This window comes from Neofelis nebulosa, chromosome 6 (genome assembly GCF_028018385.1).
Source record: "Neofelis nebulosa isolate mNeoNeb1 chromosome 6, mNeoNeb1.pri, whole genome shotgun sequence".
Classification (NCBI taxonomy): Eukaryota; Metazoa; Chordata; class Mammalia; order Carnivora; family Felidae; genus Neofelis; species Neofelis nebulosa.
Window position 1 is genome coordinate 134,939,286 of NC_080787.1, and position 236,439 is coordinate 135,175,724.

Consider the following 236,439-nt stretch of genomic DNA (forward strand, 5'->3'; position numbering starts at 1 on the left):
TACTATTTAATCATGTTGCATCTGGAATTTAGAAGGTAGTCTTAGCTCAATCTTGACAGTAAGTCACAAGCCAGAAGGAACATCAGATAACGCGGGAAGAGAGGGGACCTGACATATACCTGAGGACGGCGGGTTGGGGAACCAGATTGAAGCACTCCTGGCACTCACACGGTGGCTTATTGCCACCACTGGGGGGTAGGGAGAGGGAAGGAAGGAATGGAGAAGAGTACCATGCCAAAAGAGACAGCAAGATGACAGTAAAAATTAAATGTACAGTTTTGCCAGGACAGTTTATATTTCTTATGGTTTACTTACCACAGAAAAATTGGTCCTGAGAATCACAAAGTGGCTTTAACTGACAACCTGTACCTTTTTTTTTTTTTGAGAGAGAGAGAGAAACCTGTACCTTTTTTCAGAGAGAGAGAGAGAGAGAGAGAGAGAGAGGCTGCTCAGAATTTCCAACAATAATTATTCAACAATTACAATTAAAACCACATGCTATATACTTGGTAAGTAAAATGCCCGTTGGTATTTAATCTAGAATACCAATTTCATCATCTATAGAAACATAAAAAAAACATACTCTGAACGGCTCAAACACTTGCCCTAACTTTGATATCACTAATGCCTGGAACCTGGCCCTATACTATGATGTGTGTATCTCATAAACTCAGGCTGCTCCATTAGCCTTTCTCTTGTCTGAAACAGGATGGCATACAGAAATTCATTTTGAAGTTCAACCACAGAGAAAGGCAGGGGTGTGACTATGCTGACTGCAAACCCCAAAAAGGAATATATGTGCCTCAGAGGAAGACCAACGTTGCTGTAATTCAAGAAAACTTACACTCAGAATGTTTTCAGGCAGGGAAAGACACATTGCTTATAATGCTGCTCTCCAGAGACAAGGGAGCGGTGGGGGCGGGTAGTTCTTGGCATCAAATTTTTATATTATGTTTTAACATTTAGGTCCATTACAACTAAAAAGATTAAAAATTAAAAGAAAAAACTCCATGGTCAAGAAAAAACATGGTCAAATGAGTAAGTTGTATACCTGAAACTAATGTAGCATTGTGTGGCAATTATACTTAAATTAAAAAAAAAAAAAAAGGAAGAAGAAACAAAAAAAAATCTTTCAAAGTCAGAAGAAATGACTCAAAAAATGATACATCAAAGAATGGCACATTTAACATGCATGGTTAGGGAGAAATTCTGGGGAAAAAAAACCAAAACAAAACAAAACAAAAACGCAGGAAACTCACTGCACTTCGGATGTATTGATAAAGAAGCCCTGTATAATCCTACCTGTTCATCCTACAGCTTTTTATCCTATTCCAGGATACTTCTCGAACCACATGACTAGCTGTGGAAATTTACTTCTGCCAACTGATCATCCCTTTACCAACAGGCTAGATTCTTATTTAATTTCACTTCCAACAAAAAGAAAAAGAAGAAAATGAAAACCAAATCCAGAAGTAATTCCAGAAAATTTTGACTCTGGCTGAAAAGAAACCAACTGTTTACGGTTCTTGCCTCCCTATTCAGTTATTTCAGTGCCCTGCATGAACAGCTGTATGCAGCACACACGTATCATTTAATCTGACATATCTTAACTGCATAATTTATTTAATTTCTTAGACATCGTCATTTTTTTCCCCGCTTGTATTTTGTACATATAGACAAAATAACCTCAACACCCTGGTGTAGATAAAAAATGTATGCTCTTAAAAGCATGTATTTACATTTTATATTAATTTTTAATACTTAAATATTTATATATTGCATTAAAATTTCATGTGGAAAACATTTCTAAATTACTAACCAGAATCTATTTGAGCTCTGCCAAGACATAAGTATTTGCTTTGTAATTTTTTGCTCAATATTTTAAATAATATTTTTCTATTTTAAAAACCATGAATATAGTTTGGATTGCCTTTAATATAGATTGAAAAATAAATCAGCTGTAAGGCAACAAGGCATAGCGGTGAAGAGCAGGGTTTATAGTATCAGACAGCCTGATTTCATCTGCCTCTAACACTTACAAGCTGTGTGACCTTACAAACGGTAGTAACCTCTCTGTACTTCAGTTTCCTCATCAGTAAATAAGAGTAATCATAGCACCTACATCACCGAATTGTCAGAAAACCCGATTCATTTTAAACCGTCACTGCTACAATCATGTCTAATACCAAAAGGATATTTTGATATTGCTTTTATCCTCATCCCAAAGAATCAATTATATACATGTAACGCATGATATTTTGCTAGACCCTTATTTACATGAATCCATTGATTGACTCCTCTTAAAATTTGCAAACTCACATGTGCACAAACAGCCTGTAACAAAGTGGCCAATATATAGCTCTATGATATCCAATTAAGAACATCACCTATGGATGTGCTGTGCTGATTATAAAAAAAAAAAATGTGGTGATTGCTGAGAAATTCATTGATGTCGCTGGGGATCCCGTATTCTACAACACAAAATGCAGGTCCCCTCTGGTTAATCTAGAAAGATTTCATGGAAGAGCAATGATAGTGACAGTTTCATGACAACAGAGACACAACTGGGTGGGTTTAAAAGAAGCCACTGCTCTAGGCTCATGAGGCTGTTTTCTTCAAGGTTTGGCATTTGGACTGGAATGACTGTATCATGGGAATTTGGTACAGGTTTGTCTAACATGAGTCAAGACCCACGAACCAAAGAATAGAAACTAAGGAAATGAAGTTCAAGGCTTGTTCCTGGCATGCTGTGATGTACAGTCTGTAGATCTTAGAATTCTGGACAACATAATTAATGACAACACACTACAAGTCTTTGAGGGAAGACTGGAAGGGGTGTTTCTGGAAGAACGTTAGGAGGCTAAGAGATGGGAGAAGACAACAACGCCAACTGCAAGGAGGACAATGATACATGCACAACAGGTGCAGGCAGGGAGTCCAGAAGAGATTGAAACTGATCAAGATACAACATTTAAAAGTACCTGGGCCAGGTAAAAATAATAATAATAATAATAATAACAATTAAAAAATAAAAGGAAAAAGTACCTGGGACAGGTGTTAGCCATCGGGAGTGAAAAACAGGTGAAACAGATATAAGGGGGGAAAGCATGAGATGAAATGAAATTTAATTTAGCAATAACGTGCGTGAACAGAATGAGGAAGGCAGAGGAAGTGAACGTGACACCAGTTTGTGCTTGGAAAGGGCTGACACAGCTGCTCTGATTGACAGCGAGGCAGAACAGAGGAGGGAGAGACACAACACTGTCCTTTAATCTTCAACTGACATGTGATCTCCATCCCAACTTGTCCAGTGGTCAGGGTAATATAAATCAAGGGAAAGAACAGGTTAAAGGAAAACTACATACGCATTTCAAAGCTCTTGCTTTCTTATGAGGTCAGCACTTACCATCATAACTCTCTGCTGCTTCTCTCGTATCCTTGACGTCTGTCACTCCCAGTGGCTGGACACTTGGCCTGTTGGACACTTGGCAGACCGCACCCAGGATTCGGAAAGAGTTTTACGTACACACATAGTAAGGCATGCACGCGCGCGCACACACACACACACACACACACACACACACACCTTCCAAAGCTAGAACAAGTATTAGGATTAAACTGCTTCATTAATGCGCTTTTCATGTAGTCTTCTTTCGTAAAATGACTTTACTTTCTGCACTTACTTCTGTGAAAACTCTCTTTGCTAACCCCTTGCATTTGTTTTATGCGTATGCCCTCATAAGCAGTTCAAGATGTTGCTAAATTAGAGAGGAAATGTTCATTTTACCCCCTTAGCTGGTCATCTCTTTTTCTCCAGAGGTACAAGAGAATATAAGAGCATAATCAACACATTTTTAAACAACAGACAGTACAAAAGAAGTACTTCTTTGAGGACTCATTTAAGGTTTGATGTATTTTCAGAGAGTCGTACACAGCTGAAGAAATAGATACGAGTGGGGCGCCTGGGTGGCTCAGTCGGTTAAGCGTCCGACTTCAGCTCAGGTCACGATCTCGCGTCCGTGAGTTCGAGCCCCGCGTTGGGCTCTGGGCTGATGGCTCAGAGCCTGGAACCTGCTTCCGATTCTGTGTCTCCCTCTCTCTCTGACCCTCCCCCGTTCATGCTCTGTCTCTCTCTGTCTCAAAAATAAGTAAACATTAAAAAAAAAATTTAGAAATAGATACGAGTGTGCCACAGAGCAAACAGCAAAATAAAGAGTTACTCTTAGAATAAGCATCTAAGAGCCAGCTCACCTCATAAGTTAAGCACATCCACTTTGAGATAGACAACAAGCATCCAATTAACACAAATATCTAATTGCTTTAACCAAACAGGCAGCAAATTATGTCAAAGGGAAGGAATTAAACAGCAGGGGAAACAGGGAGAAAACAACTCAGGGGATTATTTATTTGAGAATATGATCACATTCACAAGTATCCTTCTCTTTAATGTACTTGGCTGAGACATCATCACAGCAAACAGCTCTTGTTTCACAAAACAGTAAAAGCAGTCAAGTTCTTCCATTGGGAGGGCAGGGATGGTATTTACCCAAAAGACTTGGTAACCAGTAAAATCCTGCCATGTCTAAATATACTTGCCTCAAGTAGTGCTCTGACTCAATTAAATCTTTTTTAATTTTTTTTAACATTTTATTTATTTTTTGATAGAGAGAGACAGAGCACAAGCAGGGGAGGGGCAGAGAGAGAGGGAGACACAGAATCCTAAGAAGGCTCCAGGCTCTGAGCTGTCAGCACAGAGCCTGATGCGGGGCTCGAACCCATGAACCATGAGATCATGACCTGAGCCAAAGTCAGTCGCTTAACCGACTGAGCCACCCAGGCGCCCCATCTGAGTCAATTAATTTTATCTGACTCCATACTTGGCTCAAAGTTAAAATAATACATGGATAGGCAGGCAGGATTTGACCAATCCATATATCAAACCCAACACAGCCCAAGAACTGTCAGCCAATAAGCTAGAACTGGGTCCAAGAATGATCAAATATAAAACTGTTTTACTGACACTGGACCGAATGTTTGTCAGACATGTTTTAAAGTGAAATATTCATGAAGAATTCTGAATAAAAATCTTACACAGAGGTACATGGAAATGACGACTGACACCTAATCAAGCCAGCTACGTGAACTCTACATGATTTCAGGGGCTGACTCCTGTAGCAAAGATTCTCTCTTGCAGACTCTGACCCTTTGTCCTTTAAAGTTCTTCTTTAGAAGAAGCTACCCTCAGCTCACTCCATTTGGCCCCACACAAGTTATTCCAGTATTCCCTACACACATAATGTGAAACCCTCTGCAGAGCTACAGAATGTTCTCACTTATTTAGGCTGTACATTTTCTTTACCCTATTTACTCCAACATCACTTGGAAGTGGCAAGAGCCAATGAGTACTGTTTGCTCTTTGAGCATCGTAGAACATTTGTACTTTGCTCCCATGTCCTTTGGTTGCCTTGGTAAATGTTAATTTATAATGTCTAATGTTCAGGGGAAAAAAGGAAATTGAAAGTTGACATAAATCAATAATTTGAAGCATAGATTGTTAACTATGAAAAGGACCTCAGAAGTCATATGATCAAATCTTCCATCCAGTAATCAATCCTCTTTAAAATATTTTTGGAGGGAAAGGTTTCAACTTCTGGTTTAAACTAACATAGTGATGGGAAGCTCTTTACCTCACAAAGCAATCTATTTCTCATCTTCCAATTCTGCTTAGAAAGTCCTTTGTTAAAGGAAGCGAAAAGCTACCTCCCTATAACTCCTGACCGTGGAGCTTCTGCTCTCTGGGGCAGCAAGCACAAGGTAATTGCCTTATTTATATACCAATCCTTCAAACATTTAAAGAATGTTATTTCTTTCCATGGTCTTCTTTTCTCCAAGTGAGCCTTCCTAAGCTCCTTTCCTTCTATTTTGATACTTACGTCCACTGGACAAAGTCACTGTGTCAGCTAAGTGAGTGAAGTCCCACACAACACCTAGAAGATAGGAAACATTTGCATGATTGTTCAAAAGGTGAAAGTACTAATGCAAAAAGATCTCCGGGGCTTCTTTTCTTCATCTGTACTTCTGAAGACATCAGAAGTCCCTTTCGGAAAACTGTCTACTCTGTAAATGTCAATATCCTACTTCAAATATGCTGACAGTACTGAACATAATCCTTTAATTGATTAGTGACCAGAGCAAAATTTTTGTGTTTTGTGTGGTCAGGACCTTGATTGTACATTTTTGTGTATAATAAATCAGCCCATCATTTTGTTAGCCTTTTTAGCAGCAAAAACAAATGGCTGGCTCATTTAAATAACCTCGATTGTGTTTACTTGAACTACTACTAACCCAGGCTTCTCCCTTTTGTCTTTTTGCAAAGTATCTTATTGATAATATTTCTACCATGAGTTGTGGGAAGATGGACTCCTGACTAAAATGTGGATTTCATTTATGTATCCTTTATTTCTGTCATTAAAAATGACAATCAAAAACGAAATAGGTCACAAAGTCCTTCTTTTTGATCTGAAAGAAAAGAGACCACTAAGAGGTAAGATACACTCTGTACTAACTACAAATATCTTTGTGAAAGGTAATGCTTGGAGAAAGAAAATTGGCAAATTCTTCAAACTAAACTAGGACATTTGCTTAGGACATTTTAAAATCACCTTGCAAAACAAACATGTTTCATATCACTTGTTATTCCTTATGCACATCCAGAACAATTTTCTAAATAATAAAATAAATTTTCTTTGCACGCAACTCCAATCTTTGCTTGCCAGTGACTATATACAGGGTTTCTTTCTCAGTCTGGTTTGTATATGTAATGATTCAGTATCATCCAAAGAGTGTCACCTCCATTTTCTAATCATCAGCTTAATATATTAAAAATATACAAAACTTTTCTGTGTACATAAATCTTTTTTAAGTAACGAGTTAACAAATTTTGATTACCTTTGGAGCAAATAATATTCTATGAATAGGAAAAAAATTACAACTTGGTGCTAACTTTAAAAGTGACTACTGACAATGCAATAACACTGACTATAAAGTCTGCAGTTTTCTCTGGAAGAGAGAATTCCACTACTCAGACATCTGAAATGTAGCGGGTCACCAGGTCTGCCTAATCTTTTAGTCATGAGTTTTATTTATGACTTTCTGAGGCCTGCAGCTGTTTCTATGCTCAACAGAATATATGGAGGAAGAACAGGTGGTCACAACAGATTATTTACTCCACTGATTATAAGAGTAATTATAGATACTAGGCAAATTGTTGGGTTAGAAAACGAAAAGGAAAATGGAAACTTATAACAATGACATAAATTCTAGTTCATTCTAGCTTAATCGTGACAATGCATCTATCAATCAAATTAATACATAAGCATGGAGACCTTCTGTAGGTTTTAGACAATCCTCTGATGTTTGTGTCCATAAGGTGAAGGGTAAAGGACTATACTATTTTGAGAGTACCTTCATTTCCAAAAGTTAGAATTTTACCCTGAAACATGTATGACATTTCACCTTTTTTTGACATATATACCAATAGTATTCACGATGTCAGCCTGTATGTGGTGCAACCGCTTCAACATGGCACTATTTTTCTATAAAATATGATTTTATATGTATATTGCAAAATACACACATATCCACACCCACAGATGGAAACAAAGGGTTAGACAGAATATGACAAAATGTTAATAGTGTTTCTCTCTTTGTTATTTCCTTTTGTTTCTTTTATTTTTTTAATTTTTTTAATGTTTATTTATTTTTGACAGAGAGAGAGAGACAGAGCATAAGCAGGGGAGGGGCAGAGAGAGAGGGGGAGACACAGAATCTGAGGCAGGCTCCAGGCTCTGAGCTGTCAGCACAGAGCCCGATGAGGGGTTCAAACTCACAGACTGAGAGATCATGACCTGAGCCGAAGTCGGACGCTCAACCGACTGAGCCACCCCTCTGTTTCTTTGATTTTTTTAAATATTTATTATTGAAATATAGTTGACATACCATGTTATATTAGTTTCACGTACACAACCTAGTGATTTGACAATTCCAAACATCACAGAGTACTCACCACAGAAGTGTAATTACTGTCACCATACAACATTATCACATTATTGACTATCTTAACTATGCTGTACTTTCCATTTTCATGACTTATTTTATGACTGTAAATTTGTAATCTTAATCTCCTTTACCTATTCTACCCTTCCCTTGTCCTCCTCCATTCTTTTTTTTAATGATTTGTATTTAAGTTCCAGTTAATTAACATACAGTATAATATTAGTTTCAGAGATTCCCCCTCCTTATTGGCAACCATCAGCTTGTTCTCTGTATTTATGAGTCTGTTTCTGTTTCTTTGTTCGTTTTGTTTTGTAGATTCCACTTATAAGTGAAATCACATAGTATTTGTCTTTCTCTGACTTATTTCACTTAACATAATACCCCCTAGGCCCATCCCTGCTGTCATAAATAGCAAGATCTCATTCTTTTTTGTTGTTCAATAATATTCCATTCTGTACATATATTACATCTTCTTTATCCATACATGTATCAACGGACACTTAGGTCACTTTTATATCTTGGCTATTGTAAACAATGCTACAATAAACACAGGGATGCATATATTTTTTTGAATTAGTGTTTTGGGGTTTTTTGGGTAAATACACAGTAGTAACATTACACGATCATATGGTACTTCTATTTTTAGTTTTTGAGGAACCACCATACTGTTTTCCAGAGTGGCTGCACCAATTTACACTCCCACCAACAGGGCACAAAGATTTCCTTTTCTCTACATCCCTGCTAATGCTTGTTGTTTCTTGTCACTTTGATTCTAGCCATTCTGATCAGTGTGAGGTAATATCTCATTGTGGTTTTGATTTGCATTTCCCTGATGATTAGTGATGTTGAGTATCTTCTCACGTGACTATTGGCCACCTGTATTTCTTCTTTGGAAGAATGTCTCTTTCGGTCATCTGCCCATTTTTAAAATTGGATTATTTTGGAAGAATCAATATTGTTAAAATGTCAATACTACCCAAAGCTATCTACACATTCAATGAAATCCCAATCAAAATTACACCAGCATTCTTCTCGAAGCTAGAACAAGCAATCCTAAAATTTGTGTGGAACCACAAAAGACCCCGAATAGCCAAAGTAATATTGAAGAAGAAAACAAAAGCGGGAGGCATCACAATCCCAGACTTTAGCCTCGACTACAAAGCTGTAATCATCAAGACAGCATGGTATTGGCACAAAAAACAGACATATAGACCAATGGAATAGAATAGAGACTCCATAATTGGACCCACAAAAGTATGGCCAACTAATCTTTGACAAAGCAGGAAAGAATATCCAATGGAAAGAAGACAGTCTCTTTAACAAATGGTGCTGGGAGAACTGGACAGCAACATGCAGAAGAATGAAACTAGACCACTTTCTCACACCAGTCACAAAAATAAACTCAAAATGGATGAAGGACCTGAATGTGAGACAGGAAACCATCAAAACCCTAGAAGAGAAAGCAGGAAGAAACCTCTCTGACTTCAGCTGCAGCAATTTCCTACTTGACACATCTCCAAATGTAAGGGAATTAAAAGCAAAAATGAACTATTGGGACCTCATGAAGATAAAAAGCTTCTGCACTGCAAAGGAAACAATCAACAAAACTAAAAGGCAACCAACAGAATTGAAAAAGATATTTGCAAATGACATATCAGACAAAATAAAGAGCTCACCAAACTCCACACCCGAAGAACAAATAATCCGGTGAAGAAATGGGCAGAAGACATGAATAGACACTTCTCTAAAGAAGACATCCAGATGGCCAACAGGCACATGAAAAGATGCTCAATGTCACTCCTCATCAGGGAAACACAAATCAAAACCACACTCAGATACCACCTCACACCAGTCAGAGTGGCTAAAATAAACAAATCAGGAGACTATAGATGCTGGCGAGGATGTGGAGAAACAGGAAACCTCTTGCACTGTTGGTGGGAATGCAAAGTGGTGCAGCCGCTCTGGAAAACAGCATCGAGGTTCCTCAAAAAATTAAAAATAGATCTACCCTATGACCCAGAAATAGCACTGCTAGGAACTTACCCAAGGGATACAGGAGTGCTGATGCATAGGGGCACTTGTACCCCAATGTTTATAGCAGCACCTTCAACAATAGCCAAATTATGGAAAGAGCTTAAATGTCCATCAACTGGTGAATGGATAAAGAAGTTGTGGTTTACATACACAATGGAATACTAGGTAGCAATGAGAAAAAATGAAATATAGCCTTTTGTAGCAACGTAGATGGAACTGGAGAGTGTTATGCTAAGTGAAATAAGTCATTAAGAGAAAGATAGATACCATACGTTTTCACTATTATGTGGGTCCTGAGAAACTTAACAGAAGACCATGGGGGAGGGGAAGGGGAAAAAAAAGTTAGAGAGGGAGGGAGCCAAACCATAAGAGACTCTTAAAAACTGAGAACAATCTGAGGGTTGATGGGGGGTGGGAGGGAGGGGAGGGTTGGTGATGGGTATTGAGGAGGGCACCTGTTGGGATGAGCACTGGGTGTTGTATGGAAACCAGTGTGACAATAAATTTCATATTAAAAAAATAAATAAATTGGATTATTTGGGGTTTTGGTATTGAGTTGGGTAAGTTGTATAGGTTGTATTTGGGGTATTAACCCCTTCTCAGATACATCATTTGCAAATATCTTCTCCCATTCAATAGGTTGTCTTTTCATTTTGTTGGCGGTTTCCTTTGCTGTGAAAAGCTTTTCATTTTGTTGTAGTTCCAACAGTTTATTTTTGCTTTTGTTTCTCTTGCCTGAGGAGACATCTAGAAAGATGTTGCCACAGCCAATGTCAAAGAAATTACTGCCTGTGCTTTCTTTTAGGAGTTTTATGGTTCAGGTCTCACATTTAGGTCTTCAACCCATTTTAAGTTTATTATAGTGTTAGAAAGTGGTTTGGTTTCTTCCTTTAACATAGATACTCAGTTTTCCCAGCACTACTTATTTGGAAAGACTGTTTTCCACCCTTCTATATTCTTGCCTCCTTTGTCATAGATTAGTTGACCATAAAAACATGGATTCATTTCTGGGGTCTCTATACTGTTCCATTAATCTATATGCCTATTTTTGTGCCAGTACCATACCGTTTTGATTACTACAGCTTTGCATATAATTTAATATCTGGGATTGTGATGCCTCCAGTTTTGTTGTTCCTTCTCAAGATTACTTTGGCTATTTAGAGTCTTTTGTGGTTCCATGCAAACTTTAGGATTATTTGTTCTAGCTCTGTGAAAAATACTATTGGTATTTTTTAAGTGGGATCTAAGTCCACTTAGATGTTCTACTTAGAGCATCACGGGGCTCTAACTCACAACACTGAGATCAAGACCTGAGCTGAGATCAAGAGTCAGACACTTAACCAACTGAGGCACTCAGGTGCCCCACTATTGGTATTTTGATAGAGATTACATTGAATGTATCAATTGCAGGGCAACTATTTTACGTGTGTATTTATAGGTACCTCTCTTCCTTCAAAAGGAATTATTTAAATATGACATTTATAATGGATAAGGCAATGTGGTAAAAACGGGTGGAAATACAAAGCAGGCCAAGGAGTAAAGTTAATTCAAAAAAATATCCTACATAATCCTAATTGTTACTGAGAAGAGGAAAACATAATTATTAGTAAGCTTCACAGTTGCATAAAGTATTATTTTTTTATTGCTCAGGGAAATAACAACTGTGCTTAACTCCCTGGCCAGAAGAAAATTTCTTCCATGAGATCACTTACTGGGAGAATACTGTGCCATGTAATACAATCAAAAATATTCTTAGTGCACATAGCAGTGTACTTCATAAGGCTATTCTTTTGGGAAGGTCATCAGTGTTAGCCCATGATGACAAACCATAAAGGAATTGAATACATGCAATTCTCAGCAAGAGACTGGGTTGAAAATGCAAAATAAGATTTTATAGGATCATGGCTTTCTGATGTTGGTATATGATACTTGTTATGATCTAATATTGTTAAATACTAGTAGCATATATAGAAATAGTTGTTAAAATGCTTAAAACAAAAAAAGAACAAAAGCAAACCTTTGATAGTATTTTCATTAAGTAAGTTACCCCAATCATTAACTTACATTTTAAAAAAGCTTTCATGAAATATCTTCCTCACATGTCTCTTAGATAAAATATAAATTAGATCTGGGCACAGGATTCAAAGAAGTATTTGGCTAACATAACATGGGAGTGCGCAAGAGCCTATGTTGTTAAGTGCTATTTTTAAGTCCTAGAGATGTTATAGTGCAGGGTGCTAAGTGCTTCAAGAGTAACAAACATGGGGTCTCATGAAAATGTCTGACAGGAGTAACCTTGAAGACTCATGAGAGTCTTGAAGATATCTCAAAGAGGGTCACTTTGGAGACCCAAAGGATGAGTTGATGTTGGCCACACATAGATGGGAGGAAAGAGGACGCCAGGCAGAGGAAAGAGCATGTGCAAAAACCAGAAGGCACAGAGGTCTTAGAACATTTAAGTAACTCACTGTCACTGAAGAGTACTCTTGGGGGACTTAGGAATAACAAGAAAAACTAGAGGCAAAGGCATGGTCTAGATCATAAAGTGCCTTATATGTCACAATTGGAACCCTTTACTTTTTCCCAAGAACAATGGGGAGGCATTGGGAAACGTTGAACGAGAAAGAGACAGTATCAGAGTTGAGTTTGAGAATGGTTTCTCTGGTAGCAATGTAAAGAATGGACCAGAAAGGAGGAAGAATGGCAGAAGAAAGATAAGTCAGGATCCTTTATTAAATTATGTCAGAGCTGATAGTTGGGAGTGGACATTGCTAAGAGATACGTGGGAGGTATAATTGAAAGAACTTGTTGAGTGGTTATAAGAGGCCTAAATGGAAAGGAGATGACAAAAATGACATTCAGTTTTCTGACTTGAGCAACTGGAGAGAAGGTGTTGCCACAGTCTGCCCAACAACAACAACAACAACAACAACAACAACAACAACAAAATGGGAGACTTGGCAAAAGAAAGAAAACTTTGGTTTGTGGCATATTTACTGGGAGATGTCCAAGTAAAAATGTTTAGGAAATATTTTTGATATAGAGCCCTAGACCCCAAGAAAGGGCTTTAGAGCCGAGATTGAGATTTGGGTGTCACTGGTACCGATAATGATCGAGAAAACTCTGATTTAAAGTGGCAAACATACTCTACCTCCTGACATCTGAATGGAAATTACAATGTAAAATTTGAAGGCAGAATTCCACCTGCCACAATGAAGAGAAAGGTAGGAAGGATTACCCAGCAGATAAGCTACTTCAGCATGAAACAACGCTTTTGGAAATGTGCCAGTGGATGAAGCAAAGGAAAGAAAGCTGTGGCGATGAGGAGATGGAGAACCTCAGGGGAGGTGGATAATAATATGTTCATCTTCCTGTAACTTGAGGGTCACTGGGCTTCATGTTCTCGATTTTAATGGAAGTTGAGAGAACATAAGAAAGCAAAAATGGGATGGTGTGGTAACTTTAAGTCTAGCATGTGCCCTCACAAATATTTTCTTTGCCATATCTAACAGATTTTTTAAGCTAAGATAGAAAAGAGAAAGTATATCAAATACATCTTATAATTATAATAATTTCAACATGAAGGAAGGCAAAGACCAGTGGATATAAGTCAATGTCAAAGTTCTTTCCTTGCAAGGGAGAAGAAATCATTAAAGTCAAAAATAAAAACAAGACAGGAGAAAATAAAACAAAAAAAAAAAGCAAAAACAATTTTTAAATAAAAGCTAAGCAAATAGAAATAAGCTCAAATACATCAGTAATCACTTTATACAGAAATGGCTTACGCCCCTGAACTTGTGAGGTACTGGGCAGATATAAGCTTTGTTTGAACACCATTCTGTAAGAAATAGAGGATGGTTACCTTGTTTGTCCACAATACAAAATCTTCACTGAAACTGTCTGGAACATAAATCCACTTTGGGATTTGTCATTTAACTTGAGAGCAAGAAGAGGATCTCTACTGAATGAAAATATATTTTATTTTACTAAAACAACCATATAAAGCCAATTATATTGCATTCCATGAATTCTGAGTTTTCTCTAAGAATTAATGGAAGCTTTGATAGGTGTGACAATGACAGTTATGTATTCTGTGCTGTTCTAGGTCCAGTTCTCTATTCTATCACTGTCTAGTTTCTTCCGAATTTCTCCTTTATAATCCATACCATTCTGATGCTATGCCAGATCATTTAAGACTAATTGGTTACAGTTCAGGTTTTAAATGACAGCCATCCCATTCACTGAATGCTAAGTATTATTTCCTTTAGTAATACTGGTATAGTGCCTGATACAATTATGGGACAGGAATTCATCCTTTTATTTGAATGACCCCACATTTTCTGACTTTTGGCTGTCTGGAATTTATTCGTGAGTTTCTGTCCTTTGGTCTAATGATAACTTTCAGATTGCATTAAGCTTAAAGGTTTTTCCCCATGGACAGATTCTTGGAAATTCTATCATACCCTCTAGTTACAGGAGCCCAACGCTTAACTTTTTAACTATTCCACTCCTACTAGACTGTATGTTAACCACATATTTTATGTCCACACTAAATTAATGCTAAGAAATCAAAGATAAACAAAAATGATTATGAGAACATCTTTAAAAAGTGATCAAAGAGCTTCTTGGTACAAGACCAATGATATGAAACATACAAATACATTTTACCATACTCTCGATGACCTTACCTGAGGGAAAAAACAGCTCATTATTCAACCAAAGAATGTTTTGAATGTGAGTTGTACTAGATTTTTGAATATGTTTTATTAGATAAGAACTTGTTCTAAGTTTATAATGTAAGTGTATACCTGGAAACACTAAACACTGTCATGTGAATCGTCTAAAGTTTCTCTCATTTAAATTTCTACTTGAGAGTTCTACTTCTAAATGAGAAAACCCAATTCATATGTTCAGGGGCTAATGATTCCATTTGTAAAAAATCTCTTGTTTTTACTGCTTCTTCCTCTGCTTGCTTCTCCTCCTTCTCTTCCTCCTCCCCCTCGCTTTCTTCTTCTTCTTTCTTAACCTTTATACTCAGTATAATTTATGTCTACAGGTAGGAAGAAGAAGTCATAAACCTCAAGCCAGCTCCATCCATTTCACTTTTTTCTAGCTACTTGGGTAGATATTACGATTACCTGTTTCATATAAGGCTTGGAGACTATCTGAAGGTGTAATTCTATGGAGCATATTTGTCTACTGTCCAAAAAATGGAGAACGTTCAATATCTTCCATTTGGAGTTGGCTTCCAGCTAGCTACATAAGAACCATTGCTTAAAGGACAAGAACTACAAATCCCAAATATATACATGTCCTGAAGTCTAATAAATCCACCTCAAATGGCTTTTCTCATCACAAAATTTCAAATTGCAGGTCATAATTCAAGAGTTTCCATCTTCCTTTTAAGAACTATCCTCTGAAACCCACTTTTGGGCACTGCCCCCAGGAGAAGCAAAATGTAAAACATAAGCTGTTCAAATTATATCAGGATCAAAATGTGTTCTCATGCTACAAGTTATGACAAAAATAACTACTACTTTAAAACTAGAATGCATGTATTGGTAGTGTACCAATTGCAATGCCTTCTGCTATAAACAACAGAAAACACAACTCTAACTCAAACACAAAGGAGAACACCATCATACACAACAAGAAGCCAAGGAGGTGGGTAGATTTCAAGGGTAACTTAGCAGGTACCTCCAGCTTCATCAGTCTCTCTCCTCTGTCCTTTTATGATGGCTCATTCCCGGGCTGGTAGGAACATGATTCTATTAGCTGGGATCACATATCCACACACCAAAGGAAGAAAGAGCGTCTCTTCCTGTAGTTCTTTCTTTCTCCAGGACGAGAGAACTTTATCCAGAAGCCCTCAGAAATTCTTCCAGTATCTCGGGGGCCCGTGGTAAAGCACGTTTTTTTCCGGTACTAATCTCTGTCACCTGGGAAAGGCTTATTATTATTTTTATTTTTTTTTTTTTGCTCAAGTCTGGATCCCTGAACCAAAAATGAGAAGGTTTTCTGTCAGTGTTTAGCTGTCTTAGCAATACTATAACTGTGGCCTGACATCAGGTTAATACCTATAAAAAGGAAAACTTGGCCGTTCGGGTCCCTCCTTCCAAATTGCCACTCTCCTCGAAACTACTTGGGGTTTTTTCACTTTCCAGAGACTTCAGGTAGCTGTTTACTGTAGTTTTATGGTTTGACTTATGTCCCTCCCCCAAAAAATGCATATGCTGAAGTCCTAACCTCCAATAGCTCAGAATGTGACATTATTTGGATATAACTAGTTAAGACAAGGTCATACTGGAGTTGGGGATGGGGGGGGGGGGCCAATATTCCAAAATGACTTGTACCCTTTTAAAAAGGGGAAATTTGAACACAGGCATACGCCCAGGAACAAGACCATGCTAAGATGAAGGCAGAGGCCAGGATGATGCTTTTACCAACCAAGGAACTGACAGCAAGCTCAGAGACAGTCTGGGAACAGATCCTCCCTTACATCCCGCAGAAGGAACAAGCCCTGCTGATACCTTGTTCTCAGACCTGTAGCCTCCAAGATGGTGAAACAGTAAATGTCTGCTGTTTAAGCCACCCAATTTGTGGTACTTCTTAAAGGCCGCCCTAGCAAAGCAACACACATACTATGCCCAGTGTTTATACAGGGAGGTCATCAGATTACTCCCCCAGACCAGGGATGAAACTGTCTTACTTAGAACAAGTTAATGTTTTCTCTACGCTTCTAGTTTTCTCATCTGCAAAACAGGGGCTATGACAATATGTACCTCATAGCAGTGGTGGTAAACTGAAATAAGCTGATATGCATAAAGCATAGAGAACAGTACATGAAACACGGATGCTCTCAACAGTTACTAGGTATTTTTGGCCTGCATCCGTTGGACTATAATCCAGGCTCTGACAGAGGCACTCCAGGTGAGTCACCAAACAAAACAATCTAAACTGTGGCCCTTCTGAGGCTGACATTGTAACGAAAGGATGCAGACAATAAAACAAATAAGCAAGTTATGTAATGTACGGGCCAGTACTAAGTTCCATATGCAGAAAGGAAGCAGAGAATGGGGAGAGGGAGGGCTGGGGTTGGACATGGCAGCTGTTGATAGGCTGGCCCAGAGAGGCATCCCTGGAGGAGGTAAGAGCCTGAGCCAGCACACCAGGCAGACAGAGAAGCAAGTGCAATTGCCCTGTGGTAGGAGCCAGCCTGGAGTACTCAAAGAGCAAGAAGGCCTGTGCGGCTACAGCAGGATGAGCTGGGAGGCCGTGAGAGAGGAGGTCACAGATGTAACAGAGGACCGGTGTACGTGTCCCACGAGGGCTTTTGCTTGCACCCTGAATAACATGGCAAGTCATTAGAGGTTTTGAGCACAGGAATGACATGATGTGACATACATTTTATAGGATCACCCTGGCCACTAGGTAAGAGTAGATTTGAGGAAGAAGAGAACAGAGAGACTAGTAAGGATGCTGTTTCCAGAGTCCAGTCTAGAGGTCACACTGGCTCTGACCAGAGTTGGTCAGTGGAGGAGGTAAAACGTAGTTAGTCTCTAGATGCTTTGACAAGAGAAGTGCCAAGTTATCCTGATGGATTGAATGTGATATTTGAATGAAAGAGAGGAGTGAAGAATGGCTCTGAGGTTCAGTCCTGAGCAACATTAACCGAATAAGGAACAGACTTTGGAGCAATGGGTTGGGGAAGGAGAGAGTGAAGTTGTTATTACCATTGTCTCACCTCTTACCTTTAGCAATTTTGCCATTATTATTGTTAGAACGACCAAAGTAGTTGCTACTATTGTCCTTCCTCTTCCTGTTACTATTATTGCTGTTGTTATTGTTAGAATTTGTTACTTTTTTGCTGTTATCCTTCCTCTTCCTGTTACTCTTATTGCCATTTTTATTGTTAGAATGAATGAAGTTGTTACTGTGGTCCTTCCTCGTCCCCTTACTATTATTTCAGTTATTGTTATTAAAGTGAGAGGTGGCTTAACCCACGCTGTCCTGTTTAGTCTCAGTCCCATCTCCAATGGCACCTTCTTTTTTCCTTGTAGGTAACAAGCCACTTTGGGGTCAGCACATCACATCCAGCTGCCCCTTTTTCCTGCTGAAATCTGGTCCCAAAGGGAAGTCAGTGGACACAGAGTGTGCCCCCCTCTCCTGGGAACATGACCTCATCTCACCCCTGTTCCTCCCATCACACCTTCCCTCTCAATCTCCCAGGACAGTCTTTGTGAAAGGAAATCCCTGCCTTTTCTTCCTTTGGAAATTCCATTGCCCTTTGCTTTTTCTCATTTTAGCCATTTTTCTTCCGCTTGCTCCATTTTCCATTAATCCTTCCCCACACATGGTCCTGGCTGTTCTCGCTCATGAATTCTGCTGTAACCCCTCAGTAAATCTGAATAAATTCTGCGATTTGTCTTCCCAGCTTTTCCCTTCCCTCTGGCTGTCAATTCAAGCTCTTGCCCCAGGAATTGTTGCTTGGTGTCTCTGAGTGATAGTTTGCTCCTGTGTCAAATAAAGGAATTAACTAGGTCATCTGTAAAGAGCCTCTCAGTTGTAACTTCTGAACACCCCGACTCGGTGTTTTTCCTGTGTGGCAAGTTCTCCTTTCTAACTCATCTTCACAGCCTGCCTTTCATACTCTGTTTCCAAGGTCCTAACCACATTTTTTTTCCATCGTTATTTCACCCACACCTTAAGTTGGTCAAAAAAGGTTTATTTTTCTAGATATTTCCTAATATTGCACACAAAATATTTGAGGGACAATGATTCAAGCTTAAAGACGCAAACTTATTTGGACATTTCTTAACCATGAGTGAGATTTTGCTTTTCTTTAAGAAATCTGTGACTGGAAAGTTTGGTTAATGCCAGTGACAAGCAGTTAATGGCACAGTTTCTGCTTTGATTTTCTGTGACACACTTTTGAGGTTTTCATCCTCACTTCTTTGTGGTGCCCTCACCTTTGTCTTCCTTTTGTCCTGTAACTGCCGATTTTCATCAACAACCGAAAAAATAAGAGTGACAAGGAAAAAATAATTTAGCTCAGCTGACTGTTTCTTCTACAAATAGGGAAACACAGTGTGTTCTCCTGGATTTCAGATTAAATTAATAAAAAAATTTAATCCTATAAACAGAGGTCAAAGCTTATTATTTTGAGAGAGAGAGACAGAAAGACAGAGAGAGGGAGAGAGAGAATCCCAAGCAGGCTCTGCACTCTCAGCACGGAACCTGATGTGAGGGTCAAACTCATGAACCATGAGATCATGACCTGATCTGAACTCACGAACTGTGATATCATGACCTGAGCTGAAATCAAGAATCTGACGCTTAACCGACTGAGCCACCCCCGTGCCCCAATCAGAGGTCATTTTTAATGCTTTTATTTAGCAAAATCCCAGGTGATTTTGAAATACATCAGACATCCATTTATTGAGGACAAGAGAGGTTATTCTAAAACATTCTTTAATAGCACTAAACTGATTTTGCCTATCAGGAGAAAAAGGAGAAAATCCATCCATAGGGGTCTTTCTATAGTGGTGGTTACATAGCTGAACTTCTCAGGCATTAAAGAAATTCTCACACACATGTACACACACACATAATTAGAAATATTCCATTTTTAAGACTGAATTTTACACAACACATTATGATCATAAATGGGTTACTTGGATACAATAGTTATCTCTAGTTATTTTTATCAAGGGAGCTAGATTTCATAATACTCAATCCTGCCTTATAAATTTAACTTTGTAAACTTGCAGGAGAAATGTGAGCTGTCTGGCCTTCTCTGACAAATCAAAAGTCGTCCCACGAGTCCCACCGTGAGGACACCCCTCCCTCCTCTGAACTCCAGGAAACTCACCCATGTGTCCCCCATACGTCCGTCTCTCATATCTATCAATAAATAATTATGGAAGAAAAAAAGGAGCAGAAAAATAAACAGGCATTGTAACTTAATAGAAAAAGCACAGGCACTGAATCAGACAAACCAAGCTTTGTATTTCATTTCCTCTATTTATTCACCGTGTGATGCTGGGCAGTTGATTTAACTATCTGAGCCTTCACTTCCTCATCTATGTATCAGAAGTAACGAACCGCCCTCATAGGGTACTGTGAAGGTTAAATTAAAATTGTAAAGCACCTGGCACGCACGAGGCACCCAATAAAAGTTACTTCTCCTTTCCCTATTCTGGCCTATCATTCGTGGTTCGACCCTGCAGTGTGGTTGACTGAACACACGGCTGTTTCTGTGCTGCGACCTTTTCGAAGGCAAAGTCTTGTTAATCTTTGTATTTCCTACAGAACCTAGGGTAGTGAGCTAGATATCCTGGAGGCACAGTTAACTACGTATTGTTTTAAACTGAGGGCTGAAACAGGATGGCTCCTAAACTGTGCAACAATTATTCATGGATTGGGGCTCTTTTGGTAGGACAGCTCCCCTCTTGAGCGATGGCTCCGGCCACTTGGGTGTTGAGACAGCCCATCATATTTCAAATTAGGTTGCCCAAAACATAGCCACTTTCCTAAATTCTCTGGCAACTAACCAGAATGATGTTCCATTTCTCACTGTAGACACTGCTGCAGAAAAACTGACCCTACTCTGAGAGAAACAGAATCCACTATACTGTGCCGAAAAGACAAGTTGTGTTGAAAGCACTGAGTCACCTCAACGTGGGTTTTAAACACCAGCTGGCCCCCGACTAGCCCTCAGACCTCGGGCAAGCTGTCAACTAAACGCTCCTTGAACCTCAACTAAAACAAGGAGACAGACAATAACTCTCCTTTGGTTGTCACACAGGGTTGTGGGTAGAGAAGAAAGGTGATTCCCTAGAACCAACTTGAACAACTGTGAAGCAGGATGCCAACACGAAGTCTAGAAAGCCATCACTTTTCAGTCAGTGTGAGCTCTTCCTTCGTCACAGCCCAGGCCTCTCCCCCTATTCCCTTCTCTGGCAACTGACCAGCTCTCATTTTATCATTTCAATTCAGCTGAGCAGGAAAGCAATGCACCTGTGTGTGTGTGTGTGTGTGTGTGTGTGTGTGTGTATCAACACACAAGTGGTCAAATCTACACTCCTGCCTGTCACATTACAATGCAGCAAGAAGATGTGGTCATTAATTCGCGCAACAAATCCAGCAACTGTAAAGCAAAGGGCTGGTGTGCAGGCAGGCAGCAGGAACTTGATGCATTACTTTTCCGTCTGATGCTAGAACACTGCACAGCGCAATTGCTTGTGGCTTTTTCTCATGTGTCAGTCACAATTTCCACTGTAAAACATTTCAAAGAAAATACAGTCCAACCAAAGCATAATAGAAAGTCAGCCCCAGACTAGAGGGGGTGGGTTGTGGGAAAAGCCAAGTGACCAGTCTTGTTAGTTCTGATGGAATCTTCGTTTCTAGGTCTTTCCACTGACGTCACCTAAGGAAACTGGGTTCCTAAGGACATCGGGAGGGTGGGGAGGCAGATGGGCCATCTACACACTACACACGGAAGAACGAACCTTCCCAAATTTCTGGAAAAAATCTTCTTCTGCCCGGGCCAATGCGTCTTCATCAATGTACACAGCCGGCCTTTTGGCCATGAGGAAGTACTGCACCTTCCTCAGATTCCAGCCCAGCACGTACTGGAGCCAGCCGCACACGGCCGCGGTGGACCGGCCGACCCCGGCGTTGCAGTGAACGTACACGGTGTGTCCATTCTCGAGCAGTGCGTGGAGGAGACAGACAGCCTGAGGCAGCATCTGTACTCGGCCTGGGATTGAGAAAGCACAGCACATACACATGAATAATGAACCCCAATATCGCCACTAATAATAAGTCCTGCAGCGCCTGGTGAAATCAGTGCCATGCAGAGAGAGGCGGGGACGTTAGAGCTGGCTCCATTCCTTTGTTTTGACGGAGAAGGTGAGACGATATCAAAGCCCGCTAACGATAAAGCAGAAAGAGCCCTCCAGAGGCAATGGATCAGCTCTGAACCTTCACTTGCTTTTGCTTTGAGTGACTTCTGCATCGGCGCAACTTTCCTTTCAAAGAACAGTTAACCACTGTCTATAGTCAGAAGAATGGATTTTTACATCTATCAGATTGGCTTGTACAGATTGGGCAGAGATTTAGAGGATTTCACCTGGACTTTCTTTAATCCAAATGGATCTTCGGGATAAATGCAAAACACAGAATTAATCCATGTTCGTCAAAGGAGTCAATCTTCTTCACTCAATATATGCTAATTTTCATTTGGCCAATGAGATGCTAACATTAATTGATACACATGTGATAAACGATCATTCATTTGTTCCCTCATGAACCAGTGAGTATTGAAATGATTCCATTTCTCCTTTGCTGTGCAACTGTGATTATAGTTATTATCACCTCGTGACTATTATTTTGATTATCAGGTGATCAAATGTCTTCTCTTTTACACACTGAAAGGATAGGCAATGGTCTGCTCAGGCCTGCTGGACTCTCTTATCTCATGAGAGGCCGAGCGCCCTAAAGTCATCAAACTCCTAGATGCCTGGAGTTTCTTTTGCACACAGGTTCTCAGAGCAAAGACAGTAAATTTGTGGCGGGGGGGTGGGGGGGGTGGGGGGGGGTGGATGACGGTCACTATAAATTATTTCAAAGGGGAATGAAAGAAGGAAACTATACGGATTGCCTAACCTGGATTATGTGCCTGTGACTTGGCACCCTCTAGCTACTCTGTGTTCTCGAATTCACAGGGGCACAATGGCGCTTCACGTTGCTACCCCCCTGGATAACTGGAAAGGTGGGGAAACTCCCCCCTCAAATGATTTCAATGCAGATCCTCATGGAGGCCTGGAATTCCATGGTGGAGTGGAGCCGCGAGGTCATGAGAACCACTGAAGTAAGTTTAGACTTCCCTCTTTAGATGTCCTCTTTTAAAATGCAAGTGCCCCTTAAGAGGCCAACACAACACATGGGAACCAGGGGTCAGCAACTCAGAAGAACAGACAGATGTTACAAGACCCCATCATGGTTTGAAGACCCTCTCACTTGCCCCTCCGTCTGGGGTGGGTCCACCTTAGCCTCAGGCTCACCTTGCTCTGAGACAGGAGCAGAAACATCTACATGGAAGCCAGTACAATATTCTGCGTTTGCTGCTGGCATTCTATTCATCGCTTTCCAAGGCATCTAAAGCTACAGGTCCCACACAGCAGTTCAGGGCCATTTCTGACTGGAATGTCTTTAGTCAGGGCACCCTTTGCAGTTCCTCAGGCTCCATCTCCTCCTACTGCCTGTTGCCATACGTTCGTGCTCCCTGCCTGATCGCCGAGGGCGTCTGAGGTGGGGACACACCAGCTCCTCTGTGCCACTTGAGTTTGCAGGTCCAAACCCAGCCATCAACTGTAACCGATTTGCACTTCCTCACTAGGCTGTGGGGTGCTCTGAGGTTAGAGCTGGGGGGGCATCCCATACAGACAGCTGCTCATGGCACTTCCCCAGAGGCAGTCACATATCACTGGAGATGGAAAGATGCAAAATGTCATATGCACCAGAGAGCTGTCTCATTGCGTGCCTCAGGGAGAGTACTGTGTACTTGACTTACCATGTGAGCTGGGAGATCAGAAGAGGCAAAACTTCCAAAATATGCTTGAGCAGCCCTGCCAACAAGGGTGAGGCCTGCCCACGTGCAAGGCTTTTGTTCTGCGGAAGGGGTGTTAGAGGTGTAGCCCAAGTAATACTGGCTGGGAAGGGAATGACCATACAGCAAACTGTGAAGCTGGGCTCTTCCTGCTCCTGCCACAGCTGGCATCACGTGCCAAGCTCCCTGTTACAGCCGCCTCTCCAGCTACCGTGTACTTTGCCAGGAGATGAGCTGAAAACAAATTTATTTTCTTGAAATACAGCTGCCATACGATGTTAGTTTCAGGGGTACAACCCAGTAATTGGACAATTCTATACTACATGCTATGCTCAGCACAATAGGTGTAGTTACCATCTGTCACCACACAATATTATAAGATTACTGACTAGGGGAGCCTGGGATGGCTCAGTCGGTTAAGCATCTGACTTTGGCTCAGGTTCTGAACTCACAGTTCGTGAGTTCGAGCCCTGCATCGGGCTCTGTGCTGACAGCTCAGAGCCTGGAGCCTGCTTCAGATTCTGTGTCTCCCTCTCTCTCTGCCCCTCCCCTGCTCACACTATCTCTCTCTCTTTCTCTCTTTCTTTCTCTTTCTCTCTTTCTTTCTCTTTCTCTCTTTCTTTCTCTCTCTCTTTCCCTCTCAAAAATAGATAGATTTAAAAAAAATTAATAAAAAAATATAGCCTTGAGAATCATTATTAACATGGATTTTCATTAAGTGTTCAGTGTCCAAATAGTGACCATGTGCTGTAGGAGCTTCTGGAGTCAGAGCCCCAGCCCCTGTGTTCAGCTTACACAGCATCGGTGCCACCAACCTGCCCAAGCCCAGGTTCACATGGACCCATCAGGATCCCTTCCCCCAGTGCACTCTCTGGCCAGAGATTCCCGGAGGAAGGGTCTGCATCAAATGGCCCAAATGAGGCAATATCTCTCCCTTTCCTTTTTATCTGTAAAAGGTTCTTCAAGAGGCATGCATACAGCTTAGAAGTTGAAAAGGGAAATGTGTGAGTTTGGAATTTTGTGACCTCGGACATGTAGTCCTGGAAAGTAAGTGGCAGCTGCCATGGGAAGCTCCAGAAGGCCCCCCGTTTAATTGCCGGTTTCACCCTGCAGTGGTCTTCTCCTAGAATCACTTAGCCACCTCACTTAAGAACTGCCACACAAATATTTCAATAACATAACAAAAAACTAAATAAGAAGAAAGGACAGCAGACAAGGACCTGGTCCAGGATGCCGACCTGTCTCGGCCTGGCCTCCACTGGAGCGCTCACTTATTTTGATGTCTAGGGACTACAAATCAGTCTACTTTGATTAATGACAGCTAACATCTACCTGCCCCTTCTACCTGCCAAGTGCTGTTCTAAGCACTGTGCATGCAATAGTTCATTTACAATCACCTTTTAACAACTATGAGGTTGGTGCTATTATTATCCTCCGTTTATACCTGAGGGAACTGAGACGAGGAGATTTGCCCAAGGTGACCATTCAAACCCAGTCAGCACAACTCCAGAGTCTCTGGTCTTAACCACTATACTACTGCCCTTCCTTAACCTGCCTGGTCTGTGGTACTTGCTGGCCCCCATGCTGTCAGTCTGAATTCTCAGCCTCTGACCCCGACCTACCTGGTTACATTGTTGCTCCTAACCCAGGTGAGAGCAACATCCTCACTGGGGGTTAGGCCTTCTGCCCTACAGGAGCTTTCTGTGCCCAATGGGCCATATCCCTCTAGTACAAAACCCATTCTAGGGAGCCTGAGCTAATGTAAAACCCACCAAGGAATAAAAAGAGGGTGTCCATAATCAGAGCTTGCACAACAAACCCGTGTCAACAAGACCCTCTAATTTTTCATGTTTCATATACTTCGGTTCCATATAGAAGTTAATTAGATAAGAAGTTTCCATGCATACAAATGATAATACCTAAAGGCAAGAGAGAAATCCAGATTTTTTATAGCAAGTATTCCAAATTTTAACTGTTGGCAACTAAGTTGAAAATTTTAAACCCTGTGCAGGTCTAACAAAACATTTAACTGTGGTTCTTACTTTCGAATTTAAAACAGGCCTTGGCTCTCCGTGGATGCTCAAGAAGCATTCATTAAGTGCATGAATAAAAAATAAATGAAACAAAATCCAATAATACTAATTAGATCTGAGACACTACCAGACCCCTCTAATCTAACTTGTGGTCCACACCTCCTCTAGGCTAATCCGACTCTGTAATGATTAAAAGCTTCTTGAAAGCATGCAGTGAGCAAACAAAGATTGGGAGAAAGGGGACAAGGGCTTGAAATCAGGGAGAGGAGTGGAAAAGGCCCTGAAGATGCCCTTTACCTAAGGTTGACCTTGAAAGAAATTACTTCTGGAACATCTCTCAGCCTTTCCAACACATACACACACACACACACACACACACACACACACACACACACACACTCCCTCCCTCCTTCCCTCCCTTTTTTACTCCAGGCAGATTTATGGCAGGATATATGATTGTTTTATTTGAGCATATCTCCTTTTTCACCTTTGCAGTGTAATATAGATAAGGTCCATACTGTCTAGTACATCCTCTGGTAGAAAACTAAGAACTTGGGACTAAAAAATATAGTCCCAACTTTGTGATTTTCAAAGCACTTTCATATCAATCATCTTATTCTATTGTTATAAACCTATGAGGCAGAAATAATTACCCCATTTTCCAAATGCAGGAGCTAGCCTGCTTGATATCACAAAGCTCCGTGGTGGCAACAAGGCCCAAGCCCAAGGTGTTGTGGCCCCAAGGTCAGTGACCGCCTCATGGCAGGGCTGCACACACAGGGTAGCGTTGGACAGAACTGTCCAAACAAAGGGGCAGCTGGGGACTCTGGGAAGCACATTAAGTCGTTTGGGAGGCAAGGGCAGACCATTTGTTATCACCAGCACTGCACTGATAGAGGTCAAAACACAATTGGAGTACTTCCTATGTGAAAGAAAACTGAATTTTAATGAACAGACTTGGGTTTTTTTTTTCAGGTGACTGCTAGATTTGGGAGCTTTTCATGTCTCAGGTGAAAGACACAAACCAATTTTTTTTTAAGAAAAGAAAAGAAAAATCCTAACTAACTCCTCTACATATGACAAAATGTACAAGAGTAAGGATCGATAGTACAACTGATTGTAACAGGCCTGTGACAACCAGTGGTGACAGTCAGGCCTAACACACTGTCTTCTTTCTCAGACTTTATCTGACAGCATTATGCTACAGCTCAAAACACTTCCAGATGGATTTTTCTCTAGAGTTCTAAAAATATTCAGCTAAATTAACCTATATGTTCATTGTGCTAATATTATGAGCCACACAGATTAATCTACTGGTCCAAACCTCCCCTGCGACTCTGGAATGGTCATTAACCCTTTGATTACTCCCCCAGTTATGCTGAGCCAAAGAAAGCCTTCATTTAACCTTCAGAGTTTGCCACGTGGGAGCTTTCATTCGCTGTCATTGGTGTTGCCAAACTGCCTCAGTGTAGAAGGTGTTCCCCTGTTGTGGTGGGGATGGGGACCTGGTGACCCTGTGACCCCCCAAAAGAATTTAACACAACTACAGTGGGCCTTTGGGGGTGGAGTTTTCCCTCAGGCTTCTGCATACCCCAAACTATCGAGCAAACACCTATTAGTCACCAGGGCCCTCAGGTAATCAATGCCTGGAATGGAACGGGACACGGCTACAGTTAGCAGCTCAGCTACTCCAAGCTTGTCTTACGTTACACTCCCAACGGGTAATGATGCTATGAAATCAGAATCAAAGCAGCAAGAATCAGAACGCTCTCTGGAAGCTACAGGCACGTGGTCCTTACAATCTTCTCTGTTTTGAAACCAGAAACACAAAGCACTTTCGTATCAATCATCTGATTCTATTGTTATCATCTTGTAAGGCAGAAACTATTACCCTATTTTCCAAATGCAGGAACTAGTTTGCTCGATATCACACAGCTACTCAGGGGCTTTCATTCTGCTGTCACCGGTGTTTGTCAAACTGCCCCGGGGTGGAAGGCGCTCCACTGTTGTGGCGGGGATGGGGGCCTGGTGACTGCATGACCCCCACAAAAGATTTTAACACAACTATAGTGGGCCTAGATTCAACCGATGGTCTTATGTGCAAGTGAAGTTATTTTGTTTCCTTGAAAAACAGCACAGCTCTAATGGCTCAATCAAGTTTCTTTGGACCAGCATTACCACCAAGAGTAACCAAACAATCTCCTCTTCAGGAAGAAAAATTACACCTCATCCCGAGTGATGGTTCAGTCCAGCCCGGCCATGAGAACCACCTGAGATTCATAAAGAGCCAAGGCAGGCGACAGCCAGGTTCTCAAGGATCCTCAAGGTCTTCTGTCCCCACCTGCATCCTGGACTGTTGACTCTGGGGAGACAAGCCATCTCCCTGGCAAATGGTCTTTGTCTAACTCCAGGTCATCATGAGCACAGGGGACTGAAAGTCCACATGAGCACGCAGGGAGTAGCGTCGTAGCGCTGTGTCTGCAGCCATGATCCAAGTCTGACTGCCTGTGTTGAAATCCAGGCTGTGTGTCTTTCCCTATGACCTTGGCCACATTACTTAACACTTTCGTACCTGTCTCTTCCTCTGCAAAATGGAGATAACTACATGTGCCTGGAGTTTGTCGGAATTATATGAGTTGGGCACGAAACTGCTTAGGAGAGTGTCTGATACGTTATGTACTTTGGGGGGAAGAGGACTGAGGGTGGAGACATTTCCTGGCTAGGCATCCCTGCCTTCCTTCTTTCCCCCAGAATAGCAGTTCACCAAAGTCCCTTGCCAATGCCATTCCCACAGCCCTCTGCTGCCCCCTGCTGACAGCCGGTTGAACTAGTAGTGTAACTTGGTTCTCTCAGCTTCACTTCCCCTCATTCCTTTCCCAGAGAGAACCTTACTCTACCGCCATGCTGAAATACAGAGCATTCCTGTAAAATGCCATGCCTTAGGCCTTGACTTACACTGTTTCATCCACCTGGCATGCCCTTCCTCCCTCTCCATCAACCTGTCAAAGCCACGCCCACCTCAAATGCCATGACATTGATATAGCCTCCCTGTGCTTTTCTCCCCACCTCATAACCCATGAGGAACACGTGACTCGTTACTCACATCACATTCTTCTCTGCATTGTAATTAGTTTTGAGCTTGTCTTATCACCTCTTGCCATTAGATCAAAACTATGCCTTCTGTCTCTCTTTTTCCCAGCAGCACACATGTCCTGACCCCTCTTCACAAAGACATGCTCAGCCAGTACTTGTGCAGTAACTACAGCCTCACCATTGCCACACTGCCCCCAACTGTGTCATCCCTCATTATCTCTCACTTCAACTATCGCAGTAACCTCCTAACTGGTGTCCCCAGATCCACTGAGACCCCACCTCCATCTTTTGTCCACGGGGCAAACCGCACTTCTGAAGGGGAAAAAAAAAAAAAAAAAAGGTGATCTTGGCACTAGCCCAGTCTCCCACCCTTTCAACTGCTTCTTACTGCTTTTAGGAGACAGTCTAAAATCCTTATTGTGGCCCAAATCTGCAAGATCCTCTTCCTTCATTCCCTGACCTGCAGCCATACTGGGCTTCTTTTAGAACACTCTATGTTCTCCTGCAGCAGAGACTTCCTAAGCTGCCCCCTCTTGCTGGAAGCCTCTTTCCCACCTCACCCCCAGCAACCCCATCCTTTGATCTAGCTCAAACATACCTAGGAAAACCTTCCTTGACCCTCTTCCTACATCTGATTTGCCTGTGCATATGCTCTCACAGCAGTATCTTTCTAACACAAGTTTCATCGTATTTGTAAATTTCTGTTCGTAGTTATTTGATTAATGTGTGTCTTCCCTTTAGGACTATAAGGTCTATGGGGACAGGAGCTATGCCTGCTTTTCCTCACCACTGTGTTCCCAGCTGCTGGCATAATGCCACACATACATCAGGCACACAATAGACATATAGTTAATGAATAAACAAATCAAAGGAGCCATGTTAAACAGACTCTTGGCCAAATTATCAAAATATGTCAAATCTATTAAACCTAAAACCTCATAGTTATTCCATTTCTATCACTCATATTTAAGTCACTCAATTATAGACATAAAGGTAGGTGGGTAGGTAGATAGGTAGATAGATGATTGATAGATAGATAGATAGATAGATAAGACAGACAGACAGACAGCGATGGCTTCTCTGAAACACTTCAACAAGAAGCCAGAAAGATTTTTTCTGATGCTTACCTTCAGTGCTCATATCTGGGGTCGGCATCCAGATGTAGACCAAGCCTTCTTCCTTATATAGCTTAATCATGGTGTCTGGAGTCATGGGTTCTGGGTAGCGGTTACAGCCTGAGGAATTCTGTACAATATCCCATTCAGTCTGGAAATTCATTACAGCTGTAATCCCCAATTCGTGCTTCAGTTTGATGGTTACATGCTCCACTTGACGAGGGCAGCTACCCAGCCAGATATTTGGGAGAATTCTAATGAGAATACATAGAGGCAACTATTATTATTGTTACTGTTATGGTTTGAGGTCTGAGGAGCTACAGAAAATATGTGGTAATAAAATGCAATTAACCTTTAAATCTGACACAGGAAAAGGTGCATTAACAATATTAGATGTTGTAACAATATTATTGATATAATAATATTATTATTGAAAGAAAAAATACCGTAATGTTGTTTTTAAGGAAACAAACAATTCAATTAACTAAAATGCTAGGAAATAGGCAATAGCAAGCCAAATCCAGCAACATATTAAAATAAGTCCACCAAGTTGTATTTATTCCTTGATTGTATATGTGGTTCAACATTTGGAAACTCATCCACATATTTCAAACACTAATAAGCTAAAGGCAAAACTCCCATGATTATGGGAGTAAATCCTGTAAAACATTTACAAAAATCAGTCATCATTCCTGTTTAAAACTCTGCGTAAAAATTTCAAATAGTAAGAGAACTTTTAAACACCAGAAACAAACAAACAATAGTCTTCTTTTAAACAAAATCAAAGTCAAGATTATATCTATTAGTACCCAACGTTGTCTTACATGTTTCACCTAATGCTACAAGTTAAGAAGAAATATAACTATCTGTAAAAAATCAAAAAAGAAAAAGAAAATGCTGTCATTATTTTTCAACTATGTTTCCATATCTAAATATCCCAAAGTCTAGATTCTACCCTCAAAGTTTCTGAGTCAGTAGATCTGGGTTGAGAGTCCAAGAATTTGGACTTCTCTAACAAGTTCCCAAGCAATCCTGATGCTTCTAGTTCAGGGCAAAACTTTGAGAATCACTCCTTAAAAGACTCAATTACAAAGCTATACAAAATATTACAGGTATTAAGATATATGGATTAAGGAAAATGTACCAAAATCAAACAGCTTTTCTGTGTGCCAGCAGTAGCCAGGTAGAAATGGGGAGGTGGAGGGGCGCCTGGATGGCTGTGGCTCAGTCGTCTGACTTCAGCTCAGGTCATGATCACTCAGTTTGAGAGTCTGAGCCCCATTTTGGACTGGCTGCTATCAGCACAAAGCCCACTTGGGATCCTCTATCCCACACTCTCTCTGTGCCTCAAAAATAAATAGACATTAAAAAAAAAAAACAGAGGGGTGCCCGGGTGGCTCAGTCGGTTAAGTGGCCGACTTCAGCTCAGGACATGACCTCACGTTTTGTGGGTTTCAGTCCCATACTGGGCTCTGTGCTGACAGCTCAAAGCCTGGAGCCTGCTTCGGATTCTGTGTCTTCCTGTCTCTCTGCCCTTCCCCCCACTCGCACTCTCTCTCTCTCTCTCAAAAAACAATTTTACGTTCATTTGTTAATAAACAATAAAAAAAAGAAATGGGGAGGTAGAGGTGAATCTCATTCAAAAATAAAAGCAAAATTATAAAACAACTAGGAAGACATTTAACCAGAAAGATTTATGAAACTTTATTGGACATTAAGAAAAAAGACAATGAATAAATAGATATACTGTGATTTTATAATAATATATATTTGGTCTTCATCGCAGTTTCTGGCACAGTTTCCTGAGTGATGAGAGCCATAAGGTGTCTTTTGCTGTGTTAATGAAGTAACTTCTGGATAGCACCTAAGGATGGCCTGGTTGACCAGGGGAACCAACTTTGTGATTAGAGGGACTGAACCTGAAGTCCCACCCCTTGGCTTCCAGGAAGAGAGAGGGCTGGAGGTTGAGCCAATCATCAGTGGCCAATGATTTAATCAATTATCCCTAGATAATGAAGCTTCCATAAAACCCAGGATTCCAAGGTCAGGATTCCAAGAACTTCCAGGTTGGTGACACAGAAAGAGTGGGGCTCCCAGAGAAGGTCTGGAAGCTCCAAGCCGTCTCCCACATTCCTTGCCCTGTGCGTCTATCCCATCTGCCTGTTCCTGAATTATATCCTCTTAAAGTAAGCCAGTAACCTAGTGAAACATTTCCTGAGTCTGTGAACTGCTCTAGAAAATTAATCAAACCCAAAAAAAGGAAGGGGTCATAGTACCTGTGATTTATAACCAGTCAGAAGCACAGGTAACAACCTGGGCTTGCAACTGACATCTGATGTGGAGAGTGGGGGACAGTCTTCTAGGACTGAAATCTTAACTTGGGAATCTGATGATACTTCCAGGTAGATAGTATCAGAGTCAGGTCGAATTGTAGGACCCCAAGTTGGTGCCCAGAAAATTGATGACTGTATGGGGAAATCTCCTCACCTCACACACAGTGAAATTGGGTCCCAGAACCCAAAAGAAATACCATGCAAATATCATAAAAATGCAAATATTTTCCAAATCAATATATAACTTTAATGAACACTATTATAATTTATTGTGTGTGGTATATATTGTCTTCCACACTGATTATTTCACACGTGTACATTCTCTCCTGAAATAATGGGTAAATACTCTATTTCAACTTTATTTGAATCACGTCACCTAGAACTTTACTAGGTTCAATATGAAGCATTCAGACAACAGTTTATAAATGATGATGGTAGATATCACTTGATGCTCACCAGTGCTCCCAGTTATCCTCTTTCAAGCATGGAGGACTAAATTTCTTCTCTGCCTGAAAGTTAGAGCCATCTGACTTGCTTTTGTCAATAATAAGTGAGCTGAAGTAACATGTGTACCTTCCAGAAGGACATATGTAGGACCTCATGCACAGGTCTCCATGCTCTATCTTTCCCTGCAGCAATGGTCATGAAAACATGTGTGGATAGTGAACAGCTAGAAGACTGAAGTGGTCTAGAATGCTAACTAAGCTCAGGAGGCCAGCTGCCCTGGAGAGCCAGTGGTTTGTTGATTTAAGCCAATTTTGCCATTGTTTCTTACCACAGCATAACCTGACTTGTTCTAACTCGATGCCTAAATAACTAATCCCTTAAAGCCCCTGATGTGCAGGAAAGAAACAGAGCAGAGGGACTACACTTTTATTTAGCTACTTTCAGACTGAGCTTAAAGCAATCCTTCTCTGTTGGGGAAAATTTTGTTTCCCAAGGGATATTTGGCCACAATTATGGAGACATTTTAGATTATGACACTGGGTGGTGTTAATGGTATCTATTAGATTGAAAGTGGGGATGTTGCCAAACATCCTATAATGCATAGGGTAGCCCGCACAACAAAGAATTAGCAAATCCAAAACATCAATAATGCTGTGATTAAGAAGCCTTGGGCTGGAGGAATAAAAATGGAATAAACCTCCTTACTATGGGAGGGAAGAAAGGGAACCTGGGACAGGGAATAAGACCAACATATTTGACACAGAGTTTGTGGCTCATCAGTTATGCCATTCTGATAATATGATATTCCACGTCATATTTTAAAAACATATTTTAAAATATGTATGTAGGGCCGCCTGGGTGGCTCAGCCTGTTAAGCATCCGACTTCGGCTCAGGTCATGATCTCACGGTCCATGAGTTCGAGACCCGCGTCGGGCTCTGTGCTGATGGCTCAGAGCCTGGAGCCTGTTTTGGAATCTGTGTCTCCCTCTCTCTCTGACCCTCCCCTGTTCATGCTCTGTCTCAAAAATAAAATAAACATTTAAAAATAAACAAATAAATAAATAAATAAATAAATAAATGAAATATGTATGTATGTGCATAAAGAAAGAGAGTTAGAGAATGAGCAAAAGTCTAATAGTACAGAGTCGAACAGCACTAAACATTTTAAGTGTGGTGTAATGGAAAGGGCATGAAACATAAGCCAGAAACAATGCCAATCATAGCATGATGTTTTTTTAATGTTATTTATTTTTGAGAGAAAGAGAGCAAGCAGAGGAGACGTAGAGAGAGTGGGGGTGGACAGAAGATCCGAAGCAGGCTCTGTGCTGACAGCAGCGAGCCCAATGTGGGGCTCGAACTCGTGAACCGTGAGATCATGACCTGAACCAAAGTTGGATACTTAACCAACTGAGCCACCCAGGTGACCCCATAGCAAGACAATTTTAAAAGCACTTGGTAATAACTGTGTGACATCAGGGAAATTTATTTCTCATCTCTAAGCCTTTGGCTGATCATCTTTAAAATGGGTCTAAAAATAACTAATTCATGGGAAGAAAATTCAATGTAATAAGGTATTTGAACAGGACTGATACTAGTGTATGTGCATAAATGCAAGTGGCATTAATGTCTAGTTGTTATAATTTACTTAGTTTAGTAATTTACTTTGTATTGTAATGACTATTCAGATAATTTCCCATTGTTCTGTGTATCCTTCATTTGAATGCTGCAGAGTTTGGAATATTCACTCTATTTTCTTAGATGAAATCCAGCTTGTTTTTGTGGGGTTTTTTCCTTATGGCTGTTGTTATTGTAATTGTTAATGTAAGAAGCCAATTGACTAATCCTCAAATATGGGTATTATCCATCCTCACTGAAAATATCTCACAATATCTAGCATCATCTAAAACTTGAATCCTACTTACACTCCAGAAGATAAACCAATTTTTTATTGCTACTTGGGCTCTAACAGGATCTATTCAAGAGACAGTCATAAAGTGGCTGTGGAGTGAGGCCTAGGAGTCTGTGGAATTTTTTTTTCAAGAAATTGACTAGGGTATATATATGACATATACAGCCAGATTCCAAAACCACTAGCCTGGCAGATACCAATAAACATGCAGAAGTTTAGTACAGAGATCTCAATACCTTTTAATAGCAGCAAAAAATATGGCAATGAGAGGGAATGAAGTGCTCAGCCCTACACATCCATATGAAAATTAAGTCTGTGCCTTTCTCCAAAAATACTTTCAAGACTATGGGACGCCTGGGTGACTCAATCGGTTAAGCATCTGACTGTTGCTTTGGGCTCAGGTCATGATTTCAAAGTTCATGAGTTCAAGCCCCACATTGGGCTTCAAGCTGACAGAGCAAAGCCTGTTTGGGATTCTCTCCCTCTCTCTCTGCCCCTCTCTTGCTCATTCTCTCTGTCTCTCTCTCAAAATAAATAAAAACTTGAAAAATTAAAAAAAAAATACTTCCAAGACTAAAAATGATTCCTAGACAGATTGAGGAATGGGAAACTGTTAGGAGAGTGTAGCTACAAGGATATGTATCTATGTTTAATGTGTAGTATCTTCTAAAAAGTCAAAACTAAATCTTCTTCTGAGTCATGACAAGTATTTAATATAGTTATATTTCTAAGAATAAACTTTTGCAGAAAAAAAAGTTTTATTAATGTGAGTCTTGACTATTGCCACCCTTATTCAACCAAATTGTATTTAAATAAAATCCATCCCATTAATATTGCAACTTAACTAAAGACCAGAGGTGGGGGAACAGGGGATGGATAGATGGATGGCTGACATTCTGGAACCTTACTTTGTTGGACTGCAAATCAAAATCAATTTCATTCATTTGGGTGAATGTGGACCTGTGGTTCCAGGTAATCACATCACAAAACTACACCGTTCGCTTCACCTGTCAGGCTGGGGCCTGTGTTACAACAGCAACTGAAGCGTATGAATGAACCAGTGCCCGCTTGCTGTACCTCAGCTGTCAGTGAATGGAGGACTTGCTGGCAATGATGAGTGCATCAGACAGAATGAGCATCCAAGCACTTTGCAAAATAAATACCGCCGGGCATTGACAGGAGGAGGGGGCATGGGATAAACAGAAGATATCAGAAAAAAAAAAAAAAAAAGCCAGTTATATGGACACCACATCACAAGTTCCATCACTAATGGCCTTGAAAAATGGCAGAATAACCTTTTCCTGAAGGTGAAAATTAGCATTATATTTTGTCCATAAGAAAAAAAAAAGTTAGGAAACACAGAAATCATGCAATCAATGAATGAACATAGGATTTGTTTATCTCTTATCACACTAAGAGACCACCACTGTTGAAAACAGTGCCCAGTTCCTAGCCGTACAAACACAACACCATTTTTAAAAGGAAGAAAATGGATTTTGCTGAGTTTCTTTATAAAACCCAGCTAAGGATTTAAAAGCAAAAAAAAAAAAAAAAAAAAAAAAAAAAAGATTAGCACATTTTTTAAGTTGGATAATTTTGCTGCATTTACCTTATTTAATATTTTATGGGCAATTCAATGTTAAATTAAAATGTGATCTGGCTTTTAAATAATACTTGAGAAAAAAAAAAGTCTATCAGTCCTATCATTTAGATCTCATTAGTGGGAAAGCAAGAGAAACGTTAAAATCAACCTCCAGTAAGCTCCAAGCTTCATTAGCACATGTAACTCCTGCTGAAAATCTGTCCTCTGTGTCAACTCCTATGTTATTAATACCAAACTTCTACCCAAAAAAGGGTGCTTCTAATACACTCTAGTTAAGGCTAAGTGACTGTGCAAAGACAAGTTTCAACTTAGAGAGTGATACTAATTAATTTCTTTATTAAAATAGTTTTATTATAGTTTGCTTACAGGTTATAGACTACAGTATGTAGATAGCACATTCTAATTTCTACAGGTAGTTAGTTTCTTAGATTTCTGGGGGGCAGGGATGTGCTTGAGTTTAAAGCCACATGAAGCAAATATTTTTGACATATGTTCTTTTTATTTTCTATATTAAAAATGACATATAATTAATTCTTAAGGTCTGTTATGGGTTGAATTGTATTTCCTCTAAATTTCTAACCCCAGCACCTCTTCTTACTTGGAGATAGGATCTCTACAGGGCAATCAAGTTAAAATGAAGCCCTCAGGGTGGGCTCTAATCCAACATGACTGTTGTTCGTATAAGGGGAGATTTGGACACAGACACGTACAGAGGGAAGATGATGTTAACATAAAAGAAGACAGTCATCTACAAGGCAAGGAGAGAGGCCTGGAACACAGCCTTCCCTTGCAGCCCTCAGAATGAGTCAACCCTGTAGATACCTTGATCCTGAACTCCTGGCCTCCAGAACTGAGATAGTGATTTTCTGTTGTTTAAAAGCCACCCAGTTTGTGGCACTTTGTCAGACCAGCCCCAGGAAACTAATACAAAGTCTGAACATTCCAATTTAAAATATATACGTTCAATCATCCAGATTCTTCAAATATCCATATATCAAGTATACTTAAAGTAGAACATTTTAATAGATTTTTTCAGCTTTCATCCTGATCTCTGAAAGTCTAAATTAACTTTTGATTGTGGCATTCCAATCGTCCTCTCATACACAATACTACTCATCCACATTCCTTAACTCATGTCCTTCAGTCCATCACTTGAGCACCTGCAGCATGGCAGACAAGATCACCAGGCCCCTGGTTGGGCTATTTTGGCTTACTTCTTAAATGAATTCATTCTGTTTGTTTGCTTGTTCTCATTTTCTGAGAGAGAGAGAGAGAGAGAGAGAGAGAGAGAGAGAGAGAACACATGTACATGCAAGTGGGAAAGAGGCAGAGGGAGGAGAGAGAAAATCTTAAACAGGCTCTGCGAACCCAACGCGGGGCTCAGTCTCACAACCATGAGATCATAACCTGAGCCAAAATCAAGAGTCAGATGCCTGACCAACTGAGTCACCCTGGCGCCCTTGGGTTTCCTTCTTGATCTAATAACTCAGTTCTGAAGTTCTGAGATATCCAGTTTTGGTAACTACAATATAGTCTTGGGCCCCTTTGCTTGGCTTTCAGAAACTGGACCTCAATGGAGACTCACCTGAAATATGTAAGAGCACAGTCTTCAGACTCACAAATTCTTAACCCTGAGTCCAAGAGACTTTGGCTTTCTGAGTTTTGAGAATTTGTCGCCCTGAAATTTGGTTTATAGACCATATCAATAGATTACAGTGGTAAATAAGACAACTGGCATACTTCATTTTCTTAAAGTCAGTCACAGGGTAACACAAAGATTGAGACAAATAACTAGGCTAAGCAGCCTCAGTTGGTTACTGTGATACAAATCTCAACAAAATGTTCCATTAAAATATCCTCTTGGCATGTTAATTTTGTTTCCAATATTGAGCACTCCTTGAAAGAGTAAAGTGTCACATTTAATACTTTTTCACATAATGAACTTGAAGGGATTTGTTTAAAATTAATCACTTGCATAATGAACGAGGAACCACTGAAGATCAAAGAAGTAATTAAAAATTAAACATAAGATTTTTTTTAAGATTGTTCTAAAGTCATTCTATCTATTCAACAAATATGTAATGATGCTTGCTTTTTGCTGGGAACTTAATAAATTGTGAGCAAGACAGTACACCCTCATTTGAGCCTACATTCTTTGAGAAAGATAGGCAATTAGCAAATAAATATACAAAATGTATACAATTAATCTGTAATGCGCTACTGAGGACATAAACAGGGAGTTAAAACAGAGGATCATGGGAAAGTTAGACAGTCAGGAAGGCCCTCTCTGAAAAGGTGGCATTAAAACCGAGACCTGGGGCGCCTGGGTGGCTCAGTCGGTTAAGCGGCCGACTTCGGCTCAGGTCATGATTTCGCGGTCTGTGAGTTCGAGCCCCGCGTCGGGCTCTGTGCTGACAGCTCAGAGCCTGGAGCCTGTTTCAGATTCTGTGTCTCCCTCTCTCTCTGCCCCTCCCCTGTTCATGCTCTGTCTCTCTCTGTCTCAAAAATAAATAAATGTTAAAAAAAAAACCAAAAACTGTTTAAAAAAATAAAACCGAGACCTGATGTGGAAAAAGGAGTGAGACATTTAATGGTCTTATGGTAAGAAGGAGGTATACCTTAGGAACTGACAAGAATCTGGAGACATGGAGTGAGGTGAACAAGAAGGGACTATGGCATGAGATACACTGAGAAGACCATGCCAGGCCTGACTGCTGTGCTAGGGAATTTGTATAACAAAACAAAAGCAATAGAAAAGCAGTGAAGGATTTTTAAGTAGAGGAGTTACACGGACTTATGTCAGCATTTTTAAAGGATGACTCTACCTGTTATGGAAAAAATGGATTGGGCAGAAGACAGAGCAGAAACTATAGAGGAAGAGGGAGGACTTTTGGGATAGTGATGGCTTGGAACACAGCGGTGCAGATAGAGAAAAGTGGATTAACTCAAAATGTACTTTAGCAGTGGAACCAGCAGAACTTGCACATTAACCAGATAAAATAGTTGAGGGGAAGGAAAAATTCAAAAATGACTCCAAATTTACTAATGTGATACCCTAAGCTACAGTTGCTTAACCAGGTCTGCCTTCAGTGAAGCCTACCGCTCTAAGTTTGTGTATTATGTATTTTTACAAGTTTCAGATTAACCAACATTTCACCAGGCATCATGCTAATGGCATCCACATGCCTAAAAGCTTGATGATATCAAACTATTCAAACTTCCTTTCAGTGTTCCACTCAAATCTTTATTCCCATTATAAAAGTGTTAATAACATAGGGTTTTTATTGATGTGAGAACTTTGTACACAGAATAAGTTAAATCAACTAGATTTAACTCATATGAAAGAAATATCCATGTACAGAATGTGGTACACAGGAAACTGATGTATCTACTCAATCAATTCACTAAAGATATTTTTTAAATTTATTTTTTATACCTGTGGGTCTTTATTTCAGCTCTAGAACAAATAAAAATGAATTTAGGAAACATGACAATCAAAAAATGAAAAAAATCATGATTTTTCTTTTTTTATGGTAATTCTTCTTCATTGCCAACCAGTCATTTGAGTGATTAAAATAGGAGTTTCTAGTGAGAAAAACAATTCTGTTCAGTACTGTCAGTCAGCACAACAGATGTTTCCATTGTAAATTTCTTTTTTCTTTAAGATTTTATTTTTAAATATCCTCTACACCCTGTATGGAAACCAATTTGACAATAAATTTCATATTTAAAACAATAATAATAAAATAAAATATAAATAAGTAAATATCCTCTACACCCAACATGGGGCTCAAACTTAGAACCCCAAGATCAAGAGTTGCACACTCTACTGACTGAGCCAGCCAGGCGCCTCTCATTATAAATCTCTTGACAAAAAAATAAAAAAATAAAAAGATGGGATTATTCATCTAGACCAGTGATTTTCAAATATTAATGTGGAGACAAATCACCTAGGGATCACCTTAAGAGGCAGATAATGATTCAGTCAAATCTGGGCTAAGGCTAATATTCTGCACTTTCAAAGACTCCCCTGTAGTACCAAGGCTGTTGGCCCTTGGAACACACTTTGAGTAGCCAGGAGTACTCTAACAATGGTGTTGACTCTAAAAGTATTATTTGATTAAACATCACAACAGTTCACTACATTTCAGTACTCAGTACTTCAGTACTTAGGAACTCTGTTAAGCAAATGAAGTAAGATCCTTGTGCTAGAGCAAACAGAAAGACAAGCATTTTATCTCTATTACTGATGCTAATATTAGAGGCCTGATATCAACCATGCAGGGAGGCTGCTATTTTTTAAAAATTTCTCCTAATTACAGAACATTTTAAAATCTCTTTAGCCCTTTTTCTTGATTTTCCAGTGAAGAACCTGCAGGAAGCCAAATGACTATCTTACATAACAATCTTGCTTGGCTCTAAGACATTCCTCCTTTCTACAGCACTCATTGGCTTCTGGAGAGTGACCTAAAATTCCCTTTTGTGTTATCTTTTAAAAATGCATTTGGAGATTTTTTGCATATAGATGCTGAAAACTGGGGAAATTTCACATAAGGCTTGAATATTACGGGGGAACTAAGGGATTTAAATGGTGGAAAACTCTAATGCAATTAGCAGTGTTGCAGCCAAGGGTGTCCGAAACTAGGTACGGTTCCAGAAAGACAAACAGTGAACACCTCCCCTTCCCTACTTGATGTGAGTTCTTACGATGGTAAGAACAGAGGAGAGATGTCAAACTATTAATATTCCAATATTGAGACCTACAAAATCCCTAAGAAGCTTTGCTTCTTTCTTTCAGCCTGGAGTCAGGGCACATGGTGTATTTCCCAGTGTATAGAGAGAAGACATGATAGGCAATAAACCCTCCTAAGGATGAGCAGATCAAAAAGCCCTCTGTTTTTAGTTACCTGCGGGTCCTGAGGCTCCACAGATATGGGAAAAGAGGCCAGGTATCAGTGATACTTCATCTCCTTATGTTATTCCTAAGAAAGGTCTTAAAGAGTCAGACATGCAGTCTACTACAATTCTCAAGGAGGAGAAGTACCACTTATACCCAAACCAAAATTGTCATATTTAAATTGGTAATCTTTAATAACTCTACTCGTTATGAGAGTGCATTCAGTTACGTGGTGCTCTTACTTGCAGCTAATTTGTTCTGGCAAGACCTTCACAATACAGTTTTATTTAAGACCATGCATTCCACTGAGCATTTTATTAATTGAAGTGCTTAATTGGTAGAAATTGGCCTTAATTTTCCATGTTTCATAGCCCAGGACATTGTCGTCTCCACCTTGTGCTACGCAAGCACTAAGGTTTCTTTCAAGACTTTTGAAGATATTTATTCTGCATTCACAACTGGACTTAAGCGTGTGGAGAAATGTTTGGATCTCCAACTTTTGAAATATATCTGATATCTAAAGCGTATGTCCCTTAAACAATATGAACCCACAGACTCCTATTAATGATATTCAGTCTGGTGTCAAAGAGCCAATTCCTATCAAGTCCCATCTAGCACAACTGATATTCACAGAGAGAGTTTAGCGTGTTTCTATCTCAGTTCTATCACTGTTCAAGATTACATCCCCAGGTGGTCCCATGTATCCTATTAATCACTTCCATTACCACACATACTCTCAGTGTATTCTTACTATGCTTCTGTCTCCTTCACAAACTCTGTATCCTCTACAAGCCTTTCAAGTGTAAATGTTTCTCAGAGTTTCAGAATGTAACTCATCTCCCTAATATACATTGCCATCTATAACTGACATCTACATGCTGGTAAATTCCAAAACCATTGCCTCCAGCTCAGACCTCAGTGCTCTGCTGGAATTCTCCAGTCAATGTCCCATAACTATCAACTGAACTCATCTTCACTATCTTCCACTCTTTGCTCCCTACCCACAAACCTAATTTTCCACTGTCATTCTTCATCTCTGTAAATTATCCCACAGCTTCCCAGTCATCTAAGCCAGGTAACTTTACTTAATTCTTCTCTCTTCCCCTTCTTATAGTCATTAATCCATATAAGTCAATCTCTTAAACAGCTGTAGAATCTGTCCCCTATTCTACATTATTATTGCTTCCCTTCAGATCTTAACACTTAAGAAGTGAATTATACGAACAGCCACCCACGTGACCTCCCAGTCTCTTTCCTTCCACAATGTAGCTAGAGTCATCTTTATAAAACACAAATCTGATCATGTGACTCCCCTGCCTAAAATAGGGAAGTGACTACCCATCACTTTCATGCAGTCTGTAAGTCTTTGGCCTGATCTTTGGAATCTGATCCCCACACATATCTCTGATTCCACATCCCCATGTGAACCCCACCCTCCAACTTAGGAGAGACATTTGCAATTTTGTACTGTCTCTCAGTACTGACTGCTCAGTACTCTTCCCTGCTGCTTAACCTGCTACTCTTCCTCTGGAAATGCATTTTCACGGCTCATCTTAAGCCTATCCAGTCTTCTCTGATCTCCCATGGTCTCACTTAGGTCTTCCTTCTTTGTGTCCCCAAAACATAAACAATCACACACCTTCATTTTGAGCTCTGTCCTCTCTCACTCTGAGATGTTGGTTTTACTGAGCATTTCCTCCTCTGTACTGTGAGCTCCTTGAGAACAAGAATGATCTTATTGATATCATATTCCCACAACTGAACAGTGTATCCAGTACATTGCTAGCACTTAAAGCAAATAGGTGACTGAACAAATAAATGAATAAGTGAATGAACAACTATAGAAATGTCTACCTTTTCATGATATTTGGTTCACTCAACTACATGAGGATTCATTCAACTATCATAAACTGAACATCATTTCTATGACTTGCAAAACTGTGGTGAAGACATTTTCAGCTGTATTATCCCAAAGATATATGTATTAAATTATTGGTTGAAATTAGTCCAAAAATAACAATTTTCTCTGCGAGTGTGGAAGCTGTTTTTACCCAGCATATAAAATTATGTCCTTAGCATGTTTTACTTTTTTGCCTTAACTGCCAGAAAACTTAAAGATAAATTTAATGTTTCACAGTAGTAATTCGACCATCTCAAATCCTGGGAATTTCAACCCCATCACTTTCATACTGTCTATAAGTCTGAATTTTGATCTCCAGACGGTCCACTGCTATGCTAAATTCCTCTAATACACACGCTTTCTTTTCTGAAGTCTTCTATCATAAACAATTATAATATATTTAAGTTGCTGAAGAAGAGTGGTAAAACGTAATCCTCCAAAATACATGATTCTTCTACAATAAGTCCCAGGCATTAAACAAACACATAAAAGGTAGAGATCAGCCTCTATTTGAGCCATACTGACTTACAGCAACCTATCAGAGTCAGTCTATCCTGCAGCTATGCGTGTCAAACCAAAGGCTCCACTCACATAAAACTGATTGAATATTATAGCTGCCAGCACAATCTATCTGCAATAATAAAGTTCCACTCATGCTTGCAATGTGGTCACATTTTTATTAATTATAACCCATGGCCCACATAAGTTTTATTTCATTCCATGTAGTATTTTAAATGTTAGCTGTTAATGTAGGTGTACAATTTATCAGACAATAACAAATGTGACTCTAGACCAGTGATTTGCAACCCTGGATACAGACATCTTTAGAAATACTTAAGCCAGATCCGCAATCAAAACAGAATTTCTAAAGCAGTGGAGTGGGGCTCAGCATCATTTTTTCCAAGCAGCCCAAGTGATTCTGATGTGCACTGAATCTTGGGAACACTGATTTAGACCCTGAGAGAGAGATGTGAGTTGGAGATAAAGATCTGTCATCTTCCCCTTGATAGAGGATTGCCTATCCCATTTTTTTAAAGTGACAATAATTCTATCTTTTAAAAATAAAACTGTAAATTCACCCCACTGAAATGGGACTAGTTATAAAAACCTGAATTAGAAAAAGGAAATTAGAGATGATTACTCATTTTTAAAAGGATTTTTTTTTATCTTTATAAAGGATTAATTTAAACATTTCTTCCAGTGAAGGGCAGTGATTTAACTGATCTGTAGACTTATCTCAGTTACTAATTATGCTTGTGACCCTTGCAAAGTCACTGAATCTCTCCAGACCTCACTGAGAGAACTGGATTAAAGAAGCACCTTCCCAGCTCACACGGTACCTCACACAGGTGTCTACATGTTATGTAGAGGCACAGGGTGGCCCAGGCCACAGACCCTGGAGCCAGGCTGCCTAACTTTGAATCCCAGCTCCACTCATTATGGCACCTTTGGCAGATTATTAACCTTCCAGTGCCTCAGTTTCATCGACTATAGCATGACATTAATAATAACTCTACATCTCACAGGGAGATTAAATGAAATAATATATGTAAGAGCACTGGTAAAGTATTAGTTATCATTCCTGTTACTAATGTTACACTCCTGAAAAAAGTCAGGACCTTTAGTATACTAATGCACTGGAGTCCTTCTAAGAAGGGAAAATATCATATAGCGTTTCAAAAATGCATTTGACCACTTAACCTTTGATTGTGGGGCTACAGCTCTCCATGGAGCGCCTTTTCAGGAAAGCCATACTATGTGGTGATGGTTGTGACCCTTTCAAGGTGTGATTCATCTCTATGTCTTGGAGACCCAGAAAACTAGGGCCCATGAACCAAAGCCAGCTCACTATCTGTTTTTGTAAATAAAGTTTTAATGGAACACTGTCGTGTTTGATTACATATTATCTACATCTACTTTCACGTTACAACAAAAGAGTTAAGTACCTACAACAAAAACCATAGAACCTAGCAAGCCTAAAATAGATACTGCCCAACCCTTTACAGAAAAGCTTGCCGATCCCTGCCTTACATATGTAATATATGGGGGAGCCTATAGCTCTACCCAGGGTAACTTAATCACCAAACAAGTTATATTTTATGAATGGGCATTTCTAGTCCATCAATGTGCTTGGCTGATGGAACGAAAGAAACACTCATCAATGTGGGATGAAAAGAGATGATGGGAGGCTCTCAATAATTGGCTAGACAGGACAAACAGCGAGGACCACAGAGGAAGAGCTGCTGATGGGGAACAAACAGAAGGCAACTGGAAAAACAGAAAGTGACCTGAAGCCCTTGACCCTGGTTGAAGGTGCTAATGTATGATGGGCACTTTGTCCTATCACCTCCCCAAAAGTCTACACACCCTCCCCAAAATATTACATTTCATTTATAATTACTACTATTAATCAATTACAATCATAACAAAATGTTTTTGTTATTCTACTTGATTCTTATGTATTATTATCCTAATTTTATAATGAATAAACCAAGCCATGCAAAGTTAAAGCAACTTCTGCATATCTAATCAATGGTTGAGCTTGTAGTCACACTGGGATTTTTTTTTTTTTTAGTCTCAGATTTTCCATCATGCCTCAATTGAAGATTTTCAATTCTAGAACTGCTCTTAAGTGCAGAGAAATGCTATCTAAAATTCTGATGACCAGGATTTCTTAGGCACGGTGCTAGATAGTTGTTTATCATTGGGCAAAGTTTTACTAGGTCTACCCATACTAACGATCTGTTGCTCTCCACAAGTTTGGCTCTTGGGTGAGGGTGAGGAATAATGGGAGATGAAGGGGCAAGGTGATATAAGGCATCTGCCTACATCTTGCATAGATAGCAACCCTGATGAAATTTATCTTACCAAGAAATATAAAGAAGGGGATTCATTCAATATGAGTAAAAACACAGGAAGTTATTAAAGAACAGACAAAAAATGCAGTGTTTGAAATGGCAGCTGCAAACCTTATCTTTTATATTCCATTGCTACAAAAACTAGCCAGCTTTTCTTAGCCAAATGTGAATTAGAAGAAACATAATTTAGTGTTTAGAAAATATGCCTAATTTTCCACCAAAGCTATACAATTTGTCTTGAAGTAAGGAATTCAACATCAGCTTTTTAAAATGATGGTGATTAAGTAGACAACAATATACTTCCAATGTTCTGTTCTTTTCATTATTTGTGGCACCCTGATGGAAAGTAATTATGCTTGAGCGAATTTTCCTCTTAGATGTAATTTGGACCACTTATCTGAGATTCTCAGAAGGGAGCTGAGTTGACAACTAAAAGAGAACACCTGTTTCCATCAACGTAAAGGAAGCTTTCCTGAGAGACCTTACCGCTGCCTACCAATGCATAGCATGGCTGCAATGAGAAATAGTGAGTGATGTATTAATGAATTGCCTTCTCTATCCAACAAACAGAATCAGGAATTAAGTGGTGTATTTTTTATGTTTGTGTAAGGAAAGGAAGAGGAATGGTCATGAATATAAAATAACCAAAAGAGAAGAGGGAGTGTGGTGCTGATTGAGAGCCCTGAGTGATATTGATGTCCATGCTAGTGACCAACACACCTGCCATCGTATGCCCCTCAGCTACTCAGAGCATTTTTTTAAATTTTCATAATTTAGGATTCTGTTACTTTATTAAATAAGTCAAAGGGATCTGCAGAAAATGTTGGTAAATGTTTTATTGTTTCCAACACAAATTATGGATGTGAAAATTCTATCTATCCTCTTCTTGTTGATATAAAAAGTAGGCAGCTGGCATGATACTTACAGTACATAAAAGGAGGATGGTCCCATGGCTTTACTGAAACACTAAACAATTCCATTTTCTGACTAGGACCCATTGGGCTTTCAATATACTTTTAAGAGGCGTTGTTTCTTTTATGATCTATAAAAAGCTATCGTGCTATTATGTTGGCTTTTCCAATGTGTTTTAGCAAACAGCAGAAAGCACTTTCACAAATACAACCATTTGGCCTATCACATTCGTGAGATAAACATCAACAAATAAAATTAGTACAGTACCAAAGATCTAAAACACAATTTAAGTGGATCAGTTGAAACTGAACTATTGAAAATTCTATTGAAATAACTATTGAAAATCAGTTAATGGATTTCAAAAAAAAAATTTATTTTCCTCTACCCTCTATATTACCATCCTTACTTGTTTGTTTTTAATGGGAACCTAATTTTCTAATGGAAACTACTGAAGAGAAATGTTACAACCAGTCATTTTGGTTGTTTATCTTTGTAATACATTAGGATTTTTTCACTCTGTCAATTTTTTTTAAGTATTTGCAAGACTGGGTACCTGAGTTTTAAAAACTTTCTATTAAAAGAATATACATTAAAAATACACATAAGTAGACTGCTCAATACATCTTTTTACAAACTGAACATAACTGTACAGCCAACACCCAAATCCAGAAACAATTGCTACAAACCCTAGAAGTCTCTCCTCCTATTCCTTTCTAATCATGACAAGGATAGCCACTATCTTATCATTCAGAATAGAAGGAGAAATCTAAGAGTTTCCCAGACAAACAAAGCTAAAGGAGTTCACAACCACTGAACCAGCCCTACCAGAAATGTTAAGGGGGGGTGGAGGGGACTCTTTGAGTGGAAAGAAACAACTATAATAAGAGTAGGAATCAAAAAAGCAGACAAAAGGAATTCCTACTCAAAAAGTAGGAATCAAAAAAGCAACCAAAATAAGTATACATGTTAAAACCAGTCAAAGAACTCACAAAATAAAAGGAGGTAAGTTATAACACCATGTACCTAAAATGTGGAGGGGGGAGGAGTAAAGAGTAGGCTCAAACTTAAGTGACCATCAATTTAATATGGACTGCTATATGCAGATGTTATACACAAACCTACTAGCAACCACAAATAAAAAACCAGTAATAGACACACACAAAATACAAAAAAAGGAATACAAGTATATCACTAAAGAAAGCCAGCAAATGATGCAAGAAGAAGAGAAGAAATGATGACAGAAGAACTACAAAAATTACCACAAAACAAGTAACAAAATAGCAATAAATAAATGCCTACCAATAATTGCTTTGAAAGTAAATGAACTAAAGTCTCTAATAAAAAGACATAGGGTGATGGAATGGATACAAAAAAAGACCCATCTAGGGGCACCTGATTGGCTCAGTTGGTTAAGCATCTGACTTTGGCTCTGGTCGTGATCACATGGTTCATGAGTTCAAGCCCTGAATCAGCTAGGCACTGATGGTTCAGAGCTTGCTTGGGATTCTCTCTCCCTCTCTCTCTGCCTCTCCTCCACTTGCTCTCTTTCTCACGCTCTCTCAAAATAAAGAAATAAACTTTTTTAAAAAAACAAAGACTCGGGGCGCCTGGGTGGCTCGGTTGGTTAAGCATCTGACTTCGTCTCAGGTCATGATCTCACGGTCCGTGAGTTCGAGCCCCGCGTCAGGCTCTGTGCTGACAGCTCGGAGCCTGGAGCCTGTTTCGGATTCTGTGTCTCCCTCTCTCTCTGCCCCTCCCCTGTTCATGCTCTGCCTCTCTCTGTCTCAAAAATAAATAAATGTTAAAAAAAATTAAAACAAAAAAACAAAAAAACAAAACAAAGCCAGAGTAGCAATACTTATATCAGACAAAATAGACTTTAAAACAAGACTATAACAAAGAAGGACACTATAAAATAATAAAACAGACAATCCAACAAGAAGATATAGCAATTGTAAATCTTTATCCACACAATATGAGAGCACCCAAATACATAAAACAGTTAATAACAAACATAAAGGAACTAATTGATAGTAATACAATAATAGTAAGGAACTTCAACACACATTTACATTAATGGACAGATCATCCAAACAAAATCAACAAGGAACCAGTAGCTTTTTATTTTTTCAATTTTTTTTAATGTTTTTATTTATTTTTGCAACAGAGAGAGACAGAACATGAGCAGGGAGGGCCAGAGAGAGAGGGAGACCCAGAATCAGAAGCAGGCTCCAGGCTCTGAGCTGTCAGTACAGAGCTCGATGCGGGGCTCGAACCCACAGACTGTGAGATCATGACCTGAGCCGAAGTCGGATGCTTAACCGACGAGCCACCCAGGCACCCCAGAACCAGTAGCTTTTAATGACACACTGGATCAGATGGATTTAGCAGATATATTCAGAGCATTCTACCATAAAACCGCAGAATACAAATTCTTTTTAAGTACACATAGAACATCCTTGAAAATATATCACATATTAGGCCACAAAACAAGTCTTCAAAAATATCAATGTCATACCATGCATCTTTTCTGACCACAATGCTATGAAACTCAAAATCAACCGCAATAAAAAATCTAGAAAGAACACAAAATACTTGGGGGGTAAATAACATCCTACTAGACAATGAACGAGTCAACCAATAAATCAAAGAGGAAATCAAAAACACATGGAAATAAATGAAAATGAAAACACAATGATCCAAAATATTTGGGATGCAGCCAATGCAGTTCTAAGAGGGAATTTTATAGCAGTTCAGGCTTACCTCAAGAAGCCAGAAAAAATGTCAAACAATCTAACCTAACATGTAAAGGAGCAAGAAAAGGAAAAACACACAGAACCCCAAACCAGCAGAAGAAAGAAAAAAATAAAAATTAGAGCAGAAATAAATGATATAGAAACTGAAAAAAAACAATAGAACATATCAATGAAACCAGGAGCTGGTGTTTGAAAAAAAATCAACAAAATTAATAAACTTCTAGCCACATGCATCAAAAAACAAAAAAAAGAGAGAGGACTCAAATAAACAAAATCATATATGAAAGAGAAGAAATAACAACCAACACCATAGACATACAAATAATTGTAAAACATTATGAAAAATTATATGCCAACAGGTTGGACAACCGAAAAAAACAGATAAATTCCTATAAACATATAACTTATCAAAACTAAATCAGTAAGAAATAGAAAATGTGAACAGACCAATTACCAACAATGAAACTGAATTAGTGATCAAAACACTTCTAGGACCAGATGGCTACACAGGTAAATTCTACCAAATTCTTCCAAAGAGTAGAAGAGGAAGGAAAACTTCCAAATTCATTCCATGAGGCCAGCATTACCCTGTTTCCAAAGTCAAACAAAAACACAACAAAAAAAGAGATATCTTTTTTTCCCTGTTTCCAAAGTCAAAAAAAACACAACAAAAAAGTCAATATCTCTGATGAACATAGACGGAAAATCCTCAAGAATACATTAGCAAACTAAATCTAACAATAAATTCAAAAAATTGTTCACCATGATCAAGTGGGTTTATTTGTGGGATGCAAGCGTAGTTCAACATTCACAAATCAATCAATGTGATACATCACATAAATAAGATAAAGGATAAAAACCATAAGATCATTTCAATAGATGCAGAGAAAGCATTTGACAACGTACAACATCCATTTGTGATAAAAACCCTCAACACAGTAGATTTACAGGGACCATACCTCAACATAATAAAGGCCATATATGAAAAACCCACAGCTAACATCATATGCAATAGTAAAACACACACACACACACACACACGAGCTTTTTCCCTAAGGTCAAGAACAAAACAAGGATATCTACCCTCACCATTTTTATTCAACATAAAATTGGAAGTCCTAGCCACAGCAATCAGGCAAGATAAAGGAATAAAAGGCATCCAAACTGGTAAGAAAGAAGTAAAACTTTCACTATTTACAGATGACATGATACTATAAATAGAAAACACTAAAGAGGAGTGGCTGGGTGGCTCAGGTGGTTGAGCATCTGACTTAAGCTCACATCATGATCTCACGGTTCATGGGTTCAAGCCCTGCATCGGGCTCTGTGCTGACAGCTCAAAGCCTGGAGCCTGTTTCAGTTTCTGTGTCTCCATCTCTCTCTGCCCCTCCCCTGCTCATGCTCTGTCTCTGTCTCTCAACAATAAATAAAAGTTAAAAAAAAAAAAGAAAACACTACAGACTCCACCCCAAAACTGCTAGAACTGATAAACAAATTCAGTAAAGTCACAGGATACAAAATCAATATATAAAAATCCATTGTATCTCTATACACCAATAATTAAGCAGCAAAAAGAAAAATTAAGAAATCAATCCCATTTACAATTGCACCAAAAATAATAAAATTCCTAGGAATAAACTTAACCTAAGAGGTGAAAGACCTATGCTCTGAAAACTGTAAAACACTGATGAAAGAAATTGAAGATGATACAAAGAAACAAAAAGGAATTCCATGCTTAAGCGTTGGAAGTATGAACACTGTTAAAAATGTCTATGCCAGCCAAAGCAATCTACACATTTAATGCAATCCCTACCAAAATACCAACAGCATTTTCACAGAACGAGAACAAACAACGCTAAAATTTGCATGGAGACACAAAAGACCCTGCATAGCCAAAGCAATCCTGAAAAAGAAAAACAAAGCTGGAGGTATCACAACTCCAAACTTCAAGTTATATTACAAAGCTACAGTAATCAGAACAGTATGGTACTGTCACAGAAACAGACACATAGATCAATAGAACAGAACAGAAAGCCCAGAAATAAATCCATAATTATATGGTCAATTAATCTTTGACAAAGGAGACAAGAACATGCAATGGGAAAAAGACAGTCTCTTCAACAAACAGCACTAGGAAAACTGGGCAGCTCCATGCAAAAGAATGAAACTGGACCACTTTCTTTTATCACACACACAAAAAAATAAACTCAAAATGGACTAAGGACCTAAAAGACCTGAAACCATAAAAATCCCAGAAGAGAGCACAGGAAGTAATTTCTCTGATATCAGCCATAACACCTTTCTAGATATGTTTCCTGAGGCAAAGGAAATGAAAGCAAAAATAAACTATTGAGGCTACATCAAAATAAAAAGTTATTACACAGCAAAGGAAACAATCAACAAAACTAAAAAGACAACCTACTGGATGGGAGAAGATATTTGTAAATGACATATCCAATAAAGGGTTAATATCCAAAATATTTAAGAACTTATACAGCTCACTCAACACCAAGAAACCCCAAATAATTCAATTTAAAAATGGAGACATGAACAGACATTTCTCCAAGGAAGACAGGACAGATGGGCCAATAGATACATGGAAAGAGGCTCAACATCAGTCATCATCAGGAAAATGCAAATCAAAACCACAGTAAGGTATTACCTCACAACTGTCAGAATAGATAAAGTCAAAAATGCAAGAAACAACAAGTGTTGGCAAGGATCTGGAGAAAAAGGAACCCTCGTGCACTGTTAGTGGAAATGTAGACTGATGTAGCCACTGTGGAAGACAGTACACAGTTTCCTCAAAAAGTTAAAAATAGAACTACCTTATGATCCAGTAAGTGCACTACTGGACATTTATGCTAAGAATATGAAAACACTAATTCAAGGGGTGCCTGGGAGGCTCAGTCAGTTAAGTGCCCAACTCTTGGTTTGGGCTCAGGTCATGATCCTATGGTTTCGTGAGTTCAAGGCCTGCATCAGGCTCTGTGCTGACCGCAGGGAGCCTGGTTGGGATTCTCTCTCCCTCTCTCTCTCTGTCCCTCCCCCACTCATGCTCTCAGTCTCTCTCAAATATAAATAAACTTTTAAAAAAACATTAATTCAAAGGCATATGCACTTCTATGTTTACTGCAGCCAAATTATAGAAGCAGCCCAAGTGTCCATCAATAGAGAAATGGATAACAAAAATGTGGTGTGTACACACACACACACACACACACACAGATATGTAAAATGGAATATTATTTGGCCATAAAAAAGAATGGAATTTTGCCATTTGTAACACACAGATGGATCTAGAGAATATAATGCTAAGCAAAATAAGCCAGGGAAAGGCAAATACCATATGATTTGACTCATATGTAGAATTTAAGAAACAAAACAAATGGACAAAGGGAAAGAGACACAAACCAAAAACCAAACTCTTAAAAATAGAGAACAGATAGTTACCAGAGGGGAGGGTGGGGGGGAATGGGTGAAATAGTTGAAGGGTATTAAGACATTTATCTTGATGAGCACTGACTAGTGTATAGAATTGTGGAATCACTATATTGTACACCATAAATTAATATAATACTGTATGTTAACTACACTGGAATTAAAGTTTTTTAAACAAAAATTTTGAGGGGTGCCTGGCTGGCCCAGTCAGTAGAGTGTGCAACTCTTGATGTCAGGTTGTAAGTTTGAGCCCCATGCTGGGAGAAGAGACTTAAAAATAAAATACTTACAAAAAAATTTTTTTGAAGACTAACCACTATTTTGACTTTTAACACAAAGATTACTTTTGCCTTTCCGGTGAGTTCATGAACTTCTATTATCTTGCTTAATCTACAGGCAGAAACAGAGGCAAGAACACCTAGGGCAGTTTGTATAATGCCATGCAGATCTTGAAGAGTGAAGTCGAGACTTCTCATCTAATGGTTTCCACAGGACTGCCTGTTCTCTAAAAGCCTCCTAACAACCAATGGAGAGTGAAATCCATATGAGAAGTGTAGCCTTTTTGTACACTAATTTCTGACTGCTTTAAATACAGGAATTAAAGGTCACTTTCTCGGCGTAATTTATCCCTACTAGCCCTTTGATCTTGTTTGCACTGATCTCTAGGAGCTCATCATCTAGGAAGAAAGATTAAGTATGGGAAAAGGAAGTAAGATATATATGGCACTCAGTCTTTCAGCTCAAGTGACAGTGCTCACCTTCCACTGGTACTGTTATTAGTTGCCACTCTACAGAGAAACAGAACTAACTATATACATGCAGAGAGAGAAACAGATTTATTCTATGGAATTGGCACAAGCGACTAGAGACTGGCAAGTCCAAAATCGGCAGGGTAGACCAGCAGGCTGGAGACCCAGAGACCAGCCAATATTGCAGCCAAACTCCAAAGTCACCTGCTGGCAGAATTCCCTCTTCGGGGAAGGTCAGTCTTTTTCTATTAAGACCTTCAACTGATTAGAATAGGCCCACCCACATTATGGAAAGTAATATACTTTACTAAAGTCTACTTATTTAAATGTTAATCCCATCTAAGAAATACCTTCACAGAAACCTCGAGAATAACATTTGACCAGATATCTGCATAGTGTGGCCCAACCAAGCTGACACCTAAGATTAGCAATCACATGCTGCCTCTAGAAGCAAGTCTACTGTTCTTTAAACTTGTTTAATGTATACATCATTACTAATATGTTCATGCATTTAATGCTGTACCATTCCAAACAGACAGTGAGTTCTAAAAAGTCAGGGAGCTGATCCTGCATTTCTTTGATCCTCCACTGTCCTGATCTCAGAATTCATTATATTTGTTGATCAAATGGTATGTTTTTAAAGTGTCAGTTTTACCATTTTCTGCATAGGCCATGCAATTCTAATATTGCATAAAAGCATAGACAAGCAGAAAATTATTTCAGGACCAGGAAGCAGAAACCAAAAAATAATTAACTTTCTATGTTACTGAAAATTTTGATTGCGGGAAATACAGAAAAGGTTTTGATACGCCATACTCAGAGTTCAACAAAAATTCCCAGTTGCCTTAAGCGCTTTACAAAGTCTATCAAGCTTATTACCATCTGACCTAGATTCCAACTCACTTCTTTATTTCCCTAGCATGGGAAGGTATGAGTAATCTGTTCTCACTGATATCACTTCCTGGTTACTCAAAGTTTAAAGTGAAGCAGAGGATTTAGCTTACAGTTTGATAACTAGCTCCTGGGTGGCTAATACTGAACCCAGTTTCTGCTTAGTTTGAGTCTCCTGTGCCAACAGAATGATTTTCTAAAGTTCCTGAAGTTTTGGGCAATCTTCCTGTTTCCAGAATCCCTTGCTCTACTCGTATAATGTTACACCTTTGCCACTAGTAATTGGATCTGTTTATAAGCATATTTCCTGCTCTACACTGTCAGCTCCGTGAGGATAACATTTGTACTTACCTTTGTGAGTTGCTTTGTCTCGGCCCAAGATTGTACGGCTGGTCTGGTTTATTTGGTTTGGTTGTGTGTGTCTGTGTGTGTGTGTGTGTGTGTGTGTGTGTGCATGCACACAAGCAAACACATACATGCCATGTTGACACTAAAGCAAATCTGGACTTTTGGAAGTTCCAAGAACCTGGTATTCCAAACAGCAATATTTTACCATGAAATGAAAACAGGACTGGTCTTCCTAATGGTTTATTACCAATTATGTTCTATCATATGGTATGTATTTAAGGGCCTAAACATCTGTTATTATACACCTTAGAAACCATCCAAAGTTGTTACAGAACTGAAAAACCGCTATCAAGTAAAAGCTACTCGTGTATGGTTACAATGATCAAGGAAAAAACGATCTGAGGAACTGTGTAGTGACTTTGGACTATGTAGTCAGCACCCAGTCACTGAAATAAGTTACAAGAATATAGACATAAATAAGATAAATTCCTTAACAACAAAAAAAACACTTCCAAAACAGAGATCCAAGTCCTCTAAAATAATAGTTGAGAGGTAGAAGACATCATTTATTTTCAAGTTTGCAAGCATAATTACTTTAAAAATAATAACTTAAAATCTGAAGGACACAAATTTGCAAGAAATGTGCTACTTGATGAAGATGTTGCTTGTTAGGCTTTAGAGCTTCCTAAATCTTTTTAAAAGAGAATTTCTTCAGAGATTGGCATACGTAAAAATTTTTTGGTTGGCATGTCTGTTGAAATGGTTCTGATGAGGGGCGCCTGGGTGGCTCAGTCGGTTGGGCGGCCGACTTCGGCTCAGGTCATGATCTCGCGGTCTGTGAGTTTGAGCCCCACGTCGGGCTCTGTGCTGACCTGCTCAGAGCCTGGAGGCTGTTTCAGATTCTGTGTTTCCCTCTATCTCTGACCCTCCCCCGTTCATGCTCTCTCTCTGTCTCAAAAATAAATAAACGTTAAAAAAAATTTTTAAGAAAAAAAAGAGAAATGGTTCTGATGAAACAAAAAACTACTTTTAAAAAAAGGAAAAGAAAAGAACATTGGCATTTACTAATTCAAAAATTGATTTTTAAGTTGCAAATATAAAAATTTATCTCATTAAAATGTACTACATCATAACACAGGAAACAAGCTTAGTCCTTAGTGTTGGGAAGATGTTTTTAAGAGTTGCTACTGCTGGATATCTTTAAGGTTTTGACCCAAAAACGCAGTCTGAGGGCATAGCTAAGACCTATTTTTCCTGCAATAATTGAAAAGGAAATGCTCAGAGCAAATCTAGAAATCTACTAATATGCAAAAAGGTAGGGAAGTTATCAGCTAAGATGTTAGATTTCAAAAGTCTATGATGATGATAAAAATGAAGCCACAGAGGGGTGCCTAGGTGGCTCAGTCGGTTGGGCGGCCGACTTCAGCTCAGGTCATGATCTTGCGGTCTGTGAGTTTGAGCCCCGCATTGGGCTCCATGCTGACAGCTCAGAGCCTGGAGCCTGCTTTGGATTCTGTGTCTCCCTCTCTCTCTGCCCTTCCCCTGCTCACACTGTCTCTCTCTCTCTCTCTCTCTCTCTCTGTCTCAAAAATAAATAAACATTTAAAAACTTTTTTAAAAACAAATGCATAGAAAACACAACAAATTCTGCCACAAAAAATCTCAAAAAGTATGACTAATTTGGCCATGTTCACGTAGCTAAATACACTTTTAAAGAAGCATATACATAGTAAACATAGGAGTCTTCTTCCTCATCCCCTAATTTTCATTTCTGATAATGAGTATTTATTTTCACTACATTTTTTTTATAACAGGACAGGATAATTCTTGGACAGTAGTCCTTAAAACCAAGAGTCCTGTGTTTGAATCCCAGTTCTGCAACTTAATGGCTACATTAATGTGGTTAACAGATTTAACTTCTCTATGGTTTAGGGTCCTCATCATTAAAATGTGGATATTAACACCCATATTATAAAGGGTTGAAAGAATAAACTGAATTAGTGCAGGTAGTTACCCAACATAATACTCAGTAGGTAGGAAATGGCTCAGGAAATTTTTATTTACTTTCTTACTCTCAATGTTGGTTTTTTCTACTGTTTTCAAGTGTTCTCCTTGTGATTTATAAAAAAAATACACAAGGAATAGAAGACTAATTAAATCTCAGCAAAAGGCAGCATTGACATAGACTTCCAAAATCTGCCTCCCAGATAACCCAAAGTCAACATAGTGAAGAAGAATATATCACCAGGTCTACAACAAATAGAAGAGACCAACCCTATACTACCAACCTCAAGAAATGGTCAAACTGTAAAACCATGGAACCAAGTCCAAAGAATCAGCACATTACTTTACCTCATTTAAGCCTGGAAACAGTCTATTAAGGTAAGTTGTACTGCTATCATTATCTTAAGATGATGCACAACAGTAAAGTAATGTACCCACAGTCCTACTGTTAGGGAGTAGCAAAGCTGGAATTCAAACCTTGGCAGCCCAACTCAGAGAATATGTTTGTTTTTTTGTTTTTTTCTTTAAAAAATTTTTATTTTAAGTAGGCTCCACACCCAGTGTGGGACTTGAACTCATGACTCTGAGATCAGGAGTCACCTGCTTTACTGACTGAGCCAGCCAAGCACCGCTCAGAGCATATATGTTTAATGACCACATTACATGAGCAGAAATTGACTTTAGAATATAATGAAAAACCTGCCCACACATTATAGGCACATATGTACCTTGGATTCATACCAGCTGAACAGACACTGGTCTAAGAGAAAAAGGCTTCCTTCACTCCTACTGATTGGTGATGATGAGCCTTCTGATGGTCTGCAGTCCTGGCTAGGACTGACTCAAGATATTAGCTGGACTGAGTCCTATAGAGTGGATGTGCCATGCAAGACCATCCCAGTTCTATGATTTGCTTGAAGACCTCTTAGGAATAAGCATAGAGTTGTACTCATGGCTGAGATTTCTTACAATGAAAGGATAGAAAGCAAAATCAGCAAAGGGAAAAAGTGCATCGGAGAAGTTGGGATTTTAAACCAGTTGCAAGATTCAGAGTCCCCTCCCAGGATGTGCTGAATTCTTCAAGCAGCAAGTTGTGACAATAAATAAGAAGTGTCATCTACCAGAGTGGCTCATTAGAGACACTGTCAATGCTTTTCACTTGGGGCTACCTGAGTAGCATGCACCAAAATTCTGGACTCCCAGAAGGAAGGCAGATTTCTGAAGCATAAATACATTCTTTGCATATTTTAAGCACAGTGAGCCACCATTACTAGTTAGGGAACGTTTTCAATTGGTACAGAGTACCGTTTACTAGCCAAATTCCCAGACAACACCAGAAGGGCCAATCTTGCAAGCAGGCTTTTCTAAGAAGAGGCAATCTCAGGCTGCTCTACTTTGTGCTGCACAGGAGACATGATCTGAGTTTCCCTCTATGACCCTGTAACACTTCCCTTTTAACATTCTACAATTCTTTATTCATAATTTTCTTATAATTTTGAATTCTTCACCTTTCTCTATGCCCACCTGCACACTTGTCCACTGAAATTTTTACTCATCATAATTAGTTACTTCTGAAAAACATCCCCTCTGAATTGCCAATGACACACGAGCAGACTCTCTGGCACTCTAGAGGATCAAAGAGGGGAGAATGCATTGTGTCTGATGGTGGCCAAGCTATGACTTCGTAGCAATCCAGTTGTTTTCCCCTCTACCCCACCCTGTGGCACCACACAAGGCCTACCCATGAGTTCCTGAAGTTTTGGGTAAGTTCTAGATGGCAAATACTAATGATCCATGAAAGTTTATGAAGTTCATCATTCAATCCACACATATAACCATCATTTATCTGCAAGGAATTATGTTCAAAGCAACCAATAAATGTGAAGCTAAATTCAGACATATCCTGCACTGAAAGAATATACTGTCTTCTTGTTAGGATGCATTATTAAATAATTTTCCCATAAAATAAGAAGTGATCAATAAGCATACATCAGCAAAGGGTAGGGAATACAAGCAAGGCTGGGAATTCAACAGTGGATGAAGTAGATACACTATTACACCACACTAACACTACACTCATTACCAGAGAACGATCCACAGGAAGTGGCATCAGAGAAGAGAACTGGTCAAGACCAGGATATGTCAGTACGATTACGTAATGTCAGTATGATGGAAAAATTAACATGGTTACAGTGCTGTTATCAAAGGAGCCACATGAAGCTGGCTGGGATAATTTCCTGACCCACCATGACTATTTATTTTCTTATTCACAAAATGCCATGCACAGTATTTGAGGTCTCAAAAAAAAAAAAAAAAGCTCCTGCTCTACAGGGCTCTTTACCATTCCTTTGATAGCCCGGCAGCATGAAATTTTCCCAGTCTTGTAAATAAAAATGAACACAATTCAATATTGCATGGATAGGGGTAAAAGATCTTCTTGGGTCTTACGTTTATTACCTTATTTATTAGGAAATGCTAGAAATTTTTTCCATGTCTACTAATAAAGGCAGAATTCATTTTAATGTGAGTAACAGGTTTAGAATCAAGAATAAAAATGAAGAGTGATAAATTACAATAACCAAAAGAATATGCTCCATTTTTTTTTTATTTGAGAAATTGAAGCCTTCTGATTCTAATTTTCCAGACATGTATAGTAGTTTTGTTTCTTGGGTTTTTTTGCTTGGTTTTGTTGGTTTTGTTTTGCTGTTTTTTGTTTGTTTGTTTGTTTGCTTGTATGGAAGCTGTACTTCCTATCTGACAAGATGTAGTCTCATCATTAGGATATATTTAGTTTTTCTTTCTGACCTTTGCTTTTTCTCATTTACATTCTTCTCTGTTCCCTTTCTTCTGTTTGCCCCTTCTCCCCCTATGCTAGCTTCTTTAAAACACTTGATCCATAATCAGGAATCTGTTTCAACATCAGTGGCATTTTTGTAAGAACTTGTTTGGTCAGCTGGGTTCTGAGGCTGCTACAGAGCGGGTTTTTATTAGAAGTTTAGGAACATAAGGCAGCCTTTGTTGAGTTTTTCAAATTCATTTTAAAGACTACTTTCATGTTCTAATCAAAAGACTGTCATTTCACTCTTAAAACATCTGAAGATTTACAATCTCTGTGCCCAGAGTCTGCTGAACTCAAGACATATGGGCACACAGGTAACACATCTCATTGAACTGCGCTTTAACTTTCTCCAAAACTGATAATACCAAATTCCCACCTGCTTCCTATATCCTAAAATTGTGATTGTTTCCTCAACTGTCTGTTTCATTTCCTTTACTTTTCTCAGTACCCTAGCTGCCTTTATGTACACTCTGTATTTACTATTTTGATTTTCCAAACTAACAAAAAAATCTATTTGCATTAGCAAGAAAGCAGCCCAAGACAAACATCTTTAAATAAGTTGAAGAAATTAGTCAAGTCACCAAGATGAAATACTTTAAGCCAAAGCTGGATAGTAAATACTGTCTGCATCTGTCCAAGCATGCAGCCATATTTTACTCTTCTCTTTATTTTGCATTTTATTTATAGATATGTTCCATTAAATGACTGACCTGTTCTGCACTCCAAAGCATTTTAAAATTTTACTGCCTTCTTATTTTTCATGAAGATCTGTAGTTGGGAGTCACCATTTACAACACAAGAGATGACTTTTGCTCCTAAACTCATTATTTCTCCTTAGTACAATTACTAGAACTCTGAGACAGTTTCAATCAGATTTAGTTGTTTCTTACTTTTATTTCTAAAAGCAGAAATCCCAGTAGATGCTGTTCCTATTCTTTTCATTTAAAATACAACTGAAAGATCTTATTTCAGTCTCATTCTGTGATGGCACAGTTCACTGAATTCCAGATGACAGTTATGTTGTTTCCATTAAAAGTCAATTCTTATTTAAGAATAAAAAATTTGCTCTGGGATGACACACACATTATAAGGCTATTTCAAAAACCTAAATAGGTAGAAAAATCTATTTTGCCTTTTATAAGTTAAAGTAGCGAAAAGCTATAACTGCTTTCTAAATTCAAAACCCAGAAGTGGTTTTCATTCTTTTATGAAATTAATGCTAACTGTTAATCTTGACAATAGATTGGGGTCTTAATTTAATTTTTTTTTAATTTTTTTTTTAACACTTTATTTATTTTTGAGACAGGGAGAGACAGAGCGTGAACAGGGGAGGGTCAGAGAGAGGGAGACACAGAATCTGAAACAGGCTCCAGGCTCTGAGCCGGCAGCACAGAGCCCGACGCGGGGCTCGAACTCACGGACCGTGAGATCATGACCTGAGCCGAAGTCGGCCGCTTAACCAACTGAGCCACCCAGGTGCCCCTTAATTTAATTTTTTAATCCCCATTGTCCTACTGTATTTAGAAATATTTTCTAAATATTTTCTAGATGTTTCTAGGCTTAGATACTTTTCCCTATACAAGCTCCAGAAAGATCTTTCAGACTGCTGTAGTGGAAGAAAAATTATTTTTCCTACTACCCTTCTAGGTTCTCTGGCTGAGGCTCTGTAAATTAGGCTGACAAAAGGCAGATACATAAGAAAAAAGCATACAAATTTATTTATATTAATATATAACTTTATATATTTAATATTATATAACATTTAATATGTTTTTCATGACATAGAAGGCTTCAAAAGGAAATGAGGACCTAAAGAAGAGGTTAAACCTGAGAATGTTTATACTAGGTTTGATGAAGAGTGGGAAGTTATGGGAAAACGTCATGGGGCAAAAGGATATGAGCTATGGGCAGTAAACTGGGAGAAACTTAGCAAGGCCTGTCCATTTGGAGCCTTCTCAGTCTTCAGGGATAAGGATGCTCCTTTCCTCCAGGCATAAGGAAGGTGCCTCTCACACAAGGGTCTCAATATCTGCTTTGGAGGGAGGTCAGAAAGTCCTTTATATACATGCTATTTCTCAAATTCTTTCAGCCTACTATATTCAATATCCCAAGGTGCCATATTTTGGGATAGTGTGTTCTAAACCCCATCAATGTGAAGCTGGATATGCTTGAAGATTAAATAACAGAAGAGGCCTAACTCAATCAGAGTCCCAAAACAGATGTGATGCAGTATCAATCATTTGACTTACAAACTAAAAAAATGATCAATAGAGGTAATTTCTTAGAACTCATAACATCTTGGACCACAAGTCTACTATAAACTTTAAAGTATATATCAACCCAAAAAATTACAATGCCAACAACCAGATTTCTATGTGGTATCTAAAATTATTACCCAACCAAGCCCTCTACATACAGCAAAGTAGTCTTTGTACTGCACAGAGCAAGTCGGGGTGGGGAAAGGATGTCATATAAAATGCTGTAAGAATCATATGTTCTGGAGTTGTGCAAAGCCATGGTCCTCTACCCAACCCTCTATGAAGTTTTATTTTTAAACAATGGTAAGAATCTAAGCACAATTTTAAGACAGTGTGCTTTACCCAAAAGGCATTTGCTGTAACTCAACAGTGCAATTATTGAAAAGATTTTATTATGATGAGAAAATAAGAATATAAGGTAAACAAAACTTGTACTAATTTCCTTAATTCATAAAATGTTAAATACCATGGACTCTCCCTTTATTAAAAAATTTAAGTTTTTGTAAGCCAAGTCACATTTTATTTTCCTTAAATTTACTTATTTATTTATTTGAGAAAAAGAGAGAGAGGGCATGAGGAGGGGAGGGGCAGAGAGAGAAGACAAGAGAGAATCCCATGAGATCATGGCCTGACCCAAAACCAAGAGTCGGACACTTAACCAACCGAGCCACCAGGCTCCCCAAGTCACATTTTGAATGTAGAGAGATTTTAACAGGAATTCAAGACCTTACTTCAGTCAGGGACACCTAAAGGAAATAAGTTGAAAAATCACAGAGAAGTAGAAGTAATTTAACTGGATTAATATCTTCACAGTAATATATTTAATTTGTCTCTACCATGGAACTATTTATATTTGAACGACAGACACAAGATCGTGTTTAACATTATTCCCCCAGTGTCTAGCTTCTGGCAAAAAAAAAGGGGGGGGTGCTTAAAAAATAGTTGAATGCATGAATGGAACAAAAACAGACCAAAGTTACCTGATTACCCATATGAAGAACAGGATACAGAAAGTGATTTAAATATGTGTTTAAATATGAACTTCAACCCCATGTTGTGTGTGGCCAGTTAATAAAGTATCAAGAAGAAAACGAAAAAAACAGGAAGGATGATAAATAGGAGAAGACAGAGGAAGGATAAAAGAAAAACAGGGAAACAGAGGCACAGCAGAAGAGACAGTGTAAGACAAAGTGAGTGGGCAGCAGGAGAGAAGCAGACTGGAAATACAGAAGATGGAAGAGAAATAGAAAACATGGCAAAAAACAAGGGCAAAATCTGATCAAAAAGGCTCATTCGTACATTAAGTTTTATAAATGCCATCCCACAATCCGTTCACCCAAGCATGAATTTCAGTTTAAACTTCTCATTACTCATCTTTGAAATGTGAAATAGCTGGTTAATTACTGTTTATAGTTTTAAGAATTTTTTTTCTTTCTTAATTTGTCCCAGTCATAGTGACAGTGACCAGGACATAAACATTCCTTGGGGTATTATTAATTCAGGCCAGGGACTGATCATGCCTCTCAGCTCTAGCCTCAAAATGCTGATTCCTCTAAATGTAAGGACATCTCTTCACGAAGCGAAGAGAACGCTTCTGTGATATAAATAAATGCCATAGAACTTCATTATTATTCAAGTACAAAATTTTTAACATCACACAACACAATACAGGGTACAGGGTATAGAATCAAAATGACACTTCTAAATTAAGCTTTTTAGGTTGTATTTTTTTCATGTAGGGAATGATGGTAAGCTCATGGAAAAGGTTTTGAAACTTGGGTATTCTGATGTTCAAATCTAGTTCTATAATCAACCACAGGAATTTCTAACTTCTGTGATACCATTTTTTTTTAATTTTTTTAAACATCTATTTATTTTTGAGACAGAGAGAGACAGAGCATGAATGGGGGAGGGTCAGAGAGAGAGGGAGACACAGAATCGGAAGCAGGCTCCAGGCTCTGAGCTGTCAGCACAGAGCCCGACGCGGGGCTCGAACTCACGGACCGTGAGATCATGACCTGAGCCGAGTCGGACGCTTAACCGACCAAGCCACCCAGGCGCCCCTGTGATACCATTTTTATTGCCCTTTTTATTCTGTCCTGACTTAACAATATCTGATTTGAATATTCCCAATTAAAGAATAGCTCTCAAAACCCCAGGAACTGCAAATAGTGATTATTCTGGCTGAGGACCATCGACTAAAGCATCAAGAATGCTCCTTGCTCTTTCACTGCATCCCTAGGCTTTGCTTTCTTTGAAAAGATCTGAAGTAGTAAAAAGTCGTCGTCATGGCTGTAAGCAATGAGACCCGTGAAGCCCTACTCCCAAATCCCTAGTAACACCAGAAACAACAGATAACTCAGAGTGAACTTTCAAGGGACAGAGCATGCTTCAGAAGGAAATGGGATCGAAAAAAATAATCCATGTGACCACCTGCTATCCCAGAAAAACTGAATGACAAGTAGCCCACCACCCAAAAAACTCTATATTCCTTCCTCCTTCTCACTATCTTCTCTGTCCTTCCTTCTTTTTTCTTCTTTTCTAATCTTTCTAGGCTATAGTAAACAGCCAAGTAGCTTTCTAAATATAGACAAACTCCACTTTGCACAACAAAATGCTCCTCATGATGTGTGTAAACCTTTTATAACAATTTAACAATGCTTCTCATCGATTTGTTGTTTTTGAGATGCTTAAGTTTCACTCCTGATTGATCATTAATTTTAGCTTTAGGTTTCTCTTCCCTCCTAAAACTAGACCCCCCCCCCAAAAAATGTCTGGAAATAAACCCTTAAATCCTTGGGGAGGTCACCATTTAAACAAATTTTCCAGTGACTTCCTATTGAATGCAAATATGTCTCTTTGAGCTTTGGGACTTTACATACTCAGCAACCATAAAACTAAGCATGAAGAATCAGACCTCAGTAATTAAGCTGGAGTAGCAGTAGAAAACCAATGTGACATAGTTTATACTAAGAAGATCCTCTCATAAAATGCCTTCCTCTAAAACCAATATGCCTATTCATAATGGCAAGTGCAAGAAACATTGTGAGGAAAGGGTATAGCAATGGAAATGAAGATTAAAAGTAATTGTTAGAGAAAAACAAAACAGGCCTAACAAAGGGATCTTATGGAAGAAAGCATTGCTGGGATAAGATCTACAATCTAGGAAATGAGGAAATGAGACAAGCAACTGGCACAATAGTTCAAATTTATAAGGTGGGAAAGGATAAGTGAGTTAACTACAAGGCAAATAACTGAATAAGTAATACTTTTCAAAAAAAATGGCATGAAGGTCTGGAGAAAGGAAAAGGTTTCAGGTTCTTATAATTAATTGAACTTATCGAGATTTATGCGGATTATATAAACTTTAAAATTTGATTAGAAAAAATAAGTTGGCTCTTTTTGGTCATTTGTTTGTATTCAGAAATGCATTTGGATCAGAAGTTGGCAGTAAAATACTCTGCTACAAGAAACAGCTCTCCTTGTCTTATGAGGAGAAAACAGGCACATGGAGGAGAATCTGGCAATGACGTCAGCTGTTATGTAGCTCTGGTTTTCACTGTGCCCTCTAGAACAGGAGAGGATACTTGGTAAGATTCCTTTTCTCCCACACTCAGAAGTAGCAAAGGATTATGGAGCATTATGTTGGTTTTACTAGCCCAGTACAATCTTGTTCAACATCTAAAATTTGCTCTCATTACCCTGGGTCCTGGAATAGTCCTGCCCCAGCACTCCGTCAAACACAAGTGGCCTGCGGGTAGAAAACAACCCTTTCATTATAAATGGAGAGCCTTTACAAGTACATGGTGTGTGTGTGTGTGTGTGTGTGTGTGTGTGTGTGTGTGTGTGTGTTGATACACCATGTATTTTTTCAGAGTAATGTTTACACGTGCTAATCAATTAAGTTAATATGTTTATTGCTATTGATTCACTTATCAAGAACAATAAATCTACATGACATTCAAAGAAAAAACTTCAAAGAACTTAGGAAAAAAAGGATGAGGAAGGTGTTTTATAATTTATCCAAGCATGAAAATGAAGATCTCGGGGCGCCTGGGTGGCGCAGTCGGTTAAGCGTCCGACTTCAGCCAGGTCACGATCTCGCGGTCCGTGAGTTCGAGCCCCGCGTCAGGCTCTGCGCTGATGGCTCGGAGCCTGGAGCCTGTTTCCGATTCTGTGTCTCCCTCTCTCTCTGCCCCTCCCCCGTTCATGCTCTGTCTCTCTCTGTCCTAAAAATAAATAAATAAAAAAAAAAAGAAAAGAAAAGAAAATGAAGATCTCATTTTTCAAAAAAAAAAGTCTGTGAACAGAAAAGTCACAATAGACTTATGATATAAAAATAACCAATAGCAAAACTGATCTTCATATACAGTAACATATGCATTTTAACTACTATTTCTGAATTGATCCCTCCTCATGGGTTTAATACTTCTATACTGTTCAGCAAAGATGAGGCTATGATCTGAGAAACTCATCAGTTATGGTCATAATCAATGATTGGCAACATGATCTAAATATTCCAACCCTCTGAAAACAAAACAGAATTCCCTGATGTATTCACTGATTCTAATATAAATACATTCACTGGTCTTCCTGAAGTGGACCTTCCATAATAGCTAAGAATAAGAAATTTAATTCTAGCTCTGAAAAACTTGTTATATAATCCCCACCCTACCACGACTCTATTTTAATGTGCTACGTAGACTCCTTTCTGATCAGGCTAGAGTCACACAGAAAAACATAGAAAAAGGCTATCTCAGATTGTCAAAAATATTCTGTCTGTCTCCTGTACTCATTTATTATGAGAGAATAACTCTTCTTTGGTTGTCATGGCCACTACATATTGGAATTGAGAAAGTCTTGTAAAAATTAAAATTCATGAGTCAGTACATTTACATTCCATTAGTTACCAAGTCTATATATCTCACTCAAAGTCAAAATTCCTCTCTTGTTACTGTCATCTGATGACCTTGCTTCCTATTTCTCTAAGAAAACAGAAGCAATGAAAAACTGAACTTCCACACTTCTCACTATCACACTGACCTACCTGTAACCATGCCCAAATATTCTGCCTTCCTCCCATGACCTTGGATGAACTGTTTGTTCTGGATTCAGTTCACTCCTGCTTACACAAAGATTTTGCTCCTACAACTCTCCTTTTTCTTAATCATTAATTTTTCTCAACTCTATGTGATGTTCTTCAACATCAAAACATTCTATAGTAGCATCCATCTTACAAACTACCCTCCACTACCCTATATATCCTTATTTCTCTGCTCTCTTTGGTAGTAAAAATCCATATTTATAGAATAATATTTTCACATTTTACCCACATGATGACTTAGGGATCCAATTTGCTTAATTTGTATGATAGAATACCCCCTCTTTTATACTAAGATTTGGACATAACCTGAGATCTGATCATCAATTTTCCTCCTTCAATCAAGCTTCTCTCTCAATCAGCAGTGACCAAGACATTTCAATCATAATTTAAATAACATGCTGTTGACATTCAAAGCAGCACAGAATCTAGCTACTTTTTTTATACTTGTATGATTCCACAACAGCACGCAAGCAAACACTTATTTCTCCATGAATTTTAGCAGATATTTTAAAGGACTCTTAAGAAACAAGAATTAAGGGGTATGTCTGCATTAGTCCATACTACCATTAGAACGCTGTTACCTATCATTAATATTTTTGGATATGATATTGAAAATAAATCATCCCAATATAATTATGTATATAATATATAATCTACTTAACATATTTAGATATGTTTCATATGAAATATATTTTAATCATATGCAAAAGAGGATATCCATCAATTAATCTGCCTTATAAAATATGAACAACTTTATTTATAGAAGAAAAAGGAATTCTTTGAGGAATCTCACACATTCAGTTAAAACTCAATAAAAATCACTGCCTAACCAAAAGAATTCAACAAGAAGGAGGATTATGCTGTTTTCTGCTACTAGGATGAACAATTATAATCTTGGCTTCAATGTTTAAAAAAGTCTCAAATCATTCAATCAGATGTAAATGCCAACTGAAATTAGATTCTTCCTTTAACCAATGAAATCTTGAATGTGAACTACTGAAGTGGGACAATGTGATTGATTCCTACTGCACACAAAATTTTGTAGCTATTCTTTATTTACTCCAAAAGACATTTCTTGTCAAAATTTGATTATAAATATGAGCAGTGTAAAAATATTATTATATAAGCATATACATACTTACTAAGGCTTATTTGTATACTGGCTATAAAATATATGTATTTCCAAATATAGCTTCTGGAATTGGACTGAATGTATGTCCTTGGCTACAAAAATGAGAGAAAGTACCATCTAGAGGCAGCACTATGTGGAAGGCATTTAGTCCCTGGATCTGAAACCAGAGAAGCATATATAGAATGTAGTCATTATTCAGCCAATGTAACATGCCGGCAAAATGTTGCATAAGCCTTTGTTTTTTTAATTAATTTTAATGCTTCATTATGTCCAGAACTGCCTTTAATAGTCATCAAATTCAACCAGCTCACTTTTGCTAATCAGGAAACTGAAATCCAGAACTGTTGTTCTAAGGCTACCCAGCAATAAATGAAAGAGTTGGTTGGTACCCAAAGTCCTTACTCTCTCTCCAAAGTAATTAATTTCATTCATGTTAGAAAATGTGCTAGATACAACAGGATTTATTAATGTGAAAAATTATTGTTCTACAGTCTTTAAAACAATTTTGAGTTTTGAAAATTATTGTATATTGTATTGAAAATACTGTTAATCTTTATAAGCCAAAGGGGCTACAAAGTAAAAGAATGCTTTCATAATACTTTCTATGAACTATAACTTTTTAAAAAGCATATAAAGTGTGATTTTCATGAAGTCTAATTTATGTCTTTTGAAATGTGTTTAGTTAGCAACAGGCCTTCTCAAGATACAGAAATTACAGGGGCATCTGGGTGGCTCAGTCGGTTAAGCGTCCAACTTCGGCTCAGGTCATGATCTCACAGTTCGTGGGTTCAAGCCCAGCGTTGGGCTCTGTGCTGACAGCTCAGAGCCTGGAGCCTGTTTCAGATTCTGTGTCTCCCTCTTTCTCTGACCCTCCCCTGTCCATGCTCTCTCTCTGTCTCAAAAATAAATAAATGTTAAAAAAAAAATTTAAAAAAAGATACAGAAATTACAATCCCTTTCCACTAAAGCCTCATTGAATTAGTTATCAGTTTTTAGCAAACATTTATTCTTTTGCATTAAAAAGCAATCTATTAGGGCACTTGGGTGGCTCAGTTGGTTGAGCATCAGACCCTTGATTGTGGCTCAGGTCATGATCCTAGGGTCATGGTTGGAATTGAGCCCTGTGTCAGGCTCCATGCTGAGTGTGCAACCTGCTTAAGATTCTCTCTCTCTCTCTCTCTCTCTCTCTCTCTCTCTCTCTCTCCCTCTCTCTCTCTCTCTGCCCTTCTAGCCTACTAGCACTCTCTCTCTCTTTTTCTCTCTCTCTCTCAAAAAAAAGGGAGAGAGAGAGAAAAGAGTCTGTTCAAAAAATATATATTGAAGAGGGAGATGTAGCTTGGTTCCAAGTGTAGCCTGAATGTGGCTGATTTTTAAAATCTTATTCTAGCATGGTAGAATCTGATCTGGGTCAGAAGAATAGAATACAAGCTAAATGTGAGAAATAAAGAATGAATTGAATATTTACTGAGCTACTATTTACCAAGTTTTATGTTAGACAAATTGATTCCACATATTTAATATGAGACTTTCACTAAATCCCTTTTAAAAAACAACCTAAAGAGATTTTGTGAAAAACTAAACACACAAAGCCACAAGAAAGAAAAGAACAGGAGGAAAAATGACAAGATCAAAATTCTGGAAGCTGCAAAGCAAATGACTGATTCCTGAACAATTTAGCAGACCTGAAAAACCAAATCCTAAGGCTAGGAGTGGAAAACACTACAAACAGATGGGAATTACATTACAGAATCCCCACCAGGCTCAGACATTGGGTTCACCAGGCAGTAAGTGAAAGGAATAAGGGGAACTGTTTTCAAGTTGTTTAAGAAGCAGCCAGACCCTCAGATTCATTTTCCCACTTTCCTCAGCTGGAAAACCCTTCCCTCCCCAGTCCTGAATAAGGCTGGGAGTTTATTCTATGGAGAAAGTTAAACAAGTTTCTCGACTGGGGAATACTCCAATAATTAAATGAAGGGCTCCTAAAAAAAAAAAAATAAAGGATGATAACAGAAATAAAAACTAAATAGCAACTGGGGTGCGTAGCTGGCTCAGCATGTTAAGCATGCAACTTCGGTTCAGGTCATCATCTCACGGTCCATGAATTCGAGCCCTGCATCAGGCTCTGTGCTGACAGCTCAGAGCCTAAAGCCTACTTCAGATTCTGTGTCTCTTCTTTCTCTGCCCATCTCCCACTCATGCTCTGCTTCTCTCTCTCTTTCTCTCTCAAAAATAAACATTAAAAAACCCAGTAAAACTAAATAGCAGATGATAAAATGGGTTAAAAAATATGTTAGAGGGAAAAAAGCAAAGATGTCCAAAACAGAAGAGACTGCTAGGAGTTCCAGAAAGAAAGGAGAAAAAATCATCAAAGAAATAATTCAAGAAATTTACGTTCAAAGAAGTATCTGGGTTTATAGAATTTAAAATTCTACTCACTGAGAGCCCAGAAAAATAGACAAAATACACCCACATCAAGACATACCATCATGAAATTTCATAATATTAGAAATGAAAAGATTCTCCAGGCTTCTCTATAGGGGGGAAAAAAGCAGTTCAAATATAAAGGATCAAGAACCATAATGACTTTGACTTCTCAATAGCAACCCTGGAAACTTTACATTCTTCAAAGGAGATTTAGACATTTGTGAAGAGTTAGGGGTATTAAATAGCATTTACATAGGCATACAAATAAACATGAAAAATACTGATCTCATCAAAATTACTGTATAACTATGTCAAGAAGACTGAACAACAGAAAGGATATCACAGAATTGAAAGGATATCAATGAATTGAATATTTATTGAGCTACCATTTACCAAGTTATGTTAGACAAGTTGATTCCACATATTTAATGTGAGACTCTCACCAAATCCCTTTTGAAAAACAATTTAGGGGGGCCTGGGTGGCTCAGTGAGTTGAGCGTCCAACTTCGGCTCAGGTCATGATCTCGCGGTCTGTGAATTTGAGCCCCGCGTGAGGCTCTGTGCTGACAGCTTGGAGCCCGGAGCCTGCTTTGGATTCTGTGTCTCCCTCTGTCTCTGCCCCTCCCCTACTCATGCTCTGTCCCTCTCTCTGTCAAAAATAAACAAACGTTAAAAAAAATAAAATAAAATAAACAATTTAAAGAGATTTTGTGAAATCTCTTTCAGAAAAAAAGACCCAAAAAAAGAGCTAAATCTTCATACTTTGCAGTATGAGATCAATAGGTAATACCTAAAACTAAAACAAAGAAGCGGGAATATATTCACATTATTTATCATTGAAGGTAATTAGCAAATAATCTGCTTAAGATGTGAAAATGGTTGCCCATGGAAAGACCAAATGAGGGGAGATGTAGGGTAGTCGTCTTCTTTTCATTACAAGCCTTGTAGATAAACTAAATGTGTTAAATATGTGTATAACTTGACTAAATTTTAAGACTAAAATATACCACACAAACTCTCTAAACACAGTTATATTACCTAATGGGTCTGAATTTCTATAAAAGAATATCCATAAGCCCAGAGTGTTTATCAGCATCTCTCTCTGGATCTGAATCTTAAGAGGGCACCAGAAGGTTCTCTTCTGGACATGGTCTCTAAGTTGCCCTATGTACTGTTGTGTTATTGTAATGTGTTGTGCAGGCTAATTATTAAAAGTATCTCTTTTCACTCTCAAAATTATCCTGATTGAACAAAATTATTTGCTCAGCTAAATGTTACTTTCCTACCTCTGTACATTCGCACTTGCTATCTTCCTTACTTGACGTCCCTCTCCCAAATGTCCTCCCTCACATTTCCATTCAAGTTCTATCCATAAAGATTTCCTTGAACTAAACACTTCTCCTCCCAACCCTCATCGCACTGCATATACAACTTGAGCATAACAATTTTCACACTGTGTTGCAGCTGCATATGTTTTCATATGAACATGAGTTTCTGAGAGCAGGGATCATTGGTCTCCATCTTCAACCGTCTAGCACTAAAGATGGGGGCTACACGCAGCAACCCACATGACTGTCACTGGGTGACTGAATTTGCCACATTATATAAAATTTAATTGTTGGACATTTGTAGTCTTGAAAGACATGTCATCATGAAAGATACTGACAGCTCAATTCTGGTAAGATTTATCCCAACCATAAAAAAAAGTGCAGGCATAATTCCACTCCCATATTCAAAGTTAAAGATGATAGTTTGACATTACAAATTATTGGGTGAGTTTGAAGATCTCTATTTTTACATACGTGCAAACATATATATGTATGCATCTATTTCAACAGCTACAGTAAATTCACAACTTATTTTAGCATTATACATAGTCAGATGAATATAGCAAGCAGATAATTAGATGTTTTCAAGTTAATAACGAAATATATGAATGTCTTTACAATTCTTTTCTTAGAAACTTAACTCGCATTTTTATCTGGTCCAGTTCACATGAGGGTGAATTGTTGCTGGAATTAATTCATAAGGGGGGTTAGACTAAAATGGCTGAAAGCACATAAGACCTTCCTCTTCCAAATTCTAAGTTACTGTCTTTATTGGATGGAGTAAGCACACATATTCTCAAACTTGTATGCCCAAAAGAATCATATGGAGAGGTTGGAAAACAAGATTCCCAGGAGGCAGTTTCAGGATGGCAGTGCAGGAAGACACGGAGGTCACTTCTTCCTGCAGACACATCAAATCTACAGCTACATATACAACAACTCTCTCTGAAAAGGACCTGAACACTAGCTGAGCAGCTCTTCTACCACGAAGGATAGAAAAGCCAAACTGAAATGGGTAGGAGGGGCAGAGACACAGTCTCATGGGAACCACACCCCTGCACAGCAACCCACAAGCAGATGGGGTCTCACAAATGCCAAGCACATCCCTGAGAACTGAGGGGTTCAAGCCCCACCTCAGCCACCCCAGCCCTTGGGATCTTCACTAACATCTTCACCCCCAAACATCTGACTTTGAAACTGAGAGTTACATCCAGGAGACCCAAAAGGCTGTTGTAAAAAGAGACTCTTAAAGGGGTCATGCACAGACTCACTCACTCTGAGCCCCTAGTGCAAAAGCATCAGGTTGAAACACATCTAGACATATGCGAAGGAGATTCATTGGCTAATCTTAAAAGCATCTGCCAGAGGGGTGAGGGTCTAGTAGAGCCGTCTCTGGGGACAGAGGTGCTAGCAGGCACAATTTTTACACTCTCTCTCTACCTCGCTGGCACCACTTGGCAGACCCCTACACTTTCTTGTGACCCTGTCCCTGTGACCCTGGTGGGTTTGCCTTGGCCCAATGCTCCCCTACAACTCTGCCCTGCTAAACCTGGCAGGTGGGCAACCCCAACCCAGTGCTCTCCCATTGCCCTGCCAAAGCCAGCAGGTGCAGGCAGTCCACACAGAGGACTCCCCCTGAATGCCTGGCACTGGTGGCAAGGGGGCTTGTGTCTCTGGGCCCCAGAGAACTGAAACATCAGGGAGATAGTGCTTGGCAGATTGCCACCTATAGGTCACTGCACAGACAGCAGACTGAAGCACATCACCAGTCTTCCTGTGACCAATCCTTCAAGACTGAAAAAGATATTCGTTTTACCTACTACATAAAAAATGAAACAGCTAAGCAAAATGAAGAAACACAGGAATATGTTCCAAACAAAAGAACAAGATAAAAACCCCAGAAAAAAAACACCTTCATGAAACAAAGATAAGTAAACTAACTGATAAAGATGTCACAAAAATGCTCATCAGTCTTGGAAGAAGAATGGATAAACACAGACCTAGAACATAAGAAAGTACCAAACAAAAGTCACAGAGCTGCAGAATATAGTAAGTAAAGTGAAAAATACATGAGCATGGTTCAACAGCAAACTAGATGAAACAAAAGAAAGGATTACCAACATGGAAAACAGGGCAGCGGAACTCACACAAACAGAGCAGCAAAAAGAAAAAAAGAATTTTAAAAAAGTAAAGACAGCTGAAGGTACAACAAAAGACAGCTATAGGACAACATCAAGAGGAAACAACATTCTTCCTACAGTGCTCCCAAAAGGAGAAGGGAGAAAGGGTCAAAAATTTATCTGAAAAAATTGTGGCTGAAAACTGCCTTAACCTGGGGAAGGAAACAAACATCCAGATCCAGGAAGTCCAGAAATTTCCAATTAAGAAGAACCCAAAGAGATCCATACCAAGACACATTATGATTAAAATGTCAACATTTAAAGATAAAAATAGAATCTTAAAAGCAACGAGAGAAAAATAACCTGTGACATACAAGGGTACCCTCCTGACAACACACACACACACACACACACACACACACACACACACACACGACTATCAGCAGATTTTTCAGCAGAAACTGAAGGCCAGAAGAAAGTGGAGTAACATATTTAAAATGCTAAAAGAAAAATACTTCCAACTAAGAATACCCTAGGCAAGATTATCATTCAGAATTAAAGGAAAGAGAAGTTTTTCAGACAAGCAAAAACTAAACCAGCCTTACAGTAAATGTTAAAGGGACTTCTTCAAGCTAAAAATAAAGGACACTGATTAATAATAAGAAAACATATGAAAGTAAAAATTTCACAGTTAAAAATAAGTATAGTAGTAAAAGAAGTGGACTAATCACTTAAAAAGGTAGCATAAAGTTAAAAAGACAAAGATAATAATAGTGATAAAAAATTAGTTAAGGGTTACACAAAATAAAAAGATGTCAAATGTGACATCAAAAACATAAAACACGGTGAGGGTAGTAAAAATGTATAATTTTAGAATGCATTCAAACTTAACTTGCTATCAACTTAAAACAGACTGGTACAGATATAGATATAGAAATAGAGAAATATAGATTTGGACATGGATACATATGTAGATAGATTGATATATACAAGCTTCATGGTAACCACAAAGCAAAAACCAATAGCAAATACGGGAAAGATAATAAGACAGGTATCTAAACATAACACTACAGAAAGTCATCACACCACAAGGGAGGAGAGCAAGAAAAGAAAAGGATAGGAAGAAAAAAACTATCAAACAGCCAGAAAACAATTAAGAAAAGACAACAAATACATACTTATCTATAATTACTTTAAAGGAAATTCTCTAATTAAAAGATATAGTGTGGCTGAAGGAAAAAAGAAAAACAAGACCCATATATTTGCTGCCCACAAGTGACCCACCTCAGACATAAGGACACACAAACACTGAAACTGAAAGGTGGAAAAAGGTATTTCACGCAAATGGAAACCACATGAAACCTGTGATAGCTCTCCTGATAGCAGATAAAATAAACTTTAAAATAAATAGTTTATTTATTAAATAAATCAAATAAATTTTATTAAATAAAAATAAAAGAAATAAACAAAAATGGGCATTACATAACGATAAAGGAACAAATCTGGCAAGCATATATAACACTCATAAATATGTATGCACTCAACACAGAAGCACCTAAATATGTAAAGCAAATATTAACAGACCTATGGAGAAATTGAAAGCAATACAATAATAATGAGGGGATTTAATATCCTACTATATACAGAATATTCTCTTCAAAAGCAGCAAAATACATATTCTTCTCAAGTGCACATGAAACATTCTCCAGGATAGATCATAATTCAGCCACAAAACAAGTCTCAATAAATTTAAGAAGACTGAAATCATACAAAACATTTTTTCAGACTACAGTGATATGAAAGTAGAAATCATAAAAAGAAACATGAAATAAGTCACAAATATATGAAGAACCAAACTGCTACTGAACAAATGAGTCAACAAAGAAATCAAAGGAGAAATAAAAGAATACCTTGAGACAAATGAAAAATTATAATACAACATACCAAAATCTATTAGATGTAGAAAAAGTAATACTAAGAGGAAAATTCACAGTGAGATAGGCCAACCTCAAGAAATGAGAATAACAATCTAGGGGTGTCTGGCTGACTGAGTTGAAGAAGCATGCAACTCCTGACCTCAGGGTCGTGAGTTCAAACCCCACATGTGGTGTAAAAGAAATACTTAAATAAATTAACTAAATTTTTAAAAAAGAAACAAGAAAAATCTCGAGTAAGCAAACATTACACCTAAATGACTAGAAAAGGAGGAAAAAATGAAGCCCCAAGTTAATAGAAGGAAGGAAATAATAAAGCTCAGAACAAAGATAAAGTGAAATAAAAACTGAAATGACAATAGAAAAAATAAAGAAACTAAGAGCTGATTCTTTGAAAAGATAAAAAAATGGTAAACCTTTAGCTAAACTCACTTTAAAAGAGAGAATATTAACAAATATATAACATCAGAAATGGAAAAGGAGAAGTTACAACTGATACCAAAGAAATATAAAAAATCATAAAATACTATTATGATAAATTATATGCCAAGCACAACCTAGGAAAAATGAGTAATTTCCTAGAAACATAGAATCTTTTAAGACTTAATCATGAAGAAACAGAAAATCTGAATAGACTGATTATTGGCAAGGAGAGTGAATCAGTAATCAAAAACCTCCTAACAAATAAAATCCAGGACAAGAGACTTCACTGGTGAATTCTACCAAACATTCAAATAAAAGTTGATATCTATCATTTTCAAACTCCTCTAAAATTTTGAATATGAATGAATGCCACCAAAAGCAATTTACAAGGCCAGTATGATTCTAATACCAAAACCAAATAAGAACAACAAAAAAGGAGAATTACGGGCCAATATTTCTGATGAACATACATGCAAAAATCCTCAACAAGGGGCGCCTGGGTAGCTCAGTTGGTTGAGCTTCCGACTCCAGCTGCTCAGGTCATGATCTCACAGTCTATGAGTTCAAGTCCCGCGTCGGGCTCTGTGCTGACAGCTCAAAGCCTGGAGCCTGCTTCAGATTCTGTGTCTCCCTCTCTGACCCTCCCCCATTCATGCTCTGTCTCTCTCTGTCTCAGAAATAAATAAACATTTAAAAAATTTTTTTAAAAATCCTCAACAAAATATTAACACACCAAACTCAACAATACATTAAAAAAGTCATATACCATGATCAATTGATATTTGTTCTAGGCATGAAAGGATGGTTCAATATCTGCAAATCAATCAATCTGATATTAACAAAATATTAACAAAAACCTGTTATTAACAAAAAATAAATACCATATGATCATCTCAATAGACGTATGAAAAGAATTTGACTAAGTTCAACATCTGTTTATGATAATAACTCTCACCAAAGTAGATAATAAAGGGAATGTACCTCAACCTTATAAAGTCCATATATTACAAGCTTGTAGCTAACATCATACTCAACAGTGAAAAGCTGAAAGCTTTTCCTCTAAGATCAAGAACAAGACAAGGGTTTCCAACTCTTGCCACCTTTATTAAACATCGTATTGAAACTCCTAACCAGGAAATTAGGCAAGAAAAAGAAATAAAAAGTATCCAAATTAGAAAGGACAAAGTAAAACTGTCACTAAAACTCTAAAGACTCTACTAAAAAAAAAGTTAGAACTAATAAACAAATTCAGTAAAGCTGCAGGATGCAAAATGAGCACACAAATATCCATTGTTTTTATACACTAACAACAAACTATCAGAAAGAAAAGTTAAGAAAACAATCTCATTTACAGTTGTGTCAAAAAGAATAAAATACCCAGGAATAAGTTTAACTAAGGAGGTGAAAGACCTGTACACTAAAAACTACATGACACTGATAAAAGAAATTGAAGAAGACACAAATAAATGGAAAAATATTCTGTGCTCATGGATTAAAAACTTAATATTATGAAAATCTCCATATTATCCAAAGCAATCCATGGATCCAATGTGATCTCTTAAAAATCCCAATAGCAATACAACAATGCTAAAATTTTTATGGAACCACAAAACATCCCAAATAGCCAAAGCAATCTTGAGAAAGAAGAACAAAGCAAAATCACACTCCTTGATTTCAAACTACATCACAAAGCTCTAGTAATCAAAACAGTAGGGTATTGGCATAAAGACAGACACATAGATCAATAGAAGAAAACACAGAGTTCAGAAATAAACTTTTGCATATATAGCCAATTAATTTATGATAAAGAAGTCAAGCATACACAACGGGGATAGGAGAGTCTTTTCAATAAATGATATTGGGAGAACTGGACAGTCTCATGCAAAATAATGAAACTGGAACACTATCTTACACAATACACAAAAATTAACTCGAAATGGATTTAAGACTTGAATGTAAGACCTGGTACCATAAAACTCCTACAGGGAAATATAGGCAGTAAGCTCCTTGACCCTGCTCTTGGCAATATTTTTTTGGATCTGACTCCAAAGATAATGTCAACGAAAGCAAAAGTAAACAAATGTGATTACATCAAACTAAAAACCTCTGCACAACAAAGGAAATTACCAACAAAATAAAAAGGCAACTTACTGAATGGGAGAAGATGTTTGCAAATCATATTTTTGACAAGGAGTTAATATCCAAAATATATAAAGAACTCGTACAATAAAATTCAAAAATGGGCAGAAGATCTGAATAGACCTTTTTTCAAATAAGACATATAGAGGACCAAAGGTACATGAAAAGATGCTCAGCATCACTAATCATTGGGGAAATGCAAATCAAAACCACAATGAGATATCATGCTAACATGTGTCAGAACGGTTGCTATCAAAATGACAAGAAGTAACAAGTGTTGGTGAGAATGTGGAGAAAAGGGAATCCTCATTCACTGTTGGTGGGAATCCAAATTTATGTCACCACTCTGGAAAACAGTGGAAATTACTCAAAAAACTAAAAATAGGGGCACCTGGGTAGCTCAGTTGGTTGAGCATCTGACTCTCCATTTCAGCTTAGGTCATGATCCCAGGGTGGTAAGACTGAGCCCCACAGCAGGCTCCATGCTGAGTAAATTAAATTTTAAATATAAAATTAAAAAAAAAAAAAACTAAACTAAAAATAGAACCACCATGTGGTCCAGAAATTCCACTTCTGGTTATTTATCTGAAAACATGAATTCAAAAACACAGATGTATCCCTATGTTCATTGCAGTATTATTCACAACAGCCAAGATATGGAAACAACCAGCGTCTGTTAATGGATGAATGGATAAAGATGTGATATCACACACACACAAATACACACACAATGGAATACCACTCAGCCATAAAAAAATAATCAAATATTCATTTGCAACAAGGATGGAACATAACAGTATGTTGAGTGAAATAAGTAACACAGAGGAAAGGACAAACACCATACGATTTTACTTAGATGTGGAATCTAAAAAACAAAACAAACAAATAAAATATAACATAACACATAGATGAAGAGAATAGATTGATAGTTGCCACATATGAGAGGGCTGGGAGGTGGGGTGAAATGGGAGAAAGTTGTTAAAAGTGCAAACTTACAGTCATAAAATAAATAAGCCATAGGGACATCATGTACAGCATGGTGACTACAGTCAATAATATTGTATGTATGCTATGTAACTTTATATAGTGACAGGGGAAGCAAGATTTATTGTGGTGATCATTTCCCAGTGTATATAAACATTAAATCATTATGTTGTACACATGAAAGTCATGTAATGTCATATGTCAAATATGCCTCAATTTAAAAAAATTTTTTAAATCCTACCACTCAACTGATTTTCAAGTAGATGACTCTGGAACTGAAATGTGAGAAATCTTGGAAGTTAAGAGGATGCTTGAAAAGTAAAGATATGGCTCCAGGTCCATTATAAACAATTGTTATTTATTCCCAAATTTCCAGTTATCTATGTTATAGAGATAAATAAATAGAGGAACAAAGAATACCATTATTTAGTTCTAAACTATGATAATTCTGAAATTTTATCCCATTTATATATGTATCTAGCTATGTGTTTCTGTGTGTATTATATATTACATATATACCTCATGTATAAATATGCTCTATATTGTACGTGTTACTTATATATGTTTTATATTTTCATATATATATTATATGTTTTTTCAACCTATTATTATCCTTCTCAGATGTAAATATATACATGTAAAATGCAGGAAAAGCATGATTAAATTCAATATCAATTTATGATAAACAACTCTCAACAGATGGGTATTATATATATATACATATATACGTGTATATGTATATATATATATATACGTATATGTATACACACACACACATATACACATACAAATATATATGTATATATCTGAACATATACATATATACACAAATATGTATATATGTTATATACATATAAATTCTATGTAATATATATACATACATATATATATACACACACACCTAAGAAGAATAATAACAAGTGAAATTATCTGAGAATTCGGTAGAATAGAGACTTCGATGTAAAACTAAGTTGCTTTAAAGAAATATTTTGGGGGGCAACTGGGTGGCTCGGTCAGTCAAGTGTCAGATTTCAGCTCAGGTCATGATCTCACAGTTCGTGGGTTCATGCTCCACATTGGGCTCTGTGCTAACAGCTCAGAGCCTGGAGCTTGTTTCAGATTCTGTGTCTCCCTCTCTCTCTGCCCCTCGCTCTCCTTCTGTCTCTCTCACTCTCTAAAATAAATAAACATGGGGCGCCTGGGTGGCGCAGTCGGTTAAGCGTCCGACTTCAGCCAGGTCACGATCTCACGGTCCGTGAGTTCGAGCCCCGCGTCAGGCTCTGGGCTGATGGCTCAGAGCCTGGAGCCTGTTTCCGATTCTGTGTCTCCCTCTCTCTCTGTCCCTCCCCCGTTCATGCTCTGTCTCTCTCTGTCCCAAAAATAAATAAACGTTGAAAAAAATAAATAAATAAACATAAAAAAATTTAATAAAGAAAAATTTTTAGATGTTTACTTATTTTTGAGAAAGAGAAGCGCAGTGGGGCAGTGGGGCAGAGAGAGAGAGAGAGAGAGAGAGAGGATATGAAGCAAGCTTGTGCTGAGAGTGAGAGCCCAATGTGGAGCTCAAATCCACGAACCTGAGAACATGACCTGAGCCAAAGTCAAACAACTGAATGAGCCAACCAGGTGCCCCTAAAGAAAATTTTTTAATTTACCCTTTTTTGTATGAACTGTGAATGAACTGTGAGAATATGATTCATACGCATCCCCCATACAGCTATGATACTATATGTGAAGAAATACCTTTTTTAAATGCTGAAACATCCGGGACTCCTGGGTGGCTCAGCTGGTTAAGCATCTGACTCTTGATTTCTGCTCAGGTCATGATCTCACAATTCATGAGACCACCCCTGCATCAGGCTCTGTGCTGACAGCAGTGAGACTCCTTGGGATTCTCTCTCTCCCTTTCTCTCTTCCTCTCTCCCACTCTCCCTCTTCCCCTCTCTCTCTCAAAAAAAAAAAAAAAATTGAAACATCTATATGGGGAGCAAAGACTCTCAGAGTGAGAGGTGTGTCCCACACAGGTCCTCCTTACCTTTTCATGCAGAGTAGGGTAGCCATAGTGCCCAAGCTGATTGTCTGCTTCTGTTCTACTCAGGGAGACATGATCTACCCACATGCACACAGCTTGTGCCAACACTGTTATAGGATTAGAAGCTAGTAATGGCAGAGGAAACTCATACCCATCCAATTGAATAATCAACCTACTCTTTCCATTAATAAATATGAACAACTACAAATTTCCAGTTATATTTAAAACCAACAACAAAAGGGGCACCTGGGTGACTTAGGCAGTTAAGGGTCTGACTTCAGTTCAGGTGACGATCTTGTGGTTTGTGACTTCAAGCTCAATGTCAGGCTCTGTGCTGACATCTCAGAGCCTGGAGCGTGTTTCAGATTCTGTGTCTCCCTCTCTCTCTGTCTCTCTGAGGTTTGGGCTCTGTCTCTCGGGAAAAAAAACAACAACAAACAACCAACCAAACAAACAAAAAACAATGTTTTAAAACTAATGACAAAAAAGAGAAAGGTCAAACGAGAAGAGAACAACTGATTCTGAAGGAAACAAGATAATTCCAGTAAGATAGGAGGACTTCAAATCATTCTTAATAGTATTGTAAGAAAAACTCAAGAAGGTATCCATTCACAAACTAGAATAAACAAATATGCAATAAGGGAATAACAAAATAAGAGTCCATGAAAATTAAGAATACAATTATCAAAATTAAGGAAAAAAGTTAGTTGAGTTGGAAGAAATAAAATAAAGTCTCCAAAATTTAAATCCATAAAACCAAGAGGTGAAAATATATTTAAAAAGTCCAGAATAAGATACAAATCCAAGATGCAGCAAAGGCAGTCCTAAGGGGGAAATACATTGCAATCCAGGCCTAGCTCAAGAAACAAGAAAAATCCCAAATACAAAACCTAACCGCACACCTAAAGGAACTAGAAGCAGAACAGCAAAGAAACCACAAAGCCAGTGAAGAAGAGAAATAATAAAGATTAGAGCAGAATAAACAATATAGAATCCAAAAAAACAGTAGAACAGATCAATGAAACTAAGACCTGGTTTTTTGAAAAAATAAACAAAATTGATAAACTCCTAGCCAGATGTCTCGAAAAGAAAAGAAAGAGAACCCAAATAGATAAAATCACAAATGAAAGAGGAGACATCACAACCAAAACCACAGATATACAAACAATAATTAGAGAATACTATGAAAAATTATACACCAACAAACTGGACAACCTGCAAGAAATGGACAAATTCCAAGATACTCACATACAACCAAAACTCAAACAGGAAGAAATAGAAAATTTGAACAGACCCATCACCAGCAAAGAAATTGAATCAGTTATCAAAAATCTCTGAATAAATAAGAGTCCTGGGCCAGATGGCTTCCCAGAGGAATTCTACCAGACATTTAAAACAGAGTTAATACCTATCCTTCTCAAGCTGTTCCAAAAAATAGAAATGGAAGGAAAGCTTCCAGACTCATTCTATGAAGCCAGCATTACCTTGATTCCCAAACCAGACAGAGACCCCACATAAAAAGAGAATTAGAGGCCAATATCCCTGATGAACACAGATGTAAAATTCTCAACAAGATACTAGCAAACTGAATTCAACAGTATATTAAAAGAATTACTCACCATGATCAAGTGGGATTCATTCCTGGAATGCAGGGCTGGTTCAATATTTGCAAATCAATCAATGTGATACATCACATTAATAGAAACATATGATCCTCTATATAGATGCAGAAAAAAGCATTCGACAAAATACAGCATCCTGTCTTAATAAAAACCCTCAAGAAAGTCAGGATAGAAGGAATATACCTTAACATCATAAAAACCATATATGAAAACCTCACAGTTAATATCATGCTCAACTAAGAGCTTTCCTCCTAAGATCAGGAACACGACAGGGGTGTCTACTCTCACCACTGTTGTTTAACATAGTATTGGAAGTCCCAGCTTCAGCAAAGCAATCAGACAACGAAATGAAATAAAAGAAATCCGAATTGGCAAAGAAGAATCAAACTTTCACTTTTTGCAGATGACATGATACTCTACATGGAAAACCCAAAAGACTCCCATGAGCTGCTAGAACTGATACGTGGATTCAGCAGAGTTGCAGGATACAAAATCATGTACAGAAATCAGTTGCATTTCTTAACACCAATAATGAAGCAACAGAAAGAGAAATCAATAAATGGACTCCATTTACAATTGCACCGAGACCATAAAATACCTAGAAATAAACCTAACCAAAGATGTAAAAGATCTGAATGCTGAAAACTTATGAAAAAAATTGAAGAAGACACAAAGAAATGGAAAAACATTCCATGCTCATGGATTGGAAAAACAAATATTGTTAAAATGTCAATACTACCCAAAGCAATCTATACATTCAATGCAATCCCAATCAAAATTGCATGAGCATTCTTCTCAAAGCTAGAACAAACAGGGGCGCCTGGGTGGCTTGGTCGGTTAAGCGTCCGACTTCGGCTCAGGTCATGATCTCATGGTCCGTGAGTTCGAGCCCCGCGTCGGGCTCTGTGCTGACAGCTCAGAGCCTGGAGCCTGTTTCAGATTCTGTGTCTCCATCTCTCTCTGCCCCTCCCCTGTTCATGCTCTGTCTCTCTCTGTCTCAAAAAATAAATAAACGTTAAAAACAAAAATTAAAAAAAAAAAAAAAGCTAGAACAAACAATCCTAAAATTTATATGGAACCACCAAAGACTCCAAATAGCCAAAGTAATGTTGAGAAAGAAAAACAAATCAGGAGACATCACAATCCCGGACTTTAGCCTCTACTACAAAGCTGTAATCATCAAGACAGTGTGGTATCGGCACAAAAACAGACACATAGACGAATGGAATAGAATAGAGAACCCAGAGGGGCGCCTGGGTGGCGCAGTCGGTTAAGCGTCCGACTTCAGCCAGGTCACGATCTCGCGGTCCGTGAGTTTGAGCCCCGCGTCAGGCTCTGGGCCGATGGCTCGGAGCCTGGAGCCTGTTTCCGATTCTGTGTCTCCCTCTCTCTCTGCCCCTCCCCCGTTCATGCTCTGTCTCTCTCTGTCCCAAAAATAAATTAAAAAAAAACGTTGGAAAAAAAAAGAATAGAGAACCCAGAATTGGACCCACAAATTGCATGGCTAACTAACTACTCTTTGGCAAAGCAGGAAAGAGCATCCAAGGGAAAAAGTCTCTTTAGTAAATGGTGCTGGGAGAACTGGACAGCAACATGCAGGTGAATGAAACTAGACCACTTTCTTACACCATACACAAAAATAAACTCAAAACGGATGAGAGACCTAAACGTGAGACAGGAAACCATCAAAACCCTAGAGGAGAAAACAGACAACAACCGTTTGACCTCAGCCACAGCAACCTCTTACTCAAGGTGTCCCCAAAGGCAAGGGAAACAAAAGCAAAAATGAACTATTGGGACCTCATCAAGATAAAAAGCTTCTGCACTGCAAAGGAAACAATCAACAGAACTAAAAGGCAACTGACAGAATGGGAGAAGATATTTGCAAATGACATATCGGATACAGAGTCAGCATCCAAAACCTATAAAGAACTTACAAACTCAACACCCGAAAAACATATAACCCACTGAAGAAATGGGCAGAAGACATGAACAGACACTTTTCCAAAGATGACATCCAGACGGCCAACAGACATATGAAAAGATGCTCAACATCACTCCTCATCAGGGAAATACAAATAAAAACCACCCTGAGACACTACCTTACACTGGTCAGAGTGGCTAAAATTAACAACTCAGGAAACAACAGATGTTGGCGAGGATGTAGAGAAACAGGAACCCTCTTGCACTGCTGGTAGGAATGCAAACTGGTGCAGCCACTCTGGAAAACAGTGTGGTGGTTCTTCAAAAAATTAAAAATAGAACTACCCTATGACCCAGCAATAGCACTACTAGGAATTTATCCAAAGGATACAGGAGTGCTGATTCATAGAGCCACATGTACCCCAATGTTTATAGCAGCACTTTCAACAATAGCCAAATTATGGAAAGGGCCTAAATGTCCATCAAATGATGAATGGACAAAGAAGATGTGATTTAAATATACAATGGAATACTACTTGGCAATGAGAAAGAATGAAACCATGCCATTTGCAGCAACATGGATGTAAATGGAGGGTATAATGCTAAGTGAAATAAGTCAATCAGAGAAAGACAGATGTGATACATTTTTACTCATATGTGGAACTTGAGAAACTTAACAGAAGATCATGGGGGGAGGGAAGGAAAAAATAGTTACAAACAGAAAGAAAGGGAGGCAAACCATAAGATACTCTTAAATACAGAGAACAAACTGAGGGTTGATGGGGAGGGGGAAGGGGAAAATGGATGATGGGCATTGAGGGTTGCATGTAAGCAATGAATCACGGGAATCGGCTCCTGAAACCAAGAGCACAGTGTATACACTGTATGTTAGCTAACTTGACAATAATTGAAAAAAAATTTCCTATCTAGTTCTGAGATGTTAAATTTAAACAGAAAATGTGATATTCAACAAAAACAACAAAAGATATAAATCCAAGAGGTCCAAAAACCATCTAGGGAAGGTTTTTAATGATACAACAAAAACAATGAAGGAAGAGGAATAATCAAATAGTAGAAGAAAATCCCTAGAGCCTAAGACACGACTCTTCAGCAATTGTGGTCCAGGAAAAATGAAAAATAACTCATAAACACATCCTCATTAAAGGTCAGAACATCTCAACAGATGCTTCTTTTCAGTTCTCTTCTCTGGATCCTCTTCTCTTTGATCTCCAAATTGTATGGATCCACGGGCTTATTATTTTCCCTTATTTTCTTTTTCTCTGCTATATTTCACTCATCCACTAAATGATTCCATCTCAACTCATTACTTAGAAGTCACCCAAATAATGATAACCCCAATTTTATCTGTCCACTCCCAACCTCTCCATAAACATCCAGGTATCAAATTGATTTCCTTTCTGCAATCTAACCTACATTTCAAACGTAATATGCCAACAACAGAATTGTTATCTCAATCCATACTCTAGTCTTCTCATCTCGTCTTCCTCATCTCAATACACAGCTATACCATTAATCCAGTTCTTCAGACCATAACACCATAAGTCATGCTTAACTCCTCTCTTCCTCATGCTCTGCCTCCAACCCATCAGCAAGGCCAACATCTAGCATGGATTTACAAGAATGGTGCGTCCAAGAAGAACATGAATTCCCTAATACCATGATGAAATGTTATACTCATATTACCACTCACAACCCTGTTTGTATTAATTATATCTCTCACTCAAAGCAATACAGTTTTTTTTTATGTTTCTTTATTAATTTTTGAGAGAGAGAGAGAGAGAAAGAGAGGAGAGAGTGAGCAGGGGAGGGGCACAGAGAGAGGAAGACACAGAATCTGAAGCAGGGTCCAGGCTCTCAGCTGTCAGCACAGAGCCCGACGCGGGGCTCGAACTCATGAGCTGTGAGATCATGACCCGAGCTGAAGTTGGACGCTTAAGCCACTGAGCCACCCAGGAGCCCCCAAGCAACAGTTTTTAAGAAGATGAGAATGTCTCTCTTTGTCTATGATACAAACACTGCATTATCCACAGTAAATAGTATTTACATGATATTTTAAATGTTGAATATTGGTTTCCATTTTTAAGTCATCGAACTAGAAAAGACTTACTTATATTCAGTAAATGAAGTGTCAATTCTATAAACCCTGAGAAGGCGAAAGTAGTGCACAGTAGGAGTTAACAGGCGGAAGTAGATGTGGAGGAAAATATGGGGACAATAAATCCCTGACTTACCCAGCAGGAAATCAAGAGGCACTGTCAAAAATTTATGCGTCGAGAAACAGAATGCTTATGAAGTCAAATAACAAAGGAATTTTTTAATGAGCTGGTAGGGATTGGCAGTGGGGAAAGAGAACAAATAGAAGTGAGCTAAATCTCTCTCATGCCACAGATACGAAATAATAGCTAGTTTTAAATTGATACATTATATGAATTGATAACACGATAGGAATATTATTTAAGACTTGGATTTAACCTCCAGAAAAACTAACCATAAAATCATTGGAAATAGTTACTTCTGATGAGTGGAAATGAAGGAAAGTGTACTGAACCTTACTTTTTAGTTACCAGCCTCATGAGTGTTTCAATTTTTATTATGGCAAATATTGCTGGCCTAACAATTACATACACAAAAAATAAATATATTATTAAATAGTATAGCAAATGATCACATCTGATCTAGTTTTATGTCTGTATTTACACATGTTTATCTGAATAAAACTTTATAAAGAGACACCAGTTTTTGTTTCACTGTTGGTCAGTAGCATAAAAGATCTACATGCTGGTCTAGGATCTACTGTGTAAGTACAAAGATTGGCCAACTACAGTCTGGTCAAAATACGTTGATGGCAGTTTATGTAATTAATAAAAGAATTCTATAAAAAGGATCCTTCACATCTAGAACCAGAAAAGCTCACACAATGATTCACTATAATTTATCTCCTTAAAGTACTGCAGGCCCACATGCCTCCCCAAAGGCAGACACTGCTGTTTGGAACACAGTAAACACTTCCATTGTCCTAATACTACCTCTCGTCCTACTTCTATGCTTATAAACATGGCACTATTTTTACCTTGAATAATGCATGGCTTGGTGGCCTGCAATATTAAAATAGAAGTCTGTTGTGTGCTTCATCTCATTGGTGTGCCCAGTGGCCTCAATCCAGTGTCCTATTGGGAGACAATAAACACCATCCACCAAGTTGTTTTCATTATAAGTACAGCAACGGTCGTGGTGAGGTCCATTGCCTGGAACAAGAAGAAATGACAAACAGAGAAATTAAATCAATGTTTTGCTTAAACAGCCACAAAGTAGCTGATGCAAAATTAATAGGAAGAAGAAAATAAATATAAAGCTGCTTAATCTACACATTTCAGTATCAACAAAAATAGGCTACAGTGAGGGGAGAAACAGAAAAAAAAATGTGTAGAGTTACATATGAATTTCACAGAGTTCTGTGCTCCCTTTGAATAAATGAGTATTTCCAGAAGCATATTAACTCTCAGACTTTTATGGTTACCTCTCACTGCCCTAACTGCCCGTTGTGAGTCATTTTGCAGCCTTTTTATCTTTTGGTATGCAAATTAATAACTAAAATCAGCAATAAAGCATTTTAGTATCATCTCAAACAAATGAATTTTTTTAATAAATACATTAATAAATAATAAAACAAATGATCACATCCAACCTACTTTGCATGTAAATCAGTGGTTAGTACTATTTTCAGATGGGACACATAGTATCATAGAGATTAGCTACCTTGCCCAAGGTCATAAAACTAGTAAGTGCAGCACCAGTAGCAAACTGATACTCCTAGTCCCCCATCTTTTAGGCCCCTGTTCAGGACCTTCATCCTGTTTTCTACCTACTTCACAAGCACCAGCACCGCCACCTTCCTTCCATTGAGTAAACCAAAAGAGACAGAGGTGGAAGAACATGTCTCTGAAAACACTATTTGTCTATATCACATTCTGCCCAGTATCTATTACACTAGTAAACAGATCCTTTATTTCTATGAAAATTACAATTCATACATTATTTCTATTCACCCTTCTTATGTGACCACCCTATTTCAAATCATGCCTTTCCTTAAACAACCTAGTTTCCATATATTGTCTTTAATAAGAAAAACATGTAAGCAAAATAAAAATAGGAATAAGTCACATTTGTTACAAATATGAAAATCTGACTCATTTGTTCTTTTCTCTTACAAAACATTTTACCTAAAGTTATTTGGCATAAAATGTCAAAAACAAAAAGTCCTTAAGTCATTGGGCAATTCTTTGGGATAGAATTCCCCCCCCCCAATCCAATAGAAGGTACAAGACAGCTCCTTTAATAAATCATCACTGATCTTCTTAGATCAGACTTCTCTTTTTCTCTTGATGACTACAAGGCACTACACCAATTTCTCCTTTACCCTTGATATTTAATAGATGAGAAACAAACCATACTAGCAGCCCCATTTCTAAAAATATATCAAATAGAAATATAACAAGAGTAAAAAATGATATATAGAGATACATGTATTAACAATACTATTTTAATAGCAAACACTCTAAACTATGTAAGTTCATCTATTCATTTTTCCACAAATACTTACTGATTGTCAACTACACAATCCACACTATGCTAAGTCATGTTAAGGATTTGGGTATTTACTGTAAGAGCAATAAAAAAATGAAACATTTTAAGTAGGCTGGTAACATGACCAAATTTTTATTTTGAAAGTATCTCTCTTGTTACAGAGTAAAAAATTAATTCAAACGCAATGAGATTAAAGCAGAAAAAGTCCATTTAGGAAAGGACTTCATTAGCCCAGGCAGGAGATGATGAAAGCCTGGAGGTAGAAAAGGGAAGGAGTGGGCAGATTCAGGAAGGAAAGGCCACAGGAATGGTGGATTAACTGGGTATGGGAGGTGAAGGAAAAAGGGAAGCAACAATGACTCTAGGCTTCTGGCAAATATAACTCAATATATAGTTGTACCACTCATTAAGATGTGAAATCTGTAAGAGGTTGGAAGGGAAGATCACTAGTCTGGTTTTTGTATGGGGCTTGAAGTGCCATTTAGATACAAAAGGAGCTGTCACATGCAGAGTTGGCATAATTGGTTTGACACTCAGACCAGAGATCTGAACTAGAAAAATAAGCTTATGAGTCATCGAAGTGGCAACTGAGGCAAGGAGATAGATGAGTGACAAAGAAAAACAATATTGATGTAGAAGAAAAGGTTTCTAGAACAAAGTCTGAAAGCATCCCAACATTTAATAGCTAGATAGAGAAGGATAAGCTTACAAAGGATGTACAGAAATAAGTTGGAGAGAAAGACCAGGAGTGAGTAAATGAGGTGGAAAAACATGAATAAAACTGTAAATAGAGACTAAAAACTGGGTGAAACTGGGTCTGACTGTTAAAGGTAGTTACATCTGGAGAATGGAGTTGGGATGGGGCGGACCATTTTACTCTAAATTATTGTGAATTCACTCGATTTGTCACAGAGCACAAGTATTACTTTTTGGTTTAATAAAGGAATAATACCTATGGCTCCCACTGTTCAGTACAATAGACTTACAACAATTTAAATATTACAAATTAAATAAATACAATTATTCAGGAGCTCAAATATACATAAATTAAAATATTCAAGAAAAATTATTTACATAACATCAACCACCTCATCCCTATAATTAATTTTTGGAAATACTCATTTTTACACACACATGTTTCAGGAGAAGTAACAAAACATTTCTATTTCTTTCACCAAGAAGGTATCAGTGGAGGCCACTAGAAAGCTGGGCTCTCTTGGGGCGCCTGGGTGGCTCAGTCGGTTAAGCGTCCGACTTCAGCTCAGGTCATGATCTCGCGGTCCGTGGGTTCGAGCCCCGCATCAGGCTCTGGGCTGATGGCTCAGAGCCTGGAGCCTGCTTCCGATTCTGTGTCTCCCATTCTCTCTGCCCCTCCCCCGTTCATGCTCTGTCTCTCTCTGTCCCAAAAATAAATAAACGTTAAAAAAAAAAAAATTTAAGAAAGCTGGGACTCCCACCATACTCAATAATAATAAGGTCAATCCTTTCAGTTGTCAATGGATGGGGAATCTGGGTAACAAGGCAGCACTCCCACCATCCTAATGGAGAGTGTTAGAGGAATCCAGTTAAACCCAAAGATTTTAATAAAATCCAGAGTCACATTACATAATCCTCAAAATGGCCACATTTCAACAGAAAGTCATTCCTTACATCAAATATCACAAAGATCTCAAGCTAAATAAAAATTTTAAATGTTTGAAAGATGCCAACATCAAAATGACAGAGATGTTAGAATTATCTGAAAAGGATTTTAAATTTCAACAACCCATTAGAACACATTTGAAACAAATGAAAATATTAGAAAGTCTCTGCACACACACGCGTGCACACACACACACACACACACACAAACACACACAAGATAGATGACGTAAAGAAGAACCAAATGGAAATTTTAGAACTGAAAAATGTAACAATTGAAATAATAACCTCAGTGGATAAGCTCAAGAACATAATGGAGCAGACAAAAGAAAGAATCAGCAAGCTGCAAGACAACAGAAATTAATCAATCAAAGCAACAGAGAGAAAATAGACTGAAAAAAAGAACAGATTTAGAGACCTGTGGGACAGCTGGGTTGTTTCTAGGTTTTGACTATAATAAATAAAACTAATGTAAAATAAACAAAACTGCTGTATACATCTAACATTCATGCAGTTGAATCCTGAAAAGAGAGGAAAGTGTGTGGCTGAAAAATTCTTGAGAAAATAAGGTCTAAAATCTTTCCAAACTTGCCAATAAACATAAACTACAGATTCAAGAAGCTAAGCAAATTCCAAACAGGAAAAATAAAGAAATCCATGCCACTACATATCATAATTAAATTTCTGAAAACTAAAAACAAAGAAAAAATCTTGAAAGTAGCCAGAGAAACATAACAATTTAGGAGAACAATTCAAATGTGAGTAGGCTTCTCAAAAGAAGCCTATAAAGAAGATCTATAGGGGCGCCTGGGTGGCTCAGTCAGTTAGGCGTCCGACTTCGGCTCGGGTCATGATCTCACGGTCTGTGAGTTCGAGCCCCACGTCAGGCTCTGGGCTGACAGCTCAGAGCCTGGAGCCTGTTTCGGATTCTGTGTCTCCCTCTCTCTGACCCTCCCCCATTCATGCTCTGTCTCTCTCTGTCTCAAAAATAAATAAACGTTAAAAAAAATTTTTTTAAAAATCTATAAACAGAAAAGAAATCACTGAACATCAGGAAGGATGAACAGAATAAGCAAATATAGGAGTAAAAACAATAGACTTCTCTTCTCCTCTTGAGTTTCTAACAAAAATTATAATGCTACCTGATATGTTTCTACATGTATAGAGAGGAAATATTTAAGACAATTCTATGAAGAAGGGGAAAAGGATAAAAAGGAAGGTAAGATTTCTCCACTTTATTCAAACTTGCAAAATAATGACACCATCAACTATAATAAGTTACGTATGTATGATGTATGTAAATAAAAATAAAATTCTAAAAAATGTTCAAATATGTACTATACATGGCATATAAAGGTAGGAAAAACACATGGGGAGAAAAAAAAAGAGAAAACTAAAATGAAAAAAATAAAATGACAAACTTAAGTCCTAACATAACCAATAATTACATTAAAGTTAAATAGGCTAAATACACCAATTAAAATAGAGTGGCAGAGTGAACTTTTAAAAAAAAGAACCAATTGTATGATATCTAGAAGAAACTCACTTCAAATTATACACAAGATGGAAAGTAAAAGTGTTGCAAAAGACATACCATGTAAACATTTATCAAAAGAAGGCAGAAGTGATTATGTTAATATCATATAAAGTAGAACCTTCACAGCAAAGAAAATTACTAGAGATAGAGAAGGAAATTATCTGATGTTAAAAAAAAAAAATACTACACTGTTTAACTAACTTGAATTTAAATGAATAAAAACAAATCTTAAGTATCAACCTATCAAGAAGCTATAAGAATTCTAATGTGTATGTACCAAAAAATAGAGTTGCAAAATATGTGAAACAAAAAACAAAAACTAAGACCATTAAATGGAGAATAGACAAGTTGGGAATTATATTGGAAATTTCAACACTCTCTCTCAACAACTGATAGAAAAACTAGGAAGAACATCAGCAAGGAATAAAATAACTCAAAGACACCATCAACCAATGGAATTTAATTGACATTTATAGAACACACCACACAATAATAGCAGAATGCACATTTTCAAGTGTGCACAGAACATATACCAAGCTAAATCATATCCTGAACCATAAGATAATCTCAAAACTTTAGAATTAAATCACACAAAGTGTTTTCTCTGACCTCAATAGAATCAAACTGGAAATCAATAATAGATGATGGGAAAATATTCAAATACTTGAAAACTAATCAACATATTTCTAAATAATCTGTGGGTCAAAAGGAAATCTCAAAGGAATTAAAAACACATTGCAATGAATGAAAATTAAAATAGTATGTATCAAAATACTATGTGTGACATAGCTAAAGCAGTGCTGTGAGGAAAATTTATAGTCCGAAAATGCATACAGTAAAAATAGGAACAGTTTCAAATCAATTATCTAAGCTCCCCCTCAAGAAATTATGAAAAAAAGAGCAAAATAAATCCAAAGCAAATGGAAGTAAAGAAATAATAAAGATAAGAATGGAAATCAATGAAATTAAAAACAGAAAAACATTAGAGAAAATCAATGAAACAAAGAGCTGGTTTGTTGAAAAGATCATTAAGACTGGCAAACCTCTAACAAGACTGGCAAAGAAAAGTGAGAAAAGGCACAAATTACAAAAGAAAGAAAAGGGAAAAAAAGGAAGGAGAAGGAAGGAAGGAAGGAAGGAAGGAAGGAAGGAAGGAAGGAAGGAAGAAAGAAAGAAAGAAAGAAAGAAAGAAAGAAAGAAAGAAAGAAAGAAAGAAAGAAAGAAAGAAAGAAAGAAAGAAAGAAAAAAAAGGGACAGGAAGGAAAGGGAAGAGAAGGAAAGGGAAAGGAAAAGGGAGAGATGTCACTACAGACTTTGCAAGCATCAAAAGTGTAAGAGAATACTATAAAAAATAAAACACACATAAATTTGACAACTTAGATGAATTGGACCATCCTCAAAACACAAATTACCACAACTCACTGAATATGAAATAGGTAATTTGAATATTCCTATAACTCTTAAGGATATTGGATGCATAATTTAAACCCCCCCAAAAGAAGTTTCAAAGCCGAAGTAAGTGGTTTCAATGAATAATTCTACCAAATGTTTAAAGAAGAATCAATACCAATTCTATGCAATCTCAACATAGGCATAGGAAGAAGAGAAAGAAAGAAAGAAAGAAAGAAAGAAAGAAAGAAAGAAAGAAAGAAAGAAAGAAAGAACTGTCCTTATTTGCAGATGACATAACTGTCTAGAAGAAAACCCCAAGGAAACAATAATACTAATTAAAAAAAAAAAAAAAACCTCCTAGAATAAGAGAGTTTAGCAAGGTCACATGATATAAGGTAATTATGCAAAATAAATTTTATTTCTATATAATAGCAATGAACATTTGACAACTAAAATTAAATACAATACCATGCACTTAGGTATAAATCTAAGAAAAACATGTACACAATTTATATGCCTAAAACCACAAAATGTTAGAAAAGAAATCAAAGCAGATCTAATAAGTGGAGAAGCATACCATGTCCATGGATTGGATAACTCAACCTCTACCTCTGATACAAAAATTAATTCAAAATGGATCATGGACTTAAATGTAAACTTTCAGAAAAAATTAGGGGAAATGCAATATTTAGGGCTGGACAGAGTTCTAAGAATTCACACTAAACACAATCCAAAAAGGAAAAATTTATAAATTTGATTTCATCAAAATTATAAACTTTTGTTCTGCAAAAGACCTTGTTGAGAGAAAAATAAGACAAGTCCAGATTAGAATAAAATACTTGCAAACCATATACCCAACAAAGGACTAATCTAATTTTATTAGACTATATAATTTTATTAGAATCTAATTAGACTAATATCTAATTAGAATATGAGGAAAAGACAAGAAATGGCAGTTCACCAAAAAAGATATACAGATGGCAAATAAGTACTTGAAAAGATGTTCAACATCACTAGCCTTAAGGAAAATTCAAATTAAAGCCACAATGAGAGATCACTACACACCTATAAGAATTTTTTTTATTTTTATAAAAGAAAAAATAGGACATCAACTTCTATATACAAAGCTTGGAGAAATTGGATAACTCATACACTGCTAATGAGAATGTAAAATGGTACAATCACTCTGAGAAAATGTTGGCAATTTCTTTTAAAAATTAAACTTGCAAGTACTATACTACCCACCTGTACTCCTGGCATTTATCTCAGAGAAACTAAACTTTCCTTCACACAAAAACCTGTAGAAGAATTTTTACGGTAGTTTTATTTATTATGGTCAAAACCTAGAAATAACCCAGATGTTCTTTAGTGTGTGAATGCTTTAACAAATTTGTGATACATCTATACCATGATTAGCCATAAAAAGGAATGATCTATTGATATGTGCAACAACCTAGGCGAATTTCCAAAGAATTATGTTAAGTGGAAAAAATGCCAATCTCAAAAAGGTATACATACTCTAGGATTTCATGTATTTAACATTCCTGAAATGAAAACATTTATAGAGACAGAGAACAGATTAGTGGTTGCCCAGGATTGGGGAGGGTTGGAAGGTTGGGGGGGAGGGGGAATGTTGTGGTAATGAAAATATTACCACTGAGGGAAACAATAAAAGTTACACGGGATCTTTCCCTATTACTTCTAACCATCGCATGTGAATATACAATTACCTCACAATAAAAGTGAATTATCTTTCCAGATTGGAGCTGGTCATTGCCAGTTATTTATTAGCATTAATTTAGTGTAAGTAAACATACAAATAGCTCACTAAAGTAGGATAAACTAATATGTTACGGGCAGAAAAGTGGGAAAGGATTGATTTAATGAACAATAAACACCTATTTCCTGGGACCAAATTTGGCTATCATGTTATTTGTTCATCAAGGCAAATTTGGTAAGTTAATATAAAGTGAATAAATGTGAAGGAGTAAGACGCCTGCTTTCTGACACTCCAGTAAAAACCAAAGAAGAAACCTCAGAATTTAAAATCATAACACATTACTTCAAATAGTTCTACCAGTTTGAAAGTTCAGGTTAAAAGAAGTTTATTCTTTACAAAGTCAAAAGTTTTGAAGTTATATTAGATAAGCAAAAACTATTTGGATAGTGTAGTCTACTTAAAATTAAAATTATAATTATTATGCACATGTTATTTTATTTGAATCTATCCTCTTTGGAATTTGACTACTTTGAAGTTTTTATTTCTAGCACATGAAAATAAATTCTGAACCTAACACATTAATCTCTAATTTTAGCTAGTAATTCACCCAAATCAAATCTCTCTCATGCCCCATCTGTTACTACCTCAAAAGTTATTGGTGCACAAAGTTGTACAAACATGTTATAACCATTACCAACTCTTCAGCATTTTGATATTCTGTTCTTATGGCACAAGTAAAACAAAATAAAACATAAAAAGTCTTTTTGTTCAGCGAATTGCCTCTTTAAGAGTGGATCCTGTTCCAGTTGAGCCCTTCGATAAATTGCAATACGCAATGGTAGAAAATAGCTGAGTTGGGGGCCAGTGGTGGGAGACAGCTGAACTGCCTCATAGACTAGAGGACTCAGAGGCAATTAAAGGAGAGGATGGGGTGGGGGGATGTAAAGGTTAAGAAGGAAAGGTAAAATGGGGAAAGAGGAAAGAGAAGAGACAGTCCAGGGGAAAGCTACATAAGGTAAAGTGCATAGTCAAAACAAGCTGGTCATGAGAACACCAAAGGGCAGTTAAAGACAAGCATTTTAATATTATTTTGAAGTTCTTTGCCCTCCTGTAACATCCCTCTCTTCTCTTCTTCCTCAACCCTCAAAATTATCTACTACATTCACACATGAATTTCTTATGTGGACAGAAAGAAGATAGTCCACTAAGAAAAATTTACTTAAAAACTGGATTCCTTGCCTACATTGAGTTGATGTAAAACAGGGCAACATAAGCAAGGCCACAAGAAGGTGCATCTGCTAAGCAGAGCAGAAGCAGGAAAGCAAACTCAAGGATGACCACAAGGATATAAACCTTCCCTGCTTCCACAGGCATCTTAGAGAGGTTCCCAAATTCTCACAACAGGGACTGGATAGAATCTGTAGTATATATGGGGGTGCCTGGGTGGCTCAGTCAGTTGAGTGCCCAACTCTTGATTTCAGCTCAGGTCATGATCCCAGGGTCATGGGATCGAGCCCCACGTTGGGCTCCATGCTGAGCATAGAGCCTGCTTAAGATTCTCTCTCTCTCTCCCTCTGCCCCTCTCCCCAGCTCACGCTCTCTCTCTCTCTCTCTCAAATAGATTAAAAAATTAAATAAATAAATATCAGCACCCATACACACACACAACAGAATAAAGTGTTAAGATATAAAACAATAAGATCTAATAAGAAAATGATACATAATACAACACATAGAACATTTTTACTTACAAGATTTTTGTCTTAGTTCATTAAAGAAATGCACAAATCTTAAGTGAAAAATATAAGTAAACAACATTTCATGCTACTGGCAAAAATAATGTTATTTGGCTAATGAAAGCTAGGAAATCAATGACTACCTGGGGATATGAAGAAATTTCTATACTAACTCAGGCACACAGACAAAACCTCATTCCTGTAGAACAATATTGCATTAAAATAATAGGAAGTTCATACAGTTGAGTCCATACCTATAGTTAGAGCTGAAATAACATCTAAGAAAAATCCAGTAAAAAGCAATCCAACAAATTCGGGAAAGAACTCCAAGGGTTTTGATTAAAAATGATAGTAACTCCAAACACAAAAATGTGGCCCACTTAGCCATGATAAAAAACAGGAGTTAGACTTAGAGATATGAAAATGCTATTTGTTAAGGAGGCTAGAGTTTGGAGAACCAAGAAAGAAAATATCAAATGTGACAGGATGATTATGGTAATGAGTCAAACATCTGGCTCAGGTATGTATGTGTGTGTGTGTGTGTGTGTGTGTGTGTGCGCGCGCGCACGTGGGCACATGTGCATGTATGCACTTGTGTGTGTGACTGTCTTTCAAAGTAGAAAACAGGATTAATTATGATTCCTATTTTTATGGCAAATAGTAAGTTGAAATGTGGGGTACATCAATATCATCCTTTCTGTATATCTGGACATACAAACCTGCCCATTCCTTTTAGTCAAAAATGAGCCACTCACACTAAGACATTTACTTGATGGAACTACAAGTCAGCAGGCTCATCCCTAACCTCTGCACATAATAGATCTGGCCTCACTAATAATCAGACTTAAGACCATTCATATATGCCTCCAATCCTATGAGGTCATCAACAAAAGTCCTTGAGACAGTTGTTTAGTAGGTGGGTATGATGTGTTGGTCCCTTCAAGGTGACCTTAAGGTATACAGAAAAGGGGAGCAGCAGGAGTGATTAATAAAGCTCAGCCTTGGGCCCACTCTCTGCCAAGCCTCCGGGGGGGGGGGGAGGGGAGGGCCTTTTAGGTAAAACTCCCAGAACAGTCTTGACCAGTTCCAGCTAAGACTTTAAGGAAAAAAGTTAACACCTGCCAAGCCATAGAAAGCAGAAAACATTACAAGGGAAAACTTCCATGATTATAGAAAAATATAGGTGAAATGGAGGCTTACATCAAGCTAGGTTGAAGAAATATAACAGAAAAAAAAAAAAAGAACTTACAGAAAAAGAAAAACTCAATAGTTATTTTCTTAAAATATTTACTAATAATTTAAGAGCTCCTTGTTATGAACTAAATTATGTTTCCCCAAAATTTATATGTGGAAGTTCTAAAACCCCAATGCGGGCTGTATCTAGATATAGAGCCTTTAAGGAGGTAATTAAGGTTAAATGAGATCATAAGGGTGAGATCCTAAACCAAAAGGACTCGTGTCTTTACAAAAAGGGGAAGAGACACCCGAGATCTCTCTCCATGCACATATAGAGGAAAGGCAGTGTGAGGATACAGTGAGAAGGCAGCCAACTGCAAGCCAGAAAAAGAGTTCTCACCAGAAATCGAATTTGATGGTTCTCTGATCTGGGACTTTCAGCTTCCAGAACCGTGAGAAAACAAACCTCTGTTGTTTAAGCCACCAATCTAGAATATTTTGCAATAGCAGCATGAGCAGACTAATGCATTCATACCCAAGAAATATCCTAAAGTTTAATACATATCCAAGTATTATTGAGAGCTTGTGTATCCAGCTCTGTGGTAAACTGAGGTTGAAAAATGAAATTTAAAACATGATTCCCAATGAATGGACCCTTGTTAGTTACACAAAAGTTACACAAAGCAATTAGTGAATGAAACAAAGCTACCTTAAATTATGAAAATAATTGTAAAACCATATGACAAAATACTAACACATAAACGAAATATTCAAGAATGGCAAATAGGCTTCCTTTCCAATGCGATTTTCAATGTATGGTGACTGAAATGGTATGTTAAGATATATTTTAATGGGCAACTGGCCCACTGGGAAAGAAAACTATGATAGATTTATGATGTGTACATGGATGTGGAAGACTGAAAAGTGGAGACGGCTGTATCCGTGTGGGCCAGAATTACCAAGAAAGGATTTGCAATGGAGGGGATGGCTCTCAAGTTGTGACTGACAACAGGGTATGTTCTGGATACATAACAGAGAGGACAGCAATGTATGAATGAGTATGATTCAAAGCAGGAAGTAGATAACAGCAACAAATCTGTTTATTCCAGTGGGTAGAGTGACAACACAATATAGATTCAGGGGGTTGATCCTACTTACCAAATTCTAAATTAAGCACAGTAAAACAACTGACTTGAAAAACCAGAGAACAGAACTACCACTTGACTAGCCATTAGTTAAGAACTCAGATTTTTTTCTAATGCAGAAGATTTACACTAATTAGGGATTCATGATGATACACACATCTCAAAATGGGAAGCATCTCGAGGATTGAAGCCTCTCTTGAAAAGTATGCCAAACAATGGCATAACCAGGCAATTATACTTCCATTTAAATTTAAATATAATAACAGGCTCTCCTTCTTATAAAATTTTTAGGGAAAATCTGAAACTAAGATTGTGATTAATAGGCTTGACTCAAAGCACCAAGACTGAATTATTAATAATTCATTCAATGTGATGATAGTCTAGAGCAAAGCCAAAAGATTTGACCATCTGATTTGAAGTGATCAAATCTTTTGGTAGCTAATTATGCCTTGACTCAAGGGATTAAACAAGCAGATCAGCATATTAAAATGCTCCATCTCTGCATAATTGGATATATTTTCTGGATATTGCATTTACTTTCTGTGTCACATGCAGAGATGCTTATTCATGTGTTTAATAAATTTTTTCTTAATTGCTCTAATAATTTTTAATGTTGATTTTCCCACTGTCATTTAAACAATTTTTATGGTAGTGTCTAGACTTTTGCTGTTTGTAAATTGGCAGGTCAATTTTTCTCACCATAGCACTCCCAGAATTGAGTAGAAATTTTATCGTGTTTCATCATCTGAACACAAATCCAAGTCACTCTAAAATAGAGGAAGCATCTATATTAGTATTAGACTCCCTATACAGAAGAATATGCTTCCGACCAGATTTCACCCCTTTGTTTTTCATAGCTTCATGCCCACTACAAAAGCTCCTGGGTCACCTCGTGTACTTTCAGACAAATAATGTTGAGGCAGAAGGTGATAACCTTCCCTAGAAGGCACATCTCAAGAGTATGAACATTTAGATGCAAAGAACACAAAATAATCATATTCACCCCAGGACTCTGAAGAACACTGAGGATTATTTTACATTTAACCTCCTCCTAACCAAGCAGACATGCATTTTAGCGGTTCCATAGTAAGTAAATGTTTGGCATAAAAATCTCTCTTCAATTAAGATTTTCTAGAGTGTCAAGCAAATGGTTTAATAAAGTATTCCCTGATCTAGTTCTGAAGTGAGAACCATCTGTAGTGGCTTTGTGTTTTGCTTTCCTCCACAGAAAAAGTATTCTTTGATATTACGGAGTTGATGCAAACATCATGCAGGCATGACTCTAGTTACTGGAAAGAAACTAGACATGTACAGCTAACTCAAATAGCAAATAGAATGGCCAAATGTAATTTTTAAAGACCAAATTGTTTCTGAAATTGATAAGCCACAGTGTATTCAATGTGATATTAGTGAGATATTACAGGCTGTAAAAAATAAAAGAGGGCCAATCAGAGACATTATCTTAGAAGTTACCATAGCTATAAACATAAACTACGTCTGTATAAGAAATAGTTGAAGAAGGGTTTTGCTGGTCTCCGGACTTTGTCTGATTCCAAGCAACAGAAAATCTGACCAACAGGGACTTCAACAAATAAAGGTCTCTCTCATAATAAGAGGCATAAAGCCAGGCAGCCCAGAACTGATATAATACCAAGTGCTTTTTGACTGTCCACTTTGCCACCCTTCACACATTGACCTTGTTGTCACACTTGTCACCTCATGTTCAAAGGCTGACCCCTAGGCATCACCGGACGGACACTCCACTTCCCAGTCATAAAAAGGGGGAGGGACCTAGGTTCCTTTTCATGGGAAACGTGAGAGCTCTCCTGGGAACCACACCTAAAAAACTTCTTGCATCTCATTCACCAGAGCTAGATGACACAGCTCTCCTGAGACCAACTGCTAGCCCTGGGGGGATAAGAGAACCACACAGATTAAAGCACTAATGATTCATCCCAGTGCGGTCAAGACAAATCAGACAAAGCATGGGGGGACAAACGCTAATTAGGCCACTGATAGTGGCTGTGATGGGCTTGAGCATGTATGTCATCTTTTCCCAGCAAAGCATTTTGGAAAAGGAACCACGTGTCTCTACTTGATTTTATTCAAAAGTACCCAATGCATTACATTTGAATTGCAAAGTATTTTTAAATAAATCAACGGTAAAACTGAAAGCATTTTAATGCACTTTACAAACTTGAAAATTGCCCAAAAGACAGAGAGAGAGAGGAACAGACTGTCCAGTTCTTGAGATGTTTGGTTCGTAGAACCTCTGCTGTAACACAAAATCTCCTCCTGCTTCTAGCCATACACCTTCCCCATCCCTCCTCTTCCAGCTTTCCTGTGGGCTGCCCTGCCATCATCTCTTATAACCTTCTCTTTCCCCTAACTAGCCCTGTCCTCACCAAATATACCCTTCTTCAATATTCAATCTCCAGGGCACTACAATTTGACATCTGCCCTCAACACTCCACTAAAAAGACTTGAAATGAAGTCATCTCCTGTCAGATTCATTTTTTATCTTTCTTTACCTGCCTATAGCATTTAAAGATAGTGACCACTCTGTGTTTAATCTTTCCCCTGTTGGCTCCATAATACTCCTCTTCTGGAAGGCACTTTATTAGAACAGTTAAATGCATGGGCTCATGATCCAGACGGGGACTCCATTCCAAGTTATATGAATTTACCATCTGTAAACAGAAATGAGAAATCCCTTTAAGCAATCTGTGCCTCCATTGTCTCATTTGTGAAAAAGGAATCCTGGTACCAGCTCCTTCACAGGGTTGTTATGAGAGAATTCCATTAGATAACCCATTCAAAAGATTTAACATAGGACCTACCACAGCTGGTGTTCAGTAAGAATTCTTAACTACTATTCCTCTCATATCCCTTCCAGTCCTTCTTGTCAGTTTGCAAACTGTAGGCTGACTTACAAAACAGATGTACCCCGAAAAGAAGCTCATATCGTTTTAACAACAGCTTTGTCCAGACCTATATGTTTCAAGACAAAACTATAGTAACAGTGACTCCACATGGGCTCATGTGTTCCAAAGACAGGACCACTGAGTTTTTCAACAACCCACCTAGTTTATAAATGCTGACCAATTTCTGCCCAAATCATGCCAGCTTCTCCCTAAAACTAAAACTAATTGAAACATCCAAATCTTTTCACTTTGAATTGTTCTCAAGGCAAATTTCTCTTAGTTCTCTCTGTTTAAAAATAGCTCATTGGTGCAAATATAAGACTTGACTTTTATTTTCTTCTTGTTGGTTTATTCCTACTTTGGGGACTTCAAATTTTGAATATTGCTTCTCTCAAACAAAATAGCTACTATCTCACCCAGTTCATCTCTTACCAGGAAACTTGATAAGCTTGTGTCCTAAATTACTGATAAAAAGATTTAGCAGGAAAGGATCTAGAATAAAGTGACTTGTAAAAAGCCACTTGCACTCACCCTCATTTTCTACTGGTTCATCAGTCAGCTGTTCAACTAGCATGAATCCACCTAACTTGTCTATTAGCCAGCCAGTCATTTTCCAATTTGGGGACAAAAAAATTGGGAAATTTTTCTAAAATTCTTTACTGAAACTAAGATGCAACGTTCCTCCATTTTTCCCCTTGTATAAATGAGGATTATTATTTGATGAGGTAAGAGTTCTAAAGCAATTTTAAAGCTCCTTAAAAATATGTAATGATGGCGAAATATCAAGGTGGGGTTTTTTTTATCTTTTTGTGAGTCATAAGTCCCTTTGAGAATCAGTGAAAAGCTATGAATAATCTTCCTCAAAATTAAAAAAAAATTAATGTTTATTTATTTTTGAGAGAGAGACAGAGAGACAGAGAGAGAGAGACAGAGCATGAGCAGGGGAGAGGCACAGAATCGGAAGCAGGCTCCAGGCTCTGAGTTGTCAGCACAGATCCTGACGCGGGGCTCGAACTCATGAGCTGTGAGATCTGACCTAAGCCGAAGTCAGACGCCTGACTGAGCTACCAGGTGCCCTTCAAAAAATGTTTTTAAATGCTCATGCACACAGTGCATACAGCTTATCATTATTATGTATAGTGGAAAAAGGAATTGTGCCTTATAATTATGGCCATCAGAGAAAGAGATGAAATTTTCGTTAACATATCAATTCAACTTTAGACATAAATATTTTTTTAACTTATTCTTTTTTTTTTTTTCCTCCCTGAAAACAGCAAAGATCTATTTGGCACAAAATTTAAATTAAACATCAAGAATCACCATTTAAAAATGAAGATTTCTCTATCTAGATCAAGTTTTATAAACAGCTTTTCAACAGCCTAATTTTTCCAAAGCACCTAGCTGCTTTCTCTTGTACATACAGAATGTAGTCTTTGCGGACGTATAAAAATCATATTGACGGTCTCTTTACAGGTGAAAACTAGCATTCCACCATGTTGCTAAAGAATTTTTACTTTTTCCATGCTACAGAACAAGACTACTCCAGGAGACCTAGCCTGCCACTTACATTGAAGCCTCAATATTAACAGAAGTCAGCAAGGAATCACTTACCAAGATTTATAAGGGTACTTGTCTTATTTAACTTATCTTGTAGAATTGATTCTCTAAGAAATTCTGACACAAAGTTAACTGATATGAAACCATGATAAAGTGTTTCTCAAACACGTCATAGACATCAAAGGAATCTGCACAACAACTTTATGATCTTATGATACACAGGATAAAATAAGCAAGCATCCATGATAATATCAGTCAAAAATGTCCAAATGAGTTTATTTTTTAAAAAGTCATTGTTAAAGCATTTACAAAGAAGCCAGTGGCAAGATTTTTATAGGTGATTTTCAACTGGTTTTAATTACCTACATCAAAGTAATTTGCTTACATCTGAACAAAATTAAGCTATCTAACACTTCCTCCCAAATGAAGCAGAAGTTCTGGACAAACCTCTCTCTTACGGTGACTGTCCTCACATTTATGTCATTAAATCTTTTTTAAATGAATGGTGACTGTTTCTCAGAATTCTTTTGGGAGATAGGGAGTACACAGGAGGAGAAAGTGGAAAGATAAATTGGGGAGATAATGAGATTGTGATTAAATTCTTTTTTTTTTTTTCTGAGATTATATACAAACTATAGAATTATAGTAGAGTACAAGTGAAATACTGCCACCCAGTGGAATTATAACATAAATAAAATCTTGAAATTTGAAAAGACTGCAAAAATTCCCTATCAATTTTTAATTGGAATGATAAAGCTTAGCGATTTTCAAAGTACTTTCAAATATATTATTCCTCAAAAATAAAAGTCCAGTGGGACAGACAGCAACTGTGTAAGCACATCTTTTCCTGAGTCTGAGGTTCTAGTGGATTAAGTGACTTGACAGAGCCCTATGTTCACTGGAGCCCAAGGATGCGGCTCCCAGGTCAAGGCTGCTTACACCACGGAGCCCTCCTGAAAGACCCTCTGCCTACTCTTGTCCAAACAAGAGTTTTGTTTTCTTTTGTTTTGTTTTTTCTCTGTGTCCCAGTTTTTATGGTTTTGCAGGAGAATGCTGGACATGAAACATAATTGCAAACATTCGGCTGTGCAAAAGAGAACAGTGCTTAAGTACAAACGGAGACATGATTCTTAAATTAAGTGCTTAAACACAACTAAGGTCCCACAAGCACCTGGACTCTAGGGTCAGTGTGGCGGAACTGCCTGTGGACTCACGAAGAGATCCTAAATCCCCTTCCCACCCCCAGCCTCCACAACCAATACATGGAATCTGGTGCCAATGGTCCATCGCAAAGAGCTCCTTTTAGAACCTTCCCCAGTCCTCTATACGTGATCTGGCCGGGACAAGGACACGGGAATTTCTGGAATATCAGTGGTCCCTAACATAAGTATTCTACGTGATGGCCTTGGTCCCCGTGTCTGGGAAGCACACCGCTATGACTTTCTTCAGCTCGTGTACAGAACCAGCACAAAGGGCACCCTGGCCCCCAGGACACTGGACCATGTGCCCTTGAATAAGGTTTTGCCCCCTTCGTCATGGAAGGTTTCCACCAGCAGTCGAGGGTCCCCTCGTATGTAACGTCAGCTCCTTTGTGCCCCCACCGCATCATCACCCGCAACTGCACGGTGTCGAAGGGGCAGGAGAGCCCGCCTGCCGCGGCTGTCACGGTCTGGGGGTGTTCCTGGGGCCCGGGAGATGCCTTCAGCTGGGTCGTACACGCCGAAGTAGGCCGCCGGGTGGACAATGGTGATGTCCTGCCCCAGACACTGAAGCCGTGGTCCAGGCCCCGGTGCCTGGTCATCTTTACCAGACTGTCCCCCAGGCCTTTGAACTCCTGCTCGGACTTCCCCATGTCGGCTGCCACTTGGGTTCTAGCGAAATCCCTCGGGGGGGGGGGGGGGGCATGAGGCAGAGGGAGGTGGCTCCTGGTGCCCCACCTGAGGCCAGATCACCGGCAAAATAACTCCAGAACTGCGTGCGCTTGTCCACGCCCCTCCCCCCTCCAGGAAGATCTGGTTGTACGTATCCCGGAAGGCCAGGTTGAGGGCTGTGTGGGGAAGTTGCGGATGACGTTGGCCAGGTCAGGGCAGCACGCCCTGCTCCTGGGGGATGCGCACGATGCAGTCTGCGATGCCCTTGCACCGCTGGTTGGCGGCAATCTGCTCGCACCTGCAGCAGCCACTGTGCCCGCTGATCAGAGTCACGGCCGTCTTAGAGATGGTGGCAGTGAGGTCTCCAGCCAGGAAGTATTTCAGAGAAGAGAAAACAGAGACTTGGCGATTATCAAAGCTTCTCAAACATCTCCAAGGGGTCTTGGGAACATAGCTTGAAGCAGTACCCCATACTGTCATGAAAATTCTTGGAAGACTTGTATTTTTCCCTTAAAAATTCATGGGGCGCCTGGGTGGCGCAGTCGGTTGAGCGTCCGACTTCAGCCAGGTCACGATCTCGCGGTCCGTGAGTTCGAGCCCCGCGTCAGGCTCTGGGCTGACGGCTCGGAGCCTGGAGCCTGTTTCCGATTCTGTGTCTCCCTCTCTCTCTGCCCCTCCCCCGTTCATGCTCTGTCTCTCTCTGTCCCAAAAATAAATAAAAAACGTTGAAAAAAAAAATTTAAAAAAAAAATAATAATAATAAAAAAAAAAAAATTCCTGTGAGATTTGTGCTCTATTCTAGATCATATGCATGTCTCCTTCAACTTGAAATAATGTTTTTGTCCCCCTGAAATGTCTTTTAGACACTGTTGCTTTAAGACAATAGAGGACTTCTATTATTCACTAGTCCAGGACCACACTGAAGATGAGAAGACAGTTTTAGTATACCAGTTTGAGACACCTGGAAAGTACCTTGCTCAAGTTCATTCATTCATCAAGTATTTAATGAACACCCGCCAAATGCTAGGCATTGTTTTAGATCGTAGGGCATGCTATGATAATAAACACCTAAGTCATCAGGTCTCCTAGAAGAGCAAAGGTTTATTTCTTGCCTGGGCTGGAGTTCACTGTGGATTGGCTAAGCAAGGGCCATTCTTCACATTTCATCATCTTCAGGCTGGGATCATCAGACAGAGCAGTCACTATTTGGAACATCAATAGTAATCTCTCGGCAGAGAGAAAGGAGTACGGCAAAGCAATAGGAAGTGACACACATCATTTCCTCTTATATTTTATTAACCAAAGCAAGCCAAAGATATTCTTCTTCAACAGAGCAAAGAAGAATAATTCACCCAGAGGGAGAGGATGTGAACATTGGCAAACAATTAACAGTATGCCTTACCCCACCTTTTCCAAATATGCTGAGGAAAGGTGGTTCTGGGTAACATAAAGGACAGAGGTCAGATCTCTCAGTCTGCTAGATGGGAATTCAAGCAGTTAAAAGAAAGGGTTATCATAGAAGGCCAGAGGACTTGGAGTATGTAGATGTCAGACACATGAGATCTACACGAGTATGTATTAGACAAGCAGAAACGTATTTCGAATGTTTATAACTCTGATTTATGGTCCCAAGTCCCAGTACTGACACAGTACTTTATCAGCACAAAGTCCTGAAAGCTGCCTGTTTCTACTGCAGGATACCACATCTGATCAGAAGCAATATGGCAGGGTTGCTCAATGTACCTATAAATAAAACCATAGCCATGGAGGTGGGAGTGGTACCCGAATTATATCCCTGCTCAACATGTCAGGGTTGCCTAACTCAAATGTATGCCAAACCCACAACCAGTTAAGTGGGGCAACAGAGCCAGTACAGGCACTAATCGTATACAGTAAAACCTTGGTTTTCAAGCATAATTCATTCCAGAAACATGCTTGTAATCCAAAACACTTCTATATCAAGGCAAATTTCCCCACTCAGATGATGCGTTCCACAACCCAAAAATATTCATATAAAAATGGTTACAATAGGGATACCTGGGTGGCTCAGTCAGTTGATCGTCCAATTTTGACTCAGGTCATGATCTCATAGTTCATGAGTTCAAGCCCCACATTGGGCTTGCTACTGTCAACTTGTCAGCACCAGGTCTGCTTTGGATCTTCCGTCCCCCTCTCTCCCTGACACTCCCCACTCACGCTCTCTCAAAAAAGTAAGAAAAAAAACACTTAAAAATGATTACAATACTGTAATATAATACAAAATAATAAAAAATACAAAATATAAAGAAAAATAAACAAATTAACCTGCACTTAACTTTGAAAACCTTCGTGGCTGCTGTGAGGGAGACAAGAGAGAGGAGGGTTACCGTGTAGGACAACTTTCTCTATCACTCACAGAAATCACTGCTGTCTATTGGCCCAATGGAATCTTTTTCTTTTCTTGCAACGTTAACAAGGAATCTATCCAACGACATTTGTTTTTGCCTCCTTTCGAGGATTTTGTGAAAATGTGACATTGCGTTGTTGTTGAACAGATTCATTGCTCACACTACTACGGCCTTATTCAGGTGGTGCTTTTCTACAAAATTTGGCACTGTTTCCCACATTTTACATATCTCCCTAATCTCATTTGAAGTAAAGGATTTGTCCACTTTTTTCTCCTCCTCCTCTGCAGACAAGATGCAGATGTGGATTTCTTATAATATCTTGCAATTTCAGCCACTCGCATACCTCATTCGTACTTCTCGATTTCTTTCTTTCTTAACTTCCACTGTAATCATCTCCTTCTTCTTACTGCCTTTCTTTTCAACCTTTTTCTGCATGAGGGCCATTGTACACGCTCTCATGGATGCTGACTACAGTACAGTATTAATAAACTCTTGTCATACACTGTATTTAATGTAACTGGCAATAAGGCAGCAAAGGGTCTGTATCTGCAGGCAGCCTGACATAGAAGGAAGCAAAGCACTCCTAGCTGACTCTGGTATGGAAAAGCAAAGGACGGTCCATGGGCGCTTTTAAGTGACAGAGAATACACTAGTGCCAGTTGTGGGCACCTTCCAATGTTCTGAAAAATCACTTATTTCTGCCTAACACCGTGGCCTGAGACCAAACATCTGAGCATGGGAGATGATCACTCACAATCCCAGAGAGAGAGAGAGAGAGAGAGAGAAGGAGAGAGGAAGAGAGAGAGAATGAGAACCAGTGGCTCAGTTGTGATCATGTGACATTCAGCATCACATACTACTCATATTGCAAGACATCGCTCATTTATCAAGTTAAAATTTATTAGAAATATTTGCTTGTCTTGCAGAACACTCACAGGACAAATTACTTGCAATCCAAAGTTTTACTGTATATGACTAAAACTATATGAGTTCACTAAACTGTGTGCCATTTTCATAGCTCCATAAGATCTCCAGTTGGAAGAGTGCATAGTATTCCTTCCCGTTGCTAATGCTGGAAGGTTGAGCCTCTGACCAGAAGCTCTAATGAAAGCCTTCATACTGAATCCAACCAACACGGATGGCCTCGGCAGCTGCCAGAGAAAGAGAAAGCAATCTGTCCTACAATGCCACCAATGGACCATGGCAGACACCCCATAGAGATTAAGATACTAATCCCCTGTATCCCTAATTCAAGGAAATAAGTATATGCCTGTATGGGTGTTGTACCTTAACCAGAAGGTTTGGTTTAGATAGATTCAATAATTTTACATCATATAATCATTTGTATTTAAGAACTGTATCATAAGTATAAATTATTTGAAGAAGCCGCCTCTGATTTTCATATTATTCCACCAAAGCCAATGGAATAACATAGCATGGTTCATTGCAGATCTAAGACTGCCACAACTGTGACAGAAATCCAAGAAAAGCGATAGCATTATCAAAGAGTTGCATGAAATGTGGGGGGGAAATAAAGAGTCTGGGTGGCTGGAACTCTTGATTGTTTTCAGCAAGCGGCAGGAGTGCAGACAAAAGTAGACAACTGACAGATTGTGAGGAGCCTCAAAGGTCATAGTAAGAAGTTTGGATTCATTTTGTAGGAAATAAGAAATCATCAAAGAATTTTTAATCATAGATGTGACACTATCCAATTTGTATTTTAGGAAGATAATCCTGGTAGCAGCGTGGAGGAAGGACTGAATAGAGAAGGGACACAAAGGAGTTAGATCTTGTAAAAGGCCACTGAAATGCCAAGAAAACAAACCATAACAGAAGCAGTAGGATGAAAATAAAAAGAGGTGGCTGGGGGTGGGGTATGGGTTGAATGGAACTATTGCAACTTGCAGAATCCCTTACAGTGGTCTCCCAAACCACCTGGTTTTCAAAAGTACCTTGGGAAAGTGTAAAATTCTTAGTCCCTGGCCAGTCTCAGAACTATTAAATCAAAATCTCTTAAGGATGTAGACTAGGAAATGCTTGTCACACCCCAGGGGTTCATGATGTAATCAGCCCAGCCTTAGAAGTTATGCTCCTACAAACTTACTTAAGTGACTGAGCTAGTGTCTTTAAATCATGAAAGTACGAATGAAGAATGTATAATCAGTTACAAAGAGCCCCATATTGCATGGTTCCATTTATATGAAATATTCAGAATAGGCAAATGAACAGAGACAGAAAATATATTACTGCATTTGCCAGAGGATGGAGGAAGGAGAAATGGGGATTGATTTGTTGTGAAAATGTTGGAGAATTAATGTTGATTACACAACGTTGTAAATATACTAAAAACCACTGAATTTTACGCTTAAAGGGGTGAATTTTATAACATGTAACTTACATCTCAATAAAACTCCTTTTAAATAAATGAATTTCTAGATTCCACCTTTGGAGATTCCATAAATCTGCAACTGACCCAAGAATCTGTATGTTTAAAAAGCTCACCAGGTTGGGGCACCTGGGTGGCTCAGGTCATGATCTCATGGTTCGTGGGTTCGAGCCCTGCATTGGGCTCGCTGCTATCAGCACAAAGCCCACTTCAGATCCTCTGTTCCCCTCTCTGTCTGCCCCTCACCCGCTCACTCTCTTGCGCGCTCTCTCTCTCAAAAATAAATAAATAAACAAATAAAAACATTTTTAAAATGTTTTTAACATTTTAAAAGCTCACTAGGTCAATGAAAACAATCAACAAAACTAAAAGGCAACCAAGAAAATGGGAAAAGAAATTTGTATTAACATATATGATTTTAGTATCCAAAATCTATAATGAACTTATCAAACTCAACACCCAAAAAATGAACCCAGTTAAGAAATGGGCAGAAGAGGGGCGCCTGGGTGGCGCAGTCGGTTAAGCGTCCGACTTCAGCCAGGTCACGATCTCGCGGTCCGTGAGTTCGAGCCCCGCGTCAGGATCTGGGCTGATGGCTCGGAGCCTGGAGCCTGTTTCCGATTCTGTATCTCCCTCTCTCTCTGCCCCTCCCCCGTTCATGCTCTGTCTCTCTCTGTCCCCAAAATAAATAAAAAACGTTGAAAAAAAAAAATTTAAAAAAAAAAAAAAAAAAAAAAAGAAATGGGCAGAAGACATGAAAGACATTTTTCCGAAGAAGACATCCAGATGGCTAACAGACACATGAAAAGATGCTCAACACTACTCATAATCAGGGAAATACAAATCAAAACCATGATGAGATACCACCTCACACCTGTCAGAATGGCTAAAATTAACAACACAAGAAAAATAGGTGTTGGCAAGGATGCGAAGAAAGGGAAACCCTCTTGCACTGTTGGTGGGAATGCAAACTGGTACAGCCACTCTGGAAAACAGAATGGAGGTTCCTCAAAAAACTAAAAGTAGGGGTGCCTGGGTGGCTCAGTTGGTTAAGCATCTGTCTTCTGCTCAAGTCATGATCTCCTGGTTCATGGGTTCGAGCCCTGTGTTGGGCCCTGTGCTGACAGCTCAAAGCCTGGAGCCTGCTTCGGATTCTGTGTGTCTCTCACTCTCTGCTCCTCTCCTGCTCATGCTCTGTCTCTGTGTCTCAAAAATTAATAAATGTTAAAAAAAATAGAACAATGCTACGATCCAGCAGTTGCACTATTAGGTATTCACCCAAAGGATACAAAAATACAGATTTGAAGGCATACATGCAGCCCAATGTTTATAGCAGCATTATCAATAATAGCCATACTATGGAGAGAGTACAGATGTCCATCGACTGCTGAATGGATAAAGATGCGTGTGTGTGTGTGTGTGTGTGTGTGTGTGTGTGTGTGTGTTTATATATATATATACACACGTATATATACAGTATATATACACATATACATACTGGAAATTAGCCATCAAAAGGAATGAAATCTTGCCATTTGCAATGACATGGATGGAGCTAGAATGTATTAAGCTAAGTGAAATAAGTCAATCAGATAAAGACAAATATCATATGATTTCACTCATATGTGGAATTTATTTTTTAATGTTTATATTTGAGAGAGAGAGAGAGAGAAAATGTGAGCGGGGATGGGTAAAGAGAGAGGGGGACAGAAGATCTGAAGTGGACTTTGTGCTGACAGCAGAGAGCCCAATGCAGGGCTCAAACTCAGGAACCATGAGATCATGACCTGAGCTGAAGTCAGACACTTAACTGACTGAGCCACCCAGGTATCCCTCCTCATATGGGGAATTTAAAAAACAAAACAGATGAACAGATGGGAAGCGTGGGGGCGGGGGAGGGGGGGAGAAGAGAGGGAAACAAACCACAAGAAACTCAATGATAGAAAACAAACTGAGGGTTGATGGAGGGAAGTAGGTGAGGAATGGGTTAGATGGGTGATGGGTATTAAAAAGGGCACCTGTTGTGATGAGCACTGGGTGTTGTATATAAATGAGGAATCACTGAATTCTACTTCTGAAATCAATATTGCTCTGTATATTAACTAATTAATGCACCAGGTGATCCTAATGCTCAGTCAGGTTAGGGAATCACTGATGCATCTAGAAAATTCACTAGAGTTCCCTGAGTTACACTTGCAGAAAAAGAAAAGATGCCAACAGCAGTGGCTCAAAATGAACAAAGCAGAGAGAAAGGCTGTCCCTGCCTCAGTCCTCCAGGCCTCAGGAAAGAAGGCCCTACTCACCCCCGCACAGAGGATGCCCCCCTCCCTCCTGCAGTCCTCATTCCCACCTCCCTCACCAGCTGCCCCCAAAGCACTCTCCCCTGTACAGCTCAGCCACCCATCACAGGCCTTCCAGGGAGTCCTATCACAAAAGGCCTAAAAACTTAAATGCCTTTGAACCCCAGACTTCGGCTTTTCCCTTGTCACTCTAATAAAACCATGATTCTCACATCTGGCTGATTTCTAAAAATAATTCTGATGCTTTTACTTTCACAATTACAGAAAAAAATAATGAGGGAAGATCCTATCTTTCTTTAAATACCAGGTTTGTTTAAAACACTATCCCTTCTATAAAGACTTCCCTAACCCCTCTCCCATTCCTGAATTCTTACTGGGATGAACTTCCTCCGCATCACTGCATATAGATTTTCAGATTTCTGTCACGGTCCCTCCTTGATTATAAATCTTTGTCTTCTCAGCTAGAATATAAATCTCTTAAGTTCAAGAGCTGTGAATTTTTCACTGTTGTTTCCAAGCACCTATTACAATTCCAAGTGGATAACTGAGCCTCAAAATTGTGTTGAGTTGAATATGTGAATCAAACACCTATTCTGATTTGTTAGGATTTTTTTCTAATTGAGGAAGGGAAAGTTATATACATCCTTTCTCAATGGCTAATACCAAAGTAAGGTTTTAAACAAGACTAAAATGTGAAGTTTAGTGAAATTAATACATTTTTATTTTCATAGTATTTTTTTCATCTTTGTAATAGCAGAGTACCTAAAAGAGTTCCCTGTTTTAAGTCTGATTTGGATGATGTCTCTCTACATTCCTCACACCGAATTAGATCGATTCACTAATGAATTCTAAGTGCATCTCTCTGAAAAATAATAAAACCTCTTCAACTACATTCAAAAGACATCATCAAGTAAAAATTGCAGATTCAAATTTCCAAACAGAGTAAGTAAAGACTGAAGCTTTTGCAAAAATGTATACACAGTTCGGGGGTAAAGTGCTTTTCTAAGAAAATTTTTATAGGATACTCCCTCATTGCAAATAAATGCGAAATATCACTAAAAAACGATAAATATAAATAAGCCAGTGATAAAATCCTGTCAATATTTTAATATAAAATAATTATTACTTCCATTTACAAAGCATATTCATATGTATTAGCTCAATACTTCTTCATAATTATTCTGAACTAGTGTTAAAGCGATGCTTTAAGCCAATATGTTTCTGTATTCAACATTCAGAATCTGCACCACCTCAGAACTTAATACATTATATTGAGATTAGCTCTGAATAGAAGATCATGGAAATAACAGTGTAACCTCCAAATACAATCTTCGGTGAATGGGAGTCCAAAATTTCTCCAGCTCTGGAATTGTTCTGGGTAACGGTCGTCACGCTCCTCAAATAGATTTTTTAATGATTTCAGTCAATGATGAAGGTAATAAATTGATACTTTATAGCAAAAGACATGAATCTAAATGCTATAGTAACTTTTTCCAAAGGCACAAATACTTCATAAAATCTACAAATATAGCATCCAGAAATTTTGGCAATCATAAGTGAAATGTTGATAAAAATCTTCTTTGCTCATGGACATAATATATAATTATGACAATACAATATAATATATTACATCATTATAATATAATTATAATATAATAATATAATAACTATAATATAAAATTATAGTTTACTAAACTGAAAAGAAAATGATTTCACAGTAACCGTTTATCTAATTCTCTATGGTTTAATTAGCTACAATTCAGGATAAAACTCTATGTTATGTTAACGTGACATTATGATTTAACAGTTAAAAACATGAAGGTCATAGAACTGAAAATGTTAAGCTTCTCACTCGGTGCATACTGGCTGTACTACAGACCTACGCTGGCTGGACGCAGCCCAGGATCCCACCATCGGAGCAAAAAACAGAGAACTGTCCAGATAACAATATTCAAGTTGAGGATCTCAGAATAACAGAACATTTTAATGAGCCTTCCTGTACAGAAGCCGATAGCAAGATCTAAGAGACGCCCAGCGAGGGGGACCTGACCTGCCAGCAGAGCCTGAGTCTTTTGCAGAAAGTTGAAATCTCCTCTGACGTTTCTCATCTCATTAAGTCCAACTGTAAATCTTTTCCTCATTCCCTCTCGCATCCCAAATACTCATGAGCATTATTTTTACACAAAGAAACACAGTGAAATATAAAATCTCCACTATATGCATTTTATTTTCCCAAATTAAACATAAAGTATGTTATTCTTGTTTAAAATTTTTAAATTATTTTCTTAGTATTTTTTATTTTGAGAGAGAGAGCAAGCAAGGGAAGGGCAGAGAGATAGGGAGAGAGAGAAAATCCCAAGCAGGCTCCACACTGCCCATGCAGATCCCAACACAGGGCTCAAACTCACAAACCATGAGATCATGACCTGAGCCAAAATCGAGTCGGATGCTTAACCCTATACTTGTGCCCCTACACTTGTTTAAATTAATGCTTTATCCAACTGATTATTTTGTTTCTTTAGGAGCAGCAAAGAACATTTTTAAGATTGTAGTCGATGTACCACCTTTAAAAAGAAAAAGTTCATAACTTATCTCCCTCCACACTGTGTGAGCATGCGACAATATTTTTTCTTTAACCTACCCTAAAACTAGAACCTCATTCTGCTTCTAGGGGACGTGAACAAATCGTATAAAAGCAGCAAGAATTTTCATTTCAGCTCTTATTAACTCTCTGGCAAATGATAGAGGATCAGGTACTGGGGGAGATTGAATAAGAAACTGCAATAATATCTACTCCTGGATTATTTTCCTCCTGTCTAGTACAACTGGTTTGGATCCACAAGGCAAGGAAATGCTTGCCATTTTGGTTTGAAGATTCTTCTCGATGTTGTTAAAAATTCGGGTCATTTTGGCTGATACAACACAAAAAAGAATGCTCTCAAGAAAAAGGAGTTGGGGAGCCACCGAGAGAATGTCAAGAGAAGGATCATTTGGAGTAAGAGTATCAACTCACTTCCCCATTCTTTCTCATTCTCTGTCAATTCCCTTCTCGCCGGTAATACAGAGATATCCCAGATCTTACACAGCCAGCACGAACTCTTTCTCATCTGTGAAGTCCCACAGTTAAGAGTTTGTAGATGGGATATTAAAATTCATTCACCAAATTCCCATGCCCTGCTTAGTGCTGAATCATGCCTAAAAGAAGCTGTTTCCCACAGCCAGCGTTTCCCATAGGTTAGCACCGTGTGAGCTTACATTATCCACTAAACCTCTTTGGACCCCACTTTCTCCATCATAAAATGAAATCATCGTACAATAATTTCAGGTGACCAAGAAACAGTAAAGTTTCATTATAATTTTTAGGTGGAATTTTTCATTCAACAGTAATAAACTATTACCAAAATAAATCTCTCTTGACCATGTCATATGTCACTCTTCAAAGGTTTCCTTATCCTTGTCATTCATATCTCATTACACTATTCTCCTGTAATGCTCTACCAGGCCCCTCTGTGTGTACTGCCTTTTTAATGATTCCTTAACTTTGATTCCTTCCTTTTTGATGGTTCCTTTGAGTGTAGTAAGCAAAACTATGTTCTTGAAAGACTCTCACCTCATAATGGATGAAACAAAGGACCAAGGTCATACTTCGGAGATTGTTCTTCTACTCAAAGTTTATCCAATTAAAATTGAGTGCACTGTATCCACAAAACTCAGCTGCAATGTGGATGATATCCCTTATTCAGTACATGTCCATCTATCCTCCACTCAAACCAAGTCTTCCCCAAGGTATAGCATAGCTGGAGTAGAAGCAGAAGTAGAAATGGGAAAGGCAAGTAATATTGGGAAGATGTAGCATAATCTAGAATATAATCCATTGTATGGATTAGTCAAATATTACACAAAACTGCTGCTTCTATGAACATAAACTTTCTTCAAGATCAATGAATTTTGTATTGAAAATGAAAAGACCAAGGTAATTCAGCTGCTATAAATTGTTGGCTATTTTAAAGTGATAGCTACTACTTTCTTCTAGGCACTTTATGAACTAGTCCTCGTAACAACCCTAGTACAGTTTTTAATCATCCCTTTTTAGAAAGGAAGCAAACAAAGTTATGGGGTTAAGTAATTTATATAAGGTTATACAAGTCTGTGGCAGAATCTGATGTCTGATCAGAGTTTATCCTATTCCAAACACTTGTTCTTTCCACCGTGCTATGGTATCCCTTCATATTACCTTCTAAATACATGTCTTTTATCTAGAGTATAGAAAACAGTGAAGTAGGCATAGGGCAAGTTTTCCCACCCAAAGACAACTGATAACCTTCTTTAATAATTTAGAATGTTAATAATAACGAATTAGATATTAGAAAAAATTTACTACACATTGTGGGTTGAATTGTGTCCCCAAAAATTCATATGTTGAGATCCAACCCTTCAGTTCTTCTGAATATTATCTTATTTCTAAACAGTACCTTTACAGTAGTAGTCAACTTTAAAATGAAGTCACTGGGATAGGCATTAATGCAATGTGACTGGTGTCCTCATAAAGAGAGAAAATTTGGACAGAGAGATGCATAGAGAGAAGATCAAGTAAGGATTAGGGAAAAGATGACCATCTACAAGCCACGGAGAAAGGCCTTAGACAGATCTTTCCCTCACACACCTCAGAAGAAACCAATCCTGCTGAAACTCTGATTTGGGACTTCTAGCCTCCAGAACTATGAGAAAATAAATCTGTTGTTTAAGTCATCCAGTCTGTGGTAATTTGTTATGGTACCCCTAGAAAACTAATACATTATCTTAAAATATAAAGTTATGCATGGTGATTTGTTTAATCTCCTTAAATTATAATAGATTATTTAAAAATTAGAAATGTTCATGTCATTTCTACTTTAACATAATCATTGTTGTGGCACAAAAAGTAATATGAAATGAAGATAAATTAATTTTTGAAGAGAAAAAAAGAGTGGAGTAAAAATAGTGATAATTTGAATGTTGAACTTACGGCCATTAACATCTAAAACCATAAACCGAGACAGAGTGTTACTGAGTAGGGACAAAATTTAATGCCAGGTTCTAAGTAAAGAGTTAAGGATCTTCAGCATTAAAGAAAACAAGGAGGGGTGCCTGGGTGGCTCAGTCGGTTGGGCGGCCGACTTCAGCTCAGGTCATGATCTTGCGGTCTGTGAGTTTGAGCCCCGCATTGGGCTCCATGCTGACAGCTTGCAGCCCGGAGCCTGCTTCGGATTCTGTGTCTCCCTCTCTCTCTGCCCCTTCCCCATTCGCACTCTGTCTCTCTCTGTCTTTCAAAGGTGAAGAAATGTTAAAAAAAAAAATTTTTTTGATTAAAAAAAAAAAGAAAACCAGGAAAACAACCTAATTTTAACAAGAAAAATACATATATTAGACTCTGTATGTGTGTGAATCCATGTACATATAAATACACACACACATAAATATATTAGAAATAAACCACAAAATCAAGAATTATTTTGTGGGGCATCTGGGTGGCTCAGTTGGTTAAGCATCTAATTCTTGATTTCAGCTCAGGTCATGATCTCACAGTTCGTGAGTTTGAGCCCCAAGCCGGGCTCTGTGCTGGCTCTTTCTCTCTCTTTCTCAAAAATAAATAAACATATTTTAAAAAAGAATTGTTCTGCAAAATTTTTAAAAATATGCTAGAAAAATATCTACCTGCAAACTTTTAAAAATCAGTCCAAGACTTCTTCTCTTTCCTGTTAAAGTAACAACTAAAACAATGGCACAATATATGAAACAACTGCTTTCAAATGCTGAACAAAAGGCAGCACAGGACTATAATTTCTGAGAGAAGAGAAAGAAACAAGGCGAATAATATGAATGCCATGGATTTCTACTTATAGAGAATTTCTGAACCATGACACAGGGACAGGATTCCAAATAGAACTTAATGGTACCTGTAATTGAGAAAACAGAAATACAAATATGGGGAGAACAGGGTGAGTAGACTTTGTAAGAACAAATTCCAGAAATGAGAAAGCAATGAAGAGAAAGAGTTTGATAAATCTTCACAAAAGTCTCCTAGATTCTTCAGCTTCATGCCAATCTGTGGATGCATAAAATGAAATTTGATAGAACCATACAAAGGACAAATGGCAAGCCATACAAAAAACAGAGTAAATTTCTGAATATTGTAGGCTAAAGACTTGGCAGAGCTAATACAGAACGGAGAAACATGTGCATTTCCATCAGGGTGAGGAGATCTTATTTAATACATGGGGCATTCAAAAGAGAACATAGAAGGGTCATTGTTTAGTAGTGGGGCTAATTTAGCCCTACACTAAAAACTACTATATACCTATATAAACCTTATAAAACTTCAAGATAAACTTCAAAGGTAACCAATTCACAAATAACTGCCAGAAAAAAAAATGTGAAATTCTAAAACAATGTAAAACCACAATGTCCAGCATCCAAACAAATATCAATAGATATGGAAGTCAATTTCCTTCTATGTATCAGCAATGAACAATTGAAATTTAAAATTGAAAAGTGTTTTGGGGCGCCTGGGTGGCTCGGTCGGTTGAGCGACCAACTTCAGCTCAGGTCATGATCTCATGGTTCATGGGTTCGAGCCCCACTTTGGGCTCTGTGCTGACAGCTCAGAGCCTGGAGCTTGCTTCTGATTCTGTGTCTCCCTCTCTCTCTGCCCCTCCTCCACTCATGCTCTGTCTCTCTCTGTCTCAGAAATAAATGAACATTAAAAAAAATTTTTTAATAAAAAAACAAAATAAAATGGAAAAGTTTTTAAATACACCCTTTAAAATAACAGCCCTCCCAAAAACAATGTATAAATCTAACAAAACACGTACAGGATCTGTATGTGAACAACTACAAAACACTAATGAAAGAAATCAAAGAAGACCTAATTAAATGGAGACATATTCCAGGTTCATAGATTAAAAGACTCAGTACTGTTAAGATGTCAATTTTTCTAAACTTGATATATAGTCAATGCAATCCCAACCAAATCACAGCAAGCTATTTTGTAATAACAACAAATTGATTCTAAAATGTAAGTGAAAAGGCAAAACATCAAAAAGACTCAACACAATACTGAAGAAAACAAACATGGAGGGCCCATACTATTAATATTTCAAGATTAGCCTAAAACTACCGTAACCAACCCAGTGTGATGTGGGTGAAAGAATGGGCACATAGAGCAGTGCAAATACAGTCAACTGAGTTTTAAAAGGCACATCAAAAAAGGAAAGACAAAGTTTTCAACAAATAGGGCTGGAACAATTGGATGCCCACATGAAAACCAAAAAAGAACCTAGACACAGGCTTTGTATTATAAATAAAAATTAACACAAAATGGATTATATACCTACATGTAACATGCCAAATTATAGAAAGCTTCGAGAAGATAACACTGAAGGAAATCTAGGTAACCTGGACTTAGAAATGAGTTTTTTATTCAAAACCAAAAGCACAATCCATAAAAGAAAAAAAAAAAGTTGGACTGCATTAAAGTTTAAAGGTTTACATTGTATATAATACTGTTAAGAAAATGAAAAGACAGGTGACAGGGAGGAAATATTTGCAAATCACCTATCACTTTAGAATTGTATCCAAATATTCAAAGAACTGTTAAAAGTCAGCAATAAGAAAACAAACAGCCTAACTAAAAAGTGGAGAAGAGATCTGAGCAGACACCCAATTAAAGACATTACAGATGACAAATAAGCATATAAAAAGATGCTTCACATCATTTATTATTAGGGAATTGCTAATTTAAAAAATCAGAGGGGTGCCTGGGTGGCTCAATTGGTTAAGTGTCCGACTTCGGCTCAGGTCATGATCTCATGGTTCCTGAGTTTGAGCCCTGCATCGGACAGCACAGAGCCTGGAGCCTGCTTCAGATTCTATGTCTCCCTCTCTCTCTCTGCCCCTCCCCTGCTCATGCTCTGTCTCTCTCAAAAATAATAAATAAACATTTTTTAAAATTTAAAAATCAGGGAAGCCTGGGTGGCTCAGTCGGTTAAGCCTCTGACTTCAGCTCAGGTCATGTTCTCGCAATTTGTGAGTTTGAGCCCCGCATGGGGCTCTGTGCCGAAGGCTCAGAGCCTGGAGCCTGCTTCAGACTCTGTGTCTCCCTCTTTCTCTCTATGCCCCTCCCCCACTCACACTCTCTCCCTTTCAAAAATAAACATTAAAAATTTAAAACTCAGAGACTACTGCACACCTGTAAGAATAGTTAAAATCCAAAAAATTAACAAAATCAATTGCCGATGAAGATGTGTAGCAATAGGAAGTCTCATTTATTGCTGGTAGAAATGAAAAATGCTAGAATCACTCTGGAAGATGGTTTGGCAGTTTCTCCTAAAGCTCATTCTAGCTTTATATGATTGGCAAACCCATTCTTAAATATTTTTCAAAAGCTTTATTATGTGTATATAAAAACTTGCACATCACTGTTTACGGCGGCTTTACTCACAATCACCAAGTGAAAAGAAGTGTGTGTTTTGGACAGGAGAGGACTGAGCTGAAGTTACAGCTTTCTAGATAAAAGGGATATCATGGCTGACACTTCCACTCTTCTCTCTCCTCCCATATTCCACTGGATGCAGAGGTGGTGATAAGAGCGGCAGCTGGTGTCCTGAGGAAAAAGCCAAGGAAATATGATGACGCCTCTCCTGACATCCATGAGCTGTGGACCATCACCACCTCCATCTATCTATGTACTTTCTGTAGTGGAAAATTTAACTCTTATTTGTTTAAGCAACTGTTGTGTTTTCCTGATAACCTCCCGTTAACCACCGTATATTCTAAACTGTCCCTGAAACACTACACACTTTTGGGGGGACGTGTTCCTCCTCAACTCCAAGAAGGGTTTGCTGTTGACAGTGCTCATTGTACCCTCACCTCCTTGGCAAGAAGGATTGGTTCAAGAAAGGTGAATTCCGGTTTTCTCCCCCCACAGTTTTCTTTTTTTTCTTTTTAACATTTATTCGTTTTTTGAGAGAGAGAGAGCTTGAGCCGGGGAGGGGCAGAGAAAGAAGGAGACCCAGAATCCAAAGCAGCTTCAGGCTCTGAGCTGTCAGCACAGAGCCCGACACCAGGCTCAAACTCACGAACTGTGAGATCTTGACCTGAGCCGAAGTCCGACATTTAACCCACTGAGCCACCCGGGTGCCCCTCCCACACATTTTACTAACTAGAGCTGTCAGGGAAGAACATTTTTTTCTTCTCTGGCTTTGAGTATGTAAGCCTGGAGCTCCCTGTGGGGAAGTCTAGCTTGGTAGAGTTTGCTTGAGAGAATGAAGTCCAAACCAGAGTAAAGCAAACCCAAGGGGGAAGAGAGAGAGCTGGAGAGCAAGTGAGGAGACCTCTGTCTGGTTAAATTCCATGCTTCTTTTAGTTTGGTTATATGTGTTAATAATGATTTCTTTTTTCTTTTTTTTTTTTTTTAGGCTCATTTACACTCAGTTTTCTATTACTTGCAATCAAAGAGTCTAGGCCAATATAACTAATGTGATTTTAAATTATAAGATGAAGTATGAGGAAAGGAAGAGGTACTATGAGAAAGATTAAGAGAGGAGTTAGGGAAGATTTCTAAAATAAAGCAACAGGTAAGAAGAGATCTAACAAATAAACAGATGCAAACCTGGAGAAGACTGGAAGGAAAGGTGGTTTCCCACATGGCTCCTCCCAGCCCACCCTATCAGCAACATGAATTCAGTATGCCCTAAACATAGAAAGGAGAGGTTTTTCTGGAAAGATCTTGAGACATCTATGGATCCACCCAGTAGAGGTAAAGGTAAAAACAAAACAAAAACAAAAAACAAGAACAAAAACAAAAAAAAGCAATTCCATTTAGGAATAAATAAGCTAAAATATCTTTCCACATAGTAAAGTTTTGTTTGCTTGTTTGTCTGTTTTTACTTGCTAATTGTAAGGACCTGGAGCTGGCTGGCTCCCCAGCCTCACACCCTAAGGAAGGAAACCTCTCTGTGCAAAATCTGTCAAATTACACAGTATCCCATGCATGACCTCCCATGTAGAGGGGATCTGGGGTAAGCATAAGCAACTTCAAAACAAAACCAGCCCAACTACCTATACTAATCCACATAGCCTTTATTCATAAAAATGAATGGTCATCCAAGGATTACCAGATATTTGAGGAAAATCTGTAGTATAAAAAAACAATTGCCTATAGAGAAAAATAAATAAACGCAAGACAGAAACAACTTTCAATCAATTCTATCTAATGTCATCATCAGAAAGATTCAGTTATTAACTGTATCCATATAGGAAGAAAAGCAGTTCCTAAAAAAGAAATCAGAGAATAACAGGAAAAATGTGGAAGATTAAAAATATGATTACCAAAAAAAAAAAAAAAAAAAAAAATTCCAGTGTAAGGACTAAATCATGAAATGGCTACTATTAAAAACCAAACACTGAGGGGCACCTGGGTGGCTCAGTGGGTTAAGCGTCTGACTTCAGCTCAGGTCATGATCTTACAGTTCTTGAGTTCAAACCCCACATAGGGCTCTATGCTGACAGCTCAGACCCTGGAGCCTGTTTTGAATTCTGTGTCCCTCTCTCTGCCCCTCACTCACCTCTCAAAAATAAATAAACATTAAAAAAAAAATTAAAAACCAGGGGCGCCTGGGTGGCTCAGTCAGTTAAGCGTCCGACTTCAGCTCAGGTCATAATCTCACAGTCCGTGAGTTCAAGCCCCACGTCGGGCTCTGTGCTGACTGCTCAGAGCCTGGAGCCTGTTTCAGATTCTGTGTCTCCCTCTCTCTCTGACCCTCCCCTGTTCGTGCTCTGTCTCTCTCTGTCTCAAAAATAAATAAACGTTAAATTTTTTTTTTTAATTAAAAACCAAACAGTGATCTGAGAAACACTGTCAGGAAAATCCATCCAAACACAAAACATAGAAAATACAAGACAAAATTTAAGAGATACTTACATATATGCAGAAGGTACAACATATGGGTAACAGATATTTCAGAGGGAAGAACAAAGAAAACAGGGGAGGAAATGAAAAAATAAAAAATTTCCCTGAGTTCAAAGAAAGAATTCCTGAAATTGAAACAGCCAACCAATTAACTGTCAAGGAATATAAACAAAAGAGACTCAGATAAATCCTGGTAAAATAACTTAAGGAAAGCTTGTAAAGCTTCAAAAGGGGAGGAAAAAAATAAACAGACTGCCTACAAAGGAATGGGCTTAGTCTAGCATCACAATTGTCAATTACAATGGGTGCTAGAAGGCGCTGAGGCAACGGCTTCTAAGGCAAAATTAATTTGAGACTAGAAAACTCTACCAAATGATCAAGTGTGAGGGCAAAATAAAGATATCCTCAGGCATTTAAGTATTCAAGTATGTAACCTCTCAGATAGGTTATCTCTCATTTACTGTTTCTTCAAAATTATTTTAGGATACAATCCAACAAAATGAGTAAGATATTTAAGAAAGAGGAAGACACGGAATCCCAAACAATGTAACTAACACAGGGGTTCAATTAAGAAAAAAAAAGAAAAAAGCGCCAGATAGCTGTACTCAGAAAGCTATGTATCAATGAAAATTAGAATAACCCCAATTTTTCAAGGAAAAATATTTTCAAAGAGTGAGAAATCTGTATCCATCAAATACTTAATCAAGCTGGGAAATTCTGATGATCAGTGTGGGTCTTCTGCTAAAAAAAATTTAACTAGAAATTTTAAAACAAGTTGTAGAAGAACATTACCACCCAAATACAAAGTTTAAGTAAACTCTCACGTAATTTATAGCAGAAGGGCAGAGAATTTTTCCTTCCGGTGGCACAGGTTCCGTGTCACAAAATTATATTTCCTCTTTAATGAGACTAATTGCACTACTTGGTTCTGCAGTAATTATTTCCTAATCATAATAGTAAAGATAATAATCACTAACACTTACTTAACACTTAATGTAAGTCCTATTCTAATTCCTTTAGATTTTAGTCAGCTTGGTTCTTTCAACAACAGAACAGTAAGGTTTAGTAACTTGCCCAAGGTCACACACAGGTCAGTGAACCCAGGCATTCTGGCTCCAGAATCCTACAACACCTCTCACAATGCTGTTTGTTAATTTACCATTCTTAGAATCAAGTTACCAAATCTAAAACAAGAAGGAATAGTAACAATTATAAAACAAAATATAAATTATACAAAACTTACCAATGTAGAGAAAATAATTAACCAAAGTAAGGAGAGAGAGAAGCATGTGTAAGTCAGTTATTTTTCTTATCCTCTTACACAGGAGTAACTTTCCATATAATAGAATTCTAACACAGAAATTTCTATGTAATAGAAAGACAACAATGATATAAATATATAATTTTTATATCAAAGAATAATATAAAAATCAGCAAAGATGAGAAAGATAATGAACTTAAATTCTTCATATTTCACAGTATGATGGCTAAATTTATGGGTATACAGTGGCTGTCGATTTCTAATTTTAAAATATTACATATGATTTACCTAGTAACTCAGAAAATCTAAGCTCAGAAAAGTTAAACTTAATACATTAGGAAATAGCAATAATAAGCAAATTATTTCGAACTCTGAAAGGAATATCAGAAAAGCTAAAAACAGAAAAGGAGAGGGACTAGGGAAGGGTAAGTCTTTAATTTTTAATAAAATGACCAGATATTTTACTGTGAAAAATTATTATATAATATCATTAATAAAAGTAGTATCCTACTGAAGTATCCTCTAAAGAAGGGCATATAAACTGGTGAGGCTACCTTTCAATTCTGTCATGGTAATACAAAGTAACAATAAATACCACCGGGCCATAAAACCCAGTGGGACAAGGATAATATATAAACGTATTACAGAATGCTCAAGCTCTTTACTGATTCTTTGTTTCCACACCATTATGACTAAATGGCCCATTTTTGTCATATAAACTTCTACAGAGACATTCATTTCATCATCGTTAGACAACTACTGAATCGCACATACTCCAATCCTGTACTTTGCACACCACACTTAAGAGAAATTGCCATCTGAATTCACACATCGCCGGCAGGAGTCTACATTGGTAGAACCTTTTCAGGGTATAATTTGGCAGTCCTTTTTGAAACGTAAAATATGGCCACACTTTGACCCAACAATTTCCCTTGGCAGAATCCACCCCACCGCAACACTCCCAAATACTCAAAGACAGCTGCACACATTAAGCTATTACTGTTTATAGCAAAGGAGAAAGAGACAACGTAAATGCACCCAAGTTAGATGCAGACTATCTTGTTGTCGTTTAAAAAAACGAAATACATCTCTATGGAGTGACACTAAAAAGCATCCGCAACATATCGTTAGGCAAGAAAAGGCAAGGCGTAGAATCATCTATTACACGATCTGCGCGTGAGATAGATACATGATAGGTTGACAGACACATATACTGGCAGTTGGCAGTGGGCTTAAGGTGTGCGGAGGAAACTAAGTTTTTACCTTGAAAGTTGGCTGTTTTTACAACTACGTATACTGTGTGTATAGCCTAAGAAAGCAGAGTCTGGCCGAAAAGAGAAACACTCAACGTGTTTGCAACTCGCTCACTCTCAGATCTAAGAGGGAAAGGAGGCGCGAGGAGGCGCGAGCAGGCCAGCTCCACGGGTTGGGTGATTTCTCGGCGAACGAGGCGGGAAGACACAGAAACCACTAAGGCGGAGCTGACGAGCGAACCCGGGAGCGGCCGGGGCGCGGGGGACACACACTGGGCACCGGGTGCTGGGTGTGCGGGGAAGAGGGCGGAGGGTCGGGGAGCAAAGGCGAAAGGGGCGCGCCGGGCCCCGCTCCGCCGGGCGGCCGCGAAGGGTCAGCCCGGGGCACCCGGGGAGTTCGGGGCGGCTTTCGAAGGCCGGGAGGGGGCGCGCAGCGGGCCCCGGCCGAACGCCCCAGGCCGAGGCGGAGCCCCGAGCCCCCGGTCCGCGCCCGGGGACGGCCGCCGGCTTCCAGTACCTTCCCAGGAGAGCTCTCCTCCCGGCTCCCGCTTCAGGAACTTGTACCAGAACGTGTCCACGCGGCCCGGCTCCGCCCCGTCCTGCGCCGCCTCCTCGGGCGCCAGCTCCACCTCCCCGAGCCACAGGCCCGGCTCCTGCAGCGCCAGCGCCCCGGCGCCCGCAGCCGTGCCCGCCGGTCTCAGGCGCACGGCCCCGCGCGGCTCCCAGCCCCCCAGCTCGGGCCGCGAGCCCACGACCAGCAGCTCCGGCCCCCGCCCGGCCACCGCGGGCGGCACCACCACCCCGAACCGGAACCGCATGGCGGCGGGCGGCGCGGCTGCGGTCCCCGTGTCCCCGCGGCCGGCGGACGTGGCCCGAGCGCGAGGCGGCCGCGGCGATTGGGCGGCGGCGCGGGGGGCCTGGTCGCCAGGGGCCGGGGCGCCGGCGGGGACACGTGCGAGGATGCACCTTTTTTGGGCTGCATCACGCGGCCCAGGAGCCGGGGCCTGCTCCAGCCCGGCCTGTGGCGGCGGGAGAAGTGGGCTCCGCCGGGGAAGGACGCTTCCCCTGGCCGGCCGCCTGGTCCTGCAGCGCGGCTCCGCGGGGCGGCTGGGGACGCGGCGGAGGGAAGGAAGGGGAGGCCAACCCGGGTTAGGAAACGTATCAGAAGCCCCGCGAGTTTCCAGTCGTCTTTCCCCAGGCCACAAAATTTATCTTTGTGCGGGTCGTAAAGAACAAAGGAGTGGCCGGTAGTGAAGTTAGGGGAAGATCCCGGACCAGGTATCTGGAGAGCTCCGGCCCTTAAACTCGCCCTGCGCCTCTGGTTATTTGTAAATCGAAGGTATAAAATAACTGATGTTGAAAGACGCTGCTAGCTCTTGAAGGCTGATCTGATTGCTGGAAGAGGCGCCATTCGACCCATATAATACCCTCTAGTTCACTTTTTTACCAGCTTTTTATTTGAAAGCTTGTGAATGGGGGGGCGGCAAAATTTCACGTGTTCATAATATCCTTAGTAAAACAAAAAAATACAAAAATGTTAATCATACAAACTCGGTGTCTTAGTGGAACATCTAGTAAACGAATATGCGTTACTCTTCAATATTGATGTATTCCACTGAGTGGTTGGTTGGTTGCTAAGCTTAACGGTAAACACAAAGAAAAACGTGAAGACAGCCAGGCTGGCCAAACATGGCTGACTCGGTAGCAAAACAGACACTGAATCACAGTGGCATGTGAGTCAGTTTATTCAACTTGCTGTTACAAAATATTCTTACGCTCATTTTAGGAAATTGAGAGTCATTGGGCCATGCAAGGACCCTGGGAGCTGACAGTTGAGGACTTTCTTGTGTTCTCCTGGGCAGCTTGTGTTGTACACTGTCCAAATGGCATTATTCCTACCAGCTCTTCCAAAGTACTGCCCATTCCGGTATATAAAACAAGGAGAGGAAGAAAAGGAAGGGAGGAAAGAAGGAGAAAGAAAGGAACGAAGGAAGGAAGACGAAACAACATATTTAAGAAGCATTATTTCCTTTTCTCTTATGGTAAAGAAGTTGAGTAATTTTAACAGTTGAAAGTACTCCTTTAATCCCCTGAACAAAATCTGTTCTAGCCTATTTTATGGCATGGATTGAAATACAATACAAATATTATGGCTACACTGTGCACTGAGTAAAATGCGATTGGAAATAACAAGATCAAAAGGACATACACCAAAGCCTCAGTCGTACTTTGTCAATCATTTGAATTTATTAACCATGAAAATTATAACGGCCATTGCACCATTATGATGAACCAGGCACGTGGTTTTCAAACTCTTATTATCTCATTTAATTCTCTCACCAATCCTATGAGGTAACTAACCTTGTTATCTCCATTTTTATATGTGAGTAAAAAGGCACAGAAAGTTTCAGTAAGCAGCCCACAGCAAGGAAGGGACAGAGACATTGCTAAAATTCATCCATTTACAGTTAAAGATGTACACACACACACACACACACACACACACACACATATAATTTGATTTCTAGGAGAATCATTTACAGAATGCCTTCAAATCCCAGCGTATTTAAAGGAGTTATTCACCACTAGCTCTGAATGAAAAATGAACTTCCTATAATTATTTCCAATAACCAGTTTCATCCTTAGGAATGATGAAACAGATGAAGCTAAACTAATCAATGAGTCTATAAAGGCATAAATGTCTTGGTACTTAGAGTGGATTTGACCTCGGGCCCCAGAAAATGGTCACTGTTACGCCTTTATACACCTATCTTGTTGACACTGAAATACAAATTTTAAAAGTCAAGGTGAAGAATTTTACCAGGCATTAAGCTGTGTTATTCCCAGCTTTTTTTTCCTGGTTGAGTTCTCCATGTGAGATTTCTTTTTACATTTCAAAGAATCATGGTATTTATTGGAAGGGATTATTTATGGGATCCATTTGAGGTCAGATTCTTGAAGGTATTAAGACCAGCTGAATTTAGAGCAAGAATCAGCTCAGTAAAGAAACATAATTCTGATAATAATTTTTGAAAGACCTAACTAATTTGTTGTCATTGAATTTCATTTGTATAGTTCTATCTCATATATAACCGCAATATTTCTTGAAGAATGGGTGATAAATTCACATTTAGACTTTCAGGATCCAATTCAAATGTAAATTCTTTGAAAGCTCCCTCAGGGAAAGCTATTATTTGGAACTATGGTAATTTATGTTTCCTGAAACAATCTTTCACTAGTCAGTGAGTTATCATAAATCTTCCCTCATAATATTGTATATGTACAGACACACTCGCTGCTGCAAATCATATTTCATTGAAATAGTTCAGGGACCGTTATGAGCATTAGTTTATTGCTTGTCAGAACACACTAAGAATTACACGTGCCACATATACTATTCCCAATTTTGTGGCTTCAAAAACAAAATAAAAACAAACCCTTCCAGAGAGAATTTGATGATCGCTTAGAAATTTTGCATATTGCAACTTACTTTTCTCTGGGTTGGAAAATTGTACGTTAAGCTACTTGAAATCCCTTGGAGGCTCTGGAACAACAGACTGATTTGATCCACACCAGAGCTTCGTCCCAAAATTCCACATTTCTCAACTATTTTAAAAATGCATGTCCCTTTAAGATACATGTAAAAATCTCCTATCTGCAGAAGATTCCAGTAATTCCTCTTCCCACCCCATCCCACCGCAGACAAGTACTGCAATTCCAGTGCGTCACCAACAGTTTAGTCAAGCATTTTTTCCTGTAATTTGTGCCATAGAAAGATTGATTTTTTTTAATTTTTTTTTTAACATTTGTTTTTGAGACAGAGAGAGACAGAGCATGAGCGGGGGAGGGTCAGAGAGAGAGGGAGACACAGAATCCGAAACGGGCTCCAGGCTCCAAGCTGTCAGCACAGAGCCCGACGCGGGGCTCGAACCCACGGACCGCGAGATCATGACCTGAGCCGAAGTCGGCAGCTTAACCGACTGAGCCACCCAGGCGCCCCAAAAGATTGATTTTTTTAAATGGTCCGAGTATAATATTAAAAGGAAGCATACGCCTTTTCAAAAGAAATTGCCCTACCCCTTCCCTGACACAGCCCATTCCCACCTGCCGTCAGCATTACAAAACCCACACCCTCTCTCCACACCTCTCAAAGGAGAGACTCTTCCTGACAGGTCAGCCAAGCCTGGGTTCTGTCAGGCAATGACCTCAGCTCACTTTTCCTAGGGACAATAGAGAGCCAAACCGGGTGACTGGACCTTGAGGGTAGAGACACCAGCTCAGAGCTTCCTTCAGATGTAAGAAGATCCTCCTAGGTCGGGGGGAATTCGAATGGCAGGCCAGCTGACACCTTTCTCAAAAGGGGTAGAGGGCTTGATAACTCAACCCCTAGGAATAAAAGAGTGGTGGCTGGAAGGGATGATTTGAAACTCCCAAGGGAACTTGCAAAGCATTTGAGAAAGGGGAAAGAGGTTAGCTGAAAGCCGAGCTGGTTCATTTAGACTTAAATGGGGAATGGAGACTGAGGTGGGGGAGAAGGGGGACAGTGGGGGTGGGACAGGGGGCTGGCAAACGTCACAAGTACTTTTTAAGAATTTGAACAATCTTGGGGTGCCTGGGTGGCTCAGTCAGTTAAGCATCTGACTTCGGCTCAGGTCATGATCTTACCAGTTCATGGGGTCGAACCCTGCGTTGGGCTCTGTGCTGACAGCTCAGAGCCTGGATCCTGCTTGGGATTCTGTCTCCCTCTCTCTCTCTGCCCTTCCCCAGCTTGCTCGCTGTCTCTGTCTGTCTGTCTCTCTCCCTTAAAAATAAACATTAAGGGGCGCCTGGGTGGCTCAGTCGGTTGAGCGGCCGACTTCGGCTCGGGTCACGATCTCACGGTCCGTGGGTTCAAGCCCCGCGTTGGGCTCTGTGCTGACAGCTTGGAGCCTGGAGCCTGTTTCGGATTCTGTGTCTCCCTCTCTCTGACCCTCCCCCGTTCATGCCCTGTCTCTCTCTGTCTCAAAAATAAAAACGTTAAAAAATAAATAAATAAATAAATAAATAAATAAACATTAAATACTACGTGGTGATGAGAAAGAATGAAATATGGCCTTTTGTAGCAACGTGGATGGAACTGGAGAGTGTTCTGCCAAGTGAAATAAGTCATACACAGAAAGACAGATACCATATGTTTTCACTCTTATGTGGATCCTGAGAAACTTAACAGAAGACCATGGGGGAAGGGAAGAAAAAAAAAAGGTTAGAGAGGGAGGCAGCCAAAACATAAGAGACTCTTAAAAACTGAGAACAAACTGAGAGTTGATGGGCGGTAGGAGGGAGGAGAGGGTGGGTGATGGGTATTGAGGAGGGCACCTGTTGGGATGGGCACTGGGTGTTGTATGGAAACCAATTTGACAATAAATTTCATATTAAAAAAATAATAAAATAAACATTAAAAAAAATTTTTTAGGGGCACCTCAGTCGGTTAAGCGTCCGACTTCGGCTCAGGTCATGATCTCACAGTCCGTGAGTTCAAGCCCCGCATCGGGCTCTGTGCTGACAGCTCAGAGCCTGGAGCCCGTTTCAGATTCCGTGTCTCCCTCTCTCTCTGCCCCTCCCCTGTTCATGCTCTGTCTCTCTCTGTCTCAAAAATAAATGTTAAAAAAAAATTTTTTTTAAAGAATTCGAACAATCTGTAATTCACTCTTTGCTTATTTTTCCTAACCCTTGTGTATTTATATCAAGAATAAAGTATTTTAGGGGTGCCTGGGTGGCTCGGTGGATTGAGCATCCGACTCTTGGGATCAGCTCAGGTCATGGGGTTTGTGGGTATCAGCTCACGGTTTGTGGGATCAGGCCCGTGTGGGTCTCTGTGCTGACCCCATGGAGCCTGCTTGGGATTCTCTCTCTCCCTCTCTTTCTCCCTCTCTGCCCCTCCTCTGCTCATGTGAGCTCTCCCTCTCCCTCTATCTCTCTCTTTCAAAATAAATAAACTGTTGGGGTGCCTTGGTGGCTCAGTTGGTTAAGTGGCTGACTTCAGCTCAGGTCATGATCTCACAGTTGGTGGGTTCAGGCCTCGCGTCGGGCTCTGTGCTGATGGCTTGGAGCCTGGAACCTGCTTCGGATTCTGTGTCTCCCTCTCTCTCTGCCCCTCCCCCACTCAAGCTCTATCTCTGTCTCTCTCAAAAATAAATAAACATTAAAAAAAAATTTTTTTTTAATTAGTGGAACTAGCCACTTATACAAAAATATATACTTGTCCAAGCATGCACTATGGAGATTGTCAAAGTCTAATTCTCCAAAATGACTGTCGTATAAATTAATGAGGGAACCAGCAGGATGGTAAAGATGGTTCAAAAAGAACTCAAGGTCTAATGTATACAGACTCTGAAAGACTCCGAGAAGATCACTAGGTTAGATACAAAATGGATTCATTAAAAAAAAAAAAAAAAGTTTCATCTATTAAATAAATAAATAAAGAAATAAAAATTAAAAAAAATCTTAAACAGAATAAAAACAGGAAAATCTCCAAAAAAAATTTCATCTATTAAATAAATAAATAAATAAATAATAAATAAAAATTAAAATTAAAAAAAAATCTTAAACAGAATAAAAACAGGAAAATCTCCAAAAAAAAAAAAATGGATTCATTTACTACTGGGCAACGAAAGACTTGGGTTTGTCTATCCTACCACACAGAACTCACTTGCATCCTAAATGGATAAAGTCTACAATATCGAATTTATAACTTTAGTAGGAGGGTCTGAACCAATAGGAAATAGTAACATCAACTGGGCACGAATATCCTGTAGAGAATGAAATACCTCTGGAATGAACCTGGAGCGCACTGCTCCAGCCTGCAGGACAGGCGGTCACCCTTCCAACGTCAGTTCTAGGTTTGGGATACTTTTTCTTAACAGTGTATGACAATAGTTAATAATAATAATATCCCCATTATTGAGCTCCTGTCTATCACGGGCTGGGCACTGTGCTGAGTGTCAAACACACCTTATTTAATTCTGTCCACATTTCCATGAGGTAGTCATGATCTCCATTATCCAGAAGAAGGACACAAATTGTCTGAACATTAACTGATTTGCCTAAAGCCATACAGAGCTAATAAATGACAGAGCCAAGAATTGCACCCAAAATGCCAGACCTAGTAACGTCTCCGGGCAGGGATTCAGCACGTGGTTGTGCAGCTCAATACTACACAGAAGCACCAGGCTGAAGGGATGAACGGAGGGGGCTGCTGCAACTCCATCCATGCTCCACTTGCAAAAGCCTTTTGTTCTGGGTGCCGTTTTCCTCCCATAAAATATCTGCTCCTTGGTAAGCTTCGTGCTGCATGGCAAACCTACGTACAAAGCCATAAGGGCTGTGATTGCTCAAGGGTAACACATTTCAACTATTTCCTTCTCCCAGCAGAAAATGTTGCCAGTTCTCACAAAGGCATGTATAAGATAAGCCCTGATTCCAATAGTGTAAGAAAAAAAAAAAAATGGATAGCTGTTTAGATACAGTTGGCAAACTTCAATATTTTTACTCATTGGGACAGATCCTTAGTAAAATTACAGCTGTAAACAGATTATATGCATCAGCCTGGACAAATACAGATGCATCTGACTAGACTTAAAACAGTAACTTAGATTTTATATACAGTCACTGTGTGGATATTGTCTGTCTTTGGCGTCAGCCATGTGGGAGATTCTGCACTAAGACTTAGTTCTGCAGGAACTTCACCAGAAACTCCACAGCCTTTCTTTAGCTCAAGGATCTCCAAGAGATGAATGAAACAGGAAACAAAAATATATACTTCCTTAGAAGGAGGCCAGAGACTGCTACTATGAAACAGTTTTTGTAACCTGACTTAGCACATTTCCCTTCAATTTCAGCCAGAAATGTGACCAAATGGATTGCAGTGTCCTTGTCTCTATGCCTCTACACAGAAAAGGGCTTGCAGAATTTCCAAAGTCACCCTGGGGTGGGGAGAAAGGGATAAGGGTGGGAGGAGCTCCTTCCGATAAAGACATTGTAACAATAGCACCTGTTGTTCCCTCTGAGGGAAGTAACATGATTGTTGCAATCTCGTTGGTCTGTGACCTTAGAAGCCTCTGGTACTGTCTATAGCAAAGGACGCAAAACAACAGACCATACCTGACAAACAGACAGACATGAACTTTTACTTAATTTGCCAAAATATAAATATTGGAAATTTCACAGGAATATCCAAATTTTTGTCTTCTCTTGGAAAAACAAGATTTGGCAAGAAGGTGCCCCAGGCTCCAAGGCATTAAAGGGCTGGAACCGAGTAGGGACTGCCGGCCCCTTTGATGGGCTTGAACTCCTGACACTAGGTCTCCACCACACCCACAAAGTCTCCCTGAAACTGGGGCCAAGTTGCTGTTTACCCATGCACTCCAAGAGTTTCTGTTTGTTAGTCTTTATGATAGCATTAAAAACAAAGTAGCAAGTATGTGGAGATGCTGGAAACTTCATTTATTGTTGATGCAAAGGTAAAATAGTGCAGCCACTTTGGAGAACGATTTGGCAGCTCCTACAAAGGTTAAACATCATGCTACCATATGACCTAGCAATGCCACTCCTTGAAACATATGAAAACATACGTCCATTTAAAAATCTGTAAACGAATGTGCATGGCAACATTATTCCTAGTAGCCCAAAATTGAAAACAACCCAAATGTCTATTAAGTGATGGCCAGATCAACAAAATGCAATGGAATATAATTTGGCCATTAAAAGAATGAAGTACTGAGGTATGTTATAACTTGGCCTGACTTTGAAAATATTATGCTAAGTCAAAGGGCCGGTCACAAAAGACCACATATTGTATGATTCCATTTATATGAAATGTCCAGAACACAGGCAAGTCTACAAGATGGAAAGGAGTGGTTGTCTCAAGTTGAAAGAAATCGGGAAAATGAGGACAAATGAAGAGTGATGGTAAAAGGTATGGAGTTTGGGAGACGGAGTGTTAAAATATTCTAAAACTGGGGTGGCTGGTTGACTCAGACTGTGGGCATGTGACTCTTGATCTTGGGGCTGTGAGTTCAAGCCCCATGTTAGCTGTAGAGATTGCTTAAAAAAACAATCTTTAAAAAATATATTCTAGGGGCGCCTGGGTGGTTCAGTCAGTTGAGCGTCAGACTTTGGCTCAGGTCATGATCTCACGGTTCCCAAGTTCGAGCCCTACCTTGGGTTCTGTGCTGACAGCTCAGAGCCTGAAGCCTGTTTTGGATTCTGTGTCTCCCTCTCTCTCTGTGTCTCCCTCTCTCTGTGCCTCCCCCACTTGTGCTCTGTCTCTCAAAACTAAATAAACATTAAAAAAAAATTAAAGGGGCATCTGGGTGGCTCAGTCGGTTAAGCGTCTGACTTCGGCTCAGGTCATGATGTTGCGGTCTGGGAGTTCGAGCCCCTCGTTGGGTTCTGTGCTGACAGCTCAGAGCCTGGAGCCTATTTCGGATTCTGTGTCTGCCTCTCTCTCTGCCTCTCCCCTGCTCACACTCTGTCTCTGTCTCTCTTTCAAAATAATAAATAAACATAATTTTTTTTTCAATTTAAAAATAAATGATATATTCTAAAAGTGATTATGGGGGCGCCTGGGTGGCTCAGTCAGTTGGGTGGCTGACTCCGGCTCAGGTCATGATCTCGCAGTCCGTGAGTTCGAGCCCCGCGTCGGGCTCTGTGCTGAGAGTTCTGAGCCTGGAGCCTGTTTCAGATTCCGTGTCTCCCTCTCTCTGACTCTCCCCGGTTCATGCTGTCTCTCTCTGTCTCAAAAATAAATAAACGTTAAAAAAAAAATTTTTTTAATAAATAAATAAAAATAAATAAAAGTGATTGTGGCCATGGTTGCCTGAATCTGTGAATATACTAAGAACCATTGAATTGTACACTTTAAATGATTACTTTTATGAATAATATCTCAATAAAACTGTTACCAAACAGAGCAAGTCAACTATTACACCAGCCATGGGCCTCTTTAAGTCATTTGAATTTTCAGATTCACAGAGGATAAGGACCCCAGAAATTGTGTTTCTAAGATAACTATATGACAAACATGTTATATATTAATAAATTACATGTTAGACTAGTAATATGCTCTCATGTATATGTTTCACAGTTTTTAATAAAAACAATAAATAAAGTAACAAGCGTATTATGGTAGTTCTATAATTAAAAAAATGGAAAATAGAGAAAAGAAAATATCTTGGGTGTTTACTCTCCAAAGAGAGAATATCAAACTTATTTAAAATCAAAAGGTGAACTACTTCATACACTTTAGTTCAGTATGAAGGAACGAACGAGTGCAATTATGCCATTTCATAACAGCAAAACTTAGTATATTATAAATTGTTATAATCTGTTTGTTTTACCTTTGGCAGTGAGTATGTCAGTGTACCACCCACAAGCTTACCAGGCAAAGAGTATTAATCATGGCAAGGCTAATATATATTTAATAATCTCATTTAGTTATCAAACTCTTTGAAGTATTATGTTAGGTACGTGAGATTGCTTTTTTTAAGTAAATATCTTTGGGATGCAGTAACATTCTTTTGAGAAAGTGTGATTTATTATCACTGGGAGGAAAGAATTGATTTTCCAGAATCTTTAATTTTCAGTAAATGTCCAGGCCCAGCACAGTCACTGCAGGACCAGTAAATTCACCTGGAAAACATACTGTGGTTTCATTAAGTGTGTATGTCCCAGGTGGGGTAGCCATTGATTCAATGATCAATTTAGAAATTCCTCCATAGAATAAATGAAAACATAATTTATTTCACCAGATTAATGCCTTCAATAGTCTTTATTAATAGTTTAATATAGTCTGCTCACCATATTGTCCTGAGTTAGAAAATCCAAAGAAAGAACAATTGCATTTGAAACATCAGAGTTTCAACCGCCAGAAGGAACTCTCTATTTCAGCCTCTTTGTTTGATGTATGAGGAAACTGAGACTCTTACAAAAACAGTTTTAAGTTTCTCGTTTATTTGTTTTCATCTACAAATCTAAATTTCTAAAACATAAAGGATTATGAAAGAGACACACTTCCCCTTGTTTCCATGCTCTTCCTCCTCCCTCCACGTGGTAACCTCTAGTGTCAATGATACATCCACCAGAACATACACAATCCAAGATTGGTAAAAGTGATTTTCTTTAAGAAAATAGCTATATTAGTGCTATTTTGGTTTTGTGGCCAATATAATTGTAGAACTTTTTAGGAGCATCTTCTACTACCCTTCCAAGAGAACAGTTCCCTATATCATCCGCATTTTAAACCCACGCCATGCCTTGAGATATTCCAAGAAGTTGTGCCATTCTGGGTTATGTTCAAGAGCCATCTTAAATTTTTTTAGAGTAGAGATATTTATTACACTGCTTTCTTTCCAAGTTACCCATCCAAAAAAAGGAAAGGTATCTTTGACACTTTGCAATAAAATACAATGTTCTCTGTACTCAGGAGTTGAAGGTGTATCATTCTCAATATATGTTCCTTTACCTCCCGGGCGGACAACCCCCTCACCCCCAAGCACCTCATGGTAAATGGGGATTGATCTTATCTCCTCAGCCAGGAGACAACTAACACACGCCCTTAACTTGAGAGCAATTTATTGCAATCCTAACTTCTAACCTATGAAATATTCCCTATTGTTTTCTCTTTGTCTACATTCCCTTCAAATGTCCTTTTGGGAAAGGCTGAGGCAGTAGGTGTTCAGTCGGGATTAGGTAACGCTTTGGTAACAAATGTCCTCAAAGTATCCATGACCAGAGTTTATGTGTCCATCTCACATGTCCTTCTTGGGTTGGCTGTGTATCTGCCCTACATCATGTTCACTGCAAGACCTCCCACAAAAATTAACAGAAAATGATGTATAAATATCTTAACTTGTTTGCCCCCCCAAATAAGTTAATTCTGGTGTGTCCGGAATTCTGGCTCCTTTGAGTTTCCTTAATGGCAGCAAGCTCTAGTCATCCACACTGGTAATTGGCTGGAAAATATACCCTATTTTGTCTGCTTTTGTTCCTTGTCTATTTCCCCGTCTCTACTGCTATTTTTCTTTCCTTCCCAGATAAACGATTCCACCGAACCATATTTGCCATTTGTGTAGGTCACAAACTATGGAGTATCAGTAGTTTCATATGTTTCAACTTAATACCTGAACTTGAATCCTCGATTTAGGGTTTGCTTCTGGGACACTTGTACAAAGAAACTTGGTTTCACCTATTTTTTGAATTTTGTAGAAATAAAACCACATGCATGTTTTCTTTTGTAACTTAAGTCTTTTGCTCAAGACTATGTTTTTGAAACACATACAGGTGGCATGTAAGTATAGCTCAATTATTTTTGTTGATGTGCAGCATTTTGCATTGTTTGAATATCCCATACTTTATAAATCTTACTGTTAATAGTTGGATGAATTATTTTCAGTATGGCCCTATTACAAACATAAAGCTATGAAGAGCCTGGTTTGTACAACCTGAGGTACACTTGCACAAGTTTCTCTGGGATCTGTAACTAAAAGTAGAATTGTGAAACCATAGAGTATGTTCATATTCTATTTGGTTTTTAAATAATATTCAAGATAGGAAACAATAACTTTTACTGGGTTGCAATCCAGTATGTACATCTTCCCAGTCTCTACTTTCTGCACAGTATACCTTCAGTGTAAGAGTTTTAATTCTATGCAGACCTGAGTTGGAAAGAAGGCAGAGGCTTTTGATTCCTCCTACATTTTCTTCTTGAAGACTGTAATCTCCCTAATCTTTCCCTTTTCTTCAACAGATAAATAAACCCAATTCCTTTAGTCATTGCTTCATAGAAGCTTTCCCTATGCCTTCAGTTATTTCCATTACCTTCAACTGAACTGCCTCCAAATATTTCAGATGCAGGATGACCATGTAATTTATTGTCCAAAGCAGATCAATTTTGAGAATGAAAAGGGGTGTTAAAATAATTAACAATGTTAATTGATTTACAACAGATGTAAACTAGATTCATCCCAGGCAAGCCAGAATGTACTGTTACCTTACTCATATTAGACTTTATTAATGTGTTCTCAAAGCAAATAAGGAAGGCTTCTGGAGGACTGACACATAGTAAGTATTAAAGAGGCGTGGCTGACTACATGACACAGTCCCAATTACAGTCCCAGTCTCAGAGACTTTATTATTAATTTATTATGCATAAGTAACAACACATATGATATTTCTAAACAGGAAGGGTAAAACATTGATCTCTTCGTAGCAGTAAGGTAATATTAGCTATGTTTTCAACCGTGTCCTTCAGGGAAATTGTGATTGCATATTTGATCTTCAGTCTGGCAATAGACACAAATCTCAATGGCAATTTAGTACAAAAAGGAGATTTTTCAAAAGCATTAACTGTTTGCTAAGCAGCATTGGAAAAAAGGTAAAATTGGGAAAATTTTACTAATTTCCCGGATATTTACTGGCTTCAGAAAAGAGCTCTCTTTTAGATAGAAACTGTTTGACTATTTGTTCTTGGAAAATGTAGTGTGACATTTTTCTACAAGCAGAAATAGGCAAAACACAGCTATTTTAGCTATTCTTTATTGTGAAATAAAGAAATCTCACAGGGTTAGTATATTTGTTTATATAGAACAGTCTATAACGCACCTCATTGTTCAGATAAGCAAAACGTTTGAATAAAAATGCAAAATATTTAGGAAAAAGCTTAATTGCCTCAAAAATACTTGGATGTTCTCCAATAGTTTGGTAATAATAATAGAAATGACTGTTTAATGGGAGCTATGTTGTGGCAGTCACTGAGCTTTAGGCTTTGGTCAGATTATCTAATAAAATCCCCTGAACTAAAAATTATGATTCCATTTTGCCGGTTAAAATACTGAAACTTAACTTGTTACTTAAATGTTTTCTCCATCGCAAGTTAGCAAGTGGCTGAGTTGACTTTTGAATCCAAAGCTTTTTGACTCCAAAGTCCTTATGCTTTTCATAAAATATTTAGAGCCTTTGATTTTGTTACCACCTCATTTAAAAATGTTATAGTTCAAATTACATTGAATTAATTGAGACAGCAAATACAGTACTGAGACGTGAGGATATTAGGTTTTCAAAGCAATTCAAAATGATATATGAGTAGAGATTTGGGGGCCCACTTTAAAAAGTAGAAGCTAGGGGCGCCTGGGTGGCTCAGTCGGTTAAGCATCCGACTTCGGCTCAGGTCATGATCTCGTGGTCCGTGAGTTCAAGCCCCACGTCGGGCTCTGTGCTGACAGCTCAGAGCCTGGAGCCTGTTTCGGATTCTGTGTCTCCCTCTCTCTCTGACCCTCCCCCCTTCATGCTCTGTCTCTCTCTGTCTCAAAAATAAATAAACGTTAAAAAAAATTTAAAAAAAAGAAGTAGAAGCTATACCTTCCTTAAAAGTGTATTTCTTTTTTTTTAATTTTTAAAAATGTTTTATTTATTTTTGAAGAGAGAGACAGACAAGTGGGGAAAGGGCAGAGGGAGAAGGAGACACAGAATCCGAAGCAGGTTCCAGAGCTGCTGTCAGCACAGAGCCCGATGTGGGGCTCGAACTGGTGAACCACGAGATCATGACCTGAGCCAAAGTCGGACACTTAACAACTGAGTCACTTAGGTGCCCCAAAAATGTATTTCTGAATAAAAACAAAGTAATTATTAATATTTAAACACTAAAAAGAGTTTGACTTAATCTAAAAAAATAGAAAAAAAATAGATACTGTTTTTTAAAAACGTTGAATTTCACATTCTCGGAAAGCCAATTTAAACATTGTACATTTAGGAAAAAATATGTATTAATTAGTATGATAGTGTAGGTAATCTAGTAGGAGGAATTTAACCCCCAAATTCACAGAGATAAGATATTTTCTGGTTGCCTCTCAACTCTATCCAACTTTTGCTATGATAAAAGTTCACTGTAGTGGAGAAATTTTTAACCCATTTTGTATGAGTATGATATTATTCTGAAGCAGAAAACTTGAAATCTTTGGAGTAGTGTTCCTGTGCAACCTGACCTTTTCAAGGTGCACAGAGAGTAGAAGCTTTAAAAGTATTCTTGCTGATTGTTTTCATTGCCCATGACACACAGGAATTCTTTTGTTTTCTATTTCACTCTTCCATCTAATTTCCATAAAGGAATCACTATTTTCCTCCAATCTTCTTGCCCTCTGGCCTACCTTCTTTTATTTATCTTAGTTTTTAACTTCTAGCAAATTCTTTTGAAATGCCTGAGCCATGTTAGCTATGTTTCTCCTTTCACAGTACATTAAAAGTGATCCTTTATTAGAAAAAAAGTCATACTCTATGGGTCGCACGGGTGGCTCAGTCGGTTAGCGGCTGATTTTGGCTCAGGTCATGATCTCGTGGTTCATGAGTTCAAGCCCCTCATTGGGCTCTTGTGCTGACAGCTCAGAGCCTGAAACTTGCTTCTGATTCTGTGTCTCCGTCTCTCTCTTCCCCTCCCCCCACTCACATTCTGTGTCTCTTTCTCAAAAATAAACTTAAAAAAAAGAAACGTCATACTTTAAAGATCTCTATGTATTGTGAACTTTAGCCTTGCTGAGAATAAATATAAAATTAATTAGTATGGTATGAGGAAAAAAGTTTTCATTTGTCAAATTACATATAAGTTCCTAAACAGGTATGAGCCACATCTTCAGTGGAAAATATTAAAAATGTCAAGATAACTTTTCTACTCACTATCTAGATATGGTTATTTTGTTGTTAGCTAAGCTAAAGATAACATATGAATAAAACTCTGGACAATATTACTAACTTAGTGTCTCAAAATCAAGAAAGGTATATTTCTAAGAAACTTAATGACTTTAAGAAGAGATGAATGGTGGCATTTTTCTTGATTTCTGAAAACTGTAAAGTAATAAAGTAAATTTAATTGTATAGTTCTGTAAGGAATATCATTCCAATGCCTGATCAGTAAACATTTGATTTTGAATGACTTAAAGATGTGGTTAAACTATAATATCATGAAGTTTGGGATTGACAAATCCTAAAGAGAATTAGTGAGTCTTTTTCAATAAAATGAAAAACTGTATCTATTTAGTATGTGTGAGTAGAAGAAAAAGAAACCATGAGATGCGTAATGAAGTCAGTAATAATTACCTTTCAATGTAGTTTGGCTGTGTGTGTGTGCGCGTGTGTGTGTGTGCATGTGTGTGCGTGTGTGTGCGTGTGTGTGTGTGTGCGTGTGTGTGTGTGATCACGAGGAGTGGGTAAGAGCAGTGGCTACTAGATCATCTCAGGGAAATGATGATAGGAAGATATTTAAAGTCTGAAATAAAAAAAATAGGTGACTCACTGACTTACAGTTATTTATCTGGATTTAAAATATTTGCTAAGCACCAACTAAGTACATAGCCAACGTATCAAAGCACCAATATTCATCAGGATTGCGGAGTCTTTAATCACGGTTGCCAACTACGATTAGTTCAAACTCTGCTTCTATGTTTTAGGTGTTTGCAGACAATGGAAAGGTTTCTGCGAGATCATGGGTCAGGAAACTGGTCAATGGGCTGCTCACTTGTTGTAAATGATGTTTATTGGAACGCGGGAAGGCTCACTCATTTGCATATTGTCTTTGGCTACTTTCACACGCCAATGGCAGTGTTGAGTAGATGCAACAGAAAACGAAGTGTCTCTGAGCCTAAAATGTTTACTATCTTACCCTTGACAAAAAAGCTGGCTTACCAGGGCTCTCCACCAGGGTCTGTCAGCCATGGCACTACTGACATTTGGGTCACATAATTCTTTATTTTGTGGGGCTTTTCTGTGCATTGGAGAATACGTAACAGCATCTGCGCCCTCCACCCACTAGATGCCAGTAGCACTTCTGCAGTTATGCCAACCAAAACGTCTCCAGATGTCACCAAATATTCCCTAGGGGGTAATAGCACCCCTGATTGAGAACCACTGCTCTAGACAAGTTTTTCCAAACTCCCTACAGATTTCTGACACAAATTGCTCTTTCACGTTGACTTATATGGCAACATATGAAAAAGCCAATTTGAAGAAATTTTTCTTGAAAATACAGAAATAATCAAAAAGGAATTACAAGCTCTTGCCTCTACCTCTTCTACCCAATAAAACATACGTGGACCCATACACTCTGCCTTCCCTCTCTCAGAGGACATGCCAGTCATCCTGTCCAAGGCTAACTCCACCATTGCATGATCCCAGCCCCTCTCATCTACTCAAGGGCATGAGACAATGGCCCCTCCCCACGGTGTCACCAGTTTTTTTTCTTTCTTTACTAGATCAGTTACATCAGTAACATTTATGTTACTATTTCTCTCATCGTGAAATAAACCAGCTCAACCTCTCTCTTTCTCTCATCTCCTTCTGTTTACTGTTCACATGTCTTTGATAACCATTTACAGTACATCCTCTGGAGAGATACAAATCTTCAGATTCAAGAATTATGATGAAGCCCAAATAGGATACGTAAATAATCTGTACCCAGATCTATCATAATGAAAACAAAGGACACTGGGGATAAAGAGCTCATCTTAAAAGCAGGCAGGAAAATAAAAGGTAATGTACAGAGGAAAGATAACTAGACTGACAGCTGCTTTCCCATAGCCAAAATGAAAGCCAGAAGATGGTTGAATATCTTTAAAGTACTTTGTGGGGTACTGCCTACTCATGAGACTTCCTACTAAAGAATTTGCACCTTCTGTCACATTGATTCAGTTGTATCATCTTTAAAATAAGGACAATGACAGTGTACCATACCTCCCCTGCCTACCTCACAGCATAATGAGTAGATACTGATTCCCAGCACTCATTGTCATAAGACTAATTTTGTTCTTTGCTGATCTTGACTTCCTAATTACATAACCACTTTCTGCATCATTATAGATATATTTCACATTAAATAAATGTGTTTGTATAATTACTAATCTTTTAATTTTTAGCACTTTGATAGTTTAGTATCAAAGCAAAAAAAAAAACCACTGAATAAACAAAAATGTTGTAACTAGTAAAATATTCTAGAACCAATGATATACTAAACCGTTCCTTGTACAAATCTATAAACTGCAAACAGATTTACTTTTTACTTAAAGAAGTAAATGGTAAAACTTTGGATATATTAGTATTAAACCAGTGGTTATTTATAATCAGTATCTAAGGTGGGGCACCTGGGTGGCTCAGTGGGTTAAGCATCCAACTTCAGCTCAGGTCTTGATCTCACGGCTCGTGACTTCAAGCCCCACATCGGGCTCTGTGCTGACAGCTCATAACCTGGAGTCTGTTTCAGATTCTGTGTCTCCTTTCTCTCTCTGCCCCTCCCCTGCTCACACTCTGTCTCTCTTTCTCTCAAAACTAGATAAACATTAAAAAAATTATAATCAATATTTAAGGCGATTCTAGACAAGCAGATAGGTCAATGACATGAAGCTGAATATGTTGCAGAAAGTGAAATTATTAGCAACTGCCAATTATTAGGAGCTAGCAATGTGATTGTAACATAAACTTATTACATTTGTGCTTGATAAATTTAAACATTTTTTGATGCTCAATATCTGTGTCTTTCGATAAATAAAAAGATTTTTTAATATTTATTTTATGTTATATATGTGGCAAAATAGAATGTTTTCTCTCTTTTGTCTTATCAAATTTGCTCACGTAATGGGACTCATACACACACGTGCAATGCACACACACACACCCTTTTCCCACTGATTCCTTCAAGCTCTAGTTCATCCCAACTAGAATAATCAAAGAGAGAATCTCAGGCTTTGGCAAAGGAAAGATTCAGAGGCTCCATGTAGGTTATGCTATAAAACAGGCAGTCTATTGGTAAGAAAAAGATTTGTCTGTCTCCTGAATGTTTTTCTTTGAGAACTAAAGTAACTAAAGCACCCCCACCTAGGGAGCAAGTAAATGAAACAGAAGTAGTCTGACCTCAGCATCTATGTTGCTAACAACTGATCAAAACTCATAGACATAAAGGAGTGCTTTGGACAGAAGAGACGAAGAAGGCTTTGTCCGTGTTGAACTGTGGTACTCACAGGCCACCCAGGAGATGTTAACTGGAAGACACTTGGGTCACTCACCGTGGAATTTAGTAGAAGACATTTAGATCTGGAGGTCACCAAATCTGGTGTGCCTGAAGGTGAGAAGTAAATGGGATTATCTGGTTAAATGGTCAGAATGAGCGAAGAAGAGGAACAAGGATGAAGCTCTGGTGTCCTCTGGTATTAAGAGAAGAGCCTTGAGACTGAGAAGAAGCATTTTTCATTCATTTGACAAATATCTGTGCGTCTGCTCTGTCTGATGCACGGAGCTTAGTAATGGGAAAACAAATAAGATGTGGTCCATGCCCTTAAGAAGTCCAGCTAAGAGCAGCTAAAATCAACACAAGGAAAAGTAGGAGGATGTAGTCTAAGGGAAGATACAGGAGCAAGAGTTTCAAGTGTCACAGAGAGTTTGAGTAAGATAAGAACAGAAAAATATCCTAATGGAACTGGAAATTCAAAAGGTCTTTGCTGAGAATGATTTCTTTGCCATTGTTGGAGGGAAATCAAATGGCTTAAGATGGCTAATGAACAGACATGAGCTAATACAGAGTGAGAGCAAACTCCTCTTTCAAGAGGCTTGACCTGAAGAGCAGAGAGATAGGATGGGCTGGAGGGAAGTGAGGACGGCAGTGAAGCACATACAGAAGTTTCTGCTTTAAAATAAAATGGAGGAGATGATCATATTTACGCGCTGAGGGGAAGTTAGGATGGGGAAAGAATTTGAATGTACAGAGTAACAAATGCTGATGGATGGAGCACCTTTCCACCAAGGGGTAGGAGAGAAAGACAGAATCCCAGTCACAAGCTACAAGGGATTAGCTCTGTGATCAAGTAGGAATAAGTATTTTAAGGAGAAAATAAAAAGGGAGGAGGAGTAAAGATGAGTAGACACGCAGAAAAAGTTGCAGTAAATATGGGTAGGAAAACGCTGGCTAGTCTTATCGAGTCTTCTGTTTTCTGTGACGTGAGAACCAAGTGTCCCCGCTGAGAAGGAAGAGCTGGAGAGACGCTCCAGACAGCTCAGGAATGCAGAGTGGCTGGGTGGCTCCACACTCCTACAGTGTTTTGTCTAGAAAATATGTTTTTGGCATTCAGTCTTATCAGCACCCTGGCAGCGTTCGCGGAGAACCGTGAGCTGCACGCTCAGACCTTCCTAGAACCTGCCTTTACCTCCCCAAGGTGGTGACTGCAACTCCAAAACACTGATTAAAGGTAAAGCAGAGCTGAATAATGGTAGAGTGGCGATATGAATACAACAATCCAATAAAGAGATACTATTTGGGGGAGGTTATTTTAGGAGGTATATATTTCACTAACCTAAGACTTGCATTGTTCCCAAGTTCCCAGCTCCAGCATCTCTGACCACTAATTTGCTATTAGTGTCAAAGACCCGAATTTTGACAGGAACACACTGTTTAAAGTTCATCCCTGTACAAACATCATTTCCACTCACTGGCTTTCCAGAAATGTTTGCTTGAGTGGGCAAGAAAGGAGAGGAAGTTGCAGTCAACATGAAAAGAATAGTAAATAACCCAAGTCTATTTCTATGCTGTACTCATTAATGGATGGCTATTGGCTGCTGAAACATTTACATCGCAGGATTAACAAATTATTGAAAGTGCTTATGAGTTGTGATGTTGTAATCAGTTTTATTTTTAATTTTACACATGGATAAATTTTTAATGCAGACAAAAGTAAAGATAAATGAGGAAATTATGAGTGGTAGATCTACCCTACAGCACACAAATGAGTGAGATTAATGCCCCGAACATTTCTGTTTGTAACAGCAGTGTTGATGATCAAATTAAAAGCAGACAAAACAAGGCACAGGTGAAATTTTTGAAAATTCTCTTTAGGTTAATGATATTAAACCCTGTGAATTTTGCATATTGGATATTATAAATTGAGAGGTATATGTTAACGTATGCCATAGAGTTCATTCTTTTTCAATGTAAAATTCACTGCTTTATAGTAGATTCACAAAGGGGACACCTGGGTGGCTTAGTCGGGCAAAATATTTTCGCCATCCCTAAAACCCTATGCCCATAAATAGTAATTCCTCACACCCATTTTTAACTTCAGCCCTCGGAAACCACTAACAAACTTTCGTTCTCTATGGATAGGCCTCTTCTGGATACTTCATATAAATGGAATAATGCAACACAGTGAAACCTTGGATTGCAAATAACTTGTTCTATGAGTGTTCCTCAAGACAAGCAAACGTTTCTAATAAATTTTAACTTGATAACCAAGCGATGTCTTGCAATGTGAGTAGTACGTGACACTGAATGTCACATGATCACAACTGAGCCATTGGTTCTTCTCTCTCTCTCTCTCTCTCTCTCCCTGAGGATTGTGGGTGATCATCTCCCATGCTCAGATGCTCGGTCTCAGGCTGCGATGTTTGGCAGAAAGCAGTAATTTTTCAGAACATTGGAAAGTGCCCACAACTGGAACTAGTATATTTTTTGTCACTTCAAAGCACCTGTGGACAGTCCTTTGCTTTCCCATACAAGAGTAAGCTTAGGAATGCTTTGCTTCATTCTAGGTCAGGCTGCCTGCAGACATAGACCCTCTCCTCTGCTACCTTACTGCCAGTTAAATTAAATACAGTATATGACAAGAGTTTATTAATACTGTACTGTAGTCAACATCCGTTAGTGATAGTGAAAGTCGTCCTACACAATAACCTTCTCTCTCGTCTCCTTCACACCAGCCACGAAGGTTTTCAAAGGTAAGTGTAGGTTAATTTTTCTTTCTATCTTGTATTTTTTTATTATTTTGCATTATGATAATTTTGTGATAAGGTTTATATGCATATTTTTGGGTTGTGGAACAAATCATCAGAGTTTACATTATGTCTTATGGGGAAATTCGCTTTGATATACAAGTGCTTTGGATTACAAGCATGTTTCCAAAACAAATTATGCTTGTAAACCAAGGTTTCTCTGTATGTATATTTTTAAGACTTCTCTTTTACTGATGACATTGATGACACAGTATTCCCTCTAGGATTTGCTTCCAGATAATTTGCAATGAAGTTGGGGGTAGAGGTGAAACAGAATTGGCCATGATTTGATAATTATTGAAGTGGGTAATGGATACATATTGGCTTACTCATGTTCTTACTACCATTGTATATGTTTGAAAATTCTTAATAAAATGTTTTTTAAAATAATAATAAAAATAAATGGAATAATGCAGTGTGTGGCCTTTTGTATGTGGCTTCTTTCACATAACACAATGTTTCAAGGTTCAGCCAAGTTATAGAATGTATTAGTAATTCATCCCTTTTTATTGCCAAATAACATTTCGTTGTATGGATATACCATATTTTTTATATAATTTATTGTCAAATTGATTTCCATACAACACCCAGTGCTCATCCCAACAGGTGCCCTCTTCAGTGCCCATCGCCCACTTTCCCCTCTCCCAAACCCCCCAATCAACCCTCAGTTTGTTCTCAGTATTTAAGAGTCTCTCATGGTTTGCCTCCTTCTCTCTCTGTAAGTTTTTTTCCACCCTTCCCCTCCCCCCTGGTCTTCTGTTAAATTTCTCAGGATCCACATATGAGTGAAAACATATGATATCTGTCTTTCTCTGCCTGACTTATTTCACTTAGCATAACACTCTCCAGTTCCATCCCCATTGCTACAAATGGCCAGATTTCATTCTTTCTCATTGCCAAGTAGTATTCCATTGTATATATAAACCACATCTTCTTTTTTTTTTATTTTTTTAAGGTTTTATTTTCTGTATTTGAGACAGAGGGAGACAGAGTGTGATCAGGGGAGGGGCATAGAGAGAGAGAGGGAGACACAGAATCTGAAGCAGGCTCCAGCCTCCAAGCTGTCAGCACAGAGCCTGTCAGCACAATGCAGGGTTCGAACCCATGAACTGTGGGATCATGACCTGAGCCAAAGTTGGACACTTAACCGACTGAGCCACCCAGGCGCCCTAATAAACCATATCTTCTTTATCCATTCATCAGTTGATGGACATTTAAGGTCTCTCCATAATTTGGCTATTGTTGAAAATGCTGCTATAAACATTGGGGTACAAGTGCCCCTATGCATCAGTACTCCTGTATCCCTTGGGTAAATTCCTAGCAGTGCTATTGCTGTGTCATAGGGTAGATCTATTTTTAATTTTTTGAGGAACCTCCACACTGTTTTCCAGAGTGGCTGCACCAGTTTGCATTCCCACCAACAGTGCAAGAGGGTTCCCGTTTCTCCACATCCTCTCCAGCATCTATAGTCTCCTGATTTGTTCATTTTGGCCACTCTGACTGGCGTGAGGTGATATCTGAGTGTGGTTTTGATTTGTATTTCCCTGATGAGGAGCGACGTTGAACATCTTTTCATGTGCCTGTTGGCCATCTGGATGTCTTCTTTAGAGAAGTGTCTATTCATGTCTTCTGCCCATTTCTTCACTGGATTATTTGTTTTTTTGGGTGTGGAGTTTGGTGAGTTCTTTTTTTTTTTTTTAATCTTTTATTTATTTTTGAGAGAGAGAGGCAGAGACAGAGCATGAGCAGGGGAGGGGCAGAGAGAGGGAGACACAGAATCCGAAGAGGGCTCCGGGCTCTGAGCTGTCAGCACAGAGCCCGACGCGGGGCTCGAACCCACAAGCCGTGAGATCATGACCTGAGCCGAAGTCAGACGCTTAACCGACCGAGCCACCCAGGCACCCCTGGTGAGTTCTTTATAGATTTTTGGACAAACCATATTTTGTGTATCCATCTATCACTGACAGACATTTGTGTTGATCCCTTTTTGGCAAATATAAATAAAGCTCCCACTAACATCTGTGTACAAGTTTTTGTGTAACCATATGTTGGCAAGTCTCTCAAGTGTGTGCTAGGAGTGGAATTATTTGGCCATAGAGTGGTTCGATTTTTCAACCTTTTAAATTAAAAACTTTAAAAAATTAAAACTAAAACAATTTTCTTATTTGTGAGGTGGCTGCAGCATTTTCCATTCTCATCAGCAGTGTATGAGGCTTCCAATTTCTCCACATCCTTGCCAACACTTGTTATTTTTCTACCTTTTTTTTTTTAAATGTTAGAGGGAGGGGCGCCTGGGTGGCTCAGTCCGTTAAGCGTCCGACTTCAGCTCAGGTCACGATCTCGCGGTCTGTGAGTTCGAGCCCCGCGTCGGGCTCTGGGCTGATGGCTCAGAGCCTGGAGCCTGCTTCTGGTTCTGTGTCTCCCTCTCTCTCTCTGCCCCTCCCCTGTTCATGCTCTGTCTCTCTCTGTCTCAAAAATAACGTTTAAAAAAAAATTAAAAAAAAAATAAATGTTAGAGGGTGAGAGAGTGTGAACAGGAGACAGGGGCAGAGGGAGAGAGAGAGAGAGAGAGAGAGAGAGAGAGAATCGTAAGCAGGCTCTGTGCTCAGCACAGAGCCCAACATAGGGCTCAATCCCATGACCCTGGGACTATGACCTGAGCTGAAATCAAGAGTTGTATGCTCAACCGACTGAGCCCCCCCAGACCCCCACTCTACTTTTTAATTATAGCCAGCATTTGTTATTTTTCTACTTTTAAGTATAATTTTTAATTAATTATATATTAACTTTTCATTAATTATAGGTGTGAAGTGCCATCTCATTGTGGTTTTGATTTGCATTTTCCTAATGGCTAATGACATTAAACAGCTTTTCGTATGCTACTGGCTATTTGTATATGATCTTTGCAGAAGTGTCTATTCAAACCCATTGCCCAGTTTTTCATTTGAGTTGTCTTTTTATAGTTGAGTTTTGAGTTTTTAATATATTTTTTTAAATTTTTTTAACGTTTATTTATTTTTGAGAGAGCACTAGTGGGGGAGGGACATAGCAAGAGACACACAGAATCTGAGGCAGGCTCCAGGCCCTGAGCTGTCAGGACACAGCCTGATGCTGGGCTCAAACCCATGAACCATGAGATCATGACCTAAGCTGAAGTCGGAAGCTTAACTGACTGAGCCACCCAGGTGCCCCAAGTTTTTTAACATTCTTGATAGTGCAGATATCAGATATATAATATGCAAATATTTTCTCCCATTCTGTAGATTGTCTTTTCTCTCTCATGATAGTATACTTTCACACGACTCTTTAATTTTGGTGAAATTCAATTTTTCTGTTTCTAATGGTATTGCTTGAGTTTTTAATGTCATATGCAAGAAACATTGCCTAATCCAAAATCACAAATATTTGTGCCTGTGTTATTTTTTTCTTCTCAAAGCTTTATAGTTTAGCTCTTTCATTTAGATTGTTGGTCCATTTTGAGTGAATTTTTGGGTGTAGTAAGAGGAAGGTGTTTAACTTCCTTCTATACTATGTGAATATCCACTTGTCCCAAAACCCTTTATTGAAATAAACTATCTTTATTCCCATTGAATTGTCTTACCATGCTTGTTGAAAATGTATAAATGTAAGAGTTGGTTTCTGGACTCTCAGTTGTACTCTGTTGGTCTATATGTCCATCCTTATGACAGCACCATAGTGTCTTGGTTAATGTAAGATTGGTTAATAGTAAGCTTCAAAATTGGAAAAGGTGAGGAAAAAGCTGTTCTTTTTCAAGATTGTCTTGGCTATTCTATTTTGGCATTTCCATGTGAATTTTAGGATCCTAGCTTGTCCATTTCTATATAAAAAAAGACATTTTGGAGATTTGATAAGGTTGAATTGAATATATATTGAATACATAGATCAATTTGGGGACTACTGCCATCTGAACAATATTAAGTCTTTTTTTTTTTTTTTTTTTCAACATTTTTAATTTATTTTGGGACAGAGAGAGACAGAGCATGAACGGGGGAGGGGCAGAGAGAGAGGGAGACACAGAATCGGAAACAGGCTCCAGGCTCCGAGCCATCAGCCCAGAGCCTGACGCGGGGCTCGAACTCACGGACCGTGAGATCGTGACCTGGCTGAAGTCGGACGCTTAACCGACTGCGCCACCCAGGCGCCCCAATATTAAGTCTTTTGAGATATCTTCTCTTTATTTAGATCTTCTTTCATTTCTTTTTACAATATTTTGTAGCTTTTAGTATACAGGCCAAACTTCTTTGGTTAAATTTATTCTTAAGTATTTTATTGTTTTGATGCCAGTATAAATTAAACTGATTTCATATTTTATTTTCAGATTGGTCATTTTTACTCATAGAAATACAACTGATTTTTTAAAAATGTTTATTTATTTTGAGAGAGAGAGGGACAGAGAGAGAGAGAGAGCACACACAAGTGAGGAAGGGGCAGAGACAGGGAGAGAATCCCAGGCATTGACATTGCTGGGCCCAATGTGGGCTCCAAACCATGAGATCATGACTTGAGCCAAAATGAAGAGTCTTGGATGCTTACTTGACTGAGCCACTCAGGCGCCCCTATAAACACAATGGACTTTTTAAGTTTTTATTCAATTTATTTAAACTTGATCATGTATTCTGCACACTTGGTAAACACAGGTCATTAGTCCTAATAGTTCTGCAGTGTACTTCTTAGAATTTTTTAATACTAGATCATATCAGCCTATAAATGGAGAGTTTCACTGTTTCCTTTCAAATTTGGATTTTTTTTTTTTTTAAATATAGTTCTTGCCTTTTTCTTTTTTTTTTTTTTTAAATTTTTTTTTTTTTCAACATTTTTTATTTATTTTTGGGACAGAGAGAGACAGAGCATGAGCGGGGGAGGGGCAGAGAGAGAGGGAGACACAGAATCGGAAACAGGCTCCAGGCTCCGAGCCATCAGCCCAGAGCCCGACGCGGGGCTCGAACTCAGGGACCGCGAGATCGTGACCTGGCTGAAGTCGGACGCTCAACCGACTGCGCCACCCAGGCGCCCCAAATTTGGATTTTTTTAACGTGTGTTGTTTTGTTTTGCTTGCCTAATTGCTCTGGTTAGAACCTTTGATATGATGTTGAAGAGAAATGGTGAGAAGAGTCACCCTCGTCTTGTTGCTGAACTTAGGAGGAAAAGTTTCAGTCTTTGCCATTAAGTATAATTGTAGATGTGGATTTTCTGTATACACCCTTTGTCAGGTTGAGAGAGCTCCCTTCAATTCTTTGTTTGATGAGTGGTTTTATCATGAAAGAGTGCTGGACTTTGTCAAATGCTTTTTCTGTGGCTATTGAGTTAATCATGTGGGTTTTGTCCTTTATTCTACTAATATGGTGTATCACATAAAATACTTTTTTTATGTTCAAAGAACCTTGTATTCCTGGGATAAATTTCACATGATGTGCTGCGTGTTTTTTATATATGGCTGGAGTTGATTTGCTGGTACTTTCCTGAGGATTTTTGCATTTATATTCATAAAGGATATTGGGCTATAGTTTTCTTATGATGTCTTTATTTGGTTTTGGTGTCAGAGTAATGGTACCCTCATGATGTTCTCCCCTCTTCTATTTTTTGGAAGAGTTTGTGAAGGATTATTGTCACTTCTTCTCTATACACTTTATAGAATTCAACAGCATGGCCATATAGTACTGGGTTTTTCCTTGTGGCAAGTTTGAAAATAACTGAGTCAATCCCTTATACTTGTTATAGGTCTGCTCAGATATCTGATTTGTTCTTGAGTCATTTTTAACTTGTGTCTCTCTAGGAGTTTATCCATATCATTTAGGCTATCTAACTTGTTGCCATAAAATTGTTCACAGTGTTCCCAATATAATTGTTTTTATTTCTGTAAGGTGGGTAGCAATGTCCTTTCTTCCACCCCTTGTTCTGGGAATTTGACTCTTTTTTTTTTTTTTTTTTTTCTTCACTTGGTCACTCTAGCTAAAGGTTTGTCAATTTTGTTGATCCTTTTAAAGAACTAACTTTTGGGTTGGTTGATATTTCCTACTTTCTTCTATTTGACATTTCACTTATTTCCCCTCTAGTCTTTATTATTTCCTCCTTTTGTTTGCTTTTAGTTTGCTCTTTTTTTGAGTGTGGTTCTTAAGGTAGATTACATTACTAATTTGAGATATTTCTTCTTTTTTAATGTAGACATTTACAGCTATGCATTTCTTTGTAGCACTGCTTTAGCTGCATCCCATATGGTTTAGTATTTTGTGTTTTCATTTTTATTCATCTCAAATATTTTCTAATTTCTTTGTGACTTCTTTCATCCATTGGTTATTTAGTAGTCTGATGTTTGGGGTACCTGGGTGGCTCAGTCAGTTGAGCATCTGACTTCAGCTCAGGTCATGATCTCACCGTTTGTGAATTCGAGCCCCACATCAGGCTTATGCTGTCAGCACAGAGCATGCTTCGAATCCTCTGTCCCCTTTTCTTTCTGCCCCTCCCCCCACTCATGCTTTCTCTCACTCTCTCAAACATAGACATTAAAAAAAAGAAGGGTGATGCTTGATTTCCACATATTTGTGAATTTTCCAAATCTCCTTCTATTATTGATTTCTAAGTCTATTCCATTGTGGTTAGAGAATATATTATGTATGCTCAGTGACTTAAAATGTATTGCTTGATGTCTAAGATATCATCTATATTGGAGCATGCTCCTGTGCACTTGAGAAAAGGGGGTATTCTGCTATTTCCGGGGGAATGGTTTATAAATATGTTAGGTCTAATTGATTAATAGCGTTAATCAAGTTTTCTTTTTTTTTTTTTTTAATTTTTTTTTTCAACATTTTTTATTTATTTTTGGGACAGAGAGAGACAGAGCATGAGCGGGTGAGGGGCAGAGAGAGAGGGAGACACAGAATCGGAAACAGGCTCCAGGCTCCAAGCCATCAGCCCAGAGCCTGACGCGGGGCTCGAACTCACGGACCGCGAGATCGTGACCTGGCTGAAGTCGGACGCTTAACCGACTGCGCCACCCAGGCGCCCCTAATCAAGTTTTCTATATCCTTGATTTTCTGATACTTGTTCTGTCCATTATTGTAAAAGGATTATTGAAGGTTTAACTATTATTGTTGAATTGTAAATTTCTCCCTTCAATTCTTACAGTTTTTGTTTCATGTATTTTTTCCATCCCTTGTTAAAGCATATATATTTATAGCTATTACATCTTCTTGATGCACTGCCAATTTTATCATTACAAAATTTCCTTCTTTGTATCTCTTAATAATTTTTTAAATTTAAGTCTATTTTGTCCGATATTAGTATAGCAACTCAGCTCTCTTTTGGTTACTGTTTCCATGGTATATCTTTTTTTGTACTCTTACCTTTAATCTACGTATTCCTTTAACCTAATAAGTGTTTCTTGTAAAGAGTGTATCACTGGATTATATTGATTTTGTCAATTTCTTTCTTCTATTTATGTCTGCCATTTCACTATTTGTTTTGTAAATGTCTTACATCTTTTATGTTTCTCTATTCCTCCATTATTGCCTTTGTTTATAGTGAATATTTTGAGTGTACCATTTCTATTCCATTTTGATCTCTTTTATCATTTTTTTTCCAACTAAAAGGTTACCTTGCAGATTACAATTAGCATTAGGTTGAATGTCTATCCCGACATTCATGTCTACCCAGAATCTCAGAAAATAGCGTCTTTGCAATGCAATTAGTTTAGTTAAGATGATGTCAGACTAGGATGGGATGGGCCCTAAATTGAATGATGCCTTTGTAGGAAGAGAAGACCCAAGAGATAGAGACAGCGAAGAAGATCATGTGATGGCAGAGGCAGGTCTTGAAGTGATGCAGCCATAAGGCAAGGAATTCCAAGGACTCTCAAAAATCACTAGAAGCTATGATGATGCAAGGAAGCGTTGTTCTCTATAGCCTTCAAGGGAGCATGGCCCTCCTGACACCTTCTAGACTACAGAACTATGAGAGAATAAATTTCTACTGTCTTAAGCCACTCAGTTTGTGGTGATTTGATAAGAAAGCCCTAGGAAACTAATACAATGTCATAACTTATAATAGTCTAGTTCAGATTAATACCAATATAATGTCAAGAGTATTAAAAACTGTGTTCCCATATATCTCCTTTCTTTCCCCTTCCGTTGTGCTGTTATTTTATATAAATCACATTTTTATACATTGTATGCCCATAAACACAGATTTCTAATTATTAATTCATATGGTTATCTTTTAGGATAAAAAAAGTTACAAGCAAGAACTGCATTTATACTGTTGTTTTTTTTTTTGTATTTACCTAGATAGTTACTTTTACTAGTGCTTTTTATTTCCTCATGTGAATTTGATTTACTATCTAGGTTCTTCCTCAGAAGTCCACTCTTTCTCAAAGGTCCCCATATGGGTGTTGGGACATGAGTTCAATATTCAGCCTTCCGTGTAAAGCCTCAAAGGCAAAGGTAAGGGTTTATGGCTTTCTTGGGTCTTTATGGAGCATGCACACAGCCCTACATGTGCACATAGACTTACAAATTCCCAACAATATATCAGAGCTCTGCAACACCCTCTATGAACATAGCATTTCTCAGCCTTTCCTTTTAAATTTTTTCATTAGACTACAGTTTGCACCAGCTATTATCACTGCCTCACATAGCTACAAAGTTAAGCTACCACTGGTTATTTCCAATAAATGCCCCTGGATGAAGTTTGTTCACCTGGTTGATCTCTCAATCAGATCAAATAAATATATGCATTGCTAGTGGAGGTTGCCAGGGAACAGCCAGATAGGTTAAATAATTACATTTCTCTGCAAATGGGACTTTGAAGTACCTCCAAACCGATTCTGACCCCTCCCGGTGCTGCTAGGCTGTCAGTTTTTCACCAGGATTAAAAGCTGTTGGTTTCCAAGATTTCCATGGCGCTTAGGAGAGGAAGATGGGATTGGGGTAGGCCAAAATGCTACAAAGCTCGTTGTTCTTAGTGAGATTCAGCCATTCTTCTTGAATAAATATTCCCTGGATTGTTGCAACTCTTTGGTTAATCTCCTGAGTTCTGAAAAAAGTTTATTTTGACAATATTTGCCAGTATTTTCATTATTATTATGGAAAAGAGGATATTTGAGGTCCTTATTCTGTCATTCTCAATAATGTCACTCTCATATTTTGAAATTTTAAATAATGAAATAAATTCACGTGTGCTTACTGTAATGGTACCTATTACCCAATTTGTAAATGACAAGACCTCTTACTTTTCCTCTCTCTTTCCTAATGCTCTTCAATTTTACCATTTCATTGCTCATGTGCACCTCCACTAGAAACAGAGAAAATAAAAGCAAAGGATATAAAACTTAACTTGACCTTTGACTTTTCCTGGCTGGCTGTGGTAAAGAATTTCATAATGATGGAATTGAGTCTGATGACTAAATGAAAGAGTTGAATTTTCTTGATGTATATTTTTTTATGTTAATGGTATCCTCTGTCATCATATGTTTTTTAAAAAGGATCAGAGGTATCATAAGTACAATATCTACTATGATAGAGTCTAGTAAAAAATGGTTAATTCAATTTAACTTTTGGTTTCCAGGTAAAACAAGGGATACAGGAAAAGGCAAAATGAGGAAGCAGTCAGAGGCAGGAGATGACTCTCACAGAAATCTGGTCTGGATTTTTCAATAAGTCAGTTTCACAAAAAAGGATTATTAGTTTAAAAAGACACTCATAATATATAACAGCCAAATGTAATATGCAGGCTTAGATAAGATACTGCACTGGACAAACCAACTATATAAAGAACACTTTGCAGAATTGGATAAAATTGAATATGGCTTGGGTGGTAGGCAGAACAAAAATTTACTGAACTAGAAAATAGAAATCTTTAATTGGAAAAAGTAAATCACAAAATAATATTTATAGTATAGTATCATTTGGGTAAAAAAAATACATGTAGGAAAAATCTAGAAATATAAAAACTAAAATGTTAAGTGCGGTCATTGTTGAGTGATAGAAATTTGATGGTAATATTTCTCATGTTTATCTGTATTATATATTTTCCTATATTTCACATGTACTATTATAGTCCATTATCCTTTGGGTAGTATAATCTGTATGGATTTTAAGGCAATATTACAAATAATAGCATGCATCTTTGTTACTGATGAAAGAACTCACTTAATTTGTAAGCAATTTTGTTCACATTATGAAATGTTTCCTTTTAAGCATGCCTCTCAGTGCTTCTATCACATTTGACCAAAGACACCCAGTGCCCTTTCCTGGCTGAGAGCCCCAGACACAGCCACCACAACAGCTATTCAAGTTTTTATTTAAATTCCAGTTAGGCAACAACGAATGGATAAAGAAATTGTGGTTTATATACACAATGGAATACTACTTGGCAATGAGAAAGAATGAAATACGGCCCTTTGTAGCAACGTGGATGGAACTGGAGAGTGTTATGCCAAGTGAAATAAGTCATACACAGAAAGACAGATACGATATGTTTTCACTCTTATGTGGATCTTGAGAAACTTAACAGAAGACCACGGGGGAGGGGAAGGAAAAAAAATGGTTAGGGAGGGAGGGAGCCAAAATATAAGAGACTCCTAAAAACTGAGAACAAACTGAGAGTTTATGGGGGGTGGGAGGGAGGGGTGGGTGAGTGATGGGCATTGAGGAGGGCACCTGTTGGGATGAGCACTGGGTGTTGTATGCAAACCAATTTGACAATAAATTTCATAATAGAAATAAAGAAAGAAGAAAGAAAGAAAGAAAGAAAGAAAGAAAGAAAGAAAGAAAGAAAGAAAGAAAGAAGAAAGAAAGAAAGAAAGAAAGAAAGAAAGAAAGAAAGAAAGAAAGAAATTCCAGTTAAGCAACAGTGCAACATGAATTTCAGGAGTAAAATCTAACAATTCATCACTTACATAGAACACCCAGTGCTCATTCTAACAAGTGCCCTCACCCATCTAGCCTCCCCCCACCCCCCGCTTCCCCTCCAGGAACTCTGAGTTTGTTCTCTACAGTTAATAGTCTGTTTTCTGGTTTGCCTCTCTCTCTTTCCCCTCCCCCATGTTCATCTGTTTTATTTCTTAAATTCCGCAGATGAGTGAGATCATATGGTATTTGTCTTTCTCTGACTGACTTACTTTGCTTAGCAGTATTCTCTCTAGCCCCATCCATACAACAGCTATTCTAACAGAAGCCTCACTAAATGTTAACTGCCCCATTACCCATTTTCTGGAGAGTTACTAATGAATCGAGGTAGAGCTTAGTTTCCAACTTGGACAATGGGGATGATAGTTTTATTTATTCAGTCCCAAGACTTGAACTTAACCTTGATCCCTCCTTTTCTCTTACACTTCATCGTCCCCACTGCTGACAGCCTGGCCCACATCATCTCCTTCCTTTGCCTGCATTACAATATGCTGCAAACAGGTTGCCTTGCTTCTCTTCTTTGCTCCACTACAACCTAGACTCAGCACAGTAGCCAGAATGATCTGTACATCTGCACACCAGTAAGAGTACATCGGAGCATGGAGTAAGTCAGACTCAAAGCCATGTAATGACTTTCCATTTCACAAAAAGCCAAAGTCTCACAAAAACCTTCAAGGTTCTTGATCTGGTCTCCCATTACCTCTCTCATTGTCTGTCCTGCTATCCTCCCCCACCCCCCACCACTCCCCACTACTCATTCCTCCCAAGTCACACTGGCTTTCTGCTGTCTCTTGAAAATACTCAGCACATTGGTCTCAGGTCCTTTGTACTTGCCACGACCGCCTGGCTGGAACACTCTTCCCCTGGATAACCTCTCTGCTAACTTATTCAAGTCTTTGCTTAAATATTGTCTTCTTAAGGAAGCTTACTCTGATTTTTTTTTTTAACTGCAGGCTGCCTCTCATCCCCTCCTTCCTGATTTCTCTTTCTCCTATTTTTATTTATTTTTCACAGTGTTTCCTTTCTATAGCCTATCTTTTATCAGAGATCAAGCATAATATCTCATAAAGACAAAAGGGTCAATTCATCAGGAAGACCTAATAATAAAAAGTATACACCTTTTACAAGCTTCAAAATACCTGAAACAAAGACAGAACCGAAAACAAGTAAATCCACCCTCACAGTTGGAAATTTAAACATCCTTCTCCCAATCATTGTTAGAGCAATGCAAAAGAATCAGTTAAGAAAATATAACATCTGCATGGTATTTACAAATGCTATAGTCCAAACTGTAGAATACACATTCTGCCCAAGTACACATGGATTTTCATCAACATTGGCCACATGCCAGGCCATCAAATCAAAGTCATGAAAAATTTCAAAAGTTTGAAGTCTGAACACCGTGGAATTAGAAATCAGTACCAACAATATCCATAAAATTCCCCCATTTGGAAATGTAATATAGCATAGTTCTAAATAAATAAAATAAGGAATCATAGGAGAAACCAGAAAGTGTTTTGAACTAAGTGATCATGGAATGACCAAAATGTATGGGATGCAACAGGAGCAGTGATTAGAGGGAATCTGACGTCTTTCAGTGCCTGAATTAAAAAAAGAAAAAGGCTTACATCAATGATCTAAGTTTCCACGATGAGAAGCTGGTAGAGAGCAAATTAAACACAGGTAAAAATAAAGGAAATAACAAAGAGAAGAAGCAAAAGTCAGTGGCATGCAACAGACAAGGGAGAAAAATTTAAAAGGCAAAATTGGTTCTTTGAAAAAATTAATAAATTCTTAATCTCCTATCAAAAGCGGTAAAGTAAAACGAGAAAAGGATACACAAATTACTAATATCAGCCATGAAAGATGGGCCATGACTGCAGATCCTGGAAACCCAAACATAAGGAGTCCCCTTCCGGCTCGGTGCTCCACACCCCCCCCAACCGCCCCCGCCTCTGCCCCTCGGTCCGGGCAGCTGCCGTCGAGAATGAAGTCCCCTTGAGCCCCACACTACATTGCTATTCAGAATTAGCCCCACACATGAATTTTGGTCATAAATTTCTCCAACCCATAACATCCCTCTGAAGCCTACTAATCTATCAACGTTATATCCTCAGGACTATTATTCTAATTTTGTAAACCGAAAGTAATTGGTGTTCTATGTGGCTCGGTCATTACACTGAGTTACATTCAAGGAAGCATGATTCATAAGTCAAAGTGGTTTTAGAGTAAGAATTCCAAGCGGTTTTTGTCTCTGCCAAAGAACATAAAAACATGCCACAACATAAGCTACATTAATATTTCTCAAAACAACCTGGGGCTCTCCTGCCATTCCGATACCCTGGACCCTAAACTTTCCCAAACTTTTCTCCACTCTAACTCTTTTCTCCATGCCTTGCATGTTTACCCCATACTACTCCAGCCTTCCTGATAGAAAATCTCCCCACTGTTTCTGCATCACACTGGACCAGTATGGGGAAAATACAGGATGTGATAACTTCCCGGTCCTCCCTTGAGCCCAGAGGAGTGAAACATAGAGGCCTTTCAAAATGTGATTCTTCTATTCTGACTCTCTCTCAAGAAAGTCTTCTGAAATTTTTTTTAAGAACAGAATTCAATACTTTCTTACTCTTTCCAGTTTTCAAGAAAGAAAAAAGCAGAAGATAATTCTGGTTTTTAATTGTCTCTGGTTTTAAATATTCAGGGTTTTTTTTTATAAGAAAAATCTAATGCGGGAAGGAGGGACTACCAAATTGGGAAATTTGCATTTGTGGTAGGCTTCAGTGGACACGATTCTCCCCATTCCCACATACATGCTCATTTGCAACATGACTTTGCTGCTCTTCCCATTGAGGTAGAGTCTATTCCTTCATCCCTTGAATGTGGGCTTGGACGTGTAATTGCTTTGGAAAATGGGACTTTAACAAATATGGCAAGCAGTGACTTGGAGAGGGTTTGCACAATGGGACGTACTCTCTTGCTGTTCTTGCCACTGTCATGGAAATAAGCCTGGGCTAGCCTGATGTATGATGAGAGACATACGGCCTCATCATCCCCATGACCCCAGCCAACAGCCTGCCAACTGCCAGACATGTCAGTAAGGCTGTCTTAGATCATCTAACCTCCAGCTGACCCATCAGCTGACCATGGATGTGTGAGCCAACCCGACAGAGATCAGCCAAGTGAAGCCAGTCTAGAATAGCCCAGCCAAGTAATCATGAGCTAATTAAACATGTTTCAAGTCATGAAGTTTTGGGGTGGCATGTTATGCAGCAAAAGCTAACTGAAACAGCATTAAAAAGTATTCAATCATTTTTCATGATTAGTTCAACAGGCATCTAGGTGTGTAAGCCCCTCTGCTAAGCACAGGGATCCAAAGCCAAGTAAGACGTGGTTTCTAGCCAGAGGGATCCTCAAGCTGTAAGTGTACAGATACCAACAAATAGATAATGGCAGTGCGGTGTGATAAATACTGAAAAGAGGTATGAACAACAACAACAAAAAAGTGGGGTGGGGGGTCATAGAGAGAGTGACTCAGTGGCTTGGGATAGTTCAGGAATTAACGGGTGACATCAGAATTGGATCCTCACCAATGAACCAAAGTTTTACCAGACAAAGAAGTTGGGGAGAGGGCATTCTAGACAAAAAAGCAGCATAAGGCTGAGAGACATGAAAGTATATAAGGTGTTTGGGAAATACAGAAATGTAACCTGCAAGGAGATGGAATAAGAAGTGAGGATTAAGGAAATACAGGTCAAATAATGTATTTGGTAATAAGCCCCCAACTATTATAGAAATATCAAATTAAGTAAACAAGAAATCATTAAGTGAAAAATCACAACAAAGTTATGAACGTACAACAAAGAGTATGAATTATCACAATTATTTTCCTTCCTCCCATTCTCTTCGACTTCAGACTGTTGCAGTGAGAAAAGCTATTACAGCGCAAGTCTCCCTGCGTCATTCGGTTAATTCAATTATACTTGTTCAGCTTGGAGCATATACACACTTTAAGGCATATGTATCCCCAATTATGTCAGAGGCACAGTTATCTGCAAAGCAATTTAATTTTTTTTTATTTCTTTTATGTTTATTTTTGAGAGAGAGAGAGAGAGAGAGACAGAGTGCGAGTGGGGAAGGGGCAAAGAAAGAGGGAGACACAGAATCGGAAGCAGGCTCCAGCAGGCTTGAGTGGTCAGAACAGAGCCCGACATGGGGCTTAAACCCACCAACAGCGAGATCACGACCTGAGCTGAAGTCAGATGCTCAACCGACTGGACCACCCGGGCACACCACAATTTAATTTTTTTTAACATAGAATATAATCAGTTATTTTCTAAAGTCAGCTCCTTAGAAAACAGTGGAAAATAATTGTAATAATTTATTTTTTAAATTTTTTTTTTTTCAACGTTTTTTATTTATTTTTGGGACAGAGAGAGACAGAGCATGAACGGGGGAGGGGCAGAGAGAGAGGGAGACACAGAATCGGAAACAGGCTCCAGGCTCCGAGCCATCGGCCCAGAGCCTGACGCGGGGCTCGAACTCACGGGCCGCGAGATCGTGACCTGGCTGAAGTCGGACGCTTAACCGACTGCGCCACCCAGGCGCCCCAATAATTGTAATAATTTAAAGGAATATGAAAATAACTTCTTCCCAAAGTCGTGAAAGTAAATTTGTTAATAAGGGTGTTCCTAAATACATAAATAAATGTATTGTGATTATATGTATTTTACTGCACTAAAGAATATCTCTTTAAATTATTTGGGGAAGATTTATGTAAAGAACCATCTAAAGTGAATCTCTGCCTAAACCCTTTCCTTCTTTGGAACTTGTCCATGCGTCCATGTGTCTGGCATAATTACTAGGTATTAGGAGGAGAAGGAAGGGGAGGAGGAGAAAGAGGAGATGAAGGGGAGGAAGTAGCAATTCCCTGTGTAACCTTAAGCGCATCACAACCTTCCCAAATCTAGCCTCCACTGTGCATGGCATGAGTGTTCGATAAATGTGTGTTGAATGAACAAATACGTTGACAATCTCAGCTTTGATTTCTCCGAATAGAAAAGGAGACACTACCTGATCATTCAAGTACCTACCAATCCCAAGACTCAAATGTTTTCCCCATGAGATAATACGAAAGAATACAAAATATATACAAGGGTTCAATTTATTAATTTAGTCTTATGTAATACATCAATGTATTTGCTCTTTAAAAGGAACACAAAGTATAAAACTATAAAAAAAATGATCCTGAAAATTATACAAATTGTTTTCAAAGCATGATTTTAAAAACAGACCTTTAAAAAATGTGATTGAGATGTTCCCCAAGGAATCATAAGAAAAGGTAAAAGATGAAAGATGAACATTGACATGGAAGCCAATTTTTCACTGTCCAAATTGTATGCAAATAACGAAATCGTGGTGAATTACAACTTCACTTCTGGTGCTGTTACCAGGACTTCTGTGATGGGATTCATGAATTTCATTAGAACTTTAAGCTGAATAAATCTGTCAGATTACTAATGCTGTAAATTAATTCTAAACCATAACTTGAGCATTTTATAAACCTTGAGAACAAGGTACTTTTTTGGCTTTGGTAAAAATTACTCCTACCCTTCATAATTGTGGTTAAATACATATAAAATTTACCATTTTAAAGTGTACATTTCAGTGTCATTTAGTACATTCACAATGTTGTACAATCAACACTATCTTCTAGAATATTTTCATCACTAAAACAAAACCAGTACCCATTAAGTAGTCACTTCCCACTACTCCCACCCCTCCCTGCCCGCCCCTCACAAACTGATTCCTGTCTCAATGGATTTACCTATTCTGGATATTTCATGTAAATGGAATCACATAATTTGTGGCCTTTTGTATCTAGCTTCTTTCATTTAGCATATTTTTCAAGAAATACCATATCCTTTAGCACTTAAGGAGAAACTATTCATGTAAACCATGGGGGAAAAAGATATACTGGAAAACTAAATGACACCTGAGGTAAGTGAATGAGTCAGTGCAATTATCTTTCAGAATGCATTCAAGTTTCCAGGACTGACTGGTGTTTGAACACTGATCAAATGAACAATACAATTTTAACATTTTATATGCATTAAAATCTTAAGAATTCATTTCCACTGAATTATTAACCATTGAAAGCAATTTATTTCTTGTCAGTTTTTCTCACAAGGCTATTGGAATGTTGTAGGGAATTAATACCATTCTCTATTTCAAATCCCTTTCTAATATAAGTCCTAGTTTTTTAAAGTTATCAATTGATATAAAAGACACCCACTTGACATTAAATATTCACTGGGTAATTCTATTCTTGAATAGATGTTATACTTGTGATCACTTCTATTTCTATGGTTTGATTTCTTTTAATCAAATAATGTAGTTAAAACTGAATGCTGATACTTCAGTTTTTCGATACTACAAACTTGTCAACTGAGACTTCAAAAGAAGCTAAATATGTTACTTAATCAAATCTAAACTTACTGGCCCAAACTACTAAACATGCGCTGATTAGAAGAAGTTTTTAAAAACTCTGTATACTTAATCTAGGTTATTTTGATCTCCTGGTCAGAAAATTGAAGCATTAATGACAATTAACATGGAAAAGGGGATTTCAATGAAAAAAAAAAAAAAATTGCAGGACAGCAAAGGGCAGTATCTCTGATCTTCAACTTCAATCTTTTGAGCAATAACACATTATTGCTACTGTTTTTATATCATTACATCACTGAATATTAATGCAACAATTAATTTTACTCTTTGACTGAAAGGGGTATGGAAAGCTACCTCTAACCTTTGCCAAAGAATGAACCAACATGGACACCAACCTATGTGCCTCTTTAAGGATCTTGTCTGAGAAAAAAATACTTCCGGCAATTTATAATAGAAAATGGTAAAAAGTAATGAATTTGCTTTTACTGGGAAAAGATAATTCGATGAGTTGGTCGGTCTTAAGAGTTCAACGGAAATGCAGTTTTAGGGCTTTCAAACACATGCACTATTAGCAGCACTAGAACTAGCTACGTACTGAAGAACCACCTCCTATCACAATACTTGCATGCAAATAGATTCATAAAGTGATTTGGAGGATGCCCAAAATTTTATCGGTGAAAAGAAACGCTTATGTTGTCGGTTTGCTTCAAAAATACTTTTCTTCACAGTAAACAATACTCAGACCAGAAAATGTCAAAAAGAGAAAAAATTATAGGAGATTCATATCAATGACTTTTTACTCTATTTCCATAGAGTACATTCATGAGGCATCCTGGTAGCCCATTTCTTTGCAGTTATTAATGAAAAGTCACTCCCCAAATAACATATTTGAATGTCAAACAATCTGAATACAAAATGTCAGTTTTGAAATGTTCTAAGGTAAAAAAAAGGACCTCAAGGTGTATCTCCATTAATATACGTCAAGATGTATTAAAATCTACTTGGCCAATTCGTGAAGATTACACATGCAAATAAATATACATATATATATATAAACAATAAGCCTATATAGAATTTTACCAATCACAGATGCAAAAAAATACTTGGCAAAAACTCAGCAAAAAAACCAAGTTTTTGCAAAGGACTTTCCGAACAACACACATACTTAGTTTCTTTCTAGTTTTTTTCCTCTTGGTATTGCCCAATATTTCTTTCTAAAACACTTATTAGGAATCAAATATGCCAGGCAACAACATTTTCCAAAGTAATTTCCTTATATCTAAATGTCCCTTCTTTCTGAGTTAGTAAAGTAGAAAAGTAAACCCGGTGGTGAGGACACATTTCTCTGAAATATCCCCATACAATCATATCCCCATACAATCATCAGTACCTGAACTTTGAGTACCTCAATTTTGTCATCATTAGAACAGAAACTTGAAAGGACTTATCTTTTGAACTTACTTTGACCTTTTAAATCAAAGAAAATAATTACATAAAAAGTGACATTAAAACAAAACCATCCTTCCTCTCCTTTGGTTTATTTAGAAAGAAGTTTACAAGAATTGGTCTTTACTTACACAGCTCAAAACTTGTTTGGAAATCAGATTTAGGTCAAATCCTAACAAAACCCATCACTGAATTAAATTAAATACAATGGATGAGTCACTCATGAGTTGATTTTCTTTAAAGGGATAACTAACATTCCCTTACTTTCTAGGCCTCATGAACCTGTTAGGTAAGACTACTTAGAGGAGTATTTAGGTAATCAAACACATATGAGAGAAATCCTTCCCATGGGAGACTTTGTCCTTTGGCCAGTCTACTAAGAGACTGAGGGCTAGCTGCTTTCTTCTACTGCAATCCTAAACCTCCACCTGCAGGGGACCCAATCCTGTCACCTTCTAACATGGTGTGTCATGCATGAAACAATTTTTAAATGTTTGCATAACTAGTCCTTAGAAAATTTTTACAATTAATAAGTCCTAGATCTTTTTAGGTTGGGATGCAAAATATGAAGAAATCTATTTTGCTTCTAAATGCCAAAAACTGCAAATTGCTAGAGGTTAACAATATGCTATCAATATAGTAATGGAAACTACCATATCGTCAAGGGATATGGAAGTTTTGTTGAAAACCTCATTATCTGTGAAGTTACTAAGATCCTAATATCCACTGTCAATAACAGCAACTACACTGATGGGATATGTAGCACAGGCTCAAAGACTAAAAAAAGATTACCAGACTATCAACATTTAATATCTCTAAATTACAGAGTTGAAAGGATTCCTACAAATATTTTTGTAGGATTTAATCCAGTATGTCTACGTCTACTCTTTTTGTTTATCCTAGAAATCGAATATGTTCACATGACTCTGCAACCACTAAACAAGAATGGATGATGACAAGGCTAAAGGTTAATGTTAATGAACTGTAAGTTGCACTGCAATTTACTTTGAACAGAAGAAACACAAGTGAAATACTAGTAATAACACTAGTAAAACTTAAACACTAGTAAGTCCTAGTTTTTTTTTAAAAAAATGTCCAACAACCATGGCACCCAATGTATTTTGTCATATAGCTATATGATTGACACAACATACATCACTTAATTTAACCATTAATAACAAATTACCATTACTCTTAATTTTGGATTACACGTGTGTATATACTCAAACATACCGACTCCAATAGTACATCATTCAGGAGAATAGCTGGCACGTCCCAGGCTCTTCTCTAAGTTCTCAGACTTACAGTGCATCAGAATCACCTGAAGGCTTCTGTTAAAGCAGACTGCTGTTTCCTTCATAGAGTTTCTGATTAAGTCTACAGAGAGACCCAAGAATCTGCATTTCTAACAAATTCCCAGATGATCCTAGGAACCCCTACTGTTAAGTGATCTGTGAGTCTCAAAAGGCAATTACAGAGACAGAAAGAGAATGAGAAAAACAGAGACATGCAGTTCTAGGGAAGGAGGCAGCAGATAAAATTTAATACAGGTATTTCCTTCCATCCTGACACCTGCCCTTTATCTTGGTCAGAAAAAACTAAGAAATCAACAAAGACTCTCAAATGACAACTGACACACAAACCTTTTCACGCTTAAACACCCAGATAGATTGTTCCCATTACAAGTTTTAGAAAAACAATATAGCCAGAAACTCTTCAGCCTTTCAATACGCCTAGATGAGACTAATTTCAAGAAGACACTGAAAAGGCACAGAAAGTCAATGAGTTTTCCATATCAAAAAAAAAAAAAAAAAAAAAAAAAAAAATGCCCACCAGTACAACAAGGGTGAGCAATGATAATCAACAAACTTTTACAACATGCAGAAAATGTACACTTATTAGAAACACTGTGTTTGGAATTTCTCAAACAAGTATTAAAAGTTTATTTCAAATAAAGTTTTTCTTTTTAAGTTACTGAGCCACATAAAGGGAAAATATTAATTTTATTAGAATTTGAACAAATGCTGCACAAAGAAAACATTTTAACAAAATCATATGGTGGCATAACAAACAAAAAAGAAAACAGCCAAAGATGTGTAAAAGAAATATAAGGTGGAAAACTGTTAAATATCTCATGATCCAGTGTGGAAACAAAAAGTCTAAACTTAAAAACCAAACAAGCACAACCATAAAACAAAAAGTTAATGTTTGTGCTATCCTAACCAGACACATTCTTCAGCAAAACTTTAAAAGGCAGAGTTATATTTGACAGTATTTGGTATCTTATTTGTGACTTTTTCACAGAAATAGTATAGAATTCAATCTCACAGTTGAAGTTTCAACATGGAGAAATAATTATTCTATTAATTAAAATGACAGGTGAGGCAAAACAACTGATTAGCCTTCAATGCTATATTTCCAACTGTAATAAGGATGTGATCCAACCAAAAGAAGTCTTAAGTAGTTGAGAGTTTTTTTGCTACTGCCCAAGGAACACCTCTGCCCAGTCTGATTGCCATATATGGTAATCAAGACCCTAATAACAATAGAGCATTCTCAGGGACAAATGTAAGAAAACATAAGAGAAGTTTGATGTTTTATAGCAAAGTAACTTGTCACCATTTCAGACTACTAAATGCCAGGAGTTACTTAAAACAAATTATTTAAGTATATGTCCCCATCTTTGCAATTTATTTCTAAATACTGACACCGTATATTCATTTTTTTAAACTGATTAATTAACATCAGGTTAATTATGGTGTATGTCAATTTGAAAACTATAATAAAGTACCTCAACAATAAGACTTTGAGTATTTTTCTGTTATACCTTGATCTTTACACAAAGATGCAATTCTTACTATTTTGGTAGAGAAGTCTATGGGAAATAAACTTGGAAATGTTTTAAAGAGATTGTCAACCAAGACAGGTTTCTCCATTTCATGATTGTCATCTTACAAAGACACCAAATTTCACATTGTTAAACGTCTTAAAACAATATAGTTGTGATTTATAAAAAGGCAAAATTTTAAATGCTTAGGAAAGAAAGTTAAGCCCTTTGCATTCTGAAGATTTGAAATTTATTCACACAATGTGCCCAACCCAAACTTTAAATGAGGTATATTTTCTTCTCTCCAAATATCAGAAACCTAGCAAATGCAGAATATGATGAACAGTTTCAAATTAAAATAAATTCACAGGCTTTTTGTTTTCACTTTAACCTGTGATAAAACACACTGCCATGAGTCTTCGGATGCGGTGTCTAACAAAAACGAAAAGTTGCATATGGTCATTCTCTGTATGAGAGCTGCAAATATATAAGGTGAAAATATTTTTGTGAGTCTTTTTAAAACATGATAAATGCATTACCAAACATCTGTCATGATTTTAAATATTACCTAAATATATATTAAAGATCATCTGTGTATCAACAATTGTATAAGGGGAGCACTAGAAAATAAAAATCTTATAATGATCTTATGGCAGTCCTTACGCAATTGAATGTTTTTATCTGAAAAACAAATGCTGAAAAAATTTGATTCAAAGTTTTGCTTTTCGAATGCATGGGTTATAACCCACAGAAAACATGAGGAATAAATTGTTTGGTCAGGATCTTGTTAGTTTAAGAAGCAAAAAATTTAAAAACCAAAATATGCACACCATTAAAAATACTAGTTCTGAAAATTATGTAGCTAAAAATTAAATCACCCTGTCCAGCAAGTTCCAAAAATTTCACACATTTCAAACATTAAGGCAACTTTTTTCCAACTAAACAGGACTTTATAAAAATATATGTCACTTCAAAACATTATATACATAGTGGCAATAAATTTAGCTAGTTGTAATCTTTAATACAATAAAGTGTCACATATGACAAACAAATTATACTAGGTGCTTGCATGTATGTGCAAGTGGAGTTACAGTCTCTAAAGTACAGGTTTCAAAACTGAGCGAAGTGAACGTCCTTCTTTAGTGAGTTCTCGTGTCACACACATACACGGCAGTGGGATTGCTTCCTCCCGTTTCTCTACAACATTGTAACTGCATTTCTTCAAGTGGTCAGCCATGCTTAGGATGTCAGCAAATTTCCATTCATTTACAGAACAAAATGCAGTACTGAATCGCCATACCTAAAAGAAAATTCTACTTCAGATTTAAACAAGTCAATTTACAAGAATCAAAATACACTTCTTGGTCCAACTGCAGACATTTGTACTGTTAGAGAAATAGCCAATATAATGTTTCAAGCAGTTAGCTACAAAACTGTAAATGAGTAAATCCATTTGGAGGCAAATCTGTTTATCAAATACCTGTAAATCACTTCTATGACATCATGATCTCAATAAATGCAGTAACCAAAAATAATAAAAAACTCAACATTAAAAACTACATCCAACTAGATTTATTAAGCAATTTTTAAAAAATCATAACCTTGTTAATTCAGAGCTACTTCCTAAAATAATATATTGTACATTCTTTCATCCTATCCAATTGGCCACAGAGAACTATTCAGAGTCTGGAGATGCTGACAACACACATTATTATTTTTTTCCCCAAGTTTTTCTCCCATTCTTATTACACTATATGAAGTATGCCAAAAAATACACTATTTAGAAGTACCCAAGGTACTTCGTAATATTCATGAATACAGGTACTTCAATTTATTCAAAATGTTTCTAAAAAATTTATATAAAAAAGCTTTTGTAAAATGAGTCAAGTTTTATTCCAGATCATTGTAAAATGCATTTCTAGGCAAAATATCCACTTGCTATCCCTATTCATGTGTCGATTGGCAAAAATATGGGCTACTTCCCCTTTTGCTCACTCAACAGCTCCAAGCCCTGAACAATGTTACCTTATTGGTCCAGCAATGACAGTTGTAACCCCTTCTCATCTTTACGGTTCTAAATATAAAGCTACCTGAACATAGGTGACAAGCAAGAATGGAGGACAGACTCAGGTAACAAGCATGAATGGGACAGATCAGGCCTAGGCATTCTAGCTAAGCTCATCAACAGGCACATGTGAAAGAACACTGAATACAATATAAACAGCAGATAACTCTAGAAAGTAGCAGATTTCAGAAAAGACCTCAGCACTCACTCATTAGAGCTTCTCAGGTAAGGAGGGCAATGTCTTCCAGGGTGGCCAGATGCCTTCAAATTCTGTGGGAACACTTAGTTGTCAGCTGGCAATAGAGGTCACCGCTGTTCAGCACAGAGGGTACTTACTCCCTGTATCCCTTGGGGTTATACCAACCATTCCTCCTGCATGGAGTTATTTCCTACGAGTCTGAGAGAGCAGCTACCAACAGACATTACAAATGTCATCAGCATCCCTTACAATCCCCTATAGCTATGAAACTAGAGGAAGAATTAGGAGTTTTGTTAAACTTCAGCAGAACAAATTCGTTTAAGATTCAATGGTGGCACACAGCCTCCCTACGTCCACACAATTAATTAAGAGTCTGGTGAAACAAACTCAGGAAAAACTGGATGATTCCCACCTCCTGGTGACAAGGTTTCTTAGTCATGGGCCAATTGTTCTTTCAAAGTATTCCTCAAGTACATTAGTGCCTGCTATATGGCGGTGCTGTGCTAGGCAGTAGATATTTTAGTTCCCAGAGTCTCACTTCTCAAGGAACTTACAGTCTAATGAAAAAAACCTGACAATTCATCAGTGAATTACAAAAAAGCAGAGTGCTGTAGTAGGGGAACATAACCAGGCGCCACGCGAACACAGAGCAGCGCACCTCCCTGAAGGCTTCAGTGTGGGGTGGGGATTCCAGAAGGCTTTCCTGAGGAAGTAAGATCTGTAGAGTAAGCAGGAAATATAGTGAGAAGATGAAGAACGCAAGCTCCAGAGACAGGTTCCCTAGGTCTGAATCCATCAATTCGTTGGACAAGTTACTTAACTTCTCTAAACTTCAGTTTCTTCATCCATAAAATAGGGACAGTGGATTAAATAAATTAACAGAAGTAAAATGCTTATTAGCATACTGTCAGGCATATTGCAAATGTTCAAATGTAGGTATTGTGTTAGGGACAACATACTCGAAGGCTGTAAGTCAAGGCAAGAAAGAAAACATCAGGAAACTGTTAAGTAAATCAACATAGGTGGAATATAAGAACAAGAGGAAACTGAAGATGTAAGATTTATGATATGAATCTTACAATTTGAGATTATAAAAAAGTCTTAAATGTTTCATTAAAGAATCTTTCTCTATCCTGGAATAAACAAACATGGAAGTTTTTTGTTTTTTAAGTTTTTTCTCAATGTTGATTTATTTTTGAGAGACACAGAAAGACAGAACATGAGCAGGGGAGGGGCAGAGAGAGAGGGGGACACAGAATCCGAAGCAGGCTCCAGGCTCTGGACATTCAGCACAGAGCCTGACGCAGGGCTTGACTCACGAATGGTGAGTTCATGACCTGAGCCAAAGTCAGACACTCAACTGACTGAGCCACCCAGGTGCCCCAAATATCTTGTTTTTTGAAGAAAAAATTTTTTAAATGTTTATTCATTTTTGAGAGACAGACTGTGAGCGGGGGAGGGGCAGAGAGACAGATCAAGTCATGATCTCACTGTGAGTTTGAGCCCCACGTCGGGCTCTGTGCTGACAGCTCAGAGCCTGGAGCCTGCTTCGGGTCCTGTGTCTCCCTCTCAACCTGCCCTCCCGCCCTGCTCATGCTGTCTCTCTTTCTCTCTCAAAAATTAATAAACATTTGAAAAAATATATATATTTCTAAGGTGCCTGGGTGGCTCAGCCGATTGAGCGTCTGACTTCAGCTCAGGTCATGATCTCGCCATTTGTGAGTTTGATCCCCACGCTGGACTTGCTCCTGTCAACCTGTCAGCTCAGAGCCCAATTTGGATCTTCTTTCCACCCCCCTCTGCCCTTCCCCCCCACCTCTCTCTCTCTCTCTCTCTCAAACAATGAAACATTAAAAAATATACTTAAAACAAGAAAATATTTCTCACTCTAGTCCTTATGGAGAGAATATGCTGGAGAAGGACCCAATTAGGAACAGAAACCCAGTTAGGCTACTGCGGTAAGCAAGAGAGAGCCGAAGGGGACAGAGCTAAGGAAATGGCAGTGGAAACAATAAAACAAACCGGAGTGGTATGAAGAAGGGAGACTCAGGAAGACTTTGTGATTACGTACACATGGAAATAAAGGGGGGGAAAAGAAGTCAACCCTACCTCCCAAACTCCTAGTTTAGGCAATCTGATAGATGATAAGGCCACCTGCTGAGATTAGGGGGGATAGAGATGTAGATGTAGAGTAGGTTGGACATGCTGAGTTTGATGGCCCTGTGAGACAGTCAAGTGGAAATGTCCAGGAGATGCTTGTACAGTCTAGAGTTCAGGAGAAAGCAGCCAGGATACAGATGTGTGAGTACTCTGCGTAAATGATGGCAATTTAAACTCCAAGAGTAGATGAGATTTTCTGCAGGAACAGAATTCCCAGAAAGTATGTTACCTCATAGGTCAATACTAATGAGCAAGGACAAAAAGAAACCACACTCAGAGTATCCCATCCCGAATGGGAGAAAGACACCACGTCACCTGTATGTGTATGCAGGTACACAGCAAGAATGAAACCTTCTGCCACTAGAATTCCCATTTGGGAAAGAAATAATAAAATAGTGTATTCATTTGTTGGTCAAAGCTTCACGAGAGCACAAAAGATGTAGAATTCTATTCTGAAAAACTGGAGCAAATGAATAAAAGTCAGAGAAAACCTAAGGGTGGTAAGAACAAAGTAGCTAGAGATTTGAAACCTGTGCAACCAAGGTGAAGATTCTTCCACTTTATAAAATGCAAAATGTCACATTATAAATGTTCTAAAATGAAAATCTGCAATAAAAGATACTTGTAATGCCTTCTAGTTTCTCTTAGATGGTACCTCAGAAAGTGGGCAAAAGTAGGGGCCCCAGGGTGGCTCAGTCGGTACAGCATGCGACTCTTGATCTCAACATTGTGAGTTTGAGCCCCATGATGGGCATAAAAATTACTTTAAAAAAATAATTAAAAAATTATAAAGATAAAAAGAAGGTGGACGAAAGTAGCCTTTTCACAAGAGAAAATGGTGGAGCCAGGATTCGTTCCCAGGTCGGCCTCAATCCCCAGCACAAGTCTCCAATATGCAACACTCTCTTGTACAGTCCTACATCCAGAGCCCCCACCCCTAGCATCAAGTCCAACTTCAACCTAACACATTTCCACATCTATCCATTTATGCTCTCTATCCCCCCAAATACTCCACTGATCACTTACTAATAGAAGCACTTGTAACTTTTTTCATCTCTCCCTATTTAAGTTCTACCTGAAATAACCAAATTCTAAGAAAGAAATTGCTACGAATGGAGAGAAACTGCCAATTGTAAGCAGTGAAAAACCTTGTCCTCGCTTCCTTCATCGTCCTATAGTGAAAATGTTTCAGACGGAACTCAAAATAGAAGGTGGTTAACATGGATTCAAAAGGAGTTGTTACAGAAGAATTGAATAAGGACAGAACTGCTCAACTAAAAAACCACAAGTGGCCTCTTACACATCAGAATGCCAAATTAGAACCCAATACTAGGATGTCTGCAGTAAATATGTGATTATGACAAACAATTCTAGCCTAGTTTTCTATTAACTATCATTATGTTTAAAAAGTCTGTCAGATTGAAGAATGGTCAATTTTTCAACAAGATCTTAATTTTATTAATTCTGCAACATTAAGTGTCTACCATATGTCAATTAAGGAGATGATACAGTTGAGATCAAACTAACCTTTTCTTTTATTTGCCATGATGAATTTCCTTCTGGATACTTCTTTTTCCCCCACTGCAGTATGACCATTCCACGCGACTGAAGCAGGCTGCCACATACATCCCTCATTAACTTGGATACACATGACAGCTGGCATAAACTGAAGCCATCAAGAAAGCCTGCAATATGTTGTAGGACCTCAAAAGGAAGACTACTTAGATGGTCACTATGTAATCCCAACACACAGTTTCTAGCAGGTTCCACTAATACGGTAGATACACAAGGCTGAACTCCAAATGACCTCAAATGGCGGTCATGTATAATCTTTGCTCCTTGGGTTGATGGACAAAATCTACGCTGAGAGTAGGTACAACCATAATATGCTAAAGGACACCTCTGTTCCATCCAGCCATTGAGTCCAGCATGAATGTCACCATGCACATTCTTAAAATGGGAAGAAAATTCTTTTCTTCTAAATAACTGTCCACAAACAAATGTAAACATTGAACGCTGCTTGGGTTGATACCTAGCAACACATTCCAATACTAAATCCAGCCCAAGTGTCTGAAAAGGACTTGGATTTGAAAGCTGTGGATTGGCATGATCACAAGCAGAAGCTGAAGCTATCTCCCCAACCATTGTATTTGTAGCTAATATTGCAGATGGAAGTGAAAAAGTCTGAGTCCCAAAATCAATGTGATATACATCAACCATGCGACTATCAGATATACCCCTCCCACCTGGAGAATCTCCTAGACAAAACAGTAATGCTGCTGTGATTAGATCTATTCCTTGGAGGCCCATTGGATCTTCTGCAACTTCCAAATCTGATGTATCTACTGCTTTATCTTCTTTTGGTTTGGACCAACATGAATTAGAAAGAAATTTGAATGAAGGAGGATGACTGAAAGATAAGACATCCACATTCCTCAAGTCCCCTAAGTCTACTTTTCTCCAACACAATTCTCCTTCATCCTCACCATCTGGCATGAGGATGTGCTGAACTGTGCCATTAGGCAAAGCATTAAGTTGTGCTGCTACTGAAAGTGAACTGGAAGGATCTGAAGTGCCATCTGATGCTATACATTCTCCATTTGTTAAGTTACTTTGTTTTGAATCACCATGTAATTTCTGACTTTGGTCTATGGCCTGTGTACATATATTTTCCAAAGAAAAGCCATTACAAAGAGCAGAAGTGCCATAAGAACTGGTGTTCGAGTCATACAATAAATCACTTGAGCCATTTTGTTCAGGCTGGAAATTCAGACTTGTGTCATTATGATCAATTCCACCTACTGCTCCTATCTCCTCCTCATAAAGATGGTCCTGGTCTTTCAAGTGTCTATTCTGCAAGCTTTCTCTGGCATTTTGCTCTTCATTCACTTCATTTGCGGAAGCACAAAGACTTGTACTTAACATGCCAATGTCTCTTGTGGCGGTATTCAGGATATCTAAGGCAGCAGCCAAACTTCTGGTTGTTTCTACAGTAGCTTGATAAAGGGCACCATAAGATTCTTCATCAACAGATACCAAACCATTAGTATGTGGTATTTCCGGGACACTTGATTTAACTGAGATTTGTTCTCTAGGTTCTGCCACTTTATCAGTTGCTTTTGACATCATGGTGGCTACTTTGAGAGACTCTAAGAGCATCCTTTGGTCTTGAAGGGCCAAGGCCATATCTAATTGTGCCACTTCATCGACATCTCTGCTTAGATTTTCATACGATTTCCGATCTGCGTAACTAACTGGCCATCGGTTCCACTCCATAGTACAGCACACCACACTTGCAGGACACATTTCCAGATGTTCAGCAACTTTATTTCGAGCCATTGTAAACGGACATCCGAAATCACTATTTAAGCAAGGCACTCGTTCAAATGGACATAAAAGTCGATGCTCATCAGCTTTACAAGAATGGAAAACTGCTCCACAAACCAGTGGACAACCAATCAAGTCACAGGAGATCCCAGGCTCCAGTCTGATCATACACCGTCTACTGACACAAGTCACACAGTGTGAATGCTGCAGCTCCTCCTCCATAATGGCCAGTCCAGCTCTACTTGTTGAGATGGAAAAAAGATAATTAGTTAGGCAAAAAGTGGTCGATTTTTAAAAACTGTTGAATAATATAAATCAAGTCATAAAGGTGTACGGACTTACTGCAGGATGAAATACATAAAATAAACATATTTAACAAGTTTACTTTACATACAATCAGTCCGTCTTGAAACAACTTAAGCACTTCAAAGAACCGCAGTTCATTTTCATATATCATGTAACAATATACCTAAAGAGGTCAAGTGGTTCAAAATATAATACTTGAATTCTAATATACTGTGTAGTATATAAATTGATGCCAAAAACAAATTAATGCATATCTAACTTATAAATTCCAAGAATGTTTTAGCTTTTATTTTTTTAAGACTGATTCTGAAGCACCCAGACTGCAGAAATCTCATCATTTCTTAAAAGGGAATGATCTAAATTTCATGAATATACTTAACTAAAAGTATTAGAAGCTTTTGTTTGATTCCCTCTAAATACATGAATTCATTAGGATTTCGTCTATTGATCACTCCTTCTACACAGTGATCATCATAGTGAGCCTTAATTAGAACACAGAGGGAATTTACCCACAAAACCTAAGTTCCAGTTCAGTTGGTGGTTATGGGCAAATCACTTACTTCTGAGGGTCACAGTTTCCATTCATTCATCAAACATCTATTTATTGTTTAACTAGTATGCACCAGGCACTGTGTTTGGTGTGGCAATATAAAGATTATTAGTAAGACATGGTGCCTCCTCTCAATGAACTACAGCAGGTCAGAGACACAACAGTAAAAATCATGTCACATATTATGTGATCAATTTGACAGAAGTAGAATGGTAACACGGAGAACGTAATTATCAGCATGGTAATCAGGGGCTAGAGAATTCACAGTAGTCTTGAAAGACGGGAAATCTTAAGCATAGGAGGGGAGACTTGGAAAGGTAGGGAAGTATTCAATGTTGAAGTAATGACATATGTAAATACAGAAAAGTAAGAATTGGCAAAACATATTCAGGGAACTTCAAGTTTCCTAGTGTTGCTGGATCATAAGGTGAAACACTACATAGCTGTGGGAGATGAGGCAGGATACTAGAAATAAAGCAAATCATTAAGACTGCGCTATATGCTACTCTCAGGAGGTCAGACTTTAAGTAATAGGAAGTCACTGAGGATTTGAGCAAAGAAATAGTATCTATAAAATATTAGGAAGGGTTTACAGATACCTAATGGTCTTTCCTGCCTTTATCATGAAAAATTTTATACAAAAATAAGAGAAAACATCAGCAAAATATACTGATGTAATTACTGACACTATGCACTGTATTTTTTTTCTCTTATCTTCAACATCTTTACTGACTTGTTCCTATGAGCAGTAAAAACCTAAAAAACTATTTCATCTTTAAAAACCTAAATAATAAAACAATATCCTCCTTCTACTACTATTCTTTTTTCCTAGTCAAGCTTTCAGAAGGGAAGAAAACAAAAACAAACCTTCAACTCTCCCATGTACTCTTCTGCCCTCTAATCAGTCTTTATTTTTACCACCAGTCATTAAAATGGCTCTGAGATCCTCAATGCTAAATCCAAAGGGCATTTTTTCCAGACCTCACCTTCCTTGGCCATTTCCTTTATTATGCTGACTATTCCCTCCCTTTTGACATATTTATCTTTCCTTTAGTTTTCAAGATGTCACATTTCCCTGATTTCGCACGCCCCCCCCCCCCGCCCCCATCTCTTTGATTATTCTTTAATCTTTTCTTCTACAATATTTCTCTTCTTCAGGGAGCATGTCATTTCTTGCTCATTCTATACATTCCCCTCGGGTGCTCTCAACTTCTCAAAAGCTTCGATTACCACCCATATGCTGAAAACTGATCTATACCACTTGCCCGGACCCCTCTTCCAAACTTTAGATCTGTACAGCCGATTTCTTATTATACATCTCTACATCTACATGCACAAGCAACTCATCTCAACGTTTCCCAAATTAAATTACATTGTAATAGATAATAATTTTCTGGGTAAGAAGTCGATTCTTAGCCTATTTTCTTCACTTCAGGGCATAAAAGATTACTAGCTCTCTGACATGTTTTTCCATAAATTCTACCTGGGTTCCAGGTAGCTAATGTAAACTAACTACTCCCAAATTTGCTTTTTATTTTTCTCCAGTCCAGGGTTGATTTTTGCCAAACAATAACAAAAGTCTACCTAATACTGACAGAGCTCTTGATTAAGTGGAAAAATTTCTGAGTTGGTATTGTGGCACTTACTGATTGATGCCTGGAGGGTAAAAACCAAAGCACACATTTAACAAGAAAACCGTATCTTTAAATTGTGTTTAAAAATTACAAATTATGAGTTAAATACTTCTGAATGTTTATCCCCATAAATTTTACAGGTCAAGACAGAACCTGTATGTTAAACACACACATGCTCACAGAGTCATAATAGAAGAAATGACAAGACTAATGATGACAAACGTTTGTAAATTGAGCAGAGGTTCAAAGAGAAATGTTAGTAAGAATTAAGACAAATTTTACTGAGTGATTAGACTGTGAAAACAGCTGTAGCTTTCTTATTTTGCAATAAGACTGAGTTCTTCTCACGTGCTGAGGGGTTATAAGCTTGACTGTTACTAAGAGAGAACCTAAAAATACACGCAGTTCTGAAGAAATGACCACTGGTCTCACAACTTGTAGAAACACTTTATGTTATGTGCACATCACATGACCACACAGGCAGAACACATCTCAAAAACATCACTTAATTCTAAAATAGCAACTGCTACAAACAACTAAGTTAAATGCAAAATAGCGACAACTTTGAAAGGAAGATGTAGAAGGGCTCTCAAGCTTCACAAGAGTTTGTTCCACACTACTCCCCTCGGAATAAGAAAAATGTTTTTAAAAAAAATAAAAAGAAATAAAAGCATCCACAGCAATGAGTCTACAATATTTATTTACTGAAGTAGACTTCGAAGGAAAAAAAAATACTAATTATGTACCAATTTCATCCCTGATGTATATCATTTCATGTAATGTCCCTTAATACTCACAACAACCCAGAGGAAACTGAGGCTCAAAAAGGTTTAAGTGACTTGCCCAAGGTCATCCACCTAGTAAGTGGCAGAGCTAGGATTTACGTCTGTATCTGATCAATGCACACGGACAACAACAGATATGTTTACTCATAAAAGCTTAAGAAAATAGGCAGTACACTTCAGTAACTGGTGATCCAATTTTAAGATGTTATTTGAGGAATGGAGATTACACAACTTTGCTTGTAGTTTATTCCAACACTTAGTCACCCCTGTGGTCAAGAAAGTCTTTTTGGTCCTTTGTAATTACAATAGCACATAACTTCACTTTGAAAGTGTTTAAAACTACTTTTAAAATAACCTACATTTGTAATACTCAGTATAAACTTATGGAACAAGAATACAAATTTAACAATTCTCAAAACAGCCATATAAAGTAGGAATCAAGTTTAATTCCATTTTACAAGTGAATATATTCAAAAATAAGTTAAGAAAATGCACTAGATAATACCCAAAGTGTATTCTGGGGATAGAATCCTCAGCTTAAAAATTTTAAACTTCCAGATCCATTCCTTTTCTAATCAAGATCATCACCAAATTAAATATACCTCCATAAAGTATTTTATAATTGGTCATAAATCCTGTGAAATGGGTTTAAAGCATCCGTCCCTGACTTATCAGTTGAACAGTGACACAGCAGACTCAGTAGAAAACAAGTTGCTAAAACTGAGCCTTCAAATTAAAGATAAGCTTAATTGAAAACTCAGTATTAAGTTTTCTTAAACTCTCTTTAAAAAGAATCTTAACATTCCATAAAACATCTCTTTTAATTTACACTTAAAATTGAATGACTGGGAAAAGTCTCATTAGACTACAAAATATTTGTAAATGATTAAATGCTTTACAATAGTGTCAATTTTCTCCAACAGAAATTCTTGGCCAACTCATACTCTCTGACTGACAAGCAATCCATAAAAATAGTTTTTAAGACATGCCATTTTCTCGTACAGTGAAATGAGGCCTTGTCATTTAAGGCTATTTCCAGACATAAAAATAACTGCCCTCAAAAACCCATTTCTTTATTTTTCCAAATTCATCAAAGTAAGCAAGGAGATAAATAAATACAACATTGCAAGTTGGCATGACGTTACAACACTAAGTCAAGTCGCCCAAAGCACTCAACGCAGCTTGTTGCTACCTATGTCTCTGGGGGCAAGACCCATGCACACACGCACACCTCCCCTCCAACTCCTGCCTCGAATCTTAAGTCGCAGCTTAAATGTTACTTTCCACACACCAAAGACAAGGTATGGATCTCACATTATGCTGTGGGCTCAGTACACTCTGCATTCTTCCTTGGTAATACCAGTCGCAATTCTTTAAGTAAATCGTTATCCTTTAATAACTACCTACACAGGAAAACTTCAAGCTTCATGAAGGAGACAGAACCATCTCTGTCTCATCCATTCTTGTGTTCCCTTATTCCAGACTGCCTAATTGGAGCTTCACTTATTTTAGAAACATGAATAAATGAAAGAATTATACTACAAGAAAGAGCCAAATGGATTCCAAAACAAAATGAGATTCCTGATGTCATGGGAGTCTACATACTTCACAAAAAAATACAACCTTACAGACCTAGTATTAGACAATCAGACTGAGCCAAAATTACCTCACTGTGCCAGCTATAAAAAGTCAGTAATGCTCAAACATTTACTGAGGACCTAAGTTATATGTTCCAAGCATTATATACAGAGTAAACTGACTACGAAAAAAGCAAATCAAAGGGAAAAGTCAAAGGGAAAAGGAAGTCAAAGAAAGTTGATTTCAACCTCTCATTATTTTAAAATCTTAAAAAATAATAGTCATAAAAGGTACAGGCGTAAATGTTTGCCTGTATATTGTCCCACTATTTTAACTCCCTAATCGACTCTGTGCCGTTTCAAAAAGAAAAGCAGAGAGAGGTGGAGGTGTGTGCACACGTGCACGTGCCTGAGTAGGTATATGGTTAAGAAGCTCCAAAAAGGAAGTGGCATCAGCCTACTGCTTAATGTTACAGCTACTACGGTACTAGATGAAACAGAATTCCACTTAATAAAATGTTGTTTCAATGTAAGGCTGAAAAGGAACAATAGACAGACACGTTCAATTAGTTAACACAAGCAAGTCTACAACTGAAATCTGACATTTAGCAATCAGTTATTAGCGGCTCCAAGCAAGTCTCATGCTACAGTTGGAGGCACTGGTCATAGTAATACAATTAACTGTACAATATTAAATAGAAACACCTGCTGGGTGATTTGCAGATCAAGAGCAATCAGTATTAAAGACCATAATAAATCTATAACCTCAGTTGGACATCTTATTTCACTGGTTTAAAAAGGAGCGGGAGGGGGGAGTGGCAGTGACTAGGCAAGATTGAAAATCCACTATCATTAAACTTCCAACTCAAAGCACATGCCCTCCTGATGAGTCCAAAATGGCTAAATGGGTTACACTGTATACATTCTTTGTATTCGATTTTGGTTCTGCCTTTTTATTTATAGAATCATGACCTAATTATACGGAATTTCTTTTCAAATTTTTAACTATTTCCCTTTTGATATAATCAAAACATATATCTTCTAGTCTAAATATGGTCATGAGTAGTTTATTCCAAAGTGAAGTTCTAACTGCTTGCAATGTTCTCCACTAAATAAGCAAATGAAACTATTACAGACTTAAATTAAAATAATAGTAACAAATACTTAATACTCAGACCAGACCTATTTGAGCAGATATTCAGATAAAAATAATCCACCCAAATGGTGGTACTCAGCTTACTGAAATGAGCATCATGGCAGAGGGGAATGGGCTTCCAAGGAATCTCAGCTTTGTGACCTTGAGGCTATTACTCTATTGTTAAAACAACCTGGAACTCTATAAAGGTTAGTTATAATTATATGCGCCCAACAGGATACAATGTATTCCTCAGAAAAAGATGTACTTCACTTTACACAACAGCCACATTTACATACACAAAGCTTAATGTAAAATAATGTTTTATATCAAGTCATTTATAATTATAAAGCTTACCAAAAGCAACCGTATGAGGAAACAACCTATATTAACATTATCCACACACACACAAGACCTATCCTTTTTATAAAAGATTTCTGGACTGGGTTTTAATTGGGGTATGTCTGTAATTATCTAACTGCCTACAGCATAAAAACCATTAGTCTAATGGTTCACATAGTTCTCACAAAGTTCAATCAAACTGAACATAGTTCATAGTTCATCTCGCATAGTTCATCAAACTGAAATTGAAATTAAATATTTTATATAGCTTTTTCATTGAAGACTTTGTCAAAGAATTCTACAAATACAATGTCCTTTAAATGAAACAGGCATAGGAACTCGGTTAAAAGATGTATCCAAAATCATACAAAATAGCACAGGGCTTACCCCACTGAAAGTCACATTTCTGTAATATACTCGATCAAAGAGTAAACACGAATATGTGGTGACCTTAAAGTACCCCTCTAACTATATACATTATCTCAAAGTATTACCACTCTTTCATAGGTATTGTATTAGGATACTTTGTATTTTTTAAAAGTCTCCAATGGTAGATAGGGAGAAATACTGGGTTGAAATTAAACACCTAGCACACTTGGAATGCATAAAAGTTTGCCTATACCAGAAACTTCAGTTCTCTGGTAACACTCACAGAACTCCACCCGCTAACAAGTCCAGAGCCACAAAAAAAGCTTATGTCACTGCATTAAAGTACTAGGTGAAAACAAGTTGGCAATGTAAAAGTTGCCAAAACACCATGTTATCCTCAATTAGGCTTCTGGAGTAAGAAACAGTGACTAAGCATAAAGAACAGTGATTCAGCGAAAACTGCATACTGAAAAATTAAACCCTTAGAAAAATCCTAAACATACATTTTAAGCTATTCTTTTCCCTTTGCTGCGTCGAAAACTGGAGTGCTACTTTGTAAAACCTTAGCAAATATGAGCAAAGGCAAAAATCTGCTCATGTAACTTAACTAGGTCTCTAAAGGATACAACACAGTATTGAAATGCAGAAAAACAAAATAAAATTAAGTTTAAAAAGTTTGGGAGGTTTGTATTTAAAAAGTTTTAAGTTAATCTACACGGATATCAGAATGCCCATAAATAGCTTCCTCTTGGATCAGAGTCAACAAAGTAATTACGGAATAAAAGGTCAATTCCTTCCCAACCATCTTTTATCTGGGACTTACGACAGAGCTCAGAAAGAAAAACAAGAGAGGGGAACGGAGTGCAAGAACCATGGTAAACAACATACTGTTCTGCCCGTCTGTCTCTATCTTCCCAAATACACACGTTAAAAACATACTCAAAGGAGGTTACTTTGAATTCAACGTGCACTCCGTGGCCTCCTTCCAAGCACTGTTCCACGGACAGGACACAAATAACTTGGAAACGGTCATGCCCCCCAGATCCAGAAAATCAGGAAGTTTCTCTTTAATAAGGGCTCTCAGAGGCTAAGGCTAAGATCCGCTCACTACCATGAATGGAAAAGTTACCAACTTCACTCATCCCGTGAAGACAGTAAATAATGCCTCCCAATCTTCCTTTAACCCGTCTGTCCCCAAACAACCCAAGTTTCCCAACGGCAAAAGGAAAGAGAAGCCGGGTTTTCAAGGTTCGGAGGGCTTCCCAAGTTCACCCCCCGCTTCACCCCTCCCTCCCCGGCACAGGGACGGACACGCCAGCCAGGTGACACGGGGGTCGCGGCTCGCGCGTGGGTCGCCATTGCTGACCGCCTGCCTCCCCCGCGGGCCGGGCAAGACGACCTGCGCGGACGCCCACGCCGCGGACGCCCTGTGGGCGCGCCAGGCCAGGCCGGCCGGGGACCCGCGGGGCCGGCGCGGGCCGTGTTTACTCCGCCCAGGCCCGGCCCGCCGCCCCCCGAGGCCGCCGCCGCCCCGGCCGCGGGCCTCGCACTGCCCGGCCGCCGCCTCCGTCCTCGGCGCAGCCCGCGCCGCGCCGGCCTCCCCCGCCGGCCTCCCGACACTCACCGCCCCGCGCGGCCGAACCGCGGCCCAGGCCCTGGCTGCCGAGGCCGCCGTGCCCGGCTGCTCCGCGCGGTCCCGGCCGCTCGGCGCCCCACACCCCCCGTGCAGTCCTCCTTCTCCGGGCCTCTCAGCCCCGCCGGGCCGCCGCCTTTTCTCCTCTCCTCCAGCTCCTCCGCCTCCTCCCCTGGCGGCAGCCCTCCTCGCGCGCCCCGCCCCGCTCCGCTCGGCCCCGCCCACCCGACCGGGCCCGGCCTCGGCGGCGGCTGCAGTCCCGACGGAGACGCGCACGCTGAGCCCGGCGGGGACGCGCACGCTGAGTCCGACGGGGACGCGCACACCGCCCACTGATGCTCCGAGCGTAGCAGGGGAGTAGAGTCTGCAGTCCTGGGCTCCGAGCGCCCAGCCAGGGGATTCCCACTGGGCCCCACGTGGCTCCGCCGTGACGGTGCTAGTTCAAATCCTGTTGGACTTTGGAATCTTGTATTCCTGCAGGGAATCCTAGACTTGTACTGTTGGAATTGAGGAAGCAGGCCCAAGTACAGTGTCTTGTTTCCCTCCCTAAATTGTAGGATAAGCTGCCAGATCCCTTAATTTCGGTGCGGTGCTCTTCCCCTTTACGTCATATTCAGGAAGAAGCGAGCCGCTCTCGCTGCATCTTTGAAGATGCTGCCGCAAACCTTTGTGCCTGCTAACTCAGTGCACCTGAGTCCTGTAGCTTAGTGACCCTTGTAGTGTTCCACCTACCCCGGGACTGAGCTCAGCCCAGGATTCAGGCGTTGCGAAGCTTCACTGGAGCCCAGGCAGGTCTATTTCTGTAAGGGACAGAGGCATTCTACACACACAGACCACAGCAGCAAGGTTGTCTGCATGGAAAAGTGACAATCTAGCTGGAAGGATGCCTTGAAGCCACTTCTGCTGGAGACTTTACAAATGATTGAGGATTAAAGAAATATCAGATGGCCATATCAAAGAAATGGGGTTCATTATCCCGGTACTACCACTAAGCCTTGGTCTAGGCCAGGAAACGGATTCAGAATCCTGGGTTGGGGGTGGGGGTACTTCTCATTCCCTCACCCTTACACCTGTGTCCATTCCGTGGGCCCCTGCCCACTCCCAGCGCAAGAGATCTGTGATAAAGAGAAAATGGCTCTAATCCTGGCCTCCTGGGTGGGGGCAGGGACCTGAAAACACTGTTTTGTAATGCTTTTTGTGGCTACATTTTTACCCCCAACTGGGTATGTCTTGGAAAATATAGATCACTCCCAATTTGCCCTCCTGCGGAGAAGTGACTCTCAGACTTAGATTTTAAAGGGCACTATAAAAAAAAAAATGAAGAAAGAACTTAGATTGCTAGCTTTTTTTTTTATTTTTTATTTTTGAGACAGAGAAAGACAGAGCATGAACGGGGGAGGGGCAGAGAGAGAGGGAGACACAGAATCGGAAGCAGGCTCCAGGCTCTGAGCCATCAGCCCAGAGCCCGATGCGGGGCTCGAACTCGCGGACCTCGAACTCGCGGACCGTGAGATCGTGACCTGAGCTGAAGTCAGATGCTTAACCGACTGAGCCACCCAGGCGCCCCTAGATTACTAGCTTTTTAAAAAATATTTATTTGTTCTTGAGAGAGAGAGCAGAGGCAGAGAATCCCAAGCAAGCTCTGTGCTGTCAGCACAGAGTCCAAAGTGAGGCTGCACCCAGAACTGTGAGATTATGACCTGAGCAAAAGCAAGAGTCAGACCCTTAACACACTGGGCCACCCGGGCACCCTGATTAGTAGCTTTTTACTATGCTAAGACAGTAAAAATTGCACCGCTTGTATCAATTCCTCATTTCATAAATGACCCTTAGCCCGGACAAAGTCGGAGTAAAGGTCAGTTCTTTAAATGAATAAATTTAGCGTTTTGAAAAATTCAGTCTGTTTTTTTCTTATTTGGTCATATTTGGCTGCAGATGGACTCTGGTCCTCAGTCCAGAGTTTAAGAGACAGAGAACTGGGCAGAAAGGATAGTGGAACAGACAGGATGACCTGGTAAGAGAAGATACAGATGTGGCTACATTCTTACGCTGCCCTGTTTGCTATCCTGGATTGAGTCAAGTCAATGCCCTTTGCCTCAGTTGCTTTCTTGCAAAATGAAGGGGCTAGAATAGATGCCCTTTCTAGCTTTAAAGCCTCATGATTCTGTGGCACGTAGGTAGCCCAGTCAGTTGAGTGTCTGACTCTTGATTTCAGCCCAACTCATGACCCTAGGGTTGTGGAATCAAGCCCCGTGTTGGACTGTGTTGAGTGTGGAACCTGCTTAAGATTCTCTCTCTTTCTCTCTCTGTCTCCCTTTGCCCCTCCCCAGCTCACATTCTCTCTCTCTAAAAATAAAAAAATCTTTGAAAAAAAAAACAAAACAAAACCACCTCATGACTCCATGATTGTACTTGTTAAAATCTGGGGCTTTCCCCTTTACTAAATCATCTAAGTGATACTGACTGGGTCACCCCCACAAGCTGAGTCATTCAGGCTGTAAACTTCAGTCTTCTTTGCCCCTTCCATCTCAGTAATTTTCCATGTCCAGGCAACCAAAAAAAAGAAAAAGAAAAGAAAAATCCTTTCTTCCTGTCTTTCCCATTCATTCCTAGTTATCATCCTAGGCAGATTTGGCTTTCTGCTGTTCCCTAACTCGTCTTTCCTCCTCCAGTGTTTCTATGTTATGTCTCTATTCAGATATCTATAAAGACTAGTGTCCATGGCTAAAGTCTCAACTCCTGCCTTCAGTTGCTCAGAGAAAATCATTCTAGCCTGATTAGTTTCTTCTTTTCTCCACCAAATACCATACATAGCCCAATTCTAAGTCACCTGTGCCCATGTAAGGATAGTGCCTGAACTTCTTTGCTCTTAGGCTCTCACCCCATGTCCTCTATGAGAGACTTCTATAGCACATACCATTCATTTTGAGCACTTTGACTTGTGCCTCATGCCGTTGTTAACTGTTTCACAAATAAATGTCAGCTTGCAGATCATCTCGAGCCCCTGGAAACATGTTTTGCATTGTTTTTATATCTCCCCTCAGTGTCCAATATCCTACCGTGCATATTGTAGACACTTAATGAATATTTGCTACTTCAAAAACCAAATATGTACTTCTGTCATTTCATCCTATCCCCACTTTCATTTTCTGCCCTATGTTCTAACCCCTCAGATAGCTTTCTCTAAGTTTTCTTTCAAGGAAATTTATCTAAAACTTCAGTGGCCAGCAGAGAGAAATGCCAGGAATCACAGGTTTCCTCAACTATGCTCTCCTCTCTAGTATACATGTAGTTGACATAGACTTCTACAGCAAAGCTATTATCTATGTGGCTTAATCACCCAGGGGAGTGAAAGGGACCCTGGAAATTTAAAGTAAAAAAAGAGGTCTTGCTATAGGACATTGTTGAAATTATCTATCACATGTATTTTAATGTTTATTTATCTATTTAAAATGTTTATTTATTTTTGAGAGAGAGAGAGAGAGAAGGAGAGAGAGAGCAGGAGAGAGACAGAGAGAGAGGGATAGAGGGTCTGAAGTGGGCTTTAGGCTGACAGCCGTGACCCCGATGCGGAGCTCGCACCCGCAAACCGTGAGATCATGACCTGAGCCAAAGTTGAACACTCAACCAACTGAGCCACCCACCCCCTATCACGTGCATTTTAATGTTTTACAATTGAGTAGGCTTGCCCTACATACTGCCTCAAAAAAAGGAGGGCCCTACAGCTCCTTAAACCACACTCTGCAGGCTGTTTCACACTGGCTTAGATGAAGCACAGCGCCTGGTGGTTTTTTCTTTTCTTTTTTTTTTTTACATATGAAATTTAATGTCAAATTGGTTTCCATACAACACCCAATGATCACCTCACGCCAGTCGGAGTGGCTAAAATGAACGAAGAGACTATAGATGAGACTATAGATGCTGGAGAGGATGTGGAGAAACGGGAACCCTCTTGCACTGTTGGTGGGAATGCAAACTGGTGCAGCCTCGTGATTTTTTCTAGAGGCCGTTCTCAGGATGGGGGAGATAAAAGAACGATAAGAATATAATAAAACCACAAATAGAAGTACAAAGCCTAGACACCAGACTAGATTATAAGAGAGAGAAGTTGCCAGAGGATGCAAATTCAGTTGATAAAGCAAATTCAACAGCCAGACGAATCGTTCTTCCCTTTGTTCAATGTCGGGCAAATAACATCAATGTACAAGAAGGTATTATTTCCCAGTTAGACCAGCCCACACTCAGGTAGCCCAGGGACCAAGGCAACAGATAAGTCAGGACTGGAGTTAAGTCATGTACTAATTAAAGAAAGCATCATTGGCCAGAGACAAGTGTAAGAGGGTGGGGACTGATTTGCAGCTGTGAAATCATGGGACAATCAGAATTCCCAGCTGGGACTGCGGTGGGAAATACCATTCCTCTTTTGTGATATGCTCCTAAGGAATTGTAAGAGGGAAAGAGCCAGTTTGAATCACATAATTGCCAGAGTTTAGAATCTAATAGCTGTAATTATAATTTCTATATAAGTTTCTTTCAAGGATAAAGAATATGACAATTAACATGCAATTATATGGTAATTTAGAAAGAGCCTGCCAAGGATAGTATTCATAACCCCAAATCAACCTTGCAGTTTTATGTAAATAATCAAGGGAATTTGAACCAAGGAAGCATGGAATGTTGGAAAATGTAGAAGACCCAAGTAGTGTTCCTGTATGCCACAGGACTCACTCTAGGACGTTATTGAAATTATTTATCATGTGCATTTCAATGGTTCATAATTTCAGTTATTATAATTAGGTTTATTAATATAATTCCTAGCATACAGAATATATGCCCATTGTCCAAATAAAGGAACACATAAATAATTCTATTTCCAGGAAGGCTGTTGAGTGCCTCCAAGGTGTTCCATTTATATTTCAGGCAGCTACCACTAGATGGAACTAGATGGTACACGAGCAGATAAGCAGGTAGCCTTCTCTCAAGTGGGGGTAGCGAAGAAGTAATCTTAATCAATTGTCTACAAATATAAATGTAATTTTGGGAAGCTAACCTCGCATTTTGGAGGTGATCTTTAATGTCTATGTATAAATTTCACATTATTCAAAGCAATTTCAGATGTGTTAGATATCTGGGAGAAACCACTTTAAATTTGCCCACAAATGAGTTCACGATCCAGTGCTCATACAGCATTCTCTGTTCAATTGCACTAGTAGCAAAGTTGAATGCCTACAGCTAAATGGCATGCTAGTAACAACAATTGGGCTCAAAGGGAGTTGTTGGAATCAGAGAAGAACAGCGTTACTAAGTTTTTACTTAGTTCTAGCCCGTCGTTGTTGCTGCCTGAAAATGGAGGAAGTCGTGGTACCGTATCTTCTGATTATTTTTGTAAAAGCTCCTGGAAATTTAGATAGTTGTGTCAAAGCCACCTAATGTTTTTTTCACATTTTTTGGAAAACCTGTGTGGGGTCAAATATCAACTACAAAAAAGCCTACATCTTCAGCAACCCCTGTTTTAGTGACTCATCCCAAAGATGACAAACTAGAAGTACAAACTTATTTCTACGGGTAGCCAATTCCCAAACCACTTGAGTCTCACTTTCCTCTGGAACTGCACTTCCTGTGCTCAGATGCTGGCTTGTCTATTAGTAGCGAATGTGGTCAAGTGCTATGGACTGATGTTTGTGTTCCCCCTAAAAGTCATATGTTGCAACCTAATCTCCAAGGTTATAGTATTAGGAGGCAGGGCCTTTGGGAGGTGACTAGGTAGTGAGGGCAGAGCCCCCGTGAATGGGATGAGTGTTTTTGTAAAGAGACCCCACAGAGCTCCTTGGCCCCTTCTGCCACGTGAGATTATAGCGAAGTGGGTTCTTACCAGACGCTAAATCTGCCAGTGTCATGATCTTCCACTTCCCAGCCTCTAGAATTGTGAGGGGGGGAAGAAATGTCTGTGGTTTATAAGCCACTCGGTCAGTGGGGCTTTGTTAACATTAGCCCGAAAGGGTTAAGACTAAGTAGGTTACTTACCCTCTCCTTACTGCTGCACAGACTCTGAGATGGCCCCAAATGACCCATGTCTCCTAGTACGTATACATCTGTATAATCTCCACCTTGAGTGGGGGCAGGAGATGTGACTTGCTTCTAAGCAGTAGACTATGTCAAAGGCATTGGGCTATCACTTCCATAATTAGGTTACAAAAGATTGTGACGTTTGCCTCACTGGAAGACTCTCCCCTTGCGAGCTTTGATGAAACTAGTCATCATGCTGGGGAGGCCCATGTGACATGGAACTGAGGGTGTCCACTGGACAACAGCCGGCTAGGAATCAAGGCCCTCGATTCAACATACCAAAGGAACTGAATCTTGCCAACAACCGTGTACATGAGATTGGAAACAGATCTTTCCCAGCCAGCCCTTCAGTTGAGACCTGAGCCCTAGCCAACACCTTGACTGCAGTCTTGTGAGAGACCTTGAACAGAGGCACCATTAAGCCATGCCCGGACACATAGAAAATGTGATATAGTAAGCGTTTGTTGTTTTAAGCCACTAACGTTGTGGTTGTTTGTTGTGTAGCAATAGACAACCAATAGAGTCCACCTTACTTTTCTCATCTCTAAAACGGGAAACATAATAGCACTCCCTGCCCACGCTCAACATAGGCTATTGAGAAACTTCAATGAGCTTCATCTATTCTAAGTGCTTAGGACAGTGCCCAGTACATATGGGCACTCAGTAGTGCTGGGTGTCTTTTCCTCAGGCAGATTCTAGAAGTCCAGTCAGGCATCTTAGCAAAGAAGGGATAGGAGGCAGAAACTGAGAGAGCTGTTTTGGTGCTGCTTCAAACCCAAGTGACAAATTATAACATTGTGCAGGACAGAAGGAAGTTTGTTCCCATCTGTGTACTACCACCAGGGCAACTTTGCTACAGAACTGGGAGGAGCTGCAGGGGAGCCTGTGGAAGCCAGGGGGGCCATGCCCACACAGAAAGCAGACACTCAGCCTCTCCCGTAAGCCAATGGGCAATGAAGAGGCACCCAGGCAGAGGCTTGTCAGTGGGTTTATTTTTTATTTCTATTTTTAAAAATTTTTTAATGTTTATTTTTGAGAGAGAGAGAGACAGAGACAGAGAGACAGAGTATGAGCAGAGGAGAGGCAGAGACAGAGGGAGACACAGAATCTGAAGCAGGCTCCAGGCTCTGACCTGCTAGCACAGAGTCCGACAGGGGGCTCAAACCCATGAACTGCGAGATTATGACCTGAGCAGAAGTCAGACGCTTAACGACTGAGCTACCCAGATGCCCCACATCAGTGTATTTATTTTTGAGCATATGTGATGAACTCCTGGGAAAACCAGAAACAGCTAAGCCAGCCTGTGAGATGAGCCTCTGAAGGGGCAGTAAGTCCTACCATTAAGAATTGTACCTCCGGGGCACCTGGGTGGCTCAGTCAGTTAAGCATCTGACTTCGGCTCAGGTCACGATCTCGCGGTCTGTGGGTTCGAGCCCCGCGTCAGGCTCTGGGCTGATGGCTCGGAGCCTGGAGCCTGCTTCCACTTCTGTGTCTCCCTCTCTCTCTGACCCTCCCCCGTTCATGCTCTGTCTCTGTCTCAAAAATAAATAAACTTAAAAAAAAAAATAAAAATTAAAAAAAAAAAAAAAAAGAATTGTACCTCCTTCCTTTAAGCCTTTTAGTGTCAATCAGGCAACCCCCAATGGCCTAGGAGAGGGATCTGTTGTCTATCTTGTGTATTCTTCTATCCCCAGAACCCAGGGAAGGATGATATAGTTGATGTTAAATTAGCGTTTGTTAAATGACATTTGTGTTACCCCAATACATATAAATTCGTATTTCTTCCTACTTGGAGATGACAGTACAGTTTTCACAGACCTTTCTCTTGCCTGACCTTATACTTGACAGTGATGGAAAAAGGATGCATAATAATATTGGGCCAGAACCTTCCCTGCCCACAGCTACTATAGCACATTTCCAGGAGCAAAGGCAAGCTGGTCCTCAGGGTGTGTGATTTTCTACTTCCAGGAAGATAAATATCTGAATGGCAAGCTAAGTTGATTTATCTTGCTAAGACAGAAAATATCCTACATAAGTAAATTAACCAACATTACTCTTTAGCTATGTAAATAATTCAGGATGTGTTCAGAGTATGGAAGATGGGGCTGAAGAGAAAAAATGTGTGTAAGCAAATCAATAATTATGAGTTGATACTAATGATCACTCAAGGTAGGTCAAGTCATTTTAGTAGGAAAAGCTCTATCAGATAAGTCTCGAAAGTAAAAATGCAAACTTAGGGGAGGTGTCTCATTTGAAGAAGAATTACATGTCTTTTAGAGAATAGATGAGAGAACAGAAAGACCTAGAAAGGAGTGGGCCTTTCTAATCATCTTTCCAGTATTCAAACGATTAAAGGGTAAAAGTATTCTTCATTTCTATCAGTTTACAAAGCTGAAGCTTGTATCTGGCAAATGGCCTGCTGGTTTCTCTCTGGACTGTCTCCCTTGAGGAAAACTGAGGCAAGAGATGTGTCTTGTCCTCTCCCGCAGGAGTGGAAAGTCTGAGGTCCATGTAGCTGTGTGAAAGTCAAGTAGGACACAAAATTACCAATGTGTTCCTTTGAAGATTATGAGGTCTTCTAGAATCACCTATTAAAAGACAGATAACCCTGGAATCGGAGTACTTTATTAAGGATTATGGACATTGGCAGCAATAGAAGATCGGAGGTGTGAGAGTGGGAGATTCTCAGCACCCTCAGGATGGTGAACAGGACTGGATGGAGTGGCAGAGGTCTCCAAATTTAGCTGTGAAAGTTCACCTCCTCTTTGTTCCACCTATGGCCTCGGGTGAAAAGCTAAATTTTCCACCCAACCACCCTAAGTCTAAGTCTGTATGTGTGTGTGTTTTATGCAGATTGCACATTAATTCTGGCATAATCAGAACTGCATAGCATACAATGCTGACATCACCATGCCCAATTTGCTTGGAGTTTCCTGGGAAAATTTTGTTTCACGCACACATTTTATTGAGTTTCTTGGACACAAAGGAAGAACGAAAGTTAACTGCCCTTGATATCCTTCTCACAGAATTTCTGGAGCTAGCTTCACGGGCATTATATGTTCCCCAAGGCATTATGACTGTTCATATCACCCGTATTTTATAAGTAGGAAGGACAGTGAAATCAATTTCTGAACCAAGGCCTGCATCTAGGACCTGGCTCCCACATACTGTGATTTAATTAAGAAGACATTGAAAACAAACACACTGACACAAAAACTAAATTAACCCTAAACTGACTTACAGATCGCTTATCAGATGCTTAATTTCATTTCCAATGTGATTTGGAAAGACCGAATGCAAGCCTGTGTGGGTCATTCATTAAAACCTATGTCACTACAATGTAAATGCCTCATCATCTTCTTAGGGTATTTAATCTGCACCCACGTCTCCCTCAGACATTCCAGAATTGAATAAGCTGGCCACACCCTGATTCTGCCCCTCCAGAATCTCTCTGCTTATCATGTGCAGAGAAACATTATAAACAACATACGCTTCTATTTCTTGCTTTCCTTAGTGAAATCACGTAACAATGTTCTTTGGAAAAATAGAACTGACTGATGCCTCAGCACTAGAATAACTCTCAGCTGCTTCCCACATTTGGCTAAAAGCTTTTAATGTTTATTAAAGAATATAAACATTTGTGAAATTTGAGAAAGTAGGCTTCAGAAAGAGACAGAAGGCAAATAGTACCATTCAGGGATGGCATTAATGCCAAGTGCATCAAAGTAAGTGCACCTGATTTAATGGTTGTAGAAGCTCATGGCTAAGAGGGTCCTGACTTGGCATAACATGAACAGCAAGTTCAAAGCATCCTTAAAACAAACAAACAAAAAGCATCCTTGAGTTGAGTTGACCTAAGATGTCTGAGAAGATATAGATCTCAGGATCAGGGATGAGGGGGAGGTGGTAAAATAATTCCCTGAGATGGGGAGGTACTCCAGAAAGTCCTCTTTATTCCCTAAGAGCCTCCGAGGCACATGTGAACCTAGGAATATCCACAACAGCTTCCGGCCTCAGCCAGACTTTGCTTTTGTAAAGGCAGGTGCCCTGGGCCAGAAGGGATGAGACTGGACCTCACACCAAGTCAGGAAATCTATTCTTCCCTTTGATCCCCTGCTCTTGCCTCAGTTGTTGAAGTCCTGGCATGGACACTATTGTCCTACTTTCGCTAGCAAAGTGAAATTCTTTGCCCCAAAAGTCAGATGAATCCATCTTGATAAGTACAATTCAGCTAGGCTAATTTTAGGTAAAGAGCCCCTTACAACTGTAAAAGATATTTTAAATTACTTTAGGGGCGCCTGGGTGGCTCAGTTGGTTAAGCGTCTGAGTCTTGATTTCTGCTCAGGTCATGATCTCACAGTTCAAGAGATGGAGCCCTGTGGTGGGTTCTGTGCTGACAGAGCCTGTCTCCCTGTCTCTCTTCTCCCCCTCCTTTACTCCCCCACTTATGCTCTCTCTGTGTCTCTCTCAAAAATAAACAAACTTAAAAAAAATAAATATCTTAAACCATTATAATCTAATTATTGTAAATCCACTGTCACTTTCGTGACTTACTCAAGGGTCCCTACTTAGCATTTGGGGAAATAGGGACAGAGCATTGAAGCAACTCGACCTCCAGGTCTTGCCACACAGAACTGGAGGTAGAGCTGGGATCCCCTGATTCTGTATTTGTCCTCTTGCAGGAACAAGATGTGCAAATAAGTTGGACCTTAGAGATGATTAACCCATCATCTTGTAAAAGACACCAAAAGCAGACACTAACTGCTGCCCAAGGTCAATGTTAGTCATTACAGTGAGAACAACTGGGGTTTAGTAAACCTACCATCTGGCACCCGGGCCACTCTGAGCAGCACCTTACATTGAAAAGAGCAACAATGCTGTGGGGAACTGAGAACCTCTTTTCTCAGTGTTTCCAGTGGTTTCTTTCTGGAGCCGTGGCGCTCACAACCACCAACTCTGAATGAGGTCACCCAGGAAGCCCTATTTCTGTATAGCTGCTATACCTCATAAACAGGCTAATAAAGGATCAAGTTTCCTCGCTTGTAAGTGAAATCATAACTTCTCAGGGTGGCAAGGAAACTGTTTAAAACTTTGAGTGCCTGTGGAGAGACGAGGAAAGGGGGATAGATAATCGAGGAGGCTTTGGGGGATGGAAGATCGGGAACAAGATCCTGAACCCACCCTATAGGAAGTGGGGATTCATGGGTCAGGGACAAGGGTGTGTGGTGGTGGAAGAGGAGAGGGACGTCTGGGGATAAGTAGGTCCCAGGAGGGGAAACAAAGAAAACACTTAGTTCGCAGTTGGACAGACCTGCTCAGATTGAGGTGCATTAAAAAGATCATTTTGTTTTTAAGATTAGATTGAAAGGCATTTCAAAAACTCATCTACATTGTATTAAAATTTTGCTGTATTTGAGACTTAGAAAATCATGGTTTTGTGTCCCATTTCATTCGCAAACCATTTGAATAATAAAGCATGCCATAAAAGGGTTCTACCATGAACTACACATGAAGGAAACATTACTCTCTGCGGCACCTGGATGGCTCAGTCGGTTAACCATCTGACTCTTGATCTGAGCTCAGGTTATGATCTCACAGTTAGTGAGTTCAAGCCCCACATCGGGCTCTGCACTGACAGTGTGGAGCCCGCTGGGGATTCTCTCTCTGCCTGTCCTTCAGTCGCTTGCTCTCTCTCTCTCTCTCTCAAAATAAAGTAAACTAAAAAAAAAAAAAAAAAAAAAAAAAGAAACATTACTACTTTTTAATACAAGAAAAAAGTCTTTGAGATTATGTTTGGAAATAAGCCACTTGATTAAAAAAAAATCCCATGACCCTCATAAAAATCAGTCAGTCCAAACTGTTTATTGATAATGTTTCTGCAATTTGCCCGCATTAACACCGGTTAACTATTTGATTAATATCGACTTTAGACTCAGATTGAGCTGCTGAAGGGGCAAACACCAAGGAATCCACTGCCATTCAGAAGCCCTGGAGGTGGGGAGGGAAAGCAATGCAGTTGGAATCAGCACCTGAAATACTAGCACTTGAAGAATGCCTGGTCACAGAGAAAGGCAGGGCCAGGGCCGAGCCTTCCGTCCTGAGAACTCTGATAGGCTACACTCTGCTGTCACCTCCCCTGACCTGCGGCCTCTGGCTGCGTGACCCCAGCTCCCTTGCCAGCTCTTTCTGTTTCTGGCGGGACTGTTGCCGGCGGCCTCCTACTCTGGCTTGAGCCAGGCTGGTCCTGGTCCACTAGTGTGGTGTCCCTCTGCCTGTGGCCCTGGCCGTCCCATTCAGCCTCTTGTCCTCCCCGACTCTCTTGGGAATGAAAAACAGAGGCATACTAAAAGCCTGCCGACTATATACCCTGGGAGGTTTTTTTTTTTTTTTTTTTTTTAAATTAATAAACATATCTCCATCACAAAGGACCCGGTAGCATAAAATCATTAACTACTCTGTAATAAGATCCAATATATGTGTCTACTATCTTCCTTTATGAATCCACTTGCATATTCAAGAGTTTGAAGCAAGATGACCTCAAATAAAATCCAATAGGTATAGCCACACTAAATAGAAGAGAAAGAGATCTAAACACGCAAGGCAATGAACATTTCTAGTAACAGATCACAAATGGCAGAAACTTACAGAAGGCTACAGCTTGTGCCAAACATTAATTTTTCTTAGGCTAATGTAAGACTATGTGGTGATTCTGTGTTAATAATAGCTCAGAAGCTCAGGACTTCTTATCTTACTATCAAGCTAGAACTAGCTTAGTGGTGGACCAAATGTGTGGAAGCACCGACTGATGCCAGACACGATGGATTTCCAATTAAGATGTGAGCGGGTGTGTGCAAAACCATCTGGGGATTTGAAGAACAGCTCATGCTGAGTTTTCATATATGCCCTAGTTTTCTGACAAAGATTTATTTTTCTGCCTTTTTTTTTTCATTTTCTCATAGAATGAGCAAGTTCCATTAAAAAAAAAACAACACTGTACATTTTTTTAAAAGTTTCACTGTGTTAAATATCTCATGTAAGTAGAATCATGCAATATTTAACCCACAACTCATTTATTACTTAGCACAGTGTCCTCCAGGTTCATCCATGTCATTGCAAATGGCAAGGTTTCCTTCTTTTTTAAGGCTGAATGATATTCTATTGTATCTATCTACCACATTTTCTTTGCCCATTAATTATCCATGACTGGAAATTTGAATTGTTTCCATATCTTGGCATTATTATTATGAATAATTGGCATCCATTATTATGAGTAATTCTGTAATGAACATGAAAATGTGGATATCTCTTTAAGATCCTGATTTCGATTTTTGGATATATACCCAAAAGTGGTTGCCAGGGGCTGGGGGAGGGGGAAAGAGGGAGCTGCGATGTAACCAGTATATGCTTATAGTTACACAAGATGAATAAATTCAAAAGATCTGCTGTGCAACATGGTGCCTACAGTTGATAGTACTTTTCAGACAGAAAACAGCAACAACAAAAAATCTATCTTGCAACTACACACTTCATTCCGTCCTGAGGACAATGTTACAACTGAGAGTTATAATAACATTCTGTGGCATATAAGAAACAGTGGACATGTTCAGACGATTCTGTTTAAGAACACAAAAGCATGTGTATGTATCAACATTTCGATTTTAAATGGTTAAAACAAAACAAAAACTACAACCAAATCATTTTCAAGCTGAGAAGGGTAACAGCTGGTGACTTTTATTACTTGACTTTTTAGAATATTTAATTCCCAGAGGTTCCTGGATAGTCAAGTTTTTAGTGGAAATTTATAATAGACTTTTCTCTAAACAGAACTAATAATACTGCTTACAGCATTTGGTTAATCAACTTAGATTGACACAGATCCCTGGGGACACTCTCAATTTAAAGTCAAAATAACCTGGGGACACTGGGTGGCTCAGTCAGTTAAGTATCTGACTTTGGCTCAGATCATAATCTCATGGTCCATGAGTTGGAGCCCCACGTCAGGCTCTATGCTGACAGCTCAGAGCCTGGAACCTGCTTCGGATTCTGTGTCTCCCTCTCTCTCTCCCCCTCCCCCATGTACACTCTCTCTCTCAGAATAAATAAACATTAAAAAAATTTTAAGTGAATATCACCTGAATTAATTCACCTCAATTTCTGCACAAAGAGCTAAACAAACAAACAAACAAAAACAAAAAAACCAGTCTACTTATTTACAATAAGGAACCCATCTGTCTTCCTAAATTATAGAATCATCTATTCATTGGAGTTCACTTAACAGTCCTCATATATGAGTGCATCAAAAATGCCAGACTATGACTGTTCCTTTACAAGGACAAGCATCAGGCAAAATTTATCTTCTGTTGGATCATTCCTATATTCTTTTTCATATACCTAACAAAAAAAATAAAGCTTAGAAACAAGTTCAGAATTTTTGCATCATTTCTGATTTATTGTCATCTTTTGATTTAATAGGGAGCTACAGGCTAGGCTTTGTCATTTTAATATAAGTAGCAGATTTTCAATGTGGATGCAAAGTTTATCAGAAAACGACCTGCAAAAATAAAAGCGGATAGTAACCGATTGGTTAATTTCATTCCTAAATGGAATCAGTAATTTGGCACAGTTAATAAACTGGTGTATTAATAAGATGCATACTCTCTTGACAAAGCAAATAAGGAATACATCCTTATAGAAATCACAGTAATGGTTTCATAGACCAGCTTAACTTATTGACTAGTGACAGTAAAATTAATAGTGATAATTTTTATTATTTAATTGTATAATGTATAATATAATTATATATAATATATAATATATATCATTATAATATGATAAAATTATATAATTAAATAATAATAATAATAATTATATATCTGCTGATCAATCTCAATGATACCCAAACCCAAACTGTCATTTTGGTGTGCAGTCAATGCTATCTAACCTCATTTTGATGAGTGAATTTAACATTAACAACACACTGAATTCTCTGGGGTATTTCTTTTGTGACTGCCTGTTCCAGGCAGGCCCATCGGGATATAGTGTGTCCAAAAAAGAACTACTCCACAGGCCTGTGTATGGATCTTTGGAAACTACATTGATAGATATGCATGATACACCTTTGTCAATCGTAATGTAGGATCTTTAACAGACCATTTGTTTTTTAACTGTTGCCTCCCGCCCACCCCCCAAAAGGATAACTACTTCAAAGTCATTTTTGGCCAATAACTCTGTCTTTAAACTATCATTAAGAATCAATATAGCATGACATCTTGTCCACTGACGTCAATGTACATTTGACAAGTAGTCTGTTTTGGAGGCTAGGTCAGAGAGCAGTTCAAAATTTGGTAATATAAGAATTGAGTGTATTTTAAGAATCTTATAGTGTTGGGACTGGCGTTCAGGTACGTTGATTTATAATTTTGTCAACTAAGGTAACTGTCAAATTACCTGGAAGAGAAATTTGGGGCTTTTGAACTCCTTGTTATTATTATTTCTAAGGATAATCTTGGTTTGGCCTATGGAAATATCCTCTTCACCTCCAACACGAAGTGGAATGGCTTCAAGAAAATGTCTTTAAGTTCTTTATTTTTGACCAAGTTATCCATTCTTACCCTAGCTCTTCCCTGCAGGAGCCATATGAATGTGTCCTTAATTGGCAACATAGAAGAGTTGCCAACTACTTGCCAGAGATACATTCTTGAATTCTTTGTTACTCAAGTGTCTATTAAAAGCTCAACTAGGAGAAACAATGTCTGTCCGTGGATGATTTTGCAAAGATACACATTTCATTCATTCCTTTATATTTTGTTCTCACTGTAATCCCAACATCTATGTCAGGCAAGTAGTAAGTACTTCACAATATTTGTTAATCGAATGAATGCATGAGATCTATCACTGGATTAAATCGCTTAAGAGCTAAGAGATGAAAAAAATAAAATAAAAAGAGCTTAGAGATGTATTTCCAGAGTATATTGTTTTATCCCCTGCAAAATTGTTCCTGAGTTGTATTTGGTATGATGCCCTGGGATTGTACTGAGAATTTCTCTCTCAACCCTCCTGTGGAACCCTCCTGTGTGTAGAATACACACTCTCTGTTTCATGAAACACCTCAGTAATATTTATTTATTTTCTCATCCTCATATAACAAACAGTCTTGCTCATCTTGAGAAATGAATTTGTTTTTATTTTATGGATATCATGAATTGTGTTTCCAATCAGTTTCCCTTTTCCCATTCCCTGCCATAAAGAAAAATCTGTAGCTCAAAATGCCAATATGATTGCATTTTTCAATTAATTCATTTCTACTTTTATTTTTTGCCTCCATGTTTGTGTTTCATTTCTTACCTTCATATTATTTGTAACTTATGATTTATTAGCATTGGATTGATAGTTGATTATGTATTTTATATATCCCTTTAAGTGATTTCAAATCTTTTTTGTAATAAAATAAGTTATTAGCAAATGAAATATTTAATCCATCAGTTAAATTAAAGATTAAGTTTACTGTATAGAAGAATTTGACAGTTCATAATCTCTGGTTTTAGAAGTCACTGAGACAAGACAATCTTGTGGAGTATATTTGCTGTTTGTTCTACCAACAACCTACCGCCTTCTTCTGGAAAAAGCAACTCAATCTTCTGGAAAGAGCTTTTATTTCCACTGCATTCATACTGTTGTCTAACCAACTCTGCCTCTGAGGAAGTGTTGGGTGCTCCAGGGATGGGCAGCTAAACCAAACTGCCCAGCTCAGGCCTTTCTTGGGTTGTTTCTTGGGGCCAGGAGTGCAGTACGGGTGAGACAGTCCTATTCTATGATGGAATTGAGATGTCAAACTTGGGGACTGCGAGTGATTATATTTCCTGCCTCACGGAGAAAGCCTGGCTTCCTGTGAGAAAAAGCTGGCACAGAGCAAATAGCAAGCAAGACAGAGAGAATAAGTAAGACAGAGGAGAGATCTGGAAACAGAAATTCCTGGTTCTGTCCTTTCCTGAGACCCAACTGATTCCTGGTTCTATCCCTTCCTGAGAACCAATGGAATCTTTGCTTTTCATGTGGTTTGGATGTTCATGCCTTCTTTACATTTGTAAGATAACTAATTCTTTTTCTTTTTTCTATGTTGGTTCAAAGTGGGTTTCTGTCACTTTCAAGCAAGAGTCCTTGCTGATGTGTATTGCTTCCAAGCTTTGTTGTGTGGAATCTTGTGCATCAACTTGCTTACGAAGGAATGCTTTTGTTCTAGTCCTAGTCAGCCCCACAGCCTTCCTTTGCACAAGGATGTGACTTACTCTTCATTTTGCAAGGTGTATATCTGGCTCTAATTTTCATTTAGAAGAAATTCAGCTATGTCTCTTATAGATCTGGTTTGGAAAACATCTGAATTTTCTTCTGCAAGATACCGGTATCACAGGTATTTTCCAGCAAACTCAAACTCAAATTGTTTGCACTCCTGATTGTGTCAAAAGTTGGACTCAGACAGTGGTGAATAGAGATGTAGGGACACAATAGCATTTTTCAGAGTGTTCTACTTCTATCTCTATATCAAGTCAACAGAATTGTACATGCTGGGGTGGGTACAGTGGAAAGAACATGGACTTTTTAGATCGGGCAGACCTGGATCCATGTCTTAGCTATACAACTTGGCCAAGTTCCCCAGTCTTTCTCAAGTCCCTCTTAGGCAACTTGTGGAAGATCTATAGCATCTACCCATAATGCTGTTGGAGAAAATGTATGCAAGGCCCTAGTGCAGTGTCAACATGTAACAAGTGGGAGCTATTATCACTCTGTTGCCTGCCCATAGAAGGACCTTTTGAGAGCTTTAACAATTTACCTTCAGCTTTCATAACACACGCTGTATGTATGTATCTGCATCCTCTGCATAATTATTACTTATGTCCCTTTGTGGAAATATCCTTAAAGTATATCCCTCTTGGGATTTTGCCCTACAGGAACAATAAAGACATTTCTGAATTGCTGATTTCTTTTGTATCTAGTGATAGAAACTGTGTGGATTCTTCTTGTTCAGCTTCCCCCATCTTTTTTTTTTTCTTTCCTTTCCCGCTCCTTGTCTAGTGACAATAGAGCTAAACTGAATGCTCAATTGCATAAAACTAGGTTAAACTATCTACTTATTATCTCCTTAACTACTTAACATTTATTAACTGATTCTTTCAGCGATCATATTTTATGGTTATCTTTCATATAAATAAGCATTCTCAATTTCTTTCCCGGAGTAGGCAGCAGAGTATGAACAATAAATGTAACAAGGCTCACACTAGCTTAGTTCCTCAGATGGAGAATGGCCGGGTCAGGCATACAAGGGTAGTAGCCTTGTGTCTGACACTTGTTGGACGATGTGCTCTAGCCTCCCTACAGATGAGGCTTTAGGCAGTAACTCCATGCTGAGGCTTCTGCTCTCACTTCTGGTAGGGTTTTGTGAGAGACACCCCTGTCTTTCAGACCCCATATTCCGCACAGTCCATTGCCGGTTATCTGTAAAAAAGAACCATGAGGTCCATACTTCCTCAACTGGAGGGGCACCTGGGTGGCTCGGTCAGTTAAGAGTCCGCCTTTGTCTCAGGTCGTGATCTTGCAGTTTGTGAGTTCGAGCTCCTCGACAGGCTCTGTGCTGACAGCTCAGAGCCTGGATCCTGCCTCAGATTTGGTGTCTCCCTCTCTCTCTGTCCTCCCCCACGCCTGTTCTCTCTCTCTCTCTCAAAACTAAACCAACATTAAAAAAAAAAAAAATATATATATATATATATATATATATATATATATATATATATATTTCCTTAACTTGATACAGAGTGTTCACTGCTGAAGGCAACACCAGACAAAAGGCCGTTTCTAGAGCTGAAAACATTGCAGAGAGACAGCTTCCTTTCTTGGTTTCTGGTCTCTTTCACAACCTTGACAGTTAGGGGATTGTTTAACTTGTGAAATGCCTTTTATACAATCTGTTCTGGAAGGCATTTTGTTTATGGGTCTGATACTGTGCCAGCTTTCACAATTCCCTTCTTTTTCTTTTCTTTCTTTGTTTCTTTTTTGTTTCCTCTCTTTCTCACATCTAACATGAAATACAGGCTGTTCTCTGTCTTTGCAGCCTTTTCTCCCCCTTCCCACCATGCCTGTGTCTCAAAGTAATCTATAAGAACAGTAAGAGGGCAGAGCGTGGGGGGGCACCTGAGTGGCTCAGTGGGTTAAGCCTCCGACTTTTGATTTCAGCTCAGGTCATGATCTCATGGTTCGTGAGTTCGAGCCCCACGTTGAACTCTGTTCAATGGCTCAGAACCCGTTTGGGATTCTCTCTCTGCCCCTCTCCTGCTCATGCACTCTCTTTCTGTCTCTCAAAATAAATAAATAAACTTAAATTTAAAAACTTTCAAGAAAAAGAATAGATTAGGTAAACATTCATTTAACAGTTATGAAATAAGGCGTTTTCCTTCTAAATTATGTATCAGGACATGTTTGTCAATATTCTATTGGAAGTTCCTCATGTAAAGAAAGTTATGAATGATCCTAAGAATTTTCAGCAGTAAGCTAGTGGGTTTTGGTTGTATAGCACAATGTATAAGTCTCAGAAACAGACACTAGCCTGTTAATTTAGGCAGTTCCCAAAATGTCAGGATGACAGGTATTTCAGGCTGGGTCACTGATTGTAATTCTAATTGTCAAGCAGAGAGATGCTCCCTTTGCCTGGGATCTGAAGCCATCAGGATAATGGAGCCCTGAGTGGCCAGGTGCCATCTTTGCCAACCCTTAGAAAGAGCCTAAGAACAAGGACAACAGAGGAAGGAGCATTGAGAGACGGAAACACGTGGTCTCCTGTAGCTGCTCACAGTGGACTGTCCAGTTATTTAAGACGATAAATCAGGGGCGCCTAGGTGGCTCAGTCGGTTAAGCGTCCGACTTCAGCTCAGGTCACGATCTCGCGGTCCGTGAGTTCGAGCCCCGCGTCGGGCTCTGGGCTGATGGCTCAGAGCCTGGAGCCTGCTTCCGATTCTGTGTCTCCCTCTCTCTCTGCCCCTCCCCCGTTCATGCTCTGTCTCTCTCTGTCTCAAAAATAAATAAACATTAAAAAAAAAATTAAAAATACGATAAATCAATTCCCTTTTTTTTTTTTTACTTAACATGGTTGAAGATTGATTTCTAGCCTAACTTTGAGAAAGTTCCAACATACCCATTACTTTTTAATTGAAGTGCAGTATCCCACACTCACATTTGTTTTAAAACAGAACTTGATTTTTATTTCTTTTTGCATTTTCAACTCCAAGCCTTCCCTAGATGGGAAGCTTACCAGTTAGCTACTAGGAGAGCTGTGATACATTTGGACTATAATACGGAGTACAGATCACTATAAAAAAAAATCTCAGGGGCACCTGGGTGGCTCAGTCGGTTGAGTGTAGGACTTTGAACTCAGGTCACTATCTTGAAGTTCATGAATTCAAGCCCCACATCCGGCTTGCTGCTATCAGCAAAGAGCCCACCCACTTTGGATCCTCTGTCCCCCTCTCATTGTCCCTCCCCAGCTTGTGCTCCCTCAAAAAGAAATAAAACATTAAAACTAAATCTCAATGAATCTAGATATCTGGATTTATTTTCTAGATTTTTTTCATTCATTATTTCCAATAGTGTTTTTTCCTTCCAAAAATTAAGTCTGTCATTCTTTCTCAGTTAAACTTACCCATGTAGTTTTGCCATTATAACTTGAATTTTCCAGACCTAATGCCTTTAAAAATAGATGCAAGAATCCCAGGATCCTAATTCTGTCGAATGAGTCACTTTTTATTTCTGCCAACGACCCCTAGGGAATCAGTTTAAGATTTAAAAGTCCTGCAAGAGTCACGGATGGATTTCCTAATGGGTTATGCAGAAGGGTGTGGAATCTGCGGTTTAGGAATGAAAAGCAAAAGAGCACCTGCTATTAACATTCCTCTCCCAACCACTTTTAGCATCAAGGGAACAGTTTCATGAATGAATATAGAGCAACTTTATTAATTAAATGCCACCAAATCATTTTACTCTGAACCTTCACTTCTTATAGAAATGACAATTCACCTTCCTTTTTTTAAAAAAAAAAATTCTTTTATTTTTTTAAAGTTTGTGTATTTATTTTTTGGGAGAGAGAGACAGAGACAGCACCAACTGGGGAGGGGCAGAGAGAAAGGAGAGAGAGAACCCAAGCAGGCTCCGTACTGTCAGTGCAGAGCCCAGCCATAACCATAACTGTGACCTGAGCTGAGATCAAGAGTCGGGCACTTAACCAACTGAACTACACAGGTGCCCCAAGATTTTATTTTTCAAGTAATCTCCATACCCACTGTAGAGCTCAAACTCACAACCCTGAAATCAAGTCGCATGCTTCACCAACTGAGCCAACCAGCTACCCCAGAAATGACTGTCCATTTTCTAAGCATGCTTGTTGTGGAGAATAAATGAAGATTCAATATACATGTGAGAAGTGTTTAGAAATTAAGGCTGAACAAGCATGTCCTTTCATGATCTGGTCCTACTTGCCTGTCCAGTCTTACCTTTCGCTATTATCTGCCCTCATCCCTCTAAACCCTACACTTATACCTAAATACTGTCTGATCTCTCTTGCTTCTGCAACCTTTGCAAATACTATTCTTTCCATCCCAGCATTTTCCCCTTTCCCCCAAACCCTCTCAAAACCTGGCTAATCCTCATTCGTTTTTCAGGTTCCAGTTCAGACTCTACTTTCTAAATGTCCCCAAACTGGATTTAGGGATTTTTTCTATTACAGAGCTTCATATATCATGGGGAGACTCGTCTGTGTTTGTATTTGTCACCTTCACTAGCAGGGTTTTGCAAACATCAAACCTGGTATTAGGTGAAGAATACCTCAACAATTTTCAGATTGGATAATTGTAAGTCTAGAATTTGACTAAAAGAAATGAATGAATATGGCCTGAAGAGGTTCATGTTGAATTTTCCATAAATGGTGTCCCATACCCTCAACTCTTTCTTGTGTAATGATTTGAACCCAGATGAAGAATTTAACTTGAAAATAAGGAATGTAACTGAATAGATATCATACCTACTATGTTAGTAATATGTCTTTCTAGCTTAGAAAGGGAACACTATTGTATATGGTCTGCAAAACTGAAAATGTCTATCTTATCCATTAAAAACAATGTCTCAGAAGATAGTAATTATATTTAGTCAAATGGGCTAAATTTATATGATCAACATGTGCTTAAGTGTGTTTGGGGAGGGATGGGGGAACCAAGAAGGTTTCTATTGTAATGCAGAAGGTTTTAATGACCTCTGTGGGGAAAGCCTTGCACTTGATGTTTAAAGGGGAGATTTGGGGCGCCTGGGTGGCGCAGTCGGTTAAGCGTCCGACTTCAGCCAGGTCACGATCTCGCGGTCCGTGAGTTCGAGCCCCGCGTCAGGCTCTGGGCTGATGGCTCGGAGCCTGGAGCCTGTTTCCGATTCTGTGTCTCCCTCTTTCTCTGCCCCTCCCCCGTTCATGCTCTGTCTCTCTCTGTCCCAAAAATAAATAAAAAACGTTGAAAAAAAAAATTTAAAAAAAAAAAAATAAAAATAAAGGGGAGATCTAAGATTGAAAAGGGCCCAAAGAATTCCATGTTTTTGTTTGTCCTCTTTCTCCAGGGACTCCAACCATACCTGCACGTCTTAAGCACATTTTTGGTTGCACCTGGCTGTTAATTTCCTCTAACTCAAACTTCTGTGGGAATATGGAAAAAAAAAAAACTGATTAGGTTTTTCTTTATGTTCCAACTTTATACCTTGGAAATATTTATTTTTATTTCTTCTTCTACAATGGAAGAGGAAAGTAAGTGGCTTTGTTAAAACAAGAGTAGATCCGGGAGCCTGGGTGGCTCAGTCGGTTAGGCGGCCGACTTCGGCTCAGGTCATGATCTCGCGGTCCGTGAGTTCGAGCCCCGCGTCGGGCTCTTTGCTGACAGCTCAGAGCCTTGAGCCTGCTTCATATTCTGTGTCTCCCTCTCTCTGACCCTCCCCTGTTCATGCTCTGTCTCAAAAATAAATAAACGTTAAAAAAAAATTAAAAAACAAAACAAAACAAACAAGAGTAGATCTTGAACATCCTTGAGACCGCTTTTTCACAATACAGGTGAGGAAATTGAGGCCCAGAGAGGTCAAGGTCCTCCTCCAAGATGGTCTGAGACCTTTCCCTAGCCCCCTACTTTGGCTTTTGATCAGCTCATGGGACGTTATGTCATCCGGGTCTGTCTTTGAGCTGTTTGTGTCTAGCTCATCGTTCCCAAGACTATGTGACCTGACAGTATTTACAGCTTCTCAGGGGCAGAAAGAAGAAGTATGATTTATATTTGTTCTTTGAAAAAGGATTTTACTTTAAAGAAATAAACAGAGTAATTTGCGGTTAATATATGATCAATATGAGTAACTTTGCTTTTGTTTTTTTTTGCCATAAAATGCTAAGAAATGGCTAAAAAGCAATGAAGTCTGTGTGGGTGGTGGCTTAAAAACAGCCTTTAAAGGTATTTTCAAAAGAGGAGTTCAAACAAGTTTAGATCAATATCTGATTTTTTTACATAATGAAGCAATATCTGATTTTTTAAATAAGTAAAGGGAATCTCATTTAGCTTTATAAGTTTTATGATGTGTTTAAAGCATTATGGTTTATCATCAAATATAATCCAACTTTTCACAAGATGGACTGATTCAATTGAGGTTGAGTTATGCTACAAAGTCACATTTTGAATAGTGGAATGTTCCAGTTGTCTACAATAAGTAAGGAATTAAAAGCATTCTGCATTGACAAATGAATTTAAGATTATTCTTATGATCAGTCTAAGCATAAACTAGGGGTCATAAATCCTTCCACTAAAGGACGAATTCCGGAATACATTTTTTCCTCCAAATTTTTGTTTGGGTAAATGGAAAGCATATATTCTAAGAGACAGTCTAAAGACTCAAAACACTAGTGCTGGATGATAGTGTGTGACCTGGCCTATCTCCAACCATCACAGAGACCTGTGGTGCTGTGGCAGTTTCCATCTCCTGGTCCTTCGAGAGGGGCTGACAGAAATGGACTTACTTGTGTTGGCCCTGACTTTGCTCTCCTCATTTGCCTGTATTTCTACACAATTCATAGCATAACAACAAGCAAATCCGATACTAACCAAGGTGCTTGTGATTATCATGGACCATGTGTTCTTGGTAGCATGAGAAATATAATGTGAGCATCTTCAGAAGCATGAAAAGCAACACAGAACTTTTGCTTAGGTGGTTTTCGTGTGCATATGTACTTGTAGAATATCCGACATCACCGAAGTACAGGTCCAACCATTTTTGAAGAAAAGAATCCCAACTTTGAGTTCAGCAAAAGACTAACAATCTGACCTCATCTAATTAGCCTGTCATATTAAATACGATTTTCTTTTGATGGTTAGTTATTGCATTTTCTTAATTGATCGATGTATAAGTTAGAAAGTATTACACTGCTCAAATGATATATATACGACTCTTTTTTGTTTAATATGGTGTGTTGTATCATTTATAGATTTGGGGCCCGGGCCTTGGTTAGGGACTCTCTGATAAAATTGTGTCTATGGGAAAATCAGAATAAATTTTCAACATTTCAAAGTAATATGCTTTTTTTCTGGAATATTCTTTGCTATGAGTGTAGGGTCTACTTATATTCTAAACTGCATAGCATTATTATGTTCAGAATAACTGATCCATCTAGTCAAATCAGTGACTGGAAATAGTTAACATCAATCGAGAAACAAAATTATCCCTGTTACAAAAGGCAACGTTGGAGGAGTGCCACTGGTTTCACTAAATGAAAGGCATTTGCAATACAAAAGAAGAAACAAAGAAACTAATGGTCAACCATGGTAAAGGTCACAGACTAGGAAGCAGCAGGATTCTAGTCAAAATGAGAATATGATAATGTACATTTACAGAATTTGCTTCCAACCGATGCTTCTCCTTCCAAACCAGTACAAAACGTGGAAGTTTTGGTGACGATGGCCAAGCAGTTTTTCTGGCTGTGAATACCATGCTGGGAGAGAACAGCAGCAGGTATTGGAATGACCAGAGAGGGAGAAACTGGTTTTGAATCTTAAGTTGAATTCTCTGTTCTTTCCCAGGGGCAGAAACAAGTATACTTTGCAGTCATGTTAATGGTCTCGAAGGTAGATTTTTGTGTAACGATTGTTAATCTTTAACATTTAGACTTTTTATAACTGAAATTTATATTGTATATTAATGTAACCCCCTGCACTGTTAACATTATTTCTGGAACAGGTATTTGTTGTTGATGAATGAAAAGTGCACTTGAGGACAGGTATCTGTATTCCTGGCACATAGCACAGACTTTACCAGTCACATAGAGGGCGTGGAACAATTCCTTTTGTGTTTCAGGGCTCAAACTCTTTGTTTGGAATGCATGAGGCATGGCATTTCTGTCTGAAACAGTATTTTAATGTCTGAGTAAGAGTAATGAAGAAGCAAAGAACATTTTGCTTTTAGTTTCCTGTTTTTTTCCCCATCAAACCATTTCTGTGAATGTCTTAGGAAACCCCCTCTTTTATGCAACCAAAGTGTAGGATTATTCTTTTTTTCTGGAGGATAATCCAAGGCAGAAAACATGTTTCATTAATCTCTGCATTCCCAGTGTCTGTCACATAGTAAGTGTTCAGTTAATTTTGGTTGGATGAATGAATAAGTGAATAAGCCCTAGCTCCGTGTCGTGTTAAATCTCACTAAACTGGCCTTTGGCCCTTTGTTGAGTGACAAGTATGTGCCTGACTCTGTATTAGTGCCAAGGATACAGAGGTGCATACAGCAGGCACACCCCGCCCGAAGTAGGCAGATGTGTGTATGAACACAGTCAAAGCACCATAACTAAAGTGTGAAAGAAGATCTATGGAAGCCCAGGGAAAGGGGGGAAGGTTTTCTCACATGAAGTGCTACTTGTGTTGGGACTTGAAAATAAGGGGGAAAAGGCAGTTTTGATTAAAGTTAACCAGGAATTCTTCAGAATATGTTTAACATAACCAAGACTAGCCATAAAAAGTAGACATAGGTAAGACCAAGCTCCCAAAGAAATGCACAGGTAAATGCAAATATATTGCAACGTAACTCCCCAGGTTAGGTTATATAACTCCTTTCATAAAAAATAAATAGTTTAAGAAACAAAGTATTTTGGGGCGCCTGGGTGGCTCAGTCCGTTGAGCTTCCGACTTCATCTCAGGTCCATGATCTCACAGTTCGTGAGTGTGAGCCCCACATCGGGCTCTGTGCTGGCAGCTCGGGGCCTGGAGCCTGCTTTGGATTCTGTGTCTCCCTCTCTCTATGCTCTTCCCCTGCTCACATCCTGTCTCTCTGTCAAGAATAAATAATGAAAAAAAAAATTTAAAAAGAAAAGAAACAAAATATTTTGAGGATGAAGCGGACAGTAGCCGGCTGTTGTTTTGCAACAGCCCCCGTTGTTAATAACACAAGGAAGAGGAAGGAGAGCGTTGTGGGTAAAGAAACGGTAAATGCAAAGGCACTCAGATGCTGAGGGGATGGGAGTTTAGTGTGGCTAGAAGTTTGTTGGAAAAAGTGGCTATTTTAGTCTGCTTCAGCTACCTTGACAAAGTACCATAGACTGGAGGTTTAAATAATTTAAATAACAGAAATTTATTTCTCACAGTTCTGGAGGCTGGGACGTCCAAGGTCAAGATGCCGCTGGTTCATTTTCTGGTGGAAGACTGTTTCTCGCTTACAGACAGCAGCCTTGTCATTGTCCTCACATGGCCTTTCCTAGGTGCATGCTTAGGGCTGCAGGGAGAGCAAGGTCTCTGGTGTCTTGTCTTATAAGGGTATTGATCCTATCACGAGGGCCCCAACATCATGACCTCATGTAATTCTAATTACATCTCAAAGGCTCCGTCTCCGAATACCATTACTCTAGGGAATAGGGCCCAATGTATGACTCTGGGGGGGACACAATTCAGTTCATAGAAGTGGCTGAGATGGTGCTGGGCATGCAAAGCTGGGCCAGCTAAGAGAGTACAAACTGTGTCTTGTTCCAGAGTTTGGGCCATTTCCAATGTCAACAAGGAGCCAGTAACAGCTTTGAAGAAGGGAAGGGACATGATCTAAGTATTTTTCGAAAGGGAGTATCTTCTGATTACTGCGTCTTGCTGCCTTCCCTGACTCCTTAAATGGGTGGTTGTCAGGAAAAAGGACCTTTACTCAGTAGGATACGAGGCATGGAAGAATTACAATTATTCATGATGTATCATGGGGAAATTATTGCTAAAGAGGTTGTGTTAATATCTTTTGTGATAATCTTTTTTACTCGTGTAATTTGAATTGTAAGAATATCTGGCAGTGATTCCATGAACCTTCAGAGCATTTCTTCATATTAAGTGGGTTATTTTCTCATCGTGTTGACAGATTAGATCACCTCTTCTCTCCTCGTTGTGTGACTATAACTTCAGACAAATCCCCTGGGGCTACCAGTGATAGTCTCATCTCCTTGTTTCATTATTCTCTTCATTTTTCACCTTTCCTTGCTTTGGACTTGAACTTGGGGGTCGTTACATTATGCCCTTCAGGAAAGTTATTACTGAATAACCCCTACTATGTTGCTCATCTTTAAGCTGAAAAAGATCCTTGAAAAAAATAATTTAAAAATATTTTAAGTGAAAACAACAATAACAGGAAAAGTAAAACCAAAACAGAACAAATGACAATGCCTCTTGTAAAGAAGCAGTGTTTTGCTATCTCGTGTTAAGGTGTGTTTTTGTTTTTGTTTTTTTCCTAAGTCATTTAGCTTATGAAAAAGATTTTAAAAGTTTTCGAGCATAAAGGCAAGAAAAAAAAAAAAAAAAGGTGTAGCATTCTTCCCAAGTTAAAAGCCCAAAGGGACCACAAGGTTTGTGGTGTCCTAGATTTCTGGGTCAGTCTACACTGAAATGATGATTTCTTTCTTTTTGAGTTGCCACATTTTTTAGGTCATTGGTGGTAGGCAAAATTGTTAATGCTACTAGTTTTTTTTGTTTGTTTGTTTTGTTTTTTTTAGCTCAGTAAGTCTAAAGCCTGAAATAAAATTTAAAATACAAACACATAATTTGAGACTGTGGCACTTTTCTACTTATTTCTAGTATGAAACGTTCAGAACCATAAGCTGTCACATTTTCATACCCTGCTAGAGTTTTATTATTCTCGGCTGAAGATTTTCTTCCCTACAGTTATGACCAAGTCAGGTCCCTGACTTAAGCCTCTGTTTGACTTCACATATTGGCACTTTTGACCACTCTGAGACCGTTCCCACCTGAATTTGGAAGCGAGCAGTTAACTTTTCATTCCAATTCAGGCTGCTACTTCAACTGCACTGAGAAATAGAACGCACTTGAGCACATTCCAACGTTGGCCCCGGTTCAGGAGTCGTGCCCGAAAATGAGAAGACATCTGGGGGGTCCCCCCAGAGCTGGGTTCATCTACATCTTGGTCTATTGGCTGCTTCAGTGAGCGTCTGGAGTCAAAGCAGGGCTGACTGTGGACAGCAGGAAGCTCTTACCCAGTTTACCTTTGATTCTCTCATTTGCAAATTTTGGAGGTATCTTTCTTTCACCTAATGGAGGAGACAATTCAGAAGCTGGGACCAGTCAATGGGGTGGAGCAAACTCTACATTTGGTTCTAGAGATCCACATCCAGGTCCTAACTGGGAAACCCTATGTATTGTCCATACCTCCTTCCTCATGTCACCTGATTTTGATTCTATGGGAATTATTTTAGAACTCTGTACATGGTAAGTCACAGGCATGCAAATTCCATCCTGTCTGGTATGAGTTTTATTGACCTCTGTCTCCCTCTGCCTCCAGTGGAGTGGACAGCGGTTTTGCTTCCATTCACAGTTCACTTCAAGCAAGCTTCCCTTATTCCATACAAATATGTCCTTCTTGACTTCTTTTTTGAACCGGCTATAGCATATGCCTGATTTTCTCATCAGATGGAGTTTAACAAAATCTTTCATACATGTCCATTTTTAAAATCTGTATTAAAGTCAGGATTTTTCTTTTTTTCCTTTTTTCTTTTTTTTTAAATTAACACGCAAGCTCCTTCTAACACTCAAGCTCCTTATGTGGAGAAGGAGCATAATAATACCTCCTTCACTTTCTTCCCTGAATTTTAGGGATTCAGTGAATTATAATAACCTGGGTTGAAATGATACCTAAGAGCTGAACATGTATCTTATCTCCTTTTGTGTTCCTAGTATCTGGGAAAGAGAATCTGTACCAAAGTGCTCTTTATTGTAAAATACTAGACTAATCAGAGGCATTGGTGCTATTAATAATCAGACATTATTGACAGTCAGGAGCCAGCAACCTCTGACCTCATTTTGAAAGTGGCCAGAGGGTTCATCTCAGGTAACACTCAAAGAGTCAAAGGTACAGAGCTCACGTGCTGGGCAAATGGGGACATAGTGGTTTCCGATTCCAGGAAAGAGGTGTTAAAGGCGACTCTAAGAGTCAGCTCTTCTTTTCTGGGCCTTTTGCCACTAGGGGTTCAGAGGTCAGAAGTGCTTTCTCCGCAGAAACACCAGCTGGTCTAACACGATTACTTGCCGCTGCTCCTGGCCTTTGCCTGAGCTGGCTGAAGGGGGGACAGACAGGAGGCGGATGGAGAGCAGGGTTTCCCAAATACAAAATCTCACAGTGAATGTAAAGATTTGTCCAAACGCTTAAACATTGGCAACACATATTGGCTAGCTGTGTGTCCTACTTTTTACATTCAAATTACTTATTTCAGTTCCAAAATACAAAATCTAAAACTTTAGAATAGGATGCTAAACTCAAAATGGAAGTCAGTACAGAAATATTCTGTGCTGTTTATTTTTTTGTTTCTTTAATGTTTATTTTTGGAAGAGAGAGAGAGAGACAGAGCAAGAGGGAGACATAGAATCTGAAGCAGGCTCCAGGCTGAGTTGTCAGTACAGAACCCAACGTGGGGCTCGATCATGACCTGAGCTGAAGTCGGACGCTTGACCGACTGAGGTACCCTGTGCTCGTTATTAACATTTTTTTTTAATGTTTACTTATTTATTTTTTGAGAGAGAGAGCACGCTATAAGGGGAGGGGCAGAGAGAAAAGGAGAGAGAGTCTGTGCTGTCAGCACAGAGCCTGACGTGGCCTTGAACCCACAAACCATGAGATCACGACCTCAGCTGAGATCAAGAGTTGGGTACTTCACCAACTGAACCCCACCCAGGCGCCCCAACAGTCTCCGCCTTCTTAGCTTCAGTGTTCCACTCTTTCTCCCTGATCTCAAAAACTAAACATCTTGTTCATTAAACATACTAACTCGATGTATTGCAGGAAGGCAACTTGGGTTCACCCAGAGAGACTCTGAAGGCTTCCCTCTTTCGCACACAGTAGTAGGCTGCAGGAAGCCTCCCAAGATGGCAGGTCCTAACTCTGGGATTTGTAACTGTTACCTTATAGAGGAATAGGTCTTTATAAAAGTGGTGGAGTGAAAGACCATGAGAAAGGGAGATTGTCTGGACTAACCTGGTGGACCCTGGATACAATCACAAATATCATTATGGAAGAGAGGCAGAGGGAGGAAAGGAAAGGATGTCAGGACCACGGAGGCAGAGATTGGAGTGATGCTACCATAAACCAAGGAATGTCTACAGCCCCTACAGACGGAAGGGACAGGAAAGGATTTTCCCCTAGAGCTTCCAGAGGGAGGGATAGCCCTGCCAACATCTTGATTTTACCCCAGTGAAACTGATTTCAAACTTTTTTTTTTTTTAACATTTATTTATTTTTGAGACAGAGAAAGAGACAGAGCATGAACGGGGGAGGGGCAGAGAGAGAAGGAGTCACAGAATCAGAAGCAGGCTCCAGGCTCCGAGCCATCAGCCCAGAGCCCGACGCGGGGCTCGAACTCACGGACCGTGAGATCGTGACCTGAGCTGAAGTCGGACGCTTAACCCACTGAGCCACCCAGGCGCCCCTGATTTCAAACTGCTATCCTCCAGCCTGGGAGAAAACCAGTTTCTATGGTTTTAAGCCACTGAGTTTGTGGTAATTTGTTACAGGAGTCCCAGGAAACTGTGCTTGCACAGACACTGTCTTGTAGAAACTAAAAAACAAAACTAAACTAAACAAAAAGCAAGAAAACTTTGCCAAGTGTATCTGTTTGCTCAGGCTGCCATAACAAAATACCACAGACTGGGTGACCGAAACAACACACATTTATTTTTCCCACAGTATTGTAGGCTAGGAGCTCAAGATTGAGACGTCAGCGGGATTGTCTCTCTCCCCCTCCCCTGCTTGCTATCTCTCTCTCTCAGAAAAAATAAAAAAAAATTTTTTTTTAAAAAGAGCAATAATAAACTATTGAGGGTAGAATTGACTTTTGTTAAACATTATTTCTTATTAGAAAGTTTTGATAAGGTCACCAGTTTTCAGTCAGGCTGACATAAGGTTATCAAAGTTAAGTCAGGACACAAAAGGACAGTCAGTGGAAATGAGAGAACCCCCTAGAGTACATTATGAAATTAAAGCAGAATGACATATATGAACTTCCAGTATTTGTACTTTCAGAATATAAAGAGTCAATAGGAAGTTAAGAATCAAAGAGAGGGGCGCCTGGGTGGCGCCGTCGGTTAAGCGTCCGACTTCAGCCAGGTCACGATCTCGCGGTCCGTGAGTTCGAGCCCCGCGTCAGGCTCTGGGCTGATGGCTCGGAGCCTGGAGCCTGTTTCCGATTCTGTGTCTCCCTCTCTCTCTGCCCCTCCCCCGTTCATGCTCTGTCTCTCTCTGTCCCAAAAATAAAAAAAATAAAAAAATAAACAAACGTTGAAAAAAAAAAAGAAAAAAAGAATCAAAGAGAGATAATGTAGTTGCCTTAGAAGAGTCTTGTTTTTTATACCTTGCCCCTCTGGTTTCTTGTTCAGTAAGTTCAATCTGAAACTGAAGAGAGAAGTACAGCCTAGGCAGTCGGGATCGTTACAATAAAAAAAAAAAAAAGAAAAAAAAAAAAAAGTTTAGGGGCACCTGGGTGGCTCAGTTGGTTGAGCTCCTGATTCTTGGTTTTGGCTCAGGTCGTGATTTCATGGTTTGGTGAGTTTGAGCCCTGAATAGGGCTCTGCACTGACAGCACGGAGCCTGTTTGGGATTCTCTGTCTCCCTCTCTCTCTCTGCCCTCCCCTTCTTCTATCATCTCGGTCTCTCTCAAAATAAAAATAAATAAATAAACTTTTAAAACAATTTAAAAAATCTACTATAAAACAATCTTATAGCTGATTTATTTTTAAATTTATTTACTTATTTTGAGAGAGACAGAGACAACACGAGTGGGGGAGGGGCAGACAGAGAGGGAGAGGGAGGGAGAATCTCCGTCCAGGTGCCGGCCAATGCAGGGCTTGAACCCAAGAAGTAGCAAGATCATGACCGGAGTTGAAACCAAGAGTTGTATGCGTAACCCACTGAGCCACCCATGCGCCCCCTAGCTGATTTCTTGATATATCATTTTTGGGACAAACCTCTATGATGAATTAGACTTATTTTTAGGAGAAAGTTAGAAATCTTACATAAGAGTTTATTTTTATTCTTCTTAAATATAATGCTTCTCATACATATTTCATAGTCCTTCATAGTAAAAAGTTTGATCAAATTCTAAAATGTTTTTTTTTATTTTTCAAACTTTTATTTAAATTCTAGTTAGCTAACATACAGTGCAATATTGGTTTCAGGAGTAGAATTCAGTGATTCATCACTTACATACAACACCCAGTGCTCATCATAAGTGCCCTCCTTAATACCCATCACCCATCTAGCCCTCCTAAAATTTTTATTTTTATTTATTTTGAGGGAGAGAGAGAGAGAGAAAGAGAGGGGCAGGGGGAGAGAGAGAGATATTGAGAATCCCAAGCAGGCTCCACACTCTCAGTACAGAGCTCTGTGCGGAGCTCAAACACATGAATGGTGAGATCATGACCTGAGCTGAAATCAAGAGTCAGACGCATAACCAATTGAGCCACCAGGCACCCCTTTCTTAAAATGATTTTTAATGGCAGAGGAGATTTCCAAACATAACATAATTCATTGCACAAATATTTTAAAGACTTTTAAAGACTATATGCCAGATATTATTCTAAATATTGGGAATAAAGAACAAAAACCCTGCCGAAAAATCCTGAATGAAGCCTACATTTTAGGGGATAAGGCAGATGGTAAACAATTACACGTCAAAAATTAAATCCAAAGTGCATACCAGTCGTGCCTTAAAGTGCCTGCACCCACGGTTAACAGAAGACCACAACCTCATGAGAGGAGTTTCCAAATTCCTGATCCGCACAAATCATGAGAGAGATAAATAATTATTGTTTTTTAAAGTCATTAAATCTTGAAGTGATTTGTTATTCAGCACTAGATAACCAATATGTTGTTTATAACTTGAATATGTTCTTACTACCTATATTGCAATAGCTTTGTGTTTTCAACCGGTCGCATGATTATTTTATGTTAAATGTCATGGATCTTTTCCTCCAACAGTGTTTCAAAAGCAATTGTTGGCATATGGTGTCATTCTTAGACCAGTGTGATATTTCCAAAGAGCTACAGAGGTGATTATATGATCAGTCTCTTTCAACAGAATGTAAACTCCTAGCCAAAGAACTGAATTTTCTATGTTGCTTAATTATTTGAAAAGAGGGCTTATAGGTAATTATAATACCTGAAAGGTGCTTGTTACAGTAGATACTCAAAAAGAAGATAAACCTATTCCTCTCGATTTCATTTTCTATAGGTTAGTTCTAACTTCCAAACAGTAAGACTAATGATTACTTTAATAGATTTACATATAGACAATAAATTATCTGCTTTCCAAGCCATTAACTGCTTTGAAAGGAGTTATAAAAGATGCCTGGTGTGTATAATTGGTTTGACTAGAGATTGCCTTGTTTCCACCTATTAAAATAGTAGCCTCAGGGTGCCTGGGTGGCTCGGTTGGTTGAGTGACCAAACCGATTTAGGCTCAGGTCACGATCTCACTGTTTGTGAGTTTGAGCCCCGCCTCGGGCTCTGTGCTGATAGTTCAGATCCTGGAGCCTGCTTCCGATTCTGTGTCTCCCTCTTTCTGCCCCTCCCTCACTCATGCTCTGTCTCTCCCTCTCAAAGGATGAATAAACATTAAAAAAATAAAAATAAAAAAAGTGGTAGCCTCTACCACCTGAGGAGAGAATGAAGCACAGTGCCCTTTCAGTCCAGAATATCTATACAAGGAGGCACGCCCACATTTAGGTATTTGAACTAAACCCACATTAGTAAGGCTGAGAATTCTCTGTAAAAACAACAACAACAACAACAACAACAACAACAACAACAACAGCTTCTTGGTATTTCCACATAATTCAAAAAAAATTTTTTTTAACGTTTTATTATTTACTTTTGAGACAGAGAGAGACAGAGCATGAATGGGGGAGGGTCAGAGAGGGGGAGACACAGAATCTGAATGGGGCTCCAGGCTCTGAGCTGTCAGCACAGAGGCCGTCGCAGGGCTCCAACCCACATACCACGAGATCGTGACCTGAGCCGAAGTCGGACGCTTAACCGACTGAGCCACCCAGGAGCCCCTCCACATAATTCAAATCTTTGGAACAAATGCTGATCTCACTGATACCTGTGAAAGATTCAGTGTTGCAGATCGACGCAGGACCCGCTGTAGTGCGCGCTATTTAGGTGCTAACCTTTAGAGAAATGTTTATACAAAATTATTAGGGCACAGCTTTTTTCTTAACATTCCACCAGGTCTAGATATTCAATGTCATCCATTTCTTTCCTGGGCTGTGAAGGAATTTATGGGAGGGCTCTGTGATATGAGGAAACTAACACACTTTCATACTCAGTGTTTCTCCGGGGATACCCTCACTTCGATTGCAAATGTATTTGCCCTGAAGGTTTATGACAGTTGTCTTACTCTTCTTTTTATGCCCTGTTTAAAGTTGGTTCCTTGGGTCCATTAAGTTGTGCTTATTTCATTTGGTGGAGATCAAAGAGCAATGCAGTGATCCTTTTAAGTGGGTGGTCGACAAATGCAGCTTGTCTATTTCAATATCATATAACATCATGGAGTACTAGAACATTGACACTTCACATTTCTGATCAACCAATGCTTCTCACAGTTAAAAAGGAGATACACCATTAGAGAGTGTCTTAGTGTTCTCAGAGTGTGGTCTCTGGACCAGCATGATCAGCATCATCTGGGAACTTGTTAGAAATAGTCCCCACCCAGACCGCCTGCATGAGAAACTCTGAGGGCAGGACCCAGCAATCTGTGTTTAAACAAGCTCTCCAAAGGATTCTGAAGCAGGTTATCTTGCTGTAGTTTGGGTAACCAGTGACACAGTACATTCCTGTCCAAAGGATAAGAGTCATCGGAATATGAAGCCTCCACTGAGCCAGATGTAAATATGGGTTTAAAAAAAAAAAAAAAAGATATGCCTGACATTCACACTCTTCTTGATTACCTTCTTGATTTCCTTTTAGAGTCAGAATCTGTTTGTGATAAAATTAAGTTGCTTTATAGCTGAAACAAATTTAAATAAAGAACTTGAAATGAGAAGATTGTCTGGTAGGGGGAGTATTTTTAGAGAACTTCTTTAACAGGGATCTGGGAAAGATGTACTACAGAAAGTCTTCCTGAGTCTCCAGATTTTGCCACTGGGAGAAACTGACAGAGACCATAGCACTTGCCTTTGAGAACAGATGTCGGTTAAGGGACATAACCAAACATCTGAAGATTAAAAAATCCTGGAATTAAATTAGTAAATAGTTAAGTGTTGCAGTAAGGCCCATAATAAGTATTTATTGAATTGTGCTAAGTTTTTTACTATGTAAAAAGTCGGTGCTTTTGCCTAGAGGATTAAAAATAATGATCTCTTGGGAGAAGCTATGTAGCTAAAGAGTTTTAACATATAGTACCATATAAAATGTTAAAGGTAAAACCAAAGTACATGTAAAAACACAAAGGGTAGCTATAATTTTTGCCTGGGTTGGGGAAGGAGTGGCTTGGGGAGGGGTATAAAAAATGGGAAGGCATTTGAGCTGGGCTCTGAAATATGTAGGAATATCTATCTATCTATCTATCTATCATCCATTTATTATCTATATGTTTAGTTTATTTTTAATATTTAAAAAGTGTATTTATTTATCTTGAGAGAGAGGGGCGGGTAGGGGCAGAGAGAGAGGTAGAAAGAATCCCATGCAGGCTCCATGCTGTCAGTGCAGAGCCCAACTCCGGGCTCAATCTCATGAACTGTGAGATCATGACCTGAGCTGAAACCAAGAGTCGGATGTTTGACTGAGCCACCCAGGTGCCCCATCTATATTTATATTTCTACATATATTTAATATTTTTATTTATTTTCTAATATGCTTTATTTTTAGTTCAATTTAGGACACAGCACAATTGAGTGGAAGGTCCAGAGATTTCCCATATACACCCTGCCCCCACACATGTATAGCCTTCCCCATTTCCACACCCCCCATTAGAGTGATACACTTGTTACAACCCATGAACCTGTACTGACACATCATTGTCATCCAGAGTCCATCCTTTATGTGGTACTACACATTCTATGAGTTTGGACAAACTTGTAATGATATGGATCCACCATTGTGGCATCATACAGAATAGTTTCACTGCCATAAAATTCCCCTGTGCTCCATTGAGTCATCCCTTCTTCCCCCCGATCCTGGTAACCACTGATCTTCTTGCTGTCTCTATAATTTTACCTTTTTCAAAATACCATATATTGGAGTCATACAGTCTGCAGCATTTCAGACTCATTTCTTCCACTTACTAAGTTTGAAAAGTTCTATATAGCTCATTCGTTTTAGCCTGGAAGAGTATTTTCCTGTCTGGATATACCCCAGTTTTATTTACCCATTCACATGCTGAAGAACATCTTTGGTTGCTTCCAAGTTCTGCCAGTTATGAATAAAGCTGCTATAAATATCATATGAGGGTTTTTGTGGGGACATAAGCTTTGAACTCCTTCAGGTAAATGCCATTAGAGCATGACCGCTAGATGAGATGATAAGAGCATGTTTAGTTTTGTAAGAAATCGACAAACTCTTCCAAAGTGGATGTGCTAATCTGCATTCCCTCCAGCAATGAATCAGAGTTCCTTTTCCTCCACATCCTCAACAACATTTCATGTCAGTGTTCTGGATTTTGGCCATTCTAATGGTCATACCTAATAGGTATGTAGTGGGCATCTCTTTGTGGTTTTTCATTTGCATTTCCCTGATGACACAGGTTGTGGAGCATCTTTTCATATGCTTATTTACCATCTGGAGATCTTCAGTGAGGTGTCTCTTAAGGTCTTTGGCCTATTTTTTTAACCAGTTGTTTAGTTACTGTTGAGTTTTACAAGTTCTTTGCATATTTTGGATATCAGATGTTTCTTTTACAAATATTTCCACCTGGTCTGTGGCTTGTCTTTTCATTCTCTGGACAATGTCTTTCACCAGGCAAAAATTTTTAATTTTAATGAAGTACATCTATTCTTGCTTTTGTGGATTGTGCCTTCAGTGTGTGTCAAAAAACTCATCAACACGTGTACCCAAGTTCATCTGTATTTCTCCTATGTTATATTCTGGGAGTTGTAGAATTCTGAGTTTTACGTTTATGCCTGATCCATTTTGAGCAACTTAAGTATATGAGATCTAGGACCAGATTCTTTCTTTTTCTTTTCTTTTCTTTTTTTTTTTTTTTGCATGGGGATGTTCAATTGTTCCAACACTACTTGTGGGATTTCCGACTATCAGAGTATGGAAAATAAAGGTTTCATTTAGGCATAATTCTCATCTCATCCCAATTGTCTCTAGTGATTGAAATTCATTATGTTGTTGACAGCAGCTGAGCTAACCCCTCTCTATTTTACACATGAGGAAGCTGTTTTGTTCAAGGAGACCTTGCTTGTTAATGATAATGTCAGATCAAGTCAAGAGCTCAAATAGCTTTACTCCAAACTGATGTGCTGCTGGATATACTCGAAGGCAAGTTAAAACAAGGGTTTGGGGCTAGAAGGAGAGTTAAAGAGTGGAAATAAAAATTAGGGCATCACTGATAAATGTTTTGGCTGAAGCTGAAGCTGAAGCCATGATTATAAGGCAAAACCTTGATTAGCAAGAACTAGTCAAAAAACTAGAATCTATAATACTAAAATGTATCCCATATTCTACTTATGGGATAAGTTTTTTTTTAAACCCACCCATTTCTATAGGAAGCCTTTAGAAGAGTACTAACTCCATCTATAATATGGTAAGATGAGACCTTATTCATTCATTTTTTCAACAAGTCTCTATTGAGCTCCTGCTGTTTACCAGGTGCTGGGCTATAGCAATGAACAAAATAAAATTTCAGCTCTTAGGGAGTTTATTTTCTATTGAGGAAGACAGAAGAAATATATAAAATGAATATGTCAGATGGTGATAAGAGCTTGGGGAAAACAAATAAGGGGATAGAATGACAGTGGTGGACAGGAAGGGGGCAAATATGTGTAAAATGCTCAAGGCCTCACTGATGAGCTGGCACTGGAGCAGAGGCTGAAAAGAAGTGAGACAGTGGGCCATAGGAACATCTGGAGCAAGATTCTTATAGGCAGCTGGAACAGCCATTGCAAAGGTCCTGAGGGAGCAGCCTTGACATGTTCTAAATACAAGAAGCTTCCTGAGGATGGAATGGAGGGATGGGGGGGTGGTGTGAGGGATGAAGACAGAGGCCACAGAGGCTCAGATGAGCAGGGGCCTCCAGCCTTTATGAAGATTTAGGTTTCTCTCTGAGTGAGTTGAAAAACCATGAGAAGATTTTAAACAGAGCTGGGACATTATCCGCCATATGTCTTAAAAAGATTGCACTGGTGGCTGTGTTGGGAAAAGGCTGTAGGAGGCCCTCAAGATGATCATGGTGTGGATGAAGTGGTAGCAATGGAAGTGATGGAAGTGGTTGGAGTCCAGGTGCATTTTGAGGGTGAACTGATGAATTAGAGGTGAGGGGTGAGGATGACTGCAAGGTCTTTGGCCTGAGCAAGGGAAAGATGGAGTGCCATTAGTTGAGATACAGAAAACAGCCAGTAGGTTTATTCCTACACTATTAGTTAACAAAACTCCCAATTAAGAAGTATATTTTAGGGGCATCTGGGTGGCTCAGTTGGTTAGCATCTGACTCTTGATTTTGGCTCAGGTCATGATCTCGTGGTTTGTGAGCTCGAGTCCCACATTGGTCTCTGTGCTGACAGTGTGGAGCCTGCTTGGGGTCCTCTGTCTCCCTCTCTCTCTCTTTCTGTCTCTTGCCTGCTCGCACGTGCGTGCTCTCTCTCTTTCTCAAAATAAACATTAAAAGATTTTTAAAAAAAGAAGTGTATTCTGTTTTTTGAAAGTTCTGGGAGAGGACTTTACTGCTTGTGATGTTAACATTCCTTCAGTGGGCATCTGTAACCAACACCATGGATGTGAATTCTGGGGTGCATTCTTGGTAACGCCTCCCATCCTATTAGGAGATGCTAGTACATCCATACTTGCCTGCGGTGTGATTACAAAGGGTGGGTAGGATCTTAGCTTTAGTGTCTCAGTGACATTTGTTGAAGGAGGAAGGAGGGAAGGAAGGAGAGGGGGAGGTGGGGAGGGAGGAAGGAAGGGAGGGAAGGGGAAAGGAGGGAAAGTTAGGAACCATTTCACCCCATCTTCTAAAAGACTATCAGTTCTGTTTATGGTCCTCTTGAAGCAGGTGAAGGCTTTTCAGTGGGAAAATTTATGTCACAAAAGGGTATTATATTAATGTTACGACATATCAAAATGTGTGAGCAGATATCCATCCATACCATAGTTTCAGAATGCAGTAAGTTCGTCTTTAAAACCCTTGAAGAACAATGTATCAGAACTTGAATGACAATATTCTTCATTGTTAGGTGATTTAATTGATAGGCTAAAAGGACAATGAAAGTGAGTTCTGCCATGCTGAGTTGGTGTCCTTAGTGATAAAGACTTCTAGTATATTTGCAAACCCTGTCAATAGATAGCAAATCTTTTACTGTGTGGTAAAACTGATTAAAAAATTACATTTCTGTTTTTTTTTTTTTTTAATGTTTCCATTTATAAGTATCCAAGGACAGTCTTTTACTACAATACAAACGTTCCTTCTGTGGCTCCAAGCTGGCATTTCAGCATTGGATTCAAATTTTAGATCAAAATATGATAATCTTCCAAATAAAATTGGCAAAGAATATGGTCACCTAAATTTAGTACGATCAACGGAACTGCTTTTTATACAATATTCTGGATATTTCAAATCAACAGAGCTTATAGAAATGAAGTAGAAGTCAAACATGATTTTTTTTTTGGTACATGATCTGTGTCATTACCATGAAAACTCACTAAGTCTTCCTTGACTTCTTGCAGTGGTTCTCAGTTTTGCCCCTTAAGAAATATTTGCTAATGTCTGGAAACATTTTGGGGTGTCATACCTTGGGGGGGGCGGGGTGGGATGTGCTACTGGCATCTAGTGGGCAGAGGTGAGGGATGCTACTGAAGATCTTATAATGCACAAGACAGCCCCCACAAGAGTTATCTGGCCCCAAATGTCAGTAGTGCTGACGTTAAAAATCCCTGATTTTATGCCATTGTTCACAGTTCATTCTATAGCTCATATCACAATCGCATTCCTTTATCAGAGCCTCATAGTTTAACTGTTCAAGTCAATATTGGAGTGTGAATGGTAGATTTGTGCTATGATGTATTCCTGGAAAGAGACAAACAGTCCAATAATGTTACCAAAAATCAGGTAATCCCAGTTGTAAGGCACCCAGTTACCTGATTATTGGATAGTCATTACTTGAGTTGAAAGGTCACATGATTCTTTAATTAAAAACTGGCAAGTGTTCCAGATTAAGGCTTTTCATAAGCATATCCTAAAGGTTAACAAATTTTTGAAAGGTAATAGTCATGTTGTTTCATGTCTAAGAACTTAATCAATACGTTGTTTAGTCATTACATTTCCATGGCTATTTCTCCAGATGAGTGGCAACTATAGCCAGTAATTCCAGGTGTTACAACATTTAAAATATTTATTTATTTTTGGAAGAGCACAAGTAGGGGAGGGGCACAGAGAAGAGGACAGAGGATCCAAAGTGAGCTCTGCACTGACAGTCTGACAGCAGTGAGTATGATGTGGGGCCTGAACTCACAAACCGCAAGATATGACCTGAGCCTAAGTCGGACGCTCAACTGACTGATCTACCCAGGTGCCCCTTAAACTGTGGCTTCCAGGTGTCAGTGAGATTCACAGGCCCACAGCACAATATTCTCTAGAATGTGTGCCTTATAATTTGAAGACCATCTGTCTCATTTTAATCTAGAATAGTCTCTGCCAAAGATTTGCATCCCACATGACTTAAAAAATGCTTTGTACTGTGTTAAAAAGTGTTTTAAAATATTTTTATGGAGATAGAATTCACATACCACAAAAGCTATAATTTAAAGGGGAGACTGGTAAAGTCAGTTAAGGGTCTGACTATTAACTTCGGTTCAGGTCATAGTCTCATGGTTGTTGGGCTCTGCACTGACAGCATGGAGCCTGCTTGGGATTCTCTTTCTCTCCCTCTCTCTCTGCCCCTTCCATGCTTGTGCTTTCTCTTTCAAAATAAATAAATAAGTAAACTCGAAAAAATAAAGTATACAATTGGGTGTTTTTTAGTATATTCACAGAGTTGTGCAACCATTACTATGACCTAAGTTTAGAACATTTTCATCATCCTATAAAGAAACCTCATACCCATTAACAGCCACTCTGTGTACCCCAGCTCCTCTGGGGTTGAGCACAAATGCACTCTTTGAGTCCACAGATTGGACTACTCTTGATATTTCCTGTAAATAGAAGTATACCCTATTATATTACTGGGTCTTTCCCTTAGCATAGTGTTGCCAAGATTCACCCTTTTGTAGTGTGTATCTTTTTATATCTACATAATATTCCATTGTAAGTACATACTACATTTTGTTTGTCCATTTACCAGTTGATGGACATTTGCCTACAGTAAATAATGCTGGTAACAATAAATTTTTGGGTGAAGCTATACTCTAAAATGACTAGTGTCCTTAGAAGAGAGACATCAGGGGTGTAGGCACTCAGAAGAGAAACCGTGTAGACAGAAGCCAGCTGTCTACAAGCCAAAGGGAGGCCTCAGAAGAAACCAGACCTACCAACATCTTGGTCTTTCAAATTCCAGCCTGTAGAACTGTGAGAAATAAATTTCTCATGTGTAAGCCAGTCAGTCTGGGGTATTTTGTTATGGCAGCCATAGCAAACTAACACCTATGAGGGAACTGCTGGGTCATATAGTAACTCTGTGTTTAACAATTTGTAAAACTGCCAGACTGTTCATATGCAAGTCTTTGTATGGATATATATATATATATATATACACACACACACACACATATATATATATATATATATATATATATATATATGTTTTCTTTTTAGTAGATACATGAGAGTGGTATAGCTGGTAAGTGCATATTTAACTTTTTATTTTTATTTTTTAATTTTTTAAAAATTTATTTTGAGAGAGAGTGCAAGGTGGGGAAGAGGGGCAGAAGGGGAGAGAGAGAGAGAGACAGAGAGAGAGACACAGAGAGAGAGAGACACAGAGAGAGAGAGAGAGAATCCTAAGTAGGCTCCATACTCAGCACAGAGCTCGATGTCGGGCTCAGCCCCACAACCATGGGATCATGACCTGAGCCAAAATTGAGAATCAGATGCTCAACCCATTCAGACACCCAGGTGCCCCACATGCTTAACCTTTTAAATAAACAAAGAATTTTCTAAAGTGGCTTTACCATTTTTCATTCCTACCAGCAATGTAGGAAGGCTCCGGTTACACACACACACACACACACACACACACACACACGTATATATATGTGATGTGTATTACATTTTATTTCCGTGTCTTGCAGTAGCACTGGAGGGCTAAGATGTATTATTGAGATTTTCTTTGATTTACCAATTGTTTTTGAATCAAGTTGCACTTTTGCTAATTACTTTAGTCCCGATACATTTTTATTTTTTTTTCAAAAATTTTTTTTCAACGTTTTTTATTTATTTTTGGGACAGAGAGAGACAGACAGAGCATGAACGGGGGAGGGGCAGAGAGAGGGAGACACAGAATCGGAAACAGGCTCCAAGCTCCGAGCCATCAGCCCAGAGCCCCACGCGGGGCTCGAATTCACGGAGCGCGAGATCGTGACCTGGCTGAAGTCGGACGCTTAACCGACTGCGCCACCCAGGCGCCCCAGTCCCGATACATTTTTAAAGAAAACTGTTGACAACTTGCTATTCTCCTAAGAATTGTTTGTATCATTTTTCTTTCTTTCTTTTTTTTTTTTTAAGTTTGTGTTCAAGTTAGTTAACATAAAGTGTAGTCTTGGCTTTAGGAGAACTCAGTGGTTCATCTCTTACATACAACACCCAGCGCTCATTCCAACAGGTGCCCTCCTCAATGTCCATCACCCATTTTTCCCTCCCCTTTGCCCTCCCCCCCCCCCCATCAACCCTGTTTGTTCTCTGTATTTAAGAGTCTCTTATGGCTTGTCTCCCTATCTGTTTTTATCTTACTTTTCCTTCCCTTCCCCTATGTTCATCTGTTGAGTTTCTCAAATTCCACATATGAGTGAAATCATATGATATGCCTTTCTCGGACTTATTTCACTTAGCATAATACCCTCCAGTTCCATTCATGTTCTTGCAAATGGCAAAATTTCATTCTTTTTCTTTTTTTTTTTAATTTTTTTTTAACGTTTTTATTTATTTTTTGAGACAGAGAGAGACAGAGCATGAACGGGGGAGGATCACAGAGAGAAGGAGACACAGAATCTGAAACAGGCTCCAGGCTCTGAGCTGTCAGCACGGAGCCCGACGCGGGGCTCGAACCCACGGACCGTGAGATCATGACCTGAGCCGAAGTCGGCAGCTTAACCGACTGAGCCACCCAGGCGCCCCATAAATTTCATTCTTTTTCATTGCTGAGTAGTATTCTGTTGTCCATTCATCAGTTGATGAACATTTGGGCTCTTTCCATAATTTAGCTATTGTTGATAGTGCTGCTATAAACATTGGGGTGCATGTGCCCCTATGAATCAGCAGTTTTGTATCCTTCGGATAAATTCCTAGTAGTGGTATTGCTGGGTCATAGGATAGTTCTACTTTTAATGTTTTGAGGAACCTCCATACTGTTTTCCAGAGTGGCTGCACCAGTTTGCATTCCCACCAGCGGTGCAAAAGATTTCCCCTTTCTCCACCTCCTCACCAAATTTGTCATTATTTTTTTATTACAGTCATCCTAGTAAGTGTGAAATGCTATATCTGTGTGTGCATGTTTTTTAAAATAGACTTTATTGTTTTGAGCCATTCACAGCAAAATTGAGTAGAAAGTACAGAATTCCCATATTGCTCCTACCTGCCCCCAACCTCCTTGCTGTCAACACCCTACGCCAGAGTGGTAAATTTGTTACAATAGATAAACATATATTGTTTTTACTATTGTTACAGTCAATATGCCTATATAGACACATTATTGCCCAAAGTCCATAGTTTACATTAAAATTAGTCTTTTTTTTTTGTTTTTAAGCCACAAGATTTATTACTTACAAATCCCAGAGATGAGAGTGAGTGTGCAATAAGCTGGGAGAAGGGCAGTCCTCTGCGCCAGGTGATGAATAAGCAGGAGATAGAGTTGGGTAGAAGCACTTATTACCTTTCAAGTTGTGGGGGCCGAGGTCATAACTTTTCATGGGCTTAACTCTAAGTGGTTATTTTGTGATTTTATTTTATTTGAGCATAGTTGACACATGATGTTACATTAGTTTCACGTGTACAACTTAGTGATTTGTCAAGTTTATAAATTATGCTATGTTCACAAGCGTAAACATCTCTCCCATTACATCGCTAATATATCACCGTCTTCTTTATGTCGTACCTTTTATTCTCACGACTCATTCATTCATTAACTGGAAGCCTGTATCTCTCACATCCCTTAGCCAAATGTTGCTCAATATCCATACTCTCTCCCCTCTGGCAACCGTCAGTTTGTTCTTTGCATTTATAGGGCTGATCTTGATTTTTTTTAACTATTTTATTTTTTTTAAAAGGGTTTCTCTCTCTCTTTTTTTTTTTTAAGTTTATTTTTATTTACTTCGACAGAGACCTAGAGAGCAAGCTGGGGAGGGGCAGAGAGAGGGAGACAGAATCCCAAGCAGGTTCTGTGCATCACTGAAGAGCCCAACGCGGGGCTCCAACTCACAAACCCATGAGATCACACCCTAAGCCGAAATCAAGAGTTGGACGCTTAACCGACTGAACCTCTCAGGAGTGCCAAATTTCTCCTTTATAAATAATCCTTCCGCTCAATATAAGTTCCAATACCTTCTTTCCACAGCTTCATGGATCGCATTGCCTGCTCCCGGAATGCGTGCCTGCCCCACTGGATGCCGTCGTGGACACCGGTGATACTCATCTTAAAAGCTTCCCTCCCGCCTCCCCCCCCCTGCAAACTTTAATCTATATAAACATTCAGGTCATGTCTAAACATTTTTGGGTATATTTTCTAAGACATATTACAATGTTATTTAAAAGTGGCACCCGGGGCGCCTGGGTGGCGCAGTCGGTTAAGCGTCCGACTTCAGCCAGGTCACGATCTCGCGGTCCGTGAGTTCGAGCCCCGCGTCAGGCTCTGGGCTGATGGCTCGGAGCCTGGAGCCTGTTTCCGATTCTGCGTCTCCCTCTCTCTCTGCCCCTCCCCCGTTCATGCTCTGTCTCTCTCTGTCCCAAAAATAAATAAAAAACGTTGAAAAAAAAAATTTAAAAGTGGCACCCGAGGGTGATGTGTGAAGGTTCGGTCAGAGAAAACAAAACCAGTGGGAGAGACATTAAAGGACCTGTTGCAGGGCATCGGGCATCGGCTTGTGGTTGCGGAGGCTGGTTTGGCAAGTCCAAAGTCTGTAGTGCAGGCAGGAACTCTCAGCCATGAATGGAAGCTGCTGTCCACAGACGGAATTTGGGGGGGGGGTGTGGGGGGGAGTTGCACTTATTTTTATTTAAAAAAAATTTTTTTACTGTTTATTTATACATTTTTTATTTTTTTATTTTAATTTTTAAAAAATTTTTTTAACGTTTTATTTATTTTTGAGACAGAGAGAGACAGAGCATGAACGGGGGAGGGGCAGAGAGAGAGGGAGACACAGAATCCGAAGCAGGCTCCAGGCTCTGAGCCATCAGGCCAGAGCCCGACGCGGGGCTCGAACTCATGGACCGCGAGATCGTGACCTAAGCTGAAGTCGGCCGCTTAACCAACTGAGCCACCCAGGCGCCCCTTACTGTTTATTTTTGAGAGAGACAGAGTGAGAGTGGGGGAGAGGCAGAGAGAGCGAGAGGGAGACACAGAATTCGAAGCAGGAAGCAGGATCCAGGCTCTGAGCCATCAGCACAGAGCCGATGCGGGGCTCGAACCCACAAACCGTGTGAGCTGATGTTGGATGCTTAATGGTCTGAGCCACTCAGGTGCCCCTGGAAGTTTCACTTCTTCTCTAAAGGCTCCCTCCTTTTTTGTTAAAATTTAAAAAAAAAAAAAAATTTTTTTAACGTTTTATTTATTTGTGAGACAGAGAGAGATAGAGCATGAACGGGGCAGGGGCAGAGAGAGACGGAGACACAGAATCGGAAGCAGGCTCCAGGCTCTGAGCCATCAGCCCAGAGCCCGACGCGGGCTCCAACTCACGGACCTTGAGATCGTGACCTGAGCCAAAGTCGGACGCTTAACCGACTGAGCCACCCAGGCGCCCCGATGTTAAAATTTTTAAAAATGTTTTTATTTTTGAGAAGAGAGAGACAGGGCATGAGCGGGGGAGGGGTAGAGAGAAAGAGGAAGAGAATCCGAAGCAGGCTCCAGGCTCTGAGCCATCAGCACAGAGCCCGAGAGGAGGGGCTCGAAGGCACAAGCCGTGAGATCATGACCTGAGCTGAAGTTGGACACCCAAATGACTGAGCCACCCAGGCACCCCCTCTAAAGGCCCTTTTACTGATGGAATCAAGCCCATCCAAGTCATCCAGAATAATCTCCCTTTAGGTTGGCGAATTATAGACTTTAATCATATCTACAAAATACTTTTGTAGCAACACAGAGATCCATATTTGATTGAACAGACGATGGCCTAGCAGAGGTGACTCATAAAGCTCAACATCACAGGTGAGAATTACCTCTGTGATCACAGAGTATCACTGTTTATTTCATATTCCTATGGAGACAGCATTTGGCTTAAAAGTCAGCGGCTGTATGCAAATCAACCATTTTTTTTTTTTTTAAACAGTGCATGATGCAAAATTAAATGGAAGACCTTGTTATACAAGGCCCACCAAACTTGCAAACACTGCTGCTGCTGCTGCTGTGGGGGTAGGTCTCTACCAGGCACTTTGACTATGCTCCATGAAAAGGTACATAGAGCAAACTCACTCCAAGCATGGCTAGAAAAATTTGGCCCATTCCCTGCCTTGTTCTTAACAAGACATTGAAGACATTTTATTTTTTTTAAGCTTATTTATTTTGAGAGAGAGAGAGAGAGAGAGAGAGAGAGAGAAAGCACGTGCAAGCGGGGGAGGGGTAGAGAGAGAGAGGAAGACAGAGGATCCGAAGTAGGCTCTGTGCTGACTTGAGAGAGCCGGATGTGGGGCTCGAACCCCCTCATCGTGAGATCATGACCTGAGCCGAAGTCGGATGCTTAACCGACTGAGCCACCCAGGCGCCCCAAAGATACTTTAAAAATAGGCTACTGTAGTTCTCAAACTTTTTGGTCTCAGGACCTTCATATGCATCAAAATTACCGAGGACCTTAGTTAGGGCTTTTGTTTCTATGGGTTGTGTCGTTAGTTTGGGCTGCTATAGGTGCACTGAACTCTCTCCAGGGAGCTGCAGACTGTGTACCATTCGGGGAGGGGCATTTGCCCTTGGAAGCTCATCTGAGGAGCTTCTCCCACCCTGGAAGTGCACGGACTCCAGCTTAGGAGTGTTTGGGCAGGGGTCTGATCAGTACCCTTTTATGTAGCAGTGGATAAACGGCTTTTCTGATACTAAGACATAAGAACAGAACAGATAGGAAAAAAGGTAGGAACCGTGGAAGGAAGGAAGGAGAGAATTAAAAAGTGGTTTACTTAGTAAAGATCTTCATCTTAATGCTTGAAAGACCAAAACCATTTAAGAGGGAAACTTGCTAATCTTTTGCTGTATGCATAAAGATTGTAAGTAAAAGAATCATCCCTTTAAAAGAACTTATTGCATAAATTAGATGTCTGCAATAGGAAGACAGAAGTGCTATGTATTTATTTGTATTCTATCACGCCGGTAAGCAATCATGTGGGAGCGGGGTGGAAACGGTCACCTGCAGAATAAAAGCAGTAAACTGTTATCAGTTAGAGACTTAAAAAGTGAGAAGCATTGAGGAGTTTTAAGTAAGTACGGCATTCCACAATGATGCTTAACAGTTTATACTAATTGCTGATAAACTTCTGATACAATAAAGTGAGATCAGGCATTGAAGTACATTCTCTTCTTAAACATAGGTTTGCATTTACCAAAGATATCATTTTGTGACAAAGGAAAATCTTTTCAACGCAATCAACAGGGAACAATGCTCTCATCTTAATCAATGGACATTTTTTTTTAAAGCTTATTTATTTTGAGAGAGAGAGAGAGAGAGAGGCAGGCAGAGGGGTAGAGAGAGAGGGAGAGAGAGAAACCCAAGCAGGCCCCATGCTCAGTGCAGAGCCTGATATGGGGCTTGATCCCATGAACTGTGAGACCACATCCTGAGCCAAGATTGAGTTGGACGTTTAACCGACTGAGCCACCCAGGTGCCCCAGTCAATGGAAATTTTTAAGAAGAATCTGAAAAGATAACTGGCTGTAGCACTCATTTGATTATAGGAAGCTGGGAAACAGAAGGACATAAGGTGCCTTTGTAGTTCCGAGTACAGAATTAGGGAAGTGGTAAATATAAACTAAATGGTCTTGAAGGAAGGTAAACACGGGTAATCTCAGTAGACATACTCTAAATAAATTATTAATAAAGCGACGGGGAACTAGATTTCTAAGGAAATTTGGGCAAAATGTTTTCTCCAGAAGGCACCGGAGGGGTTGTCAGTGATCAGTTTTGTACTGGCATACGAATCACAGATCTGAAAAGACTTCACACGTACAAAATTGGTCCTTGGACAAAACTGTTCCTTGACCAGGCTCTATCTGGGGTGTGGAGCACAAGTAAGAACAGGTTTCCGGGCTTTGGAGAAACAGCCAACGGGCGTTGGAGAAAGACTAAGAAAATACTGAAGGGATGGGTTGAGAGGAAGAAAGAAAAGGTTACTGAACAACTTAATAACAATAGACACCTGTACAAAAGATCATCATACAGATAATGGAGGCTAAATTTTATTTCCAGCTTGCCAGAAAAAGAACCTGCATACATAGGCGGCAGCACAAAGGATTCAGTTTCAATTTAAAGAAGTCAGTTTTGAGTCACTGATACTAAATAATGGGATAGGGTCCGCAGGATGGTGTGGGACCTTCAAAGACAAGATATGTGTGTCCCTGAAAGGCTGGGTGAAGGGAAGACTTAAGTTCCCGTATTTTCTGTACGTG

The 236,439-nt window shown here is 39.0% G+C and overlaps 2 protein-coding genes and 1 pseudogene across 4 annotated transcripts; all 3 read right to left on the reverse strand.

The window, feature by feature from the left end:
* Window positions 1-19,462: 19,462 nt before the first annotated feature.
* On the reverse strand, window positions 19,463-186,749 carry EPM2A (EPM2A glucan phosphatase, laforin). 3 transcript variants are annotated; one of them, XM_058735547.1, is made up of 4 exons: window positions 186,636-186,749; window positions 88,345-88,519; window positions 29,955-30,196; window positions 19,463-21,850 (listed from the first exon to the last, which is right to left on the reverse strand). In XM_058735547.1, exons 2-4 carry the CDS (start codon window positions 88,404-88,406, stop codon window positions 21,573-21,575), a joined length of 582 nt encoding a protein of 193 aa, XP_058591530.1. In that variant the 5' UTR covers window positions 88,407-88,519; window positions 186,636-186,749; the 3' UTR covers window positions 19,463-21,572. The 3 variants fall into 3 exon arrangements, with proteins under 3 accessions (XP_058591530.1, XP_058591529.1, XP_058591531.1); XM_058735546.1 differs by lacking the exon at window positions 186,636-186,749 and adding an exon at window positions 127,610-127,983; XM_058735548.1 differs by lacking the exons at window positions 29,955-30,196; window positions 186,636-186,749 and adding an exon at window positions 127,610-127,998 and having other exon boundaries at window positions 21,652-21,850.
* On the reverse strand, window positions 106,033-107,071 carry LOC131514996 (ADP/ATP translocase 3-like; annotated as a pseudogene).
* FBXO30 (F-box protein 30) lies at window positions 169,720-186,767 on the reverse strand. Its single transcript, XM_058735545.1, has 3 exons — window positions 186,636-186,767; window positions 176,514-178,551; window positions 169,720-171,862 (listed from the first exon to the last, which is right to left on the reverse strand). The coding sequence occupies exons 2-3, from the start codon at window positions 178,533-178,535 to the stop codon at window positions 171,659-171,661; spliced, it is 2,226 nt and encodes a 741-aa protein (XP_058591528.1). The 5' UTR covers window positions 178,536-178,551; window positions 186,636-186,767; the 3' UTR covers window positions 169,720-171,658.
* Window positions 186,768-236,439: the final 49,672 nt, after the last annotated feature.

Bases quoted from the DNA above. Each gene is read 5' to 3' on its own strand.
- EPM2A (XM_058735546.1), bottom strand. From the start codon at position 127,910: ATGCGGTTCCGGTTCGGGGTGGTGGTGCCGCCCGCGGTGGCCGGGCGG. The intron at 88,520-127,609 runs GTACTGGAAGCC...TTCTTGTTCCAG, and splicing joins AGGAGAGCTCTCCTGGGAAG to GCAATGGACCTCACCACGAC. The intron at 21,851-29,954 runs GTAAGCATCAGA...TCTCAATCCCAG, and splicing joins CCCAGATATGAGCACTGAAG to GCCGAGTACAGATGCTGCCT.
- FBXO30 (XM_058735545.1), bottom strand. From the start codon at position 178,535: ATGGAGGAGGAGCTGCAGCATTCACACTGTGTGACTTGTGTCAGTAGA. The intron at 171,863-176,513 runs GTTAGTTTGATC...ATTTTCTTTTAG, and splicing joins CATGGCAAATAAAAGAAAAG to GTATGGCGATTCAGTACTGC.